A 243,793-nucleotide genomic window follows, 5' to 3' on the forward strand; every position below is an offset into this window, starting at 1 on the left:
CGATTGCCGTTTTCTCATTCACACACACACCCCCCCCCAGTGAAAATGGTTATAGATATAGACGTACGTGTATATTCAGAATTTGACAATATGCTGGAGAGTTTAGTGGCTTAGGCCTCTGGTTGGGGAGCTAGAGGTTGGGAGTTCGAATTCCGCACTGGGCCTCTTTGACAGCGGCTGGACTCAATAATCCGTAGGGGCCCTTCCAGCTCTACAATTCTAAGATTATTATAATATTCGCTCTCTCTCTCTCTCCCCCCCCCTCTCTCTCACACACACACACATGACTGTATACTAGTATTGCAAACAACAATACTAGTTCTTTGGATGATCTGTGAGTGCAAGATTAGAATCCACACTCATCACCGTCCCCTTCGACTTGTTTGTATTCTACAGCGATGCACGCCGGTGCTTGTAATTCAGCTCAGCCACAATCTATTCCAGTGCCAGACAGAAGGGTTCCCTAAACCTTCTTCGTGGGGGAAAAAAAAATGAAATGAAATGCCGGCTGCATACATTGAGGTCGATACTGTCTGGTGCTTACAGTCTGTCTCGGCTAGCTGGCCCCCGTTCCCGCGTTCTCTAAAATCAGAAAAAGGGCACCCAGCGTGCCGTTTAGAGAAAAAGCGAGCGCCTACCTTTGGGTTTCTGGACTTTCTTTTTCAGGAGAACCTAGATCTGTCCATAAATTTGACACCACGCAATCTGGAATGTCTCCAGACTGAAGCAAACGTCTTGCACAGTTCTAGGTTCCATGTGTCTAGAATGACAGCCTTAAGTGATCACAAACAATTAAATGAGTTGCGTGCTTTGTGTGTTCTTGGGTTGTGGTCCTTTTCTTTTTGAAAGGGGTCATGACACATCTTTAGTTGCTAACATTGCTGGAGTTATTGCAAAGCCTTTAAAAGGTCGCCACCGACAAATGGCAGGGTTGGCTTTCGGGGTTTCCCCCCTCGATTTAATCCCCGCCGCACCTTAGACGAGTTGCTTTTCTGGACTACGTTTCCAAGAATCCGCAAGACAGCTCCTTTTCGGATTGCGATTTTGCAGAGGGTTCCGGCCAACCTGAGCACTGACCGGGCCGGCTGCAATGGAGAGTCCTTATGGGGAGAAAGGTGGGATATATAAAAAAATGAATGAATGGATGGATGGATGGATGGATGGATGGATGGATGGATGGATGGATGGATGGATGGATGGATGGATGGACGGACGGATGGATGGACGGACGAACGGATCAATCAATCAATCAATCAATCAATCAATCAATCAATCTATCTATCTATCTATCTATCTATCTATCTATCTATCTATCTATCTATCTATCTATCTATCTATAAATAAATAAATAAATAAATAAATAAATAAATAAATAAATAAATAAATAAATAAATAAATAAATAAATAAATGCTGTTTTCTCAGCTCTTATACCAGTTGTGTCCATGTTGGTTGTGACTCCTTGTTAAACCCTAAAAGGACACCTCCGGTTGTGTCTTTTTCAAGACACCATCAGGAAAAATAGGAACAGGGTTAGAAGCATAGGATCGCATAGGATCTCTCCCTGCAGAGAGAAGCACATGCTGTAGAAGGCTCAATTTCATCTGTTTGTGTTCATTTATTAGGCTGTATTGGCTCGTCTCAAGCTGTTGAGCAATACATGTTACTTGGATTGAAAAGATGACAGAAAATACAAATGGTTATGGGGTGAGGCCAGGAGGTGGGAATCTGCCCCCCCATCTCAAAATTGTTTCCAAATTCTGGTATTATTCTTAGCCCACTGGAGTCAGACTGGACAGCTCAGGCTTAAAAACAGATCCACCGCAAAATAAAGGTGACTTTAGTCCAGGAACATTCTTTGAATCCCATCTACGTTGCAGGATCGTTAGAAGGATAAAAGATGAGGTGGGCGCTAGGATACGATATGCGGTTTGAGTTCCTTGGGGAATCTGCACCGTAGAAAGTAAGTGAGATATGACGGGCAGTAATAAAAATGTTTGTTATAAAGCACTTGTTACTATGGCATGCAGAATAAACTGTTTGCATCAGCCTGAAAGCCAGGCCCGAGTTCTAATTGAGACCGCTCAGAGAAGACTCGTGTGCATGCAGTGGCAACTGGCTGGGGGATTATGGGAGCTTTTGTCAAAGAAAACATGTTTGGAGGGCTGGGCCAGGGAACAGATTTCTGGGATATTAGATTTCTCCTAGGTGCTTCCAGTGCTGTTCTGCAGAAACAAAACAGAGGGATCTCCATGTGTGGAAATACCAGACGCAATGCCAGTTAGGTGAGAATATAAATAAAGGTGCACCTACGCACTACAATACCACACAAACTGGTTCTACTGGCTCCAGCAACCCACACACAAGGAGAAAAGAAAGTGGAGAGACCTGAAAGAGGCTTTTTGGTGGGGCAGAACTGGCAAAAGCATTGCGCGTTGTCTGTGCCTGCAGCGCTTCGTCCCCCAAACTGCTGGCAGGGGGCGGGGGGCGGTGTGTGTGTGTGGGGGGGACAGCAACATTCACCTCGCTTCACCTGCTCCTTCATTTGCATCAAGCACGCAGCTATAGAGACTGACCGAAAAGTTGGCAACCCTGTAAAACACCTGGTTCCCCCCCCACACTCTTCTTCCCCTCCCAAGGCAAACCCAACATGAACAGTAGGAATAAACAGCCATGTTCCCTTTGCCCCGCTGGGCTCCTGTGTATTTTAATGACCGCATGACAGGGTGAAATTCAACAGGTTTTTCCCAGGACAGGTATACGATGACTGAAAAAGCTGTAGTGAATTTTTGTCTCGCTTCCAGCTGCTGCCTGAGGTTAAGGTGAACAAATGCAAAAATACCCCAGGGTATTCACAAAACATAATTTCAGTTGATCTTCTTTTCTCAGTACTTCATAACAAGTTGTTTGTTTGATTGATTGATCAATCGATTTCTCCCTCCCTCCCTCCCTCCCTCCCTCCCTCTCTATCCATCCATCCATCCATCCATCCATCCATCCATCCATCCATCCATCCATCCATCTATCTATCTATCTATCTATCTATCTATCTATCTATCTATCTATCTATCTATCTATCTGGTTCCATAAACATGGTCTAGAGGGGCGGGGTAAAAATCAAATAAATAAATAAATAAATAAATAAATTGATGTTTTCAGCTGCTTGGCAGAATAATACACACAAAGGAAATGGGGATGCTCGTCCGACTTTACAATCTGAATTTTGAGATAAGAGGGAAATCAATATTTAACAAAGGAAAGGAGAGAAGGAGAGCCTGAAGAAGATAGGAGGGATGGAAAACGACATGTCCTTTCTTCCTTGGATGGAATGCCCCTTCTCGTCCGTTGCGGATGAAGGAGTTAAGCCACAGATGGAGAGAACCGGCAGGCCCTCCCGTCTCACCTAATTTGGGGGCCCTTAGGAGCCCCTCCCAAAAGCAACTCCACATGCCAGAATAGGTTTTAATTTTTAAAAAGGAGATTAATTGTCCCAGAAGCCTTCAGGGAGAACCGTCCTCTTTTAAAACAAAGCGTGGGGCTTTCCTTTTTTAAAAAAAGGATTTTTTAGGAAACAAGGCTTAGCGATTAAGCCCAAGGCCCTCAGCGCAGAAGGAATCATTAAACAGAGCCAGGCTTTCCGAAGCAAATAGGAAAAGAAAGGAGAAGGAAGAAAATAAAAGCATCAATACCTCGTTCAGATTTAAAATAAGGGTGGCTGGGTGGGTGGAGAGATGGATTAGGGAAAGCGAAAGTATTTCAGGTCTGGTTTCACGGGAAGCGCTCGTGTTTGGCTTGTTTGGGCAACTCCCAAACGTTAGAGGTGCCAAACCTACACGCCCATAGCAATAGTGCCCTGCTTTTGGAGGATGAGACAGGATTCCCCCTTTTCTTTCAGGCTAAAATCCACAAACTAATGAACAGACTGGTTTACCCAGCGAATCGTAGGCCCTTTTAAGGACCTGAGTCAAATCCATCTCTCCAAAGGAGGAGGAACATTGGTTCCTGGACAATGACTCTCGGAATTAAGACCCTGGGATTCATAGCCCAATCTGGTCGTCCGGAAATAAGATATTTTCCATCTTGAGCTTCATAAGTCTGTAGAAAATTGTTATCGCACTTCTTTTTATTCTGTTTATTTTTTGTTTCGTTTTGGGTCTCCTTCCTTTTCCCCCCCTGTTTGTTGGCATGCCCTTCGAGGCGGTCATGCTTGGTTCTTTGTGACGGGTCGTTCCTTCAAAAAATAGTTTCTTGGCAAAGAGACACCAAAGAGGCCTTGTGGTTAAAATGAAAGCGCAGGATGTGGAGTCAGGAGACTTGGGTTCTCCTAACTAACCCTCCTCACATGCTGTGCGTGTGATGCCCGGAGAAAAAGGACAGGGTGAGAAGGAAACTGGCAGTAAATTCACCAGCTGCTGAACCACCCACTGGAGCTGGGACTTTAAAAGTTCTGATTCATGACTCAGAACCCACCCACCATTTCCTCTTTTTTTTTTCTGGGGAGGAAAACTTGTTTTTAACAGGGACTCCGGCTTCGGGCTTGGGACTCCGGACTTGGTACCCAAGTCTCAGACCCAGACTCGGACGCAAAGACTTGTCAACACCCTAGAACCTAATGATCAACTATTAAAAGCACACATGACATCGAATCCTATAATTTCAGTGTTAAGGTTCTGGTTCCCCCCCCCCTTTTCGATCAAAGACATTTTATGATCAAGGTATCTCCCCTGCCAGGTAAGTAGACATTTTAAATTTCGAAACCGAAACCTTGAATTTCAGGCTTCATGGGGGAAATGAGATGGTAAAACTGAAAAAAAAACCCTACAAATTAAGGAAATGACTATGTATTCCACTTGCCCGCTTGAAATGGATGCTCTGGAGACATTTCTCTTTCTTCTAAAAACATGTTTTGATTCCAAATTCAGCCACCAGGGACCTTCTCCTTGGAAATGTCATGTAGATCCCGTTGAAGGATCATCTGATCTTTAAAAGCTTTACACCCTGTGGAAGGGCGTGGTGATGATGCCCTTAAAAACATTAGCATCCTCATAGAATATCACGGCTGGGGTCCCTCAGACATTGAGACCAAGCGTAGGTGATAATGATAACACCAATAACTGCATTGGTGTATCCTAAGAGAAACCAAGGATTTAAAGATATACCAAGGTTTTTCCTGAGAATGAATTCCCTATCGTTCCAAGGTTTAAAGTGTTCATTGGTCCCATAAAATAGGATCTCTCCAAATCTATCCTTCTATAGTTCAGGCAAAACACAAAAGAGGAGAATGGTCGTTGCTTGCCATCCATTAGCTATCAGTGGACATTCTTAACATGCCAAAATTTGCAGCATTATATTAACAACAGTGAGTATAAAAATACTTAAAAGGATCAAATACATAAGCGACACAAAAATACAGTCAAAGCAGTAAGGCATAACATTCCGTCTAAAAATCACACTCAGGTAGCAGCCGGTCCCTGAGGGAAAGCTTGCCTGAAGAGACAGGTCTTGGCCTGTTTGCAGAAGGATAGCCAAGATGGAGGCCAGCTTGGCCTCCTGTGGGAGGGAGTTCCACAGTCTGGGAGCCGCCACCAAGAAGGCCCTCTCCTGTGTCACCATCAGACAAACCGGGGAAGGTGGTAGGACTGAGAGAAAGGCTTCTCCTGAGGATCTTAACCCTCGAGAAGGCTCATAGTCCTTGAGATGTCTTGAGTCTAAGCCACTGACGGCTTTATGGGTTAGAAGAACCAACACTTTGAATTGATAGATGAGAACTAACACCCAGAAATGGATTGGGAACCAGTGGAGCTGCTGTTCCAGGGAGGGTTATGGGATCCCTGTAACCAGCGCCAGTGAGTCATCTGGCTGCTGTGTTTTTGGGCTCTTGCCGTTTCCTGACGCTTTTCATAGGCAGCCCCCCAAACAGCACATTACAGTAGTCCAGCCAGGATGTAATCAAGGCATATGTCACTATGGGCAGATCAGATCTCTCCAAGAATAGGTGTAGCTGGCAAACTACTACAGTGGTGCCTCACTTAACGACGATAATCCGTTCTAGGAAAATCACCGTTAAGCGAAAACATCGTAAAGCAAAAAACAACAACAACCAATTGAAATGCATTGAAACCCATTCAATGTGTTCCAGTGGGGTAAAAACTCATCATGCAGCAAAGATCCTCCATATGGCGGCCATTTTCGCTTCCTGTATAGCAAGGAATCCGTCCCTAAACACAGCGGGGAGCCATTTTAATTACCTGCAGCCATTTTGAAACCGCCGATCAGCTGTTCTAAAAACATTGTTTTGCAAAGAATCAGTTCGCGAAGCAGGGAAGATTGTTGTTAAGCAGATTTGTCGTAATGCGGGGCAATCATAAAGCGAGGCACCACTGTATTCTATTCTGTTACTATTATATTATTATGGGATTTGGGTTTTTAAAAACAATGCTACAGTAGAAATATATGACAGGTTTTAAGTTTTTATTTTTTTTTATTTTAAAAAAACCTTTTCAGTGTATATGTATATGTATATGCCTATTTACTCAGAATTTTCTAAAATAGTTATGCTCTCTCCTAGGTACTTGAGCTTCCATCCAACTAAGTAAAGCAAAAGAGCATCCATCAAAATATTGCCTTTAGAGGGGTTTAAGACCCTTGAAGGTCCAGATGGACATTCAGGAAGTGAACCGTGGTCCAGTAATTAGAGGAAAGGATATGATGCTTCACTACATTGTCCATTGTCCATAGAATAAATCTGGTTTGGGTTTTGTTTTGGGTTTTTTGCCCCCACTGAACAGCAAGCATCATCTCTCTCCTGCCCCCTTCTTCAGGTAAAAAGATGCCACAATAAACATCCAAGTATGTTGTCATTGGTAATCATCATTATCATCATCTTAGAACTACAGAACTGGAAGGGCCCTTATGGATCATCAAGCCCGCTTCCTGTCAGAGAGGCACCCTTGGGTGTCAAACGGTGTCACCTCTAGATACTTAAACTGTTGCACTGCCCAGCACGGATCATACATCCACACACAAATTCTTCTAGAAACAAAAGCTGTAAATCTCCATGACACAAGAAAAATGATGCTACTTGAAAGAACTGGGCATGTTTAGCCTTGAGAAAAGAAGACAGAGGAGAGACAGAATAGCATTTCTTGAATACTTGAGAGACTGTCCTACCGGGGAGGGGCAGGATCTGTTTTCAATCATCTCAGAGTGCAGGACGTATGAGAAAAAGGTTCAAGCGACAGGAAGCCAGATGTAGGCTGAATATCAGGAAAAAAAACTTCCTCACTGTTAGAGCAGTACGACAATGGGACCCATGACCTCAAGGGGGAGGTGGTGAGCGCTGGAGGAATTCAAGAGGAAATTGGACCACCCTCTGTCAGATCAGCTTGGATTTGGATTCCTGCTGTAAACAGGGGGTTGGTCTTGATGGCCTCATAGGCTTCTTCCAACTCAATTATTCTATGATTCTATAATAAAAAGTCCAGGACAACCCCCCCCCCCCAAAGTAATAGCCCTACTGCTGGACCATCAAGGTCCATCTTGGGCACAGATCGGGGTGCTGTTGCCCTTACACTGTGTGATTGCCCAGAACAAGCTCCCCAGGTGTCCATGTGAGCTAAATACCTATGTGAGCATACCTTTATTTTTTTAACCACACCGGCCAGCCTTCCTGAATTGGTCGCTCCATCCCGGTGCTTAGGACTAGTGGTCCCATCAGCCAGTGCCACCAACCACAATGTTTAGGATGATGGGACTCACAGTCCAGTCTTCCTGGAGGTCCTTTGAGTAGGGAGGGCTGTTTTCAAGCCACTGCCTGCCCCCCCTTTTTTTTATCTGCCAGCCTTCTTGCAGAAGCTCACTTTTTAGGGGTAACGCCGCCCCACTTCTGACCCCGGTCGAGCTGTGCGGTGTTCCACGAGCCAGCTGGGCAAAGCGCCCCTCCGTAATGTGTACGACTCCCGCTCAAGTGCTTCGGGCCTCCGCCAGACACGGCCAATGGGCGTTCGAGGACATCAGTCATTGGCCTAACACAATTAAAGTAATTGTAAGAGCGCATTGTCACGGGGTCAATGTTATGTTTCCCATTTTGAAAATAAACGTCTCTCCAGTTGCCTGGGTATTTATGTAGCAGCAGGAGACCATTATGCTGCAATAATGCTCTAGCGCACTGGCATCATCTCTTAATTATACATGTTTGGGAGCCTGCGACCGGGAGTGACTGCCTCTTTACAGCCTCTGCAATCCGTGCCGGCTGCTCTCCTACAACCGAGGGTAACCCTTCTATCTGTCACCCTGTCATTCCTGTTACTCCACACTCCACGCTTCACCGCAGGAGGTGAAAAAAGAGGATGAGAGACACACCAGAAAGCAACAGAGGCGGGTTGTTAGAATCTCGGAGAGGAAGAGTCTCTAACAGAGAGAAAACCACCTGTAAGTCATCCGAGCGGCGTTTTCACTGGTGGACTGACCTTTTCATAGTTATCTTGGATGACAACTCCCGGATTCCCCAGATCAGCCATGCTCAGGTGGTTTGGAAATTTGAGGCCATTTCCACTCCCCAAAAGTAATTTATTTATTTATTTATTTTATTTATATCCCACCTATCTGGTCAGGCGAGGACCACTCTAGGCGGCTAACAATCACAAATAATACAATAAAAATATAAATAGACAATTCTAGGTAATAAAAACATTACATTACGATGTACAAAGTCCAAAACATAAAATGGTAAGGGAGAAAAGAAGGGGGTCATGAGTTATGTGATGGAAAGCCCTGCCTGAACATCCATGTTTTCAGTTGTTTCTTGAAAATACCCAGCGAGGGAGCTGCGCGAATGTCAGGAGGTAAGTTGTTCCAGAGGCGAGGAGCCACCGCCGAGAAGGCCCAGTTTCTTGTTTTTTTCCTTCTGGGCCTCCCTCGGTGTCAGGCTCCTCAGCCTCACCTCCTGACTCGCTCGGGTGACACGGGTAGAACTGGGTGGGAGTAAGCGTTCCGCCAAGTATCGAGGCCCTAAACTGTTTAGGGCTTTATATGTAAGCATCAAAACTTTGAAGTCGACACGGAACCGAATGGGCAGCCAATGCAACGCGGCCAGAATAGGAGAAATATGGTGGAATTTTCTCGCTGCACTAAGGAGTCTGGCCACCGCATTCTGCACCACTTGGAGTTTCCGCGTCAACCTCAAAGGTAGCCCCACGTAGAGTGCATTGCAGTGGTCTAACCTCGAGATTACGAGCGCATGCACCAAGGTAGTGAGTGCCCCCACATCAAGGTAGGACCGCAGCTGGGCTATCCGCCTGAGGTGAAAAAAGGCGGTGCGGACCACCAACACCACCTGGGATTCCATAGTGAGCGCCGGGTCCAGATGGATCCCCAAGCTGCGGACCCCATCCCTGGCGGGAAGAGTCACCCCCCCCAAAAAATGAGGGAGTTTCCCAGGCCCCCAGCTGTGGGGGCACCCACCCTCAGTACCTCCATCTTGTCCGGGTTCAGCCTCAGCCCATTCTCCTGCATCCATTGCAGTACGGTCCCCAGGCAGCGCTGGAGGGACAGAACGGCATCTCCTCTTAAGCTCTGTCACTCCTGCTTTGCGACTCGGGTTGGAGCAGTCACATAAGTCTGCGTCACTCACCTGGTCTCTCCTTTCCTGGATCAAATTTGCTTTTCAAAACATGGGTACATAATGTCTTTATTTATGCATCCTTTATCTTACCATTCAGGAAAGGATGGTCACTCTCGAATTGGCCTTCTCAGCCACACTAGACGCTGTTCCAAGTCCTCCATGCAGAGCACAATACCATAGTCTCTTGAGAATGAAGGATGCCTAAAAAGTTAAGAGATTTTTCCCGATATTCAGCCTGCATCTGGCTTCCTGTAGCTTGAGCCCACGATTACCTGCATTCTGGGATGATCAAGAACTTTCTCGATATTGAAAGTCGCTCTCAGGCTGCGAGAATCCTTCCCTGCATTTCACAAAATCTAGCAATATATTTATTTATTTCATTCACATGTATGACCACCCATCCCAGAGTGCAGAAACATAACTTTTTTTCACTACAACGCCCAGAATCCCTGAGCCAGCCAGCCTCTACAGTCCCTCCGAATTTGGTGAAGATCAGGTTTCCCCAAGCCAGCTGCTGAAGGACACTTTCCTGAGGGACCCATTTCGTGGGTGTATAATTTGGATGTCTGAAACCCAATTTTCACCAAATGTGGAGAGATTGTAGAGGAGAATCAGTAGAAGCTTCTCTGTGACCTGGTATCTCTAGATGCTTTGGGGATGTTTTATATGGTTTTAAAGTTTTTAAAAAAAACATAAATTGAGAAATCAAGTCAGAAAAAATACATAAATTCATAATTTATGATTTGTCAACTTGGATGAACCATGAATCAGAACGAATCACCATGTTTCTGATTTGTGCCCATCTCTAGTGTTGACCCTTGAGGGCCATCTCCGAACAGGGCTTATGAATTGTTTGACCGTGCCGAATCAAATCTCTACAATGCTGAACTACAGTCTGCCTCAGCTAGCCATGGTATCCCAAGGAGGGGTTCAACTGTTGAGGGGGAGAACAAAAATAATATAATTAATTTTGTTCCACTTCCCATTTCCCAGGAGCAAAATGTTCGGAAGGCACAGCCTGGCTGAGTGTACCAACAAGGATAAATGCGCTGATCAGCAAAGGATCACAATATTTCTCTTTGTTCCTTAAAGACCGGAGCATGCTGAATCCCATGCCTTCAGAGAGGCACACACTTCCAGTGGAGCGCTGGCTTCCTTACAATGCGGGCACACCGCCAGCTGGACTAAAAAGCCATTGGTTCGTTTCATACACACGCACACACGCACACACACACACACACACACACACAAGAAGCAGTCTTGGCTCTCTGCCACAATGGCTGACCTTTAAGGCAAGAATTACCTTCGGGAAGATATTATCAATCTTTTCCTCAGAAAAGAAAAGAAAGAGGAAAGGTTTGATTTGAAATAAACTCTGAGTACGTCCAAATCCTCCTTTCATCTGTCCGGTGAAAATGGGGCCCGGTGGTCTACGAAATGATCTTCAGTTGATTCCTCACCCAAGGGAGCAAGGACTGAGGGTGGTAAATTGAGAAGGAAATGTGTTAGCTGTGTTTAAAGCAGTCAATACATTCAGGGCGCCACCTACAAATGGGTTACGTTCCCAAGCATGGGGAGGTAAAGGTAAAAGGTAAAGGTTCCCCTTGACAATTTTTGTCCAGTCGTGTTCGACTCTAGGGGGCGGTGCTCATCCCCGTTTCCAAGCCATAGAGCCAGCGTTTTGTCCGAAGACAATCTTTCCGTGGTCACATGGCCAGTGCGACTTAGACACGGAACGCTGTTTCCTTCCCACCGAGGTGGTCCCTATTTATCTACTTGCATTTGCATGCTTTCGAACCGCTAGGCTGGCGGGAGCTGGGACAAGCGTCGGATGCTCACTCCGTCACGTGGATTCGATCTTACGACTGCTTGGTCTTCTGACCCTGCAGCACAGGCTTCTGCGGTTTAGCCCGCAGCGCCACCACATCCCAAAGCAGAGTTTGGGGCAGTTCCTTTTTTTGGACTCTAATTTCAAATTTCTCTTGTTCTCTTTGCCTCAATAGGTTGAAAAAAGATAAGTTCCAATGCAGGGAGGAGATTTGCACAGAATAGCCCTGGGTAGGGGGGAAACCCTAAAATCTCACCCTATGGCTCCAGACTTTTGCAGAAGTTTCGCACATCCCCTCCCTGCAGGCTCCACCCCCTCCTGATCACTATCTCTGATCACTGATCAGAGATAGGAGGGATTTCCTTCCCGGCTTGGAAGACAGGCCACAGACCTCTGGGAAATCGGACATGGGGCTCGTTAGCAGTGTCTCTCTTCCGGTATTAGGGGAACGGATCCCCTGCTTGTGTTCTCCTGCGCCCATCTGTGCACCTTGAAGTCTCCCAGCTGACCCAAGGAGACAGCCGTGCCCAACCGCCATGGTGCCAGGCTCTTGGAGCCCTCGCCCTGCAGAACTCTAAGCCTCAACACAGAGGAGGAGAAGATCCTCGTGAAAGCATAACATTACATAACTATCCCTCTGGGATTGGTTTCCAAGACATCCGAGACCATGCTAAGCTCAGCGCAGCTCCCGAAGAGTGTAAATTTAGAAGTGCCTCTGTTCCCCACAGGGACCCATTGGAAGGAGCAGCACCCTGGCCCTGAAGCTTTCTCATGGAGCTGCCCTCCCATCTATAGGGCACACAGCCAGGACCTTTTGGATTTTATTTTATTTTTCCTTCCACACTAAGCCTACTTACCAGGACCTCCCTTTCTTGCATTCAGGAAGGAAGCAGGCAAGAGGAAGAATTCGCTCTCAAGGTTTTGAGCGTCCCATTTCATTTTGAAGGATTTATGGCAAAGGATGCTGATATAGGAAGCAGCCGACTTGAATATGGGAAGAGTGCTCTATTTGTTCTGTTCTAAATCTGTACCTCCTGAACTATAAATCCCCCATGCCCTCTTTCTTTTTGAAAAAAGGAAATCCTCCAAAGCTCCTTCTTTGCTGAGGTAGGACACTTGGGCTTCTCAGCCATTATGGTTCGCAGATGCCAACCTGGACTTTTGCTTCTTATTTGAGGCACCCTGTAACGCCTTGAACAAGCAGCCAGATGGAAAATGGCCCTCTCCACCCTTATTCCTGATATTTCCAGCCCGGTCTCTCCTTGCACTGCTGAGAGAGCACTGTCCGGTCCTTTACAACTGCGACAGTATTACGAGAGATCCTCTCTCTGTCTCTCTCTTTTCCCTAACCCTTTATAGCTGCTATGGCGTGACAGAAGCCGTTGGGCACAAGTCAGAACCTGCTGATTTATGAACGTCTTTAGGGGTCGAGGGTCGGTTCCTGGGCAGGTTTTAATGCAACGGTTTCAAAGCCTTGACGTTTTAAGGTTATGCGTCTTAAACGGTTCTGATTTAAAATGGTTTCCAAGATATTATGTTTTTAAATTGTCTTCTCCACCTCTGCAACCCGTCCTATGACGTTAGGTATATAGGGCAGGATATCAATGTTTTCAATAAATAAATATAGTAAAATAAGGATGAACCCCGATAATTCCTGCCAAGTAATCTCACCATGCGAGGCTGCAGACCTCGAAAGTTTAATCCCAATCGGGTGCCGTCAAGGCAATTCTGACTTATGACAACCCTTTTTGGGGTCTTCCGGGTAGAGAATACGCAGAAGTGGTTGATCATACCCTTCTGGCTGGGGGCCCCTGGGACCGTGCAGCGTGCCCAAGGCCACCCAGGCTGGCTCTTCTGGGACCCACAGTGGAGAATCGAACTCCAAGCTGTGCAGCCCGAGACCTAAATCCTCAAGCTATCCAGCCAGCTCCACAAAAGCATACACAACATAAAATATTTTTGTCTTCCCCAAAGTGAGGGATTCTGGGCGGTGTCATCCAAATCACAGCATGGGTAATTCTGGGGGGGGGGGTTGAGTCTGCTTGTGAGTAGCATTCTCCCTTCCCTCCCTCTCTCCCCTCCTTCCTTCCAAATGTCTACCACAAACATTTCTCCCTCCGTTGTACTGACTGGCCCCGGCCACCGCCAGAGCAGGCTTGCTTCCTTTTGAAATTATTTACAGCCGTCATGTAACAAGCCCTCGCCTGGTTGGTGCCATTTGAAGGGATGCTTGGCGGCTCAGCAGATTTTTATCAAAGCTGCCTTGATTGTCTTTTCCTCGGAAACATTCATCTTTCTTTTGGACTGCAGTCCTGGGATCCTCGGCTCCTATCTGTGCAGGCTGCGGGAAAGGGGGGTCAGTGGTATTCTGCGAGGAGCAGTCCAAGAGAAATCAATTTCTCAGGCCAGGTCTCCTCCTTTCTGATGCTCATCTCCTGGCTCCTTTGCACATCGGCTGCCCTGATTAATGTTCTAAGATTTCTTCTCTCCCTGTCTCTCTCTCTCTCTCTCTCTCCTTGTGTTTGTTAATCAAGGATAATTGCACAGAGAGTGTCCAAAAAGACATAATACAGAAAGCAGTTGACTCATGATTTTTAAGCTTTTAATTACTCATTAAGAGACAACACAGAGACGGGGTTGCGAGGAAGATGTTGCAACCCACAAGCCACAATCTTGTAACTCGGAACGACAGCCTGTGAGTCAAGGCCTCCTGCGTTGATTGATATTAGGGCTTCAGGAATAATTGGTTGGGTTCATTCAGGGGTGGGCAGGCTTGAGGCAAGCAGGATGGACTGTTTCTTCTGGGACCTCAAAATTCAATTGCCCAAGACCAGGTGGTAAAAAGTGTGATGGACCACCAGGTTCAGGAAGCCCCTCTCTAACCACTTGGCGCCACTGCCCTGTTGAGGGGGTGAGCCCAGGGGAGTTTAATGTGGTAATACCTGGGATCTGCCTGGCCCTGGTATCTCCAAAAACTCAAGTCAGACCCAACTGATCAATGCCTTCAGGGAGGTCCAAAGATCCACAATGTTAAGCACTTGACGCTATTACATCAACACTGCAAGGTAGAACTCGCAGCACACCCACAAAAGCTCAAGGCAAGACCTGATTTCAAGCACCACAAACCCTCTGAGGTGAGAACCCAGCCAATTGAATAGATCGCTTGTAATAAAAAAAATAGTGAAAAAGACAGAAAGGCAAACCTTTCAAGCTGGCTCAAGGTTGGCTCAGCCTTCCATCCTTCCGAAAATGAGTACCCCATTTGCTGCAGGGTTGGGGGTGATGTGTAGCCTGCATCATTGTAAATCATTCCAGAGAGTGTTTTAAGGGCTATGGAGTGGTATATAAGCAACACATTTTGCTTTGCTTTCAAATGCTTCAAAAAGTCATCAAAAGTATTTGGAGCAAATGATCAATTAGAGTTTAAAGTTGATGCACTACAGAGAAACACGCCAGAAAATAAGAAAGCTAAGCTACCTAATACTCAAACACTAGCATAGCATCAACATAGTCTTGGAGCATGCAGAGAGTGCATCCCTCCTGATATGGCATGACAGGACAGCATCTGAGCACAGAATCTTCTAAGAGAGAGGCTAAGCTAACTAAAGTAATTTTGGAACCCCTTTGTATACCTTAAGTTCCCGTTCTCGACCCTTTGAGATGTTCTGCCGATCAGGTTTGCAATTCCCTCAAATATTCACAAAGACAAGAGCACTTTCTGCCCCCTTTCCTTCATACACTGAAAGTCATTTTCTGATTAGCGTAGAACCAGGGAACCAGCCAAGTTGGCCTCGGAGGCTCCCCTGTAAAGATAAAATGCAGGTGTTTTGTTACTGCTAAAGTGTCTCCCCTTATCTTAGCCAGCCATTCCCAAGCACCGACAGAAAAACCTGAAGTACCCATACGCCATGTCCCCCAATATATCAGGTTTTTCACAAAGACCTGTTCACTTTCTGCTGCGTCTTGTCTTCTGTTTTAGTTACACAGAAACACCTGCCGTCAGACCTGTATGCATGGATGCCAGCTATACTGTATAGATTTCTCCATCAAAATGTAGAGATCCTAACCTATCCCTTAGCGGTTTGGAAAGGGTTACTTTTTTAGCTACGTATATAATCAATTTTCAGAGTCATTTAGATTAGTATTACTGACACAAAGCGATTCAAATTGGATTTAGGAATGCATAATGTTAATCTACTACCACGCTCTTGTCAACCCATGATGCCGGTCAATATTTATTTATTTATTTATTTATTTATTTATTTATTTATTTATTTATTTATTTATTTATTTATTTATTTATTTATTTATTTATTTATTTATTTAAATGGTTTTTAAAAAAACTCTGCTTTTCTCCTTAGAAAAGGACCCAAGGCGGCTTACAGCACTGAAATACAATGCTTAAGAACAAAACAAACATAATTAAAAGGCAATAATCTATTTAAAGCTAAAAACACCAAGGACAGAAATATTTAGAAAGGAACAAAATAAACACCCCTTCCAAAAAAATGGAAAAACAAGCGATATGAAAAACACAGTCAAAGCAGTGATGCCTAACAAACAATCCATCTAAAAAGATCAGGCTATAAGCTCAGTACTGGCTCCCTGCACCTTTTCCAGTCGGATAGTAAATAATGCGAAAGCCGAACGGACCCTGTGAATTACCCATTGGTGTCACGCTATTTGGGACACAATTCCTGCGCACACAGACACCCCTTGACAGATGCCAAAGGGTCTGCAGCTTGCCTGTCTCTTTAGCTTCATTAGCACACCCTGTCAGCACACAATGGAGCTTTTATTTGGTTTTTTTTTTTATTTTAAATCTGGATGATGAAGGTGGCCGTTTCTGCATACTGTACATCTCAAGCATGGTGCCAGCTTGGGAACAGGGGAACAAGGGGGAGCTGTCATTGCAGACCTGTTGCAGTGGGGGCCGAGGGGCACCCTTGCCTCTGCCTGATAAGGATAACGAGAAATTATTCCTCCTCTATCCCTGGTGGTGAATCATGAGCAAGTTAAGCAGTACTGTCTCTCCTCCACCAACTTTAACAGGGGCCATAAATCATTAGGAAGTAATTGTCAAGGCTGAAGGAGGGAGGAAGGTGGTCTGTAGCCACTTCCCACACCAGCTGCGTATCTGGCAGATAAAATGGGGCTTTTTCGGACCGCATTCTGGCATCCTTTGATAACAGATCCATCTTTTTTTTTTAAAAAAAGGAACGGTCAAGGCTGAGCTAACTAAGGCTCTTTTACTCTGGGCATGTGGAAAAGACAATAATGTCAGAAAAAATGGAAGGCAGGAGGAGAAGAGGAAGGCAGAAGATGAGATCAACTGGCTCAAAAAGAGAAACTTGAGTCTTTAGAACAAACCTGAGACAGGATCGAATGCGTAGGATCGTCATAAGGTGAAAGCAATCAGGTGGCATATAACCACCTTATGTTGACACACCAATGTTGACAGCACAAATCTACTAGTATGGCCACTCGCTCATCATTAGAGAGAGAGAGAGAGAGAGAGAGAGAGAGCATGCATTTTAAAAAAGAGGGGGAAAGTGGCTTGCATATCATTACATATGCAAATATATAGATGCAGATTATAAACCAAATTATAATGGTGGTGGTTGTTTAAGCAGAATTACAATACATCCCTTACCTCCAAGTGGAAGGAGGCTGTATCCAGTTTACCTGCACGCTGGCGGGATTTTCTCACCACGGATGGGTCCCTGCGAGGTCCCTGCTCTCGTTATTTATGGTTCTTTAGTTTTAAAGCCAACTTGGACTGAACAGACCTTCAAAGAGAGGATACCCATCAAAATGAGGACTGTCTTCTTGGCACCCTTCAAATAAGGACTGCCCCTGTCACACTGAGCCTTCTGGACACCCTACCTAATTTGGTCATGCTTTTCATCAACAGTATGTACTGTGCCCCACCAGTCCTCTAAGAGGCCATGATTGAGCTACAGGGGTTGGACCAACCACCCAGGCCGGCTGCCTACCGAAATTAGGAAGGAAGGATACATCTCGCTCTTTTCCCCCACCCTTGTAAAAGCCAATATCTTTTCCTTCATTTGTATTTGATAAAAGGATGAGATGAGGAAACTCATGTTGTTCAGTGAGCATCTTGTTTGCTGCGGATCCGAGAAGAGCTGTCTTTCTTATTTGGTAAACACCTGCTTTGTAAATGTTTTCCCATAAGTAATTGTTGTGTTGTTGTTGTTTAGTCATTAAGTCGTGTCCGACTCTTTGTGACCCCATGGACCAGAGCACGCCAGGCCCTCCTGTCTTCCACGGCCTCCCGGAGTTTGATCAAAGTCGTGTTGGTATAAGTAATTGTAATGACATGTGAATCCAGTGGTTTCCAGCTTTGGGTCCCCAGATGTTTTTAAACTGAATCTTTCAGAAGCCTTCACTACTAGTTGTGCTGGCCAGGATTTCTGGGAGTTCTAGTCCACGTTCAGGTATATGGAGGCACTAGAACTCCCAAAGGGGTAACCAACCCGGTGAGGTTTCTTCTGATGCTTTCCTAGCCGGAGAAAGTCATTCTTCATGGACTGAGGTGATGCTTGAATCTGTGGCTCTCATCTCCTCTGGTTCTTCGGAGGAGCAGGGGGAAATTATTTTCCCCACCTATGGCCCAAAGATATGTTTACCATTCCAATGAGACCTCAATAAGATAGGACTCTGATGAAGAAAAGCAGCAACTACTTTGTGGTCACTCCACTGAATATTCTAGAGTTAGTTGCTTCCAGGGACACTACAGATTGCTGTAAGGCGGATCCATCTGCCAAGTCAACTCCTTCTGCAGCTTTCTGCCCCGATAATTTATTTCCCTGGAATGGTCTAGGCAGGAGAAGGTCAAACCAGCTCCTGCATGCCTTGGCCAAGGACTCAGGGGGTTCAGTTGCTTGACCTAAAGGGCGTGACTCTGAAGGAATGCTGACTAAGTGGATTTCCGCTCTCCCTGTAACCCGGTCCTCATAAAGTTTCATTCAAGCTCTCCTTCCTCCCTGACTTTGGTCTTACTCTTGGAATAACTTTGCAAAACCAGCTCTGGGAGGATTCACAAATATGGGGGAGTCACCAGGAAAAGAGGCACGAGAAAGCATTCCTTTCCAGGATTCTAGTCTGCTGGACACCCAGCTGGCCAACAAACGGGTCATGCCTTCTTGTTGTGAAGTGAGCTTGCAAACCCGGTTATAACTCCACGCGAGTGAGTGAATCTGGGAACCGTAGTCCAAAAAAGTAATGCTTCCAAGTGTTGATCTCTCCGTAGTTTTCCAGTCTCCTTGCTCTGCCTTAGCCAGCATCTGGTGGCCCCTGAACACAGTCCATGTCCACTGTGATTTTTTTTGTAAAGATGTACAGATTTATGCTTTTGGACTACATCTCCCAGAATTCCCCGGGCAGCTGGGTGTTGTAGCCACTGAGATGTTTTTGAGGATATGTGCAGATTGGTACTTTTGCACTACAACTCCCAGAATTCCTCAGGGAGCTGAGAGCTGTAGGCACTGAGATTTTTTTTGGAGAGATGTGTCGATTTGAGCTTCAGGACTACAATTCCAAGAATGATGGGAACTGTAGGCCAAAAGCACACCTCTAAACACCTCCAGATGTCCCCTCTAGGCTTTCCCTCTCTAAAGGTTTAATGGAAATAATGAGATTCCTCTCCAAAAGGTTCCGTTGTCATACTGCTCTAATAGTGAGGACGTTTTTCCTAATATTCAGACTAAAAATGGCTTCCTGTAGCATGAGCCCGTTGTTGCATGTCCTGCACTCTGGAATGATCGAGAACACACCTTGCCCAAGCTGGACATGAAATTCTATTTCAAAATACTGAAATACCAGACAACACCAGCAATCATTATGTTAGATGGCACAGGGAAGCCATTGAAATCCACAAACACCAGGACAGCTTCAAACGAAAAGAAGAAAGTTTAAAACTCAACAAAGTTTGGCTCACAGCACTGAAAAATACAGCCTGCAAAAGGTCAAATGAACTCTACCCAGCCACAAGGACTGGTGATCACTACATACAAAAAACCAGCTAACGACACCCATCAATCACAGTGACAGATGATCTCTCCTCCTTATCACAACAATACACCCACAACAAAAACACACTGATCACCATAATCACCCATCTCCTGAAAAGGACAAAAGCTGATCCCACAGCTATAAATACTCAACTCCCAAACAAACTGCACCAGAGCACAGAGTGTTACTCCTGTCCTCTGAAGATGCCAGCCACAGAGACTGGTTGTTAGGAAGAACAAACTTCAGAATATGGCCAAAGAGCCTGAAAAACCCACAAAAGCCATGAACTCAGATCCTTCAGCAGCTGGGCGCCCTCACCCCATCCTCTTTTCCCCAATACTAGCCAGTTATTTATAGCAGAAAGTGTACCAAGCCAGGATCAGTATCCTATGCGTATATTACTGTACTTAGTTGGTGGGTTTCAGATCAAACAGCTGTCTCAGTTCAAAAGAACTTCTGCTGTTGTTTTTAATGCATTGGGTACTTGGAGCAAGGTTTCTGGGGAGAGGTAAAGGTCTCCTGGCTTCACCAGCAAAACAAACAAACAAATTCCATGTACACCAAGAAATGACAAGGCAATTGATTAACATTATATTCTGGCAAATGCAGCATTATGTGTTGGCAACAGCAAGATAATTGACTAACATTATGGATTGGTGAGCGGAAAGTAATTGATTTGTGTTCTGCATTGGTCATCACTCTGTTTCTCCTTGGTTTCTTTTTCCACACGGTAGCAGTGTTGAAATAAAAGGAAGGAAGGAAGGAAGGAAGGAAGGAAGGAAGGAAGGAAGGAAGGAAGGAAGGAAGGAAGGAAGGAAGGAAGGAAGGAAGGAAGGAAGGAAGGAAGGAAGGAAGGAAGGAAGGAAGGAAGGAAGGAAGGAAGGAGATTATGGAAGGAGATTATGGAAGGAAGGAAGGAAGGAAGGAAGGAAGGAAGGAAGGAAGGAACGAAGGAACGAAGGAACGAAGGAAGGAACGAACGAAGGAACGAACGAACGAAGGAACGAAGGAACGAAGGAATGAAGGAACGAAGGAGATTATGGAAGGAGATTATGGAAGGAAGGAAGGAAGGAAGGAAGGAAGGAAGGAAGGAAGGAAGGAAGGAAGGAAGGAAGGAAGGAAGGAAGGAGATTATGGAAGGAAGGAAGGAAGGAAGGAAGGAAGGAAGGAAGGAAGGAAGGAAGGAAGGAAGGAAGGAAGGAAGGAAGGAAGGAAGGAAGGAAGGAAGGAAGGAAGGAAGGAAGGAAGGAAGGAGATTATGGAAGGAAGGAAGGAGATTATGGAAGGAAGGAAGGAAGGAAGGAAGGAAGGAAGGAAGGAAGGAAGGAAGGAAAAGAAAGCTAGCTGTGCATACACCCCTGCCAACTGAGGATTACCTTTAGGGCACCTGACCGTCCAGGTATTTATGTTTATGATGGATAGTCATCATTTTTAAATTTGCATCTACAGTAGTAAACTAGCATATGCAGATTGAAGCCACGCTCTGCCCTGTTTGGTCATAGGAATGTCGGAAGCTGCCTGACTCAAACTGTTGATTCACCTAGCCCAGTATTCCAGCTCTGACCGGCAGCAATGGCTCACCAGTGGGTTTTTTTGTTTTTTTCCATGCAGGATGTGGAAATCCATGCTGTTCCTTGATTGCTTCCCACTGAATACCTGAGTCAGGTCTGCTCCTGCTTCGGTGCCCAAAATCAAGAGTCCTTGGTGGGCAACCCCATAAGATAGACTTTTCTCTTCAGGCAGGCTTTCTCTCAGTGACTGGCTACCTAAGAGGGTTTTTTTTTAAATGGGGCTATTGTGTTTTTGTTGTTTTTAATATATTTTTAGAACTGTTTTTCATCGACAAGTTTTAATATTTCAGGCCAAAACAAAAGAAAAATAACAAATAAGGAAGAATAAAAGATGATGGCACCTTCAAGGCTAACTGCTATATTTTAATGTGAGCTTTCGTGAATGAAGTCCACTTCCTCAGACATAAGAGCGGAACTCAAGTCTTTTATGTCTGAGAAAGTGGATGTCATCCATGAAAGCTCACATTAAAATATAGCAGTCTTTATGGTGCCACAAACTAATCTTTATTTGTTGTTTGTCTTTTGTTCCTGTCTGAAAACTCAAGCATAGACTAGCACGCCTACCTCTTTTACGACTAGCTTTAATATTGTATCTGATTAATTGTGGGTTTTTTTAAAAAAAATATGGTAATAATTTATTGGAGGGGGCTAGCTTTAAAAACTGCTTGATTATTGTAAGCAGCCTCGGGTCTTCTTGGGGAGAAAGGCAAGGTATAAACATTTTAAAACAACAAATGATAAAAACCTGGGAATATAGCGGGAGATACACATTTACAGCCTGCTGAGTGTCGTTCATGAGATGGATTTCCTGTGTGACTCATTTCACAAAGAAATTAGCTCCCGTGGGTCACAAGAGCGTCCCTGTATGTGTAAGAGAGGTTATTACTCAGCTAGTAATGGCGCAGGAACGGTCATATCATCTCCTCTTTCTCAAGATCACTGGATTTCTGTGCGCAACTGGGAGGAAAGAAGCCCGCCGTCCGTGTGGCACAAAAACCATCATCTCCAGTCACCACCTCAAACCCCAGTTGCAAAAGCCAGCTGGGAGAGAAGGAATCTCTGTGTTTCCTTCTGTAGACCAGCAATAACATCTCCTTTACTCCATGTCCCAATCCCATGCCCATTTAATCATCATCATCGTTGTCGTCATCTTAGAACTGTGGAGCTGGAAGGGACTCTTTCGGTCATCAAGTCCAGCCCCCGTCAACCTCGAGACGGTGCCTCCTCCGTGGGTCGGATCCTGGCCGTTTGTGCACTGGAGGTTCCCTCCTCCAGGTCTCCGAGTGTCAGATTAGAACCGTAAAGACATGTTCAGAGGTGGGCAATGTTTGGACTTCACTTCTGAGGATTCTGGGAGTTATAGTCTTAAAAAAATGCCGCCCTAACCCCCCCCCAACAGCGGTTCAACTCCTCACTGAGACAACAAACTTAGGTAATTTTTCCACAGTGACACTTCCTTACTACTCAAACTTAATTCACATGGACTTGCTGTGAATTAACTTGACAGGGAAGATGTATTTCAAGGGACTTTCCCTGTTTTTCCTCTGCCTCTGTTGTCCTTCAGCTGACCTGGTGGTCTCTAATGTGTACTGAACTACAAACCCCATCACCCCTAGCCAGTATGGCACCAGGTTGGGGGAAAAGATGGGCTAAATAGTTCACAGGCTGGGGTGTGCCCTTGGGTAACATAAATATGACATGTCTCTGCTTTTGGGTGGGGCAAGTTGGCTTAGCTTTTGCGGGTAAGTGGAATAGCTAATTGACCTTATATGAAGAAGCATCTGTGTTAACAGGAATTGGGGCTTTCACGGTCCATTAATTGCCACATGCAGGACCCAAATGCTAGGGGATTTTTTTAAATTCCGTTCAAGCTAGGTAGAACATCATCTGTAATACCTTTCTTTCTTTCTTTCTTTCTTTCTTTCTTTCTTTCTTTCTTTCTTTCTTTCTTTCTTTCTCTCTCTCTCTCTCTCTCCCTCCCTCCCTCCCTCCCTCCCTCCCTCCCTCCCTCTTCCTTCCTTCCTTCCTTCCTTCCTTCCTTCCTTCCTTCCTTCCTTCCTTCCTTCCTTCCTTCCTTCCTTCCTTCCTTCCTTCCTTCCTTCTTAAGCAGGAAAAAAGCTAACGATAAAACCCAGCCTGGTATAAACATTTCCCTCCTTAGGGTGGCAAACACAAGACCGATGGCTGCGGGGTGAAATATGTAGCTACTAAAGCTAAGAGACTTCTCCCTGTAAAGAGGAAATTTTTGCCTAGTGGCTGTCCAGGATTTATGACCAAGGCTATGCATTTTGCAGAATTCTACAGAGCTATCCCCAGATACGGTTGGGTTTTTCTAATGAAAAGCAGCAGCTGGAGGGTGAAAGGTTTGAAATATATTACCTTTCTGGGAGTGCCATAACCTGAATTTCTTCAGTGGCCATGCAAGCTTGGAGATTCTGGAAACGGTAGCCCCAAATTAAGAAGTTGTAGGGTTTTCTTTTTTAAAAAAAAATCCTCTTTCAGGATGCTAACCAACAGAGTTCAAGAGAGTTCGAGAGAGTTCGAGAGAGTTCGAGAGAGTTCGAGAGAATTCGAGAGAGTTCGAGAGAGAGAGAGAGAGAGAGAGAGAGCAAGCTTATCCCTTTTCCCTCTCTTGAGTCTGTTGGAAGCGGTGAGGCTGCGGAAGCCTGTGGTTAAAGCTGCCACGTTTGTCGGTTTACTCTTCGACCTGTTCAATTGTCAATAATGAAACTTTTCGTTCTTTCTCCTACTAATGTCCCAGAGTGAGTGATTGGGACTGCAAGTTGGTGAGAAAAAAGGAGTGGACTAATCTGGAGAACTTGAAGCTATTCTGCTGTGTGAATCCCCGCACTTCTGCTAGAGGAATTCAACCGGAAATTCAGATCTCTGGGACAGTGTTCATACCCGTTCGGCACAACGGGTGGGCTTTGGCACAGCCACCATCTCGACCATCAGTCCCATTCCTTCTTCGCGCGCGCGCGCCTGCCTGCATGCGTGCGTGTGTGTGTGTGTTTTGGGCTGAGGTGGCAAAATATGCCTGCTGTCATAATCTGCCTGCTGTTTAGCAGATTATGACGAGAGGCCTGTTGTGTTGCAGGGATGTGGGCAAACTGCTGGGTCCAAGTCCTGAGTTCGAATCCAAGTCTTTGGTACCAAATCCTCCGTCCCAAGTCCCAAATCTGAGTCCCTATTAAAAATGAGCTTCCCCACCCCCACCCCCACCCCCAAAAGAATGGGAGGATTGTCAGTCAAGCCTGAGTCATTGAAAAAGAACCCGGGTCGAATCTGAGTCAAGTCACTTGGTGCGACTCAGAAGAAGCCAAGAGAGCTAAAAAGGATTGTGGGTTTTCTGATGCTCCAGATATTTTCTACATTATCTCGGCCAAGAGTGGAGGTACAGCAGCTGCCACCCCTCAGGTGTGGCGTCAGGTTGGTTCCTTAGAAAGCAACCAAAGAGCTCACTTCAGTGACAACTGCTTTGGGTGACCTTAGGTGAACTGCCGTCAATGAACCCGAAGCCCGCCGCATCTGCAATAATGCAGCCATAAGAATCATTGTTCACTTTAGAAGGCTGTTATAAGGACTGCTGGGACGATGGACTTGGAAGGATGTATTGCACTACATACCACATCGTTCCCTGTAAAATCAGAGCATCATGGGTTTGGAAGGGGCCTATAAGGCCACTGAGCATAATTTTGTCTGGGTTTTGACATTTGTGGGAGAAGTCCCTTGCCACCTTCTGAGGTCAATGTGATGATGATAACAAGGGAGAGCTTTCTCAGTTTTTGATCCCAGACTATGGAACCATGCTCAGGAAAAGCCACCTTCTTTATGTCATTCTGCCAGCTCCTGAAGGCCATCCTATTTAAAATCCTTGGCTTGACTGCAAAGGATTTTAAAGGATGTGCTATGCTTTTCTCTTGTTATTTGCATTACTCTTTATTTTTAGAATTACAGATTTTTTTAGTGTACTCTCCATTCCTGGAGAGGTCTGATCTGGCCACAGGGACACATGCTCCATGTTATATCCCAGCTGGGTTACTGTAACACCCTCAGCGTGGGGCTGCCTTTGGATAGAGTTCGGAAACATCAGCAGATTCAAAACACCACAGCTAAAGTGTTAACGGACTGGTTACCGAGATCACACCACACACACACACACACACTCAAAGTGCTGGTCTTAACCTATCAAGCCCAAAATAGCTTGGGTCCAAGCTATCTCATGGACCATAACTCCCATTATGAGCTAACTCAAGTGTTAGGATCATCAAAAGAGCCCTTTCTCTTGGTTCCACCATCTTCACAGGTGCATCTGATGGGGATACAGAACAGGGCCTTCTCTGTGGCTTCTCCCAGACTTTGGAACTCCCTCCCACTGGAGGCCAGCCTGGCCCCATCTTTGCTGTCCTTCTGCAAGCTGGTGAAGACCTCTCTCTTTACACAAGCTTTCCCTGAGTGTCAATGGCTGTTTCAGTGTGGTATTTGTTTGATTCTTCTCCAATATTGGTACAGTTCCCATTTTTAACCTTTTAAACATTGTCTTCTACTGATGTAAGCTTCCTTGGGTCCTTTTTAAGGAGAAAGCTGGGGTATACATAGTTTGAATAAATTAAAAATAAAGTAACACACACATGTTTTAAAAATTAAACTTGTCTTTTAATTTCCTGTAAACCCGCTTGGGTCCCATTTTTTTGATTCAGATCAGATCAATAAACAGATAAAATACATGCTAGGTACCAATATTGATTGAAGTTGTTCTGCCTCCGTCGATCTAAAATAAACTTGAATCTGGGCAGGCAAGCTAAATTTGTGCAGCGTTCTTGGGTTCACCCTGCACTTACAACCCTCCTGTCTCTCTTGAGTTAAGAATACACGCCGTCTTTTATTATTAAACATGCTGCCTCTCCTCTTAACTGTCAGCACATGCAAAGAGAATCATACATTCGTAATAAGGTCTTTATGTGTGTGTATATATAGCAGCAACTCTTCTTCCCTGTGAATCACGGAACGTATTTCAGAGGTATAAACAGTTGCCAGGCTGAACAATACGGCATGGCCACAATATATTTCACACTTCATTTCAGATCAGCTGAAAAGGCTTTTTTGAAAAGCAAACATTTTTAACTGGTCTTTATAGCCTATGTACAAGACATAAATACAGCAAGATCTGTCTAAAGATATATATAGGACAGCTCGTTTTTTGGAATGAGAGGAGGGAGAACTTGTCTGTAATTATTTTTCATACATGCATCCGTGTATCATTGTTTTCCATTGAATATTTCCAGTTATACCGGTAAGTGAAGTGGTGTTTATCTGGGAAAGGGCTAGTGCTAAAATCTGAACAAAATTAAGCTATCTGTTATGAGACTGAATGATAATAAAGTCCGTTGTGGCTGCAGTAAACCACCCCCACTTCATTTTAGTCATATAATTAGAAAAGCAACTGAAAATAAAATATCAAGGCCAGTATTATACTGGCCTTAGAGCCAAGTCTGTGGAGGCGCCATATTTGTAGTATTGTAACTTTGGAAAAGTTACTTCTCAGGAATATTTCAAGTAGAGATTTCCCAGTTTGTCAGGGGGTGGACTTGATGACCTCTATAGTCCCTTACAGTTCAAATCTTCTAGAATTCTATGATTCTGTTCTATGCAAACAATTTGTTTACTGCTAACTGGTAGTTCTATGGTGTGGAGGAGACTTGTGAGACACCACCTTGCCAAGAAAGGTCCACATAGTCAAAGCTGTGGTTTTTCCAGTCGCGATGTATGGAAGTCAGAGCTGGACCATAAAGAAGGCTGACCGCCGAAGAATTGATGCTTTTGAATTGTGGTGCTGGAGGAGGCTCTTGAGAGTCCCCTGGACTGCAAGGAGAACAAACCTATCCATTCTGAAGGAAATCAACCCTGAGTGCTCATTGGAAGGACAGATCCTGAAGCTGAGGCTCCAGTACTTTGGCCATCTCATGAGAAGAGAAGGCTCCCTGGAAAAAACCCTGATGTTGGGAAAGTGTGAAGGCAAGAGGAGAAGGGGACGACAGAGGACGAGATGGATGGACAGGGTCATCGAAGCGACCAACATGAATTGGACCCAACTCCAGGAGGCAGTGGAAGACAGGAGGGCCTGGCGTGCTCTGGTCCATGGGGTCACGAAGAGTCGGACACAATGACTAAATAACAACTGGTAGTTCAGATGTCTCTCGCACACCTTTCTCTCTGCATATATACCTAGAAAAAACCAAACAAAAACAAATGGACAGTAACAAAATGGTGGATACTTGGCTCAGTAATACTACCAGCAAGAAGGATCTTGGAATTGTTACAGATCAAAAGCTGAATGTGAGCCGACCGTGTGATGTGGCTGCAAAAACAGCCAATGCTATTTTAGGACGCATTAACAAAAGTATAGTCTTCAAATCCTATAAGATACTTGTCCCCTCGGTTCAGCACTGGTTACGCCTCCTCTAGAGCAGTGGTCCCCAACCTTGGGCCTCCAGATGTTCTTGGACTACAACTCCCAGAAGCCTTTTCACCACCACCTCTGCTGGCCAGGATTTCTGGGAGCTGAAATCCAAGAACATCTGGAGGCCCAAGGTTGGGGACCCACTGCTCTAGAGGACTGTGTCCAGTTCTGGACACTATTATTTAAGAAGGATGCTGGCAAACTGAAACAAGTTCAGGGGAGGGCGACAAGGAAGATCAGAGGCCTGGAAACCAAGCTGTAGGAGGAAAGACTGAAAGAATTGGGCATCTTTAGCCTTGAGAAAAGAAGACGGAGGGGAGATAGGACAGCACTTTTCAAACACTTGGAAGGTAGTCATACAGAGGAAGGGCAGGATCTGTTCTCAATCATCCCAAGATGCAAACTACAGGAAGCCAGATTTCGGCTGAATATCAGGAAAAACTTCCTAACTGTTAGAGCAGTACGACAAGGGAACCCATGACCTCAAGGGGAGGCGCTGAGATCTCCAAGGCTAAAGGCATTCAAGAAAAGACTGGACAAGCATCTGTCAGATCTGTTTGAGTTTCGAAGACCTGACCAGCACCGTTGAGGGCAGGACATTTTGGCGATCATTCATTCACTGGTTGGCCACAAGTCGGAGGCAGCTTGAGGGCACATAACCACCACCACCACCACCACCATGTATTTGCTTAATCTGAATGCTTTTTATAGTGGGGCTGATTTATCTAGGTTTTTTAAAACTTAACTGAGGTTTTATCTATTTTTATTCTTTTATTAATTTGCAAGTTACCTTACGTGCCGTCTTTCAGTGGAAAGGTGGGGAATAAGAGTAATAATTAAACAAATTGATTTTTTTTTAATTTAGTGGAAGCATTGACAGGACTTCACCACAATTAAATAAAAACAGTTCCTTCATTCTGTCCAGAGACGGGCCTTGTAAGCAGCATTTTTTTGGGGGAGTGCAGTCCCCGGCCTGCACACCTTATCATTGTCATCTTACAAAAAAGGAAGATTTCCGGTGTCTTCTCCCTGGCGGCCACTGTAGATTCAGGGAGTCGTTGTTCCCTACAGTAACATTTCCAAGCCCCATCCTGTAATAATTATTCTCATTACTGTCTTCCTACCAGTTCCTATTTATCGCAAGTCACAATCTGGCTGCGTTCCCCTTCTTAGCACTTTCTCTGCCTTGGCAGAGAAGAATACAGTAACTGAGAAAGTGAGGCTCATAGCAGTGTATTTGCTGAGTCTCTCTCTCTCTCTCTCTCTCTCTGCACATGTAAAGCAATAAAACCAGAGAGCTGCAAAGATCACATCAATCATATGTTCAGCAGAGCCCAGGTTTAAGGTAACGCTTGCTGGCAGACGTCCAAAGAGAGAGTCTGGAGGTAGGAAACCTTGCAGAAGAATAGCAACAGGAAGCACAAAAGCAGAACAAAAGCAAATTTAAAAATATATAAATAAAGAAGGCAAAGATGTTGTGATTCATAACTGCTATGCCACCTCTCTCTGTCTGCCTTCCTTATTTTTTTTTCCTTTTGTGTGTGTGTTTTTGTGGAAATGTTGGTGAAGAAGAAGAAGAAGGAGGAGGAGGAGGAGGAGAAGGAGAAGGAAAAGGAGAAGGAGAAGAAGAAGGAGAAGAAGAAGGAGAAGAAGAAGAAGAAGAAGGAAGAGGAGGAGGAGGATGAGAGAATGATGCTGGATCAGCTAGCCAGGCAGGCTTTTCAAGAGAATTGCTTGCAAGCAAACATCACTTTCCACTGGTGGTATCTGGCTGGCAAGCCTTGGGCAAGCAGCACAGTCTCAACTTAGAAGAAAGCAATGGTAAACCACTTCTGAGTATTCTCTACCTAGAAAACCCTGGAAAGGGGTTTCTGTAAGTCAGAATTGCCTTGATGGCACATTACTGTACTATTATTGTGGAACTATCACCCCCCTCCCTCACCACAAAAGTGGGAAAAGTGTACTTCTTTCAGCTACAACTCCTGGGAAGGGGTATTATGGGAGAGGTAGGCCACAAAACAACCTTTTCCTTCTCTCCTTCCTGCTCCTTCTTGGCAGTAAAAAGTAGAAATGCAAAGATTTCTGGTGTGGGTCAGGACCACAGGTGGGATAAAGCGCTATAACTCCTCCTCTTCCCCCACAAATACTGGGATCCAGATTTAGATTGAGTCCTTGCACACCTTACTGTGGAGGAAGAAAGGAAGAAAGGAAGAAAGGAAGAAAGGAAGAAAGGAAGAAAGGAAGAAAGGAAGAAAGGAAGAAAGGAAGAAAGGAAGAAAGAAAGAAAGAAAGAAAGAAAGAAAGAAAGAAAGAAAGAAAGAAAGAAAGAAAGAAGAGGTATCCGCCAGCTACAGAATTAAAACATCCTTTAGGAGTTTGACCTTCGAAAAATAAAAGATATTTGCTAGTGCACATTAAGAGAAGGTTAAACTGCAGAAGCCCCTGTGCTGCAAGGTCAGAAGACCTGCAGTCGTAAGATCGAATCCACGCGAGGGAGTGAGCTCCTGTCGCTTGTCCCAGCTCCTGCCAACCTAGCCTTTCGAAAGCATGTAAAAATGTGAGTAGATAAATAGATACCACCTCGGTGGGAAGGTAATGGCGTTCCGTGTCTAGTCGCGCTGGCCACGTGACCACGGAAACTGTCTATGGACAAACGCTGGCTCTACGGCTTGGAGATAGGGATGAGCACCGCGCCCTAGAGTCGGACACGATTGGACTAAATGTCAAGGGGAACCTTTACCTGAGTCAGTTCTGATTTTACCACACATCACCTACTAACTAACACAGCATGACAACATGTGTAGCCCTTAGCGGGGAAACATGGTGCTCAAACTAAGATTTCCCATCTGGTCAAAGCAGAAGATAGAAAAATAACTTCCAGAATCTCCTAGCTGGGGTTTTTGGGACTTTTAATCCAAAGAGAAACAAATCAAACAATGGAACTTTGCTGAACTCTGGAATCTAATAGATCCGTGTGTCTTCCTTCAATCCATCATTTGAAGGGCTAGCAGAGGACAGAATAAAGAAGACCTTCTGAAAATCTGCCCGATCCAACTTTGATTTACAGATAAAAAAACATAAACAAAGAGATGAAGCGTCTGGAAGTTGCCCATTCACATTGAGAACCTGGGCTGCCAATCTGACAGCAGGCGTAAAGGTCACCTGGCTCTCCCTCAGGTGGGTAAGACGCATGGCTTATTCCCCCCCCCCCCGTTTCAGTGATAAACATCATTTCTAATTTTGTGTGTGTTTATAGGAATGAGTGCATGCCATTTTATTGTTTTCCCTTTTGGTAATATGTATAGGCACGCAACTCTGCTGTAGAGCACAGTATATTATTATTATTATTATTATATAAATAGCCACCCTCGGAGTCAGGTTGGTTTTTCAGTTGGGTGACCGATTAGGATGATGCCCACTCTTTTTTGTCTGCAAGACTGCCAGGATTGAAACAGGTATCATGTCCGGAGGAAAAATTATTCACACCAAAGCAAGTGGGACGTGTTATGGAGACCCTGGTACTCTCTAGATATTCTAGAGCAGTGGTTCCCAATCTTGGATCACTAGATGTTCTTGGACTGCAACTTCCAGAAATTCTGGCCAGCAAAGCTAGTGATGAAGGCTTCTGGGAGTTTTAGTCCAAGAACACATGGGCGCCCAAGGTTGGAAAGCACTAGTCTCTAGACCAGTGGTCCCCAACCTTGGGCATCCACATGTTCTTGGACTACAACTCCCAGAATCCTTCACCACAACCTCTGCTGGCCAGGATTTCTGGGAGTTGAAGTCCAAGAACATCTGGAGGCCCAAGGTTGGGGACCACTGCTCTAGACCATGTTTCTACAGTATCTTTGATTATTCAGCAAGTTGGCTGGGCCTGATGGGAGTTGTAGCCAACACATCTGGAAGGCAACAGGTTGCCTCCCCCCCCCTCTCCTGTTCATTTCTCTCTGCACACACCCCTCCTCCTCACCATGGTTTTATAAATGGTGACAACTTCCATATCAAACAGAACGCTGCTGTGTAAAAAATAATAATAATCAACTGAAGGGCACACGTTGAAGTGCGCAACAAAATGGCAGAGAGGTCTGTCTTCTTGAGGGTTTCTGGTTCTCTTCTCAGACAGAGAATTCTGATTTTATTGTTATTGTGCATTCCAATGCATAGCTTGTTTTGTTTTGTTCCATAAAAAATAATTTCTTCGTCTAGACACCTCTAGCCTGCATGGGGTGTGTATTAAATTTGTTGCTTCTAGGGTTTTGGTAAGGCTCCCAACTACAACTCCCACAAACCCCAGCCTGCCTGGTCAGGATTCTGGGAGATGTAGTGCAAATAAAGTAACTTAGCTAAGCTGTGGTTGCTTTCCCGCTGACACACACACACTCTCTCTCTCTTTTCCTCCCTCTCTTTTTTACAGCCCCCCCTTTGCCTTTGTTTTCTCTCCTTAAGGGAAGTTGCCTGTTTCTCCGAAAGGGAGTTGCCCCCATTCCAGCCGCTCAGATGCCAAGTGGGATTACACCCTTGTCCTCCAGGGCGGATGTTGAAAGGATGAAGGCCAAAACCCCCAGGAAACAAGTCGTGTCCTGGGATGCCAGATTCCTCCTCGAGGCTCTTCCCAGGAACACCAGCAGCACCCAGATGTTTGGAATGCCTGAGCCGTGATGTCAACATTCCTTTGGAAGCTCTTCCATCTCGTTCTGGAATTGAGGGATGGAATGAGCCGAGGCGGCTCGTGAAACTTTCCCTTTTTGGTGCAAAGCCAAAAAAAGAAAAAGAGAAAAAGTCCTGTGCCAGATTCATGCTTGTGGCTGAAACAAGAGCTTGCACATATAAATTCAATGGCTGGAGACCGAAAGTTCAAATTCGTATCTCTCAATATTTCCACCGGTCACCTGCATCCACAGCAATCAAGGGTACAGCCATGATGTGACTTACATCCCTGTGTAAATGAGTCCCCCACCCCCCAAAAAAAGCATTGCACACAGGGTGCTCGGTTCGGAAAAGGAATTAAAAAACACACACGCTACGATGCTGGGCAAAGAATTTTGAGACCTGCAATATTTTTTTAAAAGCCAAACTTTTCCAGCCTTTGCTGAGAGTCTTTAGTCTAAATAGGGCAGAACGAGTGTGTGCTGGATCTTCTCTGCATGCCCTGTAACGTATTACATTTTATGTCCTCTGTCCTTCAAGAAAGTTAAGGCAAAGCAGCGGCTGAGTAATAGAAACATACTGCCTGTGACAGCCGTTAGGGTTATCATAGGTAGTTGGTGGGCACCCCTGCATCTTGTGGCAGGGAATTCCACTGCTCAACTACTGTGCTGTGGGAAGAAGGACTTCTTTTTGCCTGTCTGGAATGTCCCTCTATTCCATGGTGTCAGAGGACCTCAGGGTCTTTTCTCCTGTCTCCTCCTTCGGTCTCCTTTGAACTGCTATGGCCCCTTTTTCTTCCTTGAAAAGCAGAGTCATGGAAGATAACAACGTGATAATATCTTTCTCCTGGGAACAGACATTTTCTGTGCCAAGCAACACAGCCCTGTTTCTCCTGATGGGATGAATTAAAGGCTGCCTGTATGACAATGAGTAATGACTGAACTGCCGGGAAATTTAAAATTATATGGGTGTGCTTTGCATACATAGAAGGATTCTTTTCTTTAAGGGAAAAAAATAGGGCAGGAGAGTAACTCCACACAGACTTGATGGCTGCTTCTGGGTATTTTTAGTTCCCGGTCCCCAAAACGCTATATACTTTCCATCATTAGTTTTTATAATGGGGCCCCTGTCAGGTTGCATAAACTCTGAGTGGCTGAAACCTTCTACCTCCATTGACCAAACAGAAGCATTATGGGGCCGGCTCTACTATTGGGCAGGGAGGCAGCAGCTGCAGTCCAAGTTTGAAGGAATATATATATATGCATCTTTTAATCTCCCTCACCAATAATCTAGGATAACAGCCAGCATGGTACAGTCGTTAATGTGTCAAGTTCTAATTCATACCCAGGCAGGAAATTCATTGGTACAGCTTGACTCAGCTCCCTCTCAGACTAATTTACCTGACAGGGCTGTTGCATAGATAAAATGGAGAAAGGGGGAGAGGCATGCCAGCTGCCTTTTGCTTCCTGGTACAAATGTGAACAGAGGGGTGGAAATAGAATGGTCAAAATCCTGTTGCGCAGTTACGCAAAAGCCGTAACTTTTAGTGGCAAGTTGCCTAAGTTAAGAAATCGCCGTAAGGACGATCTGTTGCCTACAGAGTCTGGTGTGCAACAGATCATGCTTATGGAGATTTCTTAATCTACAGCCACTTGCCACTAAAAGTTACGGTGTTTGCATAAATGCGCAACAGGATATCATCCCCCAAAGCAGCCAAATCCATCATCCCACCTGGTTCTGCTCCCGGGATGTGTGGGTGGCTCCTTGTGTTCTTTTAGGGGGAAAGAGTCCTCAGGTTTGAAGTACAGCTAGAGGACAACTCTCCTTTTGAAGGTCTTGTCCTTTGAAAAGCCTCTCCATTCCCAGTCTAATTTAAAGTTGAAGAAACATAAGGAAGTAGATCAACAAACTGGAAGACAGTCATTCTCAGGGAACGGTACATAGCAGGTTAGCTAGTCATTGGTGTCCCCTCTCTATTGCAGCTCTGCTTAAATGATAAAACACAGAGAGTGTAAGCCTTTCCAGCAATAAGAAATCAGTATATGAAATCTTATGCAAATCAGCTTCTTCTTTTGTCCTCTGTTTCGGTGATGTACGAATAAGCATCCCGCTTGACCTGGGATAAGGCTTACAGAAGCAGAAATAGTCATTGGCTGAAAACGTATCATAGAATCGTCATAAGGTTGGAAGGGACCTTGAAGGTCTTCTAGTCTAACCCTCTGCCCAAGGCAGGAGACCTCCTACCATCCCGGACCTCCTACCATCCTGGACAGATGGCCGTCCAATCTTTCCTTGAAAACCTCCGGGGGGTGTCCCTCGTTTCCCACAACCAGAAATGGTATGTGACTGAGGCTTCTCCCCACTTAGTGGGACATAATCATAAAGCTTGAGGATACTATGTTTTGGCCACTGGCAAGTAACGCTACACATAATTCTGTCCTGGGTAAACTGTGGCTGCTTGTAGACGCGGACCTCAAAAAGAACAGGCATTCAGCTGCTGTATCTTCTCCAGAAATGGAGAAAATTACATCCCCCCCAGAATACTCTATGCTGAATGATTACATGCATCTCTCGGCATCGAAACACGACTGGAAAAATATGCTGGCCGGGGTGATCCAGGAGTTGGAGTCCAAAAAAGGCAAATTTTTGTCATCTCTAGGACTTATCCGGCCTGGACATGTGGTGATAAGGATGAAAAACAGCGCCTGTTGAGGGCGCAGAGCAGTGTGAGCTTCACCCATTGAATGTCCTCCTCTGCTTAATGTTTTTTATATAGAAAGTAGAGAGCACAGGAGTTCCGAAAAGCATAACCTCTCTTGCTTTGTCATTTTGGTGGATTCGCTGGGCTTTGTGGGGTGTGTTCTTGGGAGTAAAGGGAGCCAGAACTCTGTGTTCTCTATCCCAGAAAGCTATCAGTACACACACACACAAACACACACACACACACACAAAGGTCTTTGTGCTACCAGGGCCTCCTTGAGGATGTCTTGGGTTGTTCAGCTCCATTACCTCAGCCTGCTTCGCTACTCGGTGACACCGTGTTCCCAGAGACAGAGCGTGCTTTGCATTTCCTGGGCTTATAATTATTATTAATTCTTTCCCCGGGAGAGCGGCTGCCTTTTGTCTGGTGGGCTGAGGCAAACTGCAGGCACGAATATTTGGCATCTAAAGCGAGCTTACGGATTGCTCGCTAGCCTGACACAGAGCTTGGAAAGTTACTTTGGCGGGCCGTTTTGCTCTTTGTATCCCCCCCCCCTGCCAGAATAATGAATGTTGAAATGTCCGCTGCAGACGCATGGGCATGTACATTTATGCCGGCTGGAGAGATTTTAGGCATTGTCGTCCTACGTATGCGGGGCTTCCGATGGAGAGGGTCTGGAAAGTTCAGCGGGTCTAAAACACAACAGCCAAATTGCCACCTGGGGCGGGTGACAAGGATCACATAACCCTCCCTGTTACAGCACCTCCACCGGCTGCCGATCCGTGACCAGGATGAATTCAAAGTGTTGGTTCTTCTAACCTATAAAGACCTAAATGATTTGAGCCCAAGTTGTCTGAAGGATTGTGTCTCCCTTTATGAGCTGGCTTGGGTGTCAAGGTCATCAGAGGTGGCCTTCCTCTTGGTCCCATCACCCTCCCAGGTGTGCTTGGTGGGCATATGGGGGAGGGCCTTCTCTGCGGCAGCTCCCAGACTTTGGAACTCCCTCCCACTGGAGACCAGCCTAGTCCTGTCTTTGTGTCTTTCTGCAAGCAGACGGAGACCTTTCTCTTTAGGCAAGCTTTCCCTTACAGTGAATGGCTGTTTTAGTGGCTTTTTTTTTTTAATGGATGATTGCGCCTTACTGCTTTGAATGTGTGATGGTGTGGCTTATGTTTTTTAGTGGAGTATTTGTGTGATCCTTTTTAGTATTTGCATGCTCACTGTTGTCAGCTGTTGCCTGTGTCTTTTAATGATGTACGCCGCCTTGGGTCCTTTTAAGGAGAAAGGCGGGGTATAAATAAATAGTTAGTTAGTTAGTTAGTTAGTTAGTTAGTTAGTTAGTTAGTTAGTTAGTTAGTTAGTTAGTTAGTTAGTTAGTCCAAAAGGAAAGGAAAGCGATAACCTTACTTCTGATTTAGGATTTGATTCCCTTTGCAGTCATGGTCATTATTTTCACTTTCCATATGGAAGGATAAAAATATCACACTCCAAAGTTTGAAATCCTGCCAGGTTTTTTTTTTCCATCCTTCTGAACTGCATCGGGAGGGTTCTGTTTTGTATGTATGTATTACATTGATATTCTGCCTCCCTTCCCCATGCGCTCATAGTTAAAAATATGCCTCTTCTTGTTTGATCTTCAGAATAAACCTGTTAGATTGAGCTAAGAGAGAATAGCTGGCCAAAGGTCACCCCGTATAGTGACATATGTCACAAACGTTTTAACCACAGACTGTGGGTCGGATCCACGGAAATCACAAATTCCAAACTGAATCATTTTGATCCTGAGTGACATGAGGAAGGATCAGATCCAAGCCAGCTTTCGTTCTGGAGAGAAGCAAACTCCATTTTACAAACTGATTCATGTCTGGAGTGCAAGTACAAGCAAATTGGGCATAAATCGCTTCAGCCTACTATTTTATTTTATTTTGCAAAAAAGAGGCACCTTTTAAAAGTGTCTGGTATGCAAATGCCTGGAGCTAGCTGTCTGAAATCTGGCAGCCTTACGCCCCTCTTCCAGGTCTGTCATGTCTCCAGATTTCATGTATATCTGTATGAAGCCAAAAACGTTATAATCATTTTTGCTTCTCCAGTGTGCTAACTTTACATGCTTGCAAATCTGTCTGGTTCTGGGTTGGGAAATTAAGCAGAGTGGGGGGGGGGGGCACAGATGGCTCTGGATTGAACTGGGATACGTTGCAAAGCCAAGCCCCAAACTGAACCCCAGACTGAATTAGGGGACATGCACAGCAGCTACCCAACCTTTTTTTCCTTCCGTTTTTCAGCATGCTGTAAAACAGCAGTCCCCAACCTTTCTGGGACCGAGGACCAGCTGAGCCTCTGAGGAAGGCGGGGGGGTCCCCCGCAGGTGCGCGCGGATGCCCAGACGCTCTCAGGTGCCTGCGCAAAGCGGTGGGGGAGCGCCCGCCCGCCAGTGCCAGCGTGAGCACTCCCCCACCCCTTCGCCCATACTCAGGAATGCCTGCACGCCCACCCACACGCACACCCACCCCTTTGCGCGAGCGCTCGGGCACTCAGACGCATGCGTGAAGGGGTGTGGGAGTGCTCACACTGGCACTGGCATGCGCGCAAGTGCGTAAGGCAGCTGTGGGAGGAGAGTGCATGCGGGGGGGGAGGTCTGTCTTCGTGGCCCGATTCGGCTCAGGCCACGGACCAACATCGGGCCGTGGACTGGGGGTTCACGACCTGTGCTGTAAAATACAACAATACTATACAATTTTGTAAAATACAAAAATACTTCAATAGGATTGAAGGGGAGATTTCTTTTCAAGACACTGGCAGAAAAAGAGTAGCACAAATCCTTTTCTAATACATACCACTGAGGTGTACTGCAGTCATTCCCAACGGGGGCCATATGACATTCCCCCCCGGGGGGGCTCAGGCACATTTGAAAGGGGCTACTGATTGAAAACAATTATTCACACACCACCATATAAAGTTCGTTCTGTGATTTATACAATCGTGATTTGGCCTAGATTTCTTCACGTTGTGTTTATGGTTGTGGCCAAAAAAATTGATTGGGTATCAAAACTAGGATTTTTCCCAAAACAGACTGGATGGACGTCTTTTAGCCTGGCCTACTTCAGAAACCTGTTGCAGGGACAAAGCAGCAAAGCAGAAATCCCTGCGTTCCTCCTAGACCTCACTGGAGGAAAAGCAAATTATAAGAGGAGAACAGCTACAAGTTCCCCGACAGACCACCCCTTTCTCATTAACTGGCACTTAAGGCCTCAATAACTCACTCAAAGATATTTGTAGGATAAAGAATAAAAACATTCGTTGTGGGTTTTTCATGCTGTTTGGCCGTGTTCTTCCTAATGTTTTTCTTCCTAATGTTTCGCCAGTCTGTTTGGCTGGCACCTTCAGAGGACAGGAGTTAGAACTCTGTCTGTGTTCTGGTGTGGTGTGTGCTATAGTTGAGCATTTGTAGCTGTGGGATCAGCTTTTTGTCCTTTTCAGGAGTCTGGGTGATTATGGTGATCTGCGTGTTTTTGTTTTTGTTTTTGTTTTTGTTTTTGTTATGGGTGTTTTGTTGTGATAAGGGGGGGAGATGCTCTGTCACTGTGACTGATGGGTGTCATTAGCTAGGAGATCACAACAACAACAACAAAACTGATCCCGCAGCTACAAATACTGAACAATCCCACACACTACACCAGAACACAGACAGAGTTCTAGCTCCTGTCCTCTGAAGATGCCGGCCACAGAGACTGGTGAAACCTGCAGAACATGGCCAAACAGCCTGAAAAAACCCACAACAACCGTCAGATCCTGGCTGCGAAAGCCTTTGAGGACATAATAAAAACATTACTTACATTAGTGAACAGATCAACAGCAAACTGACAACACCGATTCCAACCCAGGAGAGGGAAGGAACTCCCAGCAAAGAGGCGGGGCTCTCTTTGAATTCAGAGGCAGGGGAAAACAATTGGTTAGGGCTGGGCAGATTGTCAATCACCCATTGCTCAGAAAGGTCCCTCCCAGATACATCTTGGGCAACATGCGAGGTTGTAAAAAAAAACTCCAACAGAAACAAGACCCAGTGCTTTGCTGACGAGGCTGTGGGACCCTCTCCTCCCCACGGCTCTGGTACTTTAATCCCACCCCCAACATCTGAATTCAATCCACCCGGCCAGCCTCATGCACAGGGAGAGACACCGAAGAAGGTGTTTAGATGGTGATGTAATTAGAAACAGGATTTGATGCTGAGAAATATTTATGCTTTTAAGCTGCTGGAGTTGTGTGCCCCCCCCATAAGACATGTTTGCTCTTGTTGTTCATACTTTATGTTTTTTTTCCACTCCAGAAAAAAACCCAAGTTACTATAGCAGATTAACACATTTTTTGGTTTTCTGCCCACAAACACTTATCAAGCGACGCAAGTTGGGGGAGAAGAGGTTTTTTTTTACCTCCCTTTCGTGCAGAAACTGAAAGAATCCAAAGGGCCATCAATCAATTCGTGTTGCTAGAAGCCATAGGCATGCTGTTTTCCCCCTCGCCCCCCCCAAAGAAAAAAGTGCCATGTAGGAGTAGGAAGGAGGGAGAGATGCAAAAAATTACAATAAGCATCTCATAGTAAGATCATATTCAGGTTCCAGTAGAGGACTTCAAACACATACCGTATTTTTCTGTATATAAGACACCCCCATGTATAAGACCCCCACACACTTTTCTAACCCCAAATTAAGAAATCTAAGTGGGACTTAGCAAGTGCAGGGGGAAAGGGTTCAAAGCACTGCAGGATCACTTTGATCTCTGCTTTCCCCTCCACTTGTTTTTGTTCTCTCCTCAGCTTACTTCCGTGTATAAGATGACCCTCAATTTTTAGTCTAAAGATTTTAGACGAAAGTATAGTCTTATACATGGAAGAATATGGTACAATTAACACTTACTACATATCTCCCCTCCTGTCTTTTTGGGAGAGCCCCTTACACATCACTAGGAAAAAAAATAAGACAAACTAAGTACATGTGCTAATTTTTATATAACAAGGTGGAATTACAATTTATTTACCGTAATTTTTTTATAATTGAACTGGAAGAAAAATGCATCAGAGTCAAGTGCAGATGATCTTGATCGGGTAAACTATCTTCTCTTGCGCTGTCCAGAGGGGCTGCTCGTTATGAATGAGGCCTCTGATCTCCCCTCCTGTGGTTCGTTCTTGTTAAATTGGGCTCCGAGAGACCAAGCCTTCAAACAGAGGATGATGTGAAAACAAAGATGATCTTCTGTTGGCCCTTGGAAAGGAGGAATGTCCTTCCTTGGCCACCCTACCCAAGGCCATCCAGACACTGGTTGCCCTATGGAGAGCAAGAAATGAAACACTTGCATTTGCATGTGTGAAAAAGAGGGGAGGGGTGGCTTTAAAGCCTGGGAGCCCATATCTTTTCCCATGATCCAGGACTCATTGATTGCCCTGGCTATTTATATGGTGTACATAAGATTAGGCATCCTTCAGTCTCGAGAGACTATGGTAACGTGCTCTGTATGGAGGACTTGGAACTGCATCTAGCGTGGCTGAAGAGGACAATTCAAGAGTGACAATCCCTTCCACAAGGTCCCCGAAGACAAATCCAATCTGTCCCCTGTCCAGCTCCCTGGTTTTGCTGGTTTCGGGTCTGCCTCTTGGCCTTGGCCTGCTGGACACAGGTCTCTGCAAAATGGGAGAGGCCATGATGCACCGCTCCCAGAATCTTCCAGCCAGTATGCCTAGCTGTGAATTCCACCAAGAACTGTAGTCTACAATGGGGTTTTCTAGAGCTGTTCTTCCACCCGGCAGAGTCATCATCCCCTTTAATATTATCTGGCACCTACCACCTGTTTGTGACATATTCCTCTTGACCATTTCTAAAAAGGAAGAGATCCGGTACCAAATACTGTCCGACACATAGCTTTTTGGAGGTGCAGTAAGAAAACTACCTTCAACGTGAACTTAATGTGAATGTCTCTGGAGATGATGCACCATGTGCCGTCTTCCAGAAAGAGTTCTCTCTGTCTGTCTGTGTGTGTGTGTGTGTGTGTGTGTGTGTGTGTGTGTGTGTGTGTGTGTGAGAGAGAGAGAGAGAGAGAGAGAGAGAGAGAGAGAGAGAGAGAGAGAGAGAACGGGTGGAAGTTAGCAAAGGACCCAAGAGATTTGCCAAAGCTTCTAAAAATGGTAAGTGATTTGACAAGCACATGGCTTTCCATCCGACTCAGATCACTTCCAAATCTAAGTGCTTATGAAAAAGCCCTACCCTCCACACACTTTAAATCTTTCCATGAGGGACAGCTGATTTAAACTATTGAGGATTGTATTCCCCCCCCTTTTTTTTTCTCTCTGTTCCTTTTTTCCCCACTAACACGCCAGATTAGACCACAGTCAAACATATTAGGGACTGGAGCCATATTGAACTGATTTAAGAGTATGTTGGGGCGAGACGAAAGGAACATCAAATTATAATTTAAAGCCCTTTATTTTTGGGGATGGGGGGGTTGGCTTCTAAGAGGCCCCGGAAACAGAGCTGGGATCTATTAGTAGGAGTTGAGTGATGACTCTCTGGACCCAAAATACCTTGGGTTATATGAGCTCATAGTGGCGCTGCGTGAGTGGGTGAAGTTCAGTTAGAAGTGAATGCGAGCAGCTTCCCAGGCCACACAACAATTTTATTTATTTATTTATTTATTTATTTATTTATTTATTTATTTATTTATTTATTTATTTATTTATTTATTAGAATTCTATCCCACCCATCTAAACCAAAGGTCTACCCCTTTCTCTTACTTCAGCTACCTCATAGGGTGTGAGTGGACATGCATTCCCTTGAGGAGAGAACTGGCCCTCCAAGAGGACACTTTAAGGGCTATCCTGTGCCTTCTGAAATTTATAGCCAGCCTGGGTGGCCTTGGGCAAGCTGCACATTCCCAGGGCACCCCACCCCCAAAAGAAGGAGATGCAAAATCATGTCTGAATACCTAGGAAACCCCAAAGGGGTCATCATAAGTCAGAACTGACTAGATGGCGCATGATTATTATGAAAGGAACAATAATCATTGGGGGAAGATCTCGATATGATCTAGAATCCCAACATAGACAGATCTTTCCATTCAGACACACCAAGCAAGACACAAGAGTTTTCAAGCACTGTTTAACAAATATGATCTGGTAGATGTATGGAGATTTGGCCATCTCATGAGAAGAGAAGATTCCCTGGAAAAGATCCTGATGTTGGGAAAAGTGTGAAGGCAAGAGGAGAAGGGGACGACAGAGGACGAGATGGCTGGACAGTGTCACTGAAGCTACCAACATGAATTTGACCCAACTCCGGGAGGCAGTGGAAGACAGGAGGGCCTGGCGTGCTCTGGTCCACGGGGGTCACGAAGAGTCGGGCACCACTTAATGACTAAACAACAACAACAGATGTATGGAGAAAACTTTAGCCAAGCTCTTGTGATTACACAGATGAGAAGTTATTAATGGGCACACTATTCTATCATTATAAATATATGAAAATAGTGAGACTCCCGGAAGGAAGTGGATTTCTAACAAGGATTTCTGAGATAGTCTTTTGAAAAGAAACATAGCTTTTTGAAGTTCAGTTTGATACGCATCCCAGTCAGCCCTGTGCTCCCTCATGCAATCAATCAATCAATCAATCAATCAATCAATCAATCAATCAATCAATCAATCAATCAATGACCAACTTAAAAAAAAGATTTGGTTGGTTGTCCCGTCTGGAAGAACCTTCTGTTTAGCTATCACGCTTAGGAGAGCCCAGTCTTTTCATGAGCCATTTAAATTAATAGTTATCACCACATCCTGTAGCACTGAATTCCACAAGCTAATTATATCATGCAAAGGCATCCTTGTGGGTCCACAGTGAAGACATCTACTTCAATGTCTGTGCTCTTATTTCTTTCCGGCCCTTCTTTCCACACCCTGCTTCTTATGTCATCTGTTCTGATGAAGATCTCAAATGGTGGCGCATGATATCACACACACACACACACAAACACACAGCTAGAGGAAGTTCTTTCCTCTTTTTTTGCCTGTCCGAAGCCTTCTTCTGTAGCGAATGGGTACAGGAAGGAGAGATTTGCTGACGCACATTCTGAGCATGTTGTCGAGAAGTTCTTTCAAGCCAATTTTTCCTGTACTGCTGTTAGCGGAAATGTTACGACATGGGGCGTTTGGAGCATGGGAAGATGAAAGTGAAACTTGATCCGGTGTCTTCATGACCAAAGAAGGATGATCCGAGAAAAGGGGGGGGCGGTTGTGGAGGAGAAGGAGGAGAAAGGAAAAAAACAACGGACAGATGTGAATTGTGTTTAATTTTACTTTGCTCACCCAAGATTGTGCAAGAATCGTTCACTGCCCTTTAATAATAGTCATCCTGTGTTTTCCAGTTAATTCTGACTTTTGGCAACCCATTTTCAGGGTTTGCCAGATAAAGAATATTCAAAAGTGGTTGACCATTCCCTTCTTTTGGGGGTGTCTTGGAACTGTGCAGAGACATCACCTTGCCAACAAAAGTCCGAATAGTCAAAGCTATGGTTTTTCCTGTAGTGATGTATGGAAGTGAGAGCTGGACCATAAAGAAAGCTGACCGCCGAAGGATGGATGCTTTTGAATTGCGGTGCTGGAGGAGGCTCTTGAGAGTCCCCTGGACTGCCAAGAGAACAAACCTATCCGTTCTGAAGGAAATCAACCCTGAGTGCTCACTGGAAGGACAGATCCTGAAGCTGAGGCTCCAAGACTTTGACCATCTCATGAGAAGAGAAAACTCCCTGGAAAAGACCCTGAATGTTGGGAAAGTATGACAGCAAGAGCAGAAGGGGACGACAGAGGATGAGATGGTTGGACGGTGTCATCGAAGCGACCAACATGAATTTGACCCAACTCCGGGAGGCAGTGGAAGACAGGAGGGCCTGGCATGCCCTGGTCCTTGGGGTCACGAAGAGTTGGACACGACTAAATGGCGACGATGGAACTGTGCAGCTTGCCCAAGGCCACGCAGGCTGCTTCTACTCACAGAAGGCACCGTGGGAAATCTGCAGCCAGATACCTAAACCGCTCGCTGACCTCTCCTGCGGTACCTATTGCCCTCCCACACACTCTTAAACAGACCTTGGGAGCTGTTAACAATTTCATGCACCATCGTGGCCTTTTCCCGTCTCAGCAGGGAAGAGGCGTTTGTGCAATTCCCTGCCTCGGGGGGCTAAAATAATGAGGGTGCTGGGCCCTTTGACTTTGGGCAGGAGGAATTGCTGTTTTCTGCTCTGCCTCAGGCGGAAAAGTGTCTTGGGACAGCCCCGAATGTCAGCTCAACGCCCGGCCCCTGTCAGCAAAGGGTGGCTACTGGCCCCAGGGGCATCCGAGACTGGCTGCTCCAACCGCCAGTGTTAAGAAGTAAAGATCCAGCTGCTGATTCCTGGACCTTTCATTCATCAAAGGGAGGATGACCTTAATCTGTGCCTCGGGTGGCGAAACATCTTAGGCTCAAGCCAACTGTCTGTTAGTAAAGACTCCGGGTGTGTATGTGATTCAGACCTTTGCAGGTTTTGCACTACAGACTCCCCGAACGTTCCCAGCTCAGACGGCCACTGACTGTAGGGACTCGGGATGTTCTAGGCATCGCAGGTCAAAAAAGTAACTTTTCCTAGCTTTGGTTTAGCTGCAGCCTGAAAGCAGTCCAAGCCAGTTCCCCAGTTGCAGTGGCAGTGTCTATTTTTAGAGGGGAAGGCTGAAGTAGTATACAGTATTTACCTTGCATGCACTCACTCAATGTCTTCACTCATCAGGGTGGCTTCGGAAGGAAAAATCAAGCGTAGCACAGAAGTGATTTGGGGTTTCCCAAAAAAACCTGAAAAGCGAAAAAGAAAGTTGATTGGTGACAGGGCAGAAACAGCGTAGAATTAAAGCTGGTGGGGGAAAAGTGGATAAAGGAGATGCTTTCTCCCCCTTCCTTATTCATTATACAAGAACCTGGGGCCTTGCATCTCGTAAAAACCAAAGGAACTCCATGGCCATACAGTGTACAGTGAAAGGGTGCAACTCACGGCCACAGGATGTGCAGAAGGCAACCAGTTCGATGGATTTGAAACGGAATTGGGCATCTTCATGGAGGATAAGTCTGTGTGTCCTTGTAAAGATACGTGATCTACAGATGTACCCATCGGGGGTCGGATAGATGGAAAACAGTCAACAACAGCAATGGCACGCTGAGCTTTGAGTGAGAGCATGCACGAAAACTTCCAGGAGACCACAGAGCAAAAGCAACTAAAAACGTTAAGAAACCCCTTCCCTTTCCTTAAATAATAAATCCCACCCCCAAAGAACAAACAGCACTTTAGTTTCCCCTAAGCCTGTCAACAGTGATTCTGTATTTATTACATTTTCTAATGTCAATTTGTTTGGCCAGCTATTCAACAGGTGAAGATGTGCAAAGCAAAGAAATGACAGTAAGCGAGGTGGATGTTGGCTTGCACTTTAAGTTGGAATGTACTTTTTTTTTAAAAAGGGGGGGGGGACATACATAGGACCAAGAGGTGCTGACATTTATTTTCCTAAAACTTCAGATTCAACGCTGGAGTTTAGTGCAAAGAAATGTTGGTGGCTTTGCTCTCGCTATAAAGTCCTGGAAGCTGGTGCTTTCGTATAAAGAGTCAGGTTCTCCATTCAATTGAGTGGCTTCAGCTGATGGCCAAACGTCTTCCCTTGCCACAGTCAAAATGCTTTGTAGATTCAATTGTATTGAAAATAAAGTTGGAGTCACTGTTTAAAAAAAACACACACAAAAAACGGCAATGCAGTTATTCTGCTCGGTGCTCAAACTCTTAATTAAGAATATTTTCTGGCAGTTGTTAGGCAGGGGATTCACAGAAAGGGAGGTGTTGGTTTTTTTAAGCCGACCAATGTATTTCCTGTTCTTGTAGACATCAGTAACGCTTTTCATTCCTTTCCTGTGTCCTTCCAGGAAATGACGGCTGCTTCTTCCAGGAATAACAGGATGAAACATGCATAGATAATTCCCCAAAGCCCCCGGGCTCATCATCAGGAAGGAACTGAAAATAAACCTGCACCCCGAGGAATCTCGGTAGACGAAACCATGCTGAACAGAGCTAAGGGGTTTAGGCACTTGAAGAAGAGGACATCTCAGGACAGAACCGGTGGAAGACAGACATACTCTACCAGTTGTGACTACATTGCCCAAGAGTTATGTCAGGGTGTTATTGCATCAATTCATGTCACACTCTCTTTGTGTTGTTATCTTTATCGTCATGGGGCAGCCTCAGTTGAACTGGGCTGTTTCAATGCAGAGGACCACACAGCTCTTTAAACGGCCTTAAATAGACTCGTTGGCACTTTGATCCGCCCACGGATCTGTCCCGACTCTGCCTGCATTCTGTCCATGTTCATAACCATCTTGTATGGGTCAAAGTTAATCTTTTTCATTCTAAGTGGCATAGCGCTTCATCAGCGTTGCAGACAGTGGCTATGTGATGCAGCGCTAAAGTTGAACAGTTTACTTGCCTATTTTATCCTTTCTGTGTTGCGGGTGAACCCAGGCGTGTTCAACTGACAGAACCCCAAAGGTTGGCTTCTCACATATGCCACGGGCCATGAAGTGTATGCTGGTTTTTCTTTCTTTGGTTCCCTAGGTGTTTTGGAGTTGGAGCCAAAGCCCAAAATATCTGGGTGGTTAGCAATCACTGGCTTTGTGCCAGACACAGTAGTCCTTCTGGCCCAAGGTACAGGTCTGGCAAGTTGGCCAACTCACCCAGTTTCTCCCAGCATCTCACCAGATGCCCCTAAAAAGCTATGCTGTGATGTGCCACCAAGTCGCTTCGGACTTATGATGATCACATCAATTAATGACCCAAATCCAATTAATGACCCAAATCCTATTACCTATACTAGGTAAGGGTTCCCCTTGACATTGAGTCCAGTCGTGTCTGACTCTAGGGCACGGTGTTCATCCCTGTCTCCAAGCAGTAGAGCCAGCGTTTGTCCGTAGACAGTTTCTGTGGTCACGTGGCCAGCGCAACTAGACACGGAACGCCGTGACCTTTCCACCGAGGTGGTACCTATTCATCTACTCGGATTTTTACATGCTTTTGAACGGCTAGGTTGGCAGGAGTTGGGACAAGCAACAGGAGCTCACTCCGTCATGTGGATTCGATCTTATGGTGGCTGGTCTTCTGACCTTGCAGCCCAGAGGCTTCTGCGGTTTAACCCGCAGTGCCACCACGTCCCCCTTAATTAGGCCCATTGATCAGAGATGTCGTACTGGAAGAGAGCTTTTTGGATAACCTGGACTGCCAGAAAGACAAACCAGTGGGTCTTAGAGCAAATCAAGCCTGAACTGTCTCTGGAGGCAAAAATGAGGAAACTGAGACTGTCCTCCTTTGGGGCACATCCTGAGAAGGCAGGATTCTCTGGAAAAGACAATATTCCTGGGAAAGATGGAAGGCAGCAGGAAATGAGGAAGATCAAATATGAGATGGACCGACTCCCACAGGGAAGCCACAGGCTTGAGTTCCCAAGACGTGAGCAGAGCTGTGAAGGGCAGGAAATTTACCTCAGCCAAGGTCTCCATAAGTCGGAGGTGCCTTAACGACACATTAACAGGAACAAGGAACAAATCTATGGCATTTGGTGAGTTAACCCCTCTGTAAACAAGAAAGGCAGGTTAAAAACATTTTAAATGGATAAATGAATAAGTTGTCGCTAAAGTAGGTGCATTTGAATCAATGGGACTTATGGAGGACTTGACTCACTAAGTTCCTATTGATACAATGGGTCTACTCTAGTGTGGTTTACTATGCAAAGCAAGAAGATTTGGGTCAATGTCTTCCAAAATATCCTAACCGCCCAGAGTGGTCGACCAGACCAGATGGGCGGGATATAAATAAATAAATAAATAAATAAATAAATAAATAAATAAATAAATAAATAAATAAATAAATAAATAAATAAATAAATAAATAAATAAATAAACAAACAAACAAATAAATAAATAAATAAATATTATGAACAGCTCTGCTCACATGTTGCTGACTAAAAGCCTTCCTTGATCGACTCTCTTTTTTTGAGTCAATTTAGTGGCATGTATTGCCTCTAAAGATAGCTGTTAATAATCCCATTTTGTTCAGCTGTGGCGGCTTTAAAAGGAGATTGAAAATTATAGCCAACTGAACACCTTCCAAGTGCTTTGGACTACATCCCCCATCATCCCTGGCCATTGGCCATGTTGGCTGGGTTATATGAGAGTTGAACGCCTAGACAGCACCTGACTGCCTAGCTTGATGGAAACCAACGTCCAGAAAAGGGCAGCCGTGGACCACCTCTGATGTATTCAGCACAGCACGTAGTATGACTCAGAGGTATACTATCATTGGCCATGGAGGCTCTGTGATGACTAATAGGTATAGACAGAAGAATGCTTATGTTCTATTAAGGAAGAGATCTTAACTCTTTTTCAAAAAAGTTTAAAAAGAGGAAGGAGCCGTTCCCTTGAACAGCCCTGGACTCACCGATAATACTTGGTTTGATTCAGAACAAGGTGATTTCCCCAGGCCACTCGGGACCCTTCGTCAGATACTCAGTCTCTCTCTCTCTCTCTCTCTCTCTCTCTCTCTCTCAAATGACTAGAGCCATTTGGCTCATTTTATGAGGGGTCAGTTTTACGACTTGATTGCAGAAGTATTTACTTGTCCTTGAGCATTCTTGGGCCAGAGGAGAGACGCAGCTTGCATGCAGGATGTGGCTGAACTTTGTGTGCCGTTCGGCCTGGAGGGAAAGTCAATAGTTCAGGAGTTAATTCACGAAGGGAAGAGAGTTTCAAACACACACACACACATCCACGGACACACAAACACAAGGTCAGGCTCCCATGACCAGCAGATAGGCCAGCAGCGCTATCCGAAAAACCTTGTAACAGATACCTGGGCGCCTGCAAAAAGACAGGTCTTGAGCTGCACTTAGCAGCTTTTTTTCCGGAACCTTCCACCGGCACCAACTTTATTCTTAAAGATGCATTCAGTGCTCTGCGCCACTTTGGAGGTGACCTTTTTATGCATGCAATGGCCAATGCCATTGCTACAAGCGTGAGTGATTTTTGTGATCTCTGGCTCTTTCTCAGCCTCATCTACCTGACAGAGTTGTTGTGAAGAAAAATGGAGGGGTGGGAAAAACCATGTTATGCTTCCTTGACACGTTCGGTGGAAATATGAGATGTTAATACGATTAATAATAACAGCAAATGAGGATAGCTGTGGATAACTGTGGTTAGTCAACGATGAGTGAAGGCAGGTAGCTAATGAATGAAGGCAAGCAATGAGGAGTGATGGCATGTAATTAAAAACATCCACTTCTGCCTTCATTCCTGGGTTTACTTTCTTCCAACCTGGATGTAGAAGTCAATACATGATCTTGATGCATCAGCAAAGAAAACAGAGTTTTCCCTGAATGTGGCTTGTGTTGTCTGCACCACCCCAACCTCCCCATGTAGCCTAGACGCATCATCATAACATATATGGCACATCATCATTTCTCCTTTCTCACTGAAAACTGCTTCTCACACCTAGGAGATATCTGTGTGCATTTCCTTTCCTGGGATCCAGAGCTTGTAAAAGTTACTTTTTTTGGACCACAACTTCCAGAATCTACAACATATTATTGTCAGTAGTTGCATAGGAGCTGTTTTTTTTCAAAAGCCTTTCCAAATTCTAGTGGACACTTCAGACTTTTACAAGAATGGATTGTAATCCTTGGTGAAAAAGTGCACATTCATTCATTCATTCATTCATTCATTCATTCATTCATTCATTCATTCATTCATTCATTCATTCTCCCATGAGTTAAAGCTCTCCTGCTCCCTTTCTTTGCCCATCATCCTGCAAAAATAGGTCAGTTTGTATTTCCAGCCTGCAGTTCCCCCCACGGAATTTCAAGGCTGAGTGGGAATTTGAACCCAAGTCTTCTGCTTCCTAATCCAGCGCTCTAACCACTAAACCAGAATGGCCAGTGGTCATTCTGGCTACAGGATTCAGGGAGCTGTAGTTTAAAAAATAAATAAATTAAAAACCTGCCCAAGTTATATTCTCCTGACATAAGGCTGGGACGGATAGTCTTGCATCCCCATCTCATCTTAATGGCTCATTAATTAGCAATTGTTGTTTTAGAGGACAAGCCATTAAGGGGGAATCATGCTGACCACTTCCTGCTCTGCTTTTCTGCCATGATGTATAACTGGCTTGTATAAGCCTGAGCCACCTGCTGAGCTAATGATATTTAAAAACCCAACCTAGCCATTTCCGTCTCTTCACTTGTCATTGTGGCAATCTAGTTGTTTTATTCCGAATAAATTTTGGGCCTTTTCAGGTTTTTTTGGGCTGACCTCTCGGTACTGAATCACATTTACATGGTTACTTGCAACAACTGGCATACGTTTTCCAGCCGGGGGGAAAAAACAGAAGGAAAACAAATATATTCTACTTATATATTGTATCTTGCCAATGCCACTTAGTAGATTTCTTCTGGTGGTGAGCAAGATCCGTATGGGAACATCTGGAATTCATAACCTTTCGCTGACAGTTAAATCCCATAAAAGTTACGCGGTGGATGGCAGGAATGGGAGAAGCCCGGTTTAATAGGTCTGTACAACCAAGGAAACCAGCATTTCCTCCCTCGGCTGTATTAGGCAAAAGACTTTAAGTGGGAAATTGGTGGGAGCGATTCCTTGCACTGTTATTGTTCTTACAATATGGAGAGCCAACACCTCCTCTGGAGCAGAAGAGTGGCGTAAAATAGATTGATTTTCCAGGAGCTGCTTCTGTCTCAGGTGCTAAACCCGTTTGCCTCATTTTGGAGGGCAAAGACGAGAAAAGTTGGCCAACTCTGCAAGGATAGATCATTCTTGCGACTGTCTTGCTGTCCTATTGGTCGGCCCGTTAATGAGGTACGCTGCCATGGAACATGGGGGTTCTACATGGAAAGGCGATGGATTCGCCTTTCCTCCCTGAACATCTTCCAGTCCTGCCAAACCAGTTGGACCAGCACATGGCCTCCAGCAACGCACAGGCTGCGCACCACTGCTTTCAGACTCTGAGAAGTTTCCTTCGGCAGGCCGTGCGCCAGCTCCTCACAACGCCCCCGGCACATTGTGAGCAAATGCTTCATCAAGTACAGTAGCGAGGAAAGCACGCAACGCCTTCTGTCGTGCTCCCTCGATCAGGTCATTTGTAAACATGGGAACGTTGCAAGGCCATTCTGTTATCTAATTTCTTTGCAACTGTCTGTAATCAAACGACTCAGAAGCAAAATAGAGATTGCTGTTTAGAGAGCGGAGGGAGGTAAGCACTCTGTGGTGCCCGGGAACTAGCACATACTTTAGAGGTATATAAAATATAAAAGAGGTGCAAAATTGCTCAGAGACTGCCAGGAATTGGGTGGGTGCGTGGGAGCAACAACAGTTTTTAATGGACTTTAAACATTCACTTTTAATATCATTCGTACAAGACTCTAAGTGAATTATACAAGGTATAAAGGTTAGGAATGGTTTCTCGCCTCTAGCCGCTTTCTTACGAACTAGGATCTTTCACAGCTAGAAATGCACTTAGCCTGGTTTAAACACAAACATAAACTGTTAGCTCTGGTAAACCAAATTGGTCAAATTAAAAACACTCTACAGGTACAGATTATTCTCGCGCTCTTTTCAACACCCCTGTATTTCAGTGTCTGGATGGTTTGTGCTATTATCGTCCAAGCCATACGGCTGCAGTTGGAACAGAAATATTTTCACCATGGGCGGCTCGGCCATGTCCCAAACAAGTCAAAGCTGACAAAAGTTAATGTTTTTTGGAACTACAACTCCCAGAATCCCTCAGTCAGCATGGTCACTGAACTGGAGTAACAATACAAAGGAAGGAAGGAAGGAAGGAAGGAAGGAAGGAAGGAAGGAAGGAAGGAAAAAGAGGCATTTTATAAGCTCTGCCCCGCTGGGGGAAATGAACCAAACTGAGGGGCCAAATCATTCGCAGCTTATACTGAGTGCGAATTTGCAAAAGTGACCCTATTAGGGTGGTGGTTTGGGAGTGGGTGGGGAGTGCCGAGTTTTGCCACCCTCGATGCTTGGTTCTGCAAGGCCCATCATCCACAGACACTCCCAAGGAGAACTCAGCTGATACCTCTGAGTATAGTGGCACAGTGAGGATTTCAACCCCTGGCCCCTGGTTCTGCAGCCAGGCACTCCACAACCCACTGAGCTATGCAAAAATTCCATATTACATATAGAGCGTCATTATACAGAGGAGCCCATTCCTATGGGATCAGCAGGAATAGGACTGCAGATAGGCAATAGGGTGCCCGAACTTTTTTGCCACTTATGCAAAATTTATAAATTTTGTTGCTGGTTTTGCACTCCCTTGGATTCCCCCCCCCCAAAAAAAGAGAGAGTAAGGCTTTGGCAACAGGTGAATGATATTGATTATATTACCAACAATGAATCCATGACAAAAACAAACAAACTTTCGCTTTGTGAAATGCTACAAAGACCCCTACAGAAAAATTTGCTGGCTTCTCAGCCACCATTGTAAGAAACTCCATCTGTCACCTATTCTTTGCTAAGTCATGCCTGGAGATTGTCGAGGGCCTTTTACTCAACAGCTCTATCGCAGTGCCTGGTTTGGCCAGGGGTTGATCCAGCACCGCGCTACTTCCCCGCCCCCCCTTATCTGCCTCTTGTTAAATGGGCTGCATGCCATGTTTATATTGCGGCCATGCATTTCCTTTGGCAGTCTCTCCTTGCTGTGGATGCATACAGGAGAAAGGGCATCTCCTGGGCACAAAGATTTGCCCTGATCCTCCCAAGGACCACACACGGTGTCATCGCACTCTTCCTCAAATCAAAAAAAATCCCCTGTTTCTTTTCTCCTGCCCCCACGTTCTCATTTCCCCTTTCCCAGTCTCCTTCCAATTTCCTGTTTACAAGGTGTCGCTCTGAAGCTGAATCATGACTGCGGGAGCGGCTTTATGACTTCTGGGGAAATTCGGCCAAAATTGGTGGAAAGACACATGGGCGTCTCTCAAGAAACAGGGTGGGCGGGTGACTGAGCCCGCCTCTCGTGGGAGAACGCCAAGGTTGTGGGAAAGCACAAACTCTTGCATAGGGCCAGAGGTTTGCCTTCTTTCCCCCTTCTGGAACCTTTCTGCCTATAAAAGGACTTTTAGAACAAAAGCTGCATTTCATCTTGCACCTAACCAATCCAGACTTGGCGTCTTAGTCAACTCCAAGCCCATGGATGATGTCATGGCAAGGAACTTTACTTTCTCAGACTAGGACCCCAAGGGCATTATTTATCCACAGGCATAAATACAAGTACATATATATTGGGGGGGGGGGAGGAAACGGGAGACAGGGAAGAGGGATTGTTCTTGTGGTTTAGTCGTTTAGTCGTGTCCGACTCTTCGTGACCCCATGGACCAGAGCACACCAGGCCTTCCTGTCTTCCACTGCCTCCCAGAGTTGGGTCAAATTCATGTTGGTCGCTCCGATAACCCTGTCCAACCATCTCATCCTCTGTCGTCCCCTTCTCCTCTTGCCTTCACACTTTCCCAACATCAGGGGAAAATAGTATTTCCAAGTGTCAACCACATTATTGACTCAAGTAGTGAATTCAAGAGCTTGTTTATGGCATAAAAACCCTGTTAATCCTGGTTTTCAATCACCCCCTAAATCCATAACAAGTCAGAGAATTATAGTTTGCAGTTGATGTAAAACTAAATTCACTGCAGTGCAATTCTACCTAACTACGTCTTCTCAGAAGTAGGCCCTCACTGAATTAACACACTCATAGGTTAAGTGTGCATAGGGTGGCACGCTTCTGCCTTTTGGACCTTCACCCTCTCTGGACTCATTCAGGACATTAGGCGCAACTTGGAAAAACTTTTGCTCTTTGGTCATAAGAACTGCACGATATATGGAGTGCATTTTAAAAAAACCTGCATTGTACCCATGTCTGTGCACAGTCAGTTTCAGCCCTAAGCCAGCATTTACGTATTTATTTCAGGCTTCCCCAATGGGCAAAACTCAAAATATGGCAGACTATGATGGCCACTATTCCCAGCTAATGTGTGGGTTAGCAGGGATGATGAGGGCTGAAGCCTAGCCCCTCAAGAGATCACACCAAGCTGGCCCCCGTTTTTAAATTGCACAACATCCAAAACAGTTTGAAATAAAAATGATAAAATACATTGTAATAGCAAGATCAAACAACACATAGTGTAAAAATCAAATGTGAGATTCTTTCCCCTGATTCCATGCCCATGTCTGTGGAACTCCTTGCCACAGGATGTGGTGATTGGCATCTGGCCGAGATGCCTTTAAAAGGGGATTGGACAGATTCCTGGAGGAAAACTCCATCGCAGGTGACAAGCCATGATGGAGATGTATAATCTCCAGGCTTAGAAGGAAGGGACCTCCAAAGGCCAGATGCAGGGGAAGAGGGATCAGGAGACAGGGACCTCCTGGTCTCGTGGGCTCCCAGAGGCATCTGGGGGGCCCCTGTGCGGTCCGGAAAGCTGGACTCAATGGGACCTTGGCCTGATCCAGCAGAGCTCTTCCTATATTCTTATGTTCAGGTTCCGCATCTCTGAGCGGGTACAAAAAACGAACAAACAGGGAAAGATGATGCCAGTGTCAACAATGCTGTACAGAATGGACCATGACTTTACGTAGACTTTGCACCTGATGTAACAAGAAGGAAGGTCCTAAACAATTGCACAAATTACTATTGCTCGTGTTATAGATTTATATATTTGCTTCTTTGAAAATTTTCTCTCTGAACTGAGATCTGGGACAGCAGCCGAAAAACAACAGAGTTAAAATGCAGCAAAGTGGGAGGGGGGAGATAAGAATCAAACCCATGATGATTATGAAAATGCCTTTAAAATTAAAACATTTTGGAATCTTTTCATTAAAACGTCAATAAACATTTGCACAGAGAGAGAGAGAGAGAGAGAGAGAAATCATATCATTAAAAATCTGTGCTTTGAGGCTCTTAATCACCAAAGGCCTGTCTAAAGAAAAAGGTCTTCGCCTGGAAGAACAAGAGGGAGGATGGAATTGGAGCCTCTCTTGGCAAAGAGTTCCAATTCCTGGGAGCAACCACTGACCAGGCCCTGTCTTGAGCCCACACCAAATGCCCTTTGAAGATGATGGAATGGTGAAAAGGGGCTCTCTTGCAGATCTCAAAGCCTGTGCAGGCTTGTATGGGAGAATATAGTTTTTCAGATAGCATAGACCTATGACACAGAGCGTTTTACAGGTCATAACCTATAAGCATACTTTATATTAACTTCCTTAGTTATTCGGCATTATCATACGTTATTGTCCTCCGAGCATAGACTGTTTGCACACTCTATTCTGGTGATTCCCAGCCTTGGGTTCCCCAGATGTTCCTGGACGACAGCTTCCAGAAACCCCAGCCAGCGCAGCAAGTGGGGAAGGCTTCTGGGAGTTGTAGTCCAAGAACATCTGGGTGACCCAAGGTTGGCAACCAATGCTCTGTTCCCTCCACCATCGTCACCCAGGAAAAAATAAACCTGCCGCTGCAGCCGGCAACTTTGGTCCGACTCTCCTTCTTTCCTGTAAAACAATTCAAAATTATTGTAAGCCGAGCTGTTGTTATCTTGAGATAAGGTGTTGAATAAACAAGGCCCATCTTATCTGATACCTGTCACAGTCACGCCCCTTTTTGCGGCCATCTAATTCGCCCGCTTCCTGCCTGCTTGCATCTTTTTAATTATTTTTTTAACATTAAAAAGTAGACATCCTAGGCGGGCATTGCGAGCCGCTTGTCGCCTCCGCTCAGATTCCCTCGGGGATGCGTGGGAAATGCCATCGGGCTGAACAGGATTTTTGTTCGTCGTTAAGCTCACGGAGTTAGGCACCTATGCTGGGGAGCCAGAGGTTGATGGTTCGATTCCCCTCAGTCCCTCCTGCGAGTAAAACCAGCCTGTGTGGCCTTGGTTGGTCCCAGCATGACCCCAGAAAAAAGGGAACGGTAAACCCCTTCGGAGTCGACCGAGGAAATCCTGGAAAGGGTCACCATCAGTCCGAGTGGACTAAACCATGCATGTTTATTTCAACGGCATATGAGATAGGTTATCCCATGAACTAAAATGAGGATCGGCGGGAACGAAGAGAACAAAATGGCAGCCAAACCTAAGAGGTCAATCAAGATCAAGGCCGGAGTGGTGTTCTTTTTATGGGACAAATGTTTCCAGTTTGAAGGAAAGAGGTTTAGATTACAGCCATAAAGCTCACAGACCCAAGCTGAGGAAGCTTTTCTCTCTCTGGATACTATTAAGATGGCTAGTTGTGATCTTTGGGCTGTAATAATGAAGCACACATTTTTATGAGTCAGCTCCCCCAGCGTGCACATGCACACGTGCGCGTGCGCACTCACAGAGAGAGAGAGAGAGAGCAAAAAGAACGAATAAGACAGAAACTGAATGTACCTTTTGCTTAACAAAAAAACCCACCCCCTATTCAATAATACAGTTTGTTTCCAAAGGAAACAGTCATGCTGTACGTATCTGACAGAGCTACCTAGATATTGTACCTCCTCCAAGCACACAACCTAGTTTATTCATTTTTTTAAAATCCCTACTTGACAGCGCAACAGGGCAATGCTGGTTCACACACCTTCTCATAAAGAGCCCAATGTTGTCTTTCATCTTGACTTTTTTAAACACCACACAAAACCCTTTCTGCTATGTTTTTACATACTGTTCCTCCATTCTAAAGACAAGAACCACCTTCCCATCATCATCATCATCATCATCATCATCATCATCATCATCATCATCATCGTCGTTGTTGTTGTTGTTGTTGTTGTTGTTGTTGTTGTTGTAAGCCACACTTTCGGACAAACAGGTCTGGCCCTTCCTGTGACCTCATGGAGGGACCCTCACCAGCACCTTGTAGGAGAATCTTCTTCAGAGCTCAAAGACATGAAGATATTGTCCTAGTTTTTAAGATGTAGGCGATGCTCTCTGCTAGCCAAGAATGGTTTGTTGCCAGTAACACCCTGCAACTGGAGATTGTGGGATGTAGGTGGGGAGGTTTAATATTTAAAAAAACAACAACCAGAAGTCACCATATTCCAGGGAATTTGTGGCCTCAAGGCTTTCACCTCCCACTGCATCATGAAAAAACAACACCAACCCTCTATTTGCAACTCCTTCCTCTTTTTGAGGGCTGCCAGCAGCACCAATATGTCAGGGACCTGAATAAAAACATTTTTTTGCACCGCCTAGCCAACTTTGGCAAGGGCTCGCCCGTTATGTGCGCCCACGTCTGCCTGCGTGTGGCATCTCTTCTGTATCCGTGGCTCAAAAAAGCTGCCTTTCCGTGCTGGGCGAGACACCCGCCTTCTGCAGTCTCTCGCTCTTCCATTCGTGACACATGGCAGATTGACGGTGGAAGTTCACTCTTGGTAAGGTTAATGAAGGACACTTGGTGATTCATTGCAATTTTGTGGGTTACATAAAGGCCCATGCATCCAAAGATGTCAGTAGCCACCTGCGAGGTTATGTGCCTATAAATTGGCACGGTTGCTGAAACGACCATACGACCTCTGTGCTTCCTTCACCCCCTTGGAATGGGGGCTGACACTTTCCGTTCCAATGCTGAGGACTAGAAACTTACTTAGAGGTCCAGTTGTGCATGAGAGGCCCTGCATCTCTAGAGTTGTAATTCTATATGTAACTTGTTAGGAATGATTCCCAATGAAATACTGGGACTCGCTTCTGAATAAACATACTTACAATCTGGAGGTTACCTACGTGGATGCGGTTGTGCAACGTGTTTGGCTCGAGATAACAGTGGGAAACCTTCCAACACAACACACACACACACACACACACACACACACAGAGAGAGAGAGAGAGAGAGAGAGAGAGAGAGAGAGAGAGAGAGAGAGTCATCAGTGTGGTTGTGGTGGCTAGTTTTTGACTAGCCTGGGTCCAAATAGCCTGTGATTGACCCATCTTTTTCAGAAAGATAAGGAGGCCCTCTCCTTATCTAGGTAAACATCACAGGAACATGATGATCACGCCTTAATGACGATTATTTTCTTGTCCCCCTTGAAATTTGGTGTGGGTTTTTCTTCTAACGAGCCTTGCCAGCTTAAATTGGGGGGGGACGGCCGGAGGTGCGGAGGTGGGGGGAGCTACATCCAACCAAACCGGGATGGGATTTTCCCTGGGGAAGTTGGGGAGGAATCCCTCCCCCATGCCCTCTTTGGCAAAGGGCTTTACATACCTTAGATCTAATCTTGCACGTCTTGAAATGCATATTTTCTACTACCAGGACAGGAAAGGTGGTTTGAAGAAAACCTGGGATTCCCAAAACCTGAAGAATTCAGAGCAACAGCGACTGCTTCCCTATCTACTGTCCTGCACCTACTACGGTGCAGAGTTTAGAAAAATTACTTTTGGGTACTACAAATTTACAACCCCCTATATCTGAAAAGTAACTTTTCTATTCCCCTGTTCACAGCAGGCCCATAGGGATAAATATATTTATAGTCATCACAATCATTAAGAAAAATCCTGTCCTCCTTTCAAAGAGCCTTTAAGGAGGTATCCATCTGCTGGTCTTTTTATCCTCACAACGACCCTTGGAGGTAGATCGGCTGAGAAGGCGGGAACCTGGGGCTTACAATGCAGCCACCCTGGCCAGGTTCTACTCAGTAGGATTCGACCTCATGGAGAAGACTGGGGATTAATTCCCCGGGCAAGCGTGGATATAATTGCAGCGTTGTGAGCTTTGTGGTTGAGGGAGGATTTGAATCCGGGGCTCGCTGCTCCTACTCCAGTTCTCACTCTCTCACTACGCAGATGTAAGGGTGACTGGGATTATCGGAGATAGTTTAAGTGAACACTGGAATTGGGACGCACGTCAATGTAAAACAGCGAGACACAAACACTCCGGCATAGTACCGTACATATTTCCATTTCTTAAATCAGTTTGAGAGATCAAAATTTAAAAAGCGGTTGTCAATTATTTGCAGCCAGAACACAAGAAAAGAAGAACAGGATTATGGCTTTCTGAGTGAGTACAGAAGACCGACTGCACGTTTTCTCCCCCCCCCCCTTATCTTTCTGTCCAGAAACAGTGCTGGAGATTAAGACAGGTTTACCATCTCCCTATCAAGGGACAAAGAAGGGTCAATGCCTCAGGCTGCCAACGATATGGGATGTCAAGAAACTGCAGCAAATTATTACTTATTTACTTTGCTGGGCTTTTTAAAAAAATTACTGCCAAGGGCTGAATTTGGGGCGCTGTGCACCTTGAGTTGTGCGGCTGTCTTGAGGTGCCATTATTAAAGACTCAGGTGAGTGATGTTACAAGCTAATGCAAAATAAGCTTGTAAACAAGAACCCGCATGACGTCGTGAGCAGGCTGGGCTCCACAAATACTGAAATTGATCAGATTTACTTCCGAGTAAAGAGAGCTAGCTAGTCCCAGGAGCCTCCTTTGATCACGATGTGCTGTCAAGTGGATTCCAACTTACAGTGATCCTTTTCAAGATTTTCCAGGTACTTCTATTCTCTACCTGGAAAATACTATTAATAATAACCCAGTTGCCAGATGTCAGAATTGACATAATGGCACATTATTATTATTATTATTATTATTATTATTATTATTATTATTATTATTATTATTATTATTATTATTATTATTATTATTATTATTATTATTATTATTATTATTATTATTATTATTTACCTTGGGAAGCCAAATGTGTTGAGCCACCCTCGGAGTAGCGGCTGGCACCCCGAGTCAAATCTACCTCTTGAAAAACACTCCCAACATTTACCCAGGGAGGTATGCGCCAATGGCGTTCTGTACAAAGGGGCGGATGCGCCAAGTATGCGCCAAGGGGGTGTGTGTGACCACGATGCCACGTGTGAGCGGTATCTGTTTTAGTCACGCTTTTACCTACTATTTTTTAATAGCATACATCTTTAATTCTTTGGAAAGATTTGAATAATTTTTTAAAAGATTCTTGTGTTCTTAACGAGGTCAGCCACCTTGGATCCTTTTTTTTTAAGGAGAAAGGCGGGGTAAAAAAATATTTTAAATAAATAAATCAATATTGCTCTGGGATAAAAGGGGAGGGCAAGAAAACAGATGCCTCAAACCTTAAAATAAAAGGAAAAAAGATTTTGACAGTCAACGCTTACTGCTGAGGTTCAGAATATGAAGGACTCTCTGACTTCTTATATCAAATTGGCAGCCCCCAACCCACCCCTCCCGGCCCCATACATGCTCCTCTTTGCCTCCAGCCTGTCCTGACTCAGTTACACCCAAGCTTCCACAGAGTGGCCTGGAATGTAAAGTATAGGGCGCACTGCTTTTATCGATGCACCACTTTTCCTTGATGCTTGTTTTTTTTCCCCCCAGAGATGCTGCAAACATACAGGTTCTTGTTGTTTTCAAGGAGGGCGGCTGGGGAATAAAGCACAGGGGGGAGGAGGGTCAGGAGACTGGTGTCTTGGCAGGCGTTCAGCAAACTGCGAACAACCGAACAACCGCCGCAGGCAGGACTGTTTGTCCAGTTTACGCAACACATTGTCAAAACGTCCACGCTCGTTCTGTCTGAACGGGGGGGGAGAGAGACAGCGCGGCTGGTTCCAGTGAGGCAACGTAGCTGGGAGGGCTGCCCAAACACAGAATAAATTTCTCTCCTTTCTGCCAAGAGATTGGAAAGAGTCCTTTCCTCCCACCTCCCCGCCCCATCTTTGGCTGAGCTGGCTGGGGATTCTGGGGAATGTTGTCCTCACCTCCAAAAAAAGAGGCAAAATTTCTAAGATGTACACCAGTCTGTTTCCTAGGGCTTTTATCTTTTTTTCTTGAAATCACAGAATAATGGAGGCGGAAGGGGCCTCTATGACCCTCCCCTGATCAAGGCAGGAACCCAAATCAAAGGATATCGGTCAGGTGGTTCTCCAGTTTTCTCTTGAAGGCCTCCAGCGCTGGAGCGCTCACCACCTCCCCTTAAGGTCATGGGTTCCCTTGTCGTACTGCTCTAACAGTTGAGAAGTTTTTCCTAATATTCAGCTGAAATCTGGCTTTCTGTCGCTTGAGCCCATCATGAGGTGCCCTGCACTCTGGGATGATCGAGGACAGATCCTGCCCCTTCCTCTGTAGGACTAATCTTTGAAAAGTGCTCTCCTATCTCCCCTTAGTCTTTTCTCATGCCCCAGTTCTTTCAATCTTTCCTCACCGAGCTTGGTTTCCAGTCCCCTGATCCTCCTTGCTCTGAACTTGCTCCAGTTTGCTCACATCCTTCTTGAAGGACCGTGTCCAGAACTGGACCCAGGACTCCAGATGGGGCCTAACCAGTGCCGCATAGAGGGGGACTAGCACCTCACAAGATCTGGAGACTGTACTTCTGTTAATGCAGAAGTACAGGGAAAAGGGGGAAGGAAAACAGTACAGGATCTCCTTTTCCTCCTACTGTCAATTAAGGCAGGCAAAATCTGGTGGGTTGTTTGTTTTTACAGTAATCGGCTTCATGGTGAAGCACAGAAGGTACAGACAGCGGTGTGTAATGGTTAGAGAACCGGACTGCAACGCGGGTGGCCAGGGTTAGGATCTTGGCTCAACCAGGAAATCCAACCAGTCACTTTGGGTCAGTCACAACGTCTCAGCCTGCCGGACCTCAAGGGGGTTGCGACGGCCAAGGGTGAGGAGAGCCGTGTCTGGCAGCTGGCGCACGCCAGAGGAAAGCAGGATAGAAACGCAGAAGCGAATCACGATAACAACGCCCACAGTCCTTTTGCCTTGACATTGTCGGGTAGGGCAACGGGCTGTTGTTTTAAGGAGGGCTACAGTTGCTGATCACCGACTACAGAGATGGGCAGTCTGTCTTCTAAGTTTCAAATCTGGATTTAAGCCCAGCATGTTTTTCCTGAAATATATTTTCTCTACCATTTTGCTCCTTTGTGTACCCATTTTCCCCCCGCCTCTCCACATAACCTTTTACCAGCTTTACTGGAACCAAGGGAGCAAGGCTTTTTAACCTAGGGAAACAGAACTGTAGACTCGCCATTTTGGCCTACAACTCCCATCGTTCCCTTCCATCGCAACCAACGAAGGATGATGGGGGTTGTAGTCTGAAATACCTGGAGGGCCCGAACGTTCCTTCCTTCCTTTATGATTTCCACTTCATCAGACTCTTCTGAGAATAAGAAGAGAGGAAAAACACCTGTATTCATTCTAGGGTCAGACCTGTGGAATCTCCTTATAACAACAAATAGTCCCGGGATACCTTAAAAGGCAGATTTGCTTGTTAGATGCCTGGAATGTGGGAGATAGAAGGGCAGGTCTTGGACTACAACTCCCATGCAAGGTGGGGATGATGGCGGTTGTAAGCCAACACCTTGGGAAGGCCCCAGGTGAGCAAAGGGGGCTGAAAATATATCCTGATGTCAATCGATGAACTAAGGGGCCGGTTGATTTCATACGCTTTTTAAAAAGTCCTTGTAAATACAGCAGGGAGGTGGCTGGATAGCTCAGTGGTTAGGTGGAGCCAGGGGTTCTGAGTTCGATTCCCTCCACGGGGCCTCCTGGGAGAAGAGCCAGCCTGGGTGGTCTTGGGCAAGCTGCACCGTGCCAGGACACCCCCAGAAGAAGAAGGGGGTGGTAAATCACTTCTGAGTCTCCTCTACCTGGAAAACACTGATAAGGATCACCATAATTCAGAATTGACTTGACAGCACATGATGAGGAGGGTGAAAATGGCAGGAAGTTATGGGGGGGGGGAGAAAGAGAGAGAGGAATCTGCATAGCACGTTGCCCTCTCCTCTTCTTTCCTAGCTGTTGCAAGACAAACTGCAAATGAGGATGATATTTCATTTCCTGCCATGAAAAGCAGCAAAAGATCAAAAAAAAAGAGAGCAAACAATAAGCAAAAAATGGCAAATATGGTAACATAAAACAAGAAACAAACACTGAAAGATCTCTATGAACCAACTCTCTTCTCTGTCCCTCCGGAATGAGACCCATTGAACGCAATTAGGTTTCGTTTCAGCAAACACCCAGCGGGGGGAAAAACACACGAAGCCCCCTCTCCCTGGAGTCCAATTTCTGCTAACTTGGAAGGTGGAAGCGAACGCAGAGTTTAAAACTCTGTTCAAAAGAATGAAACCATGTGTTTTTTAATGTTAAAAAAAAAGAATACAGACAAATGCAATAAGCCCCAAATTCATGATGCCTTAACAGTGTTCTGGTATATTGGTCAGATTTTGGGCTGGCGGGACTCAGGTTCGAATCCTGACTCCTTCATGAAGCCCCTTGCCTCACAGGGCTGTTGTGAGCATTAAAGTGGAGAAGGTGATCTTATAGCAGCCTTGAGCTCCTTGGAAGACATGCAGAATATAAATGCAATAAATGAATAAAGACTCAGGTGAGTGATGTTACAAGCTAATGCAAAATAAGCTTGTAAACAAGAACCCACATGACACCATGAGCAGGTTGGGCTCCACAAATACTGAAATTGATCAGATTTACTTCCGAGTAAAGAGAGCTAGCTAGTCCCAGGAGCCTCCTTTGATCACGATGTGCTGTCAAGTCGATTCCAACTTATAGTGATCCTTTTCAGGATTTTACGGGTACTTCTGTCTATTCTCTACCTGGAAAATACTATTAATAATAACCCAGTTGCCAGATGTCAGAATTGATTTAATGGCACATTATTATTATTATTATTATTATTATTATTATTATTATTATTATTATTATTATTATTATTATTATTATTATTATTATTATTATTATTATTATTATTATGATGATGATGATGACAGTTACGTTCAGCATGGCCTTGTTGTGGAGTGCTATTATTAATGATTATTATTATTAATGACAGTTGAGCTCAGCATGGCCTTGATGCGGGCGGGGGTGGGGCCAACTACTTATAACGTCTCCGCTCTCCTCCAAGTAACGAACTACCTCCCAGATTGCAGATATTTTTGCCGGGTGGAAACCCTACCCCTCCTTCCAGCAATGCTCTCTCAGGGGAGCCCCTTTCTTGATTTTAGCGGTTTGATTGTTTAATCTGCTTTGTCTGCCTTTAATCCGGTTCTGCAAGCGGCTCTCTCTCCTTAACCCGTTTTAACGATGCCTTGAGCGGTGTGTGTGTTTGTGTGTGTGTGTGTGTTTTAACGCGAAAGGAGCAGACACGCAACAAAAAGCAGAGTATTTCCAGTTTCCCCCGAGAACGTGCAGGGGGCGTCAGTCCCAATTAATTAATTAATTAATCCATTAATCCACCCCTCCCTCCTTTCCCGTAAAAGCCCGGCTCCGGGGAGGAGTGACGCGCGCGGCTCTCCCCCTCGGGGGCCAACCCGGCCTCCTTCCTTCCTTCCTTCCTTCCTTCCGAAGGGGGCCCGGCGCGCGTCTCGGCGTACACGCCTCCCGGGGTGCACGTGTGAATCCGTGCCTCCTGCCGCCGCCGCCGCCGCCTTCCCCGCCCCTGGCGGCCTGCTCTCCCCATTGGCCGGGGAAGGAAGGGAGGAAGGAGGCCCCCAGGACCAGCTGTCTCCTCCGGCGGCGCTGGGAAGGGCGAGGGCTGGCTCCGGCTCCGGCTCCGGCGTGAGGCTCCCCTCCCGGCCGGGCATCATCCTCCTCGCCTCCTCCCGCCGGCCTGCGTCAGAGCGCCGGAGTTTTCCACGGACGGGAGAAGGGCGAGGGAGGCGGAGCGCCCGCCCCGGCGGCCGCCCAGCAGCACCGCCTCCCGGCCGGCCTCCCAGCCCTCCCAGAGCCGCCCGCTCGCCGCCGTTCAGTCCGGCGCCAGGCACGGAGCGAGGCAGCCGCGCGCCCTCCGCTCCGCTCCGCTTCCCTCTCTCCCTCCCCCGGCCGCCTGCCTGCCTGCCTTCTCCCCCGACCCGGCGAGCCTCAACAGCAGCTGCAGCGGCGCCGCCACCGCCCGCCGCCCGCCCGTCCCTCCGTCCCTCCCCGGAAGGCTCCCCGAGGTAAGCCCGCTCTGCTCGCTCGCCCGCCCGGCCGTCCGTCGAAGACAACTCGGATCCGCCGCCTCCCGGTTCCGAGGCTGCGGGGGCATCTCGGGGCGCCCGGGGGGGGGGCGGATTCGACGGGAGGAGTTCGGGCGGGGGGAGAACTTTGGGGGGGGCAGAAGACCAAGATGGTCCGGGGATGGTTAGAGGTTGCCAGGTTTTTTTTCTTCTTCTTCTCCTAGTCCACTAGGGGGCGCCCCAGCGCACTGGGGTATTTATTTGGAGGGGGGGTTTCGGGGCAAGCAGGGGCTAATGCGTGGGGGGGGAAAGGAGGACGAGGGCGAGCCGATTCTAAAGAACCCCCATTAAAGTTGGGGGGAGTTTGGGGTGGAGGAAAAAAGGGGGGGTGTCCCGTCTAAGGAAGGTCGCGGCGGCGGCGCCTGGCTGGGGAAAGCGGCTGAAATGGGCAGGCGGTGCCCGGCCTGGAGGGGGAGCTCTCGAGCGGCGGCGGCGGGAAGGGGGGGAGATCAGCGGAGATGGATCCGTGGGATCTCCGTCGGTAGGAAGGAAGGGGGGGAGCGCGTCGCCCCGATCCTCCAGCGCCCCGTCGGGGTTTTGGCTTAAAAGATCCGGGACAGGCGGCCCGGGAAAGCGGCTTCGCTTCGGATTGGGATGGATCGTGGGCGCGGGGGGGTTGTGTGTGTGTGTGTGTCTCTCCCCCCCCCCCCGACTGGCCAGACTTGGCTCCTTCCGAGGAGACCCAGGGGCTTTTGGGCAGGGGATTCCGTCTTGGTGACTGGCTTGGAAGAGTTCCTTCTCCCCCCCCCCCCCCACCGTCCGTCCGTCCGTCCTCGTAGGCGCTGGCAGAGGAAGGGGATCCCTCGGTCGGATCGGGGCCCTTGCCCTGCGGGCGGCGATCCTCTTCAGCCCAGGTGGCCTCCCCTCCCCCTCCGCGGATGATGATCCTCTCTTCCTCGTCCCTCCCCCATCCTCCAGGTGGTGGCCCCCTCGGAGCTCCCTTGGCTGGGGAAGGGCACCCGTGTCAGCCTTGAGAAATCCTGACTCCCCCCAAATGCCTTCAACCCCTCCATAGTTTTGGTGGGGCTCCCAGTTCGAGACCAGGCAGGGTGAATATACGTGGGACCGTTCAAAGGTTTGGAAAGGACGCCCGCAAACTTATTATACACACTTTGCTCTATTTTTTATTTTTAAACTGGAGACTCCGGGATTTGATCCGCCCACTTTGGAAACGAAACCGGATGGGTGCTTTTCCATCTTTTCCTGGAAATGTTCTTTTCTTATCTCTCTCTCTCTCTCTCTGTATTCCTCCCACCCGTCCCCTCCCTGGCTGCTGCCCGTCAGCTTCTCCTCCTTGGTCATCATAGCTGACTTCCCAGGACGCCCTCGGCTGGAGGATGATGCCAGGGGTGTGAGTCACAGGGCAGCAGCCCCTTCAGGTTGGTGGCCTGGTCTTCGGAAAGGGCCAGGTTAGCCAGTTCCAGCTCACCCGCTTGCTCGGTGGGGTGGAGGAATCCGCCGTGGAGGAATTCCCAACCCCTGATGTCATATCGCTGTTTCCCAAACCTCTGACGGGCTTCACATTCTTTCTTCTTCTTTTTTCCGCCCTCCCCGAAATTAAAATTGCATGCACTCAAGAAGTGACGGCAAAACCAGGGACGGGTTATTATGTGACCGTCTTCCCTGTTTCTCTTTGCAATAGGAAATGAAATCATGTTGTCCTGGCATGAGGTCAGCCCGTTATTAGGTCATTTATGTCAGTCTCGAATCCTCTGGTTGTCGTCATTAAAATTAATTCATTCCTTTTGTCATGTGCAGAGCGAGAGGAAACACACCTTTGTATCATTTTTTAAAAACAGTGTATCTAGATTGGCTTGAGAAATCAGAGCACACTTCTCGAGGTTAGATATTATTATTATTATCATTTTTATTTGTTTGTTTGTTTATGGGTTTATGTTCCTTTTCCAGCCTTCAGGGCCAGTCTCAAACTAGGAATGAGGCTGGGCTTCCGAGAGAGTAAGAGCTTAGTGGATCAGGCCCATGTAGCTGTAGCCGTGCGTACTTTTCTCTGCTAGAAAGTCTGCTCTGGATTTTAAGGGGGAAGTTTATGGATAAAGGTGGCTGAGCAGGACAAAAAAAAAACCCAACAAGAAAAATCAACTTGCAATTAATAAAGTGTTGTGTGAAGGATGATGAAACTTTAAAAAGTCCAGAAACTGGGAAGTGGCACGTTTTCCCAAGCTGGAGCTGTAAAATGTGCTGACGTGTTTTATTTATCACATCTGCAACTTTTCTGCGTGTCTGAGGATACGGGACGTTGCCGGTCGGTCAAGATCTCTGTGAAATCTGGAAGCCTATATGTTTTGGTACAAAGAGATCTGGTCGGAGAGGACGCCTCCCTCGCCCCATTTCCCCCGCTTTTTTTATATATATTGTTGTGTAGGGCCAACACAGCAACAACACATTGGCTTCTAGTTCCTATTTTATGAGCACTGTGTGTTTTTCTCGCTGTAGCTATAGCAACTCCTACTGGTGTGAAGGCAGAGTGATCGGTGACAGCTCGGTTTGCAAAACCTGCCCTCTCTCTCTCTCTCTCTGTGCGTGCACGCGAGGAGGACTGACGTCGTCGTATGATGATGGGTGTCTGTTACTCATCCTTCTCCCGAAGGCTTTTGACAAGCTCACAGGGGCAGACCCGATGGGCTTGGGCGGATTCTCTGGCTTTAGAACAAGAGGGGGCTGCACTGCCTGATCGTGGAGGATAGTTTTAGAAAAAAAGAAAAGACAAAAATAAATAAAATAAAAACCAATATACTGTATATATATATATATAAACAAGTAAGTAAAAGCGGATTGCTTTGGAGGTGCCTTTGTTTAGGCTGGCTTTTATCCAATTAACCAGAGTTTAGATTTATTTATTTTTTTCATTGGCTCAGGAAATCTTGCGCTGTAATGCGTGCGTTTGTCCGTGAAGGAGCCGCAGGACCATGGTTTTTTTGCTGTAGCACGCTGATGTTGCTTACCCCTTTGGAAACTTTACACACCGAACTCTACGCCTTCTTTTCCAGTTCATCTCTGCCCGTGGAGGCCTTAGCACCGAATCCTTGAAAGCTTATTCCATGCCTTGGTTAAGGGCTGAAGCTTTTGGGGTGTAATTAAGGTGCATTTTAATCCTGATTTCTTTCTTTCTAAGAATATAATAGGTTGGAGAAAAGGAGAGTTAATTATGGAGCTGCATGGTGCCCTCTTGAGTTGCACCCTCACCCACCCTCTTGGCATCTGGTCCTGCGTGAAACAGATGTCCAGAGTGTGAGGGCGGTATTATTGGCACACAGAATGACTTACCTATTCATAGGTACAAGAACTAAAGGGGGATCAGGCAGGATATACTGGTACCTCTATTGAGGGTTTTGATTATTTATTTATTTTTAGCTATTGTACATTTGAACAATTTAAAAGGACCTTTTTGTACCCATTTTACAGACAAGAGAAGCAAGACTGAGGTTGGTTGAGAAGATGTGGGCGCCACATGTTCCGTGGGCCAAATTCCATCCCTTATTTTCTGGTTGTGCACCTGATGTCCTTAGGAAAATGGGTGCAGGGGAGACAGTGAAGGGTGGAGATTCGGATCGTGGTTGCAAAGCTTCTTTTTCATGTCCCACATAAGTCCAGTTGGAGGGCAAACCTCTGGTTTTGTGCCATAGGTCCTCTGACTGGGAGCATACTGTCCTACATTGCAGGGCTGTTTGTAAGGATGTAGAAGTATGCAAAATGCTTCAAAGCCATAGATGATGATTGTTGTAGGATGGCATGCGGGTAGCACAAGGTCCATTACACAAATGGATTTACCTTATTCGTGGGGCATTGATTACGCTTCCACTTGTCGGCTGGTGGCGTTGACGGCGCATCAAAGTACTGTACATGCTTGCCTGCAAGAAGCCTCCTTTAATTTGGTGTCTCCGGAAGTAAGGGGTCCTCTTATAACTGGAGTAGCTGTGCAAGATCTGTTGAACTTAACCACACTTTGGTAAGAAGGACCTGGTGGAGGATTCGAACCCCCAACTAACTATTTGGTCAGGGTGGGGGCCAGCAGGGAGAATTGTGCCATTTTGATTACTGTATCTTCTGCAGATTGCCAGAACAGAGCTTGGCAAAGCTTGGGGGGGGGGAACTATAACATTCAGGAGCCACCCCCAGCGGAGCCCCGCTGGCTGGGGGATTCTGGGCCTTGTAATCCCCCAGTATCCCCATGCTTGACAGCAGTGTTTCCTCTGGAACTGCTCTTGATAGTGACATCAGGGCTGCCTGTCTTAAAAACAGCATCAGGGTATTGAAAGCATTAAACATATCTGTTGCTTTGCCAGGTCCCCCAACATCTCTGTTAGGTATGCTGCAGTTCTCATTCTTCTTCCATATTGTCAAAGGAGGGCTGACAGAGGGCAGCTTGCCTGGAGGCCTTAGAGCATTCATAGAAGAGGTTAGATTTAAAGTTGGGGCGGGCTTTAGTTCTGTTGTACAAGCCCTTCCTTAAAAGCCTAGATCATTGAAAATCTTTGCGCTTTATAAAACTTGTCTGCTGCTGCTTTGTTGTTGGCTGCTGGGATCTCTGTCTCAATCAGACACGTGGAAATGTTTGCGGTCCTTTTTGGGGGACTCTTAAAGGAATACAGAAAGCATTAGGAAGAGGCTGTGTCGTTCCAGATTACACAGATGGAAGAATTAGGTGATCCCTTTATTGAACCACTAAAAAAATTGAATTTGGGGGACAATTTTTTTTCCTGCAGTGTCCAGGAAAGGGAGATTCACAGCCTGAAGGAGTGGGCTTTAACCCACGAAAGTGTCCCATTGGTGTGATTTTTCTTGTGATTCAATAAAGGGACCATCTCACTCTTGAATTTGTCCAACGGGATTGAATGCATTCAGCTGAGGATGTTGGTGCTTCATTCCTGTGCTCCTTTTCCTTCCCACCTCTCTCTCTCTTTCTTTTCTGTAAGCCAAGTACCAGTAATTGTTTTCCGTCCAGATTTGCTAGCTTAATTCTGACACAGAGCTGACTGTCTCGCTCGGGGAGGCTTCCCAGCTGCTAAACCCCGGCCTCTTGCATTATTGAGAGTGGGAAACGCACGCACGGGCCTCCGTGTAAAGTTAAAAGGTAAAACATACAGCGTGTTCCCAACAGAGGACAAGCACAAGAGCTGCGCTGAATTATTCATCGGGGTAATCAAATAGAGGATTTGCCTAGACTCCAAAGGGAGGGCAGTTTGTAGTTTTTGCATTTATTATACCGAGAGATGCTCATTTGAATTTAGATGTTTAAAATCTTTACCCTGCGATCAATTGCTCTTTTTTTAAAAAAAAACTTTCAGTGCATTTAATATTGTCGTGCGCCTTGCGCAGTAACTTGCAGGTTGACTCTCTTAATAACCGTGTGCCGTCAATTCCGACTTGTGACCCTTTTCAGCGTTTTCTAGGTAGCGAACACACAGAAGGAGTTATCATTCCTGACTTCCGGGGGGTGCCTTGGGACGTTGCAGCTGGCCCAAGGCGACCCAGGCTGGCTCTTCTCCCTGGAGGCCCAAGTGGGGAATTGAACTCCCAACCTCTGGCTCGGATCTCTTAACTCACTGAGCTACCCAGCCGGCTCAGAAAAGCTCCCTCTCAACTGCCTGTCTGTGCCGAAGCTTCCAACCGACGGTTGCTGCTCCCGGCTTGCAGGCCCCTGGGAAACGGGTGTTTGACCAAGAAAAACGGTGGCGCAATAATGAAGGGAGACACTATAGCAGATATATGGCATAGGGCAAGAAGGGGTTTAAATGGAATTAGATGAAGTCTGTGTGCAAATCTCAGACCCCATTCCTTATTTGAGTCTTCGGCTCAAATAAACTGGGAAGCAGGAAAGGTGGATTTTTGTAAAGCAGAGATACCTCTGTGTGGTTCAGAAGCTTTTGCTTGGTCCCCTGTGAACCCCCTCGAGAACCTAGGAGAAATTCCTTTTTTGACTACAGCACTCTCAGTGGGAGATCCTGGGAATCGTAGTTCTGCAAGTTCTGTTTCTCAGCCGGCTGTAGAGGAAGGTATGGCTAAACTGCCTGTGAATGCCTCCGTCCGTCCCTCCTTGGGTTGATAAGAAACCTGAAATTCTGCACCAGGAAAAACAGAATCCCACAATCACATGGATAAACTACCATATTTTTCTGTGTATAAGACTATACTTTTGTCTAAAATTTTTAAGGATAAAAATTGAGGGTTGCCTTATACACGGAAGTAAGCTGAGGAGAGAAAAACAATTGGAGGGGAAAGCAGGGATCAAAGCGATCCTGCAGCACTTTGATCCCTTTCCCCCTACACTTGCTAAGCCCCACTTAGATTTCTTAATTTTGGATTAGAAAAGGGGGGTGTCTTATACATGGGGGCGTCTTATACACGGAAAAATACGGTATATGAGTAAAAGCCGATTAACGTATAATCACTGGGCGTAATTTAGTCTGTCGCTGAGCAGCAGGGAAAGCGCTGTGATCCCAGCCTGCTGCTTATTTTGCTGCCTTCTAGCCTTCTCTCTCCCCCCTCCCCCGGAGAGTTCAGCAGGCATTGTCCTCCATCAGGACTAGAAACTTTTTCCTGGTGAATCCAAATCCATGCGTTAGAGCAAACAAACACATGCTTTTTGTTGTGCTGATGGTAGGATGGGCAGAGGTTGCCTCATCAGCCTGGGCTTGCTTGACAGCCCAGACCTACTCTGACTGATTCATAGATTATTCTGGGATGTGATGTGTGCGTGCGTGTGTTTCCCCCTCTCCTCTATGTGTGTGCTGTCTTGTGTGGCAAGCTTTGGCTCTATTTTTAGCTGCAGAGAGGTTATGAAACCTTAGAGGCCTGCCAGCCAGCTAGGTTTGAACAAATGGAACGTTTTCAAGAAAGCTGGAATCTGAGCGAGCGTTCCTTAAATAAGACGACGGCCGGATTGGGTTAACCCTTCCTTAAGTCATCCCGGGTGCAAAGGGGAACTTATACCCCTAGTCATTTTAGAGTGGTTTCCCTAGAAGGCCTAGGCCAGAAGTCGCAAGGCGTGGCGAAGATGAGGAAGAAATAAATTCATTTCTCTGGAATTCCCTTCTCTCCCCCCCTTCTCCAGTATAGTTTGAAGCAGCAGGGTTTAAACTTTAAAAGAAAGCTGCAACGTTTTTCTCTGTTTTCTGTCATTGCTGAAGAGGTGTACCAGCAATGGGGGAAAAATATTTTAGATTCCTGGAGATCCGCGTTAGGCATCCTGGCAACATTTCCCCCCCCCTGTTTGAACTGAACAGTGAAACTAGTGATTGGTGAATGTGCTGATCTTCCGTAAGAGTTGGAAGTCGCCCCTCCTGTACTCGCCTATGGTGAGTCAGCATGGCCTCCTAGCAATCAGCTTAAAAAAACAAAACACACAAATTGTTCAGATCAGAAGACCTTTTATGGACCTGGTTACAAGTTTGACCAAGGTGGTCTGCGGGCATACATTTCAGTGACTTTTGCAGTTTTGGGGGGTGCGCAGATTTTTGAGGAACACGTGTGATCTGGTGAACCACCAACCACGTTGGCCTCCCGTTGGTCGGCATCCCCTGTAAGCAGAGTCACTGCAGAGGCCCATTGCCTCCTCTTGTGAAAATCCTCCCAGGTTCCCTTGTGAATGTCTCTCTCTCTTTCTTCCTCCCCCCCTTCTTTTTGCCTTTGAGATTCTGAAGTTTCTGCAGGAAACCAGCGGCTATTATTTATATGGCCGTGTGATCTGAAAATAGCTCCTTGGTAGGTGGGCGTTCGCTGCCTGAAGACGGGCGAGGAGCATCTGCCTGTGTGTGTGCGTGTGTGAAGAGAGAGGCTGGCATTCCTTATTTTCTCAGGGCAGATCCCTGCTGTCAATCATCCCACCCCCGGTGAGCTTGGTGTTGGCTCTGATGAAGCACAGAAGGAACTGAGAGGGATGCTTGGGGGGGGGGAAATCTTTGCATCTGGGATCTCAGCCTTGCCATGTTGGGTCTGCGGCATTTGGACCCGTGTCTGGGTTACCAGAGGGAAGAAAGGTCTTGAGCCCGAAGTCTTCAACTTTGCTTTTCCAGACAATAACCTTTTAACATGTTTTGGCCCTGAAGTCAGGAACTGCTTTTCTTGTGGGATAGAGTTCCAAAGGTCCCAGTTGGCCACAAAGGGATCCAGGAGCGAAGGTTGGGCTACGGACGGTCCAGCCGTTGAGAGATCATCCGTTTGGTTTGGCCTCCTCCCACAGAGAATTGCACATTGTTTTTCTCCCTTAAAAATAATTGGGGTAACTTAATACCTTCTGCATTCCAAAGCAATGCCTTTTTGTATGGATGTTGTGCTTTAATGTTTTCTGTCGCACAGAGAGGCCAGGATCTGCTTCTACCTCTATTTATGGCGAAGTGTATCCTTTGCTCCCGGACCAGCGATAGAATTTGGTGGCTGGTGTAGAATTATGTTGTCTCGGCTTCCTTTTTATAAAATCAAGTTTCTAGTTCTCATGGTGGGTGGGAGGAGGGGGGGCAGAAAGTGCCTGGATCAACCTAACACCATATCCAAAGCAACAGGTTGGCTTCACCTTTTCATGCCAGATGGTTTGCAGATTTGCTCACAAAGGTTACCAGTTCATTAAAAAAAAAAAAGCAAAATCTCAACATTTTCAAGTTATAAAGTTGTAGTGACTGTCTTGCTTGCATTGGGTAAGGCAGTGGTCTGCCGTGGCAAGCTTCTTCATCAAGCTTAATTGATGATTGTGTTGAGGGGATACTTCCTACCTGGGCTGGTTGATACAAATTAGAAGCCACCTTAAGGATATTTCCTTTGATTCTTGACTCACCTGAGGCTAAAGGACTAAAGCGTATTTTTTGGTCTTTCTCCGCTCCCATACAATCTTGCACACTTTATAGAAGTGTTTTTCCCCCAAGGGGATCACTAAGCGTATTCTGGTGGTGGTGAGAGTAAGAAGCCTCTTTTTTTAATTTTTATTTGAAGAAGGGATGACTTTACCCCATTAAAAATGCCTTTTTATGCAAACACAGTGGGTGTGTCGCAGGTTATTTGGCTGTTCTAATGGGGGGGCGCAACTCGAAAAATGCTTGCTGAGAGACGCCCCCCGATGTCACGACCTCCACCCCTCTTTTGCAAACCGAATGTTCAAATCGGAGTGGAATGCACATCTGGGCTGGATATTTTGTAAGGAAAGTATTCCCAGGAGAGCCAGCGCGGTGGGCTGTGCCAAGGAGGAATTCCTGCGGGTTTGATCTGCTCCATCGTGTACTTTTTCCTTTAAAAAAAAAAAAGAAAAAGGAAGAGAGAGAGAGAGAGAAAGGAAGGAAAAACATGAGATATGTCAGAAGTGGAAGCCCAGAACAGAATGTCTTTTTTGGCCGCTGAACAGGAGAAGAGGAGATGTATGTTTCGGGATTCACGTTGCCTGGCTCCGTTAGAAGGTTCAAACCCGCTTTGGTGTTTTGACCCTATGTTTTCCATACTTCACCTCTCGTAGTTGCTCCCCCGGATCAAAGCTGAAAAGCAAGCTTCACACCCAAAATAGTTTCATTTGGAGGATGTAAACCAGGAAGGCCGACCTGCCTCGCCGGGGGGGTTGTAACACCCTGGATTTTTAATTTTTTAAAAATTCATGAACAACAGCTACACTTGCCTCCGGTTGGGAAGGAGCGTTCATCTCACCTGATGGAAAGGAGACGAGGCAGAAGTGTCTGCCGTGGTGCAGGAAGGTCATATCCAGAACCCGGAAGAATCATTTTCATCCCCAATTCCCAGAATCGGGGAGCTAGGAGAATTGACCCCTGTCTTTTCCTTTCCTTCCTCCTCATGCTTTCATGTGATTTTCCACCCTTCCTTCCTTAGCTGTTGCTTAGGTTCTGCTCAGAAAAACCCAGCACCCAGTTTTGGGTAAGAGGGATCATTGCAACAAAACTTTTCCCCCCCTCCAATCCAGCCCTGGCTGGTTGTGTTGGATTGCACCTGCCATCCTCCACAGGTGGGAGCGATGGGAATTGTTATCCAACACAGTTGGGAAGTCCCAAGCTGGAGAAGGCTGGTCTAGCTGCTAGCTGCAAGACAGTGAGTGGATCCTGACATCATCCACACCTCACTGCAAGCCTATGGCTTGTTTAGTCTTAAGCCTACATTTATGGCTTACATTTAAACAAACAAAAAAAATTTGGATTCAAGGAGCTATTGGAGCTAACTGTGCAGTCTTCCTGGTTAAGTAGAGACCTTCTACGTTTCGTTGGCTGGGTGCCTTCACGGTTTTGGTGCATATAGGCAGGGGTTTTGCTTGTTCTGGGCCAGTGTTCTGATCTGGTTATAATGGTTCATATCTGAAGCAGTGCCTTAGGGCTAGTTCATGTACAGTCGTGCCCTGCTGGATGATTACCCCGCTCTACGACGAACCTGCATTACGTTGACGTTTTTGCAATCGCTTTTGCGATCGCAAAACGATGTTTTAAATGGGGGAATTTCGCTTCACGTTGATTGGTTCCCTGTTTCGGGAACCGATTTTTCGCTTTACGACGATCAGCAAGCAGCTGATTGTCAGGTTCCAAATGGCCACCGGCTTTCAAAATAGTCCCTCGCTGTTTTCTAGGCTGGATTCCTCGCTATACAGGCACCGAAAATGGCTGCCGTATGGAGGATTGTCGCTGGATGAGCAGGTATTCAGCCCATTGGAACGCATTAACCGGGTTTTAATGCATTTCAATGGTTTTTTCCATTTCATTTGACGATGTTTTCGCTCTACAGCGATTTCTCTGGAACAAATTAACATCGTCAAGCAAGGCACCACTGTATGAGAAAGAGAGAAATGAAGAGTTTGGTCTTGATTGAGTAAACGTGACTGACGTAGGCCCTGTGGATTTCAGTGGATGGACTCTGAAGTACGATTAAGGCTATCCTTCCCAATATTGTAGCCGTCCAAAATCTGCACATGTTGTGTGTGTGTTTTTGGTATGGTGCTTAAGAACCCATACAACCGTTTCCCCAGAAGGTTCAAAGCCGTTTATGTGATATTTCAGCAGTCCTTGCCATGTCCCTTCCAGGGAGCCCGAATGCATGTCTGGTCCATTACAAATTAACCGTTTTGCTTACAGCAAGAGATGGTGAATCCCACGCCTTTTGGATATTCCTCGACTAGGGTTTCCATAATCCCTTGCCACTTGTTCTACTTGCTGGGGCAGATGGGAGTTGGAGTCCAGAATCAGGAATACAATTCCCCCACTCCTGCCTTATAGGCTTCCTGATGCAGTGATGGCTGAAGGGAGGACCTGGCTGTTCAAGGCTTGAAGCTAAGAGTGCGAAATCCTTCGTCTGCTAAGTTCTTTTGGACTACAACTCCCATAACTCCGTATTTTTGGCCACGCTGTGTGGGGTTGATGGGTGTCGTAAGCCAAAACTTTTGATGGCCCATATGTTTGACCCCCTGCCTTCAAGGTGTGGAGATCCGTCTGCCCTTTGTGCTACCAACCGAAGCAGACAACATTTGGAAGTATCTCCGTCGTCGTCATCAACCTCCTTTGGACTACACGTACTCCCAGAGTCCAGGAAATAGAGGAGGATTCTGGGAAGTGTAAATTGATGTTTCCAAGTAGGGGCAAGGAAAGTAGAACCCATTTCCACACCCTGCCATGGCTTGGCTTTCGCATGTGAAACTGCCCTTTGGGGATTTTACCTGGGCACCTTTCCAGTTTAAGCTAATAAAACCCGAGATTGGGCAATAAGACATTGCGATGGATGGGCTGGAGGGTAAGTGGGGGGAAGGGGGAAAATTAGACTAAGAGCTTTCTTCCATTAATTAAGGATATAACACATCGCTCCGTCTCTACGTGTTGCATCGACATTGCCATTAAATAACGGAGCTTGCTCTCTCCTGCTTTAAGTGCTACTTCCCCCCCCCTTGTGTCCCTCTCAGATACAGGTCCTTTTAAACATCCCTGTATCCTTAAAGCATCATCCTATCCCTGGCTGTTGTTAGAAGCAGCGTTTGCTCTCCCCTCAAACCGTCTGGAGGTGCTGCGATGCAGCATGTCTGACGGAGTGCCTTACCACAGATGGAGGGTGTGTCTCGGATCTGGATTAATGGACACTCCTCAAGCTCTCCTGCCCCCATTGAATTTACAGTTTGCACTGCGCTGGAAATATCGTTCAGCTTTGTTCATGTGTGGGAAAAATTGTTTTAAGGTGACGGATCCTTCATCTCTTCTGCCGGCAATCTGTTGGGTCACTACTGGCACACCCGAGAGGCCACCCGCTTGTGGGCACGTGGCAGAAACCGCCTAATGAGTAACAGAAGCCGATTGCTTTTTTTTTAATTAAAAAAAATCCCTTTTCAAGTACCGTAAAAAGATATAAAGATAACAGTTGCCCCCTTGAAAGATCTGAGGGAATCTCTCTGCAGTCTTGCATGGTTACTGGCTTTGATGGGGACTGTGTTGGTATTTCCCTCTGGGTGTGTTTGCCATTGGTGTGTCAGCGCCACCAGCTGCTCTTGCGTGCATGAATGAGCCCGGAAGGGCCTGCATCCCCAGAGGTTGATCCAGGTGTTTGATAAAAGTGTGTGCCGGAACTGCACGGGGCTGGACTGTGGCCAAAAAAGCTCTGCCCGGACCCAACCCAGAGGGGACGGGCGGTTACCGTATTTTTCCATGTATAAGACTATACTTTTGTCTAAAATTTTTAGAATAAAAATTGAGGGTCGTCTTATACACGGAAGTAAGCGGAGGAGAAAACAAAAGTAAGTGAAGGGGAAAGCAGGGATCAAAGTGATCCTGCAGGGCGTTGATCCCTTTCCCCCTACACTTGCTAAGTCCAACTTAGATTTCTTACTTTTGGGTTAGAAAAGGGGGGGCGTCTTATAAAAAGAAAAATACGGTACTTTGAGGCTGCAAATCCTGACGCTTACATCTTGGGGAGCAAACCCGGTTAGATTGACGGGGACCTGCATCAGAATAAACCTGCTTGTGCTATGATGGGCCTCGTAATTGCTAGAGGAGGCTTTGCGGCCTCAACACCTCCTTTTCCTGAAACGTTGTGCTGTGTTTCTGGGCATTTTGCATTTTCCCCACTTCCCTGCTCGAGAGTGTCGTTCAAACCTTTGCTGACCGTTCGCCCTCCGGGGAGTTTTGGGGTTCCATGATTCTCAGCCAACGTTGGCCGTCACCATGCAGGGAACAGGTTGATGGGAGTTATAGTCGCATCCTTCCAAAAGATACTGTTGTGAAGGAGGTGGGTGGTTACCCGCCCTTCCAAGCAGTAGGGTGAAGGATAAATGCAGGATTAATGGGTTCGTAGGCAAGGAAGGACACAGGGCAGAGGGGGTGTGCCCTCAACACAATGGCAGTGTAGAGGGATTTCCACAAGCAGGCAATTACCTTTCTCTTCAGGCAGGCTTCCCCTTAGTGATCGGCAAGCCTGTGTTCACTTGTTGTATTCTGTTGTTTTAAGTGTGTACAGTGGTGCCTCACTTAGCGATTGCTTCGTTTAACGATGAAATCGCTTAGCGATGACTTTTCGGAGCGATCTTGCACTCTTTTTAACTATGGTTCCTATGGGCGATTTTCGCATAGCAATGTTTGGGACCATGCTTCGCATAGCAATGACAGTTTGGGTCCCCCTGTTTCGCTTAACGATGGTTTTGACAGCCTCATGTTGGCTGTTTTTTAAATGTTTAAAATGTTTAGAAATGTTTAGAAAGTTTGAAATCATAAGTGCACTTAATAAACCCTTTGTTAAACTAATTTGACTTTGTTCCAACTCTTTTAAATTTATTGTAATTTTCCCCCCCATTAAGATGCATTGAATAGGTTTCAATGCATTTCAATTGAGGAACCGTGTTTAGCGTAGCGATATTTCCTGTGGCGATTTTCGCTTAAGGACGGCAATCCGTTCCCATTGGAACAGATTATCCGTTTTTCAATGCATTTCTATGGGAAACCGTGTTTCGCTTAGCGATGAAATCGCTTAACAGCGATTTTTGGGGAACCAATTATCATCGTTAAGCGAGGCACCACTGTATTTAGTTTTGATGTCCTTGATCATTTTTTAATATTCTTTTTTTTAAAAAAATATTTGTATACTCCCTATTTTCTATATATTGTTTTCTCATTGTTATAAGCTGCCTTGAAAAAGGTGTGGGGTAGAAATATTTTAAATAAATACATCTCTTATGTGCTTTCTTCCGGGGAGCGCATGCGTTGCTTGTGGCCTGCAGGAGAGGGAGGCAGGCTAAATCTGGTGCAAAATTGGAAGGAGAGGTACAAGGCTTAAAAGAGGAAGAGGGAAATTCTGAGTTTTGAAGGAGAATCCCCCTTCCAACAAAGCAGCTGGTGGAGACTGGCATCTCGTCTACAAGTACCCTGTTTCCCCGAAAATAAGACCTAACCTGAAAATAAGCCCTAGGATGATTTTCAGGATGCTCGTCATTTAAGCCCTACCCCCAAAATAAGCCCCAGTGAAGTGAAACCCTACCTTCCACCCTTGTGCAGCAACCGGAAGAAGATGACAGGACTGTCTTTGAATAAACATAGATGGTTGTGCATGAAAAAAAAAAAATAAAACATCCCCTGAAAACAAGCCCTAATGTGTTTTTTGGAGGAAAAATTAATCTAAGACCCTGTCTTATTTTCAGGGAAACACGGTAGCAAAATTGCAGGGCCTCATGTGGCTGCTTCTGGTGAATATTTAACTTTTCTCGTAGCCAAAGGTGGCCTTTGGTAAAACAGGCCGGCTGTATATTTAATCATTTAAAGGCCGTCCATGCCTCTGGCAGCTGCCTTGGATGTCTGCGCAGTGTTTGGAAGGCAACGGAGGAGGCTTCTCATGGGGTTCGTATTTTGAGCGACCGTCCTGCAAGGCTTCAAATCGTCTCCAGCCGCCGTTCCAAAACCCTGGGATGGCTTCCTCAGGGGTAGAACGATCCGAGTGATTTAAAAGACTCCACGCCATGAAGGCTGGATGCTAAAATCCACTGGCATTTGGAAACAATGGGGTGCCTGTGATGCGAAGCTGTGCGTTCGGCGTAAACGGCAGCCTCCGATCAAAGTGGGCAGCAGTCCATAAAAGCTTCCGCCCAATGTGTTAAGTGTTGGGTTTTTTAGGGTGCCATAGCCTCCTCTGTTGTTGATTTTTGTTGCCCATGAGGTGAATGTGAAGCCTCTCTTGGAAGTTAAAAAAAAGGCAGGGAAACCTTCTGCAAGCGGCGAAAGGTGCATGACAAGGATCTGCCTCTTCGCTTTCTTAATTTTTTGATTTGCCGTGCGAGCGAAAATTAAGCCACACGTGCCACGTCGTTGCCTCTTTTAAGAACACAGACACAAACAGACAGACGAAAACTGTGCCCAGACGACGGCGCACCCAGCTGTAAGCCTTCTCAGTGTCTGGTCTGTCAAAGAGTGCAAGACGGCGATCTGTCTGCCCTTGACACACACACACACACAGAGAGAGAGAGAGAGAGAGTCTTGCTGCGAGGAGGCTGGTTCTTTTACATCACTGCAGCCTCTGGCGGACGAGCTGCGTCCGGATCGCTGGGTTCCCTTGGTGCATCCTTTGGTTTTAGGTTGTTCTGCTTACGTTGCGGTGAAACTGGTGTGTGCATCTGTGTCTTGAGTCACTTTTGTGAGTCATTGTTGCCTCGCTGCGGTGTCTGGTTTTTGTGTTCATCCAAGCTCAGATAAGCAGGCAGTAATTTTAGCAAGTGGCGCTCCCTGCTTTGATGTCGTTGAAGGCACGACTCTTCCAAAGTCTGAAGAATATTGCTCCCCAGACTGTAGGGGTGGGGAGGGGGGCATGCGCGCGCACACACACACACCTCTCCCTCACCTTTCCCCCAGTTCTGGACTACGAGGCGGCTCCTAAGATGAATTAAAAACAGATTCAGGCTGAAGTGCAATGCTTTATAAAACTAAAGCATGCTATTTAGTTATCCTAGTAAAAGCAAGTGCCCAATGAAAACAATTGAAAAGCAGAACTGGACCCCCCAAAAAAATAAGAAAGAAAAAGAATGTAAATTTACAACACTCGCCATTAAAAGACGCACATGCACCTCAGTAGCCAAAATATTTACTTGAATTAACAAAAAAAACTGGGCCCACCAGTTGAGATTGATGATAGTGGGAACTAAACTAACTTCCCTTGGCTGGGAGTTTCACAGGCAAACGGCAGCCAAGTAGAAGGTCTTCTATTGTGTCCTTCCTATACAAGCCTGTAAGGGTAATAATTATAGTAATCATGTGCTGTCAAGATAATTTTGACTTACAGTGACCCTTTTTCAGGGTTTTCCAGGTACAGAGTAGTGCATTACCATTCTCTTCCTCTAGGGGCGCTCTGGAACTCTGCAGCTGGCCCAAGGCTACCCAGGCTGTTTTTTTCTCCCTGGAGGCAAAAATGGGGAATCGAACTCGCAACCTAGACCCCTGAGCTATTCAGGGTAATAGGAAAGAGGTAAAGCCCTCCTCCAAAGATCTTAAGATCCTGGCAGCTTCTCTTCGCCAGCCTCCCGATAAATATAAATCTTTAATTTTTAAAAAAGAAGAATGACAGAAATCCACTCCTTCGTTAGTTTCTCTGCTGGAGTTTCTAGTTTCTTCCCCTTGTTTGACTTTCTCGGTTGCAAGCTTCGGACTGAGATGCTCTTTGTGGCGGGGGAGGGGGACTTTCGTGAACAGCACCCTAAGCGTTAAACTCCAGCCCCGGAACAACGCAAGACTAAAAATAAAACTTAGCTTTACAGGTGACGAAAAAGTCTTGAGAAGCCCCAGGAAAAGTCGCTAGAGGAATCAAAACAATCCTTACGTTTGTTTAGGTTGCAGGTCAAAAAAACACATCGTTGCGGTTAACCCAATACATCGAGTAGGAAAACACTCCCTCTGGAAAAGCCCCATAGTTTTGTTCCTGACATATGTGAGTCATGGACTCTGCTGGCTGATTTTCTGAGGTCCGCTTTTGCTAGGTAAAGCGAGAGAGACTTGATCAAAGCCTGAAACTTATCTTTCTTGGAAGAATCCTTCAAGAGACAGTGTAAGCAATATACTGTATTTTTCTGTGTATTATACTTTTGTCTAAAATATTTAGAATAAAAATTGAGGGTAGTCTTATACCCAGAAGTAAGCTGAGGAGGGAACAAAAAAAAAGTGAAGGGGAAAGCAGGGATCAAAGCGATCCTGCAGGGCTTTGATCCCTTTCTCCCTACACTTGCTAAGTCCCACTTAGATTTCTTTCTTTTGGGTTAGAAAAGTGGTGGGCGTCTTGTACAAGGGGGTGTCTTATACACGAAAAAATAAGAATGCAGGAGTGGTTCCTGCTTTCTTGTTCCTTAGTGTGAGGGCCATCCAGGAACATGCCACTGAAATGAACGATGCCACCTCTTTGCTTGTTTTCCTTGTGAAATCGGGGGCCAGATCCATGATATCGGACACTGGCTGGGGGATTATGGGAGCTGTAATCCATAGAAGTCGTTTGCCTAAACTTTGGGCATCGAGGTGGGGGTGGGCCAAATGCTACTCGTCACCACCTCCTGCTCAATGGCTTCCTTGCGAGTGTGTGTGTCTTGTTTGAGAACTGACTCCTAAGAAGCAACAGGACAAAATTGTCTCAAAAGCTTCTCGTCATGATTGTGTTGGGTGTTTTTTTTTCCTCTTGCTCCTTTTCTTTCTTGGGACACTTCAGCATGAAATGAGGAGCATGGGGTGATCCCCTGCGGCCCCTTCAGCTTCAGCTTAGCACCTGTCTTCCAGTGGGGAAGGGCAGCTGTTTCATTTTCGGCTGGCACAGCAGGACTGAGCCAGGGTGGGGTGGGAGGGGCGCGTCTGTGTGAGACAGCTCTTCCTTGCGTTTTTGTGGAGGGCTTGGATGTTCCTGTACCGCGTTCCTAACATGCGCGAGGCTGCGTCTTCCCACAAGGGATTCCTCCACACGATGTGGTTCTCTCTGTAGAGTGGCTTTGTGAGTTGGCGTGAGCGAAAGCTGCAGTCACGTCGAGAGGGGTTGAATTAAAGGCACGCTCCTTGTCAGAGCACCGACGTACGTGGAACTTTCTCTGCCCCCACGGCTGTCTTGTGTTTGGGGTCAGCACCTCTCCTCCCCACCCCTCCAAAAACTAGCCTTACGATCAGGGGATAAAGCACTCTCTGTGACTCCTCGGATGGGATTCCCAGGTTTCGACGGGTTTTTGAATTAAAATCTTGCATTTGTTGCAAAAGGGAGCTGCTTTCCATGACACCTTATGCCAAACTGGACATCTTCAAGATGCCACAAAACTCTTGGGTTGGAATCCTCTTCGTTTCCACTTGGTATGCCACAAACCGTTGCCCATGCGCCTGTCTGTGCAACAGACGGAACCCAGCTGCTTCTTCAGAAGCGCCAGTTGGCGTGGTTCAGTGATCAGGAATTCTGGGAGTTGTAGTCCAAGAACATCCAGGCACTCTGGAGGAGGACTGATTCTTCCAGAATATTTTTTTTTAAAAAAGAGAGAGATGAATGCCAGCTTTTAAAGAGTTTGGCAACTACTGTATTTTTCCATGTATAAGACGCCCCCATGTATAAGACCCCCCCCACCTTTCTAATCCAAAATTAAGAAATCTAAGTGGGGCTTAGCAAGTGGAGGGGGAAGCAGGGATCAAAGCCCTGCAGAATCACTTTGATCCCTGCTTTCCCCTCCACTTGTTTTTGTTCTCAGCTTACTTCCGTGTATAAGACGACCCTCGATTTTTATTCTAAAGATTTCAGAAAAAAGTATAGTCTTATACACGGAAAAATACAGTACTGCCTGTGTTTAGATGTTTTAAACATGGACACACATCCCTTGCCACCAAACTGCGGATGAACGGCCAAATATATCCACACATGCTTTCTTAGAGCTGGCGTGAGGGAACTGGTGGCCCTTTCTTCTTTGGGGGGGGGGTCATCCAGGAAAGCTTACTAGGGGAGAAGCCCCTTAATGTTCTCTAAAACGGCTTGAAATCTGACATCGAGGAAAAGAAAAATGTCTCGTGTGTTTCTCTGGATTCTGCCAGTGTCATCCATGGTCATCTCCGTGGTCCCTAACGATGGTTTTTTCCTTTCTTTCTTTTCTTCCTCCAGTTCTATGAAAGTCCCTCATTAACCATGACGGGGGTGTTGAAAAGAAAATATGACGAACTGGAAGATGATGCCCCGTACTCCTCTTCCTCATCCTGCTCCCCTTTCTCCTCCTCGGCCTCCTCTGCTTCTTCAGGGTGGGAATCGGATGAGGAAAACTCGCACGGAGCAGGAGGGATCAAGCCCAGCTTGGCCTTAAACTCTGAATTCACCCGTAAGTATTTATTTATTTTTATGTTCAACTATATGGCCTTCATGTCTTCCTAGGGAGTTTGGATGGCATTTTCTGATTCCTTGTAGTACAAGTCCCATTGTTCTCCGTTCTGTGAGTTCCACTTAACAGAGACACACACACCTGACCGCCACCTAAATGTGGCTCATCTCAAAGAAAAAGGCTCTTAAAAGTGGAAGGTTTTCAGGCTTAGCTAGGCCTAGCTTCCTGTTCAGGAAAAAAAAAAACTCCCAGTGAGCACTGGGGCAGGAACTGGAAACTTAGGGGGTGCTAGGCCGAGCTACACCTCAAAGCCTTCCATTTTGGGTCCTGTTCTCCCAAGTGAACCACATTTAAGTGTCTGCAAATCAGGAAGAATGCCCAGAATGAGGAATTATGGGATTTTTACTAAAAGAAATCAAAAAATCTTATCCCTAATATGGCTTCCCCCAAAGTTACATTCCCCCCTCTTTTAATAACAAAACCTGGTGGGGTAGATGAAGCGCCAAGTCTGTGATTAGCCCTTTGGGGGCCAGTGGGTGTCATGGCTACGTGGGGATTTGAACCCTCGTCCTCGCTATCCCTGTTGGCGTCTCTAACCACTGTACTGTACAGTCACACTTTCCAGCTTCATACCGGCACAGTTTGTCTTGGTGATGCTCCCAGGTCGTGAGAATATATAAACCGGGACATGAAGTTGTGTGTTTTTTAAAAATACGTTTTTAAAAAGTCATAAATACTCCAGATGGATTTAATTTAGCGATTTGAGGGACTTAGGCAAGGCGAGAAAAGTTGTCCTCAGCTGAAAGAAATGATGGACGGGGGTCTCTGAGGAACAGGAAGGTGTTGATTTGCATGAAATGCTGTTTGCATACTGTCTTTCATGCAAATGAGCTGTGGAGTATTAGTTTGCCAGAGAGTAAAGATCATTGATGAGTTTGCACTCGGAATGATGAATGTCGCCTTCTTCAGACATTACTTCTTGTTGGCTTGAGTGGATAGTGTCTTAATTGTGAGAGCCGTGATTAATTCTTCTGTTCAAACGCTTCTAAAATAAGCAGTTACAGACTGACGAACTATCTTTAGACTCTCTCTCTCTCTCTCTCTCTCTGTGTGTGTGTGTGTGTGTTTTAACGCCTCAGTGAATAAAAGTAGAATCTTTTCATGGACAATCCAGTTTACTCAGCCAAGGATACACAGGGTGCGAAATTCACATTTTTTAACTTGCGCTCTGCTGAGGTCTCTGAAGTTCTTCACGGTCTTACAGCTACATCCTGCAGAAATAACCATCTGCTGCTCTTCTAACGAAGGGTGATAGTTTTAATCACTCCATCTTGTTCCAGACTTCTGGGAATATTTTGTTTCTCAGGTCCACTTAGCAAACTGTGTGCAAACCTGCTGCAGCTTCAGAATGCCGTCGGAAGAACGGGAACAACAAAGAGTCTTTCTCTGGCTTTTGTGCCGGAACAATGAACTTTCTGTGTTTGGTGGCTGAGCCTGGTTGGGGGGGGGGGGAGACCTTGCAAACAGTCCGAGGGAAGAGGAATGACTGCAGGCGCTGAAGTATAATGATGAGGCTGATGACCACAACAATAACAAAGAGTTAACTTGCTGTTTCCTTCCACCACTCTCCAGAAATGATTATCCATTTTGAATTTCTTGAGCAAAAGCTTAGCAGAGGTTTTCCCTTACTGTTAGAAGTACAGTGGTGCCTCGCTAGACGATGATAATCTGTTCCACTGAAATCGCTGTTTAGCGAAATCATTGTCTAGCGAAAAGCATTTCCCCATTGGAATGCATTGAAACCTGTTTAATGCGTTCCAATGGGGAAGAATCGTCGTTGTCTAGCGAAGATCGGCCCTAGGAAAGCCGCTTTGCGAACCACCGATCAGCTGTTTAAATAGCTGTCTTGCGAAGCTTAGATCCCAAAAATACCCGTTTCGCGAGTGCGGAGGGAGCTGTCAAAATCGTTGTCTAGCGAAAATCGGTTTGCGAAGCAGGGACCAAACATTGTCCAGCGAAATTCCCCCATAGGAATCCCTGTTTTGCGAATCGCTATAATGATCGCAAAAAGTCAATGTCTAACGAAAAAATTGTCATGTGGGGTAACTGTCTAGCGAGGCGCCACTGTAGGGGACTTTTCAGTAGCTGGTGGAAATCCAAGTGGTCATTCAGGTGTGAATGACCGCTTGGTGGTCATTCTTGAACGACCAAGAATGGTCATTGTCCTGTTCATCAGAGGATCTTTGGTGGGTCTGCAGTAATCGCCGATCCCGACAGCCGTTACAGGCACCTTTACTCTGTGGGCAGGGTGATGCTGCAAGAAGTGTTTGGAAAGAAATGCAGACGTCAAACCTTCCTGAACCCCCCAGTAGAGGAGTTTGGGGGCCCAGGGAATAACCCCGCTGTCGTGTCATCTCCATGCCATTGACTTGGGTCTTCGTTTCCTTCGTGAAAAATAACCTGATTTCTTCTCGTTGATTCGTCTGTTTTGCTTTGAACCGCTCCATTTCGGTTTTTCAACACATATGGCAAGATTAAACGCCGCAAACTTCACAGTCGTTCAAACTGTGTAAGCGTTGCATACAAACTTAGGTTTCTGTCAGCAGTATTGCTGATGAGGAACTTTTTTTTCTGCGTGTGAAGGATCAAGGTGATAGTACCTTAAAACGCTAAGCTTGCCATCTTGCCAGAGCAGACCCTCTTTGAGGAGGGAGGGGAGAACGGGCACTGGAAACTGGTCACTATAGATACTGCATTTTTAATCCTCTGCTTGCTGACTCCATAGCAGCTGTTGCGTTTTTTTTTTTTTCCTTCCCATCTCCCCAGAGAGGCCCGGGCCTCATTATTTAATATAAGGAAGAGTTGTGCCAATTTTAAGTAAATGGATTCCAGATCGATCTGGCTAAACCAGCACAAACATGTATCACAGATGTACTTAGATTGGTTTGACCCCTGCATATCTCTCCGTTTAATGGAATTCTGCAAATTGCCATCTTAAGCTAAACTGCTGGAAGCTAAGCAGGAACCATTATTCATAGGAGGGAGAGAGAGAGAGAGAGAGAGAGCGCCAGCCGGGTGTGCTTCGGAGTGTGTGTTTCGTCCAAATTATTTTGCTCGCTTTAGAAATGCAGCGGCCCATGCCAACTGCGTGGAGGAAGCACCGGATCTTTTCATGGGGGTGTAATTGAAATAAATAGATCAGAGCGGAGGGCTGCATAGGCGCAGGCCCTCTGATGTCTGCATGTTATGGCGACGTGCAGCTAATTTGCATGCAATTTGCATAACCACCGCAGGTGTCAAGGCACAGCTGGTGGGCATGCTGGGTTTACTTTGTGATTGTTGTTCTGGAATTCACAGTCCCAAACAAGGACACGAAGCCTAAGATGACTGAAGTAGGGCATAACAACGATGCCTGGTTGGATCTCTTTGGATTCCTGTTCCTGTATCTTTTGTGTATGAGACCTGACTGAGCATTCAACTTCTGTCCGTCCGTCCGTCCGTCCGTCCATCCATCCATCCATCCATCCATCCCTCTATCTATCCATCCCTCCATCCCTCCATCCCTCCATCCCTCCATCCCTCCATCTATCTATCTATCTATCTATCTATCTATCTATCTATCTATCTATCTATCTATCTATCTATCTATCTATCTATCTATCTATCTATCTATCTATCTATCTATCTATCTATCTAGCCTCATTTTTTGTTACTGATTTTTTCCAGCTGGTGTGGCTAACTCTAGGGCAGTGGTTCCCCACCTTGGGTCCCCAGATGTTCTTAGACTAAAAGTCCCAGAAGCCTTTTCACTGCTTAGTGGGGCTGGCCAGGATTTCTGGGACTTGTAGTCCAAGAACATCTGGGGAACCCAAGGTTGGGAATCAGGCGATTCCCAGTTTGGGAATTTTTTTTTTTTTGCATGTTCATGGGGAGGTGAAATTTGAACCCAGGTCTTCCCTGCATTCACTTTGCACACTCAGCTGGTTCCAGAGCTGCAAAGCCATCTGTGCAGTGGTTGAACAGTTGTTCACATGGGCTTGACGCAGTTTCTGCCAAACTGTTTTGGAACCGAACCCCAAACCTTCCAACGTCTCTCTTTTGCAGACGGCTTTGCTGCCCCGTCTCTCCGTCTTCCTCGATGCACCTGCGTCGTTTGAAAGTCTCTCTCTTGGCAGCTTATTTTAAGCTTGCACAAGCCGAGAGAGGAAGCACCTGAGGGCGAGGGAGCAAGGTTAAGGCATTAAACTTTTCTGTTGCGGCAGGCAGTTTTAAGATCAACCCCCGGCACTTGAGCTGGCCCCGTGTTTACGCTGGGATCACCTGCATCAAGATTAACTGCTCTGCAGCTGCTCTCCGATTAGTCCCCGGAGAATCAGCCATGGATTTACGGTTCCTCCCAGCGGACGGCAAAGGAAATGTCATCAAAGCAGCTGTTTTGATTCTCCCTCCCTCCCTCTCCCCCTCCGTTGCAAGCCGCAGCAACAAAACTATTTGGGTGTCTTGTGTTTTCAGACGGTTAAAGTAACGGGCAATGAATATTTCGTGTTCCTCGGTTGCTAGCTGGGACAACAACTTTCTTTGGGAAAAATCACGAGCCCGGCAGGCACGCTGGGACATGCACCGATGCCTTGTAGAATGAACTGATCAGAAGCACAAACCACCACCCCCCTTGCACATGTGAGATTGTGTCTGTCTCCAGGCTGAAATCGGAGCCGGCCCAAATCTATAGCAGGAGGCCACGTGACGTGGCCCTCTAGGGGACTGGCTGTAAGGCTTCAGGATGGCACGTGGGTTGGGAGAGGAGGAGGAGGAGGTGCCTCCGGAGGTGGGGGAGAGAGTCCCGAGCGAGCGGAAAAACGTGAGCCGGCTTTAGACGTCCGTCTGATCTGGCAGCTTGGCCAGGAGGTGGTGGTGCTTTCGAGCCTCCCCGGTTGGGGAGGGCCATAACGGCAGGCGAACAACAAACGACCTTGCAAGGGTGTGGGAAAGGTTGCGGAGAGTGAATCTGAAAAAATCCTTTGAAAACCCAAAGATTAACAGAATTGCTAAATGTGTGAGATTTTATGTGTAAATACAGCTGCTCTGGTAAAAGAAATGGAGGGAGGCTGAGCCCCACCAATGGAGGTGAATTAACAAAGCAAATGTGTGCAGGAAGTCTCTCTCTCTCTCTCTCTCTCTCTCTCATATTTTGCCTCCGTCCTTTCCCTCTCAGCCTGAGTTGCTCGAACACGTCGTGAGTCAAATGGGAGGGGAGCTTCTCCTTTAAGATGAAAGAGGGAAGGACACGCAAACCTTCTCCACGGTGTTTACATTCCTTTGGCAGAAGGTTTCCAGTGCTTTCCAAAAATGTGACTGGCTTGTTAAGCAAACTTAAGCAAATAAGGCTTGTTTAGGGTATGCTTTTGATTGCAGGGCTGTGGTTTGCCTTGGTATGGTGTTATAGGTTGGGCATTTTCCTTCGTGCAAGACCGGCGCGCAGCACTGTTGATCTTGCACACACACAAAAAGGGATTGTATTTTCATTTGCCCCTCATAGGTGACAATTTACGCCGCAACTGGACATAGAAAATGTACTGTTTTGGAACGATGGCAGCAGACTGTGCTAGCTGAGGGGTTCTGGGAGTACTTGCAGAAAGTAACTTCCCCAGGCCAGACTTGCTAAGAAAATAGAACATGCTTGAGAGGATGATTTTCTGCTTGTGGGTGTTCCTTGAAACTAGTTTTGGCAGCGTTAGGCATCGGGTTAGAAAATGAAAAATTTCTGGGGGGAAAAATCTGAAAATGTTTCACTTCCTTTTTCTCTCTCTCAACGGCTGGAAAAGTAAGTTTCTAGTCCTCATGAGTGCAGAGGAGAATGAAAACGGAACAGTGAAGGTGCACCTTCCAAAATGGGCCTAATGCCGCATGATCGTGCCATGGATTATATGGCTCACATATCTGAATAATCTTAGAACTGCAGAGCAGGAAGGGACCCTGTAAGAATGATCTTTGAGTCCAGCTCCTGTCATGGAAGTCCAGTGGAGGAAGACTGGAGACCTAAATCGCTGAGCTATCCAGAATGAAGGGCAATGATCGGTGTTTTACCTCCTTTATGTTTTTCTCTCCCCCCCCCAGCAACCTCCATCCTGAAGAGGAGCAAGCGGTTAAAACGGAACAACGTGGAATTTGACCGGGTCACCGTGTTCTACTTCCCGCGTTGCCAGGGATTTACCAGCGTGCCGAGCCGTGGGGGCTGCACCCTCGGCATGGTGAGCAAACACGGCTTCTCCCGAGAGTTCACGCTGGCGGAGTTTTCCAAGGAACAGGAGATGGTTCGACGGGAGAAGCTCAAGGAGCGCCTGAAAGAGGAGAAACTGGAAGCCTTGAAGTGGAAGGTAAGAGGCCGGGCATCTACTTTGCACGTGCAGTCTCCAGTTTAAATAGCGAAATCATAAAATAAAATAAAAAGCATTGAAAGCCAGTGTGGGATAGTGGTCAGGGTCAGAAGATCGGGGTTCAAAACCAAATTTGAATGAGCCTGAAACCTGATATTGGAAGGACCACTCGGCCAATAAACCCTTCCCAGGTTGGGATCCTTGAGAAGAGCTGTACAATAGTGTTTTGGGCGGAGAACAATGGGATTTGTCTTCCGAGCCACCTGGAACGTGCCAGGTTGAAGAAGCCCGGGCAATTATACCCATGTGGCTGTGGCTACTCTTTTCTCAAGTCTTGGAGAAGCTGCTTTGGGGTCTGCCAGCAAAGACAACCCGCCTGAGAGGTGTGAAAGGCAGAGCCTTTTCTGTGGTGGCCCCACTCCTTTGGGATTTTGTCCCCCGAGAACTTGGTTTGGCCACCTGCTCTTAGTTGCCCACTTGTGCTTACAGCTAAGCTAGGATTTGAACTCTATGTCAGATCCAACACAAGACAAGGGGACCTCAAGATGGTCTTGTCTCTGGTCCTTCCGCCTCCCTTTCTAACCAGAGTGTCCGGTGCATGTCTTTCGACACAGCTAACCATGAACGGTACGAAAGTGTCCGAGGAGGCCAACCAGCTGACCCTCGACGACATCTCGGACGACGACGTTGAGGCCGGTGGAGCCGAACTGGAGGACGGCTTCTTCCTCCAGCCCTACCCAGCCAAGAAGAGGCGAGCGCTGCTCAAGGCCATGGGCGTCAAGAAGATCGACAAAGAGGAGAAGCGGGAGCTGCACAGCATCCGCCTCTCCCGGGAGGATTGTGGCTGCGACTGCCAGGAGTTCTGTGACCCGGAAACCTGCAGCTGTAGCTTGGCAGGGATCAAATGCCAGGTGAGATGCCTTCTCTTTCACTGTTTTTTGTTGTTGTTTTTTTGTTTTTTGTTTTTTGCAAGGGCTTTTGCCACGGATCGGCGAGACCCAGGGGGACGTTCCTTTCAGTGGGAGTCTCCCATTGGGTTCCGGTGTGGATTTTAACAACTGGGTCAAAGTAGTCCTGCACTGAACCGGGGGGTTGGATTCAATGGCCTTATAGGCCTCTTCCGACTCATTTATTCTAGGATTTTCTAGGAAGAGGTTTTCAGAAGGATTGTGGGAGCTGTCTTCTTGGCGGGGGTGAACCTCAACCCAAACTTTGCCAAGTTCCAAGGTCACAAGAGCAGCAAGGGCAGTGGCTTCTGTGGCCCTGTTCGTTGAGTGTCTCTGCGGCCTTTGATTGGTTGGGGCAGGAAATGAGTGGCTGGTCTAGATTGATCTCTGGGCAGATCCAGCAGGGCTCTGCGTAAATTCTAGGTCCTATCCACATCAGATTTCTTATTCCAACTAACATTGTTTTGCCTGAATTTATTTTTAATCTTAATGTTCCTTCTTCCTGGCTGCTTGTAGCACTCAACTTTGTATGAGTTGGAAAACAAAAAGAATTACATTTGGCCCTGCACGCTATAGGATATCTCTCATCTGGTTCTGCCCGTTTCTCACAATCCAGTCTCCAGATTTATGTATTTATTTATTGAACATATTTTTACCCTGCCTTTCAACTTAAAAGGACCCAAGATGGCTAAGAATTTGGCCCTAGATTGAAAAGAAGTCCCTACCCTGTTGAGATTAAATACCAGTGGCTGCTGCATACAGTTTTTAAAATCAATGACTGATTCACACATGCCTGTCCGGTGCTTGCTGGCTTTAAAGTAGTCGTGTCTACGGGGAATGAACTATGGCGCTGAATTTGACACAAGCAAATGATGACTCTGTTTGGCTGGAGTCAGGGAGTGATGAGCTAAAGCTTCAGAACATTTGTATGAGATTGGCCAATAGTGACCTGTAAGCTAAAAGCAAAATAACTCTGCTAGTTGCTGAGATCCAGTTTGTTCAGTTGTGCCCACGGAAGGCTAATTAAGTTGTTAGTGGGGAGGGGGAAGTTTCAAGTAATTAAAAACTTCCTGTTTTTGTACCATGGCCCCCACAGCTCATCATTTGGAAGCTGTGAGAGCCACTAGACAGGAAGAGGAAGTCTTTTAATTGCTGAAAAATACCCCCTGCTACGGGCAATGATTTTTGGTAACGATTTCCTACTCCTGTCCTGTGGCTCCAATGGCTTTCACACTTTTATTTCCAAAAACGACTCTCTGCTGATGATATTATCAGCACCCTTCAGGTGTTGTAAAACCAACATTGTTTGTTAAAAAGTTGTTTCAAAACATCCAGAAACTCGACTTGGCATGACTGACTTTTGTACCTCTACTGACAGATGGATCATACGTCATTTCCTTGCGGTTGCACGAAAGACGGTTGCGGAAACACGGAAGGGAGAATCGAGTTCAACCAAGCCCGGGTGCAGACGCACTTCATCCACACCATCATGAAGCTGGAACTGGAAAAGAGCCAGCAGAACAACGAAAGGAGCCTTGAACCCGAGCCACCCTTCAGGGACCGGCTCCACCCGTTTGGGTGTCCGATGGGCAAGGCAGCCTTCGAGGAACGGACCGTGCCCCTCACGCCGGCCTTCCAGTTTGCCCCGGACCTGGAAACTGTGGGGGAGAACAGCTGCAGCAGCGACATGACGGACTCCTCCTCGTCCTCTGGTCAGAGCGAGGATTTGGAGGAACCGTACGAGGCCGCCCCGTCCGAGAAGTCCCAGTCGGACGTTGACGACGACGGCTTGGCCCGCATCCTCCATTTCAACGACTCCGACGTGGAGGAAGATGACAGCAGCGCCGCCAGCAGCTGCCAGGACAACTTGAGTTCTTACCACCCGACAGGCTTCTTCAGCGTGGATGTGGAGAACCAGTGCGCGCCCATCGGTACCGAGAAGATGGATGCCGGCGGTGGTTTGAGCCATTTGCCGAACATCACAGAGTGCTTGGATGAGAACGCCAACCAGGAGGCGAGCTGTTTTCTGGAGGATGGCTCCCTGGGAGCGTTGGGTGGGGGAGTTTCTTCCAGCGCCCCGTCGCCTTCTCCCGAACCGTGCTCCAAAAGCTACATGGACCTCAGCCTTTCCTCAGACTCTCTGGATTTTTTCCAGTCTTTCTCAGACTACAACCTGGGACCTCTTTATAATTCCTTGAAAGAGTATGAGAACCTGGACAACTTTTCGGCCCTCCAGCTTCAGTTGCCAAATTTCCCCACTTTGCCCCAGGCTGGAGATCAGAGCGTCTGCTTTCTAGAGTCTCTCATTGGGTTGTCAGAGTCTGTCCCCGAAACCTCTGCACCTTTCACAGACAATCAGCTTCTGGAAGATGCCATAAAGTCGTCGCTAATGGAGACGGTGAAGGTTTAATCGTGGCCGCCGTTGTTTTCCGAGAGAAAGCAATGGGAAACTCTACTGGAACTGAAAACTGTTCACGAACCAGCAGCGCTTCTTGCACGAGAAGACTGCGGAGTTCTTTCTAATTAATTTTCTCCCCTTTTGGGGGGGCACTGTGGCAGGGGGAGGGACAAGCTGCAGCTACAATCAGTTTTCTTAGTGCTTGGGCAAAGACTCTTGGCGTTTGGATGGCACGGATGAAGAACACAGACGGTGACATTCGTAAATCAACCCGCCTTTGACCTGCATTTTGTACGAGAAGGCGGGGATGTGCTTGTGAAGAAAATTGTCTTCAAACACAGTGGGTCATCCCCAGAGCACCTTCTGCAAACATTTTCCAAGGACAGCAGACCATTTTCCTCCAGACAACTTTGGGAAGTCTAGATGTGTAATTATATTTATGGTGAAAAAATGATTTGTTCAAGAGCCATCTCTTCGATCCATGGGAAAACGTTTACAGAAAAAAGAGCCCATACACTATTAGCTACATTTTTTCCTCCCCATTCTATTTATTGCAAAATTCCAATTTTAAATCGCCGCCAAAGCTTGAACTGAGCATGGAATCTTATTTAATTTAGTCATACCTCAGATGTATTATGTATACAATCATCTTTTTTTGCATAATATATCTGTATTTATTTATTTGTTACCTTTTTGTACCTTAGTAGTACTGGGGATTGCCATGAACCTTAAGCTGAAGTAAGCCTTTGGTACCCCGGGCCTTAAGGAGTGTGTTTTGTGTTGAATGTCCTTTTCCTCCCTTTTTTCTATTTGATAAAACACAAAGGAAGTGTTTACTTTCCAGGCAGTCGAATGCCTTTTCTGGGTTGGATTTAATACATTGTTCAATTTAGAGTAGCCCCACTGAAATCCTTGGGACTTGGCATTAGTCACATCTAACTTAACGGTTCCATTCATGACAGTGCCTGGATCCAACCCAGTATCTTTTGCATAAGCCATGTATCTACACTACAAACTTAAAATCCCATTTCACTCTCTTGGATTCTTCAAGGGACCCTTGGCAATTGTGTAATTTTAAAGGAAAATGCTTGGGAGATTCTCCCCAGCTTTTTCCCCTACTACCAGGGGGCCTTGGAGGTTAATGCAGATATGAGCCATGGTTGAGTGTTGTGCACAGATTCAGGGTTGTGTTGTCTTTGTAAGAACTATCCCATGTGTTGCTTGGTTACACTTACAGGAAGAGACAGTACGGAGTAGGGAGTTGGAGTAGCCACAAGTACACACCTGAGAAGGTTACTTATCTCTTAAGAGAGCATTGGGAGACGTGGAAGTTACGGGTGCCTGGTGCACCAAAATTGTAGTAGAGCAAACAAATTACTTGCTTATTCATCCTGACAGCTCTCCGTCTGCAGAGCTCCCATGTTTTCCTATGAAGAGAGAGGTTGCATGTTGCTACTGTTTAAGAAGGAAATATATATATTTACACCTGCAATCTTGAGTAAGACTTATGTGTGATGTCCATAATTCCCCCTATGGGCAAGTTAAGAAACTCTTTACTTGTCCATAGAAGCAGAGAGAGAGAGAGAGAAAAGAAGAGTATGAAATATTTAAGGAAGAAATTAAATTGTGTTGTAAATTATTTTCTAATTTATTTAATTTACTTAAGGATTTGGCCATGATTTCTTTACACAGCAGATCTGATCTATTTTTATGGTGCCAGAACATATGGAAGAACCAAGGCTGCAGTTTTCTGAGGACTTTTCAGCCTTTGGAAAAGGCAGAATAAATGCTAATTAAAAAAAAGAGAAAAAACACTGTGTTCAGGTGGCTTTTACTGGGAGTCTATACTCATCAGCTCATGCTGCAGCACAACTGCGCCAGCTGTTGTTAGTGGTAGAAAATCCAAGGTCTGTATACCCAGTGCACCCCTGCAGTGTTGTGCCTCTTTATTTCCTCATAAATGGTACCTTCCCACCCACCCCCCTGAGATGATATCCAAGTGAGATACAGCCTGGTTTGCTCAAACGAGATGACATATTATCTGGAGCAGTTGCACCCTTGGTAGTTTTGAGAAGGTGCGGAAACAGGTTTGATTTCATTTTGAGTCAGAATGAGACGCTGGCCAAAGCCAAGTTAGTTGTACAACTTCTGTAAGGAACCTACCGTCAGCAATAAAGAGGAAAAGAAAAGCATCATGAACCTTGATTATTTTTTTCTATTTTATTGTTATTCTTGCTAAAGGATTCCCCAGACCTACATCAGAACAGGAATAATTTGGAAGTGTCTTTTAAAAGAGCATCTAGGTGCTCCCTTCTACAGTGGTGTCCTGCATAGCGATGTTAATCCGTTCTAGATTAATCGTCGCTATCCGGAAACATCGCTATACGGATAGGAAGACCCCATAGGAACGCATTAAACTCCGTTTAATGCCTTCCTATGAGGCGAAAACTCACAGTTGAGCGAAGATCCTCCATAGTGCTGCCATTTTTGCCGCCTCGGTAAGCGAGGGCAGTGCGCGAAAATGCTTGCGGTGGCCATTTTGGTTACCCGGCGGCCATTTTGGAACCGCGATCAGCTGTTCTAAAAACATCGCAATGCGATGTTTTCCCTATCTAAACATCGCAATGCGATCGCAAAAAATAGATCGCTATACAGATTCGTTGTTAAACGGTGCGCTCGTTATGCAAGGCACCACTATACTTCCAAAGTAGAGATAGAGCGTCTTCACGTCCAGAACGAATTTGACCCATTTGAAATTTCCTGCCAACACAGTTTCCTGAAGCTTTAATGAGTCAAGTCAATGATTCAGGCCAAATATTCTTGCAAACTAAATGTGTCTTGCTTTGTATCTTAGCAGATATTTTATTCTTGTCTGAATAAAAGCATTTGTCCTTAATGCACCAAAAATGCATTTTCCCTCCACTTGAAAAGTCCAAAACGAGGGAGGCGATTGTTAACTTGATCAGCATTTCTGTTTTCAGCCGTCTTTTTTGTTCGATTAAACATTTTGGCCTGATTTGTATGTCCTGCACAAGATTTAGGTTGGTTACAAAAGTCTGGCTTGTAGAGTTTTCCCGTTTGCATCACAGCATTTTGTTAACCGAGACCATCGGCATTCTGGCCTCTCTTGAGATTACACGCCCTGCACTTTGACCTTGAGCGATCTACAAAGCAGCCAGCGTTTGTTCTTCTCGTATCGTTTTGGAAAGACTTTGCCCCTGGATGCAGTCTATGCAAAAAAAAAAAAAAGTTTTTAAAAGGGGTAACCCCACAATGGGCCATTAAAAATAAAATAAAATAATGTATTTAACTTTAAATAATACGAATATATATCTCAGTTTTTTTTTATTTAATTGGTGGGATTTTTTTTAAAACGGCTTCTATTAAATGATTGCTTTATTAATGGTTTTTGGTACCTTTTTTGGCACTAAAGTGACAATAATTTTAGAACATTCCTCTCCTGTCTAATATGTCATTTTGTAATGAATGTTGGGAGAATAAGGGGTTTTAAAAAAACCCTCTCCTTCCTTCATGGATGTCCCTTTTCCTCTAATTTATTCACTTTATTTTGTGTTGCGGCCAACCCTTCCTCTCACCTTAGGGTGCACTGACTGTAAATAGACATCTGTTTCCTCTTTCTGTACCATGTATAAAATTTTGCCTCTTCAAGCAGTTTTTCTTTAAAACAAAAACAAAAAAACTTGGGTATTTATTGATACAATCTGTAATAATCTAATGTATTGATTGAAACATTTTGGTTGCGGCGGCTTTGTGTTCGCTTTCTCTGTGTATATATTGTGCTTACTTTGCTTAATGGTACAAGTTAAAAATGCATATATTTTGACCTCTTTCCCCCGCCCTCCTCTGTTTTCATTGATAGCAAAAAAACAAAACAAAAAACAAAGAAAAAAGCATTAGCTGACTACAAGCTGCTGTCTCTCATTTTGTCCAAGCAATATGAAGAAAATTTCATTATGCTTTCAATAATAATAATAATAATAATAAAAACTTTTGCTTTGGAATATAACCAGGTCTCTGTCTCCTTAATCTGGAGGGTGGAGGCTAAGTGGAGGTTCGTGAAAATTAAATTCAAGCCCAGTGGGAAAGCTTTTCGATCCATTCCTGAGGTTGCTATGGAGAACATTCATATGTTCAAAACATCCTTTCTTTATTCCCAACTCCCTTCTGGGTGCCAACCTGTGCCTGATTCATGCCTCAAAAACCTTGACTGGGAACAAAATCTTGATGGGATCTACAACTATCATGCCTATGACACTGCAGTATATATCAATTTGTTGTCGTTTAGTCATGTCCGACTCTTCGTGACCCCCATGGGCCAGAGCATGCCAGGCCCTCCTGTCTTCCACTGCCTCCCGGAGTTGGGTCCAATTCATGTTGGTCGCTTCGATGACCCTGTCCAACCATCTTGTCCTCTGTCATCCCCTTCTCTCCTCTTGCCTTCACACTTTGCCAACATGAGGGTCTTTTCCAGGGAGTCTTCTCTTCTCATGAGATGGCCAAAGTATTGGAGCCTCAGCTTCAGGATCTGTCCTTCCATTGAGCACTCAGGGTTGATTTCCTTCAGAACGGATAGGTTCTCCTTGCAGTCCAGGAGACTCTCAAGAGTCTCCTCCACCACCACAGTTCAAAAGCATCAATTCTTATACAGCGATGCCTCGCAAGACGAATGCCTCACACAACGAAAAACTTGCAAGACGAAAGTATTTTGTGATTTTTTTATTTTATTTATTTTGGTGACTCGCAAGACACATTTTTCTATGGCCTTGCTTCGTAAGATTGTTTTCTCCCTTTTTTGTTTGTTTTAAATCACACAACCGTTAGTACCACGCTTCGCAAGATGAAAATTTTGCAATACGACATGACTCGCGGAACGAACTAATTTCGTCTTGCAATGCATCGCTGTATATACCCAGTTTTAAAACTGGCATGCTGTTCTTACTTAAAATGGAACTTTGTATGGCCTGGAATAACTTGTTTATCCTGAGTCTGTTCCTAAATGCAGACAGGCTGCTCCCTTAACCTTCAAAAAGAACATAGCCCGCTATCTTGAGAGTCAGTCTAGCTGTCATTGAGGCTGACGAGCGAGGCTTCCTCTTGGGCCTCAGAATGGCCTCTTTCCCAATTCTACCTGGAGATGCTTGAAAGCAGACCTCCATCCTACATGCCAGAACCTCCTTGCAGCTTGGCAAGGTTGTGGGATTTTTAAGAGTGGTTTAACCTTTGTTAACTTCCAGTGAATTTCCATGGCTTAGCGGGGATTTGAAACGAGGTCTCCTGTGTCTGAATGGATCCGACTTTATACTGAAGTTTTACAGTCTCACCAGCCTGGAATCCTGATGAAGCTTGCTTTGGGTTGGTCCATAAACGTTGCGCTAAGCAAGTTGTAGATCTCTTTCGACCCCTGACGGCGATGCACAGCAGGCACAGGGGTGAGATCTCCGTGTTGTGAGGCTCAGCTTGCGCTGTGCAATTATTAAGTCATGTTTGCAGCAATCTGCACAAAAGCTGATCGTGTGCACAGAGCTGCCTGTGAGGCATTTTCTGTTGGCACAGAATACTGGGCAAATCTTCCTTGAATCGCCTTATCTTCCTCCTCTCCTTCATACCAGCTTTTGGAGATTCAGTGATGCCAAAAACATTTGTGGGCTTTGGAGCAAACCTAAAAAAGCTTCCAGGATCGGCAAGACTGCCAGGGTGGATGTTGCAGGCGATGGTCTCCCATGAAGGAAATTCTAAATCAAAGGGGAATAAGTGAACTTCTTACTTTAAGAATCTTGAGACAGGCCTGCGGCTTTTTAATTTGTTTTTAGCATTGATTTTATTACCCATTTTAACATGATACTTGTTTAATTATTTTTTTAATATTTGCATGCTCACTGTTTTCAGCTTTTGTGAGTTCTTTTAATGACATGAGCCGCCTGGGGTGTTTTTGAGGTAAAACTATTATAAACAAACAAACAGATCAGTTAGCCTTGCCAGTTGCAGGCCATCGTTCTGTACATCATTTTGACAAACCTTGTGTTCCAAATCAGGAAAGAATTGACTTTTTAACCTCAAAAGTGCTCCCATGAAGGGCACCAGTTGAATTGTTGGAAGAGATTAGCATCAAGAACAATGCCGTGTTCTGCGCATAATAATCCTGGGCTCCAAAATTGAATTACCCCTACACTCCAGCGCCGCGCAATGTTTAGACTGCCGTGTGGCTGGCGGATTAAAAGATCTCTGGCCAAATGTAAGAAGGACTAAAAGGAGGTGAAACTCTGAGAATTGGCTTCTATGGGATGGCAGTTCTGAAAAGACCAATAGGAAACACTTCTTCACATGGTGCCTAATGAATTTCTAAAATCTCTTGCCGTAACAAGGTAGTAGAGCTAGTACAGTGGTGCCTCGCTTAACAGGCGCTCCGTTTAGCGCCGAAACCGCATAGCAATTAACTTTTTGTAATCGCAAAAGCGATCACATTGCGGTGTTTCCTATGGGTTTTTTTCGCTTTGCGATGATCGGTTCCCTGTTTCGCTTACCGATCATCGTAAAGCGATGATTTTTTAACAGCTGATTGGCGGTTCCAAAATGGCCGCCGGGCAAAAAAAATATGGCTGCCCGCTGTGTTTTCATGCGGATTCCTCTCTTTAGAGGCAGCAAAAATGGCCGCCGTATGGAGTATCTTCGCTTTAAGGTCAGTTTTTTGCCCATAGGAACACATTAAATAGGTTTTAATGTGTTTCTATGGGCTTTTTAAAATAGCATAGTGACGAAATCGCTTAGCACCGATTTTTGCTGCACGGATTAACGTTGCTATGCGAGGCACCACTGTAATCTGTAGGTTTAAAAAATGACATCTATGCAGCGTCAGTCAACAGCGATCAACTGGAAGAACTAAACAGAATATCCCCATTGGATGCAAGAATCCCCAGTCGTTGAAGACCACAGGGAAGCACCGTCACCTCCAGAAAAATAACTGCTGAATTTGGCAGACCTCTGGTCTAAATGCATCCAGGACCCCCCCCCCTTCAACTTGGATTTGGCCTCCTTAACCTTGGGCTGACCTTTTCGTAAATTAACTTTTGCCCGCCAGGAAAAGACCTTGAAAGCTGTTCAGGCTCCTGTTGTCCTCGGTGTTTCCTTCTGACAGAGCGAACTGATGTTTCTTGAACGCAATCCAGTTGGTGAAATTATTTCTGGGTGGCCACCCTGGTAGGAACAACAAGCATTGCTGTTAACAAAGCTTTTTTCCCCCCTTTCCCTTAAAAAAAAAAAGTATGAAACTCATTGGCGCCTTTCAACAATTCACAGAATGCCTCGGTCAGGTCTCTGTAGATTGATGGCATGCAGGAAAACAGTAGGTGGCCAAGGGAAGACAGTGTTAGGGAGAGTTCAGTTGCAGCTTGAGCCAAAAAAAAGTGGGGGGGAAGGGGAAGGATTCCCACCTCCTGAAATTAAACTGGTGCTTTTCCAAGGCCAGTTTCTGCCTTTGAATAAAGTAGTGGGACAGTTTAGGCAAGGAGGACGTTGAAAATTTCCTTGTTCTTTCCGAGGATGCTGCCTATGCTGGGATGCAACAGCAAACCAAATTCTGCAGTTAAAAACACACACACAGTGCTCAGAATATGGCACACAAATTAGCCATTTCCTTCGTTTGCCTACCTGATTCTGGCTGCAAAGTAGGTTCCATTTTTCTATCTGTTCTGTAAAGCGGTTCCTGGGTGGGTGGCTGTGTCTATACTGTGTCCCTTTATCCAAATACGCGGTAGAAAAGAAGGTGACACATTTGCTTGGAGGGTCCGACAGGTTTGTGTGTTATCTTTTTGGGGCGAGGTCGCTCAAGGCAATCTGTGTTTTTGGAATCTTGTCTTCTGCCTTGTAGGCTGTTTTCTGTTACCAAATTTGAGATCACCCGGCGCTGTAATACATCACCTGAAGTACGTTCAAGGCATTTCAGAGGCAAATAAAAATGCCAAGCATTTTTCTGCTAGGGAGAGATTGTTCTGAAGCCGGGCTGGCAAAGCAAGTTGGACTCAAGAGAGGTTAGGTTTGAAGATTATGATTCAGATCTTTATCTTGATTTCTCTGTCCTATATCGCTGTATAAGTGGGCAATGTTCCCTTGTTTGGATGGTCTTCTGGGGGAGGTTTTTGAAGAGATGTGGGAGCGGCAGTCGCTTGAAAGCCTTTGGTAAAACACCTTTCCTTTGCGTTAAACTGACTTTTTGTTACTGTGATGGATCACAATCTGACAGCGACATGACGTTGATGTGCCTAAATGTTCCATATTAGCTTACGGACAGGTAGCATTAGCCAATAACTCGCCATATCGCCAGGATCTTTGTGTAACGAACATTCTAGTGCTAATAATTTTATCTTCTCTATCTTGGGTCACTCTCATGGCAGAAACTTTAAAAACAAGAACATTTTCAATGCACTCTATAAACAGGCACGTGAGTTATGCATATTCTGTGTATATTGACCTCTTAATTATCCCATTATGTAGCCTGTGCGGATGGTTATTTTGCACTCAAATGGAGCTGTGGGGAGGGGAGTAATCTGAGGTGACCACCCTGTGACATATTAGGGTGCAATTTTTATTAATTAATTAATTAATTAATTAATTAATTGAAATAGTTTACCCCACCTTCCCCTTTAGAAAAGGTAGCTTACAGCACTTAAAGGCAATATTTAAAAACAGAACAATAAGTATACAAGGGTGCCGTACATCATTAAAAGGCAATATTTAAAGCTAACAACACTAGGCATAGAAATATTTAAAAAGTAGCTTTTGCTCCAACCCCTTGGTTTTCCTGCATCTGATGCGGTTAAGATAAACCACAAAAAGTTTCTACCTGGGAAATCTTCGGATTGGGGAGGACAGGACAGGACTGTATCTCTTCAGGCCAAGTGCTCCTGCACAAATTCTGCTCCTTCAGGAGAAGGGTATGGATCAGAACCCAGGAAATTAGGCATCGTTTAACAAGGAAAAGAGAGGGGGGCCATGAATTCAGTTTTAGATTTGCCATCTAAACTCTAGCAATGGTAAACTGTAATCCAGTGTGACTCAGATGTTGCATTGGTGGACGTCTCTGGCACATGAGATGTTTTCTTTAAGAGTGTGCACAGCTTCCCGGCAATGCTGTTAGTATTTGCTTTACTTGATTACTTTAGACGAAAGCCGCTACGTCTGTGGCCGCGTCGCCTACCTAGAAACTGAAGGATGTATCATTTCAATATCCTTGGGACCGGTGCCGAGTGATTTCTCAGCACCTCACCTAAGGTGCACCGTTTACATGTGCTAAGCGGCCAAAGAGCCACAGGTGCAGCTTTGGCAGGGCTCGGCATCGCCGCTCAGGAGGGAAAAAGGTGCCCCACGGGTCCACCTCGGGGTGGTGCTAGGTGGCTCTTTAAGCCCGGCTCCTGCTCATCGCCGGCCCTGCTCCCCGAGGAGGCCTTCGTACTAAGCTCCAGAGCCCTAGGCCGCTTTCAGAAACAAGGCTTTAACCCTTCCTCACATCAGCCTTGTTTCTTTGCTTGACGTAACCATAGGAACCAGTTATATTTGCTTGAGCGTTGCCCTGGTAATTTGCTGGCCGAGTCCCAGGTGATCGGTGGCCACGCCCAACCTTCTGTAGCACTTATTGCTACCGAGTCCCCCCACCCACCCACTGTGAAGAAATTTATTAACTAACCAGAGATGGATGGTTCCACATCCCCATCTTTTCCCCCTTTACAACCCAGAAAGGGGGTGGGTGGGAAACCTAATGCGCCATATAAAATATCCTTTAAAAATAGCTTTGAAAGATGGAAGCAATGGTTCTGTGGCCTCTGGTGGCCAGAATCTGGAAGTTCACAGTGCTCCAGGATTTTCTCTCTCCCCCCCACCCCCCAATTGCTCAAAAACATCCTTGTTGGTGGAGGGGGAACGGTCAAAACTAAGGGCACATTTCTACACCACCCACTGAAATAGATTTTCTTCCCTCTCCCTGAGGGGGCCTGCGGTGACAGTAAATCCATCCGAAGGGGACGGGGCGGAGATTTTTCTAACCAAGAAATATGAGCTCTGTCACCAAGCGACCATGTCCAGGGGGAAGCCACGACGGGTGAAAGTGGCGTAAAACTCATATCACTGTGTAGCAGAGATAAATCTTGGGAGCTCATCCATGCGAGCGGCTTGTGGTTGTGATTTTGAACCCACTCCTGTTCTCAACCTGGATTGTTGTCTAAATCATTGAACAGGGCACCCCTGCCTGAACACACTTGCCCAAAGGCCTAAATTCCCTTGCGAAAAGTTGTCTGTTTCTAGGACTTCGACGAGGCCGTGCTTTTTCTCGCATGGTTTTGCCATCTGCCATGTACCTGATGCTCCTGTGCTGAAGAAACTGAGGAGCACCATTGCCGGTGGGCAGGTGCGCTCGCCCAGTGACCTCTGTAAGAAGCTGCTGGGACCCACCGGAGTGTGATCTGTGGGACTGATCGTAACCAGGAAGGGAAAGGTTAAGCCAGAGGGTTAATGGGGACTTGTCTGTCCTAGTTCAGGCACTCGATAGGGCATAAAAAACTCCTCCTTGCTCATGTGCTCCTAGCCTCCATCTCCATAAAGAAGGCTGACCACCGAAGAATTGATGCTTTTGAATTGTGGTGCTGGAGGAGACTCTTGAGAGTCCCCTGGACTGCAAGGAGAACAAACCTATCCATTCTGAAGGAAATCAACCCCGAGTGCTCACTGGAAGGACAGATCCTGAAGCTGAGGCTCCAATACTTTGGCCATCTCATGAGAAGAGAAGACTCCCTGGAAAAGCCCCTGATGTTGGGAAAGTGTGAAGGCAGGAGGAGAAGGGGACGACCGAGGACGAGATGGTTGGACACTGTCATCGAAGCGACCAACATGAATTGGACCCAACTCTGGGAGGCAGTGGAAGACAGGAGGGCCTGGCATGCTCTGGTCCATGGGGTCACCAAGAGTCAGACATGACTTAACGACTAAACAACAAAAGCCTCCGTCTCCTTGTTTCCCATTCAACCAGCAGTAAGCTGCTTCCCTGAACTGCAAGGATCCCCCACTAGAAGGACAATAAATTAACTCCTTGAACTTCAGTTGAACCTCTACATGGTTCTAACCATGACAGCTGTTTGTGAATAGCAAAAACTCAACTTCGGATTTATTTCTTTTTAAAATCTTACCAACCTAAGCAAGGACCTTTCTTCCTTTTGTTGCTCCAGCTACACAATATTGGCTTAAGGCCGCCATGCAGGGGCAAGCTGCTGTCTCTGAGTATTTCCAAATAATTTCACTGGTCATACCAACAACAACAACAAGGAAAGAAAAGAAAAGGCTTGCTGAATGGGTAACCCTTTCTGATTTTTCTCTTACCAGGAAAACCCTGAAAAGAGTCGCCATGAATCAGAATTGACCTGACAGCACTTGATTATTATATGTTACAGAAAGCCACTCTTTAGGGCTCGGACGAAGGATGTGTTCAAAAGTTGAGAACGAGATGGCATTTGTTGGCCCTGCAGGTTTAGGGCTGAAAGACGAAACACAGCATTACTCAAGCTGACCAACACTCCCCTTTTTGGTCCAAAACCCAGCCTCTTCTGGCAAGTCCCTCTTCTAGGGACTATTCGTAAATGTATGGCTTGGCGGGGAATTAGTCACAGGAGATGTTTGAATGCAATGATTCGAGGTCTCTCTGAAGCCTGCATCGCTTCAGGCCAGAAAGGACTCACTGCCCATTGTCTTTCCTGCCTCCATTAAATACGGCAACGGGAGCGTGTCATGATGGAAGGAAGGATCCTGCCCAAGTTGGGATCCCTGCATACTCTTTGTGACACCGTTGGCAATGAACAGGCACTGAGCTTTTACTGGTTTGCTTTTATTTTCTTTCAAGGATAAACGTTGGACATCCGTTAGGCATCGTTGGCCCATTTTGACAGACCAGTTCCACATTGGAGGTGAAAAGGAGGCCACTCCTCCCGACACAGGATCCAATCTGGAAGAGGAGCAGGGAACTCTCATTAGTCAGCCACGTGAAGACCACCCTTCCATGAAGACCCTTCGATTTATTCCAAGCTTGTACAAGTCAGGGTAGGTGGGGCTCATCAGCCAGGGAAGGCAGCCCATCTAGGAGAAGGAAAACTCCGATTTTAAACCTCCACTGCCTTGAGCCTATATCCACTCATGGAAAAGGCTTCAGGAGTTAACCTCGAGGCAAAATCCAGAGCTGGAGTCCCAGAGGCAGTTCGTGTCATTCTGTCAACTCCTGCGACATCGCTGGAACCAGTATATAGGCTCTTGCCTTTCCATTGGACTATTTCAGTGACGTGGAGAGGAGGGGATTTGCTGCTTGGGTAACAGCCTATCCTCCATATTATTTAACCCAGGCTTCGTGCTCTGGAGAGGACACTCCAGCTTCGCATACAGCATCAAAGCAAAATCAGGGAGCTAGGCAGGGGACAGATTGGATTTGTCTTCAGTATGGAAGGGATGGTCCCTCTCGAATTGGCCTTTTCAGCCACACTAGGCGCTGTTCCATGTCCTCCATGCAAAGCACGTTCCCATAGTCTCTTGAGACTGAAGGATGCCTACACAAATCAGATTCAAAGGCATGCACATATGTGGGTGAATGCCCACCATCAAGTCAACTCCAACTTACTGCAACCCTTTTCCAGCTTTTTCTAGGTAGAGAGAACTCAGAGGTGCTTTACCGCAGGACTCCACTGCTCACTTGTGAAGTGACATCTCCACCTAGTGATCACGAGTAGCAATGGCACCATTTTTCTGGAGCGCTCTGCACACCCGTCGGCACGCACGAGCCCTGAAGCAGCAGCAGGCATTCCATGGGGGTTTGCTGAGAGTCCAGCTGCCCCGGGCTCTACTTCTACCTCTGTCGTCTCATAGAAGCCAATCCTGCAGGATGGAACCAGAGCAACCGAAAAGCAGGGCGTGTCCAGCTCTTGCCACTACCCCACTCCACCCCACTCCACCCTGGCCAAATAAGGAAAGTGAAGAAGATGAAAACATGTGTTGTCCTAGTTTTCGGCAGGGGGGAATTCTCCCTTTAAAAGATGTGAGTGGCTATACTAGAGTGGTCAATCGTCTAGATAGGCGGGGTATAAATAAATAAATAAATAAATAAATAAATAAATAAATAAATAAATAAATAAATAAATAAAATAAAATAAAATAAAATAAAATAAAATAAAATAAATACCTTGTTCTGGCTAAAAAAACCCCACCCCTCTTGGAGATTTGGTTGAATTTTTCAGAGGGTAGGGAAAGCACAAACAAGCCTTGAGGACCTCCTGTGTTTGGAATGAATTTAGCCAACCCAGAATAGGTAACAGCAAAATGCCATTATGTTACCATGACCTTTCTTCTCGCCCTGGACACATTGGGAATTTCTTATAATTTTAATTGCTGGGAGAAACGGGGTATCTATATTTGTATGGTGAGTGTTGTGTATATTTTAACTCTTTTTTGTAGTGGTGTTGTCCAGTTTTACCTTGGGGAAGAGCACCTCATTTCGTTGCACCCACTTGTGAGTGCAATGACAAATACATTTCTTATGTCTTATGTCTTATGTCTTATAACGAACTCATCAAATGGGCATCGGGGAACGGAAGGAAAGGTATCAGCAAGGAATGGAAAAGATCTGGGACCTAGGGGTGGCTCAAAAATCCTCTAGCCTGACTTAAGGTCTGGTGGTCTCTCAGCAGAAGAATGTGCAGGCTATGGTTGGGGACTTGGGGGGAGCTTTAACCACCTCTGCTCTTCTGTCAGCTGTTCAGGGGCCCTAATGCTGCCCCCCCCCAATTTTCCTTTAGCAGAACATGAGGGAATTGTGCAGGTAGGAGCTCTGGCTAAATGGCCACGCTCAAAACGAATTATTACAGAATCTGAAAGCTGGGATCCAGTGTCAATGATTTTGACCCCACCGGCAATGAATTTGAGAGCAATAACGCTAAGTAGCGACCTTAATGTGCAATTCTTGTCTATCTGGAGTACCATCAGCCAGAGGTAAAGCACTTTTGCATCCCATTGGTTTTCAATGGAAAGCTTGAACTCTTGAGTATCTTGAACCCTGAATAGCGAAAACCCATGGGAACCCGAAGTATTGTCACTCTGGCTAGATGATGCTCCTTCGGTACACAACACGCTAAATCTAGCCGTGTCCATAAATAGTGTGTTTGAGGAGGGGGAGCTTGAATTAGAAGAATATCAGTTTGAACCTCTGTAAGCAGATTCAGGCTAACAGGAAGAATCTGAGAATTCTTCCCCTCTGAATGTTGGCTCCTCCAATCATTATGTCTGTGAAAGGGTATTGGACAATTAAACGGGGGCTTTGCGACGTGGTGGCACTGTTGGTTAAACTGCAGAAGCCTCTGTGCTGCAAGGTCAGAAGACCAAGCAATCGCAAGATTGAATCCACGCGATGGAGTGAGCTCTTGTCGCTTGTCCCAGCTCCTGCCGACTGAGCAGTTCAAAAGCATGTAAATGCGGGTAGATAAATAAGTACCACCTCGGTGGGAAGGTAAACAGTGTGACCACGGAAACTGTCTTCGGACAAATGCTGGCTCTATGGCTTGGAAACAGGGATGAGCACCGCCCCCTCGAGTCGGACACGACTGGACTTAATGTCAAGGGGAACTTTTACCTTTACCTGGGACCCAGATGCTGGCCCTGCCCTCAAGGTTGATTGGATTCCCAATTTTCCAACACCCACCAATAGACGTGCTTTAGACATCTTTGAACCAGCAGGGCTTCCAGGTGCTTAAGTCTTTACCGAGGCTCTGTTGGTTGAGATTGTTACTTAACGTAGAGGCATGGAGGAAACACAGTATGGCTTCAGTGGGTGGGGACAGGAGTAGGACCCTCTGTTTAAGTACGTGTTGCCTTCTTCCTCTGTTCACCATATAAATGGAGGTTTGGTGTGTTTTTTGGGGGGGGGGGGTTTCAGCTTGAATACAGTTGTGCGACTTCTCCTACCAGGCCTCAAAGGTGTCAGACAAACCCATAGAAAGCAGTCTGACAATTCTGGGAAGCCTAGCACATGCTGCTAGTGGAAATACACTTACCGTACTTAATCCTACTTGATTCAGGTGCAGTTTTATTTCCGTACTTCAAGTTACTTTTAGAAAGCACCCTCTCTCCCCGAGTTCTTAACAGTTACTCATTCTCAGAATTTAAACACCACTTTAAATTACCGTGTAAATGTCACTAAGCTGTTTTTCCCCCCCACTGACCTCTTGACTACTCCATTCATTGAAGTGAATGGAGAATTTACTCAGGGTGCTTGTGTACTAAGCATTTTGATTTACGTTATGGCTGCAGATGGGATTATTAAAATGGCCAAGCTTTCATACAAGGTTGTGTTCCGCTGTAAATCAACAAAGGACATTTCCATTCTCTGGGGATCCACACACATGATCCTCTTCCAGCTGCAGCCACCTGACCTCAAGGAGAGGGGGGAGGTATTTACAGGGAACAATTCGCCACCATTGCCACTGAAACAAAGGTAAGGTAAAGGTAAAGGTTCCCCTTGACAATTTTTGTCCAGTCGTGTTCGACTCTAGGGGGCGGTGCTCATCCCCGTTTCCAAGCCATAGAGCCAGCGTTTTTGTCCAAAGACATTTTCCGTGGTCACATGGCCAGTGCGACTTAGACACGGAACGCTGTTACCTTCCCACCGAGGTGGTACCTATTTATCTATTTGCATATTACATGCTTTCAAACTGCTAGGTTGGCAGGAGCTGGGAGAAGTGACGCGACAAGCTCACTCCGTTGCGTGGATTCAATCTTACAACTGCAGGTCTTCTGACTTTGCAGCGCAGAGAGATCAGCGGTTTAACCCGCAGGGCCACCACATCCCTTTTTTTGGGCTGAAACAAAAGTCTCCCATTAAGAGTGATAGATATGATCTTGGAGCTGTTTTAGTGCTGGATGGGCAGAAAGACTGTGCTTCCTTTTGCTCGCTTGCAGACAATCCTTCAAGAAGAACTTCAGTATAAAACAACTGTGACAATTGTCCCGCGTCACTCCTGTCACTCATATTCAGGATCTCATTTGCATGAGCCTATGAGAGGAGTGGAGGGGCGGAGTCAGTGGATATAAGAAGGTTTGGCAGAAGAGATGATGGAGAGAGATACGTATAGAATTTGCAGAGAGAGAGAGAGAGAGAGAGAGAGTCAGGGAGACAGTGAGAACAGATACTAATAGAGATAAGCTGGTCAAGATAAATAGACAGAGCAGGTGGTGATTGGTTATGTAGCAAGATATATGACATTTTAATGATTTGATTGTATGCATTGAATAAAGAACATATGTGTTTCTGATTAAATTTGACACCTTTCAATATATAAGTTCTGTTGGCAGTAACCAGACAAGTGTCTGACTAAAGTTCTTTATATGTCATGGATAAAGGAAATCCACTGGTGGCAGTGAGGAAAAGAGGGAACGTCACAATGGGTATCTGCTGGTGGGAAGGCATAGCGTGAGCCCTTTGTTTGGTGAAATAAGCAGGGGCCACGTGGTAAACGTCACAACAACTACACTCCTATCTCTTGCTCCATTTCCTGTAGAGTCTGCTAGTCCATGTTACAGAGATCAACTTCACTCTCTCCCTGGTGACTGGCAAATTCCAAGGCTTGCCCAAATCTGCTAGACATGGACCGAGACAGGGAGAGAAAAGGAGCCCATTCAAACAACATTCGTGGACTGAATCCCAATTAGACATGGTGTTCCAACAAACACAGCTAAGGGTGAATTTCTTTCTCCAGAAGCTACTTGGATATGGTGCAAGGGCTGTTTTTCAAATTTCCAATTACAGAGCTTTAAACTGTATCAGACAAGCTTTATTGAAAATCAGACTGTGAGGCTCAAAATCCATTGACAGATTTTCACATCCTGCAGATGCATATATAATTTGCATATTCTACGGTTTAATTGCTGCTTGGGCCTTTCCCAAGATTTCTTCTCTAATTTTGGGATAGTCTGGGCATGCTTTCAGGACCTTGAAGGAAGAAGAAAATTGATGACTAGCTTTAAAAAAACAAACAACTCATGTAATATAGAACAACCACAATCTATAATGGCAGCTAACAAACCAAGGTTTAGCTGAGATTCTGCAACACAGCAGTTCTGGCAGACAAGATTATTTGATGCTCCCAGTTTTCTCTGGCAGTGTGGAACTGCAGGAGAGTTGCTTCTGCCGGGTGGTAGCCATGGCTAGTCTACTTCAGCAAAAACAAGGAGTCCTGTGAGACCTTAAAGGTTAGCGGATTTTATTTGTCTTAAACTCTTTTGCATGCATCTGATGAAATGGGCTGCTGTCCATGAAAGTGGATGCTGGAAAAAAAGCATGTCTTTAATGTGCCACAAAAGTCTCTCTCTTTTTTTGCTGCTGTAGAATGATGGACATAATCTGGGACACACTAGCCATTTGTTTTGGGCCATGCTGACTTGAGCAAGGGACCTACCTGTCCAGTTGGTTATAATACACAGTCCCGTGTATATTTTATAACAGCTGCATAGTAAACTCACAGGAACGCGTCAGCAGAGATGGGCATGAATCAGAAAAGTGGTGATTTGTTTTGATTGACGAATCACACATTACAAATTTATGATTTTTTTTCCTCGCGAATCGATGAATCAATTTGCCAATGCATTTTTTTTAACCCTATAAAATATACCCAAATGCACCCAGAGACACCAAAAGTTTCAGGGAAGCTTGCTCTGACTGTCCTCTACAATCCCTCCAATTTTGGTGGAGTTTGGATTTCAGACATTCACATTACACATTCACAAAAATGGGGTCTCCCCTCTGAAAATTGCTCTCTAGAAGTGGGGTTGGGGAAGCTCAAAGAGGAATTGTAGAGGAGATCCATGGAGGCTTCTCTGGGACTTTGGTGTATCTTGGTGCCTAGGAGGATATTTCTTGGGGAGGCTGTTCATCAGTGTATACTGTATTTTCTTTTCATGTATAAGACTATAATTTTGTCTAAAATCTTTAGACTAAAAATTGAAGGTCGTCTTATTCATGGAAGTAAGCTGAGGAGAGAACAAAAACAAGTGGAGGGGAAAGCAGGGATCAAAGCGATCCTGCAGTGCTTTGATCTCTTTCCCTCTACACTTGCTAAGCCCCACTTAGATTTCTTAACTTTGGATTAGAAAAGTGGAGGGGGGGTCTTATACACGGAAAAATATGGTAATTCAGACATCTGAATCCCAATTGTCACCAAACTTGGAGAGATTTTAGAGGCGATTCAGAGGAAGCTTCCCAGCAATTTTGGTGTATCAAGATGCCTTGGAGGCTGTTCTATAGCCAAATTCACCAACAAATTAAAAATGGCAAATAATTCATTGATTCATGATTTGTTATAGGCATTGATTCATACAAATACAAATTTACAAATTACAGTAGTGATTCCTGAATGAATTTGGTGATTCAGTTTGCAATTTGTGCCAATCTCTACTCCTCAGCAAGGAAAGGGTATCCTGATATTTAAAGCCGGAAACTGATTCAGATCATTGAATTACATGATGATGAACTTACATCATGGCATACATCTATTGCTTCCACGTATCTTTTATCTTTCATATAGTTGAAAGCAAGCTTAAATCCTAGGAGAAGAGAAGAAAAGCTTAGTGTTTTCTGTACAATGCCAGGCGTGAATTTGAAAGAAAATTGCAATAGCCATTTATGAGCATTGATGGGGGGATATTGTGAAATAAATCCATATTGCTTTTACCAGGCAATGTTGACTTCCTTAAAAGGTGGGGAAAATCACAATGTATATTCAACAGAAATATGTACATTGCTTAGGCAGTAACTAATACACACACTTAACTGGGAGTAAGTCCCATTGAACTCAAAAGATTTTACTTCTGAGAAGCTATTTGGCAACTTGAACTAAGTCAAAAGGCTGTTTTGTTGAACTGGAGAGTTTAAGGCAGTGATGGCGAACCTATGGCTCGCATGCCACAGGTAGCATGCAAAGCCCTTCTGGCACGCAACGAGTTAGTGGCCCTCTCACCCACCCTTGTGGATAGAAACCTTTTGAAGTGGCTGCAGCCGGGATTCCTCCTTTCTCTTCCTGTTCTGTGTCCGTTGCCATGATTCCTCCCCCTTTCTCTTCCTGTTCTGTGTCCATAACCATAATTCCTCCCCCTTTCTCTTCCTGATCTGCGTCCATCACCATGATTCCCCATTCAACTGCCACTTCTGGTTCTGGTCTTCCGGGTGGCACAACAGCCACTGGTTTCTCTCCCCCCCACCACCACTCATTTTGGGCACGCAAGCCTAAAAAGGTTTGCTGTCACTGGTTTAAGGTATATAATTCAATGGGTGTTGCTGGTAACTAAAATGATAAATGATGTGATTCTCTGAATATTTTTCATCCCAACTTTTATTTCTCTGTGTATCTCATTTTCTGCAATTGGTTGAGAGAGAACTTTCGCTACTAGCAGGAATGAAGTTCAGTTACTGTCATTTCAGCAATTTTTGGCATGAACCCAAGTCGCTCTCTTGTGCCAAAGGAAACATTTTAAACTAAAGGTCACAGTGCAGCACTGGGGGAAGGAGGACCAACCTGGAATATTTTCACTCACCAATGGCAGGATTTGCTTGGTTACTATATTTCCAAGCTAATTCATAGTTGGATGCAGCATCTTTATAAGAATTTTCCTTTTCAGCGATAAATCCCAAGCATTCATAAGCTTTAGTACACGACTTAGGAGAAAAAAAAGATGATAGATAATAAATACTCTATTTTTCTTAAAAAAAGATTAACCAACATTTAAATAGTTTAGTTCCTCAACGCCTTGGTTCCTAACGGCAGTCCTCAGGGAATTTCCACTGAATACAACTTTGGGGGCCCCAAGAAGATCTGATGGGGCCACCCCATCCTGTAAGCTTTCCCCCCCCCCCAGTAGCTGTTTCCTGAAGGTAAACTTGGAAACAGTGCTCACAAGGTTGCCGGGAACGGGAAAGGAGAGAGAGGCCACTGTTGCCATCCCTTCATTCTTGATGGTTTGGATCTTTCTGAACTTTCAGAGAAGTTTGGGGAAGTGCCCGAGCATCCCCTCAGAACTCTCTGAAAACAAGACAGACGCTGGGGGAGGGGGGAATCCCAAGAATTCAATCTGCATTTTGAGCATAAATAATCGCCATCTCTAAATCAACTTATTTTGGGGAAGTTCGACCAGGAAGTTCTTCTGCTTCTGCAATGGAACGGCGCCCCCCCCTCACCTTGTTGTACCGCAAGCAACGCTTCACTTGATCAATCGCAAGGTCATATTTCCCGATGCCACAGTAGATATCCGACAACAGAAGCCAAGCCTTTTCGAGCTCATCGGCATCTCTCAAGGACCAGTTGACTTTGGTCAAACGTTTCAGCTGGGTTCTGGCTTTGGCGGTATGCTTAAGAATCATGTACGCCTGAGCCATTGCCAAAATAGCCGGGACACTGTCTCTCTATTAACAAAACAAGAGTGTAGGTAAAACTTTTTTTAAAAAAAATCCAAATTTTAACTGTCATTTTCCGTATCTGAGATAAAGCAAAAACATTGCAAAGTGTGCTGCTTATATCCCACCCCGTACTGCTTAAAGCACTCTCTGGACAGTTTGCAATTTCATTATGCAGGTTACATATTGCCCCTCCTCCAGCAAGCTGGGTACTCAGTTTACCAACCCCCAGAAGGATGGAAGGCTGAGTCAACTTCGAGCTGTCTACGTGAGCCCATTGGGATCAAACTCAGGTTGTGAGCAGAGTCTTGACTTCAGGACTGCAGCTTAAGCACTGTGCCACAAGACTCCATACTAATTTCTGAGATACTCATCTCATCTCTGGTTCTGCATTTTAGGCAACTCTTCCATTTAGGCAAGGTTCAGATTAAATGTAGCTGTCACAGCTTATCCAGTGGGGTTGCTTTCTTTGTTCAGATTGGCTGCGGATGACTTCGTGGTTGAAAGAGGACCAGCAGGCCAGGGGAGTGAATGAGTCTGTCTAAACCAGGGGTGGGGAGTATTTGGTTGAACCTCAGTTCCTAGAAGTTCAAGGCCTCATGGGCAATGGTTAGGAGTTATGGAAGCTGTAGCCTTAGTATTTAGAGAATAAAATATATTTCACCCTAAGCTTAATCCATTCCTTGCCAGCTGCTTGCCCACTTAACCTGTCTTCCTTCCAGTGGCTTTCTCATCCATGGGAAATAAAAGCAATTGGAAGAAGGCATTCAGGCTGTGCAAACAGGTGGCAAAGAATGACATGAGCCCCTCCTATCCTTTCTCGTTCTCCACCCAAACTACACACAGCAGCTTTGCATGAAGAGCCAATAACAGCAGTAGGACATCATTTAATACGCCGCTTATTAAGTTCCAAAGGAGATGGCTTCTGTATAAACTGAACCAGCATCCATCCTTTCCATGAACATCATCAGAGCACTAAGAGGAACATCAGCCTTTTTAGGGACATTATCTTAAAACGGTATTGTGCCACTACTAATCCGGGGACAGCATGCTGCCCTAGAGGGTTCCCTGTGGGTTTCCCGGCCATCTTTCCCACCATACCTCATTTTGGCCCACTTCTCTAAATACTTTCAAAGCCTTCTCCACGTTGTGGCTCTCTTTGGTAGCCATTAAACAATAGCTCTGCAACATCTCCACCTGGTTCTGGCCTTCCTGGGAGTGCGGGTAAAACTCCTTGAGAAGCTTCTCGGCTGTACGTATCCCATGCTGTTCAGATTCTCTCTTTTCCTTCTGAATACTGTTAAACAAAAGCAAGCAAGCAAACAAACAAACACCGTGCGGTGTTTCCTAGACTATCAAGTGTCAGATAATATTAAGACTATACCACTGTTTGGCTCTTAATTAGATAAGCATAGGCTGGGTATGTGACTTGAGTCACTCCTAATTTATAAACAAAGCATAATCCGGCTGTGAGCTCAGGGGAAAGCTTCATGCAGTCTGATGTTCGTATTGGCATCTACTTCGAACTCTACAAGAACACGTACCATTTCACTCAAAGTCCTCCACTGATAAAATTCCACCTTCACTTTTCTTTCCCAGTGGTTCCTCATGGATCCTTTGCAAACGAAATGCATGCAAAAATCTGGCATCCACAACTGACTGTTGTAATAATATATATTATTCATGGGCAGAGGCAGCTGAACATTCAGAGGCCAGAGTGGGTACTCTTGTGCTCATTAGACTAAAACCACAATAAAGCTCACAAGCTGGAGATCGGAGCCTACACAGGATTGTGAATATACACTGTGCCATCTTTGTATCAATATGAACCAAAACGAGGGGAAACGTCCTACTAATCACATGTTTTTAAGCTATAGAAGATTCCAAGAAGTCCTGCGCAGGCGCAGTGTAACCCATTTGTGTGCATTCACAGAGGCCATGAAGAACTAAATGTCTATGCTAAAGCACATTTACACACAGCAGAGGATAACAGAAGTGCAACTGAACACTGCTTGACACTCTCTGGCTATAAACAATATGGCACAGAAGAGGAGTCTTGGAACCACAATAAAGATTTTGGATGAAAAAAAATACTGCTCTCTGCCCAGATTTTTAGCTAACAATGTTATAGACCAGCAACGGCGAACCTTAATAAGTAGCTTATTAAGTTCCAAAGTGCATGGTGGGCACGCAAACCATAAGTCGCCATCGAGAAGTACTTACCCATCTTCCGACCCCGGATTTTGGCACTCCTCTCTGTTGGTGCAGTGGTCCAGTGGAGGGGTGCAATGGCGACCATTACCAGTCTAGCCCAATGGGGGATTGGAGGACCAGCAAGTATTTATTTGTTAATATTGCCCATACCACCCCCAAAGCATTTAACCCTTGCAGCACAGGAGCAGTTGTTTCTTCTAAACTAAAACCTCAGCATTCAGGTTTTAATGGAAGTGTTGGCACTTTGAAATAAAAAAGTTGATTTTGTGTTGCACTTTGGGCACTCGGGCTCAAAAAGGTTCACCATCACTGTTAGAGACCAATATGGAGAGGTGGGGTGTTTTCTGTTAATGGGAGATGCAGCTGGGGGTGGGAAAGCGATAACCCTAAATTCCAAGCATAGCCAGAGAGACAAAGAGCATAAAGCTTCCAAGTTTTTAAGTCTTCAAGACGCTGAACTATAAGAGCTTGATGTTCTAATGTCATGGATTTTTCTTTTACCTGGCATCCCTGGTACTCTGGTTTTCCACTGTCTCTCCCCCTATTATCTCATTATCAGGATTCAGGCATATTTGAATCATACAGCCGAGGGCTTTCTGGCCCCAGTCGTGGTCTTTCCGAGCTTTGTTGAAGAACTTCAAGGCCTGATTGGGCTGCACCATGTACCTGTTGGTGGGAGGAAAGACTTTTAAGATTTACCCAGGGAAAGAGAACTTGATGAAAATACCTGGGGAATATAGGCACATATATTAAAGCTGGCCCCATATTAAAACTGCTTGGTTCAAGACTGACAAAAAGAATCTAATGCACAAAACCCCACCGGGAACCATGACACTGCAACAACAGGTAGAAACAAAAGGCGTAACAGAAAAAAACTACCACTGGTCCCTTATAGATGCTCCATTCTTAACCACGAACCAAGGAGGGTAGCTGAAACAGCTCTCAATCAGACTGCCCAGGGAGGTCTAGTGATCTCTCCGAGTAGACCAGAATGAAGACCAGCGGCTTCAGGTCTGTCCTGGGAGCTCCAGCATCATGCCAGGCAAGTCCTGTCCCAACTGCTGGCTGGAAGGAAGACACACACGGGCCTGTATACACCCTGGCACCGCCTCACACCACCAAAGGAAGACAGCAGAGGACAGCCCTTACTTCCTTGCCCCACCTCTGGAAACCAGGGCCTTGTGGGAACCTTTGATTGTACAGGGTGTAAAGGCCAAGCAGCCACAGGTGTAAGAGACATCAGACCAGGAGCTAGTGCTTGACTCCTCCCCTGGTCATATTCACTGACGCAAACGCCCTTCTAAACTTGGTTGTTGTGGGTTCTTCGGGCTGTTTGCCCGTGTTCTGGAGGTTTCTCTTCCTAACGCTTCGACAGTCTCTGTGGCCGGCATCTTCGGAGGACAGGAGCTAGAATTCAGTCTATGTTCTGGTCCAGAAGAATTTTAGCTCCTGTCGTCTGAAGAAGCCAGCAACTGAGAGTGGCGAACGTTAGGAAGACAAACCTCCAGAACACGGGCAAACAGCCCGAAAAATCCACAGCCACCATTGGATCCCAGCCGGGAAAGCCTTCAGGAACACAGAGGAAACTGAACAGATATCCATTATGATATTTGCAAGTTTTCAGCCAATGGATAATGTTTTTGAAGAGTGGGAAGATATCCATTGGAAAAATGACACGGGACACTGAATCCTGTCCCTCCTGCTGTTCCATGATCCAAATAAAAACCTATTCCCCTACTTCTTTCAGCAGCCGCTTTTTTAAAAAAAAAGGGTACAGGGCATTTTAACAACCTTTTAAGGCTTACATCGAATCTAAGTGAGCTATAATTTCAACAAATACTACTCTCTACAACTTACCAGCAATAAAGTCCCATGCAGTAGTTATAGCCAGCCTCCAGAGGCACTCGGCTTGACTTTTTCTTGGCCAGCTCAAAAAAAGGAGTTGCTTTTTCAAGTTGACCACTCCTTCTGAGCAAATCAATCAAGCTCTCCATGACCAGGAAGTTATCTAAAGCCACAGAAACAATACTTTGATATTTTCAACCAGTGCACTTTCTACTGTTTCCAAATCTTTTCCCCGTTGATATATAAGACTTCAAACGAAGCACGGCTCCTTAGATAGGATGGAAAAAAAACCACACAAAACAAAACAAAAAACTGCAAAATCTTCATTTTCTATCCATCCATCCGTCTCACCTGCACAATCAGCCACATGCTCTTACCTCCAATATTTCCAGGTTTGCTGTACAACATTCATGATCAAATGTGCTTGATTGTGACCTGCTTTTAGGACCAAATGATCAGCCTGTAACTGCTTTTATTAATTTTTTAAAAAGAATACCTGGTCTCTTCTCCAAAACAGTTCGATATAGGCTGATTGCTTGCTCGTATTTTTCTTTTCCAAACATAAGATCGGCCATAATCTAGCAAAAGAACAGATATTTCATGCTTGGACCAACTGGTTTCAATGCTTAAAGAAGAACTGAAAGGGTAACATCTTTATCACTGCCATAAACCTTTGTACTAGCCAGATATACGAGTATGTTGAATGAGATCTACTATGACTGAGCCAGTATTATGTGTTTGCTCTCAAGGTAGCTAATGTCTATATCAACACTGAAAGTGTGAGAAACCATCTGTAACTATCTGCAGGTTATTGTACTGGACGATCCTGGTTACAGGGGTCTGGGTACATGGCAATGTTGGGAGAGGATTTACAGGCACTCCAAAATCCCTGGTCCCCGTTTAGCTTTCTGAGCAATCAGCTTAATGCCTGCATTGGGATCTGGAGTGATGGGGGCTCCTTTAACCATCAAACCACGGGAATAGACTATCCAGATACAATATCATGGCCTTGTTCATGGGGAAGGAATTTCACTGAGGCGCGTGAAGAAATTTTGCCAGTCTTGCTTATGATTGAGAAAAGCTGCCTCAACATGGCAAGACAGCATGCTGAGGATCCTCAAGCCTCTATGAACAATCTTATCTTCCGCATGACAGCAAGACATCAGGTGCTCTTCCTTACAACAAAGTGCATACAGCTGGCACAATGTTTCTTAGACTTTTTCCCTTTGTGAAGGTATGTGCGTAAATGCAGCAGACACAAAACAACAGGCTGACTGTTCAGAAAGAGGGAAACAATCCATCCAGGGCTTCTATATATTACCAGCACATGCCAACGTCATCACAGTTTTGTGAATTTAGAGAAATGTGCAAAAATCCATTTTGGAAATGTGCAAATTCTGGTGATGGGGAGGATTATGGTATCTTGTGGTAAGAAAGATTTTTTAAAAATCTCTCACCAAGTGTGCAAGATGAACCAGGTGACTTTTCACATCTCTGATTTCTGCAGATGTTGATTATCAAGCAAGCAACACATATCGGGATTTCCTGTTTTATGCAAGGTAAAATATCAAAGGTCCAGGAGCCCTGTTCTGTCTTCTGACTACCTGTTGTATCAAGTAAGAACTGCTGGATAGCTCAGTGGTTTAGGTATCTGGCTGTGGAGCCAGACGCTAGGAGTTCAATTCCCCACTGGGCCTCCTTGACCAGGGTCTGGACTTGGTGATCCAGAAGGGTCCCTTCCAGCTCAGCAATTCTGAGAGGGTGATGATGATTCTTCTAATCCTAGGTCAGTGAAAGCACTGAAAGCTGCTTGAGATGTGATTGATTTCCTAAATGTGTAGCAAAGTAGCAAAAACATAGGGAAATTACATATAACAGATCACGATATTTCACTGCATGTCTATCTGGTTTCCATCCATACTATAGAGGCATCAATATTCCTGTTGTTGCCAGTTAACCAACCTGTGGTTAGACTCTTTCTTCTTAAACACAAAACATATTCAAACAAGTAGTTCACCATGTTTGACTTGTGCTTCCTTATATACTGTATTTTTCCATGTATAAGACGCCCTCCATTTTTCTGACACAAAATTAAGAAATCTAAGTGGGGCTTAGCAAGTGGAGAGGAAAGCAGGGATCAAAGTCCTGCAAGATCATTTTGAACCCTGCTTTCCCATCCACTTGTTTTTGTTCTCTCCTCAGCTTACTTCCTTGTATAAGATGACCCTCAATTTTTAGCCTAAAGTTTGTAAAAGTCTAGTCTTATACACAGAAAAACATGGTATATGAATCCCTCTTCACCTTCCTCCTTTTCCTGCCAGTCTTTTCTGTTTGTGATCTGGAATATCCCTGGAAGTCTGCCTGCTATCCCAGTGCTGAATTGCTGGATAGCCCACCATCCCATGCATCAGACTCCTCTGACCCCACTAAGGGATCTTCATACAAGATACCAAATGCCAGCACAAACTTCACACATCTTTTGAGCAGGAATTTCCCCTAACTCAGTCTTGTGCTGCTTGGGACTGAGCTGAACCCCATCCCCTCATGCCATACCCCCAGTACAGCTGCACCAGACTGCTGAAAAGCATGACATTTAAATTACAAACTTTTCAACTCCTTCCTGGCTGATGGTCAAGTGAAGACTTGTGCTGGCCCATTAAGAAAAAGTCAAATTAGAAAATGTGATATTTTGTGTAAGTCAAAATAAAACTGTACCATGGTCCCAATTTCACTGCTGTCATCATCCTGAAGCAGGAGAGTACAATAGTGCTCACACTGGTCTATATCTCCTTGTATCAAATACAGGCGAGCTAATTCTGATAATATCTGAAAATAAAACAGAATCATAATGAAAGGGTCATTTAACATGGCAAATATAACGTAGGGAAGATGCTGATCATTTTGTCAAATATTTTCAGTCTGCTTTCCATACAAATTCAGTGACTATTTTTTTTAAAAAAAGTTAATTTAAATTAAATTAGTTAAATTTAGTCCCTTCAGTCCACCCCAGGGTGGTGACAGCTGAACCAGGAAAGGTGTCCCAGTCATGCAGAAGTAGACAGTTGCTCCTGTGCACACCTTCCCAAACCAGAAATAAACATCAATGTGGGGATTACCCTGAGGTGCCGGTCCGCAGCACGTGCTCATTCCTTGTTGATTATGTGAAGGGGCTTCTGAAAGGTTCAGATACCAAACTGGGATTGGGAGCTGTTAACATATAAGAAGCTAAATTCTGTCTAATATGGGCTAAATTTCCCCCTTTGCAATGGAATCCCCATGATCCACCAATGTATTTTAATGATTGAATAAGAATCTCCCAGTAGTCAAGGCAGGGTTAAACTGTATAACATTTCCCACAATATACTCTGGTAAGGAAACATGTAACGGTTTGCCGAACCATGATCATGGCCGTACTTAATTCCGCGTTTTTACAGAAATCCTGGCATCTAGCAGGTGAATGGAGAACCTTTAGCTCAGTGTTTGTGTACACTTTCTCTGCGTGTCTTTTAACTAGAGATGTAGATCAGGCTCACTTTACTGTCAGTGGGAACACAAGCCAGGGCTTCTGTGTAGTACTTGATGGCCTTTTCATACTCTTTTTCTGCCCGATAAAATTCAGCAAACTGTACACAGACTGTCAATGCCACTTGTTTCTGAGAAGGTATGAGTTCAGGCTGTTCTACACGGATTCGCTTCAATATTCTTTGCTGGGTGTCATAGGCCTGTTAAATGAATAAATGAATAAATAAATAAATGAATAAATAAATGAATGAATGAATGAATGAATAAATAAATAAATAAATTCATTCATTCATTCATTCATTCATTCACATCCATGTGTTCGGACGGACGGACGGACGGACGGACGGACAGACAGATAGATATGAAGAATATATCTGAAGAACACATGGATGTGTTTGTATCCAACTTCAGCTGAGCTAGAAATCTATTATTTCCCAGGACCCTAACCATCTTCTGCTCTAAAACAGTAGCAATAATATTACAAAAATAGATTAATAGGATGCATATCAAACACTCCCTTGTCCTGCTCTTTTGAGTCTAGTTCCAGCTGTGCCACTTAACTGATACTGAAGCATACTGACAAGATGAAACACACTCCTATATCCCATTTCTGATATGCTCCTTGCATATCAAGAAACATATTTATACTATTTTGCTTAGAACATCAATCAGCAGTCTAACTTGACTTGGTGTAGCCATACAGTATTTAAGTACAGTAAATCATGCATACAGTACGTCTTCTTCTTTTAAGTGAGTGAGTACTTAAATCTTTTTGGTCATTCTGTGTGGATCCTGAGCACCTGTTCTCAAGGAAATCAAGTATAGAAGGCATATGATGTTTTATCCAAAAGAATAATATATTTTCACCCAAAACGCATATTTTAAAGGAAGCATTTATTGTTATGCTTTCATTGTTCTTCCATGTAATTTGAACAGGGTATCTTTAAAAGGACTTGTTTCTAGCTGGTCAGTATAGGGAAAAATGGGTGGTAAGTTATAAATACAGTACTTACATTGATTTAAACTTAATTTGTCAGGTTGTTACCTGAGCCAGGTTTTCACTATTTGGCTCCTTGAAAAATCAAACAGATTTACATGGGTGTTGGAAATGAACTAGGAACACTCCCAAAGAGAAAGCACTTGTACAAATTTGGTTTTCTACCTTGCTCAAAGTTTCCAGAACAACTTCTCCCCTTTTATTTGTATCATAAACTTTTGCTAGTAATATCCAGTTCCTAACATCTTTCATCATTGAGGGCAGATCATCAGCTGGAAGATTGAAAAGACACAAGCATCATTATTTTGTACATCTATATGGTTTGTACCAAAAGAAAACAAAGGCTCTGATTTTCTGCTGTAAACAGGTTCAGTGGCAGCTAACACCCCTGGATGATGGCTAGGAAGAAAAGGAAAATAGATCCGGGTTATAGGCAGGAAGAAGAGAGCACAGGAGATCATTTGCAACAAGCAAGAGAACTACCCTGACCCAAATCTAGACAGGAAGAGCCCATTCTTGAAGCCCCCACTTTGTGGATACAGTATTACATGTCTTCTAGGAAGGACAGATCCTGAAGCTGAGGCGCCAATACTTTGGCCATCTCATGAGAAGAGAGGACTCCCTGGAAAAGAACCTGATGTTGGGAAAGTGTGAGGGCAAGAGGAGAGAGGGGACGACAGAGGATGAGATGGTTGGACAGTGTCACTGAAGCGACCAACATGAATTTGACCCAACTCCGGGAGGCAGTGGAAGACAGGAGGGCCTGGCGTGCTCTGGTCCATGGGGTCACGAAGAGACGGACATGACTTAACAACTGAACAACAACAACTAGGAAGGGTGCTTAGATTGTAACAGTTCACTGGTGGGCAGCATGTCCAAACAGAAGAAGATGGAAGATGTAGGACCACACGTCTGGTTGGTCTGTCTTCTTGTGCAGTGGTCCCCAGTGGAACCTTCACCACCACCTCTGCTGGCCAGGATTTCTGGGAGTTGAAGTCCAAGAACATCTGGAGGCTCAAGGTTGGGGACCACTGTTCTTGTGGTCCAAATGCAACGTCAACACACTATAAGCAGCAGGCTGAATGAACATTTGATCATAAAGAAGTCAGCAAGTAAGATCCTTCAGTACAGAGTGCCAGTGCAACATGCATTTGCTGTCACATCACTTTTTATAAAAAATATACTGTATAACACAGCATGCTTCTGCTATAAGTCAACATGAAATCTTTGGTAGAAGACAGAAAAAATGTTTACCACAGTCATGATCAAGTGCTTGATTTAGAACTTTCTCTGCTTTTCCAAACTTCTTGAGCTTTAAAAGAAGATCGGCCAGATCGTGACATAAGAAATCTTGCTCGCTCATCTTGAGAGCTACTTCGTAGTAATTGATAGCCTGAAATGAGTTAATAAGCTTCAATAGAAGAGCTGCAACTAAGAGCTACGGACGAAACAAGCGCTTTTTAAATGATGGCTGCCAGTCCGAGAGCTGAGGCACGGAAGCAATAAAACCAAACGGTGCCACTCTACAACTTTACTTCTGATATGGGTTTTTCTCCTGTATATGAAAAAAAAACACATACTGTACCCTGTCCAGAAAAACAACTCCATCAAAAGCCTGGGCTAGAACATTTCTCCCTAACGATTATTGGGGATGGACAAGGCAGACTTACAGAGAATTATTACAACATGCAGCCTCCAATGTTAAATTTGAAGTTGCTCTGTCCAGTGAGAACTACACCCAACACCCCCAATCATCCTTTGTTGTAACGCATTGCGTCTGTTTTCAATGGGTGCTGTGGCGCAGTTCTAGGACGTTTTAAGGCACACAAATGTTGTTATCTGACACACGTCAAACAGAAATAATGATCAGTCTCTGCACCTTGTTATACTGATGGGTGGAGACATATGCTTGGCCGATTCTCCTCGCCACGGTTGCATCCAAAGGATTCTTCTTCTGAGCTCTTTCATAAACTTCTAAAGCTCTCTCAGGCTAAAATAAATGACAGAAATGCAGCAGTTATCTTTGTACACATATTCACAAAGCTAATTTTTGAGTTTATTTGGGAATGAACAACTTATTTTGATGCATGTTTCTTGGAAGTTCAATAGGAAGTTACTCCCAAGTCAAAATTGCAAGGAAAGCAGAATTAATTTTCAGGGACAGGCTCAAAAGGGAATATTATGAGACTTGTAAGAAAGACATAATTCAAGAGTATTTGTTTATTTATTTATTGAACTTATACCCTACCCAGCTAGTGGCAGGACACTAATTTGTGACTGATTTTAAAGCATCTGGTTGCTTTTACTAAATTTAACCCTTTTAATTTTAAGTAATTATTAGAGACCTTAATTAGAATAACTGTAAAACAGGATATCAATTTAAAAAATGTGAAGGTGTAAATGTTTTAATACTGAAGCCAAGGGGACTTAAGTGGGTCCCAACTGACTTAACGTAAACTTGACATAGTTTAAGGCTAATTTTATGACTGGTAGTGTGGAGAGATATGTTTGGAAGCGTTGATGGTAGAAAGATACTAATCAGATTTGTTCTATTGTAATAGATTCTTCAAGACGTTTTGTACAGTGTTCAGAGAGAAGTTTCATCCTGGATTTTATTCCGAATTGTAATTTAAAGGCCTATATTCTTAAAGTGTACGGCAAGATGACACACACAAAGATCAAGGAGGAACACAGGAATGCAAAGCTTCCCTCCACTCACTTGCCAAGAATGATCTTGGCATGTCAGGATCTCTCCACAAATCTTTTCTCAAATGGTGCTGAGTTGGTGGATCAGAAGTTTCATGCGGAGCTAAACCATGGAGTGGGGAACCCGTGGCCTTCTAGATGTTTCTGAATCCCAGCTCCTATCAGCCCTAGCCAAGCTGGCCAGTGGTAAGATATGGAAGCCAGATATGGAAGTTCATCAACATTTTGACCTGGCATAGAAGTCCAAGTGCAAGGAAACTGGGAAAGAATTGCTATACAAAGGAATACATAATAGTAAATCTTTCCAATGAATTAGTTTCGTGGTACTCAATCAATTTTTTATGCCCACTCCTGTGAGGCAGTAGTAAAAGTAATAATAGTAGTAGCAGCATTGACATGAAGCTTTTAAGGATTCAAGGGGCATCACATACATCCCTGGAAAGCCTGGCATGAAGTGTAATGTGCATGCACACACTTCTACTACTACTACTACTACGACGACGACGACGACTACTACTACTACTACTACTACTACATTAGTGATTCATTGGGAATGATTATGATTTAATGAAACTCTTCTTTTTCACTAACCTCTTGAATATTCATATAGGCATCACCCAACAGAAGACTTGTATGAGGACCAGGCAAATGTTCACGCAGGTCACTAAAACAAAAGGGAAATATTATTTACCTTGGAATCCTGTACAGGTCTAATAAAGCTTACAATGCAGTTGGGGGGGAGGAACGAGGGGAGTGTATGATGGCAGTCTTAAGAAGTTACAAAAAGCAAACCTTCATGTACACAACAGGATATAACTTCTGTGCAAGCAAAGGAGAAAAAGGTGAGTCAGCTGCCACTTTGACTGCAATAGTTCCAACATTGGAAAAGACACAACCACGCATTATAATTCCTTAAACAGCTTATATGGGCAGGCATAGCACCACATGCTGAGAAAGCATCCACTGCCTGTCCTGCTTGGAGAACATGTACATATTCACCTCTTCAATACACTTCATGAACATGGAAACTGGTTGCATGGACAAGCACTGCTTATGGGGTTATGTGAGGAGCTATGTATGTTTTGCTGTATCCTTGACCATGAATGCCCATTCACAAATCCAAGTGAATAACTGCTATATGACCAAACTGCTTCTCCCTGAGGGTTTGGGGGCAGGGGCAGGTGTGGGGAAATGGCTTTTTTGAGTATGTCTCCCAGAATTAGGGATGTGGTGGCGCTGCGGGTTAAACCGCAGAAGCCTTTGTGCTGCAAGGTCATAAGACCAGTCGTTGTAAGATCGAATCCATTCAACGGAGTGAGCGCCCCGACGCTTGTCCCAGCTCCTGCCAACCTAGCTGTTCGAAAGCATGCAAAAATGCAAATAGATAAATAGGTACCACCTCGGTGGGAAGGCCACGATGTTTCATGTCTAGTTGCACTGGCCACGTGACCACGAAAATTGTCTTCAGACAAACACTGGCTCTACGGCTTAGAGACGGGGATGAGCACCGTGCCCTAGAGTCAGACACGACTGGATTAAATGTCAAGGGGAACCTTTACCTTTTACTTCCCAGAATTTTCCATCCAGCCATGCTGAATAGGAGATTCTAAGAGCTGCAGTCCAAAATAGTAATTTTCCCCAAGCTTACCCATATCATGCAATCATGTCTGCTTCTACAGGAGCCGATCCACCTTCTGGGAAAGGGTTTGTGAAGGGATGACATTGGGCTATGGCTCAGTTTTAACAGTCAAACTGGGGCTTCTCACACCAGCAGTTGCTTTAGATGTACAGTAAATGTAGAAATCAGTAGATATCAGAACTGAAGCAGGTTTCAGCAAACTGTTGTCTACTGTAATTGGAGAGTGCAAGGAACATGGATTTTTTTTCCTGCATATTGCCACTGACTGTAGCATAAGCTGGAAGACATTTCAGGAAGCTAGCACTCAGCAGATACTTGGCATATTATTATGGGGCAGGAATGATTATGCTACATCCCTATTTTATTTATATCAAATATGAATTTTCAGGGCAGATTGACTCAGGGGTGACTTTGCAGCGAAAAAGACCAATACTGTAATACAACCTTAGTGAAAGTTTTAAATGATTGTAGTGGTCAATTAGAATGTTTCTTAAAAGCCAAAATATGGGCAGCATTATGTCTGTACAATAACCAACCCCAAAGTGATCAGCAAATTTTGTTAGAATCTTTTAGCCAGAATTGTTCATGAATCTTAACGCCTAAAATTTGCTTCTGGCACCCAGCTAAGAGTTTTGTTAATTTCAGGATTCCTCTTTGCACCTAAAGCAAAATGTGACATTGGATTCTCACAAAAGCCATAATTAACTTGAAGTGACATTACCAATAACAAGCAATGTACAGTTTCTTATCCTTTCGGATCAGAAGATAAATCTGGGCCATTTTTTCCTTGACCTCAGTGTAATACGGCTGGTTCGGTGTGACATTCCTCAGCATAGTCAAGGCTACATCCACCTCTCCCTTACTGAGAGCCAAATCTACATTAGCAACAGTAACACGGATCTCCTCTGGCGTCCCACTAAATTCATTAATGGCGTCTTGCATTATCTTAGTAGCTTCATGCTGGAAAGTGAGAACAACATACATGAAAGTTCTTTGCATTAAAAAAAAACACTGTATAGGAAAATGAAAATTTTTAAATGAACCCTAATACTGTATCCCTTATATCGTCTTATATCAAAAGCCTTTAAATTGCTGCTGCTATGTGCCTATTAAGCTAATCAAATGCATTCATTTTTTTTAAAACAAGAGTTTGCTCATCTCAGTTTCAGAGGGTCTTACTGCCCCTTAAAATGAAATTGGATTGACTGAAATGTGGACAGTGTATGAAACGTCTTACTAGTTCTCCATTGAGTCTAAGAGCTTCAGCAAGTTCCAGGTAAACAGAAACTTGTTCGCTTGTAGTTAAGTAGGGCGCCGGGCCTTTCTTGTTCTCCCTTTTCATTTGAGGTAAACTGAGAAGCATTTTCAAAATTTTAACGGCTTCAGCAAACTCTCCGGTTTTGTTTAGCATTCTGGCCTTGATGAAGTGATACAATGGGGAATCACGAAGCTGGTTAATAAAAAAGGGAAGAAAAGAAAAAAAATTAAACAGTGACATTTATAAAGCAAACCAATCTATCTGTTCTGTTGATCGTAATAAAGGAACTTTAAATCACTTCATACAAACCAATTATAACCTCTTCCTGAAAGTATTAGTGTTAAGATACTTGAGGACATATTAGTCTCTCTCTCTCTCTCTCTCTCTCTGTGTGTGTACACACACGTACAAATCCTTTCTTAGGATCAGAGATGACTGGCTGTTTCTCCCGAGACTGCCTTTCCATGAGGGGCTTTCAGCACTGTGGAGCTGTCATTCTGAAGCTCTCAGTATTTTCCTGCTAGCCCTTCCACTTTTATTAACTAGCCCCTCTTCTTTGCAGGATCCTTCTATCACATCTGCTCAGATGTGTTCACAAAACATCCCCTGCAAAACCAACTCATGGTTTGTAGCCCTGTGAGTAGTTCCGGTCAAGCAGGAGCATCACATGTTTGACAAATTGCCCCTTACAGTTCCATGGGAGGAGGTGAACTTTAATGACAGTTTTCCTGCCTCCTTTTTAAAATTGTTAAAACAACTCACTTTGCAATTAAAAAAAAGGTTTTGATAAATCTTTCCAAAACCAGGGTGTTTTTTTTTAAGGAGATGAGATGAATGAGAAGAAAGCTGTCATTTATCATACACCGTCCCCAACCCTGGAGCAGGAGCTTTGTGCTGTAAGGCAATTCACCATTGATGCTGCAGTACAATGAACAGGAACGTTTAAAGGGAGAAGTACCAAGCAAGCAGCTTCTAACTAAAGGTACAATAACCTGGTGAAAAGACAAGCACTTGCAATGAAATTGTTCCAAGCCCAGGGATTTGTTTGAGTGCAGAACCCCGGATGCACGGTCCTTGCTCACAAAAAATCCACACCTAGTTACTTTCTCCATTGCAAGAAGCATAATTATCCTTTTGGTGCTGTTATGGTTAACTAACCATGTGTCAGAATTAATTGCTGATCTGTTGCACATTGTCCTGAGATTTACCAAAGGCTCTAGGTCCACTTTCTGTGCACCACTGGCATCTGGAATGCTTTGCCATCCTGGTATTGCCAGCGTCATTTTTAAGTGGCTAAAAATCAGAACATATTTGGTGTGATGGGGGGGGGGGGAAATGTAGGATATCAAAATATTGCAATTTGATGGGTTTGCAGTAACATCTGGGTTCTTTATGAAAAGAAAGTGGATGGAAAATCCAGATGGCAGAAGTTCCGACCCTGTTCTTTGTGTGTACCAGTCACAGACACAAAGAAATTACTTGCAAGTGAGGTTGTTACTCACAGTTCCCAGATAATGCTACAATGAAGGGGGACATAGTTTCCCCAAGTATTTAACTGTTTCTTCTGGGTTCAGTTTCACCTGAAAATTGTAGCTGACCCCTATTTCTAGCGAATGGGCACATTCCTTGATGTTTCCTTGAGAGAGGTGGATCTCAGCCATAAGAAGATTGGCATCTGTCGATGTCGGGTCCAGTTCTAAACAGCGCTGCAGAGTACCCTGAGCAGTTTCTAATTCTCCTGCAAAAACAGTCTTTGTCATTTTGCTGCAGACATCTGTTTTCCTAGAAAGGCTTTCAAAACCTGGTGCCAGCCCCTTTTTGGATTACTTCTTAGTTTTGTTGAAATGAAGACAGAAGTAATATTTTTAGAACAGTGAGAAGTATTTGGAAATGCCTTATATCAATGAAAAACTTCTCCTTTGGGGTTTTCTAATAACAGCAAAAATCCACCTCTGCCAACGTGTAGGATTTACAATCTGAGTTGGGAAAAAAAAAGCAGAGGATGAATCACTAAAACCTTCTCTAGTAACGTGCCCTCCAGTTTCTGAAGAACTTTTGCAATGACCTGCAAGATTTGCTTTTAATGTGTGTGTATGGGGAGAAATCCATATAATAGTTTAAAAGGCAAGTAGCTCTCTTGAAGCATTGGGAGAGGATTAAGACTGAGAGATGAACATTCTCAAATATTATGTCTGTCTTCATTATTATGGGGCTTGAGGTATGTGCTGTGTGGTTTACAGCTGTGTGGCTTACAATGTGATGGGACTGTTAGTCCTGCACAGAACAAGCCCTAATTTTTCCACTAAGTTTTGTTTCTGAGGCTGTTCCTCTGAGGACTGCAAAATACAATAAATGACCCTCCCTCTGCTTTGACCTTTCTGTCCTCAGCCTGTGGATCACAGTAAGAGCAGCGTTCTTGTATTCTTTCCCCTTGAAACGATGTGACAGATTATGAAGAAACTGAACATAGACATAAGGACCCTGTAGCTCTCCAGATGTGGCAACTCCCACAATCCCTCATCAGTGGCTAGACTGCATGTGGCTGAGGGGGAAACTAGTTCAACAACATCTGGAAGATCCCGCATTCTCTAGTTTGGCAGACTTGATCCTTTTCAATTGGAAATGTCTGGCTCCTGCATGCAATGCATGTGGGCTACTACTGTACTATGATCCTCCCCACACACAAAACCCAGGGGTGAAGCCTTCTCTCTGAAGCAAGTGGGAATTTGACAACTTGTTGGTAAAAAGTTAGGGCATATTTATTTACTTAATAAAATACCTAATTTTCCTGGGTGGTCTTGGGAATGAAGAAGAGGAGGGCTGCGAAATGCCTGCCCTTTGGCATCAGATCCAGCATGAAAAAGAGAATGAGGATCTTTGGGGGCACCGACGTCTGTAAGGCTAGTCCCTACACTTGATTCTTATTGGGGGGGAGCTCTCTTATCTCCCTTACCCTTTACAGGTTCTTCCAAGTTTCCACTTCAGATTCATAATTAATAATTTAAAATCAAAGGACACTCATACAAAACAGAAGTCTTTTAAAGCTTTTCTAAGGCCCAAACTTGATTAAGTTTAAAAACAGTTTTTTTCCTTTGGATAATTCTAAATGGATTATTACTCACATAAAGGTCAGATCTAGAAGAGGGAGCTGTGTGCTAGCATATCAGGCCAAAACAACATTACAAATTTTTAAAAATAAAGAAGACAAGAATGCTATGACCCCTTAAAGACTAACCGCTATATTTTAATGTGAACTTTTGTGAACAAGTCCACTTCCTCAGACATAAAAGCAAGATGTATTTTTTAAAATCTTTATAGGAGGTAATCAAAGTTCTGCTTACCTGATAAATATTTCACCTGTGCCATTAGAAAAAGAGGCTCAATCATTCCAGGAGCTGCTTTCACAAGGGGATTCAATATTATCGTTGCTTGCTTAAGGAGGGAGGACAACACCTGTCCAGGTAACCGCGGCTACACAAACAGAAGTAAAAGCATGTACAGTATTCTTCTGAAATAAAAGGACCAAGATAAAACAGATTTGTTTTGATACTCCATTCTTTGGAATAATGTGAGGGATAAGATACACATACACTGAAGGTTTATGGAAATACTTATGATACTATTGATTGCTTGATTGATTGCTTGATTGATTGCTTGATTGATTGCTTGATTGATTGCTTGATTGATTATTGGTTGGTTGGTTGGTTGGTTGGTTGGTTGGTTGGTTGGTTGGTTGGTTGGTTGGTTGGTTGGTTGGTTGTACGGATTTCAGAGTATGGCAGGAACTTCAGGATGTACAATAATTCAGGGGATGGTTTTAGGCCTGGATGGACTAAAACAGGATGGCAACCCACCCCGCTTCAAAAACTGATTATATGTCTCTGCCAGTCTCTCCTCAGAAGCAAACTGGCCCCATAAAAGACTCTCCTATCTGGTCCTCAGTTCTACTGTTTGGAATATTGAGAAACACGAAATGAGATTTCCTACCTGTTTGGGGCAGAAGACTAAATACTCTTTCACAATTTCAATCAAAAACATAGGGTTGAGCTTCTCGTAGTACTCCATGCTTAAAGGAAGGCCGTGCAAGGCAGAAAAATGGAGTTCAGCAGCTTCATTGAGAAGGGCGCTGGCAGCCTGCTCGTCCTTTTGTTTTCTTGAAGCAATCACAGCCTGAAGGTAGGCCAGTGCCTGGGGGAGAAAAGAACGGGAAATGTTACTGGATAGGGCAGCTTCTTTCATGATCACGCTACAGCTTTTCTTTGCCTAACATCCAGGATGGTTAGTGCAGATGCTCAGGTCCGAATGAGAAGGCAGGGTCTTCTAAACCTTCATAATTTACGTATCAATTCCACTGTCCCCCTTATGCATGACTTTGACAGCTTTTGTGAATATTACCAACTCAGGGAATCATTGAAGCTTGTGTTAAGAAACTAGTGTCAATTCTGGTCCCAGAATTTTTTTTAAAAAAATCCCTGGCTTCCTTTTAACTAAGGTTGGCATGGAATGGAAGCACAGGGTATGTATGTGTGTGGAGTGAAGCCAGCATACCTACAGCCGTTCCAGGTGCTTGAAATATAGCTTCTTCTTTTTTTTACTTTTGCACAACTGTATATGAGATGTGCAAATTAAAGTGCTAAGCAGCGAGTATTAATATTTGCAGATTTGTCACCGTGCAACGAGCGCATTTGTTCTATGGTGACCGACACTTTGCCTTCTATCATATTTATTGTAATATTGTATATAATATATATATATATCAACATGGTAGTCGTATAACTCTGCAAACTGCCCTCCCATCTATACAAAACTGGGGACCCAGGAGGGCTGGAAATTAAAATGCCCAGTGGCTTTCTCCAGCCAGATGCAGTCCAGTGTCAGCTGTTGAAAAACTTAAGAGCCTGATTCGGCTCAGTTGGGTGGAGGAGGCAAAAGTCACCACCATCCCAAGCAAACTGCTGGCCTCTAGGGTTGGGGGACACCGTCCTCTGCAACAAGAGGTCAACAGCTGGCAATTCATCGCCTCCACTTCGTGTATAATTATGAATGTAAAACATTAAAAACAAGCATAATCTAACTGAAGATTTTCCGATGGATTGCTGAACTTCCTTTAGGAACTCCAACTGCTGTTCGGCCTCTTCTAGTTTTCCTTCGAGCACCTGGCACCATATAAGCCCTGTAAGAGAGTAAAGCCAAATTGCTAATGTTACATGTTCATAGGGATAGTTGAAGCGTACTTTTCATCTTTGTAAATCAGGAACAAAGTGTTTTCATAGTGCAGCGGTCCAGTACGGAGTAACCAAATGTAACAGAACAGGGTTGTGTCTGGCAGTTTCTGATACATCAACCGCTATTTATCTTTATATTTGTACTTATTTTGTTTTTACCTATCATGCTTCCACAGGCGAACACGGCTATCCGTTCTACAATGACATCAACTACTGTGACTCCCTTATGTCCTGGTGCTACAGCTAGCATGTTCTCTTGCAATTGGACATGCAGTGCCAATGCTAGTGACAGGAGCAGCGTCTAGCTCAACCATATAACCTGGGATTTTCTAGCCCCTCGGCCATACATACATAATACAGTCTCCTGAAATGAAACAAACCTCTTTTGATCTGCTCTCTAGAGATTCGAAACAGATGTTACTGTGAGCATTCTATCAGAAGCAAAGCTCTGTTGAGCCGTTATATTTGTTTGTTTACCACAGAACAAAGTTTCTCAGCTTGCTTACAAATTAGCTTGCTTTCACTTGACGGTATGTCATTAGGGATTAATCAGATAAGGGGGGGAAATAACAGGACTTTTTGGAGGTTGCTGAATGAATGTATTAATGCTAACTATTGCATACAAGCTTGAAAGCTGGTGGAGAGCAGGGTGGATAAAAATCAATGACTTTTTTTAAAAACCCAACACAAATTTCTTTCTTTCTTTCTTTCTTTCTTTCTTTCTTTCTTTCTTTAATTTATTTATTTATTTATATCCCTCCTATCTGGTCAAACGACCACTCTAGGTGGCTACCAATATATATAAACATATATAAAATATAACAAAAGTTTTAAACATCAATAGACAAGTTAATCAAGATGAAAGAAGGGAAAAAGAGAAAATATAAAAAGAAAAAAGAAATCAAGCATTAGCTGGATTTAAATGGATTTAAATCACAATTTAAATTTTAAAAATAGATTTTTTTAATTTACATTTTTAAATGATTTTTAAAATGTAAATTGCAACCCCCACCCCAGAGTTTGTTTTTTTAAACTAAATTGTAATTTAAATCAAATCCACCCTGGCACAGAGAGCTGGGTAAGTTTAACTGTGGAATGAACTCCCTTAAAAGGTGACGAGATAGACTGTTCTTCATTGCAGATTTTTAAACAAAAGTCAAATGGTTATCTGTCAGAGATGCTTTAGCTGTGGATGTCCTGCATCACAAGAGGGTTGGATGTAGGCGACCCTTGGGGTCTTGGTCCATTCTAGAGTTTTGTTGTTCTATGAATGAGCACTGCTTAGTCAACGGGCTGTGTCTGGCTGCACAGATCACGGATTAGGCAGCCCTCGGAGGCTGCTGCCCAGTCATCTACCGGCAGGACTGGCAATTCTTAGAGGATGAAGTGAGATGATGGATGTCCCCCAACCCATCTACCTGTAACTCACATCTCACCATGGAGCGGAAGAGGCTGGGACACGCTTACATATATGGAACATTTCATGAAACCTGACTTCAGCCCACCCTCCCTCTCCCAAGCCATGAGCTGAGATGCTCTTCAGATAACATCCCTGGGGGCTGAACATGGCAGCAGGTGTACCAGTTCACAAACTGATCTGAGCCGTGGATCCTTTTTTGCACCAGGTACAGTATGAGCAAGGGTATGGCTTCTTTCCTCCAAACCGCTTTATGTATGCTTGGTGGACAAACACACGCCACTTCTGGAGGATGGGGAATTATGTAAACTGTGCTAGTATGCACGTAGCTCCACTGTAGAGGCAAACCTTTTATCAGAGATCATCTACGATCTTTGACAGAGGAGAGAGATGTAGCTACACCTTCATCAAGAGAGCGGCTCCACAGGCCAAGTAACTGAATGAACCTGGCCTGAAAAATGATCTGAAGATGTTAAGCAGCAAGGCTGAAGACAAATACTCTTAACAAATACTTAACAGAATACCTGTCAGTGAATCAACTGGGCTTTCGTCCAACTGCAGAGCGGTTTTATACCATACGTAGGCTTCCTTCCAGTTTCCCTGAAGAATTTGCTGATATCCTAATTCATTTGCAAAACGTGCATCAGTGGATACTAGGTTGCCACCCGATTTTTTAATAAAGTCATACACTTCCTGTAGAACATCTTGATTCTTCCCAGCCTGAATATCACACAGTTTAAAGGGAAGGAAGATAGGCATATAAGGTACATTGTTCAAAGTTTTCATTGTACACAAGAGCCAGGTGTGTAGTGGAGGGCATTCTGCTAAAAATGAAGCAATATGGTGATGGTTGTTGTTTAGACTAGGAAGAACCAGTACTGTATATGGAATTGGCTTGCACATTAGATTCTGTCTATGCTGCATGGATTAAACTTTAGGTGTGGGTGAACAGACAGGCTATTAGATTGTATTCTAATACATTCAGACATAATAGATTCAAACTGAATATTTGAAATAACCTAAAATATCAAGGATAATATGTTACAATAAAGCAAGATGGAGAATAGAAATTATTAATATGAACAAACCCTTACCACTCGACTGATTACCAGCATTTTCTCAAGATGAAGCTCTGATCTTTGAGGTTCTTTCATTTCCAAAGCACCAATAAATTCTCTAAGCATATCCAATGCCTACATTTAAAAAAAAATTAATATTATGTTAATAAGCTGGATACTGACACTCTTTGTACAACACAGCTTACTGGGGAGGATGAGGGCAACGATTAGTCACCCACTGAAGGACCCTTGATTTTTAAAATAAAATCTGGGATGCAGAGGAATACATTTCAAGTCAGAATCCAAATATCTCATACTATGGGGCATATTTTGACCAAACTCCGGGAGGCAGTCAAAGTCAAGAGGGCCTGGCGTGCTCTGGTCCATGGGGCCACGAAGAGTTGGACATGACTTAACGGCTAAACAACAAGAACAATGGTGCATATTTATACCTATGAAGCAAACGTATCTACACGTGTCTGTTCAATGCAAACACTGCAAGAAGATAACTATTACCAATGGCGAAAGTGAGATACTCTTCATGCCACTGTGAACAAGAACATCATGATGGGAAAAAAGTTTGAAAAGTCATATCTTACCTTACAACGGTCAGGAAATAAGAGTACTACTCACCATACTTTTATTCCCAGTCACGGTGAGATGATTTACAACCAAGTTCTGGAGTGCATCGATATCATTCGGTTCTGTGCGTAGAATTCTTAAAAGATAATGTGTGGAAAAAAGTAAAAGGAGAGCAAACCAAATTTCCTGTTACTGAAAGTAACGTTGAACCTTAAACTACACATTAAACTGCACTAGTGGAATTGACATCAGGAAAGAGTTGTTAAAAAAAGTCTAATTGCTGAGGTAACCCTCTTGTGGGAGGGAAAATAAGTTAAGCATAAAAAATGACCCTTGGAGTAGAAAAAGAATAAAATCTGAGGCAGAGGATGTGGTTCTCCTTGTATTCTGCAAATGTGTATGGAGGGGGCAGCTATGTTGTCCTTCCTCAGAAAAAGTCATAATATTTTAATTTTATATAAACAGGGCCAAATAGCTTCCAGATTAACGATACTTCCAAATTTTTTCTATTACTGAGCAAGCTTTCATGCCCACATCTTCAGGCGCATGGAGTAAAGTCTCAGCAGATGAAACAGATACAAACACGGGGAACGATATGTCTGTCTACTGAGGCTATCTACTCCAGGAATCTCAAGAAATGGATGACGGTCCATGGAAACATCGGGTAAATTAAAGGTGCCAAAAGATTCTTTGTTGTTTCTGCAGCAACAGACAAATTGTTGTCTTGGAAATTTCCATCGTTAAAATTGTTTCCTACCTGTTACTTTCTTCTACACTTTGTTCCCAGTCCTGCAGCGCTAAATGTAGCCTCATCTTGGTGACAAGGGCGGGCGTGAAGAACGGTAATGTGACCACTAATTGGCTAATTATCAGTAGAGCTCCTGAATAGTTCTGTTGTGCCATGAAATATTTTGCCTACAGAGAAAGGAAGGTGGTAGAAAGTTACAGAGTTGGAAAAAAGAAACCTATGACCTTGAGCCACTTCCCCCCCCCATTGGCACTCAAGTGGGTCACAAGCCAGTGGTGGCCATCTTGCGAAGACCCCATATGGATTTGTGTCATATTTAGCTACCCTGGAGTTTGAGAGCCAAGAAGATTAGATACCCTTTTTCCAGTTTTGTTGACTCAAAACATTTTTACATTATAGCTTATTATATTTTTTAGTTGTATTTGTTTTTAAATCATTTTTATGAGCACTGGGAGAAAGGGAAACTGTAAATTAAATAATGAAATAACAAAGAAATACACATGTAGAGTGTAGTGCATGTTGTGTGTCGGTGTGCAGAGCACAGTTCTGTAGAAGGTGACACTTGAGGACAAAAAACAACTCTCTGAAAATCTCAACTTGCATTTAAAATAACAAATGTTTCTACTCTTATGACTGCGAAGATACAGTTCGAAGAATGCAGGCAACACCTGTTGAAATGTGAAATTGTGTAAAAGATGCAATGTGTTGATAATTTTCTCACTGAGTGTTTTTTAGATAGAATCTGGTTTGCCTATAAGTAGATTTTTTTTAAAAAATGATGTATGCACAGGCTTAGATAACGTTTATTATTGCTGCTCATAAAAAGTAGAACTGTGATAAAATTTTATTTAATCATTTTTGTTCTAACTGAACTGAATCTATCGATGGCACAATCCTATACAGATTTATTCAGACACATGTTCCAACTAGTTCTGTGGGACTTACTCCCACGAAATCTATAGAAAATGTTCTAAATTTGGCTTTGTGAACATAATCAGGCTAGCCTTTGCCATGTGAATTTAACTAGCTTTGGCGGACCTCATTCTGCATAGGCTCACATTACAGTGTGTTTGGATTTTGACTTGTAATAGGCCAAGATCTCAACTTTTACTGCTATCATCCTAACAGCTTGGCCATCACACATCTGTAACAAACAAAATCAGAAAGATAAGGAATTGAATGTAAATTCTGTACCTTTCCCATCATTCCGAATATATCAGTGTTGTCTTGATTTCCCTCATCTAGGTATTTGATAGACTTCTTAACATAATGTTGTTTGTCAGATGTGACATATATCCATCCTTTCAAAACAAACCCCTGCAAGGGATTAGAAAATAAATACCTCATAAGCAGGGTATTGAAATTGTGTATTTATTGCAGCATTATGCAAATGGAATGCCTACTGTATATTTCACATACATTCAAAAAGTACACCTATACCTTGCCCATAGCTGAGTTTTCTGAGCTGTAAATACAAACAATACATTACAGTAAAACAAACAAGGGATGTACAATTACAGTATGCAATTGCACCACTGTTTTCTATTAGCATTCCTCTTTTGGCCATAACTCTTGACACAAAGGCAGCCAAAAAATAAAAATAAAAATAAAAAGTGGTTGCTTGAAACTCGTGCTTTGCTTAAGTTTGTTTGGCTTTGTATTCAAAGGTAAGGAAGTTTGTCCTTGCAGTCCAGGTCCCACATGTAGATTTGGGAAGCCCCTAGAGCAGTGATGGCGAACCTATGGCACGTGTGCCATAGCTGGCACACAGAGTCCTCTCTGCGGGCATGCGAGCCGTAAGTTGCCGGATCGCTACCCCCGGCAGCCAAACCTGAGGAGGAGGCTGCAGGCAGCAGGCCAGGATCCGGAGCAGCTGGCGCTGGCAGGAGTTGGGCACAATTGAAGCTGGATCTGGAGTGGGGTCTGGTGGCACCTCCGTGCCCGGGATTCTCCCTTCTGCTGCCACTTCCGTCGCTGCCTGCTGGTTTGTTTGTTTCCCAGTTTGGGCACTCAGGATCAAAAAGGTTTGCCGTCACTGCCAAATAAGCCACAAGGCCCGAAGCTCACAAGCCCTCATCCCTTGAACTTCCCACGAGAAGGGGGAGGACTCAGTTGAATCCTCTTACTGGAAAGGAAGCAATCATCCACTCCACCGTGTTGCTTCCCTTCTAGCATGTGCAGATGGCCAGGGTCCCATTTCAGAGTTCCCCTGCCTCCTGCCTGTGCTACCTCCCCAGGCGCGAAGGACACGGCTGGTTTGGCCCTGTCAGATCCCAGGCAGCACTGCATTCCGCAGCTCTGAGGCCAGATATGAGAAGCTTAGAGAAATGCCGTGGCAAAATCCGACTCTATATAAACTGCTTGAAGGTGTACCAAAATGGGACTGTAGTATTTTCGCTGATAAGGAAGACTTCACAGAAGCGAACTTGGAGGCAGGCAAGTGGGGTTCTCCAGCTTCTTCTCTATTAGATTGGACTGTTTCTATAACTTACAGTATATGGGGACTGTCCAGTCTCACTGACAGGAGCTCTGGGACCAAAGTGTCTCAGGCACATCCCAAGAATGGACCTGCAGCCTCCAACATCAGCTGGAACACACAGATGAAAAGTTCCTCTTCTACTTCCACTTAGTTGCCATGTGGCCAATCTCCCCCAGCTCTGACTTCTGACTTCAACCTTATGGACCTTTACTTGGGACTAACACCGTTACGAACTCAGCAAAATTCATTGTCGCATAAATAGGTATGGGATCATCAGGTTTAGGGTCATTTAAAGAACAAGAACTACGTACACATTGAGGAAGGAAACCTAATCATGCGAAAGAATTTTACATTGGAAGGAGAAGCAAAATTATCCAGAGCGTACATTTTGCCTCGGCCCAGCTGGCTACTTCTATGTATATGGAGCTTAAAGGGTTCCCCACGTAAGCAGATGGCAGGCACTGTCAGCTTTCCTAACTCTGAACATCTGTCACAGCGGCAGGGGTGAAGGAGACGTCTAGAATCAGTGGCTGTCCTTTTCCCCAAGCAGGTGTCCTGGTGCTGTCAGAACTGACAGTGTTTACCATCTGTTTGGTAGTACGTGCGCATACCAGGGTCAGTGCGCGCACACCACACACCCCCTGCATACTGAATTCAGATGTCTCCCTTTCTCTCAGCTACGTTTCGTGCGCTTTGGCCCAGATCCAAAGGTACAAGACACATGCGGAAGCCTTCCTTTCCACAGCGATCATCTCTCCACAGGGCCGAGGGGCCCAAGTCCTCCCTGCCAATTTCCCGTCTACAAAGAAGGTTAAAAGAAGAAGAAAAAAGAGACTGGGATGTTTTTAGAAAAAAGAGACTGGGATGTTTTTAAATACATGTTGACACTGGGATGTCCCAAAAGGCCCAATGTGCTCCACTCTACCTCTCTTGAACAATTAGATATTTTCAGCATTTTGTCGACGTAGTCCTTGGCTTTCTCGTGTTTATTCAACAGCCACAGCAACATGCCACCATAATACCACGCGTTGCTTCCAGCAGTCTTCCGCGCTTCTTTTAATTTGGTTTCCAAGTCCAAAATAGCAGACGCATCTGAAAATAAACAAGACAGATGGTAGTAGGAGTAGCTCTTGTTTCCCATTTGCTTTAATTTCACGTATCGCTAGCAGTCCAACAAGAAAAGACTGGGAGCTCTTTATTTATTGTGTAATTTCCAGAAGCTGCCCAGGTTAACTGTGTTCTTCTCCCAAAGGCCGTGCCAAGAATGAAGGGTTTCTTTTTTCCTTCAAGACAGAAGTAGAGTTATTCTTGGCCTCTGCCTTCTTGAGAGAGAGGCGTTAACCCCTTCTTGATGGCTCCACTGACATCTCAGACAATTGTCATTCAAGTAAACGTTGCTGGCTCTTTCACAACCGATGGGTACGCTCAGCATATTTTTAGCATTCAGAGAGAATAAACGGACCCATTTTTAAAAAAATTTAAAAAAATATTCACACTTCCTCCAGCCATGTTTTTCACTTACGGTAATTGATTTTAATTATGTTCTTGGGAACATAGCCCGTCTCTACTTGAGGCAATTTGTGATGATAGACCAAATGGCCCAGAACTTACCAACATTTTCACATCTCTTGTGTGCATATATGAGACCAAGGAGGCAACATAAGCAAACATCTATATGGCGCTTCCGGGCATTCTCAAGAAGCGAGATACCTTCTTGGTTTCGTCCTGCAGAGAAGCAAAACAACCTGCATGTCCTTTGGAGGAGAAAGGTTTTAATAGTGTGCCACCCAATCCCATCCTTAGGTATTCAAGGCAAGCCAATGAGTTCAATGCACTTCCTCTTGTATAAAGAATTATAGTCTTACTGGGCTCAGATTTTTATTGCTTCAAGTCAGAGTGCTGTGAAAACATTCCACTGAGATATGTGTAAGCATGATGGTATTTTTCAGTTTTAGGTAAAGATTCCCCTTGACATTTAGTCCAGTCGTGTCTGACTCTAGGGGGCGGTGTTCATCCCCGTCTCCAAACCGTAGAGCCAGCGTTTGTCCGTAGACAGTTTCTATGGTCACGTGGCCAGCGCAACTAGACATGGAACACCATGACCTTCCCACCAAGGTGGTACCTATTTATCAACTCGCATTTTTACACACTTTCAAACTGCTAGATTGGCAGGAGCTGGGACAAATGACGGGTGCTCACTCTGTCACCTGGATTCAATCTTACGACTGCTGGTCTTCTGACCTTGCAGCACAGAGGCTTCTGCGGTTTAACCCACAGTGCCGCCACGTCCCTATTTTTAATTTTAGCTCCTGCAAAATAGCATGAGATTAGCTTAATGATAGGATCACAGCTTTCTATGGTATTTGGAATATTGCTTTCTACTTTACTTGGAATATTCAGATTTTTTAAAAAAATTCCATGTCTGATGTTTCCTAATTATGCAACTTTCATACATTCAACAACAGCCATAATAATCCTATTGCAGAATATTACATACATAAGGGACATGGGTTTCTTCACGATTTGCTGGCCATCTGTCAAAAACCCAGGTGTGACTGCCTGCACACACCAGTTGCATGATTTTGGATTTATATTCCACAAATCCAATAGGATTTTGTCGAACAAATAAATGCAATGTACTCATTTTGGCTTTCATGCTGTTTTTAGGATGAAGCACTTCCAATACACTTATTTTTCCATAGATCTTATGTTCTGTGAAAGTTTATTTGGATCCGTGTACCAGGGGTTGACTATATATATAAATAATAAGATAATTCAGTGTTTCTGCACTGTACAAAGAACAAGCCACTTATTCCTCATTTACTTTCTGTTCCTAGCAACTCCATTGTATTTCATCTTATTCTCGATCCAAATTTTAGATTCTTTGATTCTTGTTTTTCTAAATAGGAGAAAGAGGTGGTAGAAACGCAGGATGCATTCCACTTTTCTGACCCAAGCAAGAATAGGGGAAAGACTTTTCTTTGTATTATTTACCGAGTAATACAGTTCCAATACCCTTGAAAAACAGCAACACAGCATCATGAGGATGTTTTGACAGTTCTGTATTTGTTACATGAACCACGTGGTTGAAGTATTTTTCCTGAGCATAGTACAGAATTCTAGCCTGGAGGAAGAGAAAAAGACAAGAGGTAGGAAGACCAGGTACAACCATGTTTACAAAATATAATATACAAAATAATGTTACTTAGAAGACCATCTGAAAGATCTCATGAATGGATGAAAGCTCAGAATGAGAAGAAACACCCAGCGTCTCTTTGAGGGCTGACCCAGATCCCAATACAATTAAGCTGACAGCTGTGACTGCACACATCTGTGGTACAGAAAAAGAAATGCATGGCTTCTCTAAATCCAACAGAAGTTAACGGTATTAGAGCAGCAGGTCAGCATTTTCTGGCTTCCACCCGTCTGCTTGAGACTAGAGGTGGGCACAAATCAGGAAAATGATGATTAGTTTTGTTTCGTGATTTGTCAAGGTCGACAAATCACGAATTATGATTTCTTTCCTGATGAACTGATTTGTTTTGACTAAAGTTGGTTTTTGATTTTAAAGTCCTATATCTCCCCTCCCAGCACATCAGATTCACAGAGAAGCTTCCCACGACTCTCCGCTACAATCCCTCCAAGTTTGGTGAAGTTTGGGTTTCAGATATCTAGGTTGTACATCCACAAAGTGCCCCCCCCCGGAAAGTGCCCTTTAGCAGCTGGCTTGAGGAAGTCCAGTCTTCACCAAACCTGGAGGGATTGCAGGGGAGAATCAGGGGAAGCTTCTCTGTGATTTTGGTGTCCCTGGATGCCTGGGGGGAGCTTTCTATGGGGGGGGGGACTATTTGTGGATGTATAACTCAGATGTATGAAACCCAGCCTTTACCAAACCTGGAATGAGAGTCATACGCAGCTTCTCTGTGATTTTGGTATCTCTAGATTCCTGGGAAGCCATTTTATAGCCAAACAAATTGACGAATCAAAAATCACTAAAAATTCATTGATTCGTATTCTTTGGGGGCATTGATTCATAGGAAAACAAATTAAGATTTTCAACAACGCAATTTTTTTTTATGAATGTGATTTGTTTTTGCATTCGTGTCCATCTCTACTTGAGAGTGCAAGCCAATTAAAAAAAACACCCATCCAGCACAAGCTAGCAGTTTGCTTAGAAAGCCCATTGTGATTAGAGTAGGACCCCTGTCCGCCATAGTCGTGGGACATCGGTACCAAGCTCCCCCCTGCCCGGTGGATGCTGAAAAACTGTGGATAACAGAGAACACTATTATAATACTATTTTAAAAAAATAAGACAGGGTTTTATATTAATTTTTGCTCCAAAAACTGCATTAGGACTTATTATGAGGGGATTTTTTTTTTGTCATGGACAAGAATCAACATTTATTCAAATATAGTCCTGTCATCTTCTTCTGGCTGCTGCACAAGGGTGGAGGGCGGGGTTTCTCTTAACTGGGGCTTATTTTTGAGGTAGGGCTTCTATGACAAGCATCCTGAAAAATCCTACTAGGGCTTATTTTCAGGTTAGGTCTTGTTTTGGGGAAAACAGGGTAGCTATGGTCTCTTTTTCCCTCTAGTGGCTACTTTCTATAACTTCATAATTTTATATATTCACATATATGGGATTTTTCTCTTAATACTTTTATTTAATAGGATTCATGAAGTATTATTCATTAAATTAATTAATTTATTTATTATTTAATAAATCGGTTATTTATTTATTTATTTATTTAATAAATAAATAAATAATTGTACAATATTTAATAAAATCATCCCCAGACAAGTGACCCCAGAGGGACAGGCGTACCAAGGCCTGCGGGTCTAAGCTAGCCATGGTAGCTGACAGGAGGGCGAAAAAGACGACGGGTGGGCGCTTGAAACCGCCCAACCGCCCACTCCGTCTTCCTCCAACCTGTCGAGGCGCGTGACCGGAGGAACAACCAATCGTGCGCCGGCGTGCCTGGTTACCCCAGCCCCCGCCCTGCGGAGCCCCGCCTTCTTTTCCCCCCTCCGTTGCCAAGGCGAACCCGAACTCGTCCTTCCTTCCACCACAGTCGCAACCCCGCCTTTTGCTCCGCCCACCCCGCCACCTACCCCCTCCCTCTCGTCGTTGCCTGGCTCTCGCCCGCCTGGCATGTCACGTGGCGAGGCGGGAAAGCGAGATGCCCAAGCCTAGAGCGCCCCCCCGACTCTCCTTCCGGGGATTCCTCCTCCCCTTTCCCCGCGCGAGCGGCGCATGCGCCGTCGGCTTTTTGCCGTGTTGGAACCCGGCGGCGGGGAGGGATGGCCGGGGCGGCGCCGGTGGGGAAGAGGACGGCGAGGACGGCGGTTGTGCCTCCGACGGAGGCCGCCCGGAGCCCGTGAGGCGGCCATGGGGCTGGGCTCGAGCTCCGAGGTGCCCGACGGGGGCTCCGAGGGCTACCACGTGCATGGGGTACGTGGCATGGGGCACGACTGGGTGACCTCGGGAGGGTCCCCTTCCCTCCCTTGGGGGGTGGGTGGGAAAACAGCCTCTTCTTCTGATTATTCCTCTTGTGATTTATTTTATTTTTTATTTTATTCATTATTTATTATTATCATTATCATTGTTATCATTGTTATCGTTGTTGTTGTTATTATTATTATTATTATTATTATTTCATTTTAAAAAAATTTATATTTACGTACACGGAGGACGTGCAGCGGATTGGTTTCTGTGCAGGACTTTAAATGTCTTGCCTTTCGCCGCCTTGGATCCAGGACCTGCCCTCTCTCGGGCTCCCCTGATGCTGCTAGGAAAAGTTCCATTTTTGGGGGACTATCCAGCCCTCCACCTTGGGCAAGTCGCCCTGCTGGCTGGAGGCTGTGGCCCGTCTGGAAAAAAAAACGACTTTGAGGGAAAGGTTTGGGGAGGTAGAAGAAGGAGGAGAAGAAGACCCGACCCGCAGACACGAGAAGGAAGGCACAGCTTTGGGGTGGCACTTTTATCAAGTTTTATTTCGCCGTGATTCCTGGGCTCCGATGTAACGGGATGAAATATTCATCCAGAGTTCCATTGGCTGTATACGTTTTGGAGGTTGGGGAGGCAGGGTACTGAAAATGAACATCCAAAGGGTCTTTATTTATTTATTTATTATCTTGTGCCCTGCTTTTTTTTCCCTTTAAAAGGACTCAAGGCAGCTGGCATCCTTAAAAGACAAGGTTTAAAGCAAAAACAAAACAAAAAAACCCCACAATGAGCTACAAAGGCGGCTTGAATCATTAAAAGAGGACATTTAAAGCAAAGTACAGTTGAGTGCGCAAAAGTGGTTTGCATCATTAAAAGGGGACCTTCCAAGCTAAAAACAATAAAGATACAGATATTTAAAAGGAACAAGCAAATAGCCAGTCTGAGAAATGGTAAATAAAAGGAATACTAAAAACCCCATTCAAAGCAGTATTGCAAAATTTTAAAATTCCACTCGGTCAAGCAGCACCAGGAAGGTAAAGGTCTTTGGGATAGTGACGTAAGTTATGATGAGCCTCGAGAGGTTTGGTGCCATAAATATCTTAGCTATTATACATGAATGGTTACTTGTCAGGTGTGTGCATAGGCTTGCTTTTGAAGTGCACAGAACTTGAGCCGGGAGCTGTCTTCGTTTTTTGTTTGTTTTTGTCAACTGGGTGTTTGCTGATTTCAGTTTTGAAGGGTTTCCTCCTTTCCAGCAGCTGCTCATCCAGTGACGTACTTTTGTGCAGCATTTCCGAGGCAGGTTTGCAGAGCTGCCTGCAAGGAGGGTTGGTGAGAAGAGAATTTTCTTCTAACAGAGCAGCCCGTGTGTAAATTTGGAATCGTAAAGCCCCATTACTTTATGTTGTGCTTTTTATTTTTATTTTATTTTTTTTACTGTTGCAGCAAAGGTCTTCCTGTTGGCCGACTCGTACAGATCCATTCTCTCTCCCTGTGTGTTGGCCCTAGCCTACCTTATGATCTCTTTCCTTCCTGCTGCTGATGTAGTCTCTTGGCTTCTGGCTGAGGCCATGGACAGGTAGAAGAAGTGGCAGCCTGATTATGACTGCTTAACAGGAGTGTTTTGGTGGAGCCAGAGTTAATCCACTTTTTAGCAGCAATGGTGAGGTCATTCACCTGCTCTGTTTTCTCTGTTCCTTCTGAATTTCCTGTATACTTCCTCTGTAGTTTAGGGAGAAACGGATTTCCTCAGCAGCAGTATATTTTTGGAATGCAAAAGATCATTTGTTCTTGAATGAGCAGTTAAGAGCCATTAGCATGGCAAAAGACCTTCAGGTAGAAGTTACTAGCATTTGTTTTATGTGGCTTGATCTACTGGCCTGCATTTTTGGAACTCTGCACTGGGGCTCTATGGGGAACAGTCAGGGTGGGGGCTGAGGGTGGGCCGCCTTCCCTTCACTCTGCAACCATGCAGGTGAAGGAAGGAGAGCCAACGTAGTCCCTTTTTTCTTCTTAGAAAGGAATCCTGGGTTTTGTTTTCTGTGCAGGTCATGCATATTTTTGCTGTCTTTCTTAAAACGGTTTCTACCAGTTGTGCTTGTTGAGGCAACCTTGAGCATCTGGGACATCTGGAAAATCTGCAGCTCTTTCCATTAGTCAGTCTGCCTCTTGCTTGCTCTCAAAAACATTCATTTCCACAGGAAATAGGACATTTTTAGGGAGAGAAATGGTTAAAAATAGGTCCACTCAAGCAAGCTTTGCATCATTCTCTGATGCTTTCCTCCAGGGAGCTGCCAGTGGCCCCCAACCTTGGGCCTCCAGATGTTCTTGGACTACAGATCCCAGAAACCTTCACCACCACCTCTGCTGGCCAGGATTTTTGGGAGTTGAAGTCCAAGAACATCTGGAGGCCCAAGATTGGGGACCCATTGCTCTAAAGGATGGTATATTATCCTGCTTGGTCACTGTTTTTAGAGTCCTTTTTCCTGTAACCACTTTCGTATCTGTCCGTTTTGCCCCTCACATGCCTTCCATCCCTTCGCCAACCACAGCTACCCACTTCAACCTTGCCTCGTTCTGTTTGTTCTGTTTGTTAAGATTTTATTTATTTCCTTTAAAATATTTTTATGCCTACTGTCTTCTTAAAAGGACCCAAGGCAGTTTACATCGTTAAAAAACAACATGAAATCTAACTGTAGTGAGTCTACAGATACTAAAAAGGGACCAAACAAATACCATACGAAAAGCCTAAGAATAGTCTGCTTGTCCACTCCAGGTGTTCTGATCTGTCATCGTGTTCTTTATAAAGAATGGTAAAATAAAACATCGTGTTTCAGCGGCCAGTGTTCTTAAGCTAATGTCCCCCTTGTGTCGGAGTACAGTGCAAGATGTACTGTAGAGATTACTAAGTATTGCAGTACATTGTGTACATGTGTAGGTTTTGTGTTGTTCTTTTTAAAAAATCTGAAACGTGTGCGCTGTGCATTGATTCTTCATTGCATTATTGTGTGGAGCAGAAATGGAGTGCAACCATATTAGTAGAGACAACTGTGAATGTTGAGGCTTGTGCAGAAACAAAAGGAGGACTGCATGTTGTTTGGCCCTAGCATTTGTATTACAGCGTTATTGAATCATCTCAGAATATTGAATGGTCTGATAGCAGATCAAGTCGAAGTGGGCTAGATAGCTTAGTTAAGTTTCTGGCTGCCGAGTCAGAATGGATTCAATGCGAAACAACTATTATTGTTAAACTAAGTCGAAACATATTCGTTATATCATATTCAGTTAAAAGAGGAGCATTAGAACCCTCAGAATTTTTATCAACCGAACTCTGAACAGCAAGATCAGTCACACAGACATTATACATTATGCACCATTGGTTATGCGTCTTTCCGTGATGCTTCCACAGTTTATTTTGAGACATTGCAAAAGCATCATTTTAAACACACACAGACACACACACCGGAGCCCCCATTGGGTAAGAACTGTGAAGTTATGGCTGCAGACTATTACAGTGAGTGGCTTGCCCAGTTTTAAAATATCTGGAAGGTTGGTAGAGGCTTTTGGGGCCCAACAAAAAAACGCCTAAAAGATAAACATGTTTTATGGGGTTTAAGTTACCACAGATAGTAGCTTGTAGATTGCATCAGATGGACTGGGCTGCAGTCCAGCAGAGTTTGTGCCAAGTAAAACATGGCAAGCTTTTAGGGCACCCCAAGACTGTGTCTGGTTTTCAGCTGCATTAAATTTATTTATTTATGTATTTACAAGTTGTTGTTTTTTAGCTGTACCATTACCAATGGTCTCTGAGCGGCGTACAACAAACCATTCCTGTCCCTTCCCTCCCACCAATAAAAATTGTGTGGAAAACAATTAATCCAAAGATCTAATTGTGTTCAAAACTAAAATATGGACATCTGTACAGTAGTTCCCCAGAGAGATTGTAATATGAAATGGGCCCAACTTCGCAGCCTCTTTTTCCATTTAAGCTGCCTTGGTGGCTTTGGTGTGAGCGCAGAAGGAAAAATGTCTGAGGAATTTCTCTGCCCATCTTGGTGTATTATTATTATTATTTTTTTAGGTGGATGGTTGTGCGGTATTTTTTAGGCCAGGACTAGCTGCAAGTGACAGACTGTTTAGCCTGTGAGAATGCATGTTGTGGACAGTTTCTGTGTGAAATCAAGTTGCAAACTCAGTTTAGTACCTGGATGCTTGATGCTGGCATTCTTTTTATTGGTTTGTAAACAGTTTTTGCTCTCTTTACAGGTTCAGGAAAACTCCCCTGCTCAGCAGGCTGGCTTGGAGCCATTCTTTGATTTCATCCTCACTATAGGACATACCAGATTGGTAGGTATCCAAGCCCAGGCCATCGAAAAATGCAAAGCGGCCCTATCACAAGTCTTGACCATTTGTTCATCTAGCCCCGTACCCAGCAATAGGGAAGGGTTTGGTTTGGGTTTTTTCCCCCAGAACATTCATTCATACGTTTGTATCTTGATCCCATTACTGTCACGGCACTACTCTGGGTGGGTTTGTTGTTGTTTAGTCGTTAAGTCGTGTCCAACTGTTCGTGACCCCATGGACCAGAGCACGCCAAGCCCTCCTGTCTTCCACTGCCTCCCGGAGTTTGATCAAATTCATGTTGGTCGCTTTGGTGACCCTGTCCAACTATCCCGTCCTCTGTCGTCCCCTTCTCCTCCTGCCTTCACACTTCCCCAACATCAAGCAAGGTCTTTTCCAGGGAGTCTTCTCTTCTCATGAGATGGCCAAAGTATTGGAGCCTCACCCTCAGGATCTGTCCTTCCAGTGAGCACTCAGGGTTGATTTCCTTCAGAATGGATAGGTTTGTTCTCCTTGCAGTCTCAAGAGCCTCCTCCAGCACCACAATTCAAAAGCATCAATTTTTCGGCGGTCCAGAAAACAAAAAATAAAAGTAGGGATATCAAAACCGATAGCAATGATCCTAAAAAAAACAACGGATGGTACTAACTAATCCTGGAGCGGATGGCGGAAAAGAGGGGAAGGAAGAAGGGCAGGGGAAGGTGGTCAGCTGGGGTCAGTGAGGAAAGCCTCCGTCCACTGCTGGCTCTGGATTTCTAGAAGTTGTTTCCCAAAAAGCAGATGTTTCCCTTCTGTATCCAGTACGGTTGAAACAGAACAGCAGCAGCTCTCTAAGGTTTTGACAAGATGCTTTCCTACCTGGCGCCCTACCGAGAGCTCATGCTATTCCCTGGTGGTCTGATCTCTCAGCCAAGTACTAACCAGGCCTGACCCATCTTCACTTCCTAAATCAGGCGAAATCAAATATGTACTGTGTTTTCCGTGTGCTGTGGTGGTATCCTGTCACTCTACGGTGGTGTTAGGGGTGCACAGTTTTTTAAAAAATGATGCATTATTGCAGATCAGGGACGGAAATATTTTGCTGTAGCCACTGGTAGTCCTTCTGTCCTTTCCGTCTCATATATATCATGTCTGGACACATAAGACCAAGGTCGATTTGTGGCACCGCTGCAGAGGGAAGGCAGGGAGAAGTGCTGAACAGCTGCCGTGTCCCAAAGACCTGTTTGCAGGGCTTGTTCAAATACGAGACGGTCAATAATTAACACGCTGGAAGGAACTTGGGTCTCTTCCCTTAAGCCACGTCAACGCAGTTCACTTGTAACTTGAGAAAGGTAGACTTTTTTAGGGAGGTTTTGCTTTATTGATGCCATTCAACTCCTGCCTATTTAGAAGTAACCCATTGTTTTACATGCAGGTCGGCATTTTCTGTGATTGACAGCCTTACTGTTAAAATGACCCAAAGGCAAATAATTGCCCAACACATGGGAAAATCGTAACCTTGGCAGGTTATGTGTCAAAGGGACTTCTTTTCTACCTGTCTTCATTAAAATGATTAACATTCAATCCCACAATACCTTCTTCATCGTTTTGTGATGATAAACCACAGCTATTTATATAAAGGAACAAAAGTAGAATAAGCCGGCCGTGGCAGAGACACTCGTATTCTCCCCTCCAGGAAGCTCTGTTCATAATCCCTTAACTTTTTTTTTTAAATTTATAGTTGTCCATTGGTCCTGACAGTCTGTGGGCTGCCTTTTCCAAAAGGCAAAGTTCTGATCTTTCTCCTTTCTCGGTTTCTAGAATAAAGAAGGCGACACGCTGAAGGATCTGCTGAAAGCCAACGTGGAGAAGGCTGTGAAGCTGGAGGTCTACAACATCAAAACCATGAAAGTGCGCGAGGTGGAAGTGATCCCCAGCAACATGTGGGGAGGGCAGGGCCTTCTCGGAGCCAGCGTGAGGTTCTGCAGCTTCTACGGCGCCAACGAACACGTTTGGCACGTGCTGGTGAGCTGAGGGGGTGTGACCATGGACTCTCCGTTGGTTGCTGAGCTTGAAACTGAGCTTGGATCTGCTTTGATTGTGTTTCTGCATTGAGCAGGGGGTTGGACTGGATGGCCTTGTAGGCCCCTTCCAACTTCACTTTTCTAGGATTCTAGGATTGGACCAGCTGTTTACCAGCTGCAGGCTTCCCAGTGATGGTCATTTACTTGCGGACTGTCCGTGAGAACTTTGGTCTGTTATGAACAAGGCAACCTGCTTGCCCATGCTAACTGGCTGGCTCTAGCTATAAATGAGAGCAATTAAACGAATGGTGGACCTTCTACAAATAGGAAGAAGTTCCTGGGAGGTTAAGAGCTATTTATAGGTGGGAAAGAGAGGCTGCAATTTTTTTCCTTCTCACCTCTGATATTTTCTCTTGGTATTGATGGGGGGTGGGGTGTTTCCCTATTGCAAGCCATACTTCTTGTAGGATATTAGGACAGATGCTATCTGGTTGCATGGCTTGTTTTAAGAAAAATGGGATGGGAAGAGCGGGTTCATCCCAGAGTGCAGGATACGCAACAATTGGCTCAAGTTAAAGGAAGCCAGATTTAGGCTGAATTATCAGGAAAAACTTCTTAGCTGTTAGAGTTGTATGACAAGGGAACCCATAACTTTGGGATGGCGAGCGCTCCAGTGCTGGAGACAGTGAAGAAAAAATAGGACCACCCTCTGTCAGATCTGCTTTGATTTGGATTCCTGCCTTGAGCAGCGGGTTGGACTTGATGACCTTATAGACCCCTTTCCAACTCTCAGATGTCATTCAGAAAACAAATGTTTCCTATGTCTGTCCAGCACTGTTGAAATTGACAGGCAGCTTTCCAAGGGGTGTCAAATCTCCTCCACAAATTCATGCTATTAACTCCTGGCCTCCCCTCCTCTAAGTACTAGCTGGCCAGGGATCTTGCTAGGCTTCACTTAGGCAAGATCAAGCGTGTTCAAGAGATTGGCATTTCTTGGTGGGACTGGTAACAGCGACCAAGTGTTCTTTTCAGCATTTGGTCTGATGTGATGAATTTCTTAACCATGAGCAAGCTTGCAGGGCACCTGGGGAGAAGGATTTGCACATGGCCGAACTAACCTTTCTGTTCTGCTGCTGCTGCTGTGTTGCATTGGTGACGTTAACAGGACTGCTGCGTGTCTTTCTAGGATGTGGAGCCTGCCTCCCCTGCAGCGTTTTCTGGCCTGAGACCATACACGGACTACATTATTGGATCGGACCAGATACTGCAGGAGGTAAATTGGACCCTACGAGTGGGTCTGCGAGACAAGGGGAGTGGGTAGATGTGGTTTGCAAGTTTTGTTGGGGGAAGCATTTTGTCCTTCCTTCCCTTTCCCTTTCTCTCTATCCCTCCCTCCCTCCCTCTCCCTTACCTTTTTCCTTTTCTCGTAGTCCAAAAGGTAACAGCAGTGACCCCATGTGGGCTGGGGTATTCTAGGAATTTCAGTCCAAAAGGTAATTTTTCCCTCCTCCTGGATTTCAGTTCCATGCTTGTACCTACTCTCGTTCGGAGCCTGCTCTTCTTTCTCTTTCCACCCATCCACCTGTGAGCAGCCACATCTCTTCTTTCTTTCGGCTCCATCTATAGCATCCCCTTTTTGGCCCCATCAGTTTGGCAGATAAAAGTGACGTACAGTGGTGCCTCGCTTAACGGGCGCCCCGTTTAACGACAAATCCGCATAGCGATGAAGATTTTGCGATTGCAAAAGCGATCGCATTGCGATGTTTTTAATGGGAAAAAACCGCTTTGCGATGATCGGTTCGCTGTTTTGCTTACCGATTATTGCATAGCGATGTTTTCCCAACAGCTGATTGGTGGTTCCAAAATGGCCGCCGGGTAAAAAATGGCCGCCCGCTGTGTTTTCGCCCGGATTCCTCGCTTACAAGGCAGCGAAAATGGCTGCCGTATGGAGGATTTTCACTTTAAGGTGAGTCTGAAGTCCATAGGAACGCATCAAACTGGTTTTAATGCATTCCTATGGGCTTTTTATTTTCGCGTAGCGACGAAATCGCTTTGCAGCAATTTTTGCTGCACGGATTATCGCCGCTATGCGGGGCACCACTGTACCTTCTCCAACTCGAGTGCTCCGTATTTTGGCAACTTCCTTGTAGGGCAAAGCCTGTGTTTGGGGGGGAGACCATGGGAATGGCTGCTCATTCTCTCTGTGTCCGCTCTTTTTCGACTCAAGCTGGGGACGATGGGAGGTGTAGTTCAGGGGACGTCCCTGGGTTGGGGAGGAGTTGGTCTAAGTGACTGTGGTTCTGCAAGAGCAGGACGGTTACTCAGGGATGAAGGATGTCATGATGCGCAATTGTGCTAACGACCCACGTCTTGTTTTGTTCAGTCGGAAGACTTTTTCTCGCTGATCGAATCCCACGAAGGGAAGCCTTTGAAGCTGATGGTCTACAACACGGAAACCGATTCCTGCCGAGAGGTTTTCGTAACCCCAAATGGCGCCTGGGGTGGAGAAGGGAGGTACGGATCTATGTGAGCGAAGAGGCACAATCCTGTGGGCGGTGGCTATTCTCCGCTTCCCGCAGGCTGACCTCTTATTCTTGTTGCTATTCTTGTTGCTCAGTGATAGAATAAAGCGAAAGCCCAGCGCCTTGTGATCAAGCTTTCTTCTTCTAAATCTCCTTGTACAGTTTGGGATGTGGCATTGGATATGGCTATTTGCACAGAATCCCCAGCCAGCCGGCTGCACCAAAGGGAAAAACTGAACCGGCAGCTCCTCCTCCTCCTCCTCTGCCCTCCGGAGACACACCACCCGAGCCATCAGCAAATGGCTATACAGAGGTAGGCCTTTCAGAGTTTAAAAAGATCCCCACTGCTCTTCCAACGTACCTCCCTCGTCCCCCTTCAGCTGGTAGGGCTGGGTCATGGGACCTTCTCCCGATCCCCTCCCTTCTCATTATAAACCGGTTAGCTCTATGAAAGTTTCAGAGTGTTCTATTACAAACCATGGAACATACAATTTAAAAAAAAAACATATAACTTGACATAATGCAGGACAGGACATAACCATGAAATGCATCGTAGGCTGAGCTGCACTAGGAAGCCTTGCAAAAATCATTGGTGGCTTCATTCTGAAAGGCAAAGCCTGTGTTTGGAGAGTTGCTGTTCTTAAGAATTGCTGAAATAATGAAATAAGAACTCTTGGGATTTATGGGATAATCGGAGAGCATTCCCCGTAGAGCAGAGAAGACAGATTGAGGACTCGGGAGCCCAGTTCAAGCCACCAGTATGGGCTGGGCCAGACCCCAAATGGGCCAAAACTACCCATCTAAGGGAGGGGGGGAAGATACACACACACACACATACATATACTCTCGTGTGTTTGTGTGTATAATATACACACACACATATACAGTAGTGCCTCGCATTACGACGTTAATTCGTTCCAGCGAAATCGCTGTAGAACGAAAACGTAATGCAAAATAAAAAAGCCCATAGAGACGCATTAAAACCCAATTAATGCGTTCCTATGGGCTTGAAACTCACCATCCAGCGAAGGTCCTCCATAGCGTGGCCATTTTTGCTGCCCATGCAGTGAGGGATCCGTCCCAGACAAGAGCAGGGAGTCATTTTTTAAAACCCACCAGCCATTTTGAAACCGCCGATCAGCTCGCCGAAAATCATCGTTTTGCGAGAATCAGTTCCCGAAGCAGGGAACCGATCATCGCAAAGCGAAATTCCCCCATGGGAAACATCGTTTTGCGATCACTTTTGTGATCACAAAAAGTTCATCGTAATGCGATTTCGTCGTTAAATGGGGCGCTCGTCTTGCGAGGCACCACTGTATATACATATATACATATACATACATACATACATATATATGCATACACACACACACATACACATACGTGTGTGTGAGTATAAGGATAAGCACAAACTTATAGAAGGCAGCAAATAAGGGCTTTGTAGGAATGATTTTGGCTAATAAAACAGAAATCTTGCACCAGCTGTATAGAGTGTTTGTGGTTTCGAAGCATGTCACACAAAGGCACATCTTTCAAAACGTTTTTGTTTCAGACACCACTGGTGGCAGCTAATTCCCAAAGTGAAGAAGCAACAAACTTAGACGGTGGCAGCACTCAAAGTGCGACAGTGTACTCGGTAGAAAACTCTCTTCAGCCCCCTCCTCCTGTCCAAAGAGTCATGGACCCAGGTAATTTGTCCCCCTGTTGTCCTTTTCAGCAGGATGGGAAATGTGCACCCTTCACAATGTGGTGGGATTGAAAGCACCATAAAGTCTTGGCCCTCATCATAAAGGGAAGTCATTGCAGGAATTGCAATATTGCACTATTTGGAAGGCCACACATTCCCCACTCTGGCGTCGGATTGACAAGTTATTCCTCCTATATGTTGCAGAGTTCTGAATTTTGGTTAATTTCCTTTAGCGGCACAGCAGAAGTGCAGGGAGCCACAAAACAAAATTAGCTTCCCGTTCCCCAGAGGAATCCACCCAGAGTAGTAGATGCACTTTTTCTCATCAGCTGGTACTTACAGGGCCAATAACTCACTCTTAAGACTTTGAAGTCAAAAGAATAAAAAGGTTTCATTTACTTAACAGTTGAACAGACCTACAACAAACTGACAAAACATGACTGACTGATTTTCAGCCATAGGCCTCAACAAACTACACGGATTGCTTCTAATGGACAACGGAGAGGGAAAAAGCTCAAAAACAGAAGAGGCGGGGCTCTGTTTGAAATCAGAGGCAGGGAAGGAACTATTGGTTAGTGTTGTTAGTGATTGACAGCCACCCCAGCCCAGAAAGGTCCCTTTCAGCTACACCTCCTAGAGGAAGCATGTGAGGTTGCGAAACTCCATATGCAGGGACCTAGTCGAAAAGGCTGCATCAAGAAGTGCCAGATTGTTTACTTGTGTTGATGAGGCACATTTCTATATCATCAATTCTTTTATGGGGAGAGCAGACGTCACTAACGGGAATATTGTCCTGAATGCTGTCTTGTCCACCTTCCTGCTGTGAACATGCTCTTTCACAGCTGTCCACAAGTCTCGTGGCCTGGAATAATTGCAGAGTATCCTTCAGATTCACACTGTGTGTAGAAGCCGAAATAAAATAAGGGAGCCCTTCCAGAAGGCTCCTGTGTAGCACCTCCTTGATTTCAGGGTCTTAGGGCATAGCTGTAACTAGCTATGCCCTAACCGTAGTCTTTTTGAGAGCTTCTTCCTTATGAAACCCTTTTGATAGTGCTTTGGAGAGAGGGGAAAGTGTCATTAGGTTTATTTCTCTGATAAATTATCGGATCTCCCATTTTGTCTTTTCTCCCTGCAGGTTTCATAGACATGTCTGGGGCCGCTTTTCCTGAACTAATCGACCTGGTGAAAAAAATCGGCGTGCCATCCTCTGCGCCTTTCAACTCGACAGCCACGCCGGCAGCCACCGAGAGCTTACTGACTTCCAGTGGGAATCATTCCTATTTTGGTAAGCAATTCTGAAAACCGGGTTACTTTGGATGTGTGTCTATGAAGCACAAAGCGGTCTTTATTTAAATTGACTTTTAATAGCACACCGTGATCCTGTCTCCGTCCCTGGATGTGGGAGTTAAAAACAAAAGTAAAGGGACACACAGGATCACCACAACACTATTGGTGGCAAGATCAGATTTAGAACATTGTCAAAACCCATGATATAGAAACATTTTCCAAAAATTAAGGACTTCTATTTATGACGTAAACTACATTAAAGTATTTTATGTCATCACAAATGGGATAAATCTGGCATCTAAGATGGGTTGTTCCTTTGAATACCCTCTACAAGCATATATTTAAATTGTGAATGAATCATTGCAGGCTGTTTGTTTATTGCATTTATACCCTTGTCCTTATCTGTAAACCCCTTGTATGTTTGTAGCCTATTTGACCCCATTATTCACGTATTCTTTTATCCAGGTGTAGATTCACAACCCATGTTTTATCCAGATACCCACCACAGAGGTTAACACTTTTAAGGCATCTGACAAAATAGATCGTAGTCCTAAAAGGTTATGCTGTAAGAAGTTTGTTAGTCACTAAGGAGCCACAAAAATTTTGTTTTTTGCTGCAGCAAATGCTACTCCCCTGGAAATATCTACTAGAGCCCCAACTCACCCCTTACAACAGAACCCCAAAGAGCCATATTTGAAGATAAAGGTGTAAAGTTTAATTTGGGAAATTATTGCCGTCTGAGCCAGGCTCTCAGGTGCTGAATATTCATGCTTGCAGAACATAATCTCTCTTCCCTTTCTTCTGCCACAGTCTTTGGAAGATCTTCTAACTTGTATCTTATCATTTGGTTGAACTGTAGCTTCATGGACAATTTGTCCTGTAAACTGTTGGCCACTTGAATAAGCACTCACCTGGCAGTAAGACAGAGGAGTCTGCCTGTTAAGCCAACAGCTGAGATGCAAAATGACTGGTTGCTCTACTTCACTGGTTCTTAACCTTGGGTTACTCAGGAGTTTTGGACTGCAACTCCCAGAAGCCTTCACCACCAGCTGTCCTGACTGGGGTTTCTGGGAGTTGCAGTTCAAAAGCATCCGAGTAACAAAGGTTAAGAACCATTGCTCTACTTAGTCCTTTGCTGCTCTCACAATCAGCTCACCAACAACTCCGTAAACCCAGGTTGGGAGAAAAAGCATTGCTCCCTTGGCCAGTTGAGTGTTTTGCTAGGGAACATGAATTGAAACCTTAAAAACGGGGCCACAATGTGAAAAACTGAGTTTTTCACCATGAGTTAAGGTAATACTTGAGGTTCGACAGTAGCCGTGTTTTTGGTTTCATCTGAGCCTGAGCACAATCCAGTGTTGGATTTCTGTTGGTGGAATTTGTGTAAGAAAAAGGCAAGGTAAAGACGTTTTTGGCTGTGCAGTGCCTGCCCGGCGTTAGATTTAGGCCCATCTTTTCAGAACAGGAAGCGTTGACTGTTTGGTGCGATCCTGCTAAATCCGCATTCAATTTGGGTATTTTCAGAGCAGGCCCCTGTTCCAGTCTTGGAAGATTCCGCATCTTACCCAGAGGGCTTGAACCATCATTCGGAGTCAGAGGAAGGGTTACCAGCTGTTTCTCCTTTACCTCCTCTTCCGATGGATATCTCTATAAACGCAACCTCTAGCGCCGGAAACAGCGTTCACGGAGCTGTTTCGCTCTCAGATGGGACTGAGCAAGCTGCCCAAACGCCACAGCCTGACAGCGATGACAAAACAGCAGAAGAACTGACAGAAGAAGTGGCGCCAAATTAGTGCTCAAAAGGGGGTGTGCTTCCAACCTGCTGCTTTCAGGATATTAATTCTAGGAAATCTGGCTGTGTGATGCCTTCTGGGGCTGCCTGGCCTCCGACAGCCTCGTCCCCACCGTTGGCGGTTGCCTCGCTTGGCCATCGAGTGTAACTTCTGCAGAGCGTTGCCACTGACCATTTGATTTGCAAAACAAGTTTTTAAACAAAATGCTGCGTTATAGGAAAGTTTCCTGTCTCACTCAACACTACAACCAAATAGCAAAATGGGTAGCTGTGGGCATGAAGCTAATGTAATAAGCACAATACTTGAATTGTAGTGGTTTTAACCTCCTTTTGGAGGTACAGTTTTAAGTGTGTCTCTTGTTTATTTCCTGAAGTTGGTTCTGCATCTCAGAGAATACAAGTATAGAAGTCATTTTATTTTTTTAGTATTTTTAACAAGGTTATTTAATTTCTTCACAAATACCATTCATACACTTTGGCCCCAGTAGCTTTGACATGAAGCTAAAAACCTGACTCGTATTGAAAAAGGCCTGTTTAATCTTTCTTTAGATTCCAAGGCCATGATCCAGCCCTATATACAAGCAAGTATGTTGTATGTATGAGTCAGGCTCTTTTTGCAGGAATGATATCCTGTGTAGATCTGACTTACTCTGGAGCAGCCTTTCCATGGATATGAAGTGCACATTTGGCCACCTTGCTAATATATTTGCTGAAGTAGGAAACAATCCCATTAGGTAACTAATTTGCCTGCAGCAGGACCGGATTATACCTTTAGGTGACATTGTTCTTTTGAATATGGAACAGCAGTTTTTTCCTATTTAATTACTTAATCAGAAGCAGAGAATCTCCTCCTCTTGGTCGTTTAAAGGCGAATAGTCTGGAGCAATGTTGAGATTTTATATTTGGTTATCTTTCTAACTGGGATTGGGTGTTTCTCAAGGTTTCCTCCTGAGCCTTTGTAAACCTCTGAAGGCAGATCCATAGCATAAATGGGGTGAAATTCCATTAATTAACTCTGCAGTCTTTAGCTGCATGTTCTCATTCCAGCTACATACATGTTGCTGAGCAAATAAACCTCTGGCAAATAGCAGGACCAACCTCTGATGGAAGGTTCTTCATTCCTATGTGGATTTTGTTCATTACTTGATCTCTAGCTCTACTGGGAAGGGAGTATGATTTCCTTTGAGATGAAGAATGGAAATAATTCTGCTCTACCATTCAGCACAATTCATGTATCTTCTGAAATGTTTTTCTAATGAATCACATTTGATTCTGTGGTTTTATTTCCTGACAACTAGAAACAAACCATATTTAAAGGCCAATGCTTGCTTTTGAACAGTTCTCTCGTAATTATTATTCAGCCAGATGTTTAACACATGACTGGTCTGCTTTGTATTGGAATCGTCTCTCTGTTCAACTAACCATCCTTGTATATTACTGGTTCCAGCAGCAAGATAATACATAGGTACAAATACCTTTATATATTTCACCAGTTTGCATTGTCCCAACCTCATCTCGCCAAACTGTGTCATACATGCACAAAAAGTGAGGTTTCTTGATTTTATTTTTTTTAATTGAAGGCAAAAAGCTCAGTTTTAAGGCTAACTTTTTAAAACTCCTAAAACGGCAGGTTCATACATGTACCTTAAGGATATACTGTAGCATTTTGCTCTGAGGCTCTCCATGTTCATATTTGTTTAGCTATACTAAATGTTTTTCCTCCTGGGTTGGTGGTATTCTATACATCTTTTTTCCCCATGATGGGGACTGGCAGAAGCAAGGCCTCTTCACAGGCCTACCTCAAAAGAAATTGAACCTGGGATCTTCAGCATGCAACAAACAGGCCTCCAGTAAGAGAAAGCAGAGTCGTGCTTTCTATCCTGCCTTGAACATTTTTGAAGTGGAACAATGGGGGACCCTAACGCATGGATGGAGAATTTGGGGCTTTCTCTCATCACGGCTGTTCCAGTTGGGGCTGACGGCAGATACAATCCAGCAACACCTGGAGGGTCAAAAGTCATCCATTGGTGCTCTAAAAGGACTATGTGCATTTACATCTGGGCACGAGAACCTTCAGCACAAGGACAACACTGCATACCATCTACACATGAGAGCAAGGCAACAGGAACCTGTCAGAATTTCAAAGTTTTGACCCAAGTACAAAGTCACTCTCTGAACTATGCATGGCTTTCCCATCCCAACCACACTTGTTTTTTAAAGATGATGTACAACATGCCACTGTTCCAATAGACACACAGCCTTTGCGAATACATAGACACACAGCATTTTATATTTTCTGGCCCAAACGTCAGAACCACTTATTTTGGGGAAAAAACAACTCCAAGCTGCTTAAAATGTTAGCTAAAGAGTTTTATTTCTATACAACATTTGTCCTTTTGGCATTGCAGGCCCTCTGTCAATCTTTCCTGAAACTATACGGCTTGAATTTATAGAAATTGAAACTTAAAATCTTGGCTGATTTAAAAACAGAACAAGAACAGAAGGGAACAGAATATAATTAAAGGTACTTTCCATAGAAACATGAAGGAGAGCACAAAAGTCAGAATCAAGGTCTTGTAAGGAGTCACAATTTAGGACAATTTACATTTCAATTCAACCAATGGATTCATCAAAGTTCACTAAAATGTGCAGTGCAGCACGGATGTGGCCATCAAGACATCTGTACACACACACATGGGATTTATAAAACGGATGACATTCAAGATGGAAAAAAGATGCATGCAAGTTTTATTCTGAACCAGCTGAAGCAGTGACATGATGCTTGAAACGCAGTTGGTCTTGGGGGTCCTGAGCCAACCCAGATGTTCTATTTGCAGCACAACAGTCACTTGGACAACCTGATATTTTGTATAAAAAATCAGCACTACACAGATACTCCGCACACCGAGACAAAAAAAAAGGCCAGAGGACACACTGTCCAGAAGGTGCTGCCATGATGCTCATTTTGTGTCTCTGGCACACAGTGGAGGGGGAGAGGAGTGGAAGAGATGAAAGACTAAAGGGATAATTTTCAAGGATAAAACTTTTTTTTTTTTTTTTTTTTTTTTTACAGCACAGTTTGACATTTTTTACCAGTGCGGGCACAACTCTTGTTTCTGGCACCGGCAGCCAGCAGACTGTGTGCTTGCAAGGTGCTGAACTATCAAAGTTACTAAAGTTGTTCCCATACTGAAAACACATTGATGGAACCAGGACTTCTATCAGTTCTCCTTATAATTAAGCAAACCCAAGATGTTCTGTTGACCACAGTTAAACATCCAAAAGCTACCACACAGAAGGTAGGCGAGAAAGTTAATGGGAGGGATGTGCAGCCTCTTGAAAAGGCACTTGTGCTTCTGTTGCAAATAGGAGCCGTCTTGCACCCTTATTTCATCATCAAGATGCTTTATGTTCTGGTTAATACTTTTAATTTCAAATGCAGCTTTTCCTGCTGGGGCATGGGAAGCCTCCCCTCTTAACTTTTGTAACAAGCTAAACCCTACTAAGACTAGAATGAGACGATGTAAAAACCTGTGAAGTGTTTTTAGAAACGGTGGAAAAGCCAAGCTGCATACAGCTTGCAACGTGAACAAAACTATCCAAAAATACATATTAAAAAACCACTGGAGGAGAAACCTGCAAATCCTTTTAGCTGTCATAACTGGGTAAGCATTGCAAAAGGTCTAGTTTGCCAATACATCAAAACAAAGAGCACAATTGCAAATTGTGATCTGTATGCCACCTGAAAAAACGGGGAGAGGGAGGAGAACAGAATGTACAAGTTATAGTTTTAAAATTCTAGACAAAGGTTGAAATATTCCACCATGATGCACTGCACCATTGTACTGACCAAAATTCAAAAACTGAAAGACTATCACCACCGAGTCTAACAGAGTTAACTCCTTCAAGCTTACATACTGGAGACATTGCTACTCAACTGTACAACAGATTTTTTTTTCTTTTAAGTCTATTTCTGTGGGGAAAAATGGCCAAAACATACTACATGGAATGTATGAACAAAGTACAGCGCATGCAGATTTTCTGTTGTTTGTTTTGTGTTTTACACTGTGAACGAGTTAGCAGCAGGGCTGAGAAAGTGTTTTCGTATCAGGCTTGAGTGGATGAAGGAAATAAAAAACCCAACCCCCCCCCCTTCAAAGACATCTGCACTGGATCCTCTGGTCTCTCTGTACACCTCACACCAGGAACCATTTAAGGGCATCTCCCGTCACTCTCACTTGTACCTTGATAAGGACAGACTTTAGTTTAGGTCATACAGATTTGTCTATATTACATATTTATTAGTCACTTCAATTCAAGTAGACTCTGGTCTGCACGGAGGCATTAGAAGTATCAGATCTACCTTAGGGTTTCAGTAGGCTTCTAGAGCACTACACCTGGAACCAGTACAGGAAGCTCAAGTAAGTTCATGACCAGTTAGCTCTGCTGCTTGGCTCACGTTGATTTCTGGCGGTAATGGAGCGTCAAGTCCCCACCGCTCTTCCATATGAAGTGTTTGACGGTTCGAAGGTCCATATTTGGATCCAAAACCTGCCCAAAAGAAATTGGAAGAGGGTTTTTCGAGGGTTGGGTGGGGAGGCGGCCGATTCACATCCCTCTAAATTATGATTTCTTAGCAAATATATCCAAGCTTGAAAAAAGCAAAGCAGAAGAGAATACCCCCATATGTGTCTTAGTAAAGCTGCAACTGATTCCCAGTCTGACACACACATGCATCCTGTATGAATATCCACTAGTTTGCTATGCAAAAGGGAAAGATCTTTGCTTCCATGGGCTCTTACAGGGAAAGCCTACACCTTGCACCACCTCAGGACTGCAGCCCAAATTTTTGGACTGGGAAATCTTATGTTTTGCTTAGTAAAATATTGCATAATCGGCAATTATTCAGATATATTGGAACTGATGAACTTTGCAAAGAAAGCAACAATATCCCCTCTGTGTTAAGTCTCTTATTACCTAAAGCAAGAGAGCACCTCAAACCCTGAGGCAGTGTAAAACATCTTTTATCTTTTGGAGAAAAGAAACCTGATTTGATTTCCAAGTTAGCCACAGGAAGTAAGAAACCAATGTTCCAGTAATCCTCACCCACTCCCCCTCTCCATTTCCCAAATACACAATATACCATATTTTTCGCTCCATAAGATGCACCTTTCCATAAGACGCACCAATTTTTTTAGGAGAAGAAAACAGGAAAATATAATCTGTTTTCTTCGCTCCATAAGACGCACAGACTCCCCCCGTTTTGTGGGGGAAAAGTGCGTCTTATGGTGCGAAAAATACAGTACCTTTTTTGGAAAAAAATTTTTTTGAGTATGAATCCTAGAACACCCACCCCTCTTGCTGGCTGGGGGTGATTCTAAAAGCGTTTGTCTTGACCACCACCACCTCTACGTTCCGCCAAGTCAAGTCCCTATGATACGAAGAGCCTCATTTCCGCATCTCCTTTTCCAAAGGAAGTGGGAGTGGCATGCGTAATTGTTCAAGCCCGTTCAGTCCTAGCAAATACCTGGTCCTGGCACAAGAGTTCAATCTTCTCCTCTGCTAGAACAGCAATATCCTCCTCTTTTTCTTGTTCCCCAGCTTTTTCGTTATTGGAAGAGCTAGTTGTCTGCGACTCGTTGTCCAGATTTATTATTTTTTCATAAACATGCTCCATCACCTTCCGGACTTGCAACATGTCACTGGCCGACAGTCTATCCCTGTGGAAACAAAGTGGACTTAAGAGTGGAAACAAGGAGGCTTGGCTGATTCTAGCACCTCCTCCAGCATTCCAGGTAACTTAACCAAGAGCATTAAAAAAAATCATTGTAAAACTTACTTCTTTAATGTTTTTGCTCCGGAAGAGGAATGAGGTTGGAGGTAGAAAGGAATCTTATTGAATTTTGGCATATTTTTCTACAAAACAATAACAGAAAAATTAAGAACCATTAGATTTTACTTCCCAGCTTGTATAGCAAGTCCTTCTAACCCATCATATTCAAGAAGTATCCCTAGATGATTTTTTTCATCTTGGTTTTTACTAGCTAATGAATTACACTGCAACAGATCAAGGACGTGCTAGGCTGGGAACATTGGTCCTGTGGTCTCAGGGCTGGGATCAAAGCACTACTTGTGTCCCTATGACAGCTCATCTCCAGTTTTAGGAATCACAGATTGTTTGGTCCTTTGCCGTGCACCGCAGTGACACATTATGAGATTAGTAAACTCTGTGGCATCGCTGGTATGATCCTGACATCATATATGATACTTGCATTTAAAAAAAAGTTGTCAGGTAATTCATCAGGACATAGCCACTAACATTCATACGACTTTTAAGTCTAGTGACTGAAATTGACGGTGCAGGTTAAGTTTGCTTTCCCATAATGACTCATGGAAAGTGGCATCACAGCAAAAGATGTCCACACTTAATGAAGCAGGTGAATGATTTTGTACCTTAAAACATTTTCCAAATGCCCCTTAGGTGTAAGGGAAAGACAGAATGCAATCATGCCCCTTTGCAACTTATCTTAAAAGTACAAAGAAAACAGTCTGCCTCTCTTGCCTCTGCAAGGACAAGAAGCACTTACATCCACAGTGATGTCAATTACCCATTGTGGCACAGTTTCATTAAGGAGCATCGATTCAGTTTCACCACCGGAATCCCGACATAATAACCTAAGCAGAAAGAGTTTTGGAAGCTATTAAGTAAGGAGTTTAGCATCAGGTAAGGAATCTTTGAGCTCAGTAATGCAGAAGAACAAGGACTGAGTAGATGCAAACAAGGAAATGCAACATAAACCAGCAAGGTATTAAGGTACAGTATGTACACACTTTTGTCATATGAAGACAGATACTATATTTAATGGAGTTAGCCCATTATTTATCCTGATTTTGTATGTGGTGAGGAGGGATGCGAGGGGGAAACCACCAAGGGTAGCATCTTAACAAAGCCTCTCAACGCCTTCTGAGAGGCGGTACCCAGCTCACCCATCGTGTGCATGTGGAGAATGTCAGCCACCCTTGATGAGAGATAACACCTTTACCCATCACCTTCTTGCCTGTGTTTCTGATACAGCTCTTAAGTGTCCAGAGGGCACCCAGCTACATTTTCTCAATGACCTTTAAAATCTCCCTTGTGCATTCAGAGAAGAGAGTCTGTTCAGAGCACAGCTAAAATCTGAGCCACCACCTTCCTTGCTCACGGGCCAATCTCTCGGCTACATCCATTATCGGAAAATCAATTCCCCCCCCCCCGTTCCTTCTGCACAGCCTGTGGCAAAGCTACACAACCCAGCCAGCGCGTGCAACAGGACACGGCCAGCAGCTGCCCGCCCTCCACAGGATTATTCCCCACTACTAATTTTTTGTACCTGAACAAGGTGCGTCCTCCAGCTTCACCAAAAATAACTGGGGTGTGTGGTGGCACTTGGAAGTACCCATTTCCTTTCTGCACTCTGTTCTCCTGCTCACCATTCACTATGAAAGGGCAGGAGCAAAACACAACAAAGTTGACACCGTAAAGCCATACAGTTGTACACTTTTTTTTTAATGGCCCATTTTTGTTACAGGACAAAAGCATCAAAGTATTTAACAAGCATCAGAGAAGCTTTCAGGGCCAGGGCCGGACTGGGACCAAAAATCGTCCCTGGCATTTAGAGCACACAGGCCCACCGGCTGTGGGGACACAGGCCCACCTGGCTTTGGGCCAGGATTGGCCCTATGGACCCCTGAAATGCACTGGGGGGATTTTGAGCGAAGTGCTCTCGCCATCAGCCTGGCCTACCTCACAGGGCTGTAGGGAGGAGGATAAAACTTGGGAGGGAGCCGAGGATATGAACGAAACAAATAAAAAGAACCTCCCTGTGCAAGAGGAGTGTATCGTTTCTGCCGCAGCGCATCCTAAGGAGCAGGATAAGAAGGCAACTTGTATCTAAAGCTGGGTTGTGACATTCTCAGGGGACGGTGAAACAAAGACAGCGTAGCCCAGCTCTGATGAGGAAATTTTCACTTAAAAAAAAAAAACTGGCCAAGAAAGTTGATCTTCCCAGGACCGGGTCAGGATCCCTCCGGTCGAGGCTGGGCTTGCCGACGAAACTTCAGCCCAGCCTCGTCAGAGGGGCTTTCCTGGGAGGCAGCATGGCCACCCCTGCTCGGGAGGAGAGGCTTTCTCGGCTTCCAGTTTCCGATCGGCCCTCCTCACCTCTTCCATTCCCCCCCTCCGCTCTTTTCCCCATCCTCGCCCCCTTCCTCCTCCTCCTCCCCTCTCCGCCCCCCCGGCTTTCCCTCCTCGCCCGCCCGCCCAGGGAAGGCCGGCTGAGGCACCCGCTCCCTCTCCCGTCCCCCAGCGGCGCGCTTCCCTTTGGAGAGGCCAAGGGCGCCCAGCGAAGGCGACGCGCCCGGGCACCGTGCGCTCTCGGCCGGGGCGGGCGGTGCGGGAGGATCCGAGGCGAGGCTGCCTCCTCCTCCTCCTCCTCCTGCTGCCACTCCCGCTCCGCCCTCCGGCCCTCCCCGGCCCCGGCGTGCCAGGGCGAGGAAGCGAGCCCGAGAGCAGCTGGTGGGCAGGCAGGGCCGGGAAGCCGCGGTGTCTCGGCTGCCCGCGCTAGCTTCGAACAAAGCGCGCCGCCGCCGCCGGCTCCGCAGGCGTGGGAGGGAGGCGGAGCGGCCACGTCCCCATGGCCGCCGCCTCCGCCACCCGGAGCCCGCCTTCGCCGCCGCACTAGGAGCCGGGCCTCGGCGTTGCCCCCCCCCTCGGGCGCGGGTGCGCTCTTGGGCCGGGCGGGGAGGTTTGGGGGGAATGCCCCAGCTGGAGGGGGTGGGAGGAGGAGGAAGGAGGAGGAAGAGGAGGAGGCAAGGCAAGGCAAGGGGGCGGGGAGGGAAGGCTCCCTTTCGCTCTCTCGCTCGCTTGCTCTCTTTTGGGGAGGGGGGCTCAGCCTGGCCCTGCGCCGAGGCAGGAACCGGCCCTTCTGACCATCGGCCGTTCTGGCATTTGCCAGAATTGCCAGATGGCCAGTCCGGCCCTGTTCAGGGCCCACCTAAATATGACAATAAAGCCCGCATGGGATCCCCCTGTATGGGTTGGTATTACAGCCCACTTACGGGGAGGTCTAAGCCTTCCCTCCTGCACCACAACCCGGGGGGGGGGAATCACCCAATCACCCACAAGCCTTGCAAATGATAACACCTCTGGGCAGCATCTATGCAAACTCCCTTCTATAGATATTTATAGTGTGCAATCAAGACTTGCTTGAAAACATTGCAGGAATAGGCAGGCTTAAGCCGCGGAATTGTTTTTAAGTAAGAGGAGCATGAAATTAAACCCTCAAAGGTCTCACAAATTGGCCTTCAACCATCTCATTGGTCCGAGGCAATGTTCCCTCTAATTTCTGCTAATGCTGCCCAGGCCTCCCCCCACCCGGGCGTGTGGGGTTTTTTTTCCAGCAGCAACACTGATCTGCCTACGTAGGACTGATGCAACACTGCACACACGCAGCTTAGAGGGAACGTTGATCAGAGGTCTAGAAGGATCAAGAAAAGATTCGTGTGGATATTACGGTTTCCATTCACCTAACAAAGCTTACTGTACATGAAGAATAACAATCAATGATGGCTTGAGATGCACACAAAACTTTAATATTCTCACGCTGCACTGAGAAGCACTCACCGTGGTTCATTTCATTTTCTTCTTCATCCATAGGATTGATGTGTGTTCTTGGCCAATACTCCAAGAGAGCCTGCAGTAAAAGCCCTCCAAGATTTACTGCATTTTGTAAACAAAAAATGAAATTAAAAAGAACTTATCACCGATGTTCCCATATATTTAAGTTTGGAAAGAGACAAATTTTTATTCAGGATGTTATTAGCCATGGTGACAAGCCAAGTTGGTTCCAACAAACCATGCAACCTGTATCACTCAGAATGTGTTTCTTGAAAAGCATTTATATCTCCGTGACTTCAACTGCTTTTGAAACTAAAGGGATTTTCAAAAGCAGTCTGCTTTTTAAACAGCCCTTGGATCTGAGCCTGTGTTCATTTTTGATCTCGCCTTGAACACGTTCGTCCAAACGAGCACCTCTTCAACAGAAGACTTGAACGTACAAACCAGCTTGCAAGGTAAGGAAGCTTCCAAGCCATGCAGAGGAATGAGAAGGTTGCTACAAGGGTTGACAAAAATCGTGGATCAACACAAATCTGGCAATTAGCACGAATTAAGCTTCTAAAACCAAAACAGAGCAATTAAAAAAAAAACCCCAGCAACCTTCTCAACCCAAGACAAAATGTCACGGTGGTACTGCTAAACTCCAAAGACACGGTTACAAGCAACTGACATATTGTTAAAATTATAACATTTGCACTTTCCAGCAAGAGGGTAAAATACAAAAGAGGATTTCTCTTTTTATGAAATAATTTCAGCACACTCACATTTGGGATCAGATCCATCTGGACTGCTAAACCCAGCATCTTTTGCTGAGACCCAAGCGGCAAAGCAGTCACTCTCATCTAAAGTAATTGTCAACATCTGTCAAAAGAAGACCATTGGGAGGAATGCAAATGAATACCGCTTTAAGATCAAAAGCTTACTTTGCATTCAAGCATCCACACCGCATTGACAAAGCATGCTTTGATTCTATGGTAAGATTATCCGCAGATCACAACATTAGTCGAAACCACAGTTACATTAACATCTGGGTATTACTTCTGACGGGCCATACAATGAGATCTTTTTGCAATTGTAGTTATATTTTTTTAAAAATTAGTAAACATTCACCAACATGCTAAATACAAAATAAGGCTATGCCTCAATTTAAACTCCTCCCCAACAGGAAAAGCACAATGAAGTTCACACCTGCATAGTTAAAAATTCAGTATTTTTTAACGCTTTCCTAAGCACTCGGAACTCATAACCCACCCTCTTGCCCCAAGGGAAGGATGGACAAATACATATCCTACACAATGCAACTGTCTACAAAGCTACTTTTTCGGGGCGGGGGGGGCTGGCAGTCAAATTATGGGGTGTAGTGGCAATGCTCCTTTTGGCCACCAGGCCTGTGATTTCTCCTGTTCCTTGCATAACCTTGTTCATATTGGGGAAAATGCTGATTTCTACTCACAACAGGGTGCAGCCCCTGCTAAAAGAGAAAGGCCCGAGGTGTGAGTGTAAAAAACTTACTCCTCAAATCTGTGTCACATGATATTCTATGCATTTAACTAGCCAACATAATAAAATCTTATTTACTACTGCAATGGCTACTTTTAAGTTCTTGTGATAATTATAAAGTTGACCAGTTTACTCCCACTCCCTAGTATTTGAAAAGCATCACGGAGCAGGGGAGGGGGGGAGCATGTACAGAGATGTCAAGCATCTCAGAAATGCAGAAGGGACAATTATAGACCTCTGCTCCCAAATTCCATATCTAAACATTACACTATTCATTAAGTTAATAATTTTAAATATACAGTGGTGCCTCGCTTAACGGATGCTCTGTTTAGCGATGAAACCGCATAGCGACGAAGATTTTGCGATCGCTTTTGCGGGTAAACAAAATGGCCGCCCGCTGTGTTTTTGCACGGATTCCTCACTTAAGAGGCAGCGAAAATGGCTGCCGTATGGAGGATCTTCGCTTTAAGGTCAGTTTTAAGCCCTTAGGAACGCATTAAACAGGTTTTAATGCATTTCTATGGGATTTTTAAAATCGCATAGCGACAAAATCGCTTAGCAACGTTGCTATGCGAGGCACCACTGTAACTGCTTGTTTTTGATTAATCCCAAATATTGCTCACCAACAGACGATACAATTATACACTCCATTAAATTGTCTGCTGGTTGCAGCGGGGCAGCTAAAGAAGAGAGACCACATGTTAATCCTCTCCCCATACTTCTGTTGCTTTTTCCATCAGTTGTCTTTAAAGGAAAACAAGGAAGCACAGCAGGAAATTGCCAATCCTAGATAAAGGAATGTGGCAATGTCTGCGAACAATGGATTTTGTTTTCTTTTTTTAAACAAATGTCATTTGAGTAGATGTCACTGAACAACAAGGATTGTTCTTGAACATAAGATTTCAGACTAATATGTACTCAAAACCCTCTTAGGGAAAATAGCCATATTCCAGAGACATTCCAGGAGATAAAGTCATCTTTAAAAAAAAGCAAGTGGAATCCATTGTCATATTTCAACATTAATAATTGGAGTAAGACTTAAATGCTTCTCGCTTTTTAAAAATCTGGTTCAGCTGGACTCTGACTCTAAATACCAGACTAATAACGTGTTTTTCATGTATAGGAGGAGCCAGTGTCCTCAGGGGTTAAAGTACTAGATTAATATTACCTAAAGCTAGTATCATCCAACTCAGCAACCAATCTCTCTGTAGGACCCTGGGCCAGTCAGTATCTCTCGGCCAAATCTACTTCATACAGGTCGGAGAATAAGTAAGGGAGGGAAAGAGAGAACCAGGTTACGTTGCCTCGAGCAACTAGGAAGAGGGATGGGAAACAGAGATAACGAAACAGAAAAGCACATATCATGTAAGGTCAAATCTCTAATCTTATGGAAAGGCACTGCAGTGTCCTTACCCCAGTTTTTAAGTCTACTGAGAACCAATTTGGCACATACACCATTTTAAACCGTTTCTTAATTTCTTCTTCAAAATCCATTTTCCCAAGGTCTTCTACTTTACAGGCCTGTATTTTAAGACAGTAGAACAAAGAGTGATTATCCTGCAGAGAAAAACAAGGCATCAAGTGCAGAACAACTTCTTCACATTCCTAGCTGAAGAGCTCCGTTTGGGATGCTCTCCTGCTCCCTGTTTCTCGAATTCGATGCCAATGTGGCTCCTAAACAGCAGCAAGGAAGATGAGCTCTCTCAATGCTCCAGCAATAAGCAAGGGGCATCATTATGGCCAAATGCCAGACAGGTATGCCATGCACTTTGGGGACAGAGGAAGATTACAGATCACACTTTGAACACCCTGTCTGACAAAGGAGTAATGAATTCAGGCTTAACGGATTAAACGAGCAACTACTTTTCTTTAACAAGCATTAATGTAGGAATATCAAGGAGCATGAACTATCAAGTTGCAAAACTGCCAAAAGACAGCCATAAAAGGATCACATCCTAAATGTTATCAGCCAGCCTCAGAAGTGTAATATTATTTGTTTGGAATAGTGGGTGCATTTCATGGAGACACTGATCAAATAATGGCTGTGGTGGGCGTGGCCAATCACAAAATGCCCATTTCTCTCAAGAGGCAAAATGGAAACAAAGAAGTACCTAAGTGGAAGAATATGGGCGCATGTTTCTTATACTAAGTACAAAACTGGAATGGGATCCAAATGCAAAGCCACTGCACTGAATCATGTTTTCTGGTCCAACATCCCATTTAACTGAGGGCAAACAAGTGTATTGCACTTTTAGGCCACGCCAATAAGCAGAGCGCTCCGGACGGCGTGTGTGTGCTACATTAAAACATAAAATATAAATGCTCATGTTGAAATTGGTCCAGACTATCAGGCAAAGGCAGAATCTGAGCGATAAATGCCAAAATTGTTTAGTCGCTCCCCCCAAAGAACAAATTAGGCAAACTGCATCTCTGCAGAAGGACACAAAGGCAAAACACGAGGGGAATATAAACATTAGGAAAAACATCCTGATGGTAGGAGTTTCTGGGGTGGCCACTGCTTCATTGGCAGGCTGGACAGCCACCACTCAGGGATGCTTGAGAGGGGGAACTCCAGTACAGTGATGCCTCGCTAGACAATCATAATCTGTTCCACTGAAATCGCTGTTTAGCGAAATCGTCGTCTCGTGAAAAGCATTTCCCCATTGGAATGCATTGAAACCTGTTTAATGCGTTCCAATGGGGAAGAATCGTCGTCTAGCGAAGATCGGGCATAGGAAAGGCACTTTGCAAATCACCAATCAGCTGTTTAAATCGCTGTCTTGCAAAGCTTAGGTCCGGAAAACACCTGTTTGCGAGCACAGAGGGAGCTGTCAAAATCGTCCGTCTAGCAAAAATCGTTTTGCGAAGCAGGGACCAAACATTGTCCAGCAAAATTCCCCCATAGGAATCGCTGTTTTGCGAATTGCTATAGCGATTGCAAAAAGTCAATGTCTAGGGAAAAAACTGTCATGCGGGGTAACTGTCTAGCGAGGCACCACTGTATTGGCAGCAGATTGGGTGAGGCGACCCTTGGTATCTCTTCCACCTCTGCAGTGGGAGGATCTACCCCTACCCAAGGCAGCACTGGGGAAAATCTCTCTCACTCCCCACTGGCCAGAAGCTTCCCCAACCCCCTCTAGCTAAGGATCAACACAATGACTACTTTGCAGCCTTGCTAGCTTCCCAGGAGTTTTTAAATTATTTTAAAGAGATCTTTAAAAAAAGAAAAATCATATGGCATAAAGAGCCCGGCAAGTGCTAAAGGAAGCATACGTGGGCTTGCTGTAGCCCACGGGCACCCCAGTGAGGACTTCAGAGCTGCCATACACAGAGACCCAAGAAATTTGAAAGAAACCAGTTACATATATTTGTCATTTCACGTTCACTTACTTTTAACACATCCCAGTAGGCCACATTGTTGTTGGTATCTTTGGTTAATATGTGTCTTTTGTCATTGAGAATGTGGCACTGAATAATACTAGCACCCCCTTAGCAACAAGAGAACAAAGAACCAGAAATTAGACAAGCCATGCATATTTAGCACATACCAAAAACATGTGTGGAAATTGCAGCCCCAAATAAAAGAAAGGATTTTGCATCATATCCTCATTTTTTTTTTTTTTTTGCTTCTATGTAAACTAAAACACAACAAGAGGAATCTATGTTTTGCAGTTCTAGAAACATTCTAATGGATATTTTTTTACGCAATCTGTCAACAGTAGGTCAAACCTGTCTGGCTTCCCAAAGTTGTTAGTTTCTCATAAAAAGAGATACATTGAAAGACAATTTTTAAACAAATCAGAGTGAAACTTTGTTCACCTCCTGCACGTAGTTTCTATTAGAGAACACCCAAGCCCTCAGACTGGAACTTCTGCACTCTGCGAGTACTCCTTTATTTTACTTAATTTCATCTTTGATTTTAGATAATAAAAGTGCTGGCCCTTTAGGACAGGATGAAGCAATGAGAAATATTTCTGATTTCACAGCAATAATTTCACACAATAAAAGGAATCCTGTTTCTCACAGTTGAATGCCTGAAATGATGGCTATTTGATAAGAAAGGGGATAGTGAGCTCCATTGAGTTCTAGTTCTAAAAACACATTCTTGGATTCAGAATTCTTTAACTCTAGAAGTTATTTCTTTTGCAGCAGGCTATGGCTGGTGGATCTCAGAGTTTGGGCAAAATGAAGCAGCTTTCCAGAAGCCTGAAATCAGCCTTACTTTTACAGAAAAGACTAATCACTAGAGCTAGGCACAAACCACTGAACCATCCGTTCCTGCTCGTCCTCCGTGCGAACAAGTGTCCGGTGTTTACCAGCCCCACCTCCTCCAGCAGCTGCCCACTTAGACGCAGGTGTCCCAGCTTCCACGCCTCCGAATGGGCGGCTTCCAGAGGAGGTGGGGCTGGTAGGCGCCAAGACCTGCTTGGCCAAAGGACAAGAGAGCATGGTTCATGCCCACCTCTACCAATAACCACCAAGCTGCTGCAAAAGACTAGACGTGGAAATCTTACTCGTTTTCCTGTTCATTCTTATCCCTGCCAACTCCAAAGTCAACATTCCCAAGTAACCTCACCTTTAATAACTTGGTCAGGCTGTGTACACAGAGGCGTGATTGGATTGGTACAGTCGTTGTCATAATCTCCTGAAGCTCTGAAGTTATGGATTCCCTTCAAAGTCTGGAAAGCAGGAGGAGGAGAAAAAGGGGCAGGGTACCTCGATTCAACTCTGTGACACGAACACAGCTTTCTTACTTTTCTTTCAAGGCGCTTAGGTTACTTGGTAAACAAATTGGTTCAAAAATGAGTTGTAGCTCGATTCAACTGAATGCCATCTAGTCCACACCCATACTGACAGAACTATCTTATTTAGTCGTCTTTATCTCTTGGCCTACATGAAAGCCCATGAACATTTACAGGCTGCTTTAAGGGTTTGAGAATAAGAGAAACTGAGGTAAAAGTCAATGCAACACACATCACAGTATGTAACACATATCTATACTGTATATTTTGCTACCATGAAGAATTATTTTTATAGATGTAGGATGCAGCAGTTCTGTTCAAGTAAGACTAATTGGGGCAGGCCTGTTGAGCTTCCAAGGTTGTATATCAATGGGCAAACAAGCACCTTTTTGCAAATACAGTGGTGCCCCGCATAGCGACGATAGTCCATTCCAGGAAAATTGTCGCTATCCGGAATCGTCACTATACAGGGCAAAAATTCCATAGGAACGCATTAAAACACATTTAATGCATTCCTATGGGGGGGAAACTCACCACTATGCGGAAATCCTCCATCCGGCTGCCATTTTTGCTGCCTGGTAAGCGAGGAAAGGTCGTGAAAACGCTATGGGCGGCCATTTTGGAACCACCGATCAGCTGTTTTCTAAACATTACAATGCGAAGATCGGTAAGCGAAACGCTTACCGATCATCACAACGTGATGTTTAACCATTAAAAACATCGCAATGCGATCGCTTTTGCGATTGCAAAATCTGCATCGCTATGTGGATTCATCGTTAAACGGGGTGCTCACTATGCGGGGCACCACTGTATTTCTTTTTCTTTCTTTCTTTCTTGTTTTGTAAAAATAAAACGGGGAGAGGGGAGTACAAGCCTAATGCAATTCTTACCCATTTATTCACAGATGATTTAGTTGTTGCGACCCAAAGCGCTGGAGGTGGATCAGCTGACCGGTCTAGCTCCATCTAAATATACACAAAACCAAAGGTTGGAACATATTCCATCAGTAACAAGAAGAAATAAAAGCCAGCACAGAATTAAACTTCAGGGTCAGAAAACAGGAGCACCAGAAAAGATGATCAACATAGCCTGTTCTAATTACCTCTTCACCAAAAAAACGGCAACCTGTCTCACACAGAATGCTAAGAATACTCACAGGGGGCTGCAGCATTCATAATCTTCTGGATGAAGTTTCACATTTCAGAGCAAAACTTCAATGAACCCAAATTTCTTGTTTTAACACAGATGCTCACATCCCTTCGCAATACTTGCAAAAATCAAGTTTTATGAAGCAACATCTGAAGGCTCAACTAACTGTTCAAACTAGAATTTTAAAATTGTATTTATTTATTTAGTAAATAAGTAAGTATACCACCCTATTACTGCAATGCACTATTCTGGCTGGTTTATAACATACTACAAACAACACCCAACAGTAGTAGGATTATAAATGAAAGCAAGAGACTATAAAATATTAAAATAGTATAACACTCACAGGAAGCATAAATTCTAGCTAAAAGACCATACACAAGGCATGAAATCAAGAAGGGATGTCATGAAAGGTCTCTATGAAAAGCAATATTTTCTGGAGTGTTAAATGTAGCGAGGGATTAGTCTACAAGTAGAGTTAATGTATGGACATGGCCATAGAACACATACAGTAGTTATACCAAAATTCCTAATTTCAGAAAACAGTGCTTAAAAAAATTAAATACAACACTACACAGATTCATGTATGAGTTTGTGATATCTGCAGTTCTTTAAAAAAACTGAACCTCTCCAATAATATTTCCATGGTGTCAGGACATAGAATGCACATTTTTTTAAAAAAAGGGCAATGATCGAAAAGAAAAGAACCTAAGTACCTAAACTTCATGTTACAGAAACGTACCAGCAAAACATAAGAGGGCCATTAAATTGTATCTTTTCCAAAAATATGCCATTTTTATACTATATATTTTAAAACAGCAATCTAAAACAGCCAGAAGCTGTCTTGAACCTCTCTTGAAATAAAGTTTCATGAAAATGCATTAAAAAATTGAAATATATTACCTTAAGGACTGGTGCCTTTTCTTCACAAATGAGTACCCGGATATCAGGATTTCGCAAATCCGTACAATATATCTTTCTGTCCCTTCCCCCTGAATAAACATGCGTGAAGGCTTCGTTGACCTGAAGTGCCCATACACCTTCATCATGGACTCTATATGTAGCTATACATCTCTGCTGACCGAGTGACCAGAGTCTGATAGTTCCATCAGAACTGCCAGAAAGACACTGTAAAGGAGTGGTAGTTAAATATAAAGGCATTATATATCAAACACTATCTGGAAAAACAAAACAATGTGAAAATCCAGTTTTTCCAAAAAGATGTTCCTTTCTCCCCTTCTGATTTACACAAAGACCGCTAAAAACAACTACAGTGGTACCTCGCAAGACGATTACCCCGCAAAACATTTTTTTTGCTAGAAGTTGACTTTTTGCGATCGCTATAGCGATTCGCAAAACGGTTTTTCCCATGGGGGATTTCGCTGGACGATGATTTGGTCCGTTCTTTGCAGACAGTTTTTTTGCAAGACAACGATTTTTACAGCTGATCGGCGGCTTCGCAAGATGGCTTCCCTATGGGTGATTTTCGATGGACGACAATTATTTCCCCCATTGGAACACATTAATGGGGAAATGCTTTTCGCTAGACTATGTCTTGATAAGACAGCTATTTCAATGGAATGGATGAACTTCTTCTAGTGAGGCACCACTGTAAGTTGGTTATTTTTTTAAAACAAGGCAGAACTAAAAAGTCTGCTTATACATTAATAAGCTAACATCTATGTCCTGAAATAAGAATTTTAAGGAAAGTATTACTGCATGCAAAAGAGAATATTCCATGCACAGCTACCATACATCTTAGAAATATTACATTAAATGAGCTATTGTGGTAGAGCAGTTAGAGTGTTGACTCCTACTTAGGAGACCTGGGATCAAATCCTTATTTAGCCATGAAGTAGTGACCGTGGACTAGTCACTTTCTTTCAGCAAAACCTACTCCTCAAGATTATTGTGAGAATAAACTGGGGGCAAAGGAAAAACTTGTACGTCACCTTGAGTTCACTGGATATAAATGAGAGCAGATTTTTAATTAAAAATGCATACCTGTGTGCCATCTCTGTTCAAAAGCAAAGCTTTGACATTGTCTGTGTGTCCCTTGAGTTTCATAAGCTTTGCACAAGTTCTTGGGTCCCATACCCTTAAAACCTGTTGAGAGGAGGGGGAAAAATCCTCCGGTATCAAAACAATCTCAAAAGTAAGGATAATCTAATCACCCAGATGTTTAATGCCTTTAACTACACCTGATTCCATTTAGGCCTTTTGAATTGATACTAGTTATCTGAATAGCAGAAAAAAATCATTATTTTTAAAATGATTTGCCATTGAAAGGTCTTATTCTGAATTTGGTACTAGATATGGGTTCTTCTGGGTACCTTAACTGCCACCTAGACTCCATTGCTGGAGCATTTCTTGGCTGGTTCAGACACTGAGATGACTAGGATAAAGTACTTATGTAGACTGACAGATACCAACTATTACAATACCAACTGAGCTCATCTGTATGAACAAATGAAACTGCCTTATACCACCAGGCCAGGCCACTGACCCCTCTAGTCCAAATACTGCAGAATCTTACAGTACCCTAAAGATTAATAAGTTTAATCTGGCTCAGTCTTTGAGGAATGTAGACCACTAGACTGGACTGAAGTTGGCCACAACCTACATAAAACTTTAGGCAAATAAAACTTGTTAGTTTTTAATGCACCAGAAGATTCTGTTATTTTTCCTGTAACAGACGAAAGAATTCCCCCACCACCACCTTGACCGGGTGGCAGTAACTTGCTCCAGGGGTCAAGCAGAAGCTTTAATTCCCTGTAGTACTTAACTATGGGTGGGAAACCGCTTAACAAAGGGAGATCATGAAACTAGGCCCAGGAGCTGAGGCCAGCGGGCTAGTATCCTCAAATTCCTGTTTAACAACAAAATCAATTAATCCATCTGCAGAAGCTGACTACAAGCTCCACCAGCAACTATTTGAGCAAGCTGGATTAGGAAGCATGAAGTACCGTATTTTTCAGTGTATAAAATGCCCCCCCCCCCCCACTTTTCTAATCCAAAATTAAGAAATCTAAGTGGGGCTTAGCAAGTGTAGGGGGAAAGGGATCAAAGCGCTGTAGGATCGCTTTGATCCCCGCTTTCCCCTCCACTTGTTTTTGTTCCCTCCTCAGCTTACTTCCGTGTATAAGACAACCCTCAATTTTGAGTCTAAAGATTTTAGACAAAAGTATAGTCTTATACACAAAAATACGGTAATCTTCCTTACCTTTTCAGTGGACCCGGATACAATGACTGTTCCCATCTGGTTCATGGCAAGACTGTAAATAGAATCTTTGTTCCCACTAAGGGAAGAAGCTGTTGAAAACAAACGATTGTTAGCTATATTTTGAAATAGTCTTCTGGGTAACTGATCGACCACTGTAATACCTCTACAAAAAGGATTTGACCCCGCTGCACATGGCAAGTGGATACCATGTTCCAGCCCACCACGTCACTACATGGAAAGAACAACATGGCAACACTGAGCTGGGCCTTTTTTGCTTGGTCTTGGAGATGCCCTGGGATCTGAACCCAGTATGGGTGTGTGCCATGTGTCTTTCTCCTATCTAAGCCAGTGGTAGCCAGTCAACGCAACACGTAGGTTGAAAGGCTCTGTGTGGCACTGTTGCAGCAGCAGCAATGCCTTTCCTCTCCTCTACCACCTCGTTGGCCTTATTTCTTAAGGTGCCCACAAGGGAACAAGGACTTTCTGTGGACAACACCTATTTTACCCAGATTCCGTCCAGATTCAAGGAATATACACAACCCGATCTTAATGCCTTTGATTCATCCACAGAAGGCTGAACTACATTTTAGGTCAATTGTCTGGCTATGTGTCAATTTCAGAACTGGCTTTGCCGTCTTTTAAATGCTAGTTCATGTTATTTCTAATAGCCTAAGAAGAGGTACAACATTCCTTTTCAAAGTGCCAAACGGTCAGTCTCAAATAGCGATCCTCGTTATCTGTAAGCATTCCAATAAATTATCCAACAGATCAGGACAGCAAATATGGGATAGCAGACTGAGGGCTGGCTAGAAAAGATCCCCTCCATTTTAGAGAAAAATATCTTACTTTCCAGGATACTCACTTGTGACAGTGTTATTTGAGGCAGTCAGTGCTGTTAGCGTATTTACATCCCAGAGGAATATCTGTCTGTCCAACCCTGCAGATGCTACCAATTCTTTATCTTTTGCATATGCTAGGGCTTTCACATAATCCTGAAATAAAATACGCAGGCACATGTGATAAACCAGAGAGAGCATAGACAACTTTTATTGATTGATTGATTGATTGATTGATTGATTGATTGATTGTATTTATACCCTGCCTATCTAGTCATTTCGACCACTCTAGGCGGCTTACAACATAAAGGATAACAAGTTCAAGAAAAATTTATAACAATTAATTAAATGATTCTGCAAGATGGGAAAAATACAAAATAAATCAAATAAAGAGAAAAAAAGGAAAGAGGACAGGATTAACTGGAAGGGAAGGCCTGCCTATACATCCACGTTTTTAGTTGGTTCTTAAAGGTACCCAGTGAGGGTGCAGCGCGAATCTCCGGAGGTAGGTTATTCCAGAGGTGAGGAGCCACCGCTGAGAAGGCCCGGTTTCTAGTTCTTTCCTTTCGGGCCTCCCTCGGCGTCAGGCTCCTCAGCCTCACCTCCTGGCTCGCGCAGGTGACACGGGTAGAACTAGTTGGGAGTAAGCGTTCCGCCAAGTATTGAGGTCCTAAACCGTTTAGGGCTTTATATGTAAGCATTAACACTTTGAAGTCAATGCAGAAACGGATGGGCAGCCAGTGCAGCATGGCCAGAGTAGGAGAGATATGTTGGTATTTTCTCACTCCAGTAAGGAGTCTGGCCGCCGCATTCTGCATCACCTGAAGTTTCTGCATCAGCTTCAAAGGAAGCCCCACGTAGAGCGCGTTACAGTAGTCTAATCTAGAAATTACAAGTGCATGTACTAAGGTAGTGAGCGCCCCTGTGTCTCGGTAAGGTCGCAGCCGGGCAATCCGCCAAAGGTGGAAAAAGGCGGTGCGGACTACCGATGCCACCTGGCACTACTGATTTAACAACTGCAGCTGTCACTTGTTGTAACAGCCGCTGTAATATAGTTCTGTTACCTTATGAGTCCTTAATGTTGACATGCAAAATCCCTTATGTGCATTCCATACTTTAACAGTAGTATCAGATGAAGCCGATATCACTATAAAGAGAAGTTACAGCAGATTATCATTCTGTGGCAAGTAAGATAGTGCACCTATTTTACCCTTCAAAAATTAGAACGTGCAGTCTGTTTTCCCTTGCAAGCTAATTTAATCTAAATCCCCCAGTAAAACTTACCACTCCAATAAAAAATACACAAGAGCAGGTGAAACCACAGCTCTACAACCCTGTCTATGGGGCAGCCCAAAATACTACTCCCTGTCATAACTTCTGATGCCACAGAAGTGTCTGATGACACTAGTCAAGAGTAGTTTTATAATGGTTTTAGTTTGCACATTTCATTTTACTGTATTTTTAATGTCATTTACTGTATTTTTCGCTCCATAAGACGCACTTGACTATAAGACAAGCCTTGCATTTGAGGCGCCATCGGGGGTGAAAGGGTGTGCGCGTGGAGGGGCAAGGGGGAAGTCAGGCGGCGACTTGATTTTCCGGCACTCTAATCACTTTTTCTTCCCCCGGATCACTTTCCTCCCACCCATCTTTCCTTAATACCACTCTTTTCTTTCAACTGTCCTCCTTCCTCTCTCATAAGAATGATGGCGCTGCTGCGGGGCCAGGGCTCCAGCAGCAAGGCATGCCTTTGCTCTCCTTCCCCAGATGGCATGCGAGACCATGAGGCTGTCTCGTGAGAGCAGCTTGAGAGGAGGGGTGATCCGGAGGGCATATAAGGTCACTCACCCCTCCTGACTTCCTCCTTCATAGGGAAAGCTTCGCTGTTCAGCTGGCCATTGGGCCACCATGTAGGGCGGACCTTGCGGCTGCCTTGGAAAAGGCAAGGGGGACGGAGCTTTGAGGACCTAGGCGGGCGGTTTTAGCAGCTGTTTTTCCGCCACTCTAAACACCTTTTCTTCCCCCGGATAACTTTCCTCCTATATGTCTTTCCTTAACACCACTATTTCCATTTCTTTCAACTGTCCTCCCTCCTCTCTCATGAGAAAAACGTTTATCCCCCTCTTCTCCCCCTCTCGCGACTCCTCCCTCTCTTCTCCTACTTCCCCCTCCTCTATCCATTCCTGTGTCTCGTGCTGCTCCACCTCTCCTTCTTCTATCACTTCAAACTTTTTTTACAGTATTCGCTCCATAAGACGCACACACTCCCCCCCCCACTTTTTTGGGGGGGAAGTGCATCTTGTGGAGTGAAAAATACGGTATAAGTTATTTTCAGCATTTTCATGATACAACAGGACTTTCCCAATTAATTTGGCTAACAAACTTTATACGATTGTTGCTAGAACTACTGAGAGAGTGCATTAGCTGCAAATGAGAATATACACCAAGCATTATAAAAATACAGAACTTTATGATATACTGACAAACATGGAACTCTAAAATGTTCTTGTTTCTGAGCTGTATTAACTGTGCAACTGTTTTAATCTGAGAATTTTTAAAATACTGTTTCAATAACATAATTTATTAGAGGAACCTGTTTTTAAACATTCATTGTAAGCCACCTGGAGTTCTAGAATGGAAAAAGGCAGAAAATATTAAAATCATCATCATGTCACATACTGTTCAAAATGTTACTTACAGGTTTTGCCATTGCAACAGAGTACAATATCATTCACCCAATCTGTATGATGTTCCATAGATGCTATGTAAGGGTCTTGCTGGAATTAAAAGGATATTGTGAGTTCTTCTGCCTAAGAAAATCCCAATTTTTCATAGGCAGTCTCTTGAGCTGCTTGTGACCTCAGACAACTTTACCTATGTTTCAGAGCAATTACTTTCCTGAATCAATTGAATCAATGAACCTCACAGAGTAAATTCATAAACAAAGTTAGACTTGAAGTTCCATTATAATATAGTGGGCAGCATCCTACTGAGACGTTACTCTGGAGTAAGTAAAACTGTACAAGTTGTGGTGGCAAACTGCAATAATTAACAAATTACCAATCACACTGCCACAAGTAGGGATGCAACTAGTCACATGACCCCATCTTGTTAATTAGCTGCAATCTGTTGCTGCAACTTACTCATTGTCCCTTGGTCCAGAGGGCAAAATCTCATAAAGATTCTTGCTTGTAAGTACTCTAGAAAGCAATATGCTAACTCTGGGAAAACTAGATGAATCTGCATATCTGAAGGCCCTCTTCTGGGAGTCAGCATATTTACTGTCAGCCAGCCTCTGAATTCAGCTGCAGTTCCTTCCGCCACTACTATTCCGTTACAAAATGCTTCTGTATTCTCAGATACAGCCAAAAGGAAATGGCACTCTTTAATTACTTTTTTAAAAGCAAACTTCAACGGTTATTTTGCCTATTTCTAACACTCTGAGCACATCTTTTACAGCTAATTTCAATGTCTGATTTACCTTGTGTTGGTTGACACTCCATATCCTGATGATGGAGTCTCGTCCTGCTGTGAAAAGTCTGTTTAATGCTGGGTCCAGTTGCAGTGCATTTACTCCATTCCGATTGTACTTCTCCACCTCATCTCTAATTACATAGGAGACCTAAAACATGTTGACACCAATCCAATTAAAGCATTAAGGATATATTTCACTCTAGCCATTTTCTCAATGCTTTCCATGTTTGAAAGAACATCATGAAGCACCTCATGCACGCATATGCCTAACAAAGGTACTTAAAAACTGTAAGGAAACTTACACCTTTCTTATGTTTTGTGCAGTGTAGTAACAGAAGGAGAGCTGTGTGAACCATCACACAATTTCTATTGTTTAAGAGGGTGACAAGGCAACAATATCTGTGTGCAACTTTTGCACATGGCAAACAAACTGTAGACAGTTCACATTAAAAGCATTAACATGTCAGCTGCATGTGCACTCTGCTGTCTTAAGGGAAGGCTTGCAGGATTATCAGGCTGGCAAAATTTGGCCCACATGTACCCCTCTTCTGCCTGTGTTTTGTTCTCCTTGCTGCCATACTTGCTGTGGTGACAGGCAGCAAAAAAAGGAACACCAGTGTAGTTTTAAAACAAGATTCATGGATAGCACATACCTTAAAATAATTGACTAAAATAATAACTAACAACATTTCCTTGAAAGGGAAGAGAGAGACATAGTAAATGTAAGTCCTGTTGGTTCTCTAACCTCCCAGCATCTTTTGCCTGCCCTCTTCCATCCTATTAATGTTGACTTCCCTCCACTTCCTGGGGGGTATGAGCTCCTCTCTGTAGTGGCGGTGGAGCCTCGCACTGTGCCTGTTCTTCCTGTAAATTGCCCTCAAGGGCTTCAGCAAATCCACTGACAGGCCCCGGTTGTCCCCATCCTGGCCAAGCAGCCTTGCCTTCTGGTGTTGAAGAGGACAATGTGAGGGTGGGAGAATAGCTCAAGGTGTGAGACAGGTCGGAGAAGAAGCAAGGCACTGCAGCTGCTGTTGTTAAAGCAGAGGAGAAGACAAGGAGTTGGAAGAAGAACAGGAAGAAATGGCTATCTCACAAAGTGAAATTAGACTGGGTCTCTGGTTTGCTCTCCCACACCAGGGGGTGCCTAGAATCCATCTGATGGTTCAAATAAATTTTGCCTCTTAAGTCGGAGGGACAAGCCATTTCAAGGATGCAATTTCTCCTGTAAGAAAAGCTGGACTACAAATGATTTAGCTGCTCAATCATATCTCATCCGCAGTTTCAATGATCTAAATACAAGTTCCATATTTTTGTTCCAGTCGCTGGCAAATACAATAGGAAGTGGACCTTTCATAAGCCAATTCTTTTAGCATTTTAATTAACTGTCTGTCTTTTTCCCCTCCTAGAAAAATGTATTACTTATCAAATTTGTAGGGCAAAAGCAGCTTAGCTAGCTATAAGTCAGACTTCCAAATATGGTTTTGAAAGCAGATGATACCCACACATATAACTATTCAGTTTCCACACAAAATTACCAATTCACATGTCTTCATTTTCCATACTAAAATATGCATGGTTGTTATTTAGAACTAAGTGGGACACTCAACATTTTGAAGAGCGTCATTGCAGTGATGCCAGAATTAAAAATACAGTAATAATAATAATAACAAAAGCAACATTTTAAAATCACAATCATTTGGACTAGTTCAAAATCTTTGTTTGGCTTTAAGCAAGCAGTTAAGAAAAATAACTGTTTTAATCTGAGAATTTTTAAAATTTCTTTCAAAAATACACACTCAACCTACAGCCTTCAAACGAGTTTTGAAGCAAGAAGTTCATTTAAAACAGCATTAATGAGTCCATCTGCAATAAGCAATGAGGACACCATTGACTTTTTCAAAGCATGCTAGTTTTCTGAACAGTTTATACTGGTAAAAAATGAATAAAGAGACAGAGGGACTATGAGGGCTCTCTCAAGATAACTGACAACATGAACACCCTCAGAGAGGAACCATCAAGCCTTCCAGATCTGAAAATGTGAAAAATATGATGGGCTGTGTCTAGTGTTTATTGGAGTGTGATAACCGGGTGGCCTTCCTTCACAACGGGGAGGGGGGAAACGTGGCATTTTCTGGATAGTGTTGGGCTGCATCTTCAATCATTCCCCATGATGGGATTTGTAGTTCAACAACATTTGGAGGGCGACACATTCCGTAACCCTGGAGGAGAGCCCTTGAAGGACGACCTCCACTGAAGCAAATCACATTGAGAAAGAAGATGACAAACAAGGAGCCCAGAAATACCAGTGCATGCTCCAGGCAGATAAGAAGGTTGACTAGTGTAACAACATTGTCATCAAATAGGGAACTGTATTTCATGTCTTAAATGGTATATGATCATACTACAGAAAGACGCTACTGCTTGAAGGTGCCACAGCAGCACATGTACAGACTTGTGAAGCATCTTTCTCTCTCTCAAAATTTGTTCTAAGCACATTAGCTGCTTAAAGAACCTGCCAACTCATATTGAATAGAAGGATCATCACTGACATTTTTATGTTCACGTGATACAGACTGGGACATACACCCCCACAAACAATAAGAAAAAGAAGATTTATCCCTGTGCAACTCCCACAGCAGAATACGCTAGTGCCGGGTGGTACAAATCAGCACATGCCAAACAAATGGATGTAGCTCTTAATGAATCAGGCTTATTACTGACTACCGGAAACCTATTTCCTTTGAAAAGTTCTGTTATTTGGCTGGCATTGTCCCTCCAGAAATACATCAAGAGGTGCTAGCAAATAAAGAACAAAAAAAGGTAATACAGCACCAAACCCATACTCTTCATGGACACCAATCCGCTAAATGATGGCTAAAATGGAGGAAAAATTTTCTGCACACATCTCAGGCTCTAAATCAGAAGAGGTTAAGCTAAACTTATGGAGAGAAAAAAAACAGTCACCTTGCCAAATGGATGAATACTGAAGAGTGTCTCCTACCAAGACAAGACTCTAGCTGGACCACCTAGAACTCACTTAATAGACTTCGAAAGAAAATAGGAAGCTCAAATAATAATAAAATAAAATGGGCTACTTGGATACAGGACAAATTTTCTGTGACTGCAGAGAAATTCAATCAATGCAGCATTTATGCACATACAATTTATGTGACCCCTCACATACAAAAGAAGATCTAGCAAATGCCTGAGACAACACCATTGAAGTAGCCTGCTTCTGGCAAAAAACAAAAACAAAAAAACCAATAGTCTAATTAACAATTTAATTTGTTTTACATTTTATTTATATTTCACAAATGTCCATAATTTTAAATTGTGCAACATTCTGATGCAAATAAATAAAGAAAATATTAAACAACTTGTTTCACCACTAAAAAGCAGAAATCTGATCAGTAGGAAAGAAGCAATAGGAGAAACTGCAGAAAGAAGACTTGTCTAAACCTCTTTGTACCTGTGAAAAGAATCTGCCACTCCCCCACAACTCTCTGTGAAAGATTGTTCTCACCTGTGATATACTCTGGAGAAAATACCAATTAATAAATGTCTTCCTTGCCTCTGTTTTAAGCATTTATATCCAGATTCAAAATGAGGCTAATGAATAAATAAAAAACCCTAAAAATGTCTGCAGCTCCTGCCTCATCCCAGAAGCAAGAGTTCAAATTTGAATACTGTGGCAGATTCCTAGGAAAGCTGGCCTGAGAAGTCACATCTTGATGAAATGGCAAAATTGAAGATCTCAACAGGCAGGCTTCTTAGGGGAGGGCATTCTAGATTCTACAATAATGGCACACTAATGAAGCTGATCAGAATGCATGAGATGGAAGGCAGTGTTCTAGAACAGTGGTCCCCAACCTTGGGCCTCCAGATGTTCTTGGACTTCAACTCCCAGAAATCCTGGCTAGCAGAGGTGGTGAAGGCTTCTGGGAGTTGTAGTCCAAGAAGATCTGGAGGCCCAAGGTTGGGGACCACGGTTCTAGAAGACACACATCTCTCTGGACCATCTCTCTTTAGGACTCCAAAGACAAGAAGGAGAATCTAAAACAGAACTCACAGACTGGGGAACAACTACTGAAGTCTGATTGAAGGAATATGTTCAGTCTGCACTGCCCTGAGTTTCTGTGAGGGTGGAGTAGAGGGTGTTTGCTTATTTCTTTTTAAGGGTTGATGTCCTCCTGCACTTGTGTCGGAGGACGTGAGATACTAACAAGCTAAGGCATTCCAATATGGGGTTATAAAGAGTCTTGGGTGCGAAAAGTTTTTATACTCTAGAGTTCTGCACACGTCTCATGCAATTCCAGTTCAACTCTTGCCTGCGACAGGTTTCCTTATGGCGCTTGCAGGAGGATCCCACTTACTTTTGTTCCTTCAATTTATATTCCACTTTTCAAGGAGTGTTCGTATTGAAAATAGCATGCAAAATACATTAGCAATTCGGGACAGAACCAACAGTGTGTTTCCATGACCAAGCTAAGTAGCACTGCATCAATTTTCTGCTCAATATGGAAACAACAGCATACACTTTAAACATTAAGAGAAAGGGGAAAGGAAAACGTCTCACTGAAGCATCTGACCTTGTTCCCACCATCTTATCTGCACTTCATAAATCTGTTACATTTTAAAATAATACATAAGCCTCATGGCACAGTGGTTAAACTGCAGTACTGCAACCAAAACTGTGCTCATAATCCAGGGTTCAATCCCAGGTAGTCAGCTTAAGGTTCACTCAACCTTCTATCCTTCCGAGGTCAATAAAATGAGTACTCAGTTCACTGGGGGAAAGGCAATGTGTAGCCTGCATAATTAAGTTGTAAACCGCCCAGAGAAGACTTGAAGCGCTACAGGGAGGAATTCTGAAAGAACAGCAGCAGGATATATTTTCTGATGGGGATAAAATAATAAAAAAGTGGAAGGAACATACTGATGAAATATATGGAAGAGATCCCAGACAGCAGACTATTTTAAAGAAAAATCCTGTTATTAAAAACTCCCCAACATTTCTAGAAAGCAAAGAGAAGCTGTTACTAAAGCACATAGAATAAATCAGTAGGAATAAAAGGCATAGCAACTGATTTATTCTAAGCACCAGAGACTGAATCTATAAAATCCTTTTAAGAATATGGTGCCAAATAAGAATAATGCTGGAAGCATTCAACACACATTCCAATCCGAAAGGAAAGATATGCCAAAGATTACAGTTAACTACTAAACCACATAAATTTCCAATGTAAGTAAAGCAATGCTCAAGATTCTACAAGAAAGACTTTGACTACATGCAAGATGAAAATATCACACATTTAAGCTGCAGCCATGGCGATCATACTGGACATTTATGTACTCTGGTGAAAATTTCAGGGGAAAAAACAGTCTGTGCTTTAAATTACAGTAAAGCATTTGACAGGATAGATCATGAAAACTATAGACAGATTTAAAAAAATTTGATGCCCCACACCATTTGCGTGTCTTGATGTATAACCTTAACTCTAAACAAACAGTGTTAGGACAGAATATGGAAGAACAGAATGGGTTCCAATGGACAAAAGTATCAGAAAATGCTATTTTTATCTTCCCATCTGTTCAATCATCATGGAAAACATATCATACAAAAAGATGATTTAGACTGCTATGGAGGAAGACTGAATTATGGTAGAGAAATCTTCAATAATTTGTGATATGCAGATGATACCATGTCCTGCAGAAAACCGCAATAACTCAACTACTTAAGATGAAGTAATTTTGCAACTACTAATAAAAATAAGGTAACACTAAGAACACAGAAGTAATGACTACAGAATTAAATAACTTTAACATTCACAATCAAGAAATTGAAAGTGTAGAGGGTTTTTGTTTTGCAGAATGGTTGATGGTTGGATTCTGAAAGATTTCCTGTATGGAGAATTAGTGCAGGGAAATCGTCCCAGAGGGAGACCACAGCTGCAATACAAGATTTGCCAGTGGGATCTGAAGGCCTTAGGAATGGACCTCAACAGATAGGAAACCTTGATATCTGAGTGTTCAGCCTGGGGACAGGCAGTGCATCACGGCCTCTCCCAATTTGAAGAGACCCTTGTCCAGCAGGCTGAGGCAAGGAGGAAGTCCTGAAAGCAGCAAAATCAGGGAGCTGGACAGTGGCTGGACATTGTATTTATCTTCAGTGCGGAAGGGATGGTCCCTCTCGAATTGGCCTTCTCAGCTACACTAGATGCTGTTCCAAGACCTCTATTCAGAGCATGTTACCATAGTCTTTTGAGACTGAATGATGCCTACCTACAATCAAAATGCAGACTACATTCAAGAAATCAGAAAAGTAAGACTTGGAAGGGCAGCTGTGCAGGAATTTGAAAAAATCCTGAAGTGTAAAACATTTTGACACTTGTGGAAACCAAGACCCAGATCATTCACACTACGGTATTCCCTATTACTATGGAGAGATGTGAACACTCAGCAAAGATGACAGGGAGAAAAAGATTAACTTCAAATGTGCTATTGAGAAAGAGCTTCATGAAAGACAAATATGTGGGTTGTAGATTAAATCACACATCACCCCTTACTAAAAAGTAAAATGACTAAACTAAGGCTATTGTACTTTACACATATCATAAGACAAGACAAGTTGAAAGTAGTAAGAAAAGTGGAAGACTTAACACGAGACTGCTTGACTCAGTACGGGAAGCCAATGCAAGAAATGAATACGGTTGTTAATGACAACCTTTTGGAAGTAGGTATTCCTTGTTTGTTATGTGCCGTGAAGTCAGAACTTATAGTGACCTAATAGGGTTTTCAAGGTAAATGAAATATTTAAGGAGTGGTTTTACCCATTCCACTTCTCCTGTATGTTTCCAGGTCTAAATGGGGATTTAAACCCTGTTCTCCAGAGTCCTCGTCCCTCACTGCACTATTTCACACTGGGAAACCCTACTACTCCTTAGGGTCACCATAACTCAGAAGCACTTAACATTGGATTTGGCCTTCAGACTGCAGGCTGAGACATTCTCTCACAGAAGATGCTCCTTTATGGCAGCCTTTGTATTCTTTCTGTTTATTCCACTTGCATGCCACCTCTCCAGCGGAAGGCAAAACATGAGTCTCTTTCCTCTGGTCAGCAACCCTGTGAGGTAGGTCAGGGCAAAAGACAGCAGATGACTGAAGGTGGCCCAGTAAATTTCGCCCATGAATGGAAAGTTCAGCTGAACCCCTGTTGCTTAGCATAGCCATTCTCAAGGACAGAAGGCTCAGTGAATAGGCGAGGTAACTCCTCCATAAGCCTCACTTGCTCAATGGGCCTACTCTAGTTGCAGCTCCCTATGGAAAGCAACAGGATTTCAACCTTGAGCATTCCTAGCCTGGCCTCTCCTCCACACTGGGGATAAACATTGTGCTGTATTGATGTCCCTCTGAGAGACATTATGGGCTGCCCTTTGGAAGCACGTTCAGCCGACTTTCGCCGGGGGATACGAAGGGGGAAAGGGAGTCTTGGGGAAGCACGGCCGTCTTCTTCTGCCCCCCACATCCTGAGGTGACAAAAAACGAGCAGGCCACCCCTCCGGCGACGTCAAGGCACCCTCGAGCTTTTCCCGAAGGGCGCAGCCGTCTTCCTCTTCCCTCTCTCGGGGGAGATAAAGATCTGACGGGGAGGGAAGCCCACGGCAGCCGGAGGGACAATGAGACCGTTGTGGGGGGGGGGGGGCGGCACTGGCCGGTGGGCAGGATGTCTTCCTCAGCCGAGGCTACCCCACCCTTCGCCCCCGGATCTTCCCGCCAATCCACCTCCCTCCTGACAGCATCCGACCCCAACACAGCCGTCCCCCATCCTCTCCGGCCGGCCAGGCCGCGGCGGCTCCCGCTCTCCTTCCCGGCCTTGCAGCGCACCAGCCCGCCGGCCCTCCCTCCCTCTCGGCCGGCGCCTCCTCTCGCTCCCCTCACCTGCACTTTCCGCCGCCCCGCCGTGTTCTGTCGGTGATGGGCCGCCATCTTGCATGTTGACACTCTGTCGTCATGTCCTAAAGGGAGGCGTCCACCGGCCCGGAAGTCCCGCCTCAGGCGGTCTTTCGGGCAAGGCGGTGACTCCCCCCCTTCCCCTTTCCTCCTTTGCCTTCTTTCAAGCTTCTAGGCAAGCGAGCGGCCGTTGGAGGAAGGACATGAGAGGCGGGGCTAGCGCGGTTGCTATGGCAGCCGCTATTGCGACCTACTGCGCAGCCTAATGAGGGCGGATGGAAACCATATGGAAAATCTCGCGAGAGTTGGAAGAAGCGGGGAGGGGGAAAATGAGTGAGAGGCTGCGCGCGCAACCATTTGTCTTTTTCCCTCCCTTTCAACCGTCGCAATCGTCTCGTTCTTACCACAACGTGGTGACGGTTGCTGTTGTCGACCTGTCTTTTTTCTTCTCCTCATGAGCGCTCTTTCGAGTCTTTTCCTTACGTTCCCTCCTCAGAGAGCCATGCTCTGCTCCTACTACCTCTAGTAGGCGCAATGCACTTTCCACACGTTATGTATGTTCACGTGTTCTCTGCTAATTTTGTGTGTAAATTTATTTCATCACCTGACAGTGGGGACAGGGTACCTAATCTTTCTTCAACAACAGGCAGTGTGGGATGTAGACCAAGAACTGTTAATAATGGCAATAAAAAGAATAGTGCCAAAATATTATTTAAATAACATTCCTCGAGATCTTTAAAAACACATTAATGAATTTGTGTCACTAAACTCCATCGTCTGTGATCTAGAAGACAACTAGATATATTGCCACTACCTTTCTAAGGTGGGGGCTGATAGTCAAGCGCACTTAGCTGTCCGGATAAGCGAAGCTTCAAATCTGCAGGTGCAACTTTTCCCTATAATTGACAATCTATCTGGAATTGGTCTAAGTGATGGACCATTTTGCAGCATTTAAAAAATCTAAAGTGGAGGCCATCCGCCGGGAGCTCTCTCCTTTTTTGAACATAGATCAAGAAGAGGCATCCAGTGCTCCACCTTGCCCGATGAGACTTGATCTCTTTCAGCCTGCGACACGAGATATGGTGGACAAAGCCCTTGACTGCTATTGTGCCTCCTCCTCCTCCCTTGCCCGGCCTGGCTAATCAAAGGAGCCAGGCCTACAACAACTGAATGGGCCACGGGAATAATTAATGGGTAATTAATGAGGAGACACTCATTAGGCCCATCAGGAAGAAAGTGAGCTTGGCAGGGGACAACATTGGCAATTAGAGGTCCGTCGCAAATGTTTCTTTGCTCAGCAAAGTGGTAGAGAGGGTCGTGGCTGACCAATGAATGGATGAAACCAATGCCCTGGTGTAGCGTTCCCCTTTATTATGTCAATGGTTCATGTTCTGTCATGTTAATTGTTCATACAATTGTTCATAACATCTCTCCAACGCTGGCCGCATTGCATTGGCTGCCCATCTGTTTCCGTGTCAACTTCAAAGTTTTAATGCTTACTTATAAGGCCCTAAACGGTTTAGGACCTCGATATTTGGCGGAACGCCTCCTCCCACCAAGGTCTACCCGGATCACCCGCGCGAGTCAGGAGGTGAGGCTGAGGAGCCTGACGCCGAGAGAGTCCCGGAAGGAGAAGACACGTAACCGGGCCTTCTCGGCGGTGGCTCCTCACCTCTGGAACAATCTCCCTCCGGCGATTCGCGCGGCCCCCACCCTGGGCACCTTTAAAACCCAATTAAAAACATGGCTGTTTATTCAGGCCTTCCCTCCAGCCAACGCTTGATTTTTTCTTACTTTTCCTTTTTATTTTTACTGCTGTTCTTGTTTGATTATTATGTATTTGTCTATGTTTTATTATTTGATTTTATATTTGGAAGCCGCCTAGAGTGGTCCGGTGGGCCAGATAGGCGGGGTATAAATAAATAAATAAATAAATAAATAAATAAATAAATAAATAAATAAATAAATAAATACTCATGTTGTGGAGAGGCGGAGCCAAGAGAAATGTGATAAATGACGGAACCTGAGAGAGAGAGAGAGAGAGAGTCAGAGAGTATGAGTAGCATGAGAGAGTGGACAAGGAGATAGAGTGTGGAGTTTGGGGAAATCTGAGAGGTGGTTAGAAGTAGGAGTGTATTATCAAATAGAAGATTGTTGTTAATAATAAATTTACCTAAATACAATATTTATGAATCACTATCAATCTGTAATCAATAAATAAGAACATTTTATTTAAAAGATTTTGAACTGTGGACCTGAATATTCATCTTCCTGAAGTAATGGTGATTTAGTGATCACCTGGTGGCAGCAGTGTAAAGAGGGGATTGTTTGCCTTCGTGTGCTCTGAGTCTTAACAGTCAGGCAAGGGTCATGAGGGTGAACGCCACACCTGGATCCATTCCACTCGGGCTTCAGGCTGCACCCTGGTACGGAAACGACATTGGTTGCCCTGTTTGATGACCTGCTGAGGGAAGATGTCACACACCCCAGTTCCCCTGTTTGTTCTTCTACACAACTCAGGTTCCCTTTCGGGCATGACATTTAATTTTCACTCTTCCGCTGCAGAACGGGCATCACCAGAGTGTCCTTGGAGCACAGTGGAGAGTGAAAAGATACCTTCACCACTCACTTCTCCCAATAATGTGCCCCATTGCCCAGTTGCTCAAGAAGAGGGGTGAGACACTGCAGCTCACCCTCTTAGTGTACATCTGAGAGGAGTCTGGGAAGTCCAATGCCCTTCCAAAGGTGTCCCCACCTTCCCGGGATCGCATAGAAGAATACGAGATATACAGTCTCCCTTTCAAGGATTAGCCCTTTGACGGCAGGAAGAATTGCCCACATGTTGGCATGACCCAGTAGAAACCCAGGCAAGTGGGGTGGCTTGGGAAGAGATGAGGATGGAAGATCTTGGGAGGGATCGCAGAGCAGGAATGGAGGCAAGACCCTAAAGTGCAAGACTCAGAACACCCTTTAATGGAGGCTCATCTGCCAGAGAGGTTGACTGAAAATGCATGTTATCCACGCGGAAGAACATACAAAGCTTCAGAATTTTCTTTTGCCATGCACTGAGCAGGAAGTTGGACTCGATAGCCTTATAGGTCCCTTCCAGTTCAATGATTCTGATTCTATGCCTCACCTCTCTTGCCTGCACATGTGCTCCCCATATGCTTCGTATGTGCACTCAGCATGCAGCCTCAAGCAAAGTGAGGCAAAAAACTAACATGAACCCTATACATGAAAATATTTCAAGAAGCCTTCACAAGAGACATTTGGCCACCTGATCTGCAGGGCAATACACAGGGGAGAGTAAAGAGAAACATCAGGACCCACAGGCAAATGCTAGCCTGCCTTGCTTGGTTATGGGGAAGAACACTATCCTATCACTGGTGTTGATATCAGACTTTCTTGCCAGTCCAATAGCATCTTTTAGTTTTAGGCAAAACGTCTTGGATTAGCCTTGCAGGTGTCTAATAAAGAGGAATAGTGATTATGAATGAGCCTGAACCTTTGTTTCAGCTCACTCACTGGGAAAAGAGCCTCAAATACACTCCTGGTGTGGCAGAGCGGTGAGCTTCCCATAACAATGATCCAATAATTATTGTTTATCATGTGATCTCAATACTGGTTTACTGGAATAGTTGTACAGTATTTTTATTTTCCAAGCACTGCGAAGAGGATCTTGATATGCAAAATAGTACAGCCATGTTCTGAATAGACACCATACTGTAGTTTGGCAGAGGTGCTGAAACTTCCATATGTTGTATATAGCTTCCCATTTACGTACTAGGTACTTATTAGGCCATTTAAATAAAAGACCAAAGAGTGCTCTGGGCAGCGAGCTCTTTAATGTGTACAGTACTTCTTTTAAAAGCCATTCACATCCTGTTATCCTTTTAAATCTGTTACAAGTTTGCAAGATTTTAAAGTGGAGTTTCTTGTATCTTTCTGTAGCAGACTGGAAACAAACAGGAACCTAATTTTTATTTTGAGATAGAGAACAGTTAAGTATATTTTCAGTTAGAATGTAGGCCGGATCCAGAGGATACTTTCAACATGTTTGGAAAATTGTTGACTTTTTTTTTGCTCCAGATGTGTAGCAAACAGTTGTCAGCTGTGCAAGGGAAAGATAACAGCTGGATCTAAGATACCATCCACTTCACCTTGGCATTTTTAAAGCCAAACTTTCTCATGGGAAGATATCATAATACATACTGAAGTCAGATCAGGAAACAAAACTATCATTTATTGAAACAATCATTTGCAATAGTACAAGCTCAAGAACTGTAAAAGTTTTCCCCTTAGACAATTTTCTTTTCCCCTTCCAGGTTTTATGCTGCAGAAAAACAATTAGGCATTTGAGCTCTCTGCCTCTCACTTTGGGGTAAAAAGAATGGATCTTTAATATTTCATAAGGAGAAAAAGTCTATGGAGATTTAAATTTACTTTCTGTTGCATTTTCTTTGATGTTTGAAAACAACAAAGTTTATGTTATTAAAATTGTGCCATGCTCTGTTAGTAATCTGTTAACACATGTAATTATGTTTTTTTGTGCGCTATTTTTTATTTTTATTAAACAGTGTACAACCATTCTATGCATGTCTTAACAAAATAATCCCAATTCAGTTAAAAAGGATTATTACCAGGTATGTATATAGTATAACAAACGTTTTGATGTACAGAATCTGATGGAGCTTTTACTGTTATAGCATGAGTCTCATTTCCAACTGCTAATTACTGTTAGTGAATTAACTACTCACTACTACCCTGTTTCCTTGAAAATAAGACTTAACCTGAAAGCAAGCCCTAGTATCATTTTTCAGGATGCTTCTCATATAAGCCCTACCACAAAAATAAGCCCCAGTTAAGTGAAACCTTGCCCTTCACCATTGTGCAGCAACCAGAAGAAGATGACATGACTGCATTTGAATTAGTGTAGATTGTTGTACATGAAAAAAAAATCCCCTGAAAATAAGCCCTACTTCGTTTTTTGGAGCAAAAATTAATATAAGGCCCTGTCTTATTTTTGGGAAAACACGGTAATTATTTTAGAGGTTATAAGCAGAGACACCCAACAGGATAAAGTTGGGAAGTTGGCAGTCCAACTGAGATTATCCAGCAAGGAAAATGAGTTGGGTGATTTGCTATCCATTAAAAAAAGCATTTATCTTGTACTAACAGTATAATTTAATCTATGCATTACAAGCAGTGGTCACGCAACCCATTATACATGGAGTGGAAGGAAAGGCTGTATAAACTCTTTCATGTGTCCCCTGCTATACATTAAGACTTAGAGGCCCAAATAGTAACAAACGGTGGTTATGCAGTATTTTTAAAATTTTTGCTTGTGCTACCTTTAGTGTTTCACTTAATTAGCAGTATATGTACATCTAATCTGTATGCAATGAAGGAGTATTTTTAAATGGAGGAAAAACATTCAGCTAATATCAAAGTAGTTGGAACGGCACTGGAAATAAATATTACATCATAGCCAGTGCTGGCTCACTGAGTACATGTTTGCAAGGCAGAATATTTTCTAATTGCCCATTTCCCTTGTTTCTGAAAAGCAAAACCTTTTTATGTAATTAGCTTTACAACATTTTCACAGTGGTGAAATAACCCTGTTTAGAAGTTGATAATGTAGAATTATCACCATCTCCATTTACGTCTTCATATTACATATTTTGCTTCCTGTAATAGCTCCAGAAATCTCATTTATTTATTTCAAGCTGAAATCATAGTCATCCTTCTTTACCCACTCATTCCACAACAACCCTGCATAAAATACTCTTTCTACTATAAGGGAGAGCAAGCAAAAGGTGATTATTAAACTCCTTGCTGTTTTGGAAGACCCTGTGAACCTGGATGCAATTACAGTACACAGTAAAATGTGAGTTATGGGGGCAAACTGTGCCTGCAATGTAGGGAAATTCAGTGAAACAGTAAGGGAAATGTATTTGGTTTATGATTAATTTGTTTTAAAGCCTGGATAAGTTTCCTTTGAATATGTAAAATTGTAATCTGAATTTCAATCTGCTTTGTTTCGATTATAAATATTATATACATTGTTATTGTATTTCAGTTTTGTATGCCCAATATGGCTGACTTATGGCCGTAATAATAGTAATGTTTAAATATGTACAGTTGTTTATATCTTTTTAGGAATGTTGCATAAGCATATGCATAAGTCCTTCAGTTCATGCATACATTTCAAATGTAGTATGCTTAAAGCTTAAAAGCAGGAGGGGAAGAGCTTGTGGAATACTTGATCAATTCTACTGATTGTGTTGGTTTCACTGTTTCTCTGCTAGGATATAGGGTTTTACAAAAATGTACACATGGAATACAGTTTTAACAGTATGGTAGGGACTCCTGTCTTCTTCTTGTTTTTAAACTACCATATATTAGCAGATTCTTGTTCTGGAATCTTATCTGTAAATAAGTAATGTTTTCCTCTACAGTTTGTATACATCTTGATTTGGTTTCTTCTTCTGGGTGGAGATGCTCAGTGTCATCCACGCAGACCTCTGTTTTTCCAGTGGGACTTTCCGTTCTTCTTCTCCTCTGACCCATAAAACAGCAACCTAAAATTGCTCCAGAACGTCCTCTAGACTAGAGCCGATTTTAATGATAGGCACAGGGAACGTGGTGGTATCTAACAGCATAACAGAGGAGAAGGGAAATCCATTTCTACCAGTGGTTCATATTCCTTGGTGGACAGTACTGGGATTTAATTCTCCAAATTTCCTGTTCCTCTGTGTGATTTAGTATTAATACTGAATCCTGTTATCAGAGCTTGACTTCTGTGCCACCTTTTCCAAGTCCTCACAGAACGTTTCATTCTTAATTACCGTATTTTTCGCTCCATAAGACGCACCTCTCCATAAGACACACCAAATTTGTAGGCAAAGAAAACAGGAACAAATATTCTGGGAATTTTGCTCCATAAGACGCATACACTTTTTCCCCAATGTTTTTTTGGAAAAAAAGTGTGTCTTATGGTGCGAAAAATACGGTATTCCTCTGTCTTCCTTTGTACCATCAGTCTCAGTTTCTTGTTGGAGAGCATGGACGGTATATAAAGCAGTTTTCTTTTAATTGTTGTTTGTTTGTGCAGATGCTATTAGGAGGAATGAATACAATAACAAGCTGAAGCCATCTCTAACCAAGCAGGATCATACATGAGGTCTGATAGCATTATTGCGTAGGGATCTGTGGCTTCAGTATGTTCTTATATTAATTCCTCTTAAATTCTGCATTGCAAGTACATTAATTTGATTATATCTTTGAGTTTCCAAGCTATCTCGAGCAGAAGAGTAAGGGACAAAAGACATTATAAGGAAGAAATCAAAGTAAATATTTAGCATTACTTACCATTTAATGTAGTGAGCTGGCCATTTCAGATTGAAAGCTGGCATAGCAATGTACAAGTTTTTTTTTTGTAGTCGCTTCAGCTTGCTGTTTTGAGTATTTAATCTAAATCTGTGTTTTCTGAAATGTAATCGTATTGTTTAACTTGAAAATTAGATTTGGAATCTAGTAAAACTGTCCCCTTGCATGTGTAATATGATCCAAATTCTGTGTCAAATTACATGGGACAGCAGAAGTCACTTTTAGAAATGCAATGTTTCATGAAATTAATAAGCACCGTAGTACCGTAGAAATTAAGATGAACAACTGGCAGTCTAGTTAGGTGACTATTCCTAGTTTATTTAAAGGACATTTATTTATGTGCACAGCTCTTTAGGCATGTGGCTTTTATTGCTAAAAGCCGATAAAGAAATGCTTTAAAGGTAAGCAGGGCAAACACATGCTAGCTTACCACTGCATTTGCTTTGACACTTAAACAGTAGAGGCAATTTAGAATTCATGTAGTTCCTTTAACATGTTATAAATCTGTGATTTGAAAACAGCATTTTGCAGAATCATTGGGTTTTTCAAGAAGAATTGAAAGGGCAGGGAAGTTTCTTTGGCAGTTTGCATAACACTATTGATGTTCTGAGCCTCAGTCGTGTTATGCAAACTGCAGTTGCATTCTCAGTTGACAAATTCTTTTTAAAACCAGTCTTGTCTTGCAGACTGGTTTTAAAAGAATTTGCCTTTAGTTCTGTTTCAAAGCTGTATGCTAGCCAGCCAGCTCTTTATAATATGCTGACTGGATAGCTCAGTGTGGCCGAGGTATTTGACTAGACAGCCAGAGACTGGTAGCTTAAGTCCCTACTGTGCCTCCTAGGAGGATAGTGAGAGTATGAAGTCTTGGGCAAAGCTGCACATATCGAAGGTACACTCAGATGAACAGAATGGTAAGCCACTTCTGTGTATTTTTTATTTAAAAAGCCCAGGAAAGAGTTGCCATAAGTCCAAACTGATATGCTATATTACAACCTTTTGATAATTGTTTTTACTGAAAAGCAGTATATAAGTATTGTAAACAAATAATATGCACATCTCTGTTATCTTGTAGGAGTCACTAAATGCTGCTTGTCATAGGAAGAACCTTGCTGATGCCATGGCATCAACAGACTCTCCTTTATTGTTGATCTTTATGAGTGGTAATCAGAATATTTGTTTGGTGTTTTATTTCTCTCCCCATCTAAAATAGCTGTGCCAAAAGATGCCAAATTTTTCTTTTTCGACGGCTAATAATTTCCTCCGTTTCACTCCTGAATCCTTGGATGAAATAAGAAAGAGAATTGCTGAGAAGAAAGCAAAGCGTGCTAAAGCCTTCAAAGATGATGATCGTGGACAACAAGAAGAAAACATCAAGCCGCAACTGGATCTGAAGGTTTTCAAAAAGCTACCACATATTTATGGGAAACCGCCTCCCTGGCTCTTTGGAGAACCACTGGAAGATCTTGATCCCTATTACAAGGACCATGAGGTAATGACACTTTAAAAGTATATAAATAAACTTTAAGTTTTGTTTTGACAAAATTGTTTTCCTGAAAGAAAGAAAGAAAGAAAGAAAGAAAGAAAGAAAGAAAGAAAGAAAGAAAGAAAGAAAGAAAGAAAGAAAGAAAGAAAGAAAACATGGCAGAATCATTTTTTGGCAGCTACACTAGAATTCAGAAATGTTCCAGCTCTCATACAATCCATTTCAGAATAGAGCTGTAAACATAAATTGAGAAGTATGTAAATTGATGAGTGTGGTACAATCATCAAGCACAGACTTGAATTCGGCAATGTTGTTGTTAAGGGTTGTTTTACTAGAGAAATTGATGTTTACAGTAAGCCACAGAGAAACAAACAGTAAATCGTGGAAGAGAAATACTCCCTTATCCATTCATCTATGTTACACTCTTAAAAAAAAAAAAACAGACTTCTGGAAGTCCCAGCTCCTTGGTGAACTTAAGCCATTTATTTCTTTATTTAAACTATGTTTACCCCAACTTTCTCCTTAAAAGGACCCAAAGCGACTTCATTTATTGTACTTCATTGACTGGTGGTATCTGAGTTACGAATTGTAATTTATCCTGTCAAGAATAAGGTGGCCCAACAGTTACACAATGACAATCTTTTGTCCACCTAGTTGTGTTACGCAGTTCTTTTAAGATAGAAGACTTCCACGTGGGAATCCCAAGCACACAGCATCACAATTTTTTAAATTAACAGAAATCAGATTGAATTTCCTGTGCATCGACCTAAAGCAAACAACAATTGGGTTTATCTTTGGAAAATGTGCACAGGAAAAGGGTGAAAATCTGTGCTGCAGATATGTAGTCTGGAGTTTCATAGTCGGTTTCTGTTGTTGAGCATGGGGAACATAACACGGACAATCCAGTCATCTTAGATGGTCTACTTTTGGAGTCCTTGATTTATATGTTTGTAGAATGACAGGGATCTTGTTATTATTCCTCACATACAGAGTGGGTAGAGCCTCTATCGCTCTTGATATCCTTGGTCCAGAAGGTTTTTGAAATCCCAAATCAGTACTTTTGAACATGCAATAGCTTTACATTTGTAAACATTATTTAAAAGCATATTAGTTCAGAATATTTTTACTTCAAAATAATTAAAGGTAAACTGTATATAATATTTTTAAAACTATTTGCATATATTTTACAGACTTTCATGGTGCTATCATCCAGGAGAAGAATTTTCCGATTTACAGCCACCAAGGCATTATTTTTGTTTAGTCCTTTCCATCCGCTGAGAAGACTAGCCATCAAAATTCTGATACATACATATCCTTCTAGTAAACTTCCTTCTCCTGTGCTTTATAATAAAATGTGTCCATTGGTATTTGGTATCTATTTCATAGAATGAGCACACAGCAGAGTGTATAATATTTTGTAAGGTGTGCGCCAATAAAAATTTTACGGTCATCAAGTAAAGGGGTACATCTACATATTTCAACTGTAATGGGCTGCTTTGAAGAGGAAACTGATTTTTTTCTTGATTAGATTAACTCATGATCATAGAAGTTAACTTTATCACCCACTTTGTAAAGTTGGCTGGACTCATATGTTAGATGTGCTTAAAGTCCTGTGTTTTCTGCTTATTTTGGCCTATTAAAGTCAGAACATACACTACAGGTGCTCAACCATTAAGACTGAAATCATGTTTGTGATTGATTCAGACAGTCAGTTGTGCCTCTAAAATCACACTTGTAAATCAATAATGTGTTTTTGTCGAGGACCAATCATAAAAAAAGGCAAGCTAATTTTCAAACTCTAGGCCGGGCTGAGAAAACTTTCTGCTGTGGCCAAGATACAAAATCTGTGCCTTCATCTTCTAATGACTGGGTCATATGTGTACAGTTTGACCCAAAGTTACATGGACTAAATTTATGGATTTTATGACTGACTAGAAGATTCTGGGAGCTACAATCCAAAACAGTAACATTTCCAACCTCTAGACATTATGTCACTAGTAAATAAAGACTGTTGGAAACCAATTAGTTGCTTTGTAAGTCTTACTAGCACTTAGAGCTCATCATGACAATTATGCATTTGCACTGAAACTAGAAACAGTTACATTGAAGTTATGAGAATTCATAATTTTTAGAAATTCTTCCTTAAAAGTGCCATTATAAAAAGCAGCACTCACCTTTTTTTTGGTAGTTATTAACATACGACATATATCGAGCATGTCCTTCTGTGTTGTCAGAGCAATGCTGTTTTTCTTAACTTGTGATTTACATTCTTCATTATATTTATCACATCTGTTGTTCTCACTAACTGTGTGTTTATGACTTTCACAATTTCATCAGATACCTTCAGTGAGTAAGTATTACTGCACTTTAATCTATTTCCCTCAAGCCACAATTAACTGACCTGCGGGACTATGTCAGGTAGCCCTGTGAAACTGAGATAGCCAGAAGTAAAAGACAGCCCATGTAGTGTAATGTGAGTGATAATGATACAAAGGTGAGTTTTGAGTAGCCCAGTGGCTTCTGGTATTCTTTCATCAGAGATAGGAAAAGAGGTGGATTGTTGGAAATCTGAACCTATATTATCCCCCGCCCTTTTCTTTAATTAAAGAACACTTAAAAGTATGATTGGGCCATGGCAGTGGGAAAGAGGGTATTTAACCTTCCCACAAGAAGTCTTTTCTAGATTTAAATACCTCCCATGAAGCTGATATCTGCATTACTAGGGATTCTCCTTCCCCCCCCCCCCCAACATTGAAGCACATTATTGTTTGGGGAGAGATGATGGTGTTAGATAATAGTTAAAGATCTAAACATCTCTCGAGGGATCGTAGTCACTCAACTTTACACATAAGCACCAGCCAAACATCTGCTTAAAAAACAAACAGTACTGTATAAGACAACCCTTATCATGTGTCTCCTGCAGCTCGACGAGTTTTGTCTTAACATTTTTAAAGATAATATAACAACTGTTGTTCATATATCCAGTCTCATTATTGTCTCTAACCAAACAGATCTTGGAGTTCCGGGGGTATTTAAAATCTGCACACCTTTTTTTAAAAAACAAGAAATAACGATGAGGCAAAAAAAACCCTAAGATCATGGCCACTGGTCCCAGCACCTCCTGGCAAATAGAAGGGGAAGATATGGAGGCAGTGACAGGTTTTACTTTCTTGGGCTCCATGATCACTGCAGATGGTGACAGCAGCTATGAAATTAAAAGACGCCTGCTTCTTGGGAGGAAAGCGATGACAAACCTAGACAGCATCTTAAAAAGCAGAGACATCACCTTGCCGACAAAGGTCCGCATAGTCAAAGCTATGGTTTTCCCTGTAGTGATGTATGGAAGTGAGAGCTGGACCATAAAGAAAGCTGACCGCCGAAGAATGGATGCTTTTGAATTGTGGTGCTGGAGGAGACTCTTGAGAGTCCCCTGGACTGCCAAGAGAACAAACCTACCCATTCTGAAGGAAATCAACCCTGAGTGCTCACTGGAAGGACGGATCCTGAAGCTGAGGCTCCAATACTTTGGCCATCTCATGAGAAGAAAAGACTCCCTGGAAAAGACCCTGATGTTGGTAAAGTGTGAAGGCAGGAAGAGAAGGGGACAACAGAGGACAAGATGGCTGGGCAGGGCCATCAAAGCGACCAACATGACTTTGACTCAACTCTGGGAGGCAGTGGAAGACAGGAGGGCCTGGCGTGCTCTGGTCCATGGGGTCACGAAGAGTCAGACACGACTTAAGGACAAAACAACAACAATGTAGTTATAACAAGGTTTTTTTTAAAAAAAATACTAGAATTGACCACCAGTAATTCCTGTTTCATCTAAAGGTGCTGCTGCATCCCCAGCAGGATCCTTGGGCTGGCAGAATGGCTCCTGCTGAATACCCTTGTCCTAAAACCCAGACCAAAGGCTGTGTTTTCTTGACTGGATCATGAATTGTGCATGCGTGGGCTAGCAGCTGGATCAGGGTTGAAAATAAACTGAAATTTAATAATAAGACCAAATGCCATCTAGCATTTCCTGCAATTCTGTCACAGCGCTTCCCTTTTTTCCCTCTTGGCTTTCCTTTGATGGATAGAAAAAGGATTTGAAGTGAGCTGAATATTATCGAAGGAGAGCATATTATCGAATGCATCTACATTTTCAATTAATCTGCTCTCCTTCCTCCTTTGCTTTTCAGGTATATCTTCACAGCTGTGTATTCAGTTGAATTTGTGATAAAAGTCATAGCAAGAGGATTTGTTTTGAATAAATTCACCTATCTTCGAGACTTCTGGAACATCCTGGATTTCTTTGTTTTGATTATGACGTAAGTTTAATTCTGCTCTCTTCATTTGCCAGTCAGAATCTCCAAAAGTGGAAAAGGCAGGTTAGAAATCATTTGCTAGCTTTCGACATCAAGGAGCTTCCAATCGAAGGAAGATGTAATCATGTGGAGGTCCAACTTCTTCGGCTTTTATCTGATAGACGTCTTGCTGCTGTTGAGTGCACTTTCTGTCGTGTCATTTGTGTAAGAAGTCTAATGAGGTGTGGCTTTTCATCTTTTCTAGTACTTATGGGTATGTACTGGTGGAATCCTGACTGCCTTATGAGTAAGCCAGCTGCTGAAGCTCTGTGCAGAGTTGTATTGGGGCACAGTGGAATCACAAAGTGCATTGGGTTGAGGGGCCAGTGAAACAATCTGCAGTTTCTGCCTGATCACCTAATCTGAGTAGAAGTATAAAGTAGGCTGAGAATTAAGCCGCAGCAATGGCAAATTGCTCCAATTTGACTTGCCAGTACAGTATAGTTGTAGCCTTAGGCAGGAATCTTTTCCTCTAGCTGGAGATGCTGAGGTCTAGAAGTGGAACCCCATGCAAGCAAAGTGTGTGATCTATTAATGAGCAGCTTCTCATCCTAAAGAGGATCTGTACATAAGAAACGTTCTTATCCAGAGCCAGGGTGGGGTTCCATCAAGGCCAGTATTATGTTCATTCCCATTGGCGGCAATTAACCCCGGGGTCTTTCCATGCCTTTAATTGGGATTGCATCTGGGACCCCTGGCATGCAAACGACCTCTCCTCTGCCCCTGAATGGTGGCCCATCTGCCCTGCTTTGACAGCCCTGGAACAGGAGGAGTAGCGATTTCCCTGGGTAGGCAGGAACGCAGCTGTATGTGCAAAATGCAAATTACTGCTGATGATTTTATAAAATTATTAGCCTGCCAATTTTGTGCCAAAACCTTTCTGTTGTTTTCAGATACATCGCCTTTTGCCATAAGTTTGGTAGCATTTCGGCTCTCCGAACCTTCAGGATTCTGAGAACTTTAAAAGCTGTTTCTGTGATCCCAGGTGAGATTTCGTTCCCCCCCCCCCCCACAAACACTAAATTTTACATGGCAAATAAAAGAGCAGCAGGAACAACAACAAAATTTATATCTTTTATAATGTTCTATTATATATGTTGGAAGCTGCCCAGAGTAGTCAATTGACTAGATGGGCTGGGTATAAATAAATAAATAAATAAACAAACAAACAAACAAACAAACAAACAAACAAACAAACAAACAAACAAACAAACAAACAAGTGACAAACTGAATGATCCTGGAAGGTTGCATTGCAGTATATTGAGTGAGGTCATAGGTCCATCTTGCCCCATACTACCACCTTTGACTGAGAGCAACTCTCCAACTTTTAAAGCAGGATTCTTTCCTAGCCCAGACTGGAGATCCTTGATGTTTCCTGGAGGTTTACCATCTAATGCTAAGTAACTTCTGAGATCAGATGAGATAATATATGTTCAGGGCAATCCTATCTATATACCTATTACTCAGGGTGGGAGGTATATTGCTATGAAGTTGCAACGGCTGCTATTTATCAAACATCAGCCCTTCCCCAACCTGGTGCCCTTCAGATTTCTTTGCGGTACCTTTCCCTAAACTCCAGGTGAGTTACAGGGGTAGATTCAGGGCTTTGGGAAGGCATATTTTTAAACAGTTCCAGGGGTGGTGGTGTTACATGCTATGCTGTACGTGCTTAGCCCAGGACCAGAGGAGCCAAAATACACAACTCAGAAAAACTCCCACCATGGATCAAGAGTAGAGATGGACACAAACTGCTGGTTTGGCAGTTTGTGCCAGTTTGTTTTTTTCAGTCAAACAGGTGTTTGGCTTTTCCCAGCCCTGCCTCCTCCAGCAGGTGCCCCTGGCTTCTCTACCCTGCCTCCTCAGGGAACTGCCACTGAGTGGTTGCCCACTGGAGGAGATGGGGCTGGGAACCCCCAAACGCCTGTTCGGCTGAAAAACAAAGGGGCATAAACCCCCAGTGTGGCAAGAGTGATGGGCACACCTCCAGTAGGGTCCACCAATCATAGTTGTTGCTGCAACGGCATCCAGGCAGAGAACCAAGCACCTTGTATCAGCAGGGATGACATGCCATGAGCTACTCATCCCTCCATGTGATAACATCAGTGCATCTGGGCCCCACCAATGCCTGTGGAGTGCAACTCCCTGGAATCTTTGCTGGCAGAGACCGCCATCCCTTTAGCCAACACGCTGTGGTTGAGCCTTGATTTTGAGCATAAGTGCGCAACACGAAAAGGGAAAGAAGCCGCCTAGAGTGGTCCGTGCGGACCAGATAGGCGGGGTATAAATCAAATAAATAAATAAATAAATAAATAAAGAAGGGAAAAGCCACACTTGAGAATTCATAACTGAGCCATCCTGGCTGGCTGCAGTTTTTTATCTGTCTTATTTTATCGTGTTCATTTTTCTTTTTCTCCTAGGGCTGAAAGTCATTATCACGTCCCTCTTCCAATCAGTGAAGAAGCTTGCAAACGTGATGCTGCTGACAGTTTTCTCCTTGGCCGTCTTTGCTCTGGTCGGCCTCCAACTCTTCATGGGGAACTTAAGATTTAAATGTGTGCACCAAGATTTTATTGATGTGCCATACAACGACTCATGTATCTTAAATAATCCAGGTGAGTTACATCTCACCCTCCATACATTTTATATAAATTGTATACAACTCCTTGAGGAGCAGGTGGTAACATTTATTTATTTATTTATTTATTTATTTATTTATTTATTTATTTATTTATTTATAGCCCACCCATCTAGTCATATAGACTACTCTAGGCGAGTAACAACATCTCATATAACAAATTACAGTTTAAAATCATAACAATATGTTACAAAAAAAAAAACCCCACAATGATCCAAGATGGGAGAAAACACAAGAAATAAATCAGACAGTGGATGGAGGAAAGGCTTAAACAGCCAGTTTTTCAATTGGTGTTTGAAGATGCCTAGGGAAGGGGCCATACGGATCTCAGGACGGAGGCTATTCCAAAGGCGAGGAGCCACTGCCGAGAAGGCCCGGTTTCTTATTTTTTCTTTCCGGGCCTCCCTCGGTGTTAGGCTCCTCAGTCTCACCTCCTGGCTAGATCGGGTGATAAGGGGAGATCTAGGTGGGAGGAGGCGTTCCGCCAAGTATTGAGGTCCTAAAGCCTTTAGGGCTTTATAAGTAAGCATTAGAACTTTGAAATCAACGCGGAATCGAATGGGCAGCCAATGCAATGCGGCCAGAGCGGGAGTAATATGTTGATGTTTCCTTACCCCACTAAGAAGTCTGGCTGCTGCATTCTGCACCATTTGGAGTTTCCGCATTAATCTCAAAGGTAGCCCCACATAGAGTGCATTGCAGTACTGTAGTCTAATCTCGAGATTACGAGCGCATGGACCAAGGTGGTGAGCGCACCAATGTCAAGAAAGGGACGCAGCCGGACAATCCGCCAAAGATGGAAATAGGTGGTGTGGACCACTGACGCCACCCAAGTTTCCATGGTGAGTGCCGGGTCCAGATGTACTCCCAAGCTGCGAACCTCATTCTCAGCAGTGAGAGTCACACACACACCCCAAATGAGAGGGAGTTTCCCAAACCTCTGACCGTGAGTCCACCCACCCTTGTCCGGGTTCAGCCTCAGCTTGTTTTCCTGCATCCATTGCAGTACAGACCCCAGACGGTGCTGAAGGGACAGAACAGCCTCCTCTGTATCATTCTGATGATACAATATCATTCAGTATCATTCTAATGATATTCTCTTTTTCCCCCCTGCCTCAGTATTTATTTTCCTTCCTTCCTTTTGGCCTAAATCAGTTAAGGAGTGAATGGATTCTCAAACTCACAACATAGCAAAGTATTACTTGTGTGTTGATTATAATCTCACTGAATGAAGGTATTTAAATAATGCCTGTTACTGTCCTCCCAGAAAATGAGACTATGTATGAGAAAATGAATGGCTCTTCTAATCCATTGCTGTGTGGATACTCCTCTGATGCTAAGTAAGTAATTACTACACTTTTACAGTTTACAAAGTAGCTGGGAGAAGGGGCGGACGGGTAACAATTAAGATCAGGACCATATAATGGGTGTGCGAGAGAATATTAAACATTTTCCCTATACCATGATCCTAATTAAAATTAGTCCTATCTAGATTGGGTTATCTCCACCGGGGAATCAAACTCCCAACCTCTGGCTCCACAGCCAAACGTCTAACTCACTGAGTGATCCACCTACTCAATCTAAAACTGGATTTCCCCCCATCAGGGGAATGTCTCCTAGTTTCTCTGTGCTCTTAAATACGGGGGTGGAGGCTGGCTTCTGATTTACAGCTCCACTTAAAAATGGACCCTCGTTGACCTGCTGGGCACAAGAAAAGAATGGTCTTAATTCTAGTTTTTTGTTAGGAAAGGGAACCACTTAATTTTCTCTGCCTTTTCTCCGCTCCTCTCCTGACATAAGTTTAATTTAATGTGGGGATTGTATGTGTTTGGAGGTTAATGCTGTGCCCCTCCACTTTATGTTCATCCAGATATGTCAATAAAACCATCTAACCCCACCATACATCTCTAGTGGCCTCAATAAAGGAGACCAAACTTTGGGTGAAACACTTACAACCTTACATGTTCTTAATGTTCTGACAGTTAGGAGTATAAATTCATAACAATATAAATATCTGGGCTCATTAAATATTTTGATTGTGAGGTAAGCAATTTTTAATTTGAAATCTCTTTGTAACATAATATCTGGCTTCTGGTTAGTAACACTGAATGCGGCGAAAACTATTTCTGTGTAAAACATGGAATTAATCCTGATTATGGATACACAAGCTTTGATCATTTTGGATGGGCCTTCTTGTCTTTATTCCGACTGATGACACAGGATAGCTGGGAACTTCTCTACCGGCAGGTAAAACATTATTTGTTTAGCTGATTTTTGTGTAAATGTATTGTGTTATTCAGCAGTTAACATTTTCTTTCAGTTTTCTTTTCAGTTTTATGCATACAAATAAATTTTATTTTCCCATATATATATGGAAAAATCTAACTGATCTCACCTGGATTTTAAATCTAACTGATTTAATTTGTTTTGTCAGAAGGAAATGTTTATCTTACAGAAAAATCAGTGTGAGCAATCTATTAATATATTAACCACACAATAACTTCATAAACTAAAGCCGGATTCTGCATGTTGTTTTGGATGCTGCCAATATGTTTTTCATTCATTTATGGTATTTTTTCTGTCCTATCATTAAGGTATTATTATTATTATTATTATTATTATTATTATTATTATTATTATTATTATTATTATTATTATTATTATTATTATTATTATTATTATTATTATTATTATTATTATTATTATTATTATTATTATTATTAGTGTTAGTATTAGTAGTAGTAGTAGTAGTAGTAGTAGTAGTAGTAGTAGTAGCAGCAGCAGCAGCAGCAGTAGCAGTAGCTGTATTAGTATTATTAGTATTCAAAAACTCTCAGCACAGTCAAAATTATAAAAACATTGACTGGTATTATAGAACAGATACAAGTTTTAACCAAAAACCTAAGTATCTGTTAAATATCAGTATGTGTGAAATTATTATTATTGTTGTTGTTGTTATTATATTGAGTTGTTTGATTTTTTTAAAAGTCGGACTTCAAGTAATCTAATTGAAATGATTTATTGGCCGCAATCCTCTTGGTATAGTTCTGAATATACAAGGTTGGTGCCATCATCAGCTGCATCCCTTTAATTTTAATTCATTTTTTTCTATTCCAACCCCCCCCCCCCATGTTCTGAGGCTCCCTAGGGATCACTTTCAACTTTAGAAAGCGTTTGGGGTCTTCAGGATGGAAGGAAGCCTCTAATGTATGAAAATCACTGCTGGCAGGACCAGTCCCAATGGTTGGGCTGGCACCAGTAGTTTACAGACATGAAAGGCTCCCCCTCCATAGTTCCAAGCACCCTGAAGGCTTCTTCAGGTCAAAAGGGGTCCCTTGGATCCTGGAGGAGAATAGGACATTTTAAATTAAAGCTAAAAGACATGGGTGATGCCACCAACAGCTTTGTGCCTGCAGAGTGGCACTAGCAGGATTCCAGACACTGACTGAGAAAATTATTGTTATTAAAAAAAATTCCATAAGCATTTAAACTCCACCTCCTTTCTTGCTGCTGATCTGCTCATTACACTTTCTGGAACCAGAAAGTAAAAGCGAAACTCCCAGCTTTGGAAAGTTCCTACTTGCCAGAATCTGCTAGCATCTTGGTGTCAGGCAGATGATTCTGTGTATAGCTGTATCCGAAGCTACATTTTGAAGATGGCTTCTAGGAGGACATTTTTTTAATATGCAGTGGCTGGATTTCAAGCTTCATCCTGACTTCGTTCCATGGCTATCACCAGTTGCTGCAGACAAATGCAAAGGTTATTTGTAAAATGTGCTACAAAGCCTTTGAACTAAGTAATATGGAAATTAAAGCTATGGAGTCTCATGCACAAGGACCATTACACTGGAAAAAAACTGAAAATTAAATCAAGTCAACAGTCCATGTTTAGGTTCAAAGCCAAGTTGATAGAGAGAAGTCCTTTGAAGTTCAAGATGGTGCGTGGCCTATCAGCATTAGATCTTACTATCATTTTATACAAGCCAAATCTTGGAATCACCAGAATAAGGGCTGTTCTTGAAGCTCTACATGCAGCAAATCAGATCAATGTGACAGTAGCAGAAAAATCAAAGCACTACTTTTAACCACATCCGTCCTCAGAGTTCAAGGCTCAAATTCAAGCATATGTTGCAAAACCACATTCTACAGTGGTATTTTGATGTCCAACAAACGTTTCTCAGACCTGTGTGTGGACTGTTGTCAAAATGTGCCGTAACTTGTCTCACGGTAAGACTTCTGTTGAAAGTGGATTTTCAGTTAATAAGTCAATGTTAATTGAGAACTTGGTCGTCTGTTAACGTCAGATTTACGATGCTGCCTTGAACTGTGGAGGACTTGCATCGTTTGTAATTAATATCAATCTGTTGGCAGTTGGTCAGGCATGCTCATGCATGCTATACAGAGCACTTGGAGGCTAAACACCATAAGCCACAAGAAGAAGTTCAGAAGAAAGAAGAAAAGAAGAAACTTGAGAAACAAATTAAACATCTTGAAAATTCTTTTAAAAAAAAGCTTGAGAGGAGAATTGATGAGAAACTAAAAGAGTTACAAAATAAAAAGAGAAAACTGTAGAAGTGGCAGTTTTATATCTTAAATCTTTATTCTTTAAAAACAGATTTTTGTTGTTGTTTAGTCATTAAGTCTTGTCCGACTCTTTGTGTAGTTGTAGAATGGAACATTTCATTAAGACTTGCGTTAATGCAACACAACCTATTCATTTTTTTAACTTGTGGTTATACAGTACAGTATTTGAATGGTGGTCAGGGAAATTGACAAATGTTGGTCAGGGAAAGTCAAGGAAATGAAAAATAAAATTTAATTGGCAACCCTGTATACACCAACACTTCCTGTACACAAAAACCTATGTTTAGGGAAGATATTTCTTCTGCCTTCATACCATTTTGTCATCTACCACAGTGTGCAATTAACTCAGATGTACAATTAACTGGTTCTGCTTTAGAATAGCTGTATATTCTGGGAACTGAGAAATGATCAAAATTAGTAATGTTCTCCTTCCAGGTTATCAGGACATCTGGCAAAATCTACGTCATTTTTTTTGTGATAGTCGTCTTTCTGTGCTCCTTTTACCTCTTTAACTTAATCCTGGCTGTTGTAACAATGGCGTACGATGAGCAAAACAGAGCAACAGCTGCATATACAAAGGCGAAGGAGAGGTTACTTCATGAAGCAAAAGAGATCCTAAGAAAGGAAAAGGTTAGTGGAACAAGCATTGCAACAAAGAATATTTATTTTTATTCCATTTGGCAACACAGTTCTGTGTAATACTTGAAATGCAGCCGTAATATTTGGCTATTACATTTCTGTAGCAGAGATTGACAGGGCAAACATGAATACTGTATATGAATTGTTTGCTGTTATGTGCCATCAAGTTGCCTTTGACTTATGGCTACCCTATAGATCAGTGACCTCCGAAATGTCCTGTCTGCAACTTGTAAACTCAAGGCTGTGGCTTCCTCTGTTAACTGGGTAACATTTATTAAATAAGACTTAGAAAACAGCAATATATATATAAATCTTCCAGGAAGAAATTGTCACTGTAGAGCAGGAGTGGGCAATTAATTTCTATAGGGGGGCCACATGAAAAATCTGAACTGTGTTCGGGGGCCGAACCAACTTTACTTAAAAATAAAATGAAACAGTGATGTTATGATTGTTTTTATTTAAAACCTGTTAATCTTCACAAATACTAAAGAGTTTTTTTGCGATATGTTAAAGATAAGCAACGGATCAACTTTAGACAAAAAGCTATAAATGGTTTTGATGTTCAAAACTGTCTGCGGGCCGGACAGGAGCAGCTCACGGGCCGTATGTGGCTCTCGGGCCGCACTTTGCCCAGGTCTGCTGTAGAGTCAAAGTGAACATTCACATGCACAGTTTAAATATGAGGTATAATGTTTTAGTTATAAAGTTTGTTTATACCTGAAGGTTGGACAGCTAAAAATCCATTTTAAAGAAATCATAATCAAAGGCTTATAAACCAGATTTGGCAATCTATGGCTCTTCAAGTGTTGATCAAGTACTACTCCTATCCTTCTGTATTGGTCAGGCTAGAAGGAGGTGGTGGGAACAAGAGTCTAGCAACATCTGGAAGCCAACATAGTCGCTAATAGCAGTACAGTGGTAGTAGAGCACTGAGCTAGATATCCAGGGAAGATATCCCTGCACATAGGTAGGCTCCCGACAACCAAATCAAGGAGTGATATGTGTTCCTCAGAAGATAAGGGCTGCTCCTGCTATACAGCCCCCTGCCATGAGCAACTTTCATGGCTGCATCCCATAAGCAAAGACTCAATGGAGCTGGTGTTCTTACTCACCAAAGTTAATGACAGCCGATCCCCTTAAGTGAAGAAAAGAAAAAGGATGCATCTGCCTCGCATCCCAGGACCTGATCTGGCAGCAAGGCATATCGCTCTGTCAAGATCAAGAGATCAAGGCTGCCTATGTTTCAAACATGAATGGGGTGGGGCAAGTGAAAGACATCCCTCTCATGACCAATTTCATAATCCCTCTCCCACTTGGAGAGAAGTTATAAATCCTGTAGTGCCAAAGACATTTTTGCTGCATGTTTACAAGTTGTGAATTAGGTTCCTAGTTAGTATAAATGCTCTGTTGAGGACAGATCTAGGCATGATTGCTGACACAGTGTTCTCAATCATCTTAAATATTAACATTTTTTTTTTTTGGAAACTCAGATTTCTTAGATAACAGGAGCCTCTGTATTGCAGTGGTTGGAAGAAGATATACTGTATTTTTCTGTGTATAAGACGCCCCCATGTATAAGACGCCCCCCACTTTTTAAATCCAAAATTAAGAAATCTAAGAGGGCTTAACAAGTGTAGGGGGAAAGGGATAAAAGCACTGCAGGATCGCTTTGATCCCTGCTTTCTCCTCCACTTGTTTTTGTTCTCACCTCAGCTTACTTCCGTGTATAAGATGACCCTCAATTTTTAGTCTAAAGATTTTAGACAAAAGTATAGTTTTATACATGGAAAAATACGGTAAGGTCTGTAAGGTGTAAGGTCTTGGTCCAAAAGAGGAAAAGTTGATTGCTATCAGCTTTGGGGGCTGGTGATTTGTCTTCTCAGTGAAGAGAAGGTAGTACTTCATATGGTGGTTGTCCATCTACCTTCGATTAGAACATGTTTTTTTTAAACAAGATAATATTTATATTGTCTCAGTTTGTTTATTCCTACGGTGCTTATGGTGCTTATTTGGAAAATATCTGTTCCAGGACATGGTCGCCCAAAGACATGATGTATCTACAGGTGAAAATGTTGAAATGCGAAGTGCAGAATCCCAAAATAGGAAAGACAGAAAAAGCAAGAAGAAACGCAGAAGCTCAACCACCAGAATATATGGAGAAGACGAAACCATGTTTTATTCAACACCAGACAAGAGTCAAAAGGAGCTTGTAAGTTTGAGTGGTGTCATCTTCGTATGCGGAACTTAAAAAATTCATACCTAAAAATTAGGTATGAATCAAGCTTAGCAATACTGGGTTTTATTTTCACACCTGAAAAGAATGTTTTAAAAATTAACATTCATTTCTACCTAAAAATAACAAATTCAAAATTTTATTTTGACATCTACATTTTACATTGGATCTCAAAATCGCTTTATTCTTCTTAGTACTTTTTAATAAACATGTTTCATCAATGGTACAATTTTTACTCCTTTATTTAATCAAAATAAGCAGCAGTGGCTCTGCATGGTTTCAGGCAGTTTTTCCAATCTATCCTGGAGATGTCAGGGATAGAAGCTAGAAACGTCACCATGCAATGCATATACTCTTCCATCGAGCTACATGTGTCCTTTTCCTTAAGATCAAAGTCATGTTTGGTTTGTTTGTTGGAGTTATCCATGCCCTACTCTGCTCCTAAAATACATAGCTGTGCTCCATCTCTCTTCGGCAGCTAATCCTGTATGCCTGTATCAGTATGCCTATTCTCTGGTAGACAGAAAATCAGACGAGAACGCCAGAGACCTGAGTTCAAATGCCCAGTCATGGAAAGTCATGGTGGTTGTCGGGATGGGGGCAGCAATAGCAAACCACTTGTTGCATGTATTTTCTGGATCATCATAAGTTGGGATTGACTTGATGCCCAATTGGTAACTATCTTGTAAGTCCCTTCATCCCTGCTTGATTTTGGGTTAAAATTGGACAGAAGTAGAGTAGGTCTACAGGACATCAACCTCAGGCAATGTTTTGATGTGGATATATCTATTTGACCAACTCAGAAGGAATCTTTGTGGTTAGTATTTAATATTCCAGAAGCAGAATTAACTGCTTACTTCAGGTGCTCTGTAAGCTAAGAAGGACTTTAGACTTCTAACCAGGTTTCCTAGTCTAATGCTAATTTATGTACAATATATTCTCTGTTCCTCCACTCGTTCAGTGGGATTTATGTATAAATTCACAGAAAGGTCTTAGTGTCACTCACTCACTGTTGTTTTCTGTGCCTGAAGAAAGAGCTGCTGATGTCTTATCAGCTACCTGTTGAGACCCTTGCCGACCCATTTCAAAGACAAAAATTAACAAGTGCTGCCCATGTCATCAGCAAAACTATGGGTAAGTTAAATAGAAATATAGTTCCTAAAAAAACATGGGTATTTTTAAAAAAGACTTATTGAAGGAAAGATGAAAATAACACATCCATTTTATTTTAAAAATTGTATAGAATATATTGAAAATGATGCAGAACTGGGATATCTATTGGGAATTTGACAGATAAATTCTGACTCAGTCTGTCTTTATATTAGGTTTGATAGTTTTAATGTAATGGTATTCCTATATAGATACATTTGATTTTAATGTATTGTTTAAAATAACTTGAGAGTCCAGGGTATGTTATCAAGCAGTGCATTGCTTTTTTCTTTAGGCAGATACATTTTTCTAGAATTAGAAATGTATTGCTAATCTGATTATTTGTTAACATTTTTTTTAAAAAAAATAAGCAAACTATATTAAACTCAAAAGTGACAACTTATTCCTGTTAAGTATCTTCTAATAAAAAAACCACCAAATATTAGATTAAAGCTTTACTCTGCCTATCATCCAACATTTAATGTAGGTTAAAAAAAAATTAAGCACTGCCATGTTCAAGAGTGAATCAACTGTCATGTCTCTTTCTCAGCAATTAAAGAAAATATCGTGAAAATAATGGAAAGGCATGGCTGGTGCAGAATATAATCGGGTTCTATGTAGAGATGAGCACGAATTGGTTGGTCCCAGTTTGTAAAGGCAGCAGCACAGATGCTGTTGCTCCTCTCCCCTCCCTCCTCAGCCAATCAGCCACTCACCAGGCCCGGCTTGCTTGCTTTTCCCACCTCCATAGCTCATCTCCCAGTCAGGAGCAAGAGCCCAGACTTCTCTGCCCCGCCCTTTGATCTGATTGGGAGATTAGCCGAGAAGGCGGGGCAGAGAAGCCTGAGCTCTTGCCGGGACTGGGAGATCAGTGGAGGAGGTGCAGGAATCTCACAGGCTGGGCCTGGCAAGGGGCTGGTTGAGCCAGAAGAGGCAGGACTGGGGAGAGGCAGCCTTTATGAACTGGGAAGAACTGGAATGAACCAGTTCATGACCATCTCTAGTTCTATGTCAGGGCATTCCAAGCTGTGTTATTTTTTTAAAAAGCCTGTCACATTTAACTGAATTTTTTTCTTATTTCATAACTGAGCCTACCTCTATTATGTATTGTATTATTTATATATATGTTTTCTGCTTGATGCTTAGAATGGGAAGAACGGAAACTGGAACTCCCTCCTTTCCTGAAAGAAGCTACCCGGAAATATCTCATTTGGCAGTGCTGCCCATTCTGGTTGCAAATTAAACAAAAGCTGAAGAAAATAATGATAAATCCTTTTATGGAATTATTTATCACACTATGCATTGTAGCGGATACTCTGTTGATGGCATTAGAAAACACCCTTCAGGATCCAGCTGTGCATTCTCAAGGAAACAGTGTAAGTGGTCAAATCCTTCTTGGTCTGCCTGCTAAGAATTACTTTTTTTCCCATATTAGCTTCGGGGAATTTTTGTTGCTGCTTCTGAAGTGACCTTAAACCAACTTCGAGAAATGGGAATCGCGGAATTGTTCAATGCTTCTCTTACCCTTCTTTGTGAAATCAGTCAATCACACAGTGAAGGTGATCATCACGTGAGGGAAAAATTAATGTTGCAAACCTGAAATTGCTGGATTTGTACTCAGATGCCATATACCTGAACTCCAGAAGGGCAGCTATTCTTTCTACCATGCATCTAAAAATACACGAGTCATAAATCCTTCAGGCAGCAGTCTTTACTTGGGTGCAGCTCTCCTCCTTCATCTGAATCTAACCCATCCCACCACATGATACGTTCTTTCTGCATGTCGGCTGAACAGAGAGGGACGAAATGTGTCCTTGTCTGACACTTTTGCCCATGGGAAACCATCTTAATTTCCGTATTCTGTCATGACAATGACCTCTTGTCCAAAGTCCAGGTTATACATCAGGACAATTAAATGTTGCTGTGCAGTTGGGGTATTCTTAGCAACATGGGAATGTCTGAGGTATGCTTCACAGCTCAGAAATAACATATGGCATAGTCAAAGGCCCAAATTCAAAAGCACCTGGCACTATTGGAACAGGGAATTCCCTCCTCCTCCCCCCCCCAAAAGACCCTGGTACAGTGTTTCTCAGCCTCTGGAGCAAGGTTTTAGGATGCACTGTGTGGACAGCTGTTGTTATTTAGTCATTAAGTCGTGTCCAACTCTTCGTGACCCCATGGGATAGACCACGCCAGGCCCTCCTGTCTTCCACTGCCTCCTGGAGTTGGGTCAGATTCATGTTGTTTGCTTCGGTGACACTGTCCAACCATCTCATCCTCTGTCCTCCCCTTCTCCTCTTGCCTTCACATTTTCCCAACATCAAAGTCTTTTCCAAGGAGTCTTCTCTTCTCATGAGATGGCCAAAGGATTGGAGCCTCAGCTTCAGGATCTTTACTGAAGAAGATCTTCTCCAGCTCAGAGGCAGTTTTGAGAGACAGGCAACCAATCACTCCAACAGAGCTCCTGTGTTGTAGTTGTGCCAGAAAGAAAAAAAAAAAGCAAGCCGAGTAGCCGCTCTATCCATTTCCATAACTGCCTGCAGCTTTTCAGCTACTTACTTAGGAATTATAACAATGAGTTTGATACGGTGTCACTGTGTGGATTCATTGTTATGGGAAAGAATTTTGTGTTGTGATCCATCTTCCTGCTCTGACCCCATTTCTCTTTTTCAGGTTTTCACTGCCATTTTTGCAGCGGAAGTGGTCCTTAAGATCATTGCACTTGATCCATACTACTATTTCCAAATGGCTTGGAATATTTTTGACTTCGTAGTGGTCGTCATAGGCATAATAAATTTGATATGTTCAACCCGATATTCATTTTTCAGAATGGTAATGATAACTGCTTTGTTCTGTTTAAGACTTCCAAGCAGGTCTATGAAATCTTTCACCTCTTCCTTGCCACCATAATTCATGAAACTGAGTGTATATAGGGGGGAAAAAACATTAAAGGGACTTGACAAATTGGTGACATGCTAAAGGTATTATGGATCTGAGAAGGGTTTTTTTTACAAAAAAAAAAACCTACCTTCTTACTTGGTTGATATGATAGCAATGGCATTTTAAAGTTTATAGCTCTCAACTATGTCATTTATAGCTCTCAACTATTGATATTCATTTGGAAAAAAAACAAACAGTGGAAGCAAACTTAGCCTAAAGTACATAAATGAAAAAGCAGAAGTAGCAGATGATAACTGAAGCTAAATAACCAGATGGCTGGCTGCATGGCCAGTAGGTAGGTATGTGTGCCACGCATTGTTATAAGGGTGTGCTCTTTCATATTTTTTTTCAACTCCAGCTCCCAGGATTCTGAGCATATCCTTACATTTCGCTCACCTGGAACAGGCCCTGTTTCTCAGTTCTTTGTGGCCTTTTCTGGCCTTGAGTTCTGTTGTGTGCGTAATGTAAAAAGAAAGAAGCTGCCACAGTGCTTCCTATGGGTTGCCGTCTCATTGTCCATTAGGATCTATATAAGGCTCCTCCTGAAGAACTACGACTCCCAGGATGCACCATGGCAGCTTCTTCTTCTTCTTCCTGAATTAACTACAGGAGCTAAGGCCAGAAATGGCCATGCAGTTTGAGAGCCTTGCTCCAAGTCGGCAAAATATAGGTGTCTATAGATGTGTGTTTTGGGGCTGAAACTCCCAGAATTCTTCCCAAGGAACTCTTAGAGAATTCTGGGAATTGGAGTCCCCAAACCCCAAACAACATGCCCTTCTATTAGCTTCAGCTACCCACTGCACTTTCCATGTTTTCACTTACATGCATGTTTTTTTTTAAAAAAAAACAAAACCCAAAAGCCTGGCTACAGTGCATATTGTGGGCTAATTCTAACATTAATTTTACCTGGAGTAGTCCAATTGGAACGGATGGGATTTCTTAGCCACAACTAACTTGATTTCAGTAGGTTAATAGAACTGGATTTAGCTGAGTGTGTAAATATTAATTCTAGGATGCTACAAGGTAGGATGAGATAAAATGAGATGAGGAGAATGATGATAGGGATGCCTTGCTAAGATGTTATTATTTTCAACAGGAGACAGAAAAGTTGCTTCTTAACATCTTTATCCAAAGAAAGAAATCTGTATTTAAAAGTATATGTCCTTCTTCATATTGATCAACTATGGAATAGGGACTGAAAGCAGGATTCAAATGTATGTTCAAAGACAGGTGTTATGTACAGTGGTGCCTTGCTAGACGATGATAATCCGTTCTACTGAAATCACTGTTTCGCGAAATCATTGTCTAGCGAAAAGCATTTCCCCATTGGAATGCATTGAAACCTACGTTCCAATGGGGAAGAATCGTCGTTGTCTAGCGAAGATCGGCCATAGGAAAGCCGCTTTGCGAACCTCCGATCAGCTGTTTAAATCGCTGTCTTGCGACACTTCGGTCCCAAAAACACCCGTTTTGTGAGTGCGGAGGGAGCTGTCAAAATCCTTGTCTAGCGAAAAACGGTTTGTGAAGCAGGGACCAAACATTGTCCAGCAAAATTCCCCCATAGGAATCACTGTTTTGCGAATCGCTATAGCGATTGCAAAAAGTCAATGTTCTAGCGAAAAAACTGTCATGCGGGGTAACTGTCTATCGAGGCACCACTGTAGGTGCTTATGAATTCTAATGTAGATTAGAGCATAGAGGCATTACCTGTAGTACACTTCCTCCATCTTAACAGTGCAATCCTAAATTACATGCCCTGTCTGTAGAGGGTTAGGAAAAGAGACGAGCCGGTGTTGCCAGCAGAAATCCCGTTATGCCATAAAAGCTGTCGTGCTGCTAAAACTCCTGTCTGAGAAGGGAGGCAGTGAAGGCAGAGCTGACTTGTGCCGGATCCCAGCCTCATCCTGCTTGCGCATTATGCTACTGCAAAAATAGGCCAGGGAGGAGAGTGGTTCCCAACATCCCAAGGCTGGGAGGGTTTTGGATCCAGTCCTGCTCCAGTTGGTCTAGCGTCCAACTCGCTATCTTGGTTGATTGAGATTGCACTCTTTTTCCAGGACCTACCGTATTTTTTGCACCATAAGACACACTTTTCCCCCACAAAACAGGGGGGTGGAAAGTCTGCGTCTTATGGAGCGAAGAAAACAGATTATATTTTCCTGTTTTCTTCTCCTAAAAAATTGGTGCGTCTTATGGAAAGGTGCGTTTTATGGAGCGAAAAATACGATATGTTCTTTCTCTCTCTTTCCCCTCTTACAGCTGAGAATCTTCAAATTGTCGAAGTTCTGGCCAGCTTTGGATAAACTCATGAAAATCATGTTGAAGTCCGTGGGCCCGCTGAGTAACCTCACGCTCGTTCTGATTTTCACCATATTCATTTTTGCGGTCGTTGGCAAACAGGCCTTTGGGAACTATTACAAAGATTTCAGGAATAGATCGAATTGCGCCATCTGTGTTGGTGACGAAATACCACACTGTGACCAGGCTCCGAAATCAACATGCAGACTGCGATGGCACATGGAGGACTTTTTCCATTCGTTCCTTATCATATTCCGAATTCTATGCGGAGAATGGATCGAAACCATGTGGGGTTGCATGGAAGTTGCGAGCAAAGAGGGCTGCATTCTTCTTTTCATGTTCGTTTTAGTAGTGGGAAACTTAGTGGTGAGTTTCCAAATATTTTCTTGATTTTGTGCCGTATATTTGAATGTATTTCTCTGGGTGAACTTTGTCAAGAGCAGAGTATTAACTACTCTTTGTGGCTTTCCTTTGAAAAGGTCAGGCTCCCAATTTCTTTCCCTTGAGGCTAGAAAACAGTTCATCTCTAGAACCATGCGTAGGATCAAGTTCTACAGAAGGGAGGACCATCATTTCCAGCTCTTGCCTTTATAAGCATCCTCATCCTCATCTTAAAACTGCAGAACTGGAGTCCAGCCATTCGAGGAGGCAACAGTGGGGAATCGAACTCCCAATCTTTGGCTCTGCAGCCAGAGACCGAAACCACTGAGCTATATCCTCTCTCTCAATTTCTTAGGTGCCTTAAAAATACAGAAAAAAGATAGGTAGTAGAATATTATGTGTTTCTCTCTTCTGTTGCCAAGTCCAATCATTTGAACTACCATATTTTTCTGTGTATAAGACAGCTTCATGTATAAGATGCCCCCCCACTTTTCTAATCCAAAGTTAAGAAATCTAAGTGGGGCTTAGCAAGTGTAAGGGGAAAGGGATCAAAGCGCTGCAGGATCGCTTTGATCCCTGCTTCCCCCTCCACTTGTTTTTGTTCTCTCCTCAGCTTACTTCCGTGTATACGATGACCCTCAATTTTTAGTCTAAAGATTTTAGACAATAGTCTTATACATGGAAAGATATGGTAGTTTAGTGCAGAATGGAGAAGCGGCTCCATCCACAGGCAAGCCCCTCATTCAGAGTTTGAAGGAATGAGTGAAAATTGGCGCAGAGAGATGCTGAGCAGAGCTGAGACCTCTTATAAGGTACTCTGAGGTACCAAAAAAAAACACTTCGTGGAAGATGATGGTGGATGCCACCTTGAAGAAAGATTCTCTTGTGTTACTTTGTAAAGCCGCCTAGAGTGGTCTTAATCGACTAGATAGGCGGGATATAAATAAAATAAAATAAAAAATAAAATACATAAAATAAAAACAAATCAATATTCTATCTTTGAATTAATGGCAGATGTCTATGAGTGCATTTGTCTTGCAGAGCTGATGGCTGCATTTTGGGAGTAGATGGGCAGGAAGTCCCTTACCCAGGCTGAAAGTTAAATATTATGGGTGAATAGGCATTAGTGAGGACTTGTTGAAGATTGCTCCAAACCTTCCTAAGGAAGAAGGCTCCCTGGATGGACAGGGTGGCAGCTGGTGGTAGGCTAGTCCCTGTTACCTGTTATTTTTCCCTGCATTTGCTCATCCACTGTCTAGTTAAGACTGGAAAAAGGAAACTGCAAATACTCTCTTCACATATAAAGTTACTGGGGGTTACCAGATACACAGGCCTCAAAGCAAAGCTTGCTGCTTCTATACTGCCCCATAGCACATAAAGCATGCTCTGGGCAGTTTGCAATTTAATTATGCTGGCTGCAGCCCCCCCCCCCCAGCAAGATGGATTGCTCAGTTTACTGACCTCAGAAGGATGGAAGGCTCAGCCAACCTTGAGCTGGGATCGAATCCAGGTTGGGAGCAGAGTTTTGGCTGCAGTACTGCAGTTTACCACAGTGTCACGACGCTCCTGGTAAAGGAAAGGAGCTGCTAGTGTGAGGGTCAAATCTGTTTCCCTTCTGCCCAGGAGACTTACTTCAGAGGTAGATGCTTCACCAGTCAGTGTTTCAAATTACCCCTGTTTAACTTTCTGTGACAATTCATAAAATAAAGCACGCTAAATGCAAGATGCAGAAGTGAAGGAAATCATGTGCTTTGACAAACATGTCTTTCCTCACTTGAGGTCTATGCTCATCAGTTTGACACCTAAGCGGTATGCTCCAGCACTACTTTGATTGCATCACATGAGGCTGCTAATAGGATGTATTTCATCTTAGTTTATTTGACTCCAGGTTTTCTAGGAAAGAATCTCTAGCACTGCCTCAAACATTAACTAAAGTTCTGTGCAGGACCCCCTGTATTGTCAAACATTTTGTGGTTGTAGTGCCTATATGCTTTCAACATTTGTTCTGATTTTTTCATCTGACTTTTCTTTTGGAGAAGCACGAAAGGGTTGTGTAGTAAACGTGAAAATGGTATGTAGGCATAGGATCTTTATACCGACGGAAGAAGGCTTGGAATTCCACTCCTATATGAGCCTACAGAGAAATACGCTATATAGAGTTTAGTGGGGCGCTTCCGGAAAGTGAGTCTCTAGGATGACCACCCAAGTGTCTTATTTTCTGAAACATCTCTGTGGCTTCATCTTGTTGCATTTCACAGGTCCTTAACCTCTTTATTGCTTTGCTGCTGAGTTCCTTCAGTAGCAGTGATCCAGAAAGCGAGGCTGGTGACACAGGGCCGAAGCCTCAGGTGGCCCTGGCTCACATTCGCAGAGAATTGCAGTCTCTGAAAGAAGTGCTGTGGAACTGTTGTTGCAACCGATTCCTGCAGAAGCTGAACGCAGCGAGACGAAAGAACAAGGAAGTGGCCGTTACCATCCCGAACGCTAAGGCCCCTGAGTCGGTGAAGGGGATCCGGGGGAGCGGCGCTGGCAGCGAAATCTTCAGAAGCGGTGGAAAACCGCTAGCGAATGAGAGGGAGGCAGAGATTGTGGAAGAGTCTAGCACCATTGCCCATGTTCCCCTTGCGGAACAAGAGTCTTTAAATGACGAGAGTGGATATGCAATAACAGAAATCGATTGGAATAAACAGGTATGTAGCTAAGACCTTGGAACCATTTTTCCATCTGTGATATTTGCCATATGGGTCCAATATGGTGTGGGTTGAGTGAAGGTCTAGAGCTCAGGAGATCTGTGTTCACATTCCTGCTCAGCTGTGGGAACTCATGAAGTTGGAGTGGGGGGCGACGTCGGTGGTAAAACTACTCCTTCAAGAGCTCACGTACCTTGAAAACCCTATTAGGGTCTTTTAAAGTCAGATCTGACTTGACCCCGCCCCAAGAACAACAAAAATAATAGTAATATAGGATGCTTCCGAACAGAGGACACCTCCCACCCAGCTCACAGCAAAAAGGCATTCTGGAACTATTCTGGGTGGTTTTCTTTTTTTTTTAAAAAAAAGAAGGATACTTCAAGAATCTCACTGGGTTTCCTCTTCTGCTTGCACCTCTTCATCATCCCCCTCTTTTGGGATAGGTTCAGTCTCATTGGACAACAATGTCGTTGTTGTTTAGTCATTAAGTCGTGTCCAACTCTTCGTGACCCCATGGACCAGAGCACGCCAGGCCCTCCTGTCTTCCACGGCCTCCCGGAGTTGGGTCATATTCATGTTGGTCGCTTCGATGACACTGTCCAGCCATCTCATCCTCTGTCGTCCCCTTCTCTCCTCTTGCCTTCACACTTTCCCAACATCAGGGGCTTTCCCAGGGAGTCTTCTCTTCTCATGAGATGGCCAAAGGATTGGAGCCTCAGCTTCAGGATCTGTCCTTCCAGGGAGCACTCAGGGTTGATTTCCTTCATGTACATACAGTGTAGCAAAATAGTTTGATCCTGTTGATTCTCATTGTATAGCCTCTAGAATTGTAAGTTTCAAGATTTCATAATTTGTTATCAGCTAAATTGCATTATTATTATTTTTGTAAAGGAAAGATGGCACTGAAAATAAGCAGCAGAGCTTCTTGTGTAAGCTTTAGGGAAAGCTTAAGAACAAAACATTTTATTGATGAAAAATTTTATTGTCTGTTGGATGCTTTCCATTAGGAGAACCCACTGCGAATGAGGAGAGAGAAGTTCAAAAGGTCAAGATTATCTCAGTGTTCTGAAAGCCCCAGTATGGGATCTTTAAGTGTTCCTAAGGTAATGCAAACAAAACAGCCACTGCAGGCGGAATAGCCCTTAATATTGCCTGAAATCTTGTTAATCTGGGGCAATAAATGGATTTTGTTTTTTTTTTTCCCTCTCTAGAGCCAGGATCATGACACCATCAGTTTTTCTGACACTAGCACAGTAGATCTGAGGTCTCCTGCCTTCCAAATACCTCTGAAGAACAAGAAGGAGCCTAAGAACTGTTTTCCACATGGTAAATGACAATGTTCTTAGTATCAAAATACTAAGCATATATATTTTTTAAAATCAGTGGCAGGAATCATTTAGTAGGTTGCAACTAGAGTAGGCCCATTGGATGAATGGGGATTTGGTGAGCCAACCCCTATGTAAGTTCCCTTGATTCAGTGAGCCTGCTCTAATGGCCACTTACTGGTGGATTTCAGCTGGTTAGTGGTGGGTAATGTTTTTGATAGGTATGCTATATGTCAGCTAAACAACATGGAGCAATGGTTGTTGTGGGTTTTTTGGGCTCTTTGGCCGTGTTCTGAAGGTTGTTCTTCCTAACGTTTCACCAGTCTCTGTGGCCGGCGTCTTCAGAGGACAGCACTCTGTGCTCTGGTGTAGTCTGCCTGGGAGTTGAGTATTTATGGCTGTGAGATAGGCTTTTGTCCTTTTCAGGAGATGGGTGATTAGTGTGCCTTGTTGTGGGTGTGTTGTTGTGGTAAGGAGGAGAGAGTATCTGTCACTGTGATTGATGGGTGTCATTAGCTGGTCTTTTGTGTGTAGTGATCCCTGGTCCTTGTGGCTGGGTAGAGGTCATTGACCTTTTGCAGGCTGTATTTTTGAGAGCTGGGAGCCAAATTTTGTTGAGTTTCAAACTTTCGCCTTTTTTGTTGAAGTTCATGGAGCAATGCTATTCATGTGTGAATCACAGTATATAGGTAGCCCTATACTACCTACGGTGTGATTTTGTTTCTAAAATACTGTTTTGAAGAGGACATGACAAGACACCCAGGCAGGGAGGAGCACTGTAATTCCAATCCTGTGCCACAGCCAAGCTAATGGGCCCTCCTGCTCTGCACCATAAGAGCCACCGCTAAACACGCATTGCACCATTAGACATGGAATGGGCCCATTTCAATCTTCTTGAGTGCCATTCTGTTACCCAGTAGTTGTGATGGGGAAATATCTCATTTTCTCCAGCATCTCAATTTTTCAAGCTTGTGTCATCTGGAATACAAACAAACCTGGTAAATGCTTCAAAGACAAATTGGAAGCAGGATTATCTGTCATCTACCCCAGTTCCATTCATAAGTATTGGCAGCATGGGGAAGACCATGTTGTACTTGTCTGCCATATAGATTTTAAAGACCGGGGGGGGGGGCACTCTTGGAAACCAGGGTAGAACAAGTCTAACGGATGAGTGATGAAGCCTGGTAAAGACACAGCCTTGGGTTGGGATGGAGGAATTTGATGGAAGTTTTGATTTCTTCCCCGTTCAGCTTTTTTAAAAAAAAATGTAGATTTTTTTTTTTGCATAATCTTAAAAAATGAATTTTAATTCTTATTAAAAATGTAAAACATTCTGCTAGGCTGCTCGGTATTTAGGAAGCATTTTCTTCAAGGAAGCATGGCACAAAATTGTAGGCACCTTTTCAGGGTTACTAGACCACCAGTTTTATCAGGATAATGCTGCAAATGGTGGGGTGGGGAGAAATAGGAAACTTTCTGCCACCCCCCAAAAAAGGATTAACAGATTAAACCATGATGTTTCTCTGTCCCTGTCTGGTCCCATTTGGGACAAAGGAGAAGAGACAGCAGCTATTCAAATATGGCTCTCTCAGGTGATGCACCACTACAGTAGTCTTTGAGTGCAGCCATTATGATGGTTGAGAAGGTATAATCAAATTGTCACCCGCAAAAGTTATTGCATACATGCACTGAGACACAGATTATTAGCCACAAATGTAAATATGTAAATGTATATATTATACAATCACTTGCTACATTTCCCTTTTAAAATTAGAATGTAATACATCATGAGTAGAATAACGAGTTAAGTATTCCTGCATTACAATTGACAGATCAGACAAAATATCTATTTTTCCCTCTCGTCTACTCCTAGATGATTCGTTTTAAGCAACACACTTCTGTTTGGGCCCCTGCTTGGCGATCAGCCTTGGGGAACAGCCAGCTCGATGCAAGGAAACGGAGTAAATATTCCAGTGTGCTAGTTTACCCACGATAACTTTGCTTCTTCAGGCCTCCTCATGTATGCATTGCGCACAGAAAAGGCAGCGCCATGAATAGAGAAGCAAGGAGGAAATGTTTTGCTGCTCTTCTCCCGAGACGGTGCAATCTCTCACAAATACATCTTTGATTTCCTACCCTTCTTTTGGATCATTTCAAGATTTGATTTCTCTTTATTTCAGTTGTGGTCAACTGCTTCCCATGTTGCAGCATCAACACAAATAAATTTCCCGGTAACGTTTGGTGGAACTTTAGAAAAACCTGCTACCAAATTATAAAACACAGTTGGTTTGAATCCTTCAGCATATTCATGATATTACTGAGCAGTGGAGCCTTGGTAAGTTTACTATAATATCCTCCTTTAATCAGAACGCTGTACTTTTTTAGCCAGCTCTGCTTTTCTTTGGCTTCTGCTACTGCCCAGGAGGATTCCCCCCCAAAAAATGTATATAAAGCATGTTTAGTTTAACCATTTGGTCCCCCCAACTGCATGTTACAGTCCTAACATATATTTTTCACAATGCATACTTTACATTATATCCTTGTCTGGATGGATTCCACCACCAGTAATTCTCTCTATTCAGTGTTGCTCCCAGTGTCTGAAAGTCGTACACTTTTGTATGCTTTTGGAGAGGGAGAGGCTTAACTTTGTCTACACAAAGTTGCAGAACATCTAATTTTAAATTTTAAAAAAACAACTCTTAGAATGGCAGAGCTGGAAAGGACTCTTATGCCTAACTTCTGGCTCTTCAATCAAACACTCAAGCCACTGAGCAGTTTAAATTCATCCTAATTGTTGCTGATGTTTGTTTGCTAAGATGCTAGGTATTTTTGTCTATTTATATTTCTTCATATTATTTAATCATATGTCAATTTTAGTGGCAGGTAGTAAATAAAACCCAAAGAATCATGCGCTGAGTTCCATGTGCCCCAGGGTATCTCTTGAATGGCAGCTCCTCCAGGCATCTTGCAGACCACTTTTGAAACTGAAGTGGGTTTAAGAAATCACAATAGACCTGGCCATGCCTATGGGTGCACCTAAAAGAAGTCAATAAACTAGGTGAGAGTAGTTTAAATATTACTCTTAAAAAAGATTTTCTTTGAAAAATAGGATTTTTTTTTGATCAGTTGATCAGTTGTTAGCTTTTCCTGTGAAACTCTCCCAGTGGGTAGCACTTTCTCTGTTAGGAACTGATCACCGTGGGGGTCTTTGCTGATTCTGTAGACATTTAGACAAGCTGAATGTACAAGTCTATTCTAACATCACTCATCCCCTTTCTTGAGTCCTTATCTGGCATGTTGTTCTTGACACCATTACAACAGCTCTCCAAAAAGTACTCACATTTGATTTCTGACATTCTAGATATTCGAAGACATTTATCTCGAGCAGAGAAAAAACGTAAAAACCCTCCTGGAATATGCAGACATATTTTTTTTCTACTTTTTTTCCCTGGAGATGCTTCTGAAATGGGTGGCTTATGGCTTCCAGAAATATTTCACCAGTGGCTGGTGTCTTCTTGATTTCTTTATTGTATGTGTAAGTATCATGTATACTTTTGTAGTATATTTAGAATTATGCAGATACGTTCTTTACGCAGAGATCCATGTGATTAGAAATCACTGGCATAAGGAACGCAGTAGGTGGAGGGGAGAGCAAAATGTGTTCATAAATTCATCAGAAGGTATGCCAAGAGTTCCTTGGCAAACAGCAGGGAAAGGATCTGCTCTGTATCCTTGTGTTTGATTTCAAGAGTATGTTTTACAAGTTAAACAGCCAGTATTTTTCTTTAATGTTCCTAGGTGTCCTTTCCTCTATCAGCAGTTATACCACAGGAGAGAAGTATGTGTGACACCACGATCTCCGTAAAATCTCTCAGAACCCTGAGGGCCTTGAGGCCCCTTCGAGCGTTGTCCAGGTTTAAAGGGATAAAGGTACTGCTCTCTTTAAATGTATGTTTCAAATGTTACCGTGATGCTTGCTTTAGGTCAGTTCCCTCTTTTCCTGCTTATTTATTCAGGGAATTTTCCATGCCCCCCTACCTGACAAAGCCTCTGCTACCCCATGTTCTTCCTTCAACTTCTCTTCTCCCTCACTTTCTGCTGCTTTCCCCCATCTTGACTAGATAGGGTATATCTAGTGTGCCAGGCCCTGCCTATGCACATGGGGGCTGATCCCTCACTAAGGAGGGTGCTCTGGTGAACAGTCGCTTGTGTCCAGTAATGGCTCCGCCTTGATCAAGTTGCTCGCCTGCGAATTTGCTGGCCGGTGAGTTCCCATTGTTCTCGGCGGTTGACAGACCTATTCTGTACACGGATGTGCTGACCCGTGTCTTTCATTCCCTTGTGTAGGTGGTAGTGAATGCCCTTGCCGGCGCCGTTCCTTCCATTGGGAACGTACTGCTCGTATGCGTCGTTCTTTGGCTCCCATTTAATATCCTCGGAGTGCAACTCTTTGGAAGAAAATGTAGCAACACAGTTCCGGATAATGCCTGTAAAAACATCAGTTTTAATCATGTTGGCATGGGATATTTGGCTCTCCTCCAGGTGGTATGTTCAATCACACATATATTTTCTGGGAAAAAACAGCTGGAAAAACACATTTACAACCAAATAATGATATTTCCCTATTGCAGACAGAGGTGAAATTCATTTTTGAAACAAGATACTTTAAATCAAAGCAACCTGAAATAATAATGGTTGAATTCAGGTGAAATTATATTTAGAGCAGATTCACTGAAATGGATGACTGTATGTGAAATCAGCATCGTGTGTTGCTGGCAGTTCAAATCAATGATCTTAAGTAGCATCTCCCCCAATCTAGTACTCTTACACCTTGATTTTGTTAGACTTCCTAGATCTAACAGCCTCCATTATTAGGAAGATTAAAAAACAGCAACACAGAGTTAGAATCCAAAGTTGAATTTTTATCAACAAACCTGAGTTATGAAAAACTGAGTTTTGAAGGGAGCTGCTACACTATTCTTTCCAAGAAAAGTCGCTCATCTTCAATTATTGCACTTTTTAAATTAACACAACTTTAAATGTATTTGAATATTATAACTGATGTTTCTTTGTCAAAACCATCATTGCCATTCTCCATCTGGAAAAAGAAATTACAGATTGACAAGATATTGACAACGTGTTCTTTCATGACAATATTAAATGCAATTGATGTGGAACGAGGATGGAACAGATTTACGACTGATTAAATTCAAAAATGATAGTGGCCAGAAATAGACCAACTTGTCCATCTTTAGTGAGGGAGAAATATGTGGAATATGTAGACAAGACACATGTCTGTAAAATGCCAAGTAGATACTTGCTGTGGTAACGGCATCCAGTAGCCATTGTCAGGATCAGATCATGACCGCCATTTCTTCCTGCTGTTTTGAGATGTGTGTCTTCCCTTTACGCTTTGTAAACTCATCACAACACACACACAGGTGCACTGTTTGAATGGAGACATTTTATTGTTGTTATTTAACCTTTTTAAAGATTGCTGCACAAAACATAATGTTTAAATCTCCGCAACGTGACGGATCAGAGAAATGTTAGGTTCCACAGAGGCTTCTTCTTTCCCTTAGTTTGTTTAGGGTAACATTCTGGGGAAATGAAAAAAAACTTGTTTAGAACTGAGTACTTTCTCAGCTGTTTTCTGTGGGGTTTTTTTTTTTATACATTTGATTTTTCAGTGAAAAGTTTGAATCCATATAAATATATAAAATATAAATAAAATACCACAAGTAGTTCAGATATATAAGTAGCAGTTTGCTGTGGCAAACTTGCAAAATGTAAAGAAAAGCTCTAAATTCATATTTCTATCCCAGCCAGTCTTTCTACCAGTGAATGAAACTGCCAGGTTACAGATTAGAAAACAGATGAACCTCCTTGAGTTCACACTGGAGATCTAGAACAGAAGTGGGGCAAAAAAAGGGATACAGTGGTTGTGCGCAATGCTCTCACCATATTTTCTTTTTAAATTGTGGTCTTAAAAAGTTGGAGTGCAACGAGGCGCATGTTCTATCACTTACTCCTTAGCCTGGTTCCATAACGGAACTGAGATCGACTGGGAAACCACATGCTTGTAATGGCAGACCATGTGGTGACCGGGTGTGAAGGAATTCAACTCTCTTAAATGTGGCTCTCTTGGAACAGACTCCCATCCTTATTTGTGTGCATGTATGGGGCAGGCAAAGGGAGGTGGTGGCACTGCAGGTTACAATGCAGAATTCTTTGTGTGCTGCGGGGTCAGAAGACCAGCAGTCGTAAGATCGAATCCATGTGACAGAGTGAGCTCCCGTCGCTTGTCCCAGCTTCTGCCAACCTAGCAGTTCGAAAGCATGTAAATGTGAGTAGATAAATAGATACCACCTCGGTGGGGAGGTCACGGCGTTCCATGTCTAGTTGCGCTGGCCACATGACCACGGAAACTGTCTGCGGACAAACGCTGGCTCTACGGCTTGGAGACGGGGATGAGCACCGCGCCCTAGAGTCAGATACAACTGGACTAAATTACGAGGGGAACCTTTACTTATGGGGCAGGCATGCAGGGGAAAAAACCCAGTCCTAATGTCCCTATCATTTCTGTTGTGGACTTCGTTACACTGAGGAGGAAAAGGTAAGGCAGACAGAGTTACACTCTGTGTGTACTCTCTGTGTACAAAATGACAAAATGATACTGGAAAATGTTTATGGTGCTGTGGTTGGGTTGGACACAGAATCTGATTATCCCTTCTGGCCTAGACAAAATCAGGTATAATAATTTACAGACTCCTTCACTGACATTGCTTGTTTATATTTTTGTCCAGGCAACGTTTAAAGGTTGGATGGAGATTATGTATTCTGCAGTAGATTCATCTAGTGAAGTAAGCCATGAAAGTTCTTCTGTTTTTCAGTTGCTTTTCTGCATACTCCATGTGTGTGTTTGTATGTGTATGAGATAGTACTTAGGCAATTTGCACCAAAATTTGTATTATTTGGTGCTCTGCGCCTGATATAATTAGTCCCATGATATGTTTAGTATATCATATTTTATATTGTTGACCGTTCTAAATTTCTTCCCCTCTGATGTTTTTTCTCTCTCTTCTGAACCCATGATTCCATTCCCATCCAAATGGGATGAGAAATTTGCTGTATAAAGCACATGCATATACTTTTTGATGAGTGTAAAAGAAATCACACACAGCATCCTAAAATTACAAACTTATTGTTCTTAAGAGCGGCTTATCTTATCCAGGTGATAACATGCTGACCTGGTCAGAGAAGGAGTTTGTGCCACTTAGCACATAACCAGCTTCTCCTCCCTGCCTTGAAGTGGGATCGTCTTCCATTCCTCTTTAGCCATTTCAGCCTAGAGAGTCTAGGCTTTAAACATCCTTTGCTTGCCCTGGTCATTCTGCTATAAGGGGGAGCGAGCAAGGTGCCATCTCTGCGGCACCTGGCTCCATGGACCACCTCCCAGCTGGTGTTGTCCAGGTGAGGGGCTCCCCATATGTGAGGTCGTTTGTGTGCTTCTTTTCATTTCATTATATTATGTTGCAACCACGGGCGGTACACCTTCTGTTGCAGTAGTGGCTGGCTGCCTCTCATCATCAAAGAATGCAAGCTCAAAAGTTTCTGGCTGGTCCAAAGCCCCCGATTACTACAATGACAGCAGCTGCAGCATGAGCACAATAGCTTTTCTGTTCTCTTCATCAATACGCTGATCTCCGTTCAACTTTATTTTAGGAGAACGGCCAGCCGTGTTTCGAAAACAGAGTCTATGCCTACCTTTATTTTGTGGTTTTTATCGTATTCGGGTCGTTCTTCATGCTGAACCTTTTCATCGGAGTGGTTATCGACAACTTTAACCAACAAAGGAAAAAGATATGTACCGGCATGAATATATGGATTTTTTTTTTTGCATGATTGCTCCTAGAAATAGATCTACACCTTCCGCCAGTATACTTTGTTAAATAAAATGTAAATAGAAATATATGGTAAAATAGTGTAAAATTTAAATCTTACTATGACTTTTAAATATAAGCAATAATATTTGTTTAAAACTCACTTTGAAGTTCCAGCCTAAATTTCCCAAAAGTGAGACTTCGGGAAAAGGACTGGATAGTTTGCTGTACAAGAGAGAGTAAACAACTACAGGCGTTTGAGAAACGAAATGCCCAGTTCTTGTTCAGTGGCTTCATTTGGGAAACAAATAAGCTGATAGCCCATCAAGATCATGTGATAGGATAGCCATGTCATAATAACGTTCTTGCTAGTGAAACCATTTGGGATCAGCAGGATCCTCTAGCTTGGCAGGATCATTGAATGGGTGAAAAGAAAGCAAAAAAAAAATTGAGGTGGCTTTTAGAGAGCAAGGGTAAACTGCTCCAAGAACATCTCAACCGTCCTTGAAAACCTGGTTAGGATTGCCATAAATCAGAAGCCACGCAAGAACACGTAACAAGAACATACTGAATAAATTAAAGTTGGAGAAGAACATTTTGTCAAAGTGCTTATACTATGAAAAGCGCAAGCAGAAAGGTAGATGGTTGTTGTGGGTTTTATCGGGCTCTTTGGCCGTGTTCTGAAGGTTGTTCTTCCTAATGTTTCGCCAGTCTCTGTGGCCGGCATCTTCAGCACAGAGTGCTGTCCTCTGAAGATGCCGGCCACGGAGACTGGCAAAACGTCAGGATGAACAACCTTCAGAACACGGCCAAAGAGCCCAAAAAACCCACAACAACCATCAGATCCTGGCCGTGAAAGCCTTCGCAAATACACAGAAAGGTAGATACTTAGACCAATGCTTTTGAAAATATGCATGGATCTTCATGCAAGCTTTTTTGGCCAAACTGATTTGGAGGTGGTTTGAAACTGAGTGTATGATGATGATGTGATACTAGAACTGAGATTCACACATCTCTTGAGAAGCACAGATCTGGAGAAGAGAGATGAGAGATTGAAAGCTACAATTCATTTTTTGTTCTGCTATAATTTTGAGACTTTTGCCTTTGGTACCTTCTTTTATTAATGCTGTGGAACTAAAGCTTATGGTTTAGAAAGATGCCCTCCACACCCCTGAGCATGCAGATGTCATCTCTGAGACAACAGAAGCTACCATAACAAGTTTTTAACTGTTAACTCCCATTTTGTGATAGATAGTAGTACATATTTGACTTTGTATACTATCCGTTCTTGTGCGTTAAACTGAAAGAAGGTCAGTATCTACAGGCAGAAAGATACATCTCAAATTTATTTGAAGTGTTATTCTCTTTTTTTTATACCTAGGTGGAGAACTTATCTTTTTGTCAGAGGACCAAAAAAAATATTATAATGCACTAAAAAAACTTGGAAGCAAGAAACCACACAAGCCTGTTCCACCACCCCTGGTAAGAGCATTGCAAACAGAAATGTGTTTCCTTAATTAGCATTGTCAGTTGACAACTAAGAACAGCTTTTCAAAAACTACTGTATGTATATTAAAGCAAATTAGTTAAGGTAGAAGCATTTTCTGTTCAGATCGCAGTCAGATTGTTCTATCTCTTCTGATATTCCTCAGTTACTTCAGGGAAAGAGGGAAATGACTGGGAAGTCTGAAGAACTGAGTATGTTTTCTGCATTGCTCTTCACTAATGCAAATATTTTCCTCTCTCGTTACAGAATAAGTACCAAAGATTTCTTTTTGACATTGTAAACAAGCAAGCGTTTGATATCTTTATTATAAGCCTGATTTTGTTAAACGTGGTGATCATGATGGGAGATCATGAAGGAGAAAGTAAAGAAACCAAAAACCTGCTTGAAAACATAAATATTATCTTTGTCAGTATTTTTACTGGAGAATGTCTCGTGAAAATTTTGGCTTTGAGGCTGCATTTCTTCAAGGACAACTGGAATATATTTGATTTTCTGGTGGTGATTCTGTCTGTACTTAGTAAGTAAAAATAAGAGAGAGAGAAAATCTTTGACACTCCCCCCTCCCATCCCTGTATACTGGGGTTTCAGGAATTAGCATGTTTGTACTAATTTATTTATTTATTTGTTTATTTTATATCCCGCCTATCTGGTCAATTACGACCACTCTAGGCGGCTTACAGCATAAAAATACACATTGAAATACTAATTTATGTATAGAATATAGCTTGAGACACATACCCAGCAGTAACGGTTTGCCATGGAGGCAAGCTTCTTCCTTCTCGGATGGACCCAGTGTATGTATGAAAAGACAGCAAAATGCCAGTGCTCAGAAATGTATATGTGGTTATCTTTGTTGTATAGGGTCTTTCACAACTTCCACCAGATTATTAGAAACAGCTTGCTTTGATAGCACTGATCCCCAGGGTAGGTAAAGGAATAAAGAGCAGGAATCCATGTAAGTTCCCTCCTTGCTGAACAATTAAACCATTTGTGGTGAAATCAAAACCCACTACAGCTGGATATGCTCCATGGTGTTAGGGGTAGATACTTGTTTTGATTGGGAACAGAACCTTTAAAGCAAGGGGTCTCCAAACTATGGCCCACAGGCCACATCCGGCCCACCTTGCCTTTTTATCCAGCCCGACAGACACTGCAGGCTCAGGTCCGTTCCCTTCAGCCTGAGTGTGCATGCGCATGCATTCCTTCGGCCCTCGAAAATGTGTCAAATATATGATGTGGCCCTCGTGCTGAAAAGTTTGGAGACCCCTGTTTTACGTCCCGTAAGATGTGCTTTCTTTTGACAAAGTAGCATATTTGAAGAGAAAAGCCTGAAAAGACGAGGCATAGTTCTCTTTAATAACTGGTGATTATATGATAAATAGGATTTTAAAAAATTGTATGTATCCATCTTCTTGTACTAGGTAGCACAAACAGTGTAATTTAATGTTAAAAACCCAGTGTTTACAAGGAGGCAACACATACCCAAGTTTGTACTGTGCCAGAGGACCGGTGTCACTTGCAGTGTGTGATGAATGAATGTAATTTTGCCAGCCTAGGTTAGTTTTTCAGTGGAACGAGAATGTCAAATTGAAGAATCAATTATTATCCTTGCTCAAAAAGAGGATCTTTGCTTGGCCTCCCGCCAACCTGCACCCCTAGTATGACCTCTTATGTACAGTGAGAGGAAATGGAAATATGTTAGCCTGAAATTGAATTGGGTGTAGCGATGAGGTGTCCAAGTAATGTCATAAGGCAGTGATTCCCAACCTTGGGTCCCCAAATGCTCCTGGACTAAAACTCCCCAAAGCATTCACCCTTGGCTTTGCTGGCTGGGATTTCTGGGATTTTGGTCCAAAAACATCTGCGGACAGAAAGTTGGGAACCACTGTCATAAGGGATCACTGAAGCCAATGACATTTGCTTGCTCCGATATCCGTTGGTTGTATCTACTGGTTGAATGATGACTCTCATGCCAGCAGGGCCATCAGCTGTATTTTCTCAATCAAGTCCAATATTTTTTTTATTCTGTTCTGTCTCTCTGCTCTGCTTTTGCAAGTCTGGAAATGGAACAGAATACAAATGGAAGCACTTTAAAAAGGGCTAATGGGGGGGGGGGAAGGATTTGGCGCATCTTCCCTCACGCTCCCTGTCCAGCAGTGACACCACTGTAGCAAACCACAATAATGCTAATTATAAGCAGAATTTGTGTTTGGCAGGAAAGTTCAGCAGTTATTTGAAGATGAATTACTTTGGCAGTTTTAACAGTACAAAGAAGAGCTTAAGGTCTAAACTGGAACCTATATTGTGCTGTCAATTTTTTTCCAAAAAAAATAAAGAACTACTTTTTAACAGGTGCTGCAATATCTGGCCTCCAAGAGAGTTTTGATTTCCCGCCTTCGATCCTGAGAGTGATTCGCGTGGCCCGGATTAGCCGATTGCTGAGACTTATCCGAGGGGCCAAAGGGCTCCGGACCCTCCTCTTTGCCCTGCTGATGTCCCTTCCTGCTCTGGTCAACATTGGGCTCCTCCTTTTTCTGATTATGTTTATTTATGCCATTTTTGGCATGACCAACTTTGCCTGTGCCAGCTGGACTGGAGGGATCGACAACATTTTTAATTTCCAAACCTTCGGCGGCAGTATGCTTTGTCTCTTCCAAATCACCACGTCGGCTGGCTGGAACGATCTTCTCAACCCCATGCTCGGCAGCAACAGCAACAGCACTTGCGCTGGCAAAGCGGAACGAGGGGGTCCCTGTGTCAACCGAGGCCTGGCCATTGCCTACTTCGTTAGCTATATCATTATATCATTTCTCATAGTCGTGAACATGTACATTGCCGTCATCCTCGAGAACCTGAACGTCGCCACTGAAGAAAGTACGGAGCCCCTGGGTGATGACGATTTTGAAATTTTTTATGAGGTCTGGGCCAAGTTTGACCCTCAAGCGACTCAATTTATTTCTTACTCGGCCCTGTCAAACTTTGCAGATTCTCTGGTGGAACCTTTGCGCATCCCGAAGCCAAACCGGCAACAGCTGCTGTCCATGGATCTTCCCATGGTCAATGGAAATAAAATCCACTGCTTGGATATTTTGTTCGCTTTTACCAAAAGGGTGCTCGGAGAAGCTGGCGAGATGGACACGCTGGAGTCTCAGATAGAGGAGAAATATCCAGAGAAAATTGCCTATGAACCCATCATAACGACTCCCAAGCGGCAAATGGAGGAATGTGCCATCGTCATCCAGAAGGCTTTTAGGAGGCATCTCTCTCGGCGTGCGATTGAGGAAGCCCGTCAGAAAACCAGCAGAACCAGCCTCCTGGAAAGCATACCTGAGGAGGGAGGTTCCTCTACCCTGAGACTATATGAAAGTGAAGAAGAAAGTGATGCAGACGGTTCCCAGAGCCCTACCTCTTTATGTATTCCTCCCTCTTATAGCAATGTCACAAGCACCGCTGACCACTTTCCACAGGATAAAGTCTCAGAGAACATGACTGGCAATGCCAAGTGATTTATACTTCAATGTTTTTCTCGCCACACTCTGATTTTCTAAGACATGTAAGGTTGCGATCATATTTCTTCCATTATGGCCACCATAATCCAAGTGTTCAGTGAGCAGCTTTTCCTTTGATATGCTTAAATCTTCCTGGACTTAGAGAGAGAGAGAGAGACCCACTGCCAGAATAACTTAGGCTGTGCCATGGTGCTCCTACTGATGTAATTGAGATGAGACTCAAGTCAAATCCTTCCTAATGGTGGGGAAGGTAGAGGCAATGCGTAACCAGCAAAAAGTGGCCTCCTGGTTGCCAAGTGGAAGGATGTCTGATGGGGATGCTGTTGCCGGAGCTAAGAAGTATCCCTTGAGCTGCTCTGGCTGGAGGGCAGGTCTCTTCCATTTCCTTCTTTGACCTTAGCTCATTGGTGCCGCTCCAGATTAATCTCTGTTTGACTTTCCTCAGGCCATCAGTGCTGTTGGTTTGAGAAAGAGTTCGGGCATGGGATTTTTCAGTTAGTTTTTAAAAAAAGGATTCCCAATAGGAACAGAAGGCATGGTTGGCCGGTTGGCCCATCAATTCCAAATGAAATTGCATTAAAACATGGAATTTGCACTCAGAACTAATTAATGTACAGCTTCTTTATGTAGCACAATGTGAATATAATTACCATATTTTTCGCACCATAAGACACACTTTTCCCCCACAAAACAGGGGGGATGGAAAGTCTGTGCGTCTTATGGAGCGAAGAAAACAGATTATATTTTCCTGTTTTCTTCTCCTAAAAATTGGTGCGTCTTATGGAAAGGTGCGTCTTATGGAGCAAAAAATACGGTAGTATAAAATGATGTAGCCATTATCTCTGCCCATAAAAGCTTCAATGCAAACATTCATGCAGTGCGGTAAGGTAACTAGTGGATTTCTTCGATGAGTTATAGAGACCATGTTGTTCTCCAGATATGTTGTAGGAGCCTCTTGGTGCAGTGGTTAAACGGCAGTACTGCAGCCAAAACTCTGCTCATGACCGAGGTTCTATCCCAGGTAGCCGGCTCAAGGTTCACTCAGCCTTCCATCCTTCTGAAGCTGGTGAACTGAGTACCTAGTTTGCTGGAGCAGGGTGTGTGTGCCATGTGTAGCCTGCATAATTAAATTGTAAACCACCAAGAGAGTGCTTTAAGCGCTATGGGACAGTATCTAAGCAGCACGCTTTGCTTTGCTTTTGTAAGACTGCACATGACACCATCCCTAGCCATCATAGCTTATGGTAGGGGACGATGGGAATTGCAATTCACCGGCATCTGAATGTCCCTCATTCCTGACTTCTCATCAACATCACCTATGTATATACCCAAATTGCTTAAGTAAGCAAACAAAGTTATTTGCTTGGTGTATGTTATACTACAAACAATATTTCAAAATGATATTACATGAATAAAAACAATTGCATTTTCATAGTGTTTTGTTTCCTCAGGGAACCTAGCGGGGTGGGAACTTGCATTTGAGTCACTGATCATACAGCTTTTACAAAGTGTTAATGCCTAACCATAGCACCTGGAGAAAACTAGCAAATGAATGGAAGCAAGATTCTTTGGAGCCTCGGCCTGCATTTGTCTTCAGTGCTGAGATGGTTGGACAGTGTCATTGAAGCGACCAACATGACTTTGACCCAACTCTGGGAGGCAGTGGAAGACAGGAGGGCCTAGCGTGCTCTGGTCAATGGGGTCACAAAGAGTCAGACACGACTTAAGGACAAAACAACAACAACAATGTAGTTATAACAAGGTTTTTTTTAAAAAAAATACTAGAATTGAGCACCAGTAATTCCTGTTTCATCTAAAGGTCCAAAACGATGGTCCTATGGGGAAAATTTGCTTGACGATGATTGGTTCCCTGCTTCGGGAACTGACTTTTCGCTAGACGACGATTCTAAAATAGGTGATCGGCGGCTCTAAAAATGGCCACGCACTGTGCAAAATGGCTCCCCGCTGTTTTTAGCATGGGTTCTTTGCTTTACAGGCACCGGAAAATGGCCGCCCTATGGAGGATCTTCGCAAAACGAGCAGGTATTTCACCCATTGGAATGCATTGAACGGTTTTCAATGCATTTCAATGGGTTTTTTTAATTCGCTTGACGACGATTTCGCTTAACAGCGATTTGAATGGAACAGATTATCATCATCAAGCAAGGCACCACTATATTTTAATAGAAAGAAAGAAAGAAAGAAAGAAAGACCTCTAATTTATCCTGGAAACACATTGACAAGTAGCATAAGTAAGTAGGATGTTAGTGTAATCTGAATGACGGCCTCCAATCAGATTTTTGCTAGCTGCATTTTGAACCAATGAAAGCTTTTGGTCTGTCTACAAAGGCAGCCCAACATTACAGTAATCTAACTTCAAGGGACTACAACCAGGCCTTGCTTCCCTGCGCATTAAAAAAACCTCCATTGGCATATACAAAACACTTCTGGTAACCGCTGCCCCTTGGCCTTCCAGAAGCAGGGCCAACTCCCGGAGTGCAGTCAGCTAACCTTCTGCCTCCAGTTAAGGCAACCTTTGGTCCAAAGCGCCATGGCATGGAAATGTGCATAATGCAGCCCTTCTCATGGCAGCAGAACATGTTCTTGGAGCAGAAAAAACAGCAGACAAGGAAAGCAACAGGTAACTATCATTTCTCTACTATCCACTATCCGACAAGGGAGAAAATGGATCATTTGATTGTGCTTTCATCCTTCCATGGTGATATTACAACGTTAGGCCGGAACTGTGTGGACAGTTTCACACTGTAACTTTGTTTTCCTTCTGGTTTTGTAAATGGTCCTTAGGAATGGACCTCAAGAGATGGGAAACCTTGACCTCTGAGCGTTCAGCCTGGGGGCAGGCAGTGCATCGTGGCCTCTCCCAATTTGAAGAGACCCTTGTCCAGCAGGCTGAGGCAAAGAGGCAGTCCTGAAACCAGACAAATCAGGGAGCTGGATAGGGGGACAGACTATATTTGTGTTCAATGTGGAAGGGATTGTCACTCCCCGAATTGGCCTTCTCAGCCACACTAGACGCTGTTCCGAGACCTCTATTCAGACCACGTGACCATAGCCTCTCGAGACTGAAGGATGCCTACACACAGGTTTTGTAAACTAGAAAACCAAAAAAAGAAGAGGGAAACTGTCAAATATTAGAAACCTTTTGTCATCTTCGGTGACAGAATTGTATCTCTAAATGAATAAACAAACAAAACAAGCAAATCTGATGAATGCTGTATCCATATTTGCCAGAGAAGCAAGACTGTTTCCTTGTCTTTGATATCCAAGGCACCTTTTTCCAGATCTAGACTGTAAGCAAAGAGCCCACACTGTAAATAATTTAACTCTTCAAAGATGTGTTGAGAGACTGAGGAACTGTGCAACAGAGGGTGCATTTTATATCCAAAAGCCATTTAGCGTTCCTAATGGCTATCAAGGCAAAGGCATCCACTATTTTATATCAGGATGACATGTTGGTTACTTATCCATGTCTTGATCAAAAGAGCTAATGAAATTTGAAATCTACCGTTAATAAAATATAAAGGAAAATATATTCATTACTCATATTCTGAATCTTACAAGCAGGATTGTTTATTACAAAGCTTCCTACCCCACTACCGTTAACTTTAGCAAATACAAGTGGGATCCTACTATTGATTGATCACACTGTGGTTTTAAAGTTTTTAATGAAAGAATAATGTTCTCGTGTTATGTTAATGGGTTGGTGCCATTTTAGCCGCCATGGGTCCCTACAGAGGGCAAAAGGCAGCAGAATGGAATGAATAAAGAAAATCAGCCCTGGATTTTGTCTCCTTCAAGTGTTCAAAGGATTGTTACGACCTTGGGCCCAAACCTTGTGTACTGCTTCATTGGTAATCAACATAAGCACTCATCATATGCAGTGTTTCCAACACTGGGCAGTGATCACAACGCTGGCTCGGTACACATGGGATCCTTCTGTTATTCTTTTGGGAGAAACTCTAAAAGGGCTAGGATGATCAAGAACAAACCCTTGGCATCTACTTCAGGGAGATTACAAATTAGGGGCATAAACCCACATTGTCCAGGCCTGTGGGCCATTCCTTCCTCAGCTACCTAGCAGTCCGAGGGATCCTGCTAGCAGAAGGCTGCCACCAACCCCATAGCTTTGCTACCTTTTTGTTTTGTATTGCTTTGCTTTGCAATGTGATTCTTTTTTCTTTCAGCAAAAGATGACCTTATTTTTTTTTGCAGAGTGCAACCTTTTTTCTTCTTCAGCACATCTGTCTAAATGTGCTGACAACGATGTCTGTTAGCTTCTCTTGAGAGGAGGCTGTTCCCGGCTGGGGGAGCGGTGCCCAAGTCTGCTCTGCTCTCCCTACTCCGAGCTTCAAGTAGCTTCAAAAATGGAGAGAGGCCAACTGTAGTAAAGTCCTTTGAGTTTTCGGCCTGCTCCTGGAGACCAGAATGTGCCGTGTACTTGAACCAACGTTCAGCATGGAGGCAGGCGGTGCATCACGGCCTCTTCCAATTTGAAGAGACCCTTATCCAGCAGGCCGAGGCAAAGAGGCAGTCACGAAAGCAGCCAAATCAGGGAGCTGGACAGGAGACAGATTGTCTTTGTCTTTGGTGTAGAAGCGATGGTCACTCTCGAATTGGCCTTCTCAGCCACACTAGACAATGTTCCAAGTCCTCCATACAGAGCACGTGACCCTAGTCTTTTGAGACTGAAAGATGCCTAATGAATGCTAAAATACACTAAGCCTTCTCTGTAATCATCACCTGATGCACTGTGATGCACAGTCAGTTTTACGTGACCCTCGTGGTGGTAGCCTTCCTTTCTCTGACATCTCTCTGGACCTGTTTACTGTCGAGTCATAATCACCTCCCATCTCAGTTTAGAACAAGAAGTTGACTGTGGGGAAAATTTATGCTGTTATGCTGTTACAATGTATATGTCTGTGGCAGTAGCAAATGGCAGGCCTCATGCTAAAACTGCAAGTCACTAGTTTCCAGTAAGGATGATCATTAACCTGCTGTCTATTGTCTCTGGGTAATGTAGTTAAAGGGTCTACCTGAGGAATGTTTACATTGGCTGTGTAT

At 43.9% G+C, this 243,793-nt stretch overlaps 5 protein-coding genes and 3 long non-coding RNA genes across 11 annotated transcripts; 5 read left to right on the forward strand and 3 right to left on the reverse strand.

The window, feature by feature from the left end:
* The first annotated feature begins 3,478 nt into the window (after positions 1-3,478).
* On the forward strand, positions 3,479-6,922 carry LOC144583740 (uncharacterized). The gene is made up of 2 exons (XR_013537656.1): positions 3,479-4,729; positions 6,567-6,922. It is a non-coding gene; the product is annotated as an uncharacterized LOC144583740 (long non-coding RNA).
* Positions 6,923-39,744: 32,822 nt separating this feature from the next.
* LOC144583708 (uncharacterized) lies at positions 39,745-56,690 on the reverse strand. Its single transcript, XR_013537629.1, has 4 exons — positions 48,392-56,690; positions 44,915-45,629; positions 44,622-44,718; positions 39,745-40,179 (listed from the first exon to the last, which is right to left on the reverse strand). It is a non-coding gene; the product is annotated as an uncharacterized LOC144583708 (long non-coding RNA).
* Positions 56,691-64,558: 7,868 nt separating this feature from the next.
* On the forward strand, positions 64,559-97,974 carry CSRNP1 (cysteine and serine rich nuclear protein 1). Of its 2 annotated transcripts, XM_073002838.2 has the most exons (5): positions 64,559-64,910; positions 84,018-84,228; positions 90,343-90,602; positions 91,217-91,513; positions 92,928-97,974. In XM_073002838.2, exons 2-5 carry the CDS (start codon positions 84,042-84,044, stop codon positions 93,957-93,959), a joined length of 1,776 nt encoding a protein of 591 aa, XP_072858939.2. In that variant the 5' UTR covers positions 64,559-64,910; positions 84,018-84,041; the 3' UTR covers positions 93,960-97,974. The 2 variants fall into 2 exon arrangements, with proteins under 2 accessions (XP_072858939.2, XP_072858941.2); XM_073002840.2 differs by lacking the exons at positions 64,559-64,910; positions 84,018-84,228 and adding an exon at positions 86,296-89,352.
* Positions 97,975-110,788: 12,814 nt separating this feature from the next.
* TTC21A (tetratricopeptide repeat domain 21A) lies at positions 110,789-145,028 on the reverse strand. Its single transcript, XM_020806324.3, has 29 exons — positions 144,935-145,028; positions 143,102-143,231; positions 141,719-141,832; positions 141,033-141,199; positions 138,823-138,945; positions 137,638-137,795; positions 136,932-137,016; positions 136,335-136,433; positions 135,765-135,960; positions 133,674-133,771; positions 132,586-132,786; positions 131,940-132,069; positions 130,179-130,336; positions 128,578-128,790; positions 128,062-128,300; positions 126,293-126,365; positions 124,875-124,985; positions 124,250-124,388; positions 123,161-123,267; positions 122,010-122,198; positions 121,192-121,302; positions 118,973-119,054; positions 118,489-118,639; positions 117,133-117,297; positions 115,519-115,714; positions 114,202-114,426; positions 113,562-113,682; positions 112,507-112,574; positions 110,789-110,964 (listed from the first exon to the last, which is right to left on the reverse strand). Exons 1-29 carry the CDS (start codon positions 144,959-144,961, stop codon positions 110,887-110,889), a joined length of 3,954 nt encoding a protein of 1,317 aa, XP_020661983.3. The 5' UTR covers positions 144,962-145,028; the 3' UTR covers positions 110,789-110,886.
* Positions 145,029-145,348: 320 nt separating this feature from the next.
* On the forward strand, positions 145,349-160,284 carry GORASP1 (golgi reassembly stacking protein 1). Its single transcript, XM_020779787.3, has 9 exons — positions 145,349-145,561; positions 149,822-149,902; positions 151,697-151,900; positions 153,086-153,172; positions 154,283-154,413; positions 154,584-154,734; positions 155,974-156,109; positions 157,244-157,393; positions 158,920-160,284. Exons 1-9 carry the CDS (start codon positions 145,364-145,366, stop codon positions 159,186-159,188), a joined length of 1,407 nt encoding a protein of 468 aa, XP_020635446.3. The 5' UTR covers positions 145,349-145,363; the 3' UTR covers positions 159,189-160,284.
* Positions 160,285-161,542: 1,258 nt separating this feature from the next.
* Positions 161,543-191,928, reverse strand: WDR48 (WD repeat domain 48). Of its 3 annotated transcripts, none has more exons than XM_073002841.2 (19): positions 191,705-191,928; positions 183,774-183,914; positions 182,991-183,069; positions 181,357-181,439; positions 180,319-180,448; positions 179,457-179,545; positions 178,238-178,339; positions 177,137-177,361; positions 175,975-176,049; positions 174,919-175,021; positions 173,733-173,830; positions 171,756-171,863; positions 169,607-169,703; positions 168,849-168,944; positions 166,558-166,663; positions 165,775-165,862; positions 165,027-165,103; positions 164,715-164,907; positions 161,543-163,738 (listed from the first exon to the last, which is right to left on the reverse strand). In XM_073002841.2, the coding sequence occupies exons 1-19, from the start codon at positions 191,750-191,752 to the stop codon at positions 163,643-163,645; spliced, it is 2,034 nt and encodes a 677-aa protein (XP_072858942.1). In that variant the 5' UTR covers positions 191,753-191,928; the 3' UTR covers positions 161,543-163,642. The 3 variants fall into 3 exon arrangements, with proteins under 3 accessions (XP_072858942.1, XP_078234291.1, XP_078234290.1); XM_078378165.1 differs by lacking the exon at positions 191,705-191,928 and adding an exon at positions 191,549-191,683; XM_078378164.1 differs by lacking the exon at positions 191,705-191,928 and adding an exon at positions 184,512-184,794.
* Positions 191,929-198,761: 6,833 nt separating this feature from the next.
* Positions 198,762-203,289, forward strand: LOC144583709 (uncharacterized). The gene is made up of 2 exons (XR_013537630.1): positions 198,762-200,594; positions 201,779-203,289. It is a non-coding gene; the product is annotated as an uncharacterized LOC144583709 (long non-coding RNA).
* A 2,540-nt stretch (positions 203,290-205,829) lies between these two features.
* On the forward strand, positions 205,830-243,063 carry LOC110071940 (sodium channel protein type 5 subunit alpha). The gene is made up of 21 exons (XM_078378166.1): positions 205,830-205,922; positions 207,356-208,913; positions 209,673-209,820; positions 212,593-212,787; positions 214,826-215,005; positions 216,061-216,163; positions 217,325-217,554; positions 218,852-219,010; positions 221,378-221,782; positions 224,056-224,487; positions 225,495-225,590; positions 225,699-225,813; positions 227,993-228,147; positions 229,174-229,347; positions 229,611-229,742; positions 230,160-230,357; positions 232,619-232,675; positions 233,538-233,679; positions 235,077-235,177; positions 235,449-235,719; positions 237,555-243,063. The coding sequence occupies exons 2-21, from the start codon at positions 208,819-208,821 to the stop codon at positions 238,706-238,708; spliced, it is 4,542 nt and encodes a 1,513-aa protein (XP_078234292.1). The 5' UTR covers positions 205,830-205,922; positions 207,356-208,818; the 3' UTR covers positions 238,709-243,063.
* Positions 243,064-243,793: the final 730 nt, after the last annotated feature.

The sequence above is a fragment of the Pogona vitticeps genome, chromosome 6 (genome assembly GCF_051106095.1).
Source record: "Pogona vitticeps strain Pit_001003342236 chromosome 6, PviZW2.1, whole genome shotgun sequence".
Classification (NCBI taxonomy): domain Eukaryota; kingdom Metazoa; phylum Chordata; class Lepidosauria; order Squamata; family Agamidae; genus Pogona; species Pogona vitticeps.

Excerpts from the sequence above, each read along its gene's own strand:
- GORASP1 (XM_020779787.3), top strand. The coding sequence starts at position 145,364 with ATGCGCCGTCGGCTTTTTGCCGTGTTGGAACCCGGCGGCGGGGAGGGA. Across the intron at positions 154,414-154,583 it reads GCCTGGGGTGGAGAAGGGAG|TTTGGGATGTGGCATTGGAT; the intron begins GTACGGATCTAT and ends CTCCTTGTACAG. Across the intron at positions 154,735-155,973 it reads CAGCAAATGGCTATACAGAG|ACACCACTGGTGGCAGCTAA; the intron begins GTAGGCCTTTCA and ends TTTTTGTTTCAG.
- LOC110071940 (XM_078378166.1), top strand. The coding sequence starts at position 208,819 with ATGCCTGTTACTGTCCTCCCAGAAAATGAGACTATGTATGAGAAAATG. Across the intron at positions 208,914-209,672 it reads GGATACTCCTCTGATGCTAA|TAACACTGAATGCGGCGAAA; the intron begins GTAAGTAATTAC and ends GCTTCTGGTTAG. Across the intron at positions 212,788-214,825 it reads AGATCCTAAGAAAGGAAAAG|GACATGGTCGCCCAAAGACA; the intron begins GTTAGTGGAACA and ends TATCTGTTCCAG.
- CSRNP1 (XM_073002838.2), top strand. The coding sequence starts at position 84,042 with ATGACGGGGGTGTTGAAAAGAAAATATGACGAACTGGAAGATGATGCC. Across the intron at positions 84,229-90,342 it reads CTTAAACTCTGAATTCACCC|CAACCTCCATCCTGAAGAGG; the intron begins GTAAGTATTTAT and ends TCCCCCCCCCAG. Across the intron at positions 91,514-92,927 it reads TGGCAGGGATCAAATGCCAG|ATGGATCATACGTCATTTCC; the intron begins GTGAGATGCCTT and ends CTCTACTGACAG.
- WDR48 (XM_073002841.2), bottom strand. The coding sequence starts at position 191,752 with ATGGCGGCCCATCACCGACAGAACACGGCGGGGCGGCGGAAAGTGCAG. Across the intron at positions 180,449-181,356 it reads CAACATTAAGGACTCATAAG|GATTATGTGAAAGCCCTAGC; the intron begins GTAACAGAACTA and ends ATTTTATTTCAG. Across the intron at positions 176,050-177,136 it reads AAAAGGCACCAGTCCTTAAG|ATGGAGCTAGACCGGTCAGC; the intron begins GTAATATATTTC and ends GTGTATATTTAG.
- TTC21A (XM_020806324.3), bottom strand. The coding sequence starts at position 144,961 with ATGGCTAGCTTAGACCCGCAGGCCTTG. Across the intron at positions 128,301-128,577 it reads TTAGACTCAATGGAGAACTA|CATGAAGCTACTAAGATAAT; the intron begins GTAAGACGTTTC and ends CTCACTTTCCAG. Across the intron at positions 124,389-124,874 it reads CCACCCATCAGTATAACAAG|GCTATCAATTACTACGAAGT; the intron begins GTGCAGAGACTG and ends AACTCATTTCAG.